At 46.3% G+C, this 288358-nt stretch overlaps 5 protein-coding genes and 2 long non-coding RNA genes across 11 annotated transcripts; 2 read left to right on the plus strand and 5 right to left on the minus strand.

Annotated features, from left to right (window-relative positions):
• Positions 1–74303: 74303 nt before the first annotated feature.
• LOC142921677 (uncharacterized) lies at positions 74304–114035 on the minus strand. The gene is made up of 3 exons (XM_076062981.1): positions 113924–114035; positions 78545–79711; positions 74304–74309 (listed from the first exon to the last, which is right to left on the minus strand). Exons 1-3 carry the CDS (start codon positions 113972–113974, stop codon positions 74304–74306), a joined length of 1224 nt encoding a protein of 407 aa, XP_075919096.1. The 5' UTR covers positions 113975–114035.
• A 2126-nt stretch (positions 114036–116161) lies between these two features.
• On the plus strand, positions 116162–149234 carry LOC116937258 (mutS protein homolog 4-like). The gene is made up of 21 exons (XM_076062982.1): positions 116162–117657; positions 118166–118323; positions 119682–119933; positions 121137–121333; positions 123502–123609; positions 124669–124784; positions 125334–125507; positions 126916–127085; positions 128217–128284; positions 129008–129082; positions 131629–131693; positions 135868–136045; positions 137478–137606; positions 139563–139666; positions 140948–141072; positions 141720–141920; positions 142339–142457; positions 143639–143767; positions 143866–144103; positions 147393–147481; positions 147577–149234. The coding sequence occupies exons 1-21, from the start codon at positions 117653–117655 to the stop codon at positions 147766–147768; spliced, it is 2892 nt and encodes a 963-aa protein (XP_075919097.1). The 5' UTR covers positions 116162–117652; the 3' UTR covers positions 147769–149234.
• An 11767-nt stretch (positions 149235–161001) lies between these two features.
• LOC142921669 (uncharacterized) lies at positions 161002–177700 on the plus strand. 2 transcript variants are annotated; one of them, XM_076062972.1, is made up of 9 exons: positions 161002–161157; positions 161585–161783; positions 162215–162393; positions 166774–167138; positions 167452–167617; positions 168529–168888; positions 172039–172353; positions 172739–173087; positions 173219–177700. In XM_076062972.1, exons 1-9 carry the CDS (start codon positions 161064–161066, stop codon positions 173343–173345), a joined length of 2154 nt encoding a protein of 717 aa, XP_075919087.1. In that variant the 5' UTR covers positions 161002–161063; the 3' UTR covers positions 173346–177700. The 2 variants fall into 2 exon arrangements, with proteins under 2 accessions (XP_075919087.1, XP_075919088.1); XM_076062973.1 differs by having other exon boundaries at positions 172270–172353.
• Positions 177701–186380: 8680 nt separating this feature from the next.
• LOC142921678 (uncharacterized) lies at positions 186381–200419 on the minus strand. The gene is made up of 10 exons (XM_076062983.1): positions 199332–200419; positions 197051–197732; positions 192154–192298; positions 191239–191803; positions 190591–190699; positions 190141–190204; positions 188332–188459; positions 186913–187066; positions 186433–186543; positions 186381–186391 (listed from the first exon to the last, which is right to left on the minus strand). The coding sequence occupies exons 2-10, from the start codon at positions 197699–197701 to the stop codon at positions 186381–186383; spliced, it is 1938 nt and encodes a 645-aa protein (XP_075919098.1). The 5' UTR covers positions 197702–197732; positions 199332–200419.
• Positions 200420–200450: 31 nt separating this feature from the next.
• Positions 200451–211445, minus strand: LOC142921670 (uncharacterized). 2 transcript variants are annotated; one of them, XR_012939614.1, is made up of 4 exons: positions 211366–211445; positions 202852–203005; positions 201943–202042; positions 200451–201361 (listed from the first exon to the last, which is right to left on the minus strand). It is a non-coding gene; the product is annotated as an uncharacterized LOC142921670 (long non-coding RNA). The 2 variants fall into 2 exon arrangements; XR_012939613.1 differs by having other exon boundaries at positions 200451–202042.
• A 33113-nt stretch (positions 211446–244558) lies between these two features.
• Positions 244559–269742, minus strand: LOC142921679 (uncharacterized). The gene is made up of 8 exons (XM_076062984.1): positions 269341–269742; positions 267024–267064; positions 265078–265252; positions 260621–260837; positions 255515–255746; positions 251613–251701; positions 250791–250856; positions 244559–245053 (listed from the first exon to the last, which is right to left on the minus strand). Exons 3-8 carry the CDS (start codon positions 265239–265241, stop codon positions 244559–244561), a joined length of 1263 nt encoding a protein of 420 aa, XP_075919099.1. The 5' UTR covers positions 265242–265252; positions 267024–267064; positions 269341–269742.
• Positions 269743–277952: 8210 nt separating this feature from the next.
• Positions 277953–283010, minus strand: LOC142921663 (uncharacterized). Of its 3 annotated transcripts, none has more exons than XR_012939608.1 (6): positions 282787–283010; positions 282366–282412; positions 280440–280579; positions 280219–280296; positions 279741–279833; positions 277953–278712 (listed from the first exon to the last, which is right to left on the minus strand). It is a non-coding gene; the product is annotated as an uncharacterized LOC142921663 (long non-coding RNA). The 3 variants fall into 3 exon arrangements; XR_012939607.1 differs by lacking the exon at positions 277953–278712 and adding an exon at positions 278722–279062; XR_012939609.1 differs by lacking the exons at positions 277953–278712; positions 282366–282412 and adding an exon at positions 278722–279062 and having other exon boundaries at positions 282787–283008.
• Between the last annotated feature and the right edge of the window lie 5348 nt (positions 283011–288358).

Consider the following 288358-nt stretch of genomic DNA (forward strand, 5'->3'; position numbering starts at 1 on the left):
GCAGTATATTTCACTGCAGTAATCCAATTTTGTTAATATGCCTGTCAATAATTTAGAATGAATACTTGTCTGGTTTTGTGCATACTTGTAACATTTGATCTATAAGGGTCAAACATTGACTAAGTGATGTTAGGACAAAGTGTGTGTGTGTGTGTGTGTTTGAAAGTAACCTGTACAGTGAACTCAGGTGAGACCCGTTGTTCTTGTGATAGAGGTCAAAGGGTGCTTTTGTGTTTCACGAAGCGTCTGGAGCAACTCATTGTCTTTGAAATAGGTCACGCTCGGATCATTCATCAGTTACAAGGCATAACACTTAAAAGTTACACGTATAGGAGGAGGTACATTCTCTGTACACGAATTGTAGTTTTGTCTTACGTGTTGACGTAGATTTTGTCTAACTGGGACTAGAAATGCTCCTTGCTGATTCACGTCTGGATGTTCGTTACCTATCGGTTGAAGCAAACCCCACTGCTGTTGTTGAGACGCTGTGCACCATTTAATGGTCCAACACATTAACGGCCTTCAGGCCAGGAAAGTCACAACATGTGCACACGAAGGACGCATTCACGCAAGTAGCCCATGCTCCGTTTTGAAGTTTTAAAATGAAGCGTCTTTGAATTGTGTTGTGTTTTGAATTAGATGATTTTATTTCTTCATTAAAAGCTTGTATCAATTTACATCTGGAAGACTTCATTGAAAAGGACATTTCGTGTGAATTTTCTCTCGTCGTTAAGTAGACGGCCTTGCCGGGGGTTCGGTTCGATGCGGACTTTCACCTGTTTGGGATTGCGGGATCGAGATAAGGCGACATCGAGCTGCTGGCCGTGCGAGAAGACCGCCGTCCGCAGATCGATTCCAACGTAATCGAACGTCTGTCCCTGCGCCTCCGTCGTCCATGCAGGGGGTGCGTAGGTTTGCAGCGCCCCCTGCATGAAAACAACGGAAAGTGCAGCGCTCATCACAGATATAGTTGTGCGCTTATATTTAAAATGTTATTCTTTTATAAGGTGATGTTGAAATCGAAAAGTGTTTGGCCAGTTGATGATTTCAATCAGATTGATTCATTTATTATGCACCACATATCTGAGCTTTTGTGGTCCTGTTGAGCTAAAGTTGGAAAAAGTTTGTGACTATAACTTCGCTCAATATTGTAAACGTGTTTCTATTATTTAGTTATTGTTTAATACAAACTACTTCAGATAATGGGTTTCAAGATGTACTTGAATGGCACATTCGTTGTTCCGGTGTTTAATGGCTTGGACGTCATGGCAAATGGCTTCCATCGATGTGGAAGTCAATGTTGGATGATAATTTGACATTTCGGTGTTGATTTGGAGTAGATTGTTTAACTGTTGCATACCGGGTGGTGAAATGCTTTGCCAAGTACCTGAACTGTTTGACCAAGTGAATTAATGAAGAGTTCGATACCAGTTTGAGCGTTAATATTCTTGCGGAACAACAAAGGTCTGATATTTTAAAGATTCCTGATCGTACGTTTAATGCGACAATGTTCACGGGGAACACGTGTGGAGGAGAGTTCCGGGTGAAGTCTCCCCTTACCTGGCAACCATGGTGGCTGTCTCACTCCGTCACAGCTACGAGCTGTAGGGACAGGACGCTCCACCCTGGCGCTCTTTTAATTCACAGCACCAAGACTGGAGAGCCTCATCCCTGTAGTGCCCTCCTGTTGTGCCGCATCATTTACCGTGTAACGAGGCAATGTTTTCATGAGCAGTGCGTTCCACTACACACCCACACGAGCGAACCACGTGCAACAGTGTGCGTACATACAGACACAAACAAACACGCTGGTGCACATACACACACGAGCGCTTACTTGCAGACACGGACGAGTGGAGATGCACGCACGGGTGTGGTCACCACCTGGCTAGCTACACTAGTCACGTGATAACTAGTATACTAAACTATACACTACACTATACACTACTATACACTACACTGCTATACACTACTATACACTACACTATACACTACACTATACACTACTATATACACTACACTATACACTACACACTATACACTACACTATACACTACACTATACACTACACTATACACTACAATAAACACTATTATACACTACACTATACACTACAGTACTATACACTATACACTTATACACTACTATACACTACACTATACACTACTATACAATACACTATTATACACTACACTATACACTACTCTATTATACACTACACTATACACTACTATACAATACACTATACACTACACTATACACTTATACACTACAATCTACACTACTATACACTACACTATACACTACTATACAATACACTACACTACTATACTCTACACTCTACACTTATACACTACAATATACACTACAATATGCACTACACACTACTATACACTACACTATACACTACACTATACACTACTATACACTACACTATACACTATATACACTACACTACTATACACTACAATATACACTACACTATACACTACAATATACATTAAACACTATTATACACTACACTATACACTACTATACACACTTCTATACACTACACTATACACTACTATACACTACACTATACACTACTATACACTACACTAGACACTACTATAAACTACAATATACACTACACTATACACTACAATATACATTAAACACTATTATACACTACACTATACACTACACTGTACACTACTATACACACTTCTATACACTACACTATACACTACACTATACACTACTATACACTACACAATACACTACTATACACTACACTATACACTACTATACACTACACTATACACTACTATACACTACTATACACTACAATATGTACTACTATACACTACACACTACACTACACTATACACTACTGCACACTAGTGCTGCACTAGTCCCCAAACTGCAAAGACAAAGGCTCCCCAATGTAGACTGACGCATCCACAGACCCACACATGGACCCACGGACTCGCACAGAAACCCACGGACTCATCGACTCCCACTGGGCGTGCGCTGTTAGCGAGCACCGGTGAGGGTCGCAATGGAACAACACCAGGGGCTGGTGTGGACAGAACCACGGCTGGCCGCTCGTCTCTCAAATTCTGATGTTAGCACCCCCACCCACCTCACCACCTCCTTAATTATGGCTGAGTCCACCTAAGTGACGCTCAGGACTGCTTCAGGTAAGGGGCCGACCTTAAATGACGTCATGTGATTTTAGAGGATTTTTGACCCCCCCCCCCCGCCCCCATTGTCACACGACGTCACAAAGTCAGACCCCTCCCCCTCAAATATGACGTCACAAAGCTCTGCCCCCCTCTGCCCCCCCCCCAAAAAAAATAAAACATGCTTCAAATCGCTTTAAACTATTGTCATTGTAGTGCGTTGTTAATGTGGCGCTGCACTCTGATGTAGTAGAACGTATTAGTTCTTTCAGTAAAGTCACGTTGAAGGGAAACAAATAATATATATGATTTTATTGTTTCCCTTCAATGTGACCTTACCGAAAGAGCTAAGAATATGAATTACTGGAGTCACGAAAGCTTTCAATCAAAATTTAAGTAGAACGTGTTGTCTATTTAATGTTGCGCAATTTGATGTGACGTCACATTTCTCAAACCCCCCACCTTGTCACACATCGTCACAAACGTCTGACCCCGCCCCCCTCTAGGTGCGTGACGTCATTCACGGACGGCCCCTAATTGTCGCTGGTATTGGCCGTGAGCGAGAATGGCGCAGCGCCGCTAACCGCTACGCCGTGATGGTGCCCTTACCTGCATGAACGGAGACACAGTCAGACAATGGGTGAGCCGTTGGTGTGGGCAGGACGAATGATCTCGGGCGTACCTCCTGACGTGGAAAGCGAGGGAGGTCGGAGTGCGCGTGTGAAGAGAGACGGCAAGGGGCGGGAGGAGAGGGGGGCGATCGGACGGAGCGGAAGCAGGAGGACGAGGGCAGGAGAGGCAGCGGAGCCGTGGAGGAGTCTGGGCGCGCTTGGTGGTGAAAGTTGACGTGGACGCACGCTGCAGAAGAGAAGAAAATCTTTACGCTCGGCGCCACACACAGCCAGACGTAGCTCACCTCATCCGTCTTGCTGACGATGTGTAGGACGACTAGACTCTGATTGTCTTGTAGCTCTGTGGAAAGAAGGAGAGGTGTCTTGGGTCCAACAAGGCCCTCTGCCACCGGTGTGGGCGGGGGGGGGGGGTACCCTAGTGGAGGGCTGAGCATGGGAGTGAGTCGAGGGGAGGGTGAGTGGTGGTTGACATGAATTTGAATTCTCATACATGCTATGTATTGTAACATTTATTGTCGTATGGGTTTACATATGGTAGAACATATAGGCTATTAGACGAGGACCAATTGAGTGCTAACATCGTTAACACGGACCCAAATCGTCATCAGGGACCAACATCGTCAACAGGGATGCTCGCCTCGTCAATAGAGACCCACATCAAAAGGGACGCTCACCTCTTTAATCCGGACCCATATCTTCAATCGGGACCCATATCATCAACAGTGACCCACAACATGAATATGGACACTCACCTCGTCAGTAGGGACCCACATCGTCAAAAGTGACCCACAACATGAATATGGACACTCACCTCGTCAGTAGGGACCCACATCGTCAACAGTGACCCACAACATGAATATGGACACTCACCTCGTCAGTAGGGACCCACATCGTCAACAGTGACCCACAACATGAATATGTTCACGTTTTTGTTTTGTTGCGGTTGCACCCGAGTCAAGGGCCGCACGGCTCACAGGGCTCTACACCTGACACATGAAACTTAAATTAAACTGAAGACGACGTCTCGCCAGCATGCATCTATCCTCCACGCGTGGCTTCTGTCACACGACTTCCACGATTTCGCCTGAGAGTCTCCATCGGTCGCTCGACTCGCGTAGACCATTCATCCGCGTGGTCCACGTGGTCAAAGAAGAAGTTGGTACCAGCCAAGGCAGCACAACGCCAGTAACACAGAGTTATGTTAATGGTCGATAAGAGTGAAGTACAGTACGTCATAACCCACTCATTTCAAATGTTTTGCCACATAATTCGTTGCTATTGGTCACCTAAAGAACTTGGAATTGCTAATGCTATCCCAACCTCAGGTTCTAAGGCAAGGTGAAATGTCTGCTCTGGGCCGGTCAAGGACACCATTTATGGGATGAAACTATCACATTTACGACATGTGATAAAGCATATAAGCAGTATGCACTGCTGTCACCTTAGCAGGTCCCACCACAGTCAGTATGTACTGCTGTAATTATAGCAGGTACCACTAGTCAGTATGCCTGCTGTAATCATATCAGGTACCACCACAGCCAGTATGCCTGCTGTAATCATAGCATAAAAAAATGTAACGATACTATCATAGAATGTTAACTAAACGAGCATACATTTTTAACTAATTTAGGATAAACATTAAACTTAATGAGTATGGATAAATATACTGCATTAGCATACAGATTAAAATTAATTAGCATACCAAAATTAGCATAGGACAACCGTTGACCAATCGCTGCGCACCGGAGACGCTCCCAGGTTTGTCTCTCGACCAATCGGATCGCTGGCCCTCCCCCCCCTCCCCACTTTGGCACGCGGCGACCAATCAGATCGCGGGAGGACGCTACCATTTTTAATGCCCTACACGCTGACCACCGCGCGCCCATGTGCGTGTGAGTGTTTAGTTTTGTTTTAATTATTTTAATCTTTAAATTTCGCGAGTGTCAAGGTAAGCTACGTTGACTTTATTTTTTAAAGCATTTTCTCAAGAGAACCGTTGTTGCTGCTGCGGCTGTTGTTGTGAAAGGCCCGGTACACCCTGAGGCCTTGCCTAGACTAGGACAGCCTTGATGTCACGTGGGTCCACACTCTTTGCGTCTTTCGGTAAAGTCACGGAGGTAGAAAACAATTTTTTTTATTTAATTACATTTTATTTTATACCTACGTTAAATTTAATTTAAATTTATAATAAATAAAATTTTAATTCATACATACGTTAAATTAAATTTAATTTTTTAATACATTTAATTTATTTAAATTAAATTTATTTTATTTTATATCTACGTTAAATTAAATTACATTTTTTAGTAAATTAAATATATTTTATTTAAATATATTTTATACCTACGTTAAATTAAATGTTTTAATAACTATTTCTTTTATTTCATACCTACACATGTACAGTCATTTTAACTGCTCTGACTGCTACAAGCTAAGTGCGGCCTGGAAGCGTATTATTAAGTAATACATTTTACAATTCCTTATAGAGCAGGGGTCGGGAACCTTTTTGACTAAGAGAGCCATGAAAGCAAAAAATTTGGAAATTTATTTCAGTGAGAGCCATATAATATATTTTAAAAGTGAATTCAACTAAATGTCAGTATAATAAGCCTCTGAATTTATTATTTTAAATAATGTTGTTATAACACTCACCATTAATGCGACTTCTGGTGCTGCATGGATTTGCTGATGTCTTTGTAGTCGGGTTGGTACTTGGTGAGGTTAAGCTTCATGCAAGCGTTGAGGCTTTCATCCGTTAAACGTGATCGTAGGTTGGACTTGATGTTTTTAAGATGTGAGAATGACTGCTCACATGCATACGTAGATCCAAACATGGTCAATACAGCAGTACTCACACGCTGCAGTGTGTGGTATGTGACAGGAAGCGCGTTCCAAGTTTTGAGAATCAGCTGGTCTTCGGGTTGGAGTTTTTTCATTTCTGTCCACATGTGCTTGCTCGCCAACTCCGCTTTCTGTCATGTGATTCTTTCCAAATCTTCATTCAGTGACTTGAACTTATTCACCCACATGTCTGAGGCCTTCAGGTCAGCCACTTCTGCTTCAAAATCTCTGACGGAGACACCAGGGATGTAATTCAGGTCGGCTGTGTTCAGTGAACACTCGTTTGGATGGGTGATGAACTTAAAAAGACGAGTGTGCTCACGAAATTCTCCAAAGCGTGCTTTGAAGGACTGTAGGAGACTGGATGTGCAGCCAGCTAGCTGGTGGAGATCAAGGTTTTGAATGGGCTCACTTGCTGTGCATGCATCTTTAAATTGGCTCAGTTTTTCAAAATGTAGTAAACGACCTGTTTCAAGATCCGTGATGAAAAGCTCCAGCTTGTTTTCAAAAGCAAATACAGCTTGTTGAAGGGATAACACTGTATTTCCAATGCCTTGCATTTTCACGTTGAGCTGGTTCAGATGTTCAGTCAGATCTACGAGATAGTAAAACTTGAGGAGCCACTCGGTGTCGGCTAGCTCAGGATGCCCGACGCCTTTCATTTCAAGGAAAGTCCGGATTTCGTTCAGGCAAGCCGCAAAACGGCTAAGCACCTTCCCTCTTGACAACCAACGCACATTGCTGTGCAAAAGCAGACCAGGATAGTTATTTACAACTTCATCCAGCAGTGTTTTAAACTGGCGATCATTTAAGGCTCGGGCAACAATAAAGTTGATCACACGAATGACCAGCGACATCACTTCGCCAAACTGCCTGTCACACATCTGAGCACAAAGTGCCTCCTGGTGTATAATGCAATGGAAACTTAGGATGGGTCTATTTTCATGTTCACGGAGAAGCGCCACAAATCCTTTGTTTTTCCCCACCATACACGGAGCACCATCAGTACACACTGAGAGAAGTTTATCCATAGGTAGACTTTTTTCTTGAGCAAACTCCATGAAAGACTTGAATAAATCCTCACCTCTTGTGGACCCTTTTAATGGCAGAACAGCAAGACTTTCTTCGCGCAGTGTGTCACCAACAGCATATCTTGCAATCACGCTGAACTGCGACAAATGGCTCACGTCTGTTGACTCATCCAAAGCCAGAGAAAAGAACGGCGCTGCATTTATGTCCTTCACTTGCGTTTCCTCCACTTTGTTTGCCATCACGATGGTACGATCATGAACAGTTCTTGCCGATAGAGGCATGTCTTGTATCCGTTTGATTATCTTGTCTTTGTTCGGAAGATCATCAAAAAGTTCATTGGCTACATCCAGCATGAACGTTTTAGCATACTCGCCATCTGTGAATGGTTTTCCGTTCCTCACTATTGCTAAAGAACCAGCAAAGCTAGCCGAATTATAGTCACCTTGCCGGGTCCATACGCGGAGTTGCTGCTGGCTAGCTTGCACCCTGCTCAGAAGCTCTTGGCACGCTTTCTTTCTGCTGTCTCCCGCAGGGTATTTTGATGCAAAGGTAGCGTGGCGCGTGTCGAAGTGCCGCTTTACATTCGACCGTTTCAACGATGTAATTTTGTCATTGCAAATTAGACACACCACAGAACCCGCTCTCTCCACAAAGGCGAATTCTTCGGTCCATTCGTCCTGAAATGTACGATACTCGTCGTCTTTTTTTCTTTTCGCCATCTTCTTCGTCGAAGGGTTAGCTTTGAGCTAATGACCGAGCAGACGCAGTCTCCGACTGATTCAAAAGGGGGCGTTTACCTGTTTTACCCAGCAACGGCAAACGTAGGCCAGTATCATCCAATTAAAATAATGGACAATTGCTCCTGCAGCCCTGAACAGGACATGTGCAGTGAAAAATCGATGGATGGATTAAAACAAGTGAGAATATTTTGTTTTATCTGCGAGCCATATGCAATCATCAAAAGAGCCACATCTGGCTCGCGAGCCATAGGTTCCCGACCCCTGTTATAGAGGAACCCCATACTAATGAACTGACTACGTATCTATACAATTAAAGACCGCACGCAGATATCGCAAAAGTGAACCCCGTTGTCAATGATATAATTTGATGTACGTACAGCAGTTGCTGTACGTACATCATACGTACAGCAGTTGCTGTACGTACATCATTAAAATTACACCGATTGTAATACGTCACCAAAGACGACACAATTTTAATTTGACCCCCGGGTCTGATCGCGTTAACTGTGCAGGTGGCGGGTCGAGAGGTGACTTGCACGTGTGTGCAGCTTGTTGAATATTGACGTGCGATGACTTGTGGAGAGGAAGAATGATGATGATCTTCTTTGGTTCTTTCGGTAAAGTCACGTAGAATGAGAATAAAATAATAAATTGTTATTTTATTTTATCAATTTATTATTTTATTCTCATTCTACGTGACTTTACCGAAAGACCAAAGAAGATGAATCATTGCAGTCACGAAAGCTTTAAATCGAAAAATGATAATGATGATGATGGCGATGCAAGTCTTGAAGTCTGACGTTGTTCTCCGAGTGGTGTAGCCTACCGCGTGCGACTTTGGGGATTGCGTAATGTCATTTTAGTTTCCTCTGTGGAACTTTTTATTTTGTTGATTCTCATGATGTAACTAACGTAGGGCGGGCTTGGGAGCGGCGTTGACGATGTGTTTTGGCGTTGCACCAACCCAGCACCTTTGCATTCAGAAGTTGGAGGTGCTTTGATTGTTACAGCGAGAGGTGGAATCATCACCGCCATCGTCATGGGTTTAAGTGGGCACGGAGCCCGTCAAGGGAATGGGTAGGTAGAGGAATGGGGTTGGAGAGTATACACAACTTGCATTTCTAGTCATTTCAACAATTTATGGGCATGCGCATCATTAACAGTATTCAGATTGATGAGCAAAACAAAATCGCAATTTAATCGTGAATCTATTGTCATAAATGAGTCTGAAATATGAATAGTCATGCTCAAAACTGCATTCCTATTCATCTTCTTTGGTTCTTTCGGTAAAGTCACGTAGAATGAGAATAAAATAATAAATTGATAAAATAAAATAACACAATAATATTCTCACGACGTTTCGGCCACAACACAAGCGGCCTTCATCAGGTGAAGGGACGAGACTGTCTGGTAGGACAGCGCTGGAGTGAAAGAACCACGTTCAGATCACGGCCTTTAAGCTGTGTGAGAGGAACAAAGCGCCTTGACAAAGGAATTAGCATATAATTTAGCATTGAAATGGCTGAATGATTAGCTTGTGACTGGTCACAGAAATAGTTATGTTAAAAGTTAAAGCATACACATCCGCAGAGGCACCCCTTGACAATGGAATTAGCATAGAATTTAGCATTGAAATAGCTAAGTTAAAGCATACACATCCGCAGAGGCACCCCTTGACAATGGAATTAGCATATAATTTAGCATTGAAATAGATGAGTGATTAGCTTGTAACTGCTCACAGAAATGGCTACGTTAAAGTCAGACCATACACATTCACCGAGGCACTTAGTACAAATCAAACAGGAGAATTTAGCATTGAAATAACTAGGCGAATTTAGCATTGAAATAACTGAGTGATTAGCTAGTGACTGGTCACAGAAATGACTATGTTGAAGTCAAGGCCTACACATCTGAGCTATTCACAGTACTATATAGTGAACCAATAAAAACTAAAATATAAATTACCTTAATGTTATCAATAAACTCTATATTCTCCAATCAGCTAAGCTACCAACAATAAGTCGTTATATATCACAATGCTATATGGCAAAAAATGGGTGGATTCTTGCCCTCAACTTTAGCACCACGGATTGCTACGGGCCCCGTTCAGACGGACGAGTTCGTCCATGGTCGGAACAGAGGAGGGGGAGAGAGACAGCTGCGAGGCCCTAGTATACTCCATGTTGTAAAACCATACCATTAACCGTGGTGTGAGAGGTATTAAGAGGCAATGCTGGCGAAAGAGCTGCGGTCTGAAGGTCATCGTAAAAATACAATTAATTAAGAACAGAAATGATTTAAAACATCTTTCCAGTGGTTACTAAGCCAGAATCCATCTTCTCGGTTGAAATTGTCTCTGTGCTTGTATATGTGAATGGCCTCATGAACGAATCTCTCATGGTAGCCGGTTGGTTTGCAAAGAACCTCCGTCTTGGAGAAGTCAATGTCATGTGAGCCCACTGAATTATAACAGTGATCTGCCACGGCAGAGGAGTTCGTCCTACCATGTTTCAAGTCTGCTTTATGTTCGCGGATGCGGTCCTAGATATGTCTTTTGGTTTCTCCAATGTAGCTACTACCACAGAGGCACTTTAGTTTGTAAATGCCCGGGTACTGTATGTCTGGAACAGCATCTTTTACAGATGGAACTAAATCACGGATTTTATGTACTGTGTTGAATCGGACCTGGATCTTGTGTTTATTCAGGATTTTGGAGATCTTTTTAGTGACCCCTGCAATGTAGGGTAAGGTGATGGTTTTGAGTGGCTCCACAAGAGGATCCTTCTTCATGACTGGAGTGATGGCTTTGCGGATTGTGTAGTCGGAGTAGCCATTAGCCCTGAGAGCCTGGTGTACGTGCTTGAGTCCACTGGTAATGTGTTCCTGGTCAGAAATGCATTGGGCTCTATGGTATAGAGTCTTGATGAGGGAGTTCTTCTGGGATGGATGGTGGTGGGAATCCGGTTTCAAGTAAGCATCTGTATGGGTAGCTTTCCTGTAGACAGAGTGGCTCATTGAACCATCATGTCTCCTTTTAATTAAGACATCCAAAAAGGGTAGTTTGCCATCTTTTTCGACCTCCATGGTAAATCTGATGGCTGGGTGTATGGAATTGATGTGGTCGCGGAATTGGTCTAGAGCAACCCTCAAATACGCTAAGTTGCCACCCAGCAACATCAGCAAAGACACACGTTTTGAATTATCTCAATTAAAAAAGAGGGATGATATTGTCGTCCTCTCAGCCGACAAAGGCAATGCCACTGTCATCATGGACAAAACAGAATATAACAACAAAATTCAAGAACTACTCAACGATGGCAGCTATACAAAAATAAAAAGAGATCCCACCAACAGCCTGGTCACCAAAACGAACAAAATCATCTCTGATTCAACAGCATTAATTGATGAGATCAAACAGTTCTCGTTGAAACCCTCTGCTGCCAGACCACCAAGATTATATGGCCTTCCAAAGATACACAAAGAAGATACACCCCTTCGTCCCATCGTCTCTACTATCAGCTCCCCCACCTACAAACTGGCACGTTTTCTTGCTGATATACTGCGACCTTTCACTGGAAAAACCACCTCTGCGGTACTAAATTATACTCACCTTGTATCGACAATCAAAGGCATTTCCCTGTCCCCAAACGACCTGCTTGTCAGTTTTGATGTGGTGTCCTTGTTCACCAAAGTCCCGGTACCTGACACCATCGCTATCATTGAAGACCTGGTTCATCAAGGACTGCATACTGATGTACCCCCCCTGGTGAGACATTGCTTAACGAACACATACTTCACCTGGAATGGAACTTTCTACAAACAAACTGAGGGCACCCCAATGGGCTCCCCCCTATCTCCGGTTGTAGCCAACGTATTCATGGAAAAATTTGAAACTGACGCCATCCAGACTGCCACTCTACGCCCGACCTTATGGAAGAGGTACGTTGATGACACCTTTGTCATCTGGCCACATGGCCAGCCTGCTCTAGACCAATTCCGCGACCACATCATTTCCATACACCCAGCCATCAGATTTACCATGGAGGTCGAAAAAGATGCAAACTACCCTTTTTGGATGTCTTAATTAAAAGGAGACATGATGGTTCAATGAGCCACTCTGTCTACAGGAAAGCTACCCATACAGATGCTTACTTGAAACCGGATTCCCACCACCATCCATCCCAGAAGAACTCCCTCATCAAGACTCTATACCATAGAGCCCAATGCATTTCCGACCAGGAACACATTACCAGTGAACTCAAGCACGTACACCAGGCTCTCAGGGCTAATGGCTACTCCGACTACACAATCCGCAAAGCCATCACTCCAGTCATGAAGAAGGATCCTCTTGTGGAGCCACTCAAAACCATCACCTTACCCTACATTGCAGGGGTCACTAAAAAGATCTCCAAAATCCTGAATAAACACAAGATCCAGGTCTGATTCAACACAGTACATAAAATCCGTGATTTAGTTCCATCTGTAAAAGATGCTGTTCCAGACATACAGTACCCGGGCATTTACAAACTAAAGTGCCTCTGTGGTAGTAGCTACATTGGAGAAACCAAAAGACATATCTCGGACCGCATCCGCGAACATAAAGCAGACTTGAAACACGGTAGGACGAACTCCTCTGCCGTGGCAGATCACTGTTATAATTCAGTGGGCTCAGTCACAAGCTAATCATTCAGCCATTTCAATGCTAAATTATATGCTAATTCCTTTGTCAAGGCGCTTTGTTCCTCTCACACAGCTTAAAGGCCGTGATCTGAACGTGGCTCTTTCACTCCAGCGCTGTCCTACCAGACAGTCTCGTCCCTTCACCTGATGAAGGCCGCTTGTGTTGTGGCCGAAACGTCGTGAGAATATTATTGTGTTATTTTATTTTAGCAATTTATTATTTTATTCTCATTCTACGTGACTTTACCGAAAGAACCAAAGAAGATGAATCATTGCAGTCACGAAAGCTTTAAATCGAAATGCATTCCTATTGTTATAAAAAATCATTGTACCCCCATTCATGATGACAATTCCAATATGGTCATTATGATGCTCAGAATTACACTTATATTCTCAGAATCATGAACATTTATTAAAACAGCAGTGTACTCAAAATGTTCATTTAACAATTTCAACATGTACACAATCAATTCCAAGATTCTAATCAAAGTAAGTCCTATGTATCGTGGTGTTTTCAAGCTTATACATTATTGCGCGCCCCCCCCAAAAAATATACAAAAGTCTATTTTTATAATGTTTGCACGGTGTACAGTCTGGAAATTACCCACATGGCAAATTTCAAGCTTGGTGCGTGTCGGGAAGTACGCTAAACATTTTGAACAGACGCACACATTCACAACTTTGGCTTTGGTATATATGGAGATTAGTAATAAATTGTTAATTTAACTACTTTCAAGTTGACGGATTGGAAATAGGAATAGCACTGTCTCACCACGGGGCTTATCGCGTGGTATCTGGGCACTTTATTTGAAACGTAAACCCCACAGTTTGTGAGCACAATTCCTCGCAAGTTGCGTCCACAGAGACAGACAGACAATGAGGTTTCTAGGTAAGAGTAAGAAATGAATCTACATGTCGAGGAGAGACGAGAGAGCCAAGAGGTCACCTCGGGAGACGGGGCGGCGCGTCAACCTTAGTCACGTGACTGAAGGAGTGTGGGCGTGCCGTGCGTACGTGTGTGTACTGTGTGTGTGTGTACCGTGAGTGTGTGTGTACTGTGCGAGTGTGTGTACTGTGCGTGTGTGTGTATTGTGTGTGTGTGTACCGTGTGTGTGTACACTGTGTGTGTGTGTACCGTGTGTGTGTGTAACGTGTGTGGTGGTAGTCTAGCGGTTAGTGCGCTGCTCTACAAACATGACTACCCGAGTTTGATTCCCGCTCACAGCCAACACCCAGTGACGATTCTTTAGGATATGTTTTTCAAACGAACGGTTGTTTGGGTTGCGTTGTGTTCATTAAAGTTACTTGCAATTCAAATACAGGTGTGTTGTTGGTGGTTGTGATGCCAGACGATAACATTGTGAAGAGCAATGCCTGAATCCTTACCCTTGGGGTTCCTCTAGAAATGGCAAAAAGCCACTGAGAATGGCCACGTGGAGGAGAGGCTGCTACTCTGTACAGAGCTGGACTGGTACCACCTGGATCTCTGTGGCATTCAGGAGATCCAGTGGACCGGCTCTGACTCCAATCATCATGAGGGGTGCAGAGTCCTCCACTCGGGGCAGGAGACTGCCAAACAACAATGAGTGGCTCTTATTCTGAAAAAAAGAATGAAGGCGGCGTGGGAAGATGGCGGCGAGGTGTGAGAAGCTGTAAGCCCCAGGCTACTTTGGTCTCGCCTCCCCATCAACAGGAGGCAGAGACTGGTGGTGGTGGTGGTGGCTGCTTACGCCCCCACCGAAGATGAACATCAGTGGAGGGATGCAGGCAAGCCCGTGGATTCAGATTCCTTCTATGACATCCTGTCACAGGTGTTAGCTAAAAGTAGCCCCTCGGGATAGAGTCATACTGTTGGGTAACTTTAATGCCCGAGTTGGTGATGATGCTGGCACCTGGTCTGGAGCGATTGGAAGGCATGGGCCAGATCAACTCAATAACAACGGTAGGAGGCTGTTAGACTTCTGCACAGCCTGTGGGCTTGTCATTGCCAACACGCTGTTCTGGCATCTGTGCATCCAGACAACATCATGGATTCACGCCGGGTCCAAGCAAGAACATCCGCTGGACTATAGAGCAGTGGACCAGCGAATGCAGGCCCATGTCCTTGACACCAGAACCTACAGTGCTGCTGACCTCACTGACCATTATCTTTTCATATGTAAGATCTGTGTGCTGGGTAAATCTGTGAGCAGGAACGAGAGACAATTAAGCTCCCAAGCATTCACTACGTTATAAACAACATATTTGCACTCATAAGTCGCTTGCCTAATTGCTTCAGCAACTCGGTGTTTCGTATCGAATCTCATCTCAAACAATCGAAGGGCGCCCCCTAGTGGCAGCTGACCCTGTGTGGCACAAGGTGGCCCTGCACCGGCCTGCACGTGGCATGAGTCTGTCGGTAGGGGGCGATCATTGACGCGTCATCTCCCTTGTGGAGTTTCTGGATAATGTTTGGAATTACCACAATTTTGACCGTGACACCAACATGCAGTGACCTGTGCGTTGTGAGTGACACAATACTCTGTTTTACATCCGCCGTGAAGCAGAACAGCGCATATTGTGGTGAATGTTACTGGGGTAGCCAGGTGTGCCTGTCGGATTTGAACTTTGAACCTCTGCAACAAATAGAGAATGCGCTACCATATTCCTGGTTCTTTCGGTAAAGTCACGTAGATAGAAAACAAAAAATAAACAAAATAAAAGATTAAAAAATAAAAAATATTAATACAAATAACAAATAAAAATAATACATTTTAAAAAATAAATTGATGATAAGATGCCATGGGTCGACTGACTCAGATGACTGGCCAATGCACCGCCTTTGCCCCCCACTACACACACACTGTGTACACACACACACTGTGTACGTGTACACACACACAGTATTTACACACTGTGTGTGTGTACACACTGTGTGTACGTACACGTACACAGTGTGTACGTACACACACAGTGTGTACACACACACAGTGTATACACAATAATGTCCACGTTGTTTTTGGTGAGTTCACGCACCCAAGGGAGGGGGCAATGGAAAATGAATCTAAATCAACTTAAACTCCATCCCCGCTCTGTGACGTCACCACTCGGCATGACCTCATCGGCATGAAGTGCCAGCGGGAGGTGTAACTCGCTAGTGACATCATGTCACCAAGGTATTCACACTCCCCCAACCCTGTCAACGGCGCTCTTGAGCGTGACGTCACCTCCGCTTGGGTCACTGCCGATGTCCAGTGCCAATCCTTATTTGGGCAAAGGTACGCCCAGTGACTGGTGGCTCATTAACATAATGTGTCCGTTAAAGCCGTCGCGAGTTTATTGCGATGGGTTCAGCAGCCACGCCCCATCCCTCGACATATGGGCCGGCCTCGTTAACATAATTTATTCAGTTACAGCGCCGCTCTTTGTGGGAGGGGCGTGTCTCTTACCACGGAAGTGACGTCATGTTACCTGCTTACCCGCGTGATGTCGCGAGGTAACAGGAGGCTGCCGATCCGTGCTTGCACTGAAATCCGAGGTGAGAAATTCTCATGGTGGTGGTGGTTGTGGTGGTGGTGGTTGTTGTTGTTGTTTACCAAGGTAGAGCCTCTCTCTCTCGTAGGGATGTCAGTTGAGTAGCAGCGAGCATGGGAATCGATGTCCAGGTTGGAACTTTACAGCGCGGGGCCTAGCCACGCGGGGCCTTGCCTCCTGCCCTCGCCTGATTGCATTCACTTTAATTATCTCGCTTAAGTTTAATTTGTCTTCACCCGGCTCGCCACTTTGTAACTTTGTTTTATTGTAAATATTCACGCAGTTTTTATTTTCGTTATTTTGTTAGCAGGCCAAGCCCGCTTGAGCTGCTATACCGCTCTTGTTATCAGAAGCGACCTGCCCACAACAACACAAGGTGAGGCTTTGTCAACGTGTGTGAATGTTTTGACTTAAAACTTTGGTGACTGCAGGAATTAATATTCTTGGTTCTTTCGGTAAAGTCACATAGATAGAAAATTAAATGAAAATAACAGATTATAAATTAAATGAAAAATAAAAAAAATTGAAAATAAAGCAAAAAACCCACGACGTTTCGATCGCAACACAAGTGGTCTTTATCTTATTAAATTTAATCTGTTATTTTTATTTTCTATCTACGTGACTTTACCAAAAGAACCAACAATACGTGCGTCAATGTATCTATCAGTCAAAGACGTTAAGCGCGTGCCGCTGTTGACTCTGAATGTGTGGAGGGGAACACCTTCACCACGGGGAGAGAGAGACAGAGACACGGATAGCCTCGGCTATGTTGATTGATCCTCGATTCATTACTTGGTGGAGTGAGGAAGAATTAATGCTGAGCAGATGAAGGTGGCCAGGCATGGTTCTGGTCACACCACCACCTGTTTACTCATGGCAGTGTGTGACAGTGTCAAGTTTGTGTTTGTAGTATAGTCTATCAACTCTGTTGAACACGGAGGTTATATCAAAACAATAGTTTATTTTTGTTTTCCTCTGGAACTCTTTATAAGAATGGAAACAGGAGGTGAACACAGCACACACATTCAGCTGAAGTCGGAACTGTTCATCCCCAGCATTCAAGGACATCTGAGCCTGGATTCACACCTCTAAGTTGTGATTGAACATTAATTCATGCATTTCTGCAAAACACAAATAGTATTGTTTTCAAAACCCTTTGCTATGTCAGCTGATTTTAGCTTTCATAAATATTCATTTTGTAGTCAGACAGCCGAAATTGTGTGCTTAGAGTTTTTGGTTAACATTCATCTTGAAGATATGAGGGCTTCCAGGCATATTAATGACATTTTCCCTCTCATTGTGTGCCATAACAGCCCGTGGAGAGAAACCCTTCAGGTGCACTCTGTGCGTGAAGGCGTTTGCACGTTCATCAAATCTGATGAATTTGGGAAACTTTTCACTACATCATGAATATATTAATAAGTATAGACGTGTAAGTCATTTGTGCATTCCTCTGTGCCTGACGTGTAGATGGTGTGGATATTATTTTTTTCTGTCTGCAGCTGACGCTTCCTCTGCAGAATTGGTCTGATGGAGCAAAGGCACTCAGCGCAGCTCGGTATGACAAGTCAACAATGCGACCAGCATGCATACAGCACGGACATGACTGGAAATTTGACACGGCACCAGAGAAGACACACAGGAGAGAAACCCTTCAAATGTACTGTGTGTGGGAAGGCATTTGCATGGTCATCTGCTCTTAAAAAACACCAGAGAACACACACAGGAGAGAAATCCTTCAAGTGTGCTCTGTGTGGCAAGGCGTTTTCAGATTCATGTTATCTTGTAATACACCAGAGAACACACACGGGAGAGAAACCCTTCAAGTGCACTGTATGCTGGATGTCGTTTGTACAGTCACCACATCTTAAAGTACACCAGAGAACACACACGGGAGAGAAACCCTTCAAGTGCAGTGTGTGCGTGAAGGCATTTGCACAGTCATCTGCTCTTGTAAAACACCAGAGAACACACACGGGAGAGAAACCCTTCAAGTGTACTCTGTGCGGCAAGGCGTTTTCAGATTCATATATTCTTGTAACACACCAGAGAACACACACGGGAGAGAAACCCTTCAGGTGCACTCTGTGCGGGAAGGCGTTTACAGTTTCACCAAAGCTTAAAGTACACCAAAGAACACACACGGGAGAGAAACCCTTCAAGTGCAGTGTGTGCGTGAAGGCATTTGCAGAGTCATCCGATCTTGTAAAACACCAGAGAACACACACAGGAGAGAAACCCTTCAAGTGTGCTCTGTGCGGGAAGCCGTTTGCAGATTCATCAAATCTTCGAAGACACCAAAGAACACAAAAGCATCACAAGGAGCGGAGTCGGAGTCTGAAATCAGCTTGTGAAAGTCAAAGTGCCGCAATGAGCCCATCCCTCATGAAACACGAACCGGAAGAAAATCCCAGCTTGGACACTTTTAAAGGTATAAAGGTGAAATATGAAGAGGTGAGGGTGAAATGTGAAGATGAAGATTCAAATCCAAAATGGGACCTTCACATTGATGAAGGCAGCGTGAATCAGGAGGAGAATTCTGACTGAGGCAGAGCGAGGCAACTCCCAGCAGTTTGTGGAAGTGGAGGTGTGGGTGGACTTGCTTCTAGACAATACAAAGTCAAGTGGAGACCCGGTAGATGTGTAAGCTTGAGACGATGTCGCTACAATAGATGCACCTTTGTCACAGGCATTTAATGACAAGAACGTGAAGTTGAACACTTTGTGGGCCCGTGGGTTGGGTAGATCTCTAACCAGGAACAAGAGCCAATAAGCTCCCAATCATTCACTATGTTATCATAATAATTGATTTTACATGGTGCTTGGTTAATCCCCTCAGCAACTTGGAGTTTTGTGTCGTACCTCGTCTGAAACACTCGAAGAGCATCCCCAAGTAGCAGCTGCCCCTGTGTGGCACAAGGTGGTGGCCCTGCACCGGCCTGCATGTGGACAAGAGCCTGTCAGTAGGGGGCGATGATTGATGCATCATCTCAGTTGTGTAGTTTGTAGGCAATCTTGATTCCAAGCTTTCGTGACTGCAGGAATCCACACTGTTGAGTTCTTTCGGTAAAGTCACCACGTGGGTAGAAACATAACAGATCACGGCGTTTAGATCACAACACAAGCAATCGTCATCAGGTGGGACAGCCACAGCAAGAGAAACTGCTGAAGTAGTAGGCGCCTACTCCAGCAGTTTCTTCTTATTGCTGCTATGCTTGTCCCACCTGATGACGATTGCTTGTGTTGCCATCAAAACGCCGTGATCTATTATTTGTAGCGTAATGTTTTAAATTTGCTACATTTTGACCCAGACGCCAGCATGCAACGGCCTACTCGTTTTGAATGACGCAACAATAGTACGTTGTACATACACTGTTAAGCAGACGGTGCGTATTTGTAAAATAACTTCTTGTTAATACGATGTAACGTGATGCAGTCAATTTCGCTGCAGTAATTCAATGTTGTTAATATTCCCGTCAATGATTTAGAATCAATACTTGTCTGATTGTGCGTGTGCATGTAACATTTTGTATGAGGAACAAACATTGAATAAGTGATGTTAGGACAAAGTGTGTGTGTGTGTGTTTTGGAAGTAACCTGTAAAGAGAACTCGGGTGAGACCCGTTGTTCTTGTGATACAGGTCAAAGGGTACTTTTGTGTTTCACGAAGCGTCTGCCTCTGGAGCAACTCATCGTCTTTGAAATAGGGCGCACGCTCGTATTATTCATCAGTTACAAGGTATACCATTTAAAAGTTACACGTATAGGAGAAGGTACATTCTCTACAACACGAATTGTAGTTTTGTCTTACGTGTTGACGTAGATTTTGTCTAACTGGGACTAGAAATGCACCTTGCTGATTCACGTCGGGATGTTCGTAACCATCGGTTGAAACAAACCCCACTGCAGTTGTTGAGACGCTGTGCACCAATAATGGTCCAACACATTGACGGCCTTCAGGCCAGGAAAGTCACAACATTTGCACACGAAGGACGCATTCATGCAAGTACCCCATGCTCCGTTTTGAAGTTTTAAAATGAAACATCTTTGAATTGTGTTGTGTTTTGAATTAGATGATTTTATTTCTTCATTAAAAGCTTGTATCAATTTACATCTGGAAGACTTCATTGAAAAGGAGATTTCGTGTGCATTTTCTCTCAACGTTAAGTAGATGGCCTTGCCGGGAGTTCGGTTCAATGCGGACACAAACAGTGTACACACACACAGTGTACACACACATTGTACACCCACACAATGTACACACAGTGTATACAAACAGTTTAAACACAGTGTACACACAGTGTACACACAGTGTACACACACAGTGTACACACACACAGTGACACAGTGACACACACACAGTGACACACAGTGACACAGAGCGACACACAGTGACACACAGTGACACACAGTGTATACACAGTGTACACACCCACAGTGTATACACACATAGTGTACACACACATAGTGTACACACAGTGTACACACACAGTGTATACACACAGTGTACGCGCACAGTGTACATACACACACAGTGTATACACAATAATGTCCACGTTGTTGTAGCTGGGCTCACACACCCAAGGGAGGGAGCAATGGAAAATGAATCTAAATCAACGTAAACTCCAACTCTGTGACGTCACCATTCTGCATTACCTCATCGGCGTGAAACGCCAGGGTGAGGTGTACCTCGCTAGTGACGTCATGTCATCAAGGTATTCACCCCTCCCCGTCTACCGTGCTCTTAAGCATGACGTCACCTCCGCTTGGGTCACTGCCGATATTGTTCCAGTGGCAATCCTTATTTGGGCACAGCTACGCCCAGTGATTTGTTGCTCATTAACATAATGTATCCGTTAAAGCCGTCGCGAGTTTATTGCGACGGGTTCAGCGCCTATGCCCCCATCCCTGACGTAGGGTCCAGCTTCATTAACATAATTTGTTCAATTTTGATTTAAAGCTTTCGTGACTGCAGTAATTCATATTCTTAGTTTTTTCGGTAAGGTCACGTTGAAGGGAAACAACAAAATAATAAAATATATATAAAACAATATTGTATTTTGTTGTTTCCCTTCAACGTGACTTTACCGAAAAAACTAAGCATATAATTTATTCAGTTAGAGAGCCGCTCTTGGGAGGGAAGTGACGTCATACTACTTCCTGCTGTCGCGAGGTAACAGGAAGCTGCTGTGTGCGCGCTTGCACTGAAATCCGAGGTGAGAAATTCTCATCGTTGTGGTGGTGGTGGTTGTTGTTGTTTACCAAGGTAGAGCCTCTCTCTCTCGTAGGGATGTCAGTTGAGTATCAGCGAGCATGGGAATCGATGTCCAGGTTGGAACTTTACAACGCGGGGCCTAGCCACGCGGGGCCTTGCCTCCTGCCCTCGCCTGATTGCATTTACTTTAATTATCTCGCTTAAGTTTAATTTGTCTTCACTCGGCTCGCCACTTTGTAACTTTGTTTTATTGTAAATATTCACGCAGTTTTTATTTTCTTTTGTTACCAGGCCAAGCCCGCTTGAGCTGCTATACCGCTCTTGTTATCAGAAGCAACCTGCCCACAACAACACAAGGTGAGGCTTTGTCAACGTGTGTGAATGTTTTGACTTAAAACTTTGGTGACTGCAGGAATTAATATTCTTGGTTCTTTCGGTAAAGTCACGTAGATATAAAATAAAATTAAAATAACAGCTAATAAAATGGCTAATAAAATGGACATACAATACCCTGGTGTCTACAAACTAAGTTGCCTCTGTGGTAGTTACATTGGAGAAACCAAACGCCATGTCTCGGACCGCATTCGTGAACATAAAGCAGACCTTAAACACGGTAGGACCAACACCTCGGCCGTAGCAGATCATTGTTCTAATTCAGTAGGCTCACATGCCATTGACTTTTCCAAGACAGAGGTTCTTTGTAAGCCATCTGGCTTCCATGAGAGATTCGTTCATGAGGCTATCCACATATACAAGCACAGAGACAATTTCAACCGAGAAGATGGATTCTATCTTAGCAATCATTGGAAAGATTTGATAAACCATTTCAGTTCTTAATTGATTGTTCACGCTTACAGTGGCTTTCAGACAGCATACATTATAACAAAATTTCGTCTCCCCCCTCTTTTCAAAATATAGATGGACTAGTCCTGGGCAAACTGCCAAATCGCTGCGCATGACGCTAACGTTTTTTATAAATAAATAAATGCGCCGTTTAAAAATAAATTTATGCAAACCAACACACCTGAAGATGACCGTTTGAGTTATGGTCGAAACGTCGTGAGAATTTTTTATTGTTTATATATATTTTATTATTTTGTTGTTTCTCTTCAACGTGACTTTACCGAAAAAACTAAGAATATTATCAGAGTTGTTGTTTTGTGTTTGCGTTCCAACCGCAGGTATTGTGGTTAATGTGAACATGACTCCTTGTAAAAAAGGTGTCAGTTTTGTTGCCAGATAAAAGGGTAAACATTTTTTCATCATATTTTGTTACTGGCAAATGAGGTTACCAATGGTGTAAGGTGGGGCTTGTCAACAGCGTGGTGGTGTTCACTCTAGACGCGTGGTGGTGTTCACTCTAGACACTTAGTGGTGTTCACTCTAGATGTGTGGTGGTGTTCACTCTAGACGCTTGGTGGTGTTCACTCTAGACGCTTAGTGGTGTTCACTCTAGACGTGTGGTGGTGTTCACTCTAGACACGTGGTGGTGTTCACTCTAGACGTGTGGTGGTGTTCACTCTAGACACGTGGTGGTGTTCACTCTAGACGCTTGGTGGTGTTCACTCTAGACACGTGGTGGTGTTCACTCTAGACACGTGGTGGTGTTCACTCTAGACGCTTGGTGGTGTTCACTCTAGACACGTGGTGGTGTTCACTCTAGACACGTGGTGGTGTTCACTCTAGACGTGTGGTGGTGTTCACTCTAGACACGTGGTGGTGTTCACTCTAGATGCTTGGTGGTGTTCACTCTAGACACGTGGTGGTGTTCACTCTAGACACGTGGTGGTGTTCACTCTAGACGCTTGGTGGTGTTCACTCTAGACACGTGGTGGTGTTCACTCTAGACACGTGGTGGTGTTCACTCTAGACGTGTGGTGGTGTTCACTCTAGACACGTGGTGGTGTTCACTCTAGACGCTTGGTGGTGTTCACTCTAGACATGTGGCGGTGTTCACTCTAGACACGTGGTGGTGTTCACTCTAGACACGTGGTGTTCACTCTAGATATGTGGTGGAGTTCACTCTAGACACGTGGCGGTGTTCACTCTAGACACGTGGTGTTCACTCTAGATATGTGGTGGAGTTCACTCTAGACACGTGGTGGTGTTCACTCTAGACGCTTAGTGGTGTTCACTCTAGACACGTGGTGGTGTTCACTCTAGACGTGTGGTGGTGTTCACTCTAGACGCTTGGTGGTGTTCACTCTAGACGCTTAGTGGTGTTCACTCTAGACGTGTGGTGGTGTTCACTCTAGACACGTGGTGGTGTTCACTCTAGACGTGTGGTGGTGTTCACTCTAGACGTGTGGTGGTGTTCACTCTAGACGCGTGGTGGTGTTCACTCTAGACACGTGGTGGTGTTCACTCTAGACGCGTGGTGGTGTTCACTCTAGACACGTGGTGGTGTTCACTCTAGATGCGTGGTGGTGTTCACTCTAGACACGTGGTGGTGTTCACTCTAGACGCGTGGTGGTGTTCACTCTAGACACGTGGTGGTGTTCACTCTAGACACGTGGTGGTGTTCACTCTAGACGCGTGGTGGTGTTCACTCTAGACGCGTGGTGGTGTTCACTCTAGACACGTGGTGGTGTTCACTCTAGACGCGTGGTGGTGTTCACTCTAGACACGTGGTGGTGTTCACTCTAGACACGTTGCGGTGTTCACTCTAGACGCGTGGTGGTGTACACTCTAGACACGTGGTGGTGTTCACTCTAGACGCTTAGTGGTGTTCACTCTAGACACGTAGTGGTGTTCACTCTAGACACGTGGTGGTGTTCACTCTAGACGCTTGGTGGTGTTCATTCTAGACGCTTGGTGGTGTTCATTCTCTTCATGTAGAGGGGAGACCGGGGGATCGGGAAGGAAATCCACACGACCACGGGGAGAGAGAGAGAAACGCAGCCTCGGCTGTGTTGATTGATCCTCAATTAACTACTTGGTGGAGTGAGGAAGCATTAAAACTGAGCAGGTGAAGGTGGCCAGGCGTGGGTCTGGACACACCACCACCTGTGAACCATGCCAGTGTGTGACAGTGGTGGAGCCAGTGGGGGGTCGAGTGGCACGTGCCCCCCCAATGATCCGATAGAAATCCCTAATTTTGATAGGATCATTGGGGTTTATTAGTAACGAGCTTCACAACCCAGCTTTGCCCGGGACTTGGATTCTTGTCTTTGGTTAACTTCGCATTCCCTTCTATTTCACTGAAAAACCCTGGAAAAAATTGATGCTTGCAAGAAAGAAAAAAAGCCGAAACAAATCAATTTACCTAAATCGGATGTTTTCACTCCAGGAAATTCAACCTTACCCCACTGCTATGTAAGGCCGATTTTGGCCACTCGGGGAAGGGAATAATGACATGGCGAGCTGAAAATAGTCACGTTCACTTAGAAATTCCAGACAGCGTCAGCTGTGCAAATTTTCACGACGCCAGAGCTCAGCGTTGGAGAGGTTTTTGCTGCTTCGCACAAACAAACAGATGGAATGTTCTGCTTCATATTTTAGATAGCAGTTCTACCCGTTCTTCGCACGGAGGATATGTATTGAACTCCCGAGAAACCAATGGCTTCATCGGCCAGGAGCGAAGCGCCACCTAAAATCTCCCGGCACGCTGTTAACAACTCTAAGCATTGCAGAGCGCTTAACTCAGAGGTGTTGCGGGTTGACGCCAGACACTTCATGGTCATTCTCCCCCCCCAAAAAAAATACAAAAGACTTTTTATATTTTTTTTACATTGTGTGCAGTATGGAATATACCCACATGCCAAATTTCAAGTGTGTGGCAGGTTGGGAAGTATGCTAAACATTTCGAACAGACACACGTATCCACACATTTCCCTTTCATATATATAGATAAATCAGCATTTTGCGTCCCCCACTGCCACCGTGTGGCATATTATTACGTGCCAGGGACTCTATGAGAGGACAACAGTCCGAGTCCATAATTGGCAATAAGTAACGGCAAAGCAGTTACAAGCGACTCACAGAATTTTGCGCAGTTGCGTATACAGTACACGACTTCCCTGAAGGCAAACACCTTCAGTGAGCGCAATGCCGATCACACGCGTCGAATAAAAAGCAAGGGACAAGTCATTACGTACTAACAACTCCTTACTAACAACTCCTTACTTACTAACAACTCCTTACTAACAACTCCTTACTTACTAACAACTCCTTACTTACAACTCCTTACTAACAACTCCTTACTAACAACTCCTTACTTACTAACAACTCCTTACTAACAACTCCTTACTAACAACTCCTTACTAACAACTCCTTACCAACAACTACTTAGTAACAACTCCTATCATTTTTCATTGCTGGAGGGGTTGCCCCCCCCTACCTGAAAATCCAGGCTCCACCTCTGAGTGTGTGACAGTGTCAAGTTTGTGTTTGCAGTAAAGTCTATTAACTCTATTGAGCACGGAGGTTATATCAAAATAGGAGTTTAGTTTTGTTTTCCTCTGCAACTCTTTGTAAGAATGGAGTCAGGAAGTTAACACAGCACACACGTGCAGCTGAAGTCAGGATCTGTTCATCCCCAGCATTCAAGGACATCTGTGCCTGGCTTCACACCTCTAAGTTCCTTTTGAAGCCAGACAGCTGAAATTGTGTGCTCGGAGTTTTTAGTGAACATTCATTTTGAAGATACGAGGGCTTCCAGGCATGTTTATAACCATTTGCCCTCTCATTGTGTGCCATAACAGCCCGTGTGATGAATTTGGGACACTTTTCCACTATATCATGAATATATGAATAAGTATAGACGTGTAAGTCACGTGTTACTGTGTACGCCCAGTGACTGGCAGCTCATTAACATAATGTATCCGTTAAAGCCGTCGGGTTCAGCAGCCACGCTCCATCCCTCGACATATGGCTAGTGCACATTAACATAATTAATTCAGTTACAGAGCCGCTCATTATGAGAGGGGCGTGTCTCTTACCCCGGAAGTGACGTCATGTTACCTGCTTACCCGCGTGACGTCGCGAGGTAACAGGAGGCTGCCGATCCACGCTTGCACTGATATCCGAAGTGAGAAATTCTCATGGTGGCTGTGGTGGTGGTGGTTGTTGTTTACCAAGGTAGAGCCTCTCTCTCTCAGGGATGTCAGTTGAGTAGCAGCAAGCATGGGAATCGATGTCCAGGTTGGAACTTTACAACGCGGGGCCTAGCCACGCGGGGCCTTGCCTCCTGCCCCCGCCTGATTGCGTTCACTTTAATAATCTCGCTTAAGTTTAATTTATCTTCACCCGGCTCGCCACTATATAACTTTGTTTTATTTTAAATATTCACCCAGTTTTTATTTTCTTTTGTTAGCAGGCGAAGCCCGCTTGAGCTGCTATACCGCTCTTGTTATCAGAAGCGACCTGCCCACAACAACACAAGGTGAGGCTTTGTCAACGTGTGTGAATGTTTTGACTTAAAACTTTCGTGACTGCAGGAATTAATATTCTTGGTTCTTTCGGTAAAGTCACGTAGATAGAAAATAAAATTAAAATAACAGATTATAAATTAAATGAAAAATAAAAAAATTAAAATAAAGCAAAAAACCCACGACGTTTCGATCGCAACACAAATGGTCTTTATCTTCAATTCCAGACATCCCGCCATCAAATTCACCATGGAAGTGGAGAAAGATGGCAAGCTACCATTCTTAGATGTTCTGTTTGAGAGGAGACCTGATGGCTCATTGGGGCATTCTGTCTACAGGAAACCCACCCACACAGATTCCTACTTGAAACCTGATTCCCACCACCACCCAGCCCAAAATAATTATCTCATCAAAACTTTATACCATAGGGCTCATTGCATTTCGGACCAACACCACCTGACCAGTGAATTAAAACATGTACACCTGGCCCTCAAAAGGAATGGTTACTCTGACCGTACCATCCGCCAAGCTCTTTCTCCCTCCATACAGAAACAACCACTTGATACTCCAGTCAAAACCATCACACTACCATATATAGCAGGCGTTACTAAAAAGATTTCCAAAATTCTAAACAAACACAAGATCCAGGTCCGGTTAAATACAGTACACAAAATTCGTGATCTGATCCCATCCGTGAAGGATGTCATTCCTGACTTACAGTACCCCGGGGTTTACAAATTGAGTTGTACCTGCGGTGATTGCTATATCGGGGAGACAAAGCGACATGTCTCTGACCGAATTCGCGAGCACAAATCAGATTTGAAACACGGCAAAACGAATTTTTATGCCGTGGCTGATCAATGTTACATCGCTGTGGGGGATCACGATATAATTTTCTCCGATACCAAGGTTCTTTGCAAACCCACGGGTTTTTATCAGAGATTTGTTCATGAGGCAATTCAGATCTACAAACACAGACACAATTTCAACCGAGAAGATGGTTTCAAATTAGCAACCATTGGAAAGATGTTCTAAATCGAACTAAACATTAAACTAATTTCAATGGTACAGTATATTTTTCAAGTAGTGGTACCCCAAACTTTCGCAGCTCTTATAAATTCCCTTTTCACACCATCAATAGGTAAACTCCCCCTCTCCCCCCCCCCCCGCGCCAAACGGCAAGTCCACCGGCACGTACACCACCTCTTTTCTAAAATCGGCCAATCAAATGCTAATTTTTATGATAATTTCTTTGTCAGAACACCTTGTTTGCTCGCACACAGTTTAAAGGTCCGCAGTCTGAGCGTGGTTGTGTTTCGCTAAATTCTCCTGTTTGATTTGTACTAGGTGCCTCGGTGAATGTATATGCTCTGACTTTAACATAGCTATTTCTGTGACCAGTTACAAGCTAATCACTCAGCTATTTCAATGCTAAATTCTATGCTAATTCCTTTGTCAAGGGGTGCCTCTGCGGATGTGTATACTTTAACTTAGCTATTTCAATGAGCCATTTCAATGCTAAATTATATGCTAATTCCTTTGTCAAGGCGCTTTGTTTCTTCTCACACAGCTTAAAGGTCGTGATCTGAGCGTGGCTTCTCCCACTCCAGCGCTGTCCTCCAGACAGTCTCGTCCCTTCACCTGATGAAGGCCGCTTGTGTTGTGGCCGAAACGTCGTGATTTTTTGTTATTTTATTTTCACCTACGTGACTTTACCCAATAGAACCAAAGAGTATGGATCCTAGCAGTCACGAAAGATTTAAATCTAGAAAAGGCACAGTACTGCTTATTATCAAGGCTATTGTAAATTTGATTCAAAGAGTCTAATGCAGCAGATGTGGTGCTGGATTTTTTCCGGAACCCAGATTGTTTTAGATCTAGTAGATTGTTGGTGGACAGGAAACTGCTAATTTGGTAGTTCAAAAATTTCTCAAAAATTTTCATCAATGGGGACAAAATTGAGATAGGTCGGTAGTTATTGGGATCATCTTTAGGGCCCCCTTTGTGAAGTGGACGGACATAAGAATGATTCCATTCTAGAGGAACTGATGCTTCTTTGATGGACAGGTTGAAAATATGGGCTATAGGTTTGTACATTAGGTGACCAACAGTTAGTAGAGCAAAGACGGGAAAACTATCTGCTCCGGTAGAGGAGGACCCTTTGAGATAGGACAGTTGTTTCAGAACATTACTTTCGTGGATTGGTTGGAAACTAAATTCGTTTAATGTTTGGACAGGGGTGTAGGAATTTGCAGGAGCAGGGGTGACTCCCAATACATTATCAAAAAGATTACCAGCTTCAGAAAAATGAAGGTTAAAATTGTCAACTATTTTTTGGGGATCCCCATTTCGGTGAAGCTCAACGGGCAGATTTTCTGTTTTAGATGCCTTTTCGATAGATTTGATTGTTTTCCAAAAATCCTGGCATTTCCATGTGATTCCAGGAGAGTGGAGGAAAAGTAGGCATTTTTTGCATGTCATATTTTTTTTACGCATCTATTCCTTAAAATCCTGTATTCTAGCCAGTCATTTGCCAAATTACTTTTCTGAGCACATGCCCAAGCCTTGTCCCTAGTTTTCATGAGCTTTGTAATCAAAGGATCATACCATGGTGGGCGGTTGCCTTTAGTTTTAAATCTAACCAACGGAGCATGTTTGTTAAGAATTTGGAGAAATGTGTACCTGAAAGTCTCCCAAGCCGTAGTCAGGTTGGGGATATCACAGACCTTATCAATATCCGAGTGAAGCACATCATTAGTAAATGCCTGAGAGCTGAAGTGCCTCATAGAGTGCTTCTCAACAATTTTAGGGGGGGCTTTGGGTCTGGCTGATGATCTCACACCAAAAATGAAGGAGTGATCACTAAGGTTATTACCCAGAACACCAGTCAGTGCGAAATTGTGAGGGGCATTTGTCAATAGGACGTCAAGCAGAGTTGACTGTCCCGGATTTTTTAGGTTGGGTCTTGTGGGGACATTTATTAATTGAAACATGTACAATTCATCTGTAAAATTTGTGGCCATGGCCAGCGGGTTTAGCCAATTCCAATTTAGATCACCCACTAAAATAATTTCACCTTTAGGGACGCCCCCAAAAAGCTCTCTCAGTGCCGATGCAGCTTCAACATCCTTCCCACAAGGCGGTCTATAGCAGCACACTACCAATATCTGTTGATTATTTGGGAGAGTTATTCTGAGAGCCAGACCTTCAAAGCAACATTTTTTAAACAAGGAGTGAGCTGGTGAACATGCAATAGTGTTACGAACATAGATGGCAATTCCACCTCCTTTAGATCCTCGGTCAAGCCGAAAAAGGTTGTAGTTTTCAATCGTAATCTGCAAGTCATTGACGGCAGGAGTGAGAAATGTTTCTGTTAGGCAAAAAATGTCCGGGTCAAGATTTGCCACTTCTAGTTTTAGTTGACTTAATTTAATCACAAGCCCTCTGATGTTGACATGTAGAACACCAACACCTTTCCTGCCAGAAAAATCTACAGAATTATACGAGCTCTTTTCATTTGGTCCAGGATGAAGTTCAATACCACCCAGAAATAAGAAAGGTAGAATTAACAGTTTGCATAAGTATTTTCTGTGAAAGGATGAAGAGCGGCGAACCTTGGACGAATAGCAGCAGCTCGCAGATGGTGTTATTTTTAAGAGCAGAATGAAGTTTGGAAGGAGTGCTGGTGAAGTAATGGGACAAAGATAGGGTTTAAAAGGATACAATGATGGAGTGTAAAAGTGTCTATGAGCTGTTTCATTTGCAGGTGTAGTGGCAAGTCGAGCAACAAGTATTGACGCAAAATAACGAGGGTAGCCGTTTGTAGAGTTGAGTGGGGCACTAGATATGGCCGGGAGGGACAGCAGTAGGACACACAGCAGGAGAATTGCCATCTCTAAAATATCCGGGTATACACAGATTTACACACAAGTGGAATAGAAAAATATATATACTTGTAGGCCGAGCGTGAGAAAAACGTCTTGCCGCACTCGTCATACATGCACGGCTTCTCGCCCATGTGCTAGGGTTTAACAGCACCCACCCCCCTCTCCCAGACAGCAGATTCTTGGCTGTTGTGGGCTCGGCTGAAAAACGCTTGCACCGCCTCCTTTCCCCGCCGCAGGATGGTGCTCGAGTTAGCCCTCCTTGAGCTCAGCCCACGACTGGAATGTTGTTTCTTGGCCTCTCGTGTCTCTGCTGCCCGTCCAGACAGCCCCAGTGAAGCCCACACAACCCTTGGCCGTCTCGAACGATCTCCGTGAAGTTGTCCAGGATGGAGCGCACGTCGTCCTTGAGCCGCTTGTTGAATGACTGCAGCAGCGCCTCCTTGCTCTGGGGCAGCGCCCGCGACATCTCGGGGGAGCAGTGGACGTAGCACGGCATTCCCTCAGGGCAGCAGTGGATGGAGCACAACCCTGCCTCAGGGCAGCAGAGGAGAGAGAGTCTGGCTCCCTCACGGCAGCGGTGGAGATAGTGCGGCTCTCCCTCAAGCCAGTAGTGGAGAGCACGGGGCTCCCTCCGGCCAGCAGTGGACGGGGCACGACCCTGACTCAGGGCAGCAGTGGAGAGAGCACGGCTCTCCCTCAGGGCAGCAGCGGAGAGAGCACGACCCCACCCCAGGGCAGCAGTGGAGAGAGCGCGACTTTCCCTCAGGGCAGCAGTGGACGGAGCACGCACTAGGCCGCTACAGTAACTGGAAGCCCACGGCCCCACCCAGTTACGCCCGCCGGGAAAATGCTCATTTCTCTCTCTCTCAACTTTGCACTCCGAACGTCGTGTTGTTGTATCGTTCGTGTTTGGGTAGAGAGACACGGGGAGAGAGACACTGGGAGAGACACGGGAAAGAGACACGAAGAGACACTAGGAGACATACACGGGGAGAGAGACACGGGGAGAGAGACACGGGAACGAGACAGAGACAACTAGGATACAGAGACACGGAGAGAGACACTCAGCGTCGCGTGTAAATTTGGAATGCTCCTTGCTGATTCACGTCTGGATGTTCACAACCAAGGGTTGAAGCAAGCCTGACCACCTGCGGCGCCCCTCACAACCATTTGCGGCCTTGGGCCAGGAAAGTTACGAAAAAAATTGCACACGAACGACGCCTCCACGCAAGTACCCGATGCTCCGTTTTGAAGTTTGAAAATGAAACAACTTTTAATTGTATTATGTCTTGAATTGTATAATTGTATTTCCTCATTAAAAGCTTATTCATTGAAAAGGACATTTCGTGTGAATTTTCTCTCGTCGTTAAGTAGACAATGCCTTTGCCGGGGGTTCGGATCGATGCGGACTTTCACCTGGTTGGGATTGCGGGGTCGAGATGAGGCGACACGGAGCGGCTGGCCGTCTGCAGATCGATTCCAACGTAATCGAGCGTCTGTCCCTGTGCCTCCGTCGTTGGTACAAGGGGTGCGTGTCTCCGTTGTGGAGTTTCTGGATAATGTTTGGAATTAACCCAATTTTGACCGTGACACCAACATGCAATGACCTGTGCGTTGTGAATGACGCAACGTTATGTTTTACATCTGCCGTTTAGCAGACCGCGCATATTGTGGTGAATGTTACTGAGGTAGCCAGGTGTGCCTGTCGGATTTTAACCTTGAACCTCTGCAATAAATAGAGAATGTGCTACCACATTCTTGGTTCTTTCGGAACAGTCACGTGAATAGAAAACAAAAAAATAAGAAAATTGGAAAATAATAAATTGATGAAAAGATGCCCATTGGTCGACTGAGATGACTGTGCCCCCCACAGTGTACACACACACAGTGTACACACACACAGTGTACACACACACAGTGCGTATACACACAGTGTATACACAGAGTGTACACACACAGTGTACACACACACTGTACACACACAGTGTATACACACAGTGTACACACACACAGTGTACACACACACACAGTGTACACACACACAGTGTACACACACACACAGTGTACACACACACAGTGTACACACACACAGACAGTGTACACACACACAGTGTACACACACAGTGTACACACACACAGTGTACACACACAGTGTATATACACACACAGTGTACACACACAGTGTACACACACACAGACAGTGTACACACACACAGTGTACACACACAGTGTACACATACACAGTGTACACACACACACACAGTGTACACACACAGTGTATATACACACACAGTGTACACACACAGAGTGTACACACACAGTGTATACACACACACAGTGTACACACACAGAGTGTACACACACACAGTGTATACACACAGTGTAGACACACGCACACAGTGTACAAACACACAGTGTACAAACACACAGTGTACACACACACAGTGACACACACAGTGACACACAGCGACACACAGTGACATAGTGTACATACACACAGTGTACACACACACAGTGTTACTCAATAATGTCCACGTTGTTGTAGCTGAGCTCACACACCCAAGGGAAGGAGCAATGGAAAATGAATCTAAATCAACTTAATCTCCAACTCTGTGACGTCACCACTCTGCAATACCTCATCGGCGTGAAACGCCAGGGGGAGGTGTACCTCGCTACTGACGTAAGGTATTCACCCCTCCGCCGTCCCCCGCGCTCTTGAGCGTGACGTCACCTCCCCTTGGGTCTGCCGATATCGGTCCAGTGGCAATCCTTATTTGGGCAAAGCTACGCCCAGTGACTGTTGGCTCATTAACATAATGTGTCCGTTAAAGCCGTCGCAAGTTTATTTCGACGGGTTCAGCGCCCACGCCCCCATCCCTCGACATATGGGCCGGCCTCATTAACATAATTTATTCAGTTAAAGAGCCGTTGGTGGGAGGGAAGTGACGTCATACTACTTCCTGCTGTCGCGAGGTAACAGGAAGCTGCCGTGTGCGCGCTTGCACTGAAATCCGAGGTGAGAAATTCTCATCGTTGTGGTGGTGGTGGTCGTGGTGGTTGTTGTTGTTGTTGTTTACCAAGGTAGAGCCTCTCTCTCGTAGGGATGTCAGTTGAGTAGCAGCGAGCATTGGAATCGACGTCCAGGTTGGAACTTTACAACGCGGGGCCTAGCCACGCGAGGCCTTGCCTCCTGCCCTCGCCTGATTGCATTCACTTTAATTATCTCGCTTAAGTTTAATTTGTCTTCACCCGGCTCGCCACTTTGTAACTTTGTTTTATTGTCAATATTCACGCAGTTTTTTTTCTTTTGTTACCAGGCCAAGCCCGCTTGAGCTGCTATACCGCTCTTGTTATCAGAAGCGACCTGCCCACAACAACACAAGGTGAGTCTTTGTCAACGTGTGTGAATGTTTTGACTTAAAACTTTGGTGACTGCAGGAATTAATATTCTTGATTCTTTCGGTAAAGTCACGTAGACAGAAAATAAAATAAAAGATAATAAATTTAATGAAAAATAAAAAAAATAAAAATGAAGCAAAAAACCCACGACGTTTCGATCGCAACACAAGTGGTCTTTATCTTATTAAATTTAATCTGTTATTTTTATTTTCTATCTACGTGACTTTACTGAAAGAACCAACAATACGTGTGTCAATGTATCTATCGGTCAAAGACGCTAAGCGCGTGCCGCTGTTGACTCTGAATGTGTGGAAGGGAACACCTTCACCACGGGGAGAGAGAGACAGAGACACGGATAGCCTCGGCTATGTTGATTGATCCTCGATTCATTACTTGGTGGAGTGAGGTAGAATTAATGCTGAGCAGATGAAGGTGGCCAGGCATGGTGCTGGTCACACCACCACCTGTTTACTCATGGCAGTGTGTGACAGTGTCAAGTTTGTGTTTGCAGTAAAGTCTCTTAACTAGGTTGAACACGGAGGTTATATCAAAGCAATAGTTTAGTTTTGTTTTCCTCTGGAACTCTTTGTAAGAATGGAAACAGGATGTGAACACAGCACACACATGCAGCTGAAGTCAGAACTGTTCATCCCCAGCATTCAAGAACATCTGAGCCTGGACTCACACCTGAGTTGCGATTGAACATTAATTCATGCATTTCTGCAAAACACAAATAGTATTGTTTTCAAAACCCTTTGCTATGTCAGCTGAATTTAGTTTTCATAAATATTCCTTTTGTAGTCAGACAGCCGAAATTGTGTGCTTAGAGTTTTGGGTTAACATTCATCTTGAAGATATGAAGGCTTCCAGGCATATTAATGACATTTTCCCTCTCATTGTGTGCCATAGCCCGTGGAGAGAAACCCTTCAGGTGCACTCTGTACGTGAAGGCGTTTGCACAGTCACCACATCTTAAAGTACACCAGAGAACACACACGGGAGATAAACCCTTCAAGTTGCAGTGTGTGCGTGAAGGCATTTGCACGTTCATCAAATCTGATGAATTTGAGAAACTTTTCATTACATCATGAATATATTAATAAGTATAGACGTGTAAGTCACGTGTGCATTCCTCTGTGCCTGACATGTAGATGGTGTGGATATTATTTTTTATGTCTGCAGCTGACGCTTCCTCTGCAGAATTGGTCTGATGGAGCAAAGGCACTCAGCGCAGCTCGGTATGACAAGTCAACAATGCGACCAGCATGCATACAGCACGGACATGACTGGAAATTTGACACGGCACCAGAGAACTTACACGGGAGAGAAACCCTTTAAATGTACTGTGTGTAACAAGGCATTTGCATGGCCATCAGTTTTTCAGAACCACCAGAGAACACACACGGGAGAGAAACCCTTCATGTGCACGATGTGCGGGATGGCGTTTACACAGTCATGTAATCTTGTAACACACCAGAGAACACACACGGGAGAGAAACCCTTCAAGTGCACTGTGTGTGGGAAGGCATTTTCACAGTCATCAGCTCTTAAAATTCACCAGAGAACACACACGGGAGAGAAACCCTTCAAATGCACTGTGTGTGGGAAGACATTTTCAGATTCGTTTGCTCTTAAAACACACCAGAGAACACACACGGGAGAGAAACCCTTCAAGTGCAGTGTGTGTGTGAAGGCATTTTCACAGTCATCTGCTCTAAAAACACACCAGAAAACACACGGGAGAGAAACCCTTCAGGTGCACTGTGTGTGAAGGCATTTTCACGGTCATCTGGTCTTAAATCACACCAGAGAACACACAGGAGAGAAACCTTTCAAGTGCAGTGTGTGCGGGAAGGCATTTGCACATTCATCAAATCTTCAAGTACACCAGAGAACACACAAGCAATAGACCAGGGGTCGGGAACCTTTTTGACTAAGAGAGCCATGAAAGCAAAAAATTTGGAAATTTATTTCAGTGAGAGCCATATAATATATTTTAAAAGTGAATTCAACTAAATGTCAGTATAATAAGCCTCTGAATTTATTCTTTTAAATAATGTTGTTATAACACTCACCATTAATGCGACTTCTGGTGCTGCATGGATTTGCTGATGTCTTTGTAGTCGGGTTGGTACTTGGTGAGGTTAAGCTTCATGCAAGCGTTGAGGCTTTCATCCGTTAAACGTGATCGTAGGTTGGACTTGATGTTTTTAAGATGTGAGAATGACTGCTCACATGCATACGTAGATCCAAACATGGTCAATACAGCAATACTCACACGCTGCAGTGTGTGGTATGTGACAGGAAGCGCGTTCCAAGTTTTGAGAATCAGCTGGTCTTCGGGTTGGAGTTTTTTCATTTCTGTCCACATGTGCTTGCTCGCCAACTCCGCTTTCTGTCGTGTGATTCTTTCCAAATCTTCATTCAGTGACTTGAACTTATTCACCCACATGTCTGAGGCCTTCAGGTCAGCCACTTCTGCTTCAAAATCTCTGACGGAGACACCAGGGATGTAATTCAGGTCGGCTGTGTTCAGTGAACACTCGTTTGGATGGGTGATGAACTTAAAAAGACGAGTGTGCTCACGAAATTCTCCAAAGCGTGCTTTGAAGGACTGTAGGAGACTGGATGTGCAGCCAGCTAGCTGGTGGAGATCAAGGTTTTGAATGGGCTCACTTGCTGTGCATGCATCTTTAAATTGGCTCAGTTTTTCAAAATGTAGTAAACGACCTGTTTCAAGATCCGTGATGAAAAGCTCCAGCTTGTTTTCAAAAGCAAATACAGCTTGTTGAAGGGATAACACTGTATTTCCAATGCCTTGCATTTTCACGTTGAGCTGGTTCAGATGTTCAGTCAGATCTACGAGATAGTAAAACTTGAGGAGCCACTCGGTGTCGGCTAGCTCAGGATGCCCGACGCCTTTCATTTCAAGGAAAGTCCGGATTTCGTTCAGGCAAGCCGCAAAACGGCTAAGCACCTTCCCTCTTGACAACCAACGCACATTGCTGTGCAAAAGCAGACCAGGATAGTTATTTACAACTTCATCCAGCAGTGTTTTAAACTGGCGATCATTTAAGGCTCGGGCAACAATAAAGTTGATCACACGAATGACCAGCGACATCACTTCGCCAAACTGCCTGTCACACATCTGAGCACAAAGTGCCTCCTGGTGTATAATGCAATGGAAACTTAGGATGGGTCTATTTTCATGTTCACGGAGAAGCGCCACAAATCCTTTGTTTTTCCCCACCATACACGGAGCACCATCAGTACACACTGAGAGAAGTTTATCCATAGGTAGACTTTTTTCTTGAGCAAACTCCATGAAAGACTTGAATAAATCCTCACCTCTTGTGGACCCTTTTAATGGCAGAACAGCAAGACTTTCTTCGCGCAGTGTGTCACCAACAGCATATCTTGCAATCACGCTGAACTGCGACAAATGGCTCACGTCTGTTGACTCATCCAAAGCCAGAGAAAAGAACGGCGCTGCATTTATGTCCTTCACTTGCGTTTCCTCCACTTTGTTTGCCATTACGATGGTACGATCATGAACAGTTCTTGCCGACAGAGGCATGTCTTGTATCCGTTTGATTATCTTGTCTTTGTTCGGAAGATCATCAAAAAGTTCATTGGCTACATCCAGCATGAACGTTTTAGCATACTCGCCATCTGTGAATGGTTTTCCGTTCCTCACTATTGCTAAAGAACCAGCAAAGCTAGCCGAATTATAGTCACCTTGCCGGGTCCATACGCGGAGTTGCTGCTGGCTAGCTTGCACCCTGCTCAGAAGCTCTTGGCACGCTTTCTTTCTGCTGTCTCCCGCAGGGTATTTTGATGCAAAGGTAGCGTGGCGCGTGTCGAAGTGCCGCTTTACATTCGACCGTTTCAACGATGTAATTTTGTCATTGCAAATTAGACACACTGCAGAACCCGCTCTCTCCACAAAGGCGAATTCTTCGGTCCATTCGTCCTGAAATGTACGATACTCGTCGTCTTTTTTTCTTTTCGCCATCTTCTTCGTCGAAGGGTTAGCTTTGAGCTAATGACCGAGCAGACGCAGTCTCAGACTGATTCAAAAGGGGGCGTTTACCTGTTTTACCCAGCAACGGCAAACGTAGGCCAGTATCATCCAATTAAAATAATGGACAATTGCTCCTGCAGCCCTGAACAGGACATGCGCAGTGAAAAATCGATGGATGGATTAAAACAAGTGAGAATATTTTGTTTTATCTGCGAGCCATATGCAATCATCAAAAGAGCCACATCTGGCTTGCGAGCCATAGGTTCCCGACCCCTGCAATAGAAGATCCACAAGGAGTGGAGTCTGAAATCAGCTTGTGAAAGTGAAAGTGCCGCAATGAGCCCATCCCTCATGAAACACGAACCGGATGAAAATCCCAGCTTGGACACTTTTAAAGGTATCGAGGTGACATATGAAGAGGTGAAGGTGAAATGTGAAGAGGTGATGGTGAAGAGGGAAGAAGTGAAGGTAAAATGTGAAGATGAAGATTCAACTCCAAAATGGGACCTTCACATCGTAAAGCAGGAGGAGAATTCTGACTGAGGCAGAGCGAGGCAACTCCCAGCAGTTTGTGGAAGTGGAGGTGTGGGTGGACTTCCTCCTAGACAATACAAAGTCAAGTGGAGACCCGGTAGATGTGTAAGCCAGAGACGATGTCGCTGCAATAGATGCACCTTTGTCACATGCCTTTAATGACAAGAATGTGAAGTTGACCACTTTGTGGGCCCGTGGGTTTGGTAGATCTCTAACCAGGAGCAAGAGCCAATAAGCTCCCAAGCATTCACTATGTTATCATAATAATTGCTTTTACACGGTGCTTGTTTAATCGCCTCAGCAACTCGGAGTTTTGTGTCGTACCTCGTCTGAAACGCTCGAAGAGCATCCCCAAGTAGCAGCTGCCCCTGTGTGGCACAAGGTGGTGGCCCTGCACCAGCCTGCATGTGGACAAGAGCCTTTCAGTAGGGGGCGATGATTGATGCGTCATCTCAGTTGTGTAGTTCGTAGGTAATCTTGATTCGAAGCTTTCGTGACTGCAGGAATCCACACTCTTGAGTTCTTTCGGTAAAGTCACCACGTGGGTAGAAACATAACAGATCACGGCGTTTAGATCACAACACGCACAATCGTCATCAGGTGGGACAACCACAGCAAGAGAAACTGCTGAAGTAGTAGGCGCCTACTCCAGCAGTTTCTTATTGCTGCTGTGCTTGTCCCACCTGATGACGATTGCTTGTGTTGCCATCGAAGCGCCCTCATCTATTTTTTGTAGCGTAATGTTTAGAATTTGATACATTTTGACCCAGACGCCAGCATGCAACGGCCTACTCGTTTTGAATGACGCAACAATAGTATGGTGTACATACACGGTTTAGCAGACGGTGCGTATTTGTAAAATAACTTCTTGTTAATACGATGTAACATGATGCAGTCAATTTCGCTGCAGTAATTCAATGTTGTTAATATGCCCGTCAATATGCCCGTCAATAATTTAGAATTAATACTTGTCTGATTGTGCGCGTACATGTAACATTTTGTCTGAGGGTCAAATATTGAATAAGTGATGTTAGGACAAAGTGTGTGTGTGTGTTTGGAAGTAACCTGTACAGAGAACTCGGGTGAGACCCGTTGTTCTTGTGATACAGGTCAAAGGGTGTTTTGTGTTTCACGAAGCGTCTGCCTCTGGAGCAACTCATTGTCTTTGAAATAGGGAGCACGCTCGGATCATTCATCAGTTACAAGGCATACCACTTGAAAGTTACACGTATAGGAGGAGGTACATTCTCTACAACACGAATTGTAGTTTGGCATACGTGTTGACGTAGATTTTGTCTAACTGAGACTAGAAAGGCACCTTGCTGATTGACGTCTGGATGTTCGTACCTATCGCTTGAAGCAAACCCCACTGCTGTTGTTGAGACGCTGTGCACCAATAAGGGTCCAACACATTGACGGCCTTCAGGCCAGGAAAGTCACAACATTTGCACACGAAGGACGCATTCACGCAAGCACCCCATGCTCCGTTTTGAAGTTTTAAAATGAAACATCTTTGAATTGTGTGGTGTTTTGAATTAGATGATTTTATTTCTTCATTAAAAGCTTGTATCAATTTACATCTGGAAGACTTCATTGCAAAGGACATTTCGTGTGAACTTTCTCTCGTCATTAAGTAGATGGCCTTGCCGGGGGTTTGGACACAAACAGTGTACACACAGTGTATACACACAGTGTACAAACACGCAGTGTGCACACACAGTGTACACACAATGTACACACAGTGCGCACACACACAGTGTACACTGTGTGTGTGCACACAGAGTGTACACACACTGTACACACAGTGTACACACAGTATACACACAGTGTACACACAATGTACACACACATTGTACACCCACAGTGTACACACACACAGTGTACACACAGTTTATACACAGTGTACACACACAATGTACACACACAATGTACACACACAGTGTACACACAAACAGTGTACACAGTGTACACACACAATGTATACACATAGTGTACACACACAATGTACACACACAGTGACACAACAACAACCGCCATTCGCCACTAAGTGGCGGTGACGTCACCACGACGCTTGTGCCAGGCACAGTGACACACAAAGACAAAGATCCCCCGTATAGCCTTAACAGACTGTAGGGGCAAGTGCTGTTAGCGAGCACCTATGAAGGCCGGAACGGTACACGAGGAGGTGGGTGGCCAGCACCACGCCCGACCGCCTGTGTCTCCCTAGTGGCGATGTTTACACCACACTAGGTACTCAGTGACACAGCGACACACAGTGACACACAGTGACACACACAGTGACACATGGTGTACACACACACAGTGTACACACACACGGTGTATACACAATAATGTCCACGTTGTTGCTGAGCTCACACACCCAAGGGAGGGAGCAATGGAGAATGAATCGAAATCAACTTAAACTCCAACTCTGTGACGTCACCACTCTGCATTACCTCATCGGCGTGAATCGCCAGTGGGAGGTGTACCTCGCTAGTGACGTCATGTCACCAAGGTATTCACCCCTCCCCCGTCCACCGCGCCCTTGTGCGTGACGTCACCTCCGCTTGGGTCACTGCCGATATCGTTCCAGTGGCAATCCTTATTTGGGCAAAGCTACGCCCAGTGACTGGCGAGTTGCGACGGGTTCAGCGCCAACGCCCCCATCCCTCGACGTGTGGGCCGGCCTCGTTAACATAATTTATTCAAATTTTGATTTAAAGCTTTCGTGACTGCAGTAATTCATATTCTTAGTTTTTTCGGTAAAGTCACGTTGAAGAGAAACAACAAAATAATAAAATATATATAAAACAATAAATAATTCTCACGACGTTTCGACCATAACTCAAACGGTCATCTTCAGTTGTGTTGGTTTGCATAAATTAATTTTTAAACGGCGCATTTATTTATTTATAAAAACGTTAGCGTCACGCGCAGCGATTTGGCAGTTTACCCAGGACTAGTCCATCTATATTTTGATAAGAGGAGGGGGGAGACGAAATTTTTTTTTATATAATGTATGCTGTCTGAAAGCCAATGTAAGCATGAACAATCAATTAATAACTTAAATGTTTATCAAATCTTTCCAATGATTGCTAAGATAGAATCCATCTTCTCGGTTGAAATTGTCTCTGTGCTTGTATATGTGGTTAGCCTCATGAACCAATCTCTCATGGAAGCCAGATGGCTTACAAAGAACCTCTGTCTTGGAAAAGTCAATGGCATGTGAGCCTACTGAATTAGAACAATGATCTGCTACGGCCGAGATGTTGGTCCTACCGTGTTTAAGGTCTGCTTTGTGTTCACGAATGCGGTCCGAGACATGGCGTTTGGTTTCTCCAATGTAACTACTACCACAGAGGCAACTTAGTTTGTAGACACCAGGGTATTGTATGTCCGGAATCACATCTTTTACAGACGGAACCAGATCACGGATTTTATGTAATGTGTTGAAACGGACCTGGATCTTGTGTTTATTCAAGATTTTGGAGATCTTTTTTGTGATCCCAGCAATGTAGGGTAAAGTGATGGTTTTGAAAGGCTCCTCAAGAGGGTTCTTCTTCATGGTTTGAGTGATTGCTTTGCGAATTGTATAGTCGGAGTAACCATTAGCCCTAAGAGCTTGGTGTACGGCTTGAGTTCACTGCTTATGTGTTCCTGGTCGGATATGCATTGGGCTCTATGATACAGAGTCTTGATGAGAGAATTCTTCTGTGATGGATGGTGGTGGGAATCCGATTTCAGATAAGCATCCGTATGGGTAGCTTTCCTGTAAACAGAGTGGCTCATTGAACCATCAGGTCTCTTTTTAATTAGGACATCCAAGATACCTTTTTTGGATGTCCTAATTAAAAAGAGACCTGATGGTTCAATGAGCCACTCTGTCTACAGGAAAGCTACCCATACGGATGCTTATCTGAAACCGGATTCCCACCACCATCCATCACAGAAGAATTCTCTCATCAAGACTCTCTATCATAGAGCCCAATGCATATCCGACCAGGAACACATAAGCAGTGAACTCAAGCACGTACACCAAGCTCTTAGGGCTAATGGTTACTCCGACTATACAATCCGCAAAGCTATCACTCAAGCCATGAAGAAGAACCCTCTTGAGGAGCCTTTCAAAACCATCACTTTACCCTACATTGCTGGGATCACAAAAAAGATCTCCAAAATCTTGAATAAACACAAGATCCAGGTCCGTTTCAACACATTACATAAAATCCGTGATCTGGTTCCGTCTGTAAAAGATGTGATTCCGGACATACAATACCCTGGTGTCTACAAACTAAGTTGCCTCTGTGGTAGTAGTTACATTGGAGAAACCAAACACCATGTCTCGGACCGCATTCGTGAACACAAAGCAGACCTTAAACACGGTAGGACCAACACCTCGGCCGTAGCAAATCATTGTTCTAATTCAGTAGGCTCACATGCCATTGACTTTTCCAAGACAGAGGTTTTTTGTAAGCCATCTGGCTTCCATGAGAGATTCGTTCATGAGGCTATCCACATATACAAGCACAGAGACAATTTCAACCGAGAAGATGGATTCTATCTTAGCAATCATTGGAAAGATTTGATAAACCATTTCAGTTCTTAATTGATTGTTCACGCTTACATTGGCTTTCAGACAGCATACATTATAAAAAAAAATTTCGTCTCCCCCCTCCTCTTTTCAAAATATAGATGGACTAGTCCTGGGTAAACTGCCAAATCGCTGCGCGTGACGCTAACGTTTTTATAAATAAATAAATGTGCCGTTTAAAAATAAATTTATGCAAACCAACACACCTGAAGATGACCGTTTGAGTTATGGTCGAAACGTCGTGAGAATTTTTATTGTTTTATATATATTTTATTATTTTGTTGTTTCTCTTCAACGTGACTTTACCGAAAAAACTAAGATTATAATTTATTCAGTTGGAGAGCCGCTCGTAGGAGGGAAGGGATGTCATACTACTTCCTGCTGTCGCGAGGTAACAGGAAGCTGCCGTGAGCGCGCTTGCACTGAAATCCGAGGTGAGAAATTCTCATCGTTGTGGTGGTGGTGGTTGTGGTGGTTGTTGTTGTTTACCAAGGTAGAGCCTCGCTCTCTCTCGTAGGGATGTCAGTTGAGTAGCAGCGAGCATGGGAATCGATGTCCAGGTTGGATCTTTACAACGCGGGGCCTAGCCACGTGGGGCCTTGCCTCCTGCCCTCGCCTGATTTGCATTCACTTTAATTTTCTCGCTTAAGTTTTATTTGTCTTCACCCGGCTCGCCACTTTGTAACTTTGTTTTATTGTAAATATTCACGCAGTTTTTATTTTAGTTCTTTTGTTAGCAGGCCAAGCCCGCTTGAGCTGCTATATCGCTCTTGTTATCAGAAGCGACCTGCCCACAACAACACAAGGTGAGGCTTTGTCAACGTGTGTGAATGTTTTGACTTAAAACTTTGGTGACTGCAGGAATTAATATTTTTGGTTCTTTCGGTAAAGTCACGTAGATAGAAAATAAAAAATAAAATAAAAATAAATTGTAAATAAAGCAAAAAAACTCACGTTTTGATCGCAACACAAGTGGTCTTTATTTAATGTAATTGTATTATCTGTTATTGTTATTTTCTATCTACGTAACTTTACTGAAATCAACAAGAATACGTGTGTCAATGTCTATCGGTCAAAGACACTCAGCGGAGAGACGCGTAAACTCCAAATATACAGCAGGCGTCAGGGTCGGGATCGAACCCACGACTTCCTGTATACCAGGTGAGGTAGTTAACATCTCACCACGGAGAGAGACACGCAAACTCCAGTTAGCCTCGGTTATGTTCGTTGATCCTCAATTAATTACTTGGTGAAGTGAGGAAGCATTCATGCCAAGCAGATGAAGGTGGCCAGGCGTGATTCTAGACACGCCACCGCCTGTTTACCCAGTGACAGTGTACAGTTTGTGTTTGCAGTAACGTCTATTAACTCTGTTGAACACGGAGGTTATATCATAACAATAGTTTACTTTTGTTTTCCTCTGGAACTCTTTATATGAATGGAAACAGGATGTGAACACAGCACACACATGCAGCTGAAGTCGGAACTGTTCATCCCAGCATTTAAGGAGATCTGAGCCTGGATTCACACCTCTAAGTTGCGATTGAACATTAATTTATGAATTAATTTATGAATTAACACAGATAGCATTGTTTTTAACACCCTTTGCTATGTCAGCTGAATTTAGCACTCATAAATATTCCTTTTGTAGCCTGACAGCCGAAATTGTGTGCTCGGAGTTTTGGGTGAACATTAATTTTGAAGATACGAGGGCTTCCAGGCATGTTTATAACCATTTGCCCTCTCATTGTGTGCCATAACAGCCCTGTGATGAATTTGGGAAAGTTTTTACTACATCATGAATATAGGCGTGTAAGTCACATGTGACTATATATGCATTCCTCTGTGCCTCGATACTGACGTGTAGATGGTGTGGATATTATTTTTTTCTGTCTGCAGCTGACACTTCCTCTGACGCTTCCTCCGCAGAATTGGTCTGATGGAGCAAATGCACTCAGCGCAGCTCGGTAGGACAAGGCTCCAATGCGACCGGTGTGCATACAGCACGGATCGGACTGGAGATTTGACACGGCACCAGAGAACTCACACAGGAGAGAAACCCTTCAAATGTACTGTGTGTAACAAGGCATTTGCATGGCCATCAGTTTTTCAGAACCACCAGAGAACACACACAGGAGAGAAACCCTTCAAGTGCAGTGTGTGTGCGAAGGCATTTTCAGATTTATCTACTCTTAAAAAACACCAGAGAACACACACAGGAGAGAAACCCTTCAGGTGCAGTGTGTGTGGGAAGGCGTTTGCACATTCATCTGCTCTTGTAATACACCAGAGAACACACACGGGAGAGAAACCCTTCAAGTGCACTGTGTGTGGGAAGGCGTTTGCACGTTCATTTGCTCTTGTAATACACCAGAGGACACACACGGGAGAGAAACCCTTCAAGTGCACTCTGTGTGGGAAGGCGTTTGCACAGCAACATCTTCAAGTACACCAGAGAACACAGAAGCATCAGAAGATCCACAAGGAGTGGAGTCTGAAATCATCTCGTGAAAGTCAAAGTGCCACCATGAGCCCATCCCTCATGAAACACGAACCTGAAGAAAATCCCAGCTTGGACACTTTTAAAGTTATCGGGGTGAAATATGAAGAGGTGATGGTGAAGAGGGAAGAAGTGATGGTGAAGAGGGAAGAAGTGATGGTGAAATATGAAGAAGTGATGGTGAAGAGGGAAGAAGTGAAGAGGGAAGAAGTGAAGGTGAAATGTGAAGATGAAGATTCAACTCCAAAATGGGACCTTCACATCGACGGAGGCAACGTGAAGCAGGAGGAGAATTCTGACTGTGAGGCAGAGCGAGGCAACTCCCAGCAGTTTGTGGAAGTGTAGGTGTGGGTGGACTTCCTCCGAGACAATACAAAGTCAAGTCGAGACCCGGTAGATGTGTAAACTTCGCGTTTTAATAATTGTGTTTTTTTTATTTTATTTTGGGCACCTTTATAATACATGCCACAGGACCTGCACGAGCTTAATCCGGCACTGTCCAGTGCCCAACCAGGCTGTTGAAAACACCGTGAGTGGATATTCTTAGCTGTTTCGGTAAAGTCACGTTGAAGGGAAACAATAAAATAATAAAATACATATAAAACAATAAAAATTATCACGACGTTTTGACCATAACTCAAACGGTCATCTTCAGTTGTGTTGGTTTGCATAAATTAATTTTTAAACGGCGCATTTATTTATTTATAAAAACGTTAGCGTCACGCGCAGCGATTTGGCAGTTTACCCAGGACTAGTCCATCTATATTTTGAAAAGAGGAGGCGGGGAGACGAAATTTTTTTTTATATAATGTATGCTGTCTGAAAGCCAATGTAAGCATGAACAATCAATTAATAACTTAAATGTTTATCAAATCTTTCCAATGATTGCTAAGATAGAATCCATCTTCTCGGTTGAAATTGTCTCTGTGCTTGTATATGTGGTTAGCCTCATGAACCAATCTCTCATGGAAGCCAGATGGCTTACAAAGAACCTCTGTCTTGGAAAAGTCAATGGCATGTGAGCCTACTGAATTAGAACAATGATCTGCTACGGCCGAGATGTTGGTCCTACCGTGTTTAAGGTCTGCTTTGTGTTCACGAATGCGGTCCGAGACATGGCGTTTGGTTTCTCCAATGTAACTACTACCACAGAGGCAACTTAGTTTGTAGACACCAGGGTATTGTATGTCCGGAATCACATCTTTTACAGACGGAACCAGATCACGGATTTTATGTAATGTGTTGAAACGGACCTGGATCTTGTGTTTATTCAAGATTTTGGAGATCTTTTTTGTGATCCCAGCAATGTAGGGTAAAGTGATGGTTTTGAAAGGCTCCTCAAGAGGGTTCTTCTTCATGGTTTGAGTGATTGCTTTGCGAATTGTATAGTCGGAGTAACCATTAGCCCTAAGAGCTTGGTGTACGGCTTGAGTTCACTGCTTATGTGTTCCTGGTCGGATATGCATTGGGCTCTATGATACAGAGTCTTGATGAGAGAATTCTTCTGTGATGGATGGTGGTGGGAATCCGATTTCAGATAAGCATCCGTATGGGTAGCTTTCCTGTAAACAGAGTGGCTCATTGAACCATCAGGTCTCTTTTTAATTAGGACATCCAAGATACCTTTTTTGGATGTCCTAATTAAAAAGAGACCTGATGGTTCAATGAGCCACTCTGTCTACAGGAAAGCTACCCATACGGATGCTTATCTGAAACCGGATTCCCACCACCATCCATCACAGAAGAATTCTCTCATCAAGACTCTCTATCATAGAGCCCAATGCATATCCGACCAGGAACACATAAGCAGTGAACTCAAGCACGTACACCAAGCTCTTAGGGCTAATGGTTACTCCGACTATACAATCCGCAAAGCTATCACTCAAGCCATGAAGAAGAACCCTCTTGAGGAGCCTTTCAAAACCATCACTTTACCCTACATTGCTGGGATCACAAAAAAGATCTCCAAAATCTTGAATAAACACAAGATCCAGGTCCGTTTCAACACATTACATAAAATCCGTGATCTGGTTCCGTCTGTAAAAGATGTGATTCCGGACATACAATACCCTGGTGTCTACAAACTAAGTTGCCTCTGTGGTAGTAGTTACATTGGAGAAACCAAACACCATGTCTCGGACCGCATTCGTGAACACAAAGCAGACCTTAAACACGGTAGGACCAACACCTCGGCCGTAGCAAATCATTGTTCTAATTCAGTAGGCTCACATGCCATTGACTTTTCCAAGACAGAGGTTTTTTGTAAGCCATCTGGCTTCCATGAGAGATTCGTTCATGAGGCTATCCACATATACAAGCACAGAGACAATTTCAACCGAGAAGATGGATTCTATCTTAGCAATCATTGGAAAGATTTGATAAACCATTTCAGTTCTTAATTGATTGTTCACGCTTACATTGGCTTTCAGACAGCATACATTATAAAAAAAAATTTCGTCTCCCCCCTCCTCTTTTCAAAATATAGATGGACTAGTCCTGGGTAAACTGCCAAATCGCTGCGCGTGACGCTAACGTTTTTATAAATAAATAAATGTGCCGTTTAAAAATAAATTTATGCAAACCAACACACCTGAAGATGACCGTTTGAGTTATGGTCGAAACGTCGTGAGAATTTTTATTGTTTTATATATATTTTATTATTTTGTTGTTTCTCTTCAACGTGACTTTACCGAAAAAACTAAGATTATAATTTATTCAGTTGGAGAGCCGCTCGTAGGAGGGAAGGGATGTCATACTACTTCCTGCTGTCGCGAGGTAACAGGAAGCTGCCGTGAGCGCGCTTGCACTGAAATCCGAGGTGAGAAATTCTCATCGTTGTGGTGGTGGTGGTTGTGGTGGTTGTTGTTGTTTACCAAGGTAGAGCCTCGCTCTCTCTCGTAGGGATGTCAGTTGAGTAGCAGCGAGCATGGGAATCGATGTCCAGGTTGGATCTTTACAACGCGGGGCCTAGCCACGTGGGGCCTTGCCTCCTGCCCTCGCCTGATTTGCATTCACTTTAATTTTCTCGCTTAAGTTTTATTTGTCTTCACCCGGCTCGCCACTTTGTAACTTTGTTTTATTGTAAATATTCACGCAGTTTTTATTTTAGTTCTTTTGTTAGCAGGCCAAGCCCGCTTGAGCTGCTATATCGCTCTTGTTATCAGAAGCGACCTGCCCACAACAACACAAGGTGAGGCTTTGTCAACGTGTGTGAATGTTTTGACTTAAAACTTTGGTGACTGCAGGAATTAATATTTTTGGTTCTTTCGGTAAAGTCACGTAGATAGAAAATAAAAAATAAAATAAAAATAAATTGTAAATAAAGCAAAAAAACTCACGTTTTGATCGCAACACAAGTGGTCTTTATTTAATGTAATTGTATTATCTGTTATTGTTATTTTCTATCTACGTAACTTTACTGAAATCAACAAGAATACGTGTGTCAATGTCTATCGGTCAAAGACACTCAGCGGAGAGACGCGTAAACTCCAAATATACAGCAGGCGTCAGGGTCGGGATCGAACCCACGACTTCCTGTATACCAGGTGAGGTAGTTAACATCTCACCACGGAGAGAGACACGCAAACTCCAGTTAGCCTCGGTTATGTTCGTTGATCCTCAATTAATTACTTGGTGAAGTGAGGAAGCATTCATGCCAAGCAGATGAAGGTGGCCAGGCGTGATTCTAGACACGCCACCGCCTGTTTACCCAGTGACAGTGTACAGTTTGTGTTTGCAGTAACGTCTATTAACTCTGTTGAACACGGAGGTTATATCATAACAATAGTTTACTTTTGTTTTCCTCTGGAACTCTTTATATGAATGGAAACAGGATGTGAACACAGCACACACATGCAGCTGAAGTCGGAACTGTTCATCCCAGCATTTAAGGAGATCTGAGCCTGGATTCACACCTCTAAGTTGCGATTGAACATTAATTTATGAATTAATTTATGAATTAACACAGATAGCATTGTTTTTAACACCCTTTGCTATGTCAGCTGAATTTAGCACTCATAAATATTCCTTTTGTAGCCTGACAGCCGAAATTGTGTGCTCGGAGTTTTGGGTGAACATTAATTTTGAAGATACGAGGGCTTCCAGGCATGTTTATAACCATTTGCCCTCTCATTGTGTGCCATAACAGCCCTGTGATGAATTTGGGAAAGTTTTTACTACATCATGAATATAGGCGTGTAAGTCACATGTGACTATATATGCATTCCTCTGTGCCTCGATACTGACGTGTAGATGGTGTGGATATTATTTTTTTCTGTCTGCAGCTGACACTTCCTCTGACGCTTCCTCCGCAGAATTGGTCTGATGGAGCAAATGCACTCAGCGCAGCTCGGTAGGACAAGGCTCCAATGCGACCGGTGTGCATACAGCACGGATCGGACTGGAGATTTGACACGGCACCAGAGAACTCACACAGGAGAGAAACCCTTCAAATGTACTGTGTGTAACAAGGCATTTGCATGGCCATCAGTTTTTCAGAACCACCAGAGAACACACACAGGAGAGAAACCCTTCAAGTGCAGTGTGTGTGCGAAGGCATTTTCAGATTTATCTACTCTTAAAAAACACCAGAGAACACACACAGGAGAGAAACCCTTCAGGTGCAGTGTGTGTGGGAAGGCGTTTGCACATTCATCTGCTCTTGTAATACACCAGAGAACACACACGGGAGAGAAACCCTTCAAGTGCACTGTGTGTGGGAAGGCGTTTGCACGTTCATTTGCTCTTGTAATACACCAGAGGACACACACGGGAGAGAAACCCTTCAAGTGCACTCTGTGTGGGAAGGCGTTTGCACAGCAACATCTTCAAGTACACCAGAGAACACAGAAGCATCAGAAGATCCACAAGGAGTGGAGTCTGAAATCATCTCGTGAAAGTCAAAGTGCCACCATGAGCCCATCCCTCATGAAACACGAACCTGAAGAAAATCCCAGCTTGGACACTTTTAAAGTTATCGGGGTGAAATATGAAGAGGTGATGGTGAAGAGGGAAGAAGTGATGGTGAAGAGGGAAGAAGTGATGGTGAAATATGAAGAAGTGATGGTGAAGAGGGAAGAAGTGAAGAGGGAAGAAGTGAAGGTGAAATGTGAAGATGAAGATTCAACTCCAAAATGGGACCTTCACATCGACGGAGGCAACGTGAAGCAGGAGGAGAATTCTGACTGTGAGGCAGAGCGAGGCAACTCCCAGCAGTTTGTGGAAGTGTAGGTGTGGGTGGACTTCCTCCGAGACAATACAAAGTCAAGTCGAGACCCGGTAGATGTGTAAACTTCGCGTTTTAATAATTGTGTTTTTTTTATTTTATTTTGGGCACCTTTATAATACATGCCACAGGACCTGCACGAGCTTAATCCGGCACTGTCCAGTGCCCAACCAGGCTGTTGAAAACACCGTGAGTGGATATTCTTAGCTGTTTCGGTAAAGTCACGTTGAAGGGAAACAATAAAATAATAAAATACATATAAAACAATAAAAATTATCACGACGTTTTGACCATAACACAAACGGTCGTCATCAGGTGTGTCGAAACGTCGTGATAATTTTTATTGTTTTATATTTATTTTATTATTTTATTGTTTCCCTTCAACGTGACTTTACCGAAAGAGCTAAGAATATGAATTACTGCAGTCACGAAAGCTTTAAATCAAAATTTAACCGCGGGTGGAGTTGAGGGTGACGGTGGAGGGCGCGAAGGGGGCGAGTGATGCCGATGGGCGGTGAGGGGGTCATCCGAGATGATGCCCAGTGGGGAGACGAAGCAATGAAATCGCTCCCCGTGTCAGGCGCTGGGTGGATCACCGCACAGCGGCATCGTGGGAGGTGGCGACGGCACGTGGAGGTCTCTACCCGCCAGTGGATTGACCGTGGCTGTTGGTGATGACGACGACGATGGATGTTGCTCACTCAACTCTGCGACGTACGAAACGCCGGAGACGCACGGCGATGTGCGGGGTGTTCAGCGGCACGGTGGAGCCTATGGCCTCCTTGCAGCCGCTGTACAGCTGACGCACGACGTGGAGCAGGGCAGGGAGCACGCTGTCCACTATGTCCTGTCAGCTGCCGCTCAGCTGACCCATAGCCTGCAGTAGGGCAGGGAGCACGCTGTCCACTATGTCCTCACTGTGGCTACTGCACAGCTGACCCATAGCCTGCACTAGGGCAGGGAGCACGCTGTTCACTATGTCCTCACTGTGGCTACTGCACAGCTGACCCGCAGCGTGCAGGAGAGGAGTCGGCGCGCTGTCCATGAGCCAGGACATCCCGGGGGGCCAGGCTGGGCCGTCCCTCTCCTGTCCGTCTGCATGGCCGCTGGTGAACATCGGTCCCCAGGTGGCGACCGCTGCCGGTGGAGAGACGTCCTTCACGAGTCCCGAGTAGTTGTTGATCGTGGTGGTGGTGGCGGTGGAGCCGTTGATGTTCGAACCCCCACGCCGAGATCCTCCGAGGAGTCCCACCACCGGCTGCGTGAGCAGCAGAACCACAGTGAGCACAGCCGTGAAGATCGCCACGCTGGTGGTGGTGGTGGCGAAGTTCTCCGCAGACCTCGAAGTGGAGGAGCAGCGTGGGGCGAGGTGGTTGCCTCTCCCGGAGCCGACTCCACTCTGGTCGCTCCAATGGATGCAGCTTAGTCACAGGCCTTTAATGACAAGAATGTGAAGTTGAACACTCAGTTTCTAGGTGCAACCTGCATGGTTAGAGCGGCCAGTCTTTGTGGACCTGTGGGTTGGGTAGATCTCTAACCAGGAGCGAGAGCCAATAAGCTCCCAAGCATTCACTCAGTTTTAATGATTCCATTCTAGATTTGATGCTTTCGTGACTGCAATGATCCATACTCTTTTGTTCTATTCGGTAAAGTCACGTAGGTTAAAAGATAAAATAACAAAAATCACGATGTTTCGGCCACAACACAAGTGGCCTTCATCATGACAGCACGGTCCCTTCACCTGATGAAGGCCACTTGTGTTGTGGCCGAAACGTCGTGATTTTTGTTATTTAATTATTCCACTTATATGGTGCTTGCTTAATCGCCTCTGGCAATTCGGAGTTTTGTGTCTTGTCTCAGACACACGAAGAGCATCCCCAAGTAGCAGCTGCCCCTGTGTGGCACAAGGTGGTGGCCCTGCACCGGCCTGCATGTGGACAAGAGCCTGTCAGTAGGGGGCGATGATTTATGCGTCATCTCAGTTGCGTAGTTTGTAGGTAATCTTGATTCAAAGCTTTTGTGACTGCAGGAATCCACACTCTTTAGTTATTTCGGTAAAGTCACCACGTGGGTAGAAACATAACAGATCACGGCGTTTAGATCACAACACAAGCAATCGTCATCAGGTGGGACAACCACAGCAAGAAGAAGATGCTGAAGTAGTAGGCGCCTACTCCAGCAGTTTCTTCTTCTTGCTGCTGTGCTTGTCCCACCTGATGACGATTGCTTGTGTTGCCATCGAAACGCCGTGATCTATTATTTGTAGCGTAATGTTTAGAATTTGCTACATTTTGACCCAGACGCCAGCATGCAACGGCCTACTCGTTTTGAATGACGCAACAATAGTACGGTGTACATACACTGTTAAGCTGACGGTGCGTATTTGTAAAATAACTTCTTGTTAATACGATGTAACGCGATGCAGTCAATTTCGCTGCAGTAATTCAATGTTAATATGCCCGTCAATGATAATTTAGAATGAATACTTGTCTGATTGTGTGCGTACGTGTAACATTTTGTATGAGGAACAAACATTGAATAAGTGATGTTAGGACAAAGTGTGTGTGTGTGTTTTGGAAGTAACCTGTACAGAGAACTCGGGTGAGACCCGTTGTTCTTGTGATACAGGTCAAAGGGTACTTTTGTGTTTCACGAAGCGTCTGCCTCTGGAGCAACTAATTCTCTTTGAAGTAGGAAGCATGCTCGGATCATTCATCAGTTACAAGGCATACCACTTGAAAGTTACACGTATAGGAGGAGGTACATTCTCTACAACACGAATTGTAGATTTGTCTTACGTGTTGACGTAGATTTTGTCTAACTGGGACTAGAAATGCTCCTTGCTGATTCACGTCTGGATGTTCGTACCTATTGGTTGAAGCAAACCCCACTGCTGTTGTTGAGACGCTGTGCACCAATAAGGGTCCAACACATTGACGGCCTTCAGGCCAGGAAAGTCACAACATTTGCACACGAAGGACGCATTCACGCAAGTACCCCATGCTCCGTTTTGAAGTTTTAAAATGAAACATCTTTGAATTGTGTTGTGTTTTGAATTAGATGATTTTATTTCTTCATTAAAAGCTTGTATCAATTTACATCTGGAAGACTTCATTGAAAAGGACATTTCGTGTGAATTTTCTCTCGTCATTAAGTAGATGGCCTTGCCGGGGGTTCGGTTCAATGCGGACACAAACAGTGTACACACACAGTGTACACACACAGTGTATACACACAGTGTACACACTGTGTACACAGTGTACACACACACATAGTGTATACACACATTGTACACACACACAGTGTACACACACAGTGTACACACACAGTGTACACACAGTGTACACACACAGTGTACACACACACAGTGCACACACACAGTGTACACACAGTGTACACACACACAGTGTATACACATAGTGTACACACACACAGTGTACACACCCAGTGTACACACACAGTGTATACACATAGTATACACAGTGTATACACACCGTGTACACACACAGTGTACACACACGGAGTGTACACACACAGTGTACACACACTGACACACACAGTGACACAGTGACACAACAACAACCGCCATTCGCCACTAAGTGGCGGTGACGTCGCCACGACGCTTGTGCCAGGCACAGTGACACATACAGTGACACACAGCGACACACAGTGACACACAGTAACACACACAGTGTATACACATAGTGTACACACACAAGTGTACACGCACAGTGTAGACCAGGGGTCGGGAACCTTTTTGACTAAGAGAGCCATGAAAGCAAAAAATTTGGAAATTTATTTCAGTGAGAGCCATATAATATATTTTAAAAGTGAATTCAACTAAATGTCAGTATAATAAGCCTCTGAATTTATTCTTTTAAATAATGTTGTTATAACACTCACCATTAATGCGACTTCTGGTGCTGCATGGATTTGCTGATGTCTTTGTAGTCGGGTTGGTACTTGGTGAGGTTAAGCTTCATGCAAGCGTTGAGGCTTTCATCCGTTAAACGTGATCGTAGGTTGGACTTGATGTTTTTAAGATGTGAGAATGACTGCTCACATGCATACGTAGATCCAAACATGGTCAATACAGCAATACTCACACGCTGCAGTGTGTGGTATGTGACAGGAAGCGCGTTCCAAGTTTTGAGAATCAGCTGGTCTTCGGGTTGGAGTTTTTTCATTTCTGTCCACATGTGCTTGCTCGCCAACTCCGCTTTCTGTCGTGTGATTCTTTCCAAATCTTCATTCAGTGACTTGAACTTATTCACCCACATGTCTGAGGCCTTCAGGTCAGCCACTTCTGCTTCAAAATCTCTGACGGAGACACCAGGGATGTAATTCAGGTCGGCTGTGTTCAGTGAACACTCGTTTGGATGGGTGATGAACTTAAAAAGACGAGTGTGCTCACGAAATTCTCCAAAGCGTGCTTTGAAGGACTGTAGGAGACTGGATGTGCAGCCAGCTAGCTGGTGGAGATCAAGGTTTTGAATGGGCTCACTTGCTGTGCATGCATCTTTAAATTGGCTCAGTTTTTCAAAATGTAGTAAACGACCTGTTTCAAGATCCGTGATGAAAAGCTCCAGCTTGTTTTCAAAAGCAAATACAGCTTGTTGAAGGGATAACACTGTATTTCCAATGCCTTGCATTTTCACGTTGAGCTGGTTCAGATGTTCAGTCAGATCTACGAGATAGTAAAACTTGAGGAGCCACTCGGTGTCGGCTAGCTCAGGATGCCCGACGCCTTTCATTTCAAGGAAAGTCCGGATTTCGTTCAGGCAAGCCGCAAAACGGCTAAGCACCTTCCCTCTTGACAACCAACGCACATTGCTGTGCAAAAGCAGACCAGGATAGTTATTTACAACTTCATCCAGCAGTGTTTTAAACTGGCGATCATTTAAGGCTCGGGCAACAATAAAGTTGATCACACGAATGACCAGCGACATCACTTCGCCAAACTGCCTGTCACACATCTGAGCACAAAGTGCCTCCTGGTGTATAATGCAATGGAAACTTAGGATGGGTCTATTTTCATGTTCACGGAGAAGCGCCACAAATCCTTTGTTTTTCCCCACCATACACGGAGCACCATCAGTACACACTGAGAGAAGTTTATCCATAGGTAGACTTTTTTCTTGAGCAAACTCCATGAAAGACTTGAATAAATCCTCACCTCTTGTGGACCCTTTTAATGGCAGAACAGCAAGACTTTCTTCGCGCAGTGTGTCACCAACAGCATATCTTGCAATCACGCTGAACTGCGACAAATGGCTCACGTCTGTTGACTCATCCAAAGCCAGAGAAAAGAACGGCGCTGCATTTATGTCCTTCACTTGCGTTTCCTCCACTTTGTTTGCCATTACGATGGTACGATCATGAACAGTTCTTGCCGACAGAGGCATGTCTTGTATCCGTTTGATTATCTTGTCTTTGTTCGGAAGATCATCAAAAAGTTCATTGGCTACATCCAGCATGAACGTTTTAGCATACTCGCCATCTTTGAATGGTTTTCCGTTCCTCACTATTGCTAAAGAACCAGCAAAGCTAGCCGAATTATAGTCACCTTGCCGGGTCCATACGCGGAGTTGCTGCTGGCTAGCTTGCACCCTGCTCAGAAGCTCTTGGCACACTTTCTTTCTGCTGTCTCCCGCAGGGTATTTTGATGCAAAGGTAGCGTGGCGCGTGTCGAAGTGCCGCTTTACATTCGACCGTTTCAACGATGTAATTTTGTCATTGCAAATTAGACACACTGCAGAACCCGCTCTCTCCACAAAGGCGAATTCTTCGGTCCATTCGTCCTGAAATGTACGATACTCGTCGTCTTTTTTTCTTTTCGCCATCTTCTTCGTCGAAGGGTTAGCTTTGAGCTAATGACCGAGCAGACGCAGTCTCAGACTGATTCAAAAGGGGGCGTTTACCTGTTTTACCCAGCAACGGCAAACGTAGGCCAGTATCATCCAATTAAAATAATGGACAATTGCTCCTGCAGCCCTGAACAGGACATGCGCAGTGAAAAATCGATGGATGGATTAAAACAAGTGAGAATATTTTGTTTTATCTGCGAGCCATATGCAATCATCAAAAGAGCCACATCTGGCTTGCGAGCCATAGGTTCCCGACCCCTGCAATAGAAGATCCACAAGGAGTGGAGTCTGAAATCAGCTTGTGAAAGTGAAAGTGCCGCAATGAGCCCATCCCTCATGAAACACGAACCGGATGAAAATCCCAGCTTGGACACTTTTAAAGGTATCGAGGTGACATATGAAGAGGTGAAGGTGAAATGTGAAGAGGTGATGGTGAAGAGGGAAGAAGTGAAGGTAAAATGTGAAGATGAAGATTCAACTCCAAAATGGGACCTTCACATCGTAAAGCAGGAGGAGAATTCTGACTGAGGCAGAGCGAGGCAACTCCCAGCAGTTTGTGGAAGTGGAGGTGTGGGTGGACTTCCTCCTAGACAATACAAAGTCAAGTGGAGACCCGGTAGATGTGTAAGCCAGAGACGATGTCGCTGCAATAGATGCACCTTTGTCACATGCCTTTAATGACAAGAATGTGAAGTTGACCACTTTGTGGGCCCGTGGGTTTGGTAGATCTCTAACCAGGAGCAAGAGCCAATAAGCTCCCAAGCATTCACTATGTTATCATAATAATTGCTTTTACACGGTGCTTGTTTAATCGCCTCAGCAACTCGGAGTTTTGTGTCGTACCTCGTCTGAAACGCTCGAAGAGCATCCCCAAGTAGCAGCTGCCCCTGTGTGGCACAAGGTGGTGGCCCTGCACCAGCCTGCATGTGGACAAGAGCCTTTCAGTAGGGGGCGATGATTGATGCGTCATCTCAGTTGTGTAGTTCGTAGGTAATCTTGATTCGAAGCTTTCGTGACTGCAGGAATCCACACTCTTGAGTTCTTTCGGTAAAGTCACCACGTGGGTAGAAACATAACAGATCACGGCGTTTAGATCACAACACGCACAATCGTCATCAGGTGGGACAACCACAGCAAGAGAAACTGCTGAAGTAGTAGGCGCCTACTCCAGCAGTTTCTTATTGCTGCTGTGCTTGTCCCACCTGATGACGATTGCTTGTGTTGCCATCGAAGCGCCCTCATCTATTTTTTGTAGCGTAATGTTTAGAATTTGATACATTTTGACCCAGACGCCAGCATGCAACGGCCTACTCGTTTTGAATGACGCAACAATAGTATGGTGTACATACACGGTTTAGCAGACGGTGCGTATTTGTAAAATAACTTCTTGTTAATACGATGTAACATGATGCAGTCAATTTCGCTGCAGTAATTCAATGTTGTTAATATGCCCGTCAATATGCCCGTCAATAATTTAGAATTAATACTTGTCTGATTGTGCGCGTACATGTAACATTTTGTCTGAGGGTCAAATATTGAATAAGTGATGTTAGGACAAAGTGTGTGTGTGTGTTTGGAAGTAACCTGTACAGAGAACTCGGGTGAGACCCGTTGTTCTTGTGATACAGGTCAAAGGGTGTTTTGTGTTTCACGAAGCGTCTGCCTCTGGAGCAACTCATTGTCTTTGAAATAGGGAGCACGCTCGGATCATTCATCAGTTACAAGGCATACCACTTGAAAGTTACACGTATAGGAGGAGGTACATTCTCTACAACACGAATTGTAGTTTGGCATACGTGTTGACGTAGATTTTGTCTAACTGAGACTAGAAAGGCACCTTGCTGATTGACGTCTGGATGTTCGTACCTATCGCTTGAAGCAAACCCCACTGCTGTTGTTGAGACGCTGTGCACCAATAAGGGTCCAACACATTGACGGCCTTCAGGCCAGGAAAGTCACAACATTTGCACACGAAGGACGCATTCACGCAAGCACCCCATGCTCCGTTTTGAAGTTTTAAAATGAAACATCTTTGAATTGTGTGGTGTTTTGAATTAGATGATTTTATTTCTTCATTAAAAGCTTGTATCAATTTACATCTGGAAGACTTCATTGCAAAGGACATTTCGTGTGAACTTTCTCTCGTCATTAAGTAGATGGCCTTGCCGGGGGTTTGGACACAAACAGTGTACACACAGTGTATACACACAGTGTACAAACACGCAGTGTGCACACACAGTGTACACACAATGTACACACAGTGCGCACACACACAGTGTACACTGTGTGTGTGCACACAGAGTGTACACACACTGTACACACAGTGTACACACAGTATACACACAGTGTACACACAATGTACACACACATTGTACACCCACAGTGTACACACACACAGTGTACACACAGTTTATACACAGTGTACACACACAATGTACACACACAATGTACACACACAGTGTACACACAAACAGTGTACACAGTGTACACACACAATGTATACACATAGTGTACACACACAATGTACACACACAGTGACACAACAACAACCGCCATTCGCCACTAAGTGGCGGTGACGTCACCACGACGCTTGTGCCAGGCACAGTGACACACAAAGACAAAGATCCCCCGTATAGCCTTAACAGACTGTAGGGGCAAGTGCTGTTAGCGAGCACCTATGAAGGCCGGAACGGTACACGAGGAGGTGGGTGGCCAGCACCACGCCCGACCGCCTGTGTCTCCCTAGTGGCGATGTTTACACCACACTAGGTACTCAGTGACACAGCGACACACAGTGACACACAGTGACACACACAGTGACACATGGTGTACACACACACAGTGTACACACACACGGTGTATACACAATAATGTCCACGTTGTTGCTGAGCTCACACACCCAAGGGAGGGAGCAATGGAGAATGAATCGAAATCAACTTAAACTCCAACTCTGTGACGTCACCACTCTGCATTACCTCATCGGCGTGAATCGCCAGTGGGAGGTGTACCTCGCTAGTGACGTCATGTCACCAAGGTATTCACCCCTCCCCCGTCCACCGCGCCCTTGTGCGTGACGTCACCTCCGCTTGGGTCACTGCCGATATCGTTCCAGTGGCAATCCTTATTTGGGCAAAGCTACGCCCAGTGACTGGCGAGTTGCGACGGGTTCAGCGCCGACGCCCCCATCCCTCGACGTGTGGGCCGGCCTCGTTAACATAATTTATTCAAATTTTGATTTAAAGCTTTCGTGACTGCAGTAATTCATATTCTTAGTTTTTTCGGTAAAGTCACGTTGAAGAGAAACAACAAAATAATAAAATATATATAAAACAATAAATAATTCTCACGACGTTTCGACCATAACTCAAACGGTCATCTTCAGTTGTGTTGGTTTGCATAAATTAATTTTTAAACGGCGCATTTATTTATTTATAAAAACGTTAGCGTCACGCGCAGCGATTTGGCAGTTTACCCAGGACTAGTCCATCTATATTTTGAAAAGAGGAGGGGGGAGACGAAATTTTTTTTTTTTATATAATGTATGCTGTCTGAAAGCCAATGTAAGCATGAACAATCAATTAATAACTTAAATGTTTATCAAATCTTTCCAATGATTGCTAAGATAGAATCCATCTTCTCGGTTGAAATTGTCTCTGTGCTTGTATATGTGGTTAGCCTCATGAACCAATCTCTCATGGAAGCCAGATGGCTTACAAAGAACCTCTGTCTTGGAAAAGTCAATGGCATGTGAGCCTACTGAATTAGAACAATGATCTGCTACGGCCGAGATGTTGGTCCTACCGTGTTTAAGGTCTGCTTTGTGTTCACGAATGCGGTCCGAGACATGGCGTTTGGTTTCTCCAATGTAACTACTACCACAGAGGCAACTTAGTTTGTAGACACCAGGGTATTGTATGTCCGGAATCACATCTTTTACAGACGGAACCAGATCACGGATTTTATGTAATGTGTTGAAACGGACCTGGATCTTGTGTTTATTCAAGATTTTGGAGATCTTTTTTGTGATCCCAGCAATGTAGGGTAAAGTGATGGTTTTGAAAGGCTCCTCAAGAGGGTTCTTCTTCATGGTTTGAGTGATTGCTTTGCGAATTGTATAGTCGGAGTAACCATTAGCCCTAAGAGCTTGGTGTACGGCTTGAGTTCACTGCTTATGTGTTCCTGGTCGGATATGCATTGGGCTCTATGATACAGAGTCTTGATGAGAGAATTCTTCTGTGATGGATGGTGGTGGGAATCCGATTTCAGATAAGCATCCGTATGGGTAGCTTTCCTGTAAACAGAGTGGCTCATTGAACCATCAGGTCTCTTTTTAATTAGGACATCCAAGATACCTTTTTTGGATGTCCTAATTAAAAAGAGACCTGATGGTTCAATGAGCCACTCTGTCTACAGGAAAGCTACCCATACGGATGCTTATCTGAAACCGGATTCCCACCACCATCCATCACAGAAGAATTCTCTCATCAAGACTCTCTATCATAGAGCCCAATGCATATCCGACCAGGAACACATAAGCAGTGAACTCAAGCACGTACACCAAGCTCTTAGGGCTAATGGTTACTCCGACTATACAATCCGCAAAGCTATCACTCAAACCATGAAGAAGAACCCTCTTGAGGAGCCTTTCAAAACCATCACTTTACCCTACATTGCTGGGATCACAAAAAAGATCTCCAAAATCTTGAATAAACACAAGATCCAGGTCCGTTTCAACACATTACATAAAATCCGTGATCTGGTTCCGTCTGTAAAAGATGTGATTCCGGACATACAATACCCTGGTGTCTACAAACTAAGTTGCCTCTGTGGTAGTAGTTACATTGGAGAAACCAAACACCATGTCTCGGACCGCATTCGTGAACACAAAGCAGACCTTAAACACGGTAGGACCAACACCTCGGCCGTAGCAAATCATTGTTCTAATTCAGTAGGCTCACATGCCATTGACTTTTCCAAGACAGAGGTTTTTTGTAAGCCATCTGGCTTCCATGAGAGATTCGTTCATGAGGCTATCCACATATACAAGCACAGAGACAATTTCAACCGAGAAGATGGATTCTATCTTAGCAATCATTGGAAAGATTTGCAGTTCTTAATTGATTGTTCACGCTTACATTGGCTTTCAGACAGCATACATTATAAAAAAAAAATTCGTCTCCCCCCTCCTCTTTTCAAAATATAGATGGACTAGTCCTGGGTAAACTGCCAAATCGCTGCGCGTGACGCTAACGTTTTTATAAATAAATAAATGTGCCGTTTAAAAATAAATTTATGCAAACCAACACACCTGAAGATGACCGTTTGAGTTATGGTCGAAACGTCGTGAGAATTTTTATTGTTTTATATATTTTTTATTATTTTGTTGTTTCTCTTCAACGTGACTTTACCGAAAAAACTAAGATTATAATTTATTCAGTTGGAGAGCCGCTCGTAGGAGGGAAGGGATGTCATACTACTTCCTGCTGTCGCGAGGTAACAGGAAGCTGCCGTGAGCGCGCTTGCACTGAAATCCGAGGTGAGAAATTCTCATCGTTGTGGTGGTGGTGGTTGTGGTGGTTGTTGTTGTTTACCAAGGTAGAGCCTCGCTCTCTCTCGTAGGGATGTCAGTTGAGTAGCAGCGAGCATGGGAATCGATGTCCAGGTTGGATCTTTACAACGCGGGGCCTAGCCACGTGGGGCCTTGCCTCCTGCCCTCGCCTGATTTGCATTCACTTTAATTTTCTCGCTTAAGTTTTATTTGTCTTCACCCGGCTCGCCACTTTGTAACTTTGTTTTATTGTAAATATTCACGCAGTTTTTATTTTAGTTCTTTTGTTAGCAGGCCAAGCCCGCTTGAGCTGCTATATCGCTCTTGTTATCAGAAGCGACCTGCCCACAACAACACAAGGTGAGGCTTTGTCAACGTGTGTGAATGTTTTGACTTAAAACTTTGGTGACTGCAGGAATTAATATTTTTGGTTCTTTCGGTAAAGTCACGTAGATAGAAAATAAAAAATAAAATAAAAATAAATTGTAAATAAAGCAAAAAAACTCACGTTTTGATCGCAACACAAGTGGTCTTTATTTAATGTAATTGTATTATCTGTTATTGTTATTTTCTATCTACGTAACTTTACTGAAATCAACAAGAATACGTGTGTCAATGTCTATCGGTCAAAGACACTCAGCGGAGAGACGCGTAAACTCCAAATATACAGCAGGCGTCAGGGTCGGGATCGAACCCACGACTTCCTGTATACCAGGTGAGGTAGTTAACATCTCACCACGGAGAGAGACACGCAAACTCCAGTTAGCCTCGGTTATGTTCGTTGATCCTCAATTAATTACTTGGTGAAGTGAGGAAGCATTCATGCCAAGCAGATGAAGGTGGCCAGGCGTGATTCTAGACACGCCACCGCCTGTTTACCCAGTGACAGTGTACAGTTTGTGTTTGCAGTAACGTCTATTAACTCTGTTGAACACGGAGGTTATATCATAACAATAGTTTACTTTTGTTTTCCTCTGGAACTCTTTATATGAATGGAAACAGGATGTGAACACAGCACACACATGCAGCTGAAGTCGGAACTGTTCATCCCAGCATTTAAGGAGATCTGAGCCTGGATTCACACCTCTAAGTTGCGATTGAACATTAATTTATGAATTAATTTATGAATTAACACAGATAGCATTGTTTTTAACACCCTTTGCTATGTCAGCTGAATTTAGCACTCATAAATATTCCTTTTGTAGCCTGACAGCGGAAATTGTGTGCTCGGAGTTTTGGGTGAACATTAATTTTGAAGATACGAGGGCTTCCAGGCATGTTTATAACCATTTGCCCTCTCATTGTGTGCCATAACAGCCCTGTGATGAATTTGGGAAAGTTTTTACTACATCATGAATATAGGCGTGTAAGTCACATGTGACTATATATGCATTCCTCTGTGCCTCGATACTGACGTGTAGATGGTGTGGATATTATTTTTTTCTGTCTGCAGCTGACACTTCCTCTGACGCTTCCTCCGCAGAATTGGTCTGATGGAGCAAATGCACTCAGCGCAGCTCGGTAGGACAAGGCTCCAATGCGACCGGTGTGCATACAGCACGGATCGGACTGGAGATTTGACACGGCACCAGAGAACTCACACAGGAGAGAAACCCTTCAAATGTACTGTGTGTAACAAGGCATTTGCATGGCCATCAGTTTTTCAGAACCACCAGAGAACACACACAGGAGAGAAACCCTTCAAGTGCAGTGTGTGTGCGAAGGCATTTTCAGATTTATCTACTCTTAAAAAACACCAGAGAACACACACAGGAGAGAAACCCTTCAGGTGCAGTGTGTGTGGGAAGGCGTTTGCACATTCATCTGCTCTTGTAATACACCAGAGAACACACACGGGAGAGAAACCCTTCAAGTGCACTGTGTGTGGGAAGGCGTTTGCACGTTCATTTGCTCTTGTAATACACCAGAGGACACACACGGGAGAGAAACCCTTCAAGTGCACTCTTGAAGATGTTGCACAGCAACATCTTCAAGTACACCAGAGAACACAGAAGCATCAGAAGATCCACAAGGAGTGGAGTCTGAAATCATCTCGTGAAAGTCAAAGTGCCACCATGAGCCCATCCCTCATGAAACACGAACCTGAAGAAAATCCCAGCTTGGACACTTTTAAAGTTATCGGGGTGAAATATGAAGAGGTGATGGTGAAGAGGGAAGAAGTGATGGTGAAGAGGGAAGAAGTGATGGTGAAATATGAAGAAGTGATGGTGAAGAGGGAAGAAGTGAAGAGGGAAGAAGTGAAGGTGAAATGTGAAGATGAAGATTCAACTCCAAAATGGGACCTTCACATCGACGGAGGCAACGTGAAGCAGGAGGAGAATTCTGACTGTGAGGCAGAGCGAGGCAACTCCCAGCAGTTTGTGGAAGTGTAGGTGTGGGTGGACTTCCTCCGAGACAATACAAAGTCAAGTCGAGACCCGGTAGATGTGTAAACTTCGCGTTTTAATAATTGTGTTTTTTTTATTTTATTTTGGGCACCTTTATAATACATGCCACAGGACCTGCACGAGCTTAATCCGGCACTGTCCAGTGCCCAACCAGGCTGTTGAAAACACCGTGAGTGGATATTCTTAGCTCTTTCGGTAAAGTCACGTTGAAGGGAAACAATAAAATAATAAAATACATATAAAACAATAAAAATTATCACGACGTTTTGACCATAACACAAACGGTCGTCATCAGGTGTGTCGAAACGTCGTGATAATTTTTATTGTTTTATATTTATTTTATTATTTTATTGTTTCCCTTCAACGTGACTTTACCGAAAGAGCTAAGAATATGAATTACTGCAGTCACGAAAGCTTTAAATCAAAATTTAACCGCGGGTGGAGTTGAGGGTGACGGTGGAGGGCGCGAAGGGGGCGAGTGATGCCGATGGGCGGTGAGGGGGTCATCCGAGATGATGCCCAGTGGGGAGACGAAGCAATGAAATCGCTCCCCGTGTCAGGCGCTGGGTGGATCACCGCACAGCGGCATCGTGGGAGGTGGCGACGGCACGTGGAGGTCTCTACCCGCCAGTGGATTGACCGTGGCTGTTGGTGATGACGACGACGATGGATGTTGCTCACTCAACTCTGCGACGTACGAAACGCCGGAGACGCACGGCGATGTGCGGGGTGTTCAGCGGCACGGTGGAGCCTATGGCCTCCTTGCAGCCGCTGTACAGCTGACGCACGACGTGGAGCAGGGCAGGGAGCACGCTGTCCACTATGTCCTGTCAGCTGCCGCTCAGCTGACCCATAGCCTGCAGTAGGGCAGGGAGCACGCTGTCCACTATGTCCTCACTGTGGCTACTGCACAGCTGACCCATAGCCTGCACTAGGGCAGGGAGCACGCTGTTCACTATGTCCTCACTGTGGCTACTGCACAGCTGACCCGCAGCGTGCAGGAGAGGAGTCGGCGCGCTGTCCATGAGCCAGGACATCCCGGGGGGCCAGGCTGGGCCGTCCCTCTCCTGTCCGTCTGCATGGCCGCTGGTGAACATCGGTCCCCAGGTGGCGACCGCTGCCGGTGGAGAGACGTCCTTCACGAGTCCCGAGTAGTTGTTGATCGTGGTGGTGGTGGCGGTGGAGCCGTTGATGTTCGAACCCCCACGCCGAGATCCTCCGAGGAGTCCCACCACCGGCTGCGTGAGCAGCAGAACCACAGTGAGCACAGCCGTGAAGATCGCCACGCTGGTGGTGGTGGTGGCGAAGTTCTCCGCAGACCTCGAAGTGGAGGAGCAGCGTGGGGCGAGGTGGTTGCCTCTCCCGGAGCCGACTCCACTCTGGTCGCTCCAATGGATGCAGCTTAGTCACAGGCCTTTAATGACAAGAATGTGAAGTTGAACACTCAGTTTCTAGGTGCAACCTGCATGGTTAGAGCGGCCAGTCTTTGTGGACCTGTGGGTTGGGTAGATCTCTAACCAGGAGCGAGAGCCAATAAGCTCCCAAGCATTCACTCAGTTTTAATGATTCCATTCTAGATTTGATGCTTTCGTGACTGCAATGATCCATACTCTTTTGTTCTATTCGGTAAAGTCACGTAGGTTAAAAGATAAAATAACAAAAATCACGATGTTTCGGCCACAACACAAGTGGCCTTCATCATGACAGCACGGTCCCTTCACCTGATGAAGGCCACTTGTGTTGTGGCCGAAACGTCGTGATTTTTGTTATTTAATTATTCCACTTATATGGTGCTTGCTTAATCGCCTCTGGCAATTCGGAGTTTTGTGTCTCGTCTCAGACACACGAAGAGCATCCCCAAGTAGCAGCTGCCCCTGTGTGGCACAAGGTGGTGGCCCTGCACCGGCCTGCATGTGGACAAGAGCCTGTCAGTAGGGGGCGATGATTTATGCGTCATCTCAGTTGCGTAGTTTGTAGGTAATCTTGATTCAAAGCTTTTGTGACTGCAGGAATCCACACTCTTTAGTTATTTCGGTAAAGTCACCACGTGGGTAGAAACATAACAGATCACGGCGTTTAGATCACAACACAAGCAATCGTCATCAGGTGGGACAACCACAGCAAGAAGAAGATGCTGAAGTAGTAGGCGCCTACTCCAGCAGTTTCTTCTTCTTGCTGCTGTGCTTGTCCCACCTGATGACGATTGCTTGTGTTGCCATCGAAACGCCGTGATCTATTATTTGTAGCGTAATGTTTAGAATTTGCTACATTTTGACCCAGACGCCAGCATGCAACGGCCTACTCGTTTTGAATGACGCAACAATAGTACGGTGTACATACACTGTTAAGCTGACGGTGCGTATTTGTAAAATAACTTCTTGTTAATACGATGTAACGCGATGCAGTCAATTTCGCTGCAGTAATTCAATGTTAATATGCCCGTCAATGATAATTTAGAATGAATACTTGTCTGATTGTGTGCGTACGTGTAACATTTTGTATGAGGAACAAACATTGAATAAGTGATGTTAGGACAAAGTGTGTGTGTGTGTTTTGGAAGTAACCTGTACAGAGAACTCGGGTGAGACCCGTTGTTCTTGTGATACAGGTCAAAGGGTACTTTTGTGTTTCACGAAGCGTCTGCCTCTGGAGCAACTAATTCTCTTTGAAGTAGGAAGCATGCTCGGATCATTCATCAGTTACAAGGCATACCACTTGAAAGTTACACGTATAGGAGGAGGTACATTCTCTACAACACGAATTGTAGATTTGTCTTACGTGTTGACGTAGATTTTGTCTAACTGGGACTAGAAATGCTCCTTGCTGATTCACGTCTGGATGTTCGTACCTATTGGTTGAAGCAAACCCCACTGCTGTTGTTGAGACGCTGTGCACCAATAAGGGTCCAACACATTGACGGCCTTCAGGCCAGGAAAGTCACAACATTTGCACACGAAGGACGCATTCACGCAAGTACCCCATGCTCCGTTTTGAAGTTTTAAAATGAAACATCTTTGAATTGTGTTGTGTTTTGAAATAGATGATTTTATTTCTTCATTAAAAGCTTGTATCAATTTACATCTGGAAGACTTCATTGAAAAGGACATTTCGTGTGAATTTTCTCTCGTCATTAAGTAGATGGCCTTGCCGGGGGTTCGGTTCAATGCGGACACAAACAGTGTACACACACAGTGTACACACACAGTGTATACACACAGTGTACACACTGTGTACACAGTGTACACACACACATAGTGTATACACACATTGTACACACACACAGTGTACACACACAGTGTACACACACAGTGTACACACAGTGTACACACACAGTGTACACACACACAGTGCACACACACAGTGTACACACACAGTGTACACACACAGTGTACACACACACAGTGCACACACACAGTGTACACACAGTGTACACACACACAGTGTATACACATAGTGTACACACACACAGTGTACACACCCAGTGTACACACACAGTGTATACACATAGTATACACAGTGTATACACACCGTGTACACACACAGTGTACACACACGGAGTGTACACACACAGTGTACACACACTGACACACACACAGTGACACAGTGACACAACAACAACCGCCATTCGCCACTAAGTGGCGGTGACGTCGCCACGACGCTTGTGCCAGGCACAGTGACACATACAGTGACACACAGCGACACACAGTGACACACAGTAACACACACAGTGTATACACATAGTGTACACACACAAGTGTACACGCACAGTGTAGACCAGGGGTCGGGAACCTTTTTGACTAAGAGAGCCATGAAAGCAAAAAATTTGGAAATTTATTTCAGTGAGAGCCATATAATATATTTTAAAAGTGAATTCAACTAAATGTCAGTATAATAAGCCTCTGAATTTATTCTTTTAAATAATGTTGTTATAACACTCACCATTAATGCGACTTCTGGTGCTGCATGGATTTGCTGATGTCTTTGTAGTCGGGTTGGTACTTGGTGAGGTTAAGCTTCATGCAAGCGTTGAGGCTTTCATCCGTTAAACGTGATCGTAGGTTGGACTTGATGTTTTTAAGATGTGAGAATGACTGCTCACATGCATACGTAGATCCAAACATGGTCAATACAGCAATACTCACACGCTGCAGTGTGTGGTATGTGACAGGAAGCGCGTTCCAAGTTTTGAGAATCAGCTGGTCTTCGGGTTGGAGTTTTTTCATTTCTGTCCACATGTGCTTGCTCGCCAACTCCGCTTTCTGTCGTGTGATTCTTTCCAAATCTTCATTCAGTGACTTGAACTTATTCACCCACATGTCTGAGGCCTTCAGGTCAGCCACTTCTGCTTCAAAATCTCTGACGGAGACACCAGGGATGTAATTCAGGTCGGCTGTGTTCAGTGAACACTCGTTTGGATGGGTGATGAACTTAAAAAGACGAGTGTGCTCACGAAATTCTCCAAAGCGTGCTTTGAAGGACTGTAGGAGACTGGATGTGCAGCCAGCTAGCTGGTGGAGATCAAGGTTTTGAATGGGCTCACTTGCTGTGCATGCATCTTTAAATTGGCTCAGTTTTTCAAAATGTAGTAAACGACCTGTTTCAAGATCCGTGATGAAAAGCTCCAGCTTGTTTTCAAAAGCAAATACAGCTTGTTGAAGGGATAACACTGTATTTCCAATGCCTTGCATTTTCACGTTGAGCTGGTTCAGATGTTCAGTCAGATCTACGAGATAGTAAAACTTGAGGAGCCACTCGGTGTCGGCTAGCTCAGGATGCCCGACGCCTTTCATTTCAAGGAAAGTCCGGATTTCGTTCAGGCAAGCCGCAAAACGGCTAAGCACCTTCCCTCTTGACAACCAACGCACATTGCTGTGCAAAAGCAGACCAGGATAGTTATTTACAACTTCATCCAGCAGTGTTTTAAACTGGCGATCATTTAAGGCTCGGGCAACAATAAAGTTGATCACACGAATGACCAGCGACATCACTTCGCCAAACTGCCTGTCACACATCTGAGCACAAAGTGCCTCCTGGTGTATAATGCAATGGAAACTTAGGATGGGTCTATTTTCATGTTCACGGAGAAGCGCCACAAATCCTTTGTTTTTCCCCACCATACACGGAGCACCATCAGTACACACTGAGAGAAGTTTATCCATAGGTAGACTTTTTTCTTGAGCAAACTCCATGAAAGACTTGAATAAATCCTCACCTCTTGTGGACCCTTTTAATGGCAGAACAGCAAGACTTTCTTCGCGCAGTGTGTCACCAACAGCATATCTTGCAATCACGCTGAACTGCGACAAATGGCTCACGTCTGTTGACTCATCCAAAGCCAGAGAAAAGAACGGCGCTGCATTTATGTCCTTCACTTGCGTTTCCTCCACTTTGTTTGCCATTACGATGGTACGATCATGAACAGTTCTTGCCGACAGAGGCATGTCTTGTATCCGTTTGATTATCTTGTCTTTGTTCGGAAGATCATCAAAAAGTTCATTGGCTACATCCAGCATGAACGTTTTAGCATACTCGCCATCTGTGAATGGTTTTCCGTTCCTCACTATTGCTAAAGAACCAGCAAAGCTAGCCGAATTATAGTCACCTTGCCGGGTCCATACGCGGAGTTGCTGCTGGCTAGCTTGCACCCTGCTCAGAAGCTCTTGGCACGCTTTCTTTCTGCTGTCTCCCGCAGGGTATTTTGATGCAAAGGTAGCGTGGCGCGTGTCGAAGTGCCGCTTTACATTCGACCGTTTCAACGATGTAATTTTGTCATTGCAAATTAGACACACCGCAGAACCCGCTCTCTCCACAAAGGCGAATTCTTCGGTCCATTCGTCCTGAAATGTACGATACTCGTCGTCTTTTTTTCTTTTCGCCATCTTCTTCGTCGAAGGGTTAGCTTTGAGCTAATGACCGAGCAGACGCAGTCTCAGACTGAATCAAAAGGGGGCGTTTACCTGTTTTACCCAGCAACGGCAAACGTAGGCCAGTATCATCCAATTAAAATAATGGACAATTGCTCCTGCAGCCCTGAACAGGACATGCGCAGTGAAAAATCGATGGATGGATTAAAACAAGTGAGAATATTTTGTTTTATCTGCGAGCCATATGCAATCATCAAAAGAGCCACATCTGGCTCGCGAGCCATAGGTTCCCGACCCCTGCAATAGAAGATCCACAAGGAGTGGAGTCTGAAATCAGCTTGTGAAAGTGAAAGTTCCGCAATGAGCCCATCCCTCATGAAACACGAACCGGATGAAAATCCCAGCTTGGACACTTTTAAAGGTATCGAGGTGACATATGAAGAGGTGAAGGTGAAATGTGAAGAGGTGATGGTGAAGAGGGAAGAAGTGAAGGTAAAATGTGAAGATGAAGATTCAACTCCAAAATGGGACCTTCACATCGTAAAGCAGGAGGAGAATTCTGACTGAGGCAGAGCGAGGCAACTCCCAGCAGTTTGTGGAAGTGGAGGTGTGGGTGGACTTCCTCCGAGACAATACAAAGTCAAGTGGAGACCCGGTAGATGTGTAAACTTTGCGTTTTAATAATTGTTTTTTTATTTTATTTTGGGCACCTTTATAATACATGCCACAGGACCCGCACGAGCTTAATCCGGCACTGTCTGGGATACCGTTCCAGTGCCCAACCAGGCAGTGTTGAAAACACCGCGGGTGGAGTTGAGGGTGACGGTGGAGGGCGCGACGGGGGCGAGTGATGCCGATGGGCGGCGAGGTGGTCATCCGAGAGGATGCCCAGTAGGGAGATGAAACAATTAAATCGCTCCACATGTCAGGTGATGTTGATATCGAAAACTGACACGTAACTGGCATGCCATAAATAGGAAATTAACTCTGCTTATTAGAATAAATGTATTCATATATGTTGATAAACTGTTTTCAAGCATATTTTGTGTCTCTAACGGCGACTACAGGGACCACGTGATTGTTTAAAAATGTCTTTGATTATAACTATAATTGCCTACAATTCGTCATGTGTAGCTTATTTAGACTATAATTTATTCACTACCCAAACTGTATTGACTTGAAAACATAGAGCTGATAGTTTTAAGCAGTTTTTTTATTTATACGTTTGAAAAAATATATTTGCACAAATTGAACTTGTTCAGATACAAGGTGAATTCACAAGGCTTTGTAAAAAATCCAATATTTCATAATTTTGACTTAAGGGAGAATATTTTTTTAAATGTTGGTAAAAATAAAGATTCAGAAATATATATTGTGCCGTGTCTACAATTTTACTGTAAAGTGGAATTGGTAAAAAAAAATAGATGGTTCAATGAGCCACTCTGTCTAGGGGAAAGCTACCCATATGGATGCTTACCTGAAACAGGATTCCCACCACCATCCATCCCAGAAGAATTCCCTCATCAAGACTCTGCACCATAGAGCCCAATGCATATCCGACCAGGAACACATAGCCAGTGAACTAAAGCACGTACACCAAGCTCTTAAGGCTAATGGTTACTCTGACTACACAATCCGCAAAGCTATCACTGCAACCATGAAGAAGGACCCTCTTGAGGAGCCTTTCAAAACCATCACTTTGCCCTACATTGCGGGGATCACAAAAAAGATCTCCAAAATCTTGAATGAACACAAGATCCAGGTCCGTTTCAACACATAACATAAAATCCGTGATCTGGTTCCGTCTGTAAAAGATGTGATTCCGGACATACAGTATCCTGGTGTCTATAAACTAAGTTGCCTCTGTGGTAGTAGTTACATTGGAGAAACCATACGACATGTCTCGGACCTCATTCGTGAACAGAATGCAGACCTAAAACACGGTAGGACCAACACCTCGGCCGTGGCAGATGACTTATAATTCAGTAGGCTCACATGACATTGACTTCTCCAAGACGGAGGTTATTTGCAATCCATCTGGCTACCATGAGAGATTCGTTCATGAGGCTATCCACATATACAGAGACAATTTCAACCGAGAGGAAGGAATTCTGGCTTAGGAATCATTGGAAGGATTTGATAAACCATTTCGGGTCTTAAATGATTGTTCACACTTATGGTGGCTTCCAGACTGCATCCATTATTTTCGTCTCCCCCCTCCTCTATCCCCAACATATATGGACTCGTCCATCTGAATGACTGTCAAATCGCTCTCCGTGGTGCTAACGTTAAAAAAACGCCACTTTTTTATTTTCTTGCTGTGGTTTTCACACCTGATGATGATTGCTTGTGTTGCAGTCGAAACGTCGTGAGAATTTTATTGTTTTATATTTTTATTATTTGATTGTTTCCCTTCTACGTGGTGACTTTACCAAAAGAACCAAGAATAGTTCATAGTTCCATTTATTTGGTATAGCCCTGTGAGCCATTCGGCTCTTGAATTGGGTGCAACCGCAACATACAAAAACATGAACAAGAAAACATCTTAAAGTGATTACGTGACTGTGCAAACAGAAAATCCAGGAAAAAAACATCAAAATATTCCTGAAATAGCACCGTACACCAACGCTGTGTGCAAAATTCCCAGTGGGATGCAAGTCAAACAACAACAACAACAACAACCACAAGACAACTAAGATTAAGGCCATCAGTCTAACTCCGTGCTACAATAAACAAAAACATGGCCAAACCAAAAAAACGTTTTCGAAATCACCAAAATAGAGCCATAAATGCAATGTAACCGTGATCATAGGGACTGTGACCGAACTTTTAACAATAAACTACATAAATAACATGTAACACCAAACCCTAGAGCCATAGCTGGCTGCAAATATGAATCCCTGCAGTCACGAAAGCTTTAAATCAACATTTATTATTACTCCGCTAACACCTTTCACTTTCACACGCCGCTATTTTTTTGCGACAAGAGGTTTCATTACCACAGGTTACACGTGCAGTGGGCCCAAGACGAGGCGAGACGGTTCGCTAGAGGCAACACGTTTATTCAACAAGGGAACCACAGCACAGAGGGGTGACGACCCCTCACAGCCGATAACCTCAGGAGGCAGTCCCTCCACACTACGGTGCCCTTACTCTGGTTCTAGCGCTAACCCTACACTGGTTATGTCTGAACCCGACCCTAGCCAGGGTCACTGGGCTCTTCGCTTCAGGGTCTTCAGAGTCTTCAGGGTAGTGCTCAGAGTCTTCTTCAGAGCTTCAGGTGGACAAGGACCGCCAAACCCGTTCAGGGGTCCGGCTTTTATCCCCGTTCCAGGGTCTCTCTGCCCCTGGCCAAGCCTTCTGGAACTCTCTAGGGGGCCCTGGAACATCCCTCAGCCCCCCCCCCCTCCCCTCTTGGGGTCTGGGGGCCCTGTTCGTCCCACCTGGTCTGTACACCACCCCCTGTTGACGCATGTCCGCTTTACAGGTCAGCTCCCGTGGTAATACGCATACAGCCCAACATGGCGCTACATCATCCCCCCCCCCCCCCCCCCGTAGCATCCAGGCGTCTGCTACGTTCACAGGAAGCCCTAGACGCATGCACGAATATGCTCAAGGTGCCATGTCATACGTTCGAGCGTATGGATGTCCCCGACTTATTTATTACCTTTACATGTAATCCAACTTGGCCTCAGATAAAACAAAAAAAGTAATAACTTTCATTCGGCCAGACACCCAGCCGTCGATACGACTTCACAGCCAGGGTGTTCAGACAAAAGCAAGTCAAATTCATCGAGAGCATTCACTGAGAGTCGTGTTTTTTGGAGAAACAAGATGCTGGATGTACTCAACTGAGTGGCAGAAACGAGGACTTCCACATCATAGGGGTTTCCCCTTTTTTTCTGGCAACAAAACTGAAACCTTTTGGCGTCCTCTGGTCGAGCACCAATTGGGTCGAGGCTCTAAAGAAAGCCGTCCCTTGGTCTGGACCAATCGGTTTCAAGGACAATGCCACATATATTATCATAGTGCGTGTGTTTTGTTTGCATTTTGACTGCAGGTATTGTGGTTAATGCAGTAGACATGAATCCTTGTAAAAAGGTTTCAGTTTTGTTGCCAGAAAAAAGGGGAAAAACCCCTATTATTATATTTTGGTACTGGCAAAGGAGGTCTAATGATGTAGATGACTTCCCCACGCTCATATTTTAATCCGGCTGAAAGAAAAAAATCATCCAATCCAAATCGATGTTATATCTGCCGAGTTTCCAAATCCAGAGGAAGACCCAAAATCTGTTTGCAGTAGTGACCGCAAATATGATTCATGGGCCATGCAGAAACCTTAATGTCAATGTAGCAGCATGTATGAAGGATATAGAGAGCAGCAAGAAATATCCGAGACAATTTATTAAAGACACACAAACTGGAGATGATGGATATCCTCGCTATAGAAGGTGAGCTCCAGCAGACGGTGGATACACAGCAAGACTGAAGATTAGAGGCAACGCGGAAATCGAAATGGACAACAGGTGGGTTGTTCCGTATTCTCCGCTTCTTTCTAAAATGTTTCAGGCGTAGATGTGTTGACCACGCTCCACCTCCTCCAGTCAGTGTGTGTATCATGGTGTGTGTGTCAGTGTGTGTGTCAGTGTGTGTCTGAGTGGCTGGGTCATGTAGCCCGCATGCCCAGCCACCGCTTGCCGAAACAGCTTTTGTTTGGCCGGATTGAGGGGGCTAAGCGGGCGCGGCACGGGCTAGAGAAGAGATGGAGTGATGTGGTACAGGAGGACGTGGAGCTGAGTGGACTTGCCGATGACTGGTACCAGCGGTGTCAAGATCGGCCTCTGTGGAGGAGGCTCGTGAAGGATGCTACTGGGCAGTTGGAGGCAGTCGCCCTCCAACAACAACGGAGGGCGGAGGAGCGACGCTCACAACAGCGAGCGGAGCGCCGGGTGGCTAAAGCACAGCAGGTTGGCACAGTAGGGGGCACAGGTGGTGCATCAGCCAGTCATCTCAGTCAGTCGACCCGTGGCACCTGGGTCTGCCCCGTGACCTCCTGCCAGCGGGCGTTCGACACTTCACGTGGCCTCAGGGTGCACATAGCCTGGCACAAGCGTCGTGGTGACGTCACCGCCACTTAGTGGCGAATGGCGGTTGTTGTTGTTGTCTGAGTGTGTGTGTGTCAGTGTGTGTGTCAGTGTGTGATTAACTCTCTGCTTTATTGACCTGGTCAAGGCCTATGATACCATCAGTAGGCCTGGGCTCTGGGTTGTTCTTCGTGCTTTTGGAGTACCTGACCCTCTGCTCACGATCATTAAGGACCTTCATGATGGTGAGCGGGCCCGGGTAAAACTACGTGGCCGGGAGTCAGAGCCATTCCCTGTACACCTTGGGGTGCGACAGAGATGTCCTCTGGCTCCCATATTATTTAACATCTATTTTGACCACGTAGTTCGTGAAGCCTTCAATAGCTGTACCGGGGGAATCTCCATATGGTACAGATATAATGGGAGGCTGATCAATGCCCGGGTGCGGTCAAGGGATGGCTCCCTATTGATCAACCGCGTTATGTATGCTGATGATTTGGTAATAGCTGCTCAGTCAGAGGAGGAGTTGGAGACGCTGCTGCTGAGACTGGAGCGTGCCACTAAGAAGTGGGGCCTTACCATCAGCCCCACCAAAACTAAGCACCTGCCTGGGTATTTTGTACCATCGGACACTCCACCCCCACAACTCCCAATCGTTGATGGGGCAGTTGTGGAGAGAGTGGAGAGTTTCCCATATCTGGGCAGTGTGCTTATGACTGGCTCCAGTTTAACAGCAGAGGTCTCACTCCGAATCAGTCGAGCGGCAATATCTTTTCATCGGTTGCGTAACGCTGTGTGGAAGCTACCTGGTCTGTCGCTCCGCACTAAGGTTCAGGTCTTCTTGGCCATGGTCATTCCCTCCCTTCTCTACGCTTGCGAAACGTGGACCCCCCTAATGGAACATCTTCGCCGGTTAGAAACATTTAGTCTGGCCTGCCTACGATCCATCCTGGGTTTAAGCAGACTGGATTGTGTGAAAGATCTGGGCAAGGTCCCATCAGTGAGCTCCTCCGGCGGGCAAGGCTGCGATGGCTGGGTCATGTAGCGCGCATGCCCAGCCACCGCATGCCGAAACAGCTTTTGTTCGGCCGGATTGAGGGGGCTAGGCGGGCGCGGCACGGGCTAGAGAAGAGATGGAGTGATGTGGTACAGGAGGACGTGGAGCTGAGTGGACTTGCCGATGACTGGTACCAGCGGTGTCAAGATCGGCCTCTGTGGAGGAGGCTCGTGAAGGATGCTACTGGGCAGTTGGAGGCAGTCGCCCTCCAACAACAACGGAGGGCGGAGGAGCGACGCTCAGAAAAACGAGCGGAGCGCCGGGTGGCTAAAGCACAGCAGGTTGGCACAGTAGGGGGCACAGGTGGTGCATCAGCCAGTCATCTCAGTCAGTCGACCCGTGGCACCTGGGTCTGCCCCATGACCTCCTGCCAGCGGGCATTCGACACTTCACGTGGCCTCAGGGTGCACATAGCCTGGCACAAGCGTCGTGGTGACGTCACCGCCACTTAGTGGCGAATGGCGGTTGTTGTTGTTGTTGTCAGTGTGTGTGTCAGTGTGTGTGTGTCAGTGTGTGTCTGAGTGACTGAGTGTATGAGTGAGTGACTGAGTGACTGTCTGAGTGAGTGACTGAGTGTCTGAGTACGTGTCTGAGTGACTGAGTGTCTGAGTGTCTGAGTGAGTGTCTGAATGAGTGACTGAGTGTCTGAGTGAGTGACTGAGCGAGTGACTGAATGAGTGTCTGAGTGAGTAACTGAGTGACTGAGTGAGTGTCTGAGTGAGTAACTGACTGACTGTGTCCGAGCGAGCGAGTGAACCACTCCCAACGCCCTCACCCGCTGGCCTGGAGTCTCCTCACCCTCCTCCTCACCACCCTACACCTCACCACCCAGCCCCTCCTCACCACCCTACACCTCACCACCCAGCCCCTCCTCACCACCCTACACCTCACCACCCAGCCCCTCCTCACCACCCTACACCTCATCTGCTCCTCCTCACCCTGCATCTCCCCTCCAGCTGGTGTATCTCAGCCATGATGTCGTCTATCTGCTTGAGAATCCGGCACTCCTCCACCCTCTTGAGACTCGCCACCCTCTCCTCCTCCTCCACCTCCTCCTCGTCGCCCGACTTGCAGTCGCCATCATCGGCTGCACTGCGTGATCTCCGTAGTCCCCTCCTCCTCCTCCTCGTCCTCTTCTTCTTCTTCCTCCTCCTCCTCCTTCTCCTCGTCCGCCACCTCCTCATCGTCTCGTGCTATGTCGACACTCGGCTGCAGGCGGCTGGCGTAAAATTTCAGCAGCAGCCTGCGGACGCCCCCCGTAGACTCCACCACCTCCTCCTCCTCCTCCTCGTTCCTCTGCTCCTTCACCTCGTCACCCTCCACCACTACCTCCCCCTCCTCCTCCTCGTCGTCCCTCCGCTCCTTCACCTCGTCACCCTCCACCACCACCTCCCCCTCCTCCTCCTCGTCGTCCCTCCGCTCCTTCACCTCGTCACCCTCCACCACCTCCTCCGGCGTTGAAGACGACGACGACGACGACGATGCGTCCGAGAACGACCAACAGTTGGACGACGATGACGACGCTCTCTGCTGCCGGTATTGTTGCTGAATTTGTTTCCGTCGCTGCCGCTGCTTCTCCAGGGCGCGACCCCGGCGCCTCTCGGTGGGTGGCGGCGGCTCAGCCAGCGGCCGCGGCATCAGCGAGGAGAAGTGGAACGTCGCCCCACGCGGGGCCGAGCGCCGCTTGCCCGCGACCGCCGGCGCCAGCAGCGTCGGAGGAGGAGCCGGCGGCGTCGGAGGAGACGGAGGAGGCGGAGGAGGCGGAGGAGCGTGGCAGGTAGAGGAGCCCGGGCAGGGATTGGGATTCGGTCCCGCCGGGCAATCCGCCGCCGCCGCTGCCTCCCGCCGCTTGCTTAGCGGTGACCGCCCGGCCAAAACCTCCTCCTCCTCTTCCTCCGCCGCCGCCTCGGCCTCCTCTTCCCCTCCTCCTCTCGCTCCTCCTCCTCCGCCCCTCCTGCTGCTCCCCCTCCTGCCCACGCCCTGCCACCAAAAGTCGAAGTGTCTCTTCCGCGCCGCACGCGGTCCAACCGCGGCCTCCCTGCGTCTCTCCGCCTCCTCCGCCTCCTCCTTGCCCGCCGCCTCGTCAGCGCCGAGCGCCGGCCCCGACTCTCCGCCGCCGTCTCCACGCTCCGGGGCGACCCTCGGGCCGATTCCCGGCGTCGGCGTCGTCCGGGCGCCGCCGCTGCCGCCGCTGCCGCCGCGGGAGCTCTCCTGGGGGGGCGCCGCCGCCGCCGCCGCCGGAGTCTCCCGGCAGCGGCGCCCCCCCTCGAGAGCCCGGAACGTCACGGGGCGACGAAGATGACGGTCGCGGCGGGGAGGCCCCGGCGCGGGCCCCGGCCCCCTGGCGTCGTCATCGTGGAGCGGGCGAGCGACCTTGAAGGGCGCCGCGTGGGACTCGGCTCCTCCTCCTCCGGCGTCGTCCGCGGAGCGCTTGGGCACCCGGATGGGCCAGGAGGAGCGAGCCCTCACGGAGGGGGCGGCCGTGGCCGTGGCCGGGGCCGGGGCCCGGGCCGGGGGAGGCCGTCTGGGAGGCCACTGGTGAGGGGGGAGGGCCGGAGGAGAGGGAGGAGACGCGGGATCAGATTCCAGCATTCAGCACGCAAACGTCCTGGTAGTGGTGGTGGTATTGGTGGTAGTGGTGGTGGTCAGTGATTGTAGTGATGTTGGTAATGGTGGTGGTGATGGTAGTGATTGTAGTGTACGGTAGTAGTGGTGGTGGTGGTATTGGTGGTAGTGATGGTAGTGTATGGTAGTAGTGGTGGTGGTGGTGGTAATGGTGGAAGTGGCGGTAGAAGTGGTGGTGGTGATGGTGCTAGTGGTGGTGGTAGTAGTGGTGGTGTAATGGTGGTGGTAGTGTTGCTGGTAGTAGTGGTGGTAATGGTGGTGGTGGTAGTGATGGTAGTGTATGGTAGTAGTGGTGGTAATGGTGGAAGTGGTGGAAGTGGTGGTGGTGCTAGTGGTGGTGGTAGTAGTGTTGGTGTAATGGTGGTGGTAGTGTTGGTGGTAGTAGTGGTGGTAATGGTGGTGGTGTCCGGCAAAACAACCCCCTACCTCCTTGTGGTGCCGGACGGGCAATGCTGCCGTGGGCAGTGCCGGGGGGGAGGGCCAATTCGGATTGGCCTTTCCCCTCATGGCGTTTGTAACCACCACAGTGGCTAAGTGGGAGCTCTGGACAGGTGTGAAGGGCTGGAAACCCCTCCACCTCCAATTAATTACCACTAAACCACGACCACAACATTTTATAAATAAGCTTGTGCCGGAGGCCCCGGGGGGACAGGCGTCTATGACGTCTCCTGACCAAACCCCATTTGGCGGAGCCAGGAGACTGAATCCTTCCTCTCGGGGCTCCTCCAAAAACAACAAAAAAAACACTACGTGTGGCCACGTGGAATGTTCGAATGCTCACTGCGGAGGAGAGGCTGCCACTCCTCTGTCAAGAGCTGGACCGGTACCGCCTGGATCTCTGTGGTAATAAGGAGGTCCTGTGGACCGGCTCTGGCTCCTGCCACCATGAGGGGTGGACAGTCCTCTATACGGGGCAGGAGACTGCCAAACAACAGGGTGTGGCTCTTTTTCTGAATAAAAGAATGAAGGGCTGTGGGAGCGTGGTGATGAGGTGTGGGAAGCTGTAAGCTCCAGGCTACTTTGGGCTCGCCTTCCCATCAACCACAGGCGAGGAGTGGTGGTCATGGTAACTTATGCCCCCACCAAAGACGAACATCCGTGGAGGGATGCAAGCAAGGCCAATGAGTCAAATGCCTTCTATGACCTCCTGTCACAGGTGCTGGCTAAAGTGGCCCCTCGGGATAGTCATCTTGTTGGGTGACTTCAATGCCCAAGTTAGTCATGATGCTGGCACCTGGTCTGGAGTAATTGGAAGGCATCGGGCAGATCAGCTCAATAACAACGGCAGGAGGCTGCTAAATTTTTGTGCAGCCCATGGGCTTGTAATTACCAACACACTGTTCCGGCATCGGAGCATCCACACCACATCATGGATGCATGCCGGGTCCAAGCAAGAACATCTGCTGGACTACATAGTGACTGAACAGCGAATGCGAGCCCATGTCCTTGACACCAGGACCGACCGCGGAGCTGATCTGCCCACTGACCATCGACTTGTCATCTGTAAGATGCACCTGCAATTCTTCCACTCCGGTGGTGGGTGTACACCCAGGACCCCATTCAAACCCATAGTGGCATGGTCTCAGCTAGCTGATGAAAGTTACAAACGAGAATTTCATCATCGCTTGCGGCTGGGATTGGCATCGTCTCCCACTCCTCTTGATGTCGAGGGGAAATGGGCGAGGTTTAGGACTGTCGCTCATGTAGTTGCAATGGCTGCTTTGGGTACACGGTCCAGACCTCCCCAGAGACCCTGGCTGACAAGAGGAGGTGTTCAAGCTGGCTGAGAAAAATCGACAGGCCCACTCTCATTGGCTACAGCGTCCCACGTCGGAGAATGAGGAGGCTTACCGCAGCCTTCGCTCGGAGGTTCGGGGAGCCGTGAGGCGCTGCAAGGATGGGTGGTGGTCGCGGGTTGCTGAGGAGATGGAGTCTGCCTCAGTGGCCCGCGATCACAAATCTCTATTTAACTCCATCAAAAAAGTAACCTGCAGCGCCACACCTATTACCGTCATTAGGGGAAAGAACGGTGATCCAATATCCGACCCCGAGGAACAGGTTTGCAGATTTTCTGAGCATTCCTGAGGTCCTAGTAAAGGGGAAATCCCTCAGCCAGGAAAACGTGGGACAAAGTGGGGATGACCCTGCTGAGGTTGCGGTGCCTCAAATATTGGAGGAAGTCACCCACTGTGATTGGCTGGCTGAGGTGCCATCCGTTGATGACAGCAAGTTGGCACAGTAGGGGGCACAGGTGGTGCATCAGCCAGTCGTCTCAGTCAGTCGACCCGTGGCACCTGGGTCTGCCCCGTGACCTCCTGCCAGCGGGCGTTCGACATTTCACGTGGCCTCAAGGTGCACATGGCCTGGCACAAGCATCGTGGTGACGTCACCGCCACTTGGTGGCGAACTGCGGTTGTTGTTGTTGACAGTGGAGCTGCTGGTAGTATATTTGGAGTGTGAGTGTCTCTCGCCTCGTGGTCACGTGGATTTGTTTCTGGTTCCTCCGGTTTCCCCCCCTCCAGATTTAGAATTAACATCACGCATTTAAAATATTTAACTACAATACATTTCCACACGATGAAGTCACTTTGTGTTGAGCTTTCATTTGTGATGGGCAGGTCGCTTGTGACATTAAAGACTATCAGTACACAGTACACATTAAAGACTATCAGTACACTCACCATACTTAATAACCATTACTACAGTCTACATTATAGACTGTCAGTACACTCACCATACAAAATAACCATTACTACAGTCTACATTATAGACTGCCAGTACACTCACCATACTTAATAACCATTACAACAGTCTACATTATAGACTGTCAGTACACTCATTCAGCTTAATAACCATTACTACAGTCTACATTATAGGCTGTCAGTACACTCACCATACTTAATAACCAGGCTACAGTCTACATTATAGACTGTCAGTACACTCACCATACTTAATAACCAGGCTACAGTCTACATTATAGACTGTCAGTACACTCACCATACTTAATAACCATTACTACAGTCTACATTGTAGACTGTCAGTACACTCACCATACTTAATAACTATTACTACAGTCTACATTATAGACTGTCAGTACACTCACCATTCTTAATAACCAGGCTACAGTCTACATTATAGACTGTCAGTACACTCACCCAGCTGAATAACCAGGCTACAGTCTACATTATAGACTGTCAGTACACTCACTCAGGTTAATAACCATTACTACAGTCTACATTATAGACTGTAAGTAAACTCACCATACTTAATAACCAGGATACCGTCTACATTGTAGACTGTCAGTACACTCACCATACTTAATAACTATTACTACAGTCTACATTATAGACTGTCAGTACACTCACCATTCTTAATAACCAGGCTACAGTCTACATTATAGACTGTCAGTACACTCACCCAGCTGAATAACCAGGCTACAGTCTACATTATAGACTGTCAGTACACTCACTCAGGTTAATAACCATTACTACAGTCTACATTATAGACTGTAAGTAAACTCACCATACTTAATAACCAGGATACCGTCTACATTATAGACTGTCAGTACACTCACCATACTTAATAACCATTACTACAGTCTACATTATAGACTGTCAGTACACTCACCCAGCTGAATAACCAGGCTACAGTCTACATTCTAGACTGTCAGTACACTCACCATACTTAATAACCATTACTACAGTCTACATTATAGACTGTCAGTACACTCACCATACTTAATAACCATTACTACAGTCTACATTATAGACTGTCAGTACACTCACCCAGCTGAATAACCAGGCTACAGTCTACATTCTAGACTGTCAGTACACTCACCATACTTAATAACCATTACTACAGTCTACATTATAGACTGTCAGTACACTCACCATTCTTAATAACCAGGCTACAGTCTACATTATAGACTGTCAGTACACTCACCCAGCTGAATAACCAGGCTACAGTCTACATTATAGACTGTCAGTTCACTCACTCAGCTTAATAACCATTACTACAGTCTACATTATAGACTGTAAGTAAACTCACCATACTTAATAACCAGGATACCGTCTACATTATAGACTGTCAGTACACTCACCATACTTAATAACCATTACTACAGTCTACATTATAGACTGTCAGTACACTCACCCAGCTGAATAACCAGGCTACAGTCTACATTCTAGACTGTCAGTACACTCACCATACTTAATAACCATTACTACAGTCTACATTATAGACTGTCAGTACACTCACCATACTTAATAACCATTACTACAGTCTACATTATAGACTGTCAGTACACTCACCCAGCTGAATAACCATTACTACAGTCTACATTATAGACTGTCAGTACACTCACCATACTTAATAACCATTACTACAGTCTACATTATAGACTGTCAGTACACTCACCATACTTAATAACCATTACTACAGTCTACATTATAGACTGTCAGTACACTCACCATACTTAATAACCATTACTACAGTCTACATTATAGACTGTCAGTAAACTCACTCAGGTTAATAACCATTACTACAGTCTACATTATAGACTGTCAGTACACTCACCATACTTAACCATTACTACAGTCTACATTATAGACTGTAAGTACACTCACCATACTTAATAACCATTACTACAGTCTACATTATAGACTGTCAGTACACTCACCATACTTAATAACCATTACTACAGTCTACATTATAGACTGTCAGTAAACTCACTCACCATACTTAACCATTACTACAGTCTACATTATAGACTGTCAGTACACTCACCATACTTAATAACCATTACTACAGTCTACATTATAGACTGTCAGTACACTCACCATACTTAATAACCAGGCTACAGTTTACATTATAGACTGTCATTACACTCACCATACTTAATAACCAGGCTACAGTCTACATTATAGACTCTCAGTACACTCACCATACTTAATAACCATTACTACAGTCTACATTATAGACTGTCAGTACACTCACCATACTTAATAACCATTACTACAGTCTACATTATAGACTGTCAGTACACTCACCATACTTAATAACCATTACTACAGTCTACATTATAGACTGTCAGTACACTCACCATACTTAATAACCATTACTACAGTCTACATTATAGACTGTCAGTAAACTCACTCAGGTTAATAACCATTACTACAGTCTACATTATAGACTGTCAGTACACTCACCATACTTAACCATTACTACAGTCTACATTATAGACTGTAAGTACACTCACCATACTTAATAACCATTACTACAGTCTACATTATAGACTGTCAGTAAACTCACTCACCATACTTAACCATTACTACAGTCTACATTATAGACTGTCAGTACACTCACCATACTTAATAACCAGGATACCGTCTACATTATAGACTGTCAGTACACTCACCATACTTAATAACCATTACTACAGTCTACATTATAGACTGTCAGTACACTCACCCAGCTGAATAACCAGGCTACAGTCTACATTCTAGACTGTCAGTACACTCACCATACTTAATAACCATTACTACAGTCTACATTATAGACTGTCAGTACACTCACCATACTTAATAACCATTACTACAGTCTACATTATAGACTGTCAGTACACTCACCCAGCTGAATAACCATTACTACAGTCTACATTATAGACTGTCAGTACACTCACCATACTTAATAACCATTACTACAGTCTACATTATAGACTGTCAGTACACTCACCATACTTAATAACCATTACTACAGTCTACATTATAGACTGTCAGTACACTCACCATACTTAATAACCATTACTACAGTCTACATTATAGACTGTCAGTAAACTCACTCAGGTTAATAACCATTACTACAGTCTACATTATAGACTGTCAGTACACTCACCATACTTAACCATTACTACAGTCTACATTATAGACTGTAAGTACACTCACCATACTTAATAACCATTACTACAGTCTACATTATAGACTGTCAGTACACTCACCATACTTAATAACCATTACTACAGTCTACATTATAGACTGTCAGTAAACTCACTCACCATACTTAACCATTACTACAGTCTACATTATAGACTGTCAGTACACTCACCATACTTAATAACCAGGCTACAGTTTACATTATAGACTGTCATTACACTCACCATACTTAATAACCAGGCTACAGTCTACATTATAGACTGTCATTACACTCACCATACTTAATAACCATTACTACAGTCTACATTATAAACTGTCAGTACACTCACTCAGCTTAATAACCATTACTACAGTCTACATTATAGACTGTCAGTACACTCACCATACTTAATAACCAGGCTACAGTCTACATTATAGACTGTCAGTACACTCACAATACTTAATAACCATTACTACAGTCTACAATATAGACTGTCAGTAAACTCACCATACTTAATAACCATTACTACAGTCTACATTATAGACTGTCAGTACACTCACCATAATAAATAACCATTACTACAGTCTACATTATAGACTGTCAGTACACTCAGCTTAATAACCAGGCTACAGTCTACATTATAGACTGTCAGTACACTCACCATACTTAATAACCAGGCTACCGTCTACATTATAGACTGTCAGTACACTCACCATACTTAATAACCATTACTACAGTCTACATTATAGACTGTCAGTACACTCACCCAGCTGAATAACCAGGCTACAGTCTACATTCTAGACTGTCAGTACACTCACCATACTTAATAACCATTACTACAGTCTACATTATAGACTGTCAGTACACTCACCATACTTAATAACCAGGCTACAGTCTACATTATAGACTGTCAGTACACTCAGCTTAATAACCAGGCTACAGTCTACATTATAGACTGTCAGTACACTCACTCAGCTTAATAACCATTACTACAGTCTACATTATAGACTGTCAGTACACTCACCATACTTAATAACCAGGCTACCGTCTACATTATAGACTGTCAGTACACTCACCATACTTAATAACCATTACTACAGTCTACATTATAGACTGTCAGTACACTCACCCAGCTGAATAACCAGGCTACAGTCTACATTCTAGACTGTCAGTACACTCACCATACTTAATAACCATTACTACAGTCTACATTATAGACTGTCAGTACACTCACCATACTTAATAACCAGGCAACAGTCTACATTATAGACTGTCAGTACACTCACCCAGCTAAATAACCAGGCTACAGTCTACATTATAGACTGTCAGTACACTCACTCATCTTAATAACCATTACTACAGTCTACATTATAGACTGTCAGTACACTCACTCAGGTTAATAACCATTACTAGTCTACATTATAGACTGTCAGTACACTCACCAAGGTTAAGAACAAGGCTACAGTCTACATTATAGACTGTCAGTACACTCACTCAGGTTAATAACCATTACTACAGTCTACATTATAGACTGTCAGTAAACTCACCATACTTAATAACCATTACTACAGTCTACATTATAGACTGTCAGTACACTCACCATAATAAATAACCATTACTAGAGTCTACATTATAGACTGTCAGTACACTCAGCTTAATAACCAGGCTACAGTCTACATTATAGACTGTCAGTACACTCACTCAGCTTAATAACCATTACTACAGTCTACATTATAGACTGTCAGTACACTCACCATACTTAATAACCATTACTACAGTCTACATTATAGACTGTCAGTACACTCACCATACTTAATAACCATTACTACAGTCTACATTATAGACTGTCAGTAAACTCACTCAGGTTAATAACCATTACTACAGTCTACATTATAGACTGTCAGTACACTCACCATACTTAACCATTACTACAGTCTACATTATAGACTGTCAGTACACTCACCATACTTAATAACCATTACTACAGTCTACATTATAGACTGTCAGTACACTCACCATACTTAATAACCATTACTACAGTCTACATTATAGACTGTCAGTAAACTCACTCACTATACTTAACCATTACTACAGTCTACATTATAGACTGTCAGTACACTCACCATACTTAATAACCATTAATACAGTCTACATTATAGACTGTCAGTACACTCACCATACTTAATAACCAGGCTACAGTTTACATTATAGACTGTCATTACACTCACCATACTTAATAACCAGGCTACAGTCTACATTATAGACTCTCAGTACACTCACCATACTTAATAACCATTACTACAGTCTACATTATAAACTGTCAGTACACTCACTCAGCTTAATAACCATTACTACAGTCTACATTATAGACTGTCAGTACACTCACCATACTTAATAACCAGGCTACAGTCTACATTATAGACTGTCAGTACACTCACAATACTTAATAACCATTACTACAGTCTACATTATAGACTGTCAGTACACTCACCATACTTAATAACCAGGCTACAGTCTACATTATAGACTGTCAGTACACTCACAATACTTAATAACCATTACTACAGTCTACATTATAGACTGTCAGCACACTCACCATACTTAATAACCATTACAACAGTCTACATTATAGACTGTCAGTGCACTCACCATACTTAATAACCATTACTACAGTCTACATTATAGACTGTCAGTACACTCACCATACTTAATAACCATTACTACAGTCTACATTATAGACTTTCAGTACACTCACCCAGCTTAATAACCAGGTTACAGTCTACATTATAGACTGCTAGTACACTCACTCAGCTTAATAACCATTACTACAGTCTACATTATAGACTGCCAGTACACTCACCATACTTAATAACCATTACTACAGTCTACATTAAAGACTATCAGTACACTCACCATACTTAATAACCATTACTACAGTCTACATTATAGACTGTCATTACACTCACCATACTTAATAACCAGGCTACAGTCTACATTATAGACTCTCAGTACACTCACCATACTTAATAACCATTACTACAGTCTACATTATAAACTGTCAGTACACTCACTCAGCTTAATAACCATTACTACAGTCTACATTATAGACTGTCAGTACACTCACCATACTTAATAACCAGGCTACAGTCTACATTATAGACTGTCAGTACACTCACAATACTTAATAACCATTACTACAGTCTACATTATAGACTGTCAGTACACTCACCATACTTAATAACCAGGCTACAGTCTACATTATAGACTGTCAGTACACTCACAATACTTAATAACCATTACTACAGTCTACATTATAGACTGTCAGTAAACTCACTCACTATACTTAACCATTACTACAGTCTACATTATAGACTGTCAGTACACTCACCATACTTAATAACCATTACTACAGTCTACATTATAGACTGTCAGTACACTCACCATATTTAATAACCATTACTACAGTCTACATTATAGACTTTCAGTACACTCACCCAGCTTAATAACCAGGTTACAGTCTACATTATAGACTGCTAGTACACTCACTCAGCTTAATAACCATTACTACAGTCTACATTATAGACTGCCAGTACACTCACCATACTTAATAACCATTACTACAGTCTACATTAAAGACTATCAGTACACTCCCCATACTTAATAACCATTACTACAGTCTACATTATAGACTGTCAGTACACTCACCCAGAATTAATAACCATTACTACAGTCTACATTATAGACTGTCAGTACACTCACCATACTTAATAACCAGGCTACAGTCTACATTATAGACTCTCAGTACACTTACCATACTTAATAACCATTCCTACAGTCTACATTAAAGACTATCAGTACACTCACTCAGCTTAATAACCATTACTACAGTCTACATTATAGACTGTCAGTACACTCACTCAGGTTAATAACCATTACTAGTCTACATTATAGACTGTCAGTACACTCACCAAGGTTAAGAACAAGGCTACAGTCTACATTATAGACTGTCAGTACACTCACTCAGGTTAATAACCATTACTACAGTCTACATTATAGACTGTCAGTAAACTCACCATACTTAATAACCATTACTACAGTCTACATTATAGACTGTCAGTACACTCACCATAATAAATAACCATTACTACAGTCTACATTATAGACTGTCAGTACACTCAGCTTAATAACCAGGCTACAGTCTACATTATAGACTGTCAGTACACTCACTCAGCTTAATAACCATTACTACAGTCTACATTATAGACTGTCAGTACACTCACCATACTTAATAACCATTACTACAGTCTACATTATAGACTGTCAGTACACTCACCATACTTAATAACCATTACTACAGTCTACATTATAGACTGTCAGTAAACTCACTCAGGTTAATAACCATTACTACAGTCTACATTATAGACTGTCAGTACACTCACCATACTTAACCATTACTACAGTCTACATTATAGACTGTCAGTACACTCACCATACTTAATAACCATTACTACAGTCTACATTATAGACTGTCAGTACACTCACCATACTTAATAACCATTACTACAGTCTACATTATAGACTGTCAGTAAACTCACTCACCATACTTAACCATTACTACAGTCTACATTATAGACTGTCAGTACACTCACCATACTTAATAACCATTAATACAGTCTACATTATAGACTGTCAGTACACTCACCATACTTAATAACCAGGCTACAGTTTACATTATAGACTGTCATTACACTCACCATACTTAATAACCAGGCTACAGTCTACATTATAGACTCTCAGTACACTCACCATACTTAATAACCATTACTACAGTCTACATTATAAACTGTCAGTACACTCACTCAGCTTAATAACCATTACTACAGTCTACATTATAGACTGTCAGTACACTCACCATACTTAATAACCAGGCTACAGTCTACATTATAGACTGTCAGTACACTCACAATACTTAATAACCATTACTACAGTCTACATTATAGACTGTCAGTACACTCACCATACTTAATAACCAGGCTACAGTCTACATTATAGACTGTCAGTACACTCACAATACTTAATAACCATTACTACAGTCTACATTATAGACTGTCAGCACACTCACCATACTTAATAACCATTACAACAGTCTACATTATAGACTGTCAGTGCACTCACCATACTTAATAACCATTACTACAGTCTACATTATAGACTGTCAGTACACTCACCATACTTAATAACCATTACTACAGTCTACATTATAGACTTTCAGTACACTCACCCAGCTTAATAACCAGGTTACAGTCTACATTATAGACTGCTAGTACACTCACTCAGCTTAATAACCATTACTACAGTCTACATTATAGACTGCCAGTACACTCACCATACTTAATAACCATTACTACAGTCTACATTAAAGACTATCAGTACACTCACCATACTTAATAACCATTACTACAGTCTACATTATAGACTGTCAGTACACTCACCATACTTAATAACCAGGCTACAGTCTACATTATAGACTGTCAGTACACTCACCATACTTAATAACCAGGCTACAGTTTACATTATAGACTGTCATTTCACTCACCATACTTAATAACCAGGCTACAGTCTACATTATAGACTCTCAGTACACTCACCATACTTAATAACCATTACTACAGTCTACATTATAAACTGTCAGTACACTCACTCAGCTTAATAACCATTACTACAGTCTACATTATAGACTGTCAGTACACTCACCATACTTAATAACCAGGCTACAGTCTACATTATAGACTGTCAGTACACTCACAATACTTAATAACCATTACTACAGTCTACATTATAGACTGTCAGTACACTCACCATACTTAATAACCAGGCTACAGACTACATTATAGACTGTCAGTACACTCACCATACTTAATAACCATTACTACAGTCTACATTATAGACTGTCAGTACACTCACCATACTTAACCATTACTACAGTCTACATTATAGACTGTCAGTACACTCACCATACTTAATAACCAGGCTACAGTCTACATTATAGACTGTCAGCACACTCACCATACTTAATAACCATTACTACAGTCTACATTATAGACTTTCAGTACACTCACCCAGCTTAATAACCAGGTTACAGTCTACATTATAGACTGCTAGTACACTCACTCAGCTTAATAACCATTACTACAGTCTACATTATAGACTGCCAGTACACTCACCATACTTAATAACCATTACTACAGTCTACATTAAAGACTATCAGTACACTCACCATACTTAATAACCATTACTACAGTCTACATTATAGACTGTCAGTACACTCACCCAGAATTAATAACCATTACTACAGTCTACATTATAGACTGTCAGTACACTCACCATACTTAATAACCAGGCTACAGTCTACATTATAGACTCTCAGTACACTTACCATACTTAATAACCATTACTACAGTCTACATTAAAGACTATCAGTACACTCACTCAGCTTAATAACCATTACTACAGTCTACATTATAGACTGTCAGTACACTCACCATACTTAATAACCATTACTACAGTCTACATTATAGACTTTCAGTACACTCACCCAGCTTAATAACCAGGCTACAGTCTACATTATAGACTGCTAGTACACTCACTCAGCTTAATAACCATTACTACAGTCTACATTATAGACTGCCAGTACACTCACAATACTTAATAACCATTACTACAGTCTACATTATAGAGTGTCAGTACACTCACCCAGAATTAATAACCATTACTACAGTCTACATTATAGACTCTCAGTACACTCACCATACTTAATAACCAGGCTACAGTCTACATTATAGACTGTCAGTACACTCACCATACTTAATAACCATTACTACAGTCTACATTATAGACTTTCTGTACACTCACCCAGCCTAATAACCAGGCTACAGTCTACATTATAGACTGCTAGTACACTCACTCAGCTTAATAACCATTACTACAGTCTACATTATAGACTGCCAGTACACTCACTATACTTAATAACCATTACTACAGTCTACATTAAAGACTATCAGTACACTCACCATACTTAATAACCATTACTACAGTCTACATTATAGACTGTCAGTACACTCACCCAGAATTAATAACCATTACTACAGTCTACATTATAGACTCTCAGTACACTCACCATGCTTAATAACCAGGCTACAGTTTACATTATAGACTGTCATTACACTCACCATACTTAATAACCAGGCTACAGTCTACATTATAGACTCTCAGTACACTCACCATACTTAATAACCATTACTACAGTCTACATTATAAACTGTCAGTACACTCACTCAGCTTAATAACCATTACTACAGTCTACATTATAGACTGTCAGTACACTCACCATACTTAATAACCATTACTACAGTCTACATTATAGACTGTCAGTACACTCACCCAGAATTAATAACCATTACTACAGTCTACATTATAGACTCTCAGTACACTCACCATGCTTAATAACCAGGCTACAGTTTACATTATAGACTGTCATTACACTCACCATACTTAATAACCAGGCTACAGTCTACATTATAGACTCTCAGTACACTCACCATACTTAATAACCATTACTACAGTCTACATTATAAACTGTCAGTACACTCACTCAGCTTAATAACCATTACTACAGTCTACATTATAGACTGTCAGTACACTCACCATACTTAATAACCATTACTACAGTCTACATTATAGACTGTCAGTACACTCACCCAGAATTAATAACCATTACTACAGTCTACATTATAGACTCTCAGTACACTCACCATGCTTAATAACCAGGCTACAGTTTACATTATAGACTGTCATTACACTCACCATACTTAATAACCAGGCTACAGTCTACATTATAGACTCTCAGTACACTCACCATACTTAATAACCATTACTACAGTCTACATTATAAACTGTCAGTACACTCACTCAGCTTAATAACCATTACTACAGTCTACATTATAGACTGTCAGTACACTCACCATACTTAATAACCAGGCTACAGTCTACATTATAGACTGTCAGTACACTCACAATACTTAATAACCATTACTACAGTCTACATTATAGACTGTCAGTACCCTCACCATACTTAATAACCAGGCTACAGACTACATTATAGACTGTCAGTACACTCACCATACTTAATAACCATTACTACAGTCTACATTATAGACTGTCAGTACACTCACCATACTTAATAACCAGGCTACAGTCTACATTATAGACTGTCAGTACACTCACAATACTTAATAACCATTACTACAGTCTACATTATAGACTGTCAGTACACTCACCATACTTAATAACCAGGCTACAGTCTACATTATAGACTGTCAGTACACTCACAATACTTAATAACCATTACTACAGTCTACATTATAGACTGTCAGCACACTCACCATACTTAATAACCATTACAACAGTCTACATTATAGACTGTCAGTGCACTCACCATACTTAATAACCATTACTACAGTCTACATTATAGACTGTCAGTACACTCACCATACTTAATAACCATTACTACAGTCTACATTATAGACTTTCAGTACACTCACCCAGCTTAATAACCAGGTTACAGTCTACATTATAGACTGCTAGTACACTCACTCAGCTTAATAACCATTACTACAGTCTACATTATAGACTGCCAGTACACTCACCATACTTAATAACCATTACTACAGTCTACATTAAAGACTATCAGTACACTCACCATACTTAATAACCATTACTACAGTCTACATTATAGACTGTCAGTACACTCACCATACTTAATAACCAGGCTACAGTCTACATTATAGACTGTCAGTACACTCACCATACTTAATAACCAGGCTACAGTTTACATTATAGACTGTCATTTCACTCACCATACTTAATAACCAGGCTACAGTCTACATTATAGACTCTCAGTACACTCACCATACTTAATAACCATTACTACAGTCTACATTATAAACTGTCAGTACACTCACTCAGCTTAATAACCATTACTACAGTCTACATTATAGACTGTCAGTACACTCACCATACTTAATAACCAGGCTACAGTCTACATTATAGACTGTCAGTACACTCACAATACTTAATAACCATTACTACAGTCTACATTATAGACTGTCAGTACACTCACCATACTTAATAACCAGGCTACAGACTACATTATAGACTGTCAGTACACTCACCATACTTAATAACCATTACTACAGTCTACATTATAGACTGTCAGTACACTCACCATACTTAACCATTACTACAGTCTACATTATAGACTGTCAGTACACTCACCATACTTAATAACCAGGCTACAGTCTACATTATAGACTGTCAGCACACTCACCATACTTAATAACCATTACTACAGTCTACATTATAGACTTTCAGTACACTCACCCAGCTTAATAACCAGGTTACAGTCTACATTATAGACTGCTAGTACACTCACTCAGCTTAATAACCATTACTACAGTCTACATTATAGACTGCCAGTACACTCACCATACTTAATAACCATTACTACAGTCTACATTAAAGACTATCAGTACACTCACCATACTTAATAACCATTACTACAGTCTACATTATAGACTGTCAGTACACTCACCCAGAATTAATAACCATTACTACAGTCTACATTATAGACTGTCAGTACACTCACCATACTTAATAACCAGGCTACAGTCTACATTATAGACTCTCAGTACACTTACCATACTTAATAACCATTACTACAGTCTACATTAAAGACTATCAGTACACTCACTCAGCTTAATAACCATTACTACAGTCTACATTATAGACTGTCAGTACACTCACCATACTTAATAACCATTACTACAGTCTACATTATAGACTTTCAGTACACTCACCCAGCTTAATAACCAGGCTACAGTCTACATTATAGACTGCTAGTACACTCACTCAGCTTAATAACCATTACTACAGTCTACATTATAGACTGCCAGTACACTCACAATACTTAATAACCATTACTACAGTCTACATTATAGAGTGTCAGTACACTCACCCAGAATTAATAACCATTACTACAGTCTACATTATAGACTCTCAGTACACTCACCATACTTAATAACCAGGCTACAGTCTACATTATAGACTGTCAGTACACTCACCATACTTAATAACCATTACTACAGTCTACATTATAGACTTTCTGTACACTCACCCAGCCTAATAACCAGGCTACAGTCTACATTATAGACTGCTAGTACACTCACTCAGCTTAATAACCATTACTACAGTCTACATTATAGACTGCCAGTACACTCACTATACTTAATAACCATTACTACAGTCTACATTAAAGACTATCAGTACACTCACCATACTTAATAACCATTACTACAGTCTACATTATAGACTGTCAGTACACTCACCCAGAATTAATAACCATTACTACAGTCTACATTATAGACTCTCAGTACACTCACCATGCTTAATAACCAGGCTACAGTTTACATTATAGACTGTCATTACACTCACCATACTTAATAACCAGGCTACAGTCTACATTATAGACTCTCAGTACACTCACCATACTTAATAACCATTACTACAGTCTACATTATAAACTGTCAGTACACTCACTCAGCTTAATAACCATTACTACAGTCTACATTATAGACTGTCAGTACACTCACCATACTTAATAACCATTACTACAGTCTACATTATAGACTGTCAGTACACTCACCCAGAATTAATAACCATTACTACAGTCTACATTATAGACTCTCAGTACACTCACCATGCTTAATAACCAGGCTACAGTTTACATTATAGACTGTCATTACACTCACCATACTTAATAACCAGGCTACAGTCTACATTATAGACTCTCAGTACACTCACCATACTTAATAACCATTACTACAGTCTACATTATAAACTGTCAGTACACTCACTCAGCTTAATAACCATTACTACAGTCTACATTATAGACTGTCAGTACACTCACCATACTTAATAACCATTACTACAGTCTACATTATAGACTGTCAGTACACTCACCCAGAATTAATAACCATTACTACAGTCTACATTATAGACTCTCAGTACACTCACCATGCTTAATAACCAGGCTACAGTTTACATTATAGACTGTCATTACACTCACCATACTTAATAACCAGGCTACAGTCTACATTATAGACTCTCAGTACACTCACCATACTTAATAACCATTACTACAGTCTACATTATAAACTGTCAGTACACTCACTCAGCTTAATAACCATTACTACAGTCTACATTATAGACTGTCAGTACACTCACCATACTTAATAACCAGGCTACAGTCTACATTATAGACTGTCAGTACACTCACAATACTTAATAACCATTACTACAGTCTACATTATAGACTGTCAGTACCCTCACCATACTTAATAACCAGGCTACAGACTACATTATAGACTGTCAGTACACTCACCATACTTAATAACCATTACTACAGTCTACATTATAGACTGTCAGTACACTCACCATACTTAATAACCAGGCTACAGTCTACATTATAGACTGTCAGTACACTCACAATACTTAATAACCATTACTACAGTCTACATTATAGACTGTCAGTACCCTCACCATACTTAATAACCAGGCTACAGACTACATTATAGACTGTCAGTACACTCACCATACTTAATAACCAGGCTACAGTCTACATTATAGACTGTCAGCACACTCACCATACTTAATAACCATTACAACAGTCTACATTATAGACTGTCAGTACACTCACCATACTACATAACCATTACTACAGTCTACATTATAGACTGTCAGTACACTCACCATACTTAATAACCATTACTACAGTCTACATTATAGACTTTCAGTACACTCACCCAGCTTAATAACCAGGCTACAGTCTACATTATAGACTGCTAGTACACTCACTCAGCTTAATAACCATTACTACAGTCTACATTATAGACTGCCAGTACACTCACCATACTTAATAACCATTACTACAGTCTACATTAAAGACTATCAGTACACTCACCATACTTAATAACCATTACTACAGTCTACATTATAGACTGTCAGTACACTCACCCAGAATTAATAACCATTACTACAGTCTACATTATAGACTGTCAGTACACTCACCATACTTAATAACCAGGCTACAGTCTACATTATAGACTCTCAGTACACTTACCATACTTAATAACCATTACTACAGTCTACATTAAAGACTATCAGTACACTCACTCAGCTTAATAACCATTACTACAGTCTACATTATAGACTGTCAGTACACTCACCATACTTAATAACCATTACTACAGTCTACATTATAGACTTTCAGTACACTCACCCAGCTTAATAACCAGGCTACAGTCTACATTATAGACTGCTAGTACACTCACTCAGCTTAATAACCATTACTACAGTCTACATTATAGACTGCCAGTACACTCACAATACTTAATAACCATTACTACAGTCTACATTATAGACTGTCAGTACACTCACCCAGAATTAATAACCATTACTACAGTCTACATTATAGACTCTCAGTACACTCACCATACTTAATAACCAGGCTACAGTCTACATTATAGACTGTCAGTACACTCACCATACTTAATAACCATTACTACAGTCTACATTATAGACTTTCTGTACACTCACCCAGCCTAATAACCAGGCTACAGTCTACATTATAGACTGCTAGTACACTCACTCAGCTTAATAACCATTACTACAGTCTACATTATAGACTGCCAGTACACTCACCATACTTAATAACCATTACTACAGTCTACATTAAAGACTATCAGTACACTCACCATACTTAATAACCATTACTACAGTCTACATTATAGACTGTCAGTACACTCACCCAGAATTAATAACCATTACTACAGTCTACATTATAGACTCTCAGTACACTCACCATGCTTAATAACCAGGCTACAGTTTACATTATAGACTGTCATTACACTCACCATACTTAATAACCAGGCTACAGTCTACATTATAGACTCTCAGTACACTCACCATACTTAATAACCATTACTACAGTCTACATTATAAACTGTCAGTACACACTCAGCTTAATAACCATTACTACAGTCTACATTATAGACTGTCAGCACACTCACCATACTTAATAACCATTACAACAGTCTACATTATAGACTGTCAGTGCACTCACCATACTTAATAACCATTACTACAGTCTACATTATAGACTGTCAGTACACTCACCATACTTAATAACCATTACTACAGTCTACATTATAGACTTTCAGTACACTCACCCAGCTTAATAACCAGGTTACAGTCTACATTATAGACTGCTAGTACACTCACTCAGCTTAATAACCATTACTACAGTCTACATTATAGACTGCCAGTACACTCACCATACTTAATAACCATTACTACAGTCTACATTAAAGACTATCAGTACACTCACCATACTTAATAACCATTACTACAGTCTACATTATAGACTGTCAGTACACTCACCCAGAATTAATAACCATTACTACAGTCTACATTATAGACTGTCAGTACACTCACAATACTTAATAACCATTACTACAGTCTACATTATAGACTGTCAGTACACTCACCATACTTAATAACCAGGCTACAGACTACATTATAGACTGTCAGTACACTCACCATACTTAATAACCATTACTACAGTCTACATTATAGACTGTCAGTACACTCACCATACTTAACCATTACTACAGTCTACATTATAGACTGTCAGTACACTCACCATACTTAATAACCAGGCTACAGTCTACATTATAGACTGTCAGCACACTCACCATACTTAATAACCATTACAACAGTCTACATTATAGACTGTCAGTGCACTCACCATACTTAATAACCATTACTACAGTCTACATTATAGACTGTCAGTACACTCACCATACTTAATAACCATTACTACAGTCTACATTATAGACTTTCAGTACACTCACCCAGCTTAATAACCAGGTTACAGTCTACATTATAGACTGCTAGTACACTCACTCAGCTTAATAACCATTACTACAGTCTACATTATAGACTGCCAGTACACTCACCATACTAAATAACCATTACTACAGTCTACATTAAAGACTATCAGTACACTCACCATACTTAATAACCATTACTACAGTCTACATTATAGACTGTCAGTACACTCACCCAGAATTAATAACCATTACTACAGTCTACATTATAGACTGTCAGTACACTCACCATACTTAATAACCAGGCTACAGTCTACATTATAGACTCTCAGTACACTTACCATACTTAATAACCATTACTACAGTCTACATTAAAGACTATCAGTACACTCACTCAGCTTAATAACCATTACTACAGTCTACATTATAGACTGTCAGTACACTCACCATACTTAATAACCATTACTACAGTCTACATTATAGACTTTCAGTACACTCACCCAGCTTAATAACCAGGCTACAGTCTACATTATAGACTGCTAGTACACTCACTCAGCTTAATAACCATTACTACAGTCTACATTATAGACTGCCAGTACACTCACAATACTTAATAACCATTACTACAGTCTACATTATAGAGTGTCAGTACACTCACCCAGAATTAATAACCATTACTACAGTCTACATTATAGACTCTCAGTACACTCACCATACTTAATAACCAGGCTACAGTCTACATTATAGACTGTCAGTACACTCACCATACTTAATAACCATTACTACAGTCTACATTATAGACTTTCTGTACACTCACCCAGCCTAATAACCAGGCTACAGTCTACATTATAGACTGCTAGTACACTCACTCAGCTTAATAACCATTACTACAGTCTACATTATAGACTGCCAGTACACTCACTATACTTAATAACCATTACTACAGTCTACATTAAAGACTATCAGTACACTCACCATACTTAATAACCATTACTACAGTCTACATTATAGACTGTCAGTACACTCACCCAGAATTAATAACCATTACTACAGTCTACATTATAGACTCTCAGTACACTCACCATGCTTAATAACCAGGCTACAGTTTACATTATAGACTGTCATTACACTCACCATACTTAATAACCAGGCTACAGTCTACATTATAGACTCTCAGTACACTCACCATACTTAATAACCATTACTACAGTCTACATTATAAACTGTCAGTACACTCACTCAGCTTAATAACCATTACTACAGTCTACATTATAGACTGTCAGTACACTCACCATACTTAATAACCATTACTACAGTCTACATTATAGACTGTCAGTACACTCACCCAGAATTAATAACCATTACTACAGTCTACATTATAGACTCTCAGTACACTCACCATGCTTAATAACCAGGCTACAGTTTACATTATAGACTGTCATTACACTCACCATACTTAATAACCAGGCTACAGTCTACATTATAGACTCTCAGTACACTCACCATACTTAATAACCATTACTACAGTCTACATTATAAACTGTCAGTACACTCACTCAGCTTAATAACCATTACTACAGTCTACATTATAGACTGTCAGTACACTCACCATACTTAATAACCAGGCTACAGTCTACATTATAGACTGTCAGTACACTCACCATACTTAATAACCATTACTACAGTCTACATTATAGACTTTCAGTACACTCACCCAGCTTAATAACCAGGCTACAGTCTACATTATAGACTGCTAGTACACTCACTCAGCTTAATAACCATTACTACAGTCTACATTATAGACTGCCAGTACACTCACCATACTTAATAACCATTACTACAGTCTACATTAAAGACTATCAGTACACTCACCATACTTAATAACCATTACTACAGTCTACATTATAGACTGTCAGTACACTCACCCAGAATTAATAACCATGACTACAGTCTACATTATAGACTGTCAGTACACTCACCATACTTAATAACCAGGCTACAGTCTACATTATAGACTCTCAATACACTTACCATACTTAATAACCATTACTACAGTCTACATTATAGACTCTCAGTACACTCACCATACTTAATAACCAGGCTACAGTTTACATTATAGACTGTCAGTACACTCACCATACTTAATAACCAGGCTACAGTCTACATTATAGACTCTCAGTACACTCACCATACTTAATAACCATTACTACAGTCTACATTATAAACTGTCAGTACACTCACTCAGCTTAATAACCATTACTACAGTCTACATTATAGACTGTCAGTACACTCACCATACTTAATAACCATTACTACAGTCTACATTATAGACTGTCAGTACACTCACCATACTTAATAACCAGGCTACAGACTACATTATAGACTGTCAGTACACTCACCATACTTAATAACCATTACTACAGTCTACATTATAGACTGTCAGTACACTCACCCAGAATTAATAACCATTACTACAGTCTACATTATAGACTGTCAGTACACTCACCATACTTAATAACCAGGCTACAGTCTACATTATAGACTCTCAGTACACTTACCATACTTAATAACCATTACTACAGTCTACATTAAAGACTATCAGTACACTCACTCAGCTTAATAACCATTACTACAGTCTACATTATAGACTGTCAGTACACTCACCATACTTAATAACCATTACTACAGTCTACATTATAGACTTTCAGTACACTCACCCAGCTTAATAACCAGGCTACAGTCTACATTATAGACTGCTAGTACACTCACTCAGCTTAATAACCATTACTACAGTCTACATTATAGACTGCCAGTACACTCACCATACTTAATAACCATTACTACAGTCTACATTAAAGACTATCAGTACACTCACCATACTTAATAACCATTACTACAGTCTACATTATAGACTGTCAGTACACTCACCCAGAATTAATAACCATGACTACAGTCTACATTATAGACTGTCAGTACACTCACCATACTTAATAACCAGGCTACAGTCTACATTATAGACTCTCAATACACTTACCATACTTAATAACCATTACTACAGTCTACATTATAGACTCTCAGTACACTCACCATACTTAATAACCAGGCTACAGTTTACATTATAGACTGTCAGTACACTCACCATACTTAATAACCAGGCTACAGTCTACATTATAGACTCTCAGTACACTCACCATACTTAATAACCATTACTACAGTCTACATTATAAACTGTCAGTACACTCACTCAGCTTAATAACCATTACTACAGTCTACATTATAGACTGTCAGTACACTCACCATACTTAATAACCAGGCTACAGTCTACATTATAGACTGTCAGTACACTCACAATACTTAATAACCATTACTACAGTCTACATTATAGACTGTCAGTACACTCACCATACTTAATAACCAGGCTACAGACTACATTATAGACTGTCAGTACACTCACCATACTTAATAACCATTACTACAGTCTACATTATAGACTGTCAGTACACTCACCCAGAATTAATAACCATTACTACAGTCTACATTATAGACTGTCAGTACACTCACCATACTTAATAACCAGGCTACAGTCTACATTATAGACTCTCAGTACACTTACCATACTTAATAACCATTACTACAGTCTACATTAAAGACTATCAGTACACTCACTCAGCTTAATAACCATTACTACAGTCTACATTATAGACTGCCAGTACACTCACAATACTTAATAACCATTACTACAGTCTACATTATAAACTGTCAGTACACTCACTCAGCTTAATAACCATTACTACAGTCTACATTATAGACTGTCAGTACACTCACCATACTTAATAACCATTACTACAGTCTACATTATAGACTGTCAGTACACTCACCCAGAATTAATAACCATTACTACAGTCTACATTATAGACTCTCAGTACACTCACCATGCTTAATAACCAGGCTACAGTTTACATTATAGACTGTCATTACACTCACCATACTTAATAACCAGGCTACAGTCTACATTATAGACTCTCAGTACACTCACCATACTTAATAACCATTACTACAGTCTACATTATAAACTGTCAGTACACTCACTCAGCTTAATAACCATTACTACAGTCTACATTATAGACTGTCAGTACACTCACCATACTTAATAACCAGGCTACAGTCTACATTATAGACTGTCAGTACACTCACAATACTTAATAACCATTACTACAGTCTACATTATAGACTGTCAGTACCCTCACCATACTTAATAACCAGGCTACAGACTACATTATAGACTGTCAGTACACTCACCATACTTAATAACCATTACTACAGTCTACATTATAGACTGTCAGTACACTCACCATACTTAACCATTACTACAGTCTACATTATAGACTGTCAGTACACTCACCATACTTAATAACCAGGCTACAGTCTACATTATAGACTGTCAGCACACTCACCATACTTAATAACCATTACAACAGTCTACATTATAGACTGTCAGTACACTCACCATACTTAATAACCATTACTACAGTCTACATTATAGACTGTCAGTACACTCACCATACTTAATAACCATTACTACAGTCTACATTATAGACTTTCAGTACACTCACCCAGCTTAATAACCAGGCTACAGTCTACATTATAGACTGCTAGTACACTCACTCAGCTTAATAACCATTACTACAGTCTACATTATAGACTGCCAGTACACTCACCATACTTAATAACCATTACTACAGTCTACATTAAAGACTATCAGTACACTCACCATACTTAATAACCATTACTACAGTCTACATTATAGACTGTCAGTACACTCACCCAGAATTAATAACCATTACTACAGTCTACATTATAGACTGTCAGTACACTCACCATACTTAATAACCAGGCTACAGTCTACATTATAGACTCTCAGTACACTTACCATACTTAATAACCATTACTACAGTCTACATTAAAGACTATCAGTACACTCACTCAGCTTAATAACCATTACTACAGTCTACATTATAGACTGTCAGTACACTCACAATACTTAATAACCATTACTACAGTCTACATTATAGACTGTCAGTACACTCACCCAGAATTAATAACCAATACTACAGTCTACATTATAGACTCTCAGTACACTCACCATACTTAATAACCAGGCTACAGTCTACATTATAGACTGTCAGTACACTCACCATACTTAATAACCATTACTACAGTCTACATTATAGACTTTCTGTACACTCACCCAGCCTAATAACCAGGCTACAGTCTACATTATAGACTGCTAGTACACTCACTCAGCTTAATAACCATTACTACAGTCTACATTATAGACTGCCAGTACACTCACCATACTTAATAACCATTACTACAGTCTACATTAAAGACTATCAGTACACTCACCATACTTAATAACCATTACTACAGTCTACATTATAGACTGTCAGTACACTCACCCAGAATTAATAACCATTACTACAGTCTACATTATAGACTCTCAGTACACTCACCATGCTTAATAACCAGGCTACAGTTTACATTATAGACTGTCATTACACTCACCATACTTAATAACCAGGCTACAGTCTACATTAGACTCTCAGTACACTCACCATACTTAATAACCATTACTACAGTCTACATTATAAACTGTCAGTACACTCACTCAGCTTAATAACCATTACTACAGTCTACATTATAGACTGTCAGTACACTCACCATACTTAATAACCAGGCTACAGTCTACATTATAGACTGTCAGTACACTCACAATACTTAATAACCATTACTACAGTCTACATTATAGACTGTCAGTACCCTCACCATACTTAATAACCAGGCTACAGACTACATTATAGACTGTCAGTACACTCACCATACTTAATAACCATTACTACAGTCTACATTATAGACTGTCAGTACCCTCACCATACTTAATAACCAGGCTACAGACTACATTATAGACTGTCAGTACACTCACCATACTTAATAACCATTACTACAGTCTACATTATAGACTGTCAGTACACTCACCATACTTAACCATTACTACAGTCTACATTATAGTTGTCAGTACACTCACCATACTTAATAACCAGGCTACAGTCTACATTATAGACTGTCAGCACACTCACCATACTTAATAACCATTACAACAGTCTACATTATAGACTGTCAGTACACTCACCATACTTAATAACCATTACTACAGTCTACATTATAGACTGTCAGTACACTCACCATACTTAATAACCATTACTACAGTCTACATTATAGACTTTCAGTACACTCACCCAGCTTAATAACCAGGCTACAGTCTACATTATAGACTGCTAGTACACTCACTCAGCTTAATAACCATTACTACAGTCTACATTATAGACTGCCAGTACACTCACCATACTTAATAACCATTACTACAGTCTACATTAAAGACTATCAGTACACTCACCATACTTAATAACCATTACTACAGTCTACATTATAGACTGTCAGTACACTCACCCAGAATTAATAACCATTACTACAGTCTACATTATAGACTCTCAGTACACTCACCATACTTAATAACCAGGCTACAGTCTACATTATAGACTGTCAGTACACTCACCATACTTAATAACCATTACTACAGTCTACATTATAGACTTTCTGTACACTCACCCAGCCTAATAACCAGGCTACAGTCTACATTATAGACTGCTAGTACACTCACTCAGCTTAATAACCATTACTACAGTCTACATTATAGACTGCCAGTACACTCACCATACTTAATAACCATTACTACAGTCTACATTAAAGACTATCAGTACACTCACCATACTTAATAACCATTACTACAGTCTACATTATAGACTGTCAGTACACTCACCCAGAATTAATAACCATTACTACAGTCTACATTATAGACTCTCAGTACACTCACCATGCTTAATAACCAGGCTACAGTTTACATTATAGACTGTCATTACACTCACCATACTTAATAACCAGGCTACAGTCTACATTATAGACTCTCAGTACACTCACCATACTTAATAACCATTACTACAGTCTACATTATAAACTGTCAGTACACTCACTCAGCTTAATAACCATTACTACAGTCTACATTATAGACTGTCAGTACACTCACCATACTTAATAACCAGGCTACAGTCTACATTATAGACTGTCAGTACACTCACAATACTTAATAACCATTACTACAGTCTACATTATAGACTGTCAGTACCCTCACCATACTTAATAACCAGGCTACAGACTACATTATAGACTGTCAGTACACTCACCATACTTAATAACCATTACTACAGTCTACATTATAGACTGTCAGTACCCTCACCATACTTAATAACCAGGCTACAGACTACATTATAGACTGTCAGTACACTCACCATACTTAATAACCATTACAACAGTCTACATTATAGACTGTCAGTACACTCACCATACTTAATAACCATTACTACAGTCTACATTATAGACTGTCAGTACACTCACCATACTTAATAACCATTACTACAGTCTACATTATAGACTTTCAGTACACTCACCCAGCTTAATAACCAGGCTACAGTCTACATTATAGACTGCTAGTACACTCACTCAGCTTAATAACCATTACTACAGTCTACATTATAGACTGCCAGTACACTCACCATACTTAATAACCATTACTACAGTCTACATTAAAGACTATCAGTACACTCACCATACTTAATAACCATTACTACAGTCTACATTATAGACTGTCAGTACACTCACCCAGAATTAATAACCATGACTACAGTCTACATTATAGACTGTCAGTACACTCACCATACTTAATAACCAGGCTACAGTCTACATTATAGACTCTCAATACACTTACCATACTTAATAACCATTACTACAGTCTACATTATAGACTCTCAGTACACTCACCATACTTAATAACCAGGCTACAGTTTACATTATAGACTGTCAGTACACTCACCATACTTAATAACCAGGCTACAGTCTACATTATAGACTCTCAGTACACTCACCATACTTAATAACCATTACTACAGTCTACATTATAAACTGTCAGTACACTCACTCAGCTTAATAACCATTACTACAGTCTACATTATAGACTGTCAGTACACTCACCATACTTAATAACCAGGCTACAGTCTACATTATAGACTGTCAGTACACTCACAATACTTAATAACCATTACTACAGTCTACATTATAGACTGTCAGTACACTCACCATACTTAATAACCAGGCTACAGACTACATTATAGACTGTCAGTACACTCACCATACTTAATAACCATTACTACAGTCTACATTATAGACTGTCAGTACACTCACCCAGAATTAATAACCATTACTACAGTCTACATTATAGACTGTCAGTACACTCACCATACTTAATAACCAGGCTACAGTCTACATTATAGACTCTCAGTACACTTACCATACTTAATAACCAGGCTACAGTCTACATTATAGACTGCTAGTACACTCACTCAGCTTAATAACCATTACTACAGTCTACATTATAGACTGCCAGTACACTCACCATACTTAATAACCATTACTACAGTCTACATTATAGACTTTCAGTACACTCACCCAGCTTAATAACCAGGCTACAGTCTACATTATAGACTGCTAGTACACTCACTCAGCTTAATAACCATTACTACAGTCTACATTATAGACTGCCAGTACACTCACAATACTTAATAACCATTACTACAGTCTACATTATAGACTGTCAGTACACTCACCCAGAATTAATAACCATTACTACAGTCTACATTATAGACTCTCAGTACACTCACCATACTTAATAACCAGGCTACAGTCTACATTATAGACTGTCAGTACACTCACCATACTTAATAACCATTACTACAGTCTACATTATAGACTTTCTGTACACTCACGCAGCCTAATAACCAGGCTACAGTCTACATTATAGACTGCTAGTACACTCACTCAGCTTAATAACCATTACTACAGTCTACATTATAGACTCTCAGTACACTCACCATGCTTAATAACCAGGCTACAGTTTACATTATAGACTGTCATTACACTCACCATACTTAATAACCAGGCTACAGTCTACATTATAGACTCTCAGTACACTCACCATACTTAATAACCATTACTACAGTCTACATTATAAACTGTCAGTACACTCACTCAGCTTAATAACCATTACTACAGTCTACATTATAGACTGTCAGTACACTCACCATACTTAATAACCATTACTACAGTCTACATTATAGACTGTCAGTACACTCACCCAGAATTAATAACCATTACTACAGTCTACATTATAGACTCTCAGTACACTCACCATGCTTAATAACCAGGCTACAGTTTACATTATAGACTGTCATTACACTCACCATACTTAATAACCAGGCTACAGTCTACATTATAGACTCTCAGTACACTCACCATACTTAATAACCATTACTACAGTCTACATTATAAACTGTCAGTACACTCACTCAGCTTAATAACCATTACTACAGTCTACATTATAGACTGTCAGTACACTCACCATACTTAATAACCAGGCTACAGTCTACATTATAGACTGTCAGTACACTCACAATACTTAATAACCATTACTACAGTCTACATTATAGACTGTCAGTACCCTCACCATACTTAATAACCAGGCTACAGACTACATTATAGACTGTCAGTACACTCACCATACTTAATAACCAGGCTACAGTCTACATTATAGACTGTCAGCACACTCACCATACTTAATAACCATTACAACAGTCTACATTATAGACTGTCAGTACACTCACCATACTTAATAACCATTACTACAGTCTACATTATAGACTGTCAGTACACTCACCATACTTAATAACCATTACTACAGTCTACATTATAGACTTTCAGTACACTCACCCAGCTTAATAACCAGGCTACAGTCTACATTATAGACTGCTAGTACACTCACTCAGCTTAATAACCATTACTACAGTCTACATTATAGACTGCCAGTACACTCACCATACTTAATAACCATTACTACAGTCTACATTAAAGACTATCAGTACACTCACCATACTTAATAACCATTACTACAGTCTACATTATAGACTGTCAGTACACTCACCCAGAATTAATAACCATTACTACAGTCTACATTATAGACTGCCAGTACACTCACCATACTTAATAACCATTACTACAGTCTACATTAAAGACTATCAGTACACTCACCATACTTAATAACCATTACTACAGTCTACATTATAGACTGTCAGTACACTCACCCAGAATTAATAACCATTACTACAGTCTACATTATAGACTGTCAGTACACTCACCATACTTAATAACCAGGCTACAGTCTACATTATAGACTCTCAGTACACTTACCATACTTAATAACCATTACTACAGTCTACATTAAAGACTATCAGTACACTCACTCAGCTTAATAACCATTACTACAGTCTACATTATAGACTGTCAGTACACTCACCATACTTAATAACCATTACTACAGTCTACATTATAGACTTTCAGTACACTCACCCAGCTTAATAACCAGGCTACAGTCTACATTATAGACTGCTAGTACACTCACTCAGCTTAATAACCATTACTACAGTCTACATTATAGACTGCCAGTACACTCACAATACTTAATAACCATTACTACAGTCTACATTATAGACTGTCAGTACACTCACCCAGAATTAATAACCATTACTACAGTCTACATTATAGACTCTCAGTACACTCACCATACTTAATAACCAGGCTACAGTCTACATTATAGACTGTCAGTACACTCAGTATACTTAATAACCATTACTACAGTCTACATTATAGACTTTCTGTACACTCACCCAGCCTAATAACCAGGCTACAGTCTACATTATAGACTGCTAGTACACTCACTCAGCTTAATAACCATTACTACAGTCTACATTATAGACTGCCAGTACACTCACCATACTTAATAACCATTACTACAGTCTACATTATAGACTCTCAGTACACTCACCATACTTAATAACCATTACTACAGTCTACATTATAAACTGTCAGTACACTCACTCAGCTTAATAACCATTACTACAGTCTACATTATAGACTGTCAGTACACTCACCATACTTAATAACCAGGCTACAGTCTACATTATAGACTGTCAGTACACTCACAATACTTAATAACCATTACTACAGTCTACATTATAGACTGTCAGTACCCTCACCATACTTAATAACCAGGCTACAGACTACATTATAGACTGTCAGTACACTCACCATACTTAATAACCATTACTACAGTCTACATTATAGACTGTCAGTACACTCACCATACTTAACCATTACTACAGTCTACATTATAGACTGTCAGTACACTCACCATACTTAATAACCAGGCTACAGTCTACATTATAGACTGTCAGCACACTCACCATACTTAATAACCATTACAACAGTCTACATTATAGACTGTCAGTACACTCACCATACTTAATAACCATTACTACAGTCTACATTATAGACTGTCAGTACACTCACCATACTTAATAACCATTACTACAGTCTACATTATAGACTTTCAGTACACTCACCCAGCTTAATAACCAGGCTACAGTCTACATTATAGACTGCTAGTACACTCACTCAGCTTAATAACCATTACTACAGTCTACATTATAGACTGCCAGTACACTCACCATACTTAATAACCATTACTACAGTCTACATTAAAGACTATCAGTACACTCACCATACTTAATAACCATTACTACAGTCTACATTATAGACTGTCAGTACACTCACCCAGAATTAATAACCATGACTACAGTCTACATTATAGACTGTCAGTACACTCACCATACTTAATAACCATTACTACAGTCTACATTATAGACTCTCATTACACTCACCATACTTAATAACCAGGCTACAGTTTACATTATAGACTGTCAGTACACTCACCATACTTAATAACCAGGCTACAGTCTACATTATAGACTCTCAGTACACTCACCATACTTAATAACCAGGCTACAGTCTACATTATAGACTGTCAGTACACTCACAATACTTTATAACCATTACTACAGTCTACATTATAGACTGTCAGTACACTCACCATACTTAATAACCAGGCTACAGACTACATTATAGACTGTCAGTACACTCACCATACTTAATAACCATTACTACAGTCTACATTATAGACTGTCAGTACACTCTGGTTAATAACCATTACTACAGTCTACATTATAGACTGTCAGTACACTCACCATACTTAATAACCATTACTACAGTCTACATTATAGACTGTCAGTACACTCACCATACTTAATAACCATTACTACAGTCTACATTATAGACTGTCAGTACACTCACCATACTTAATAACCAGGCTACAGTCTACATTATAGACTGTTAGTACACTCACCATACTTAATAACCATTACCACAGTCTACATTATAGACTGTCAGTACACTCACCATACTTAATAACCATTACTACAGTCTACATTATAGACTGTCAGTACACTCACCCAGAATTAATAACCATGACTACAGTCTACATTATAGACTGTCAGTACACTCACCATACTTAATAACCATTACTACAGTCTACATTATAGACTCTCATTACACTCACCATACTTAATAACCAGGCTACAGTTTACATTATAGACTGTCAGTACACTCACCATACTTAATAACCAGGCTACAGTCTACATTATAGACTCTCAGTACACTCACCATACTTAATAACCAGGCTACAGTCTACATTATAGACTGTCAGTACACTCACAATACTTTATAACCATTACTACAGTCTACATTATAGACTGTCAGTACACTCACCATACTTAATAACCAGGCTACAGACTACATTATAGACTGTCAGTACACTCACCATACTTAATAACCATTACTACAGTCTACATTATAGACTGTCAGTACACTCTGGTTAATAACCATTACTACAGTCTACATTATAGACTGTCAGTACACTCACCATACTTAATAACCATTACTACAGTCTACATTATAGACTGTCAGTACACTCACCATACTTAATAACCATTACTACAGTCTACATTATAGACTGTCAGTACACTCACCATACTTAATAACCAGGCTACAGTCTACATTATAGACTGTTAGTACACTCACCATACTTAATAACCATTACCACAGTCTACATTATAGACTGTCAGTACACTCACCATACTTAATAACCATTACTACAGTCTACATTATAGACTGTCAGTACACTCACCATACTTAATAACCAGGCTACAGTCTACATTATAGACTGTCAGTACACTCTGGTTAATAACCATTACTACAGTCTACATTCGTGTAGGAACAACCACAAAGCACACAGATGTAGTTTTATATCACTCCCATTGTTTCCCTCCACGATGTCTCCTTTAAGCAATAAATTACTCGCGGGGTGTAAAGAAAACAGTCATCTCGACGAATACTGGCACATCTTATGCCCCTCACGAGGTAAACTATTCACAAATTAAATCGTTTGTATTTTGTCAATGACCATAGCCTCAGCACTGCCCCATAGACTCAGCACTGTCCCATAGACTCAACACTGTGCCATAGACTCAGCACTGCCCCATAGACTCAGCACTGCACCATAGACTCAACACTGCCCATAGACTCAACACTGCACCATAAACTCAGCACTGCCCCATAGACTCAGCACTGCCCATAGACTCAGCACTGTCCCATAGACTCAGCACTGCCCCATAGACTCAGCACTGCCCCATATACTCAGCACTGCCCCATAGACTCAGCACTGCCCCATAGACTCAGCACTGCCCCATAGACTCAGCACTGCACCATAGACTCAACACTGCCCCATAGACTCAGCACTGCCCATAGACTCAACACTGCCCCATAGACTCAACACTGCACCATAGACTCAGCACTGCCCCATAGACTCAGCACTGCCCATAGACTCAACACTGCCCCATAGACTCAACACTGCACCATAGACTCAACACTGCCCCATAGACTCAGCACTGCCCCATAGACTCAGCACTGCCCATAGACTCAACACTGCCCCATAGATTCAGCACCGCCCCATAGACCCAACACTGCCCATAAATTCAACAGTGCATATTTAAACTATCTGCGAATCACGGGCTGGACATTTGAGGCCACTTTTTACCTCATGTTTTCCCTCACGAGAGGCGATCTCGCACCCCTGGGGGGTCGTCATCGTCGTTAATTTCTGCTCCGAAAAAAATCAAATCCGCACCTCACGACTCTCAAAATGGCGCCTGGCCGAGGAGGAGCCTCAAAAATTTTGCGGGAAAAAAAAAATCCCGCGTCACGTGGCTAGGGAGGAACCAAATCTGATTGGCTCCAAGTCGCCGCTTGGACCAATCAGAGAGCTCCAAGCGCCTCGCCTCACAGCAGCTCCGCTCCTGCACTGACAGATCACTGCAGAAGGTCTCTCGTCTGTAGTTGAATAGTGTAATAGTGTGTGTATCTGTGTGTCTGTGTGTATGTGTATTTATCTCTGTGTGTGTATGTGTATCTGTGTGTATGTGTGTGTATCTGTGTGTATGTGAGTATGTATCTGTGTATGTCTCTGTGTGTCTCCGTGTGTGTCCGTGTGTGTACGTGTGTGTGTCTCTGTGTGTGGTGTGTGTCTCTGTGTGTGATGTGTGTGTGTGTCTCCGTGTGTGTCTCTGTGTGTGTCTCTGTGTGTGTGTCTCTGTGTGTGGTGTGTGTCTCTGTGTGTGTGTCTCTGTGTGTGTCTCTGTGTGTGATGTGTGTGTCTCCGTGTGTGATGTGTGTGTCTCTGTGTGTGTGTCTCTGGGTGTGTCTCTGTGTGTGATGTGTGTGTGTCTCTGTGTGTGATGTGTGTGTCTCTGTGTGTGTGTCTGTGTGTGTGTATGTGGGGAGCGGTAGTGTAGTGATTAGCGCTACGCCGCGCTACGATTCTCTGAACCGGTCCTGGGCCTCCCCTAGGTCGACTCAGCCTCAAATGAGTACCTGGTGTGGTGGTGTGTAGTAAACATCACCACTGGGGGAGACAAAGGCGGTCGGGCGTGGTACTGGCCACCCACCCCCTTGTGTACCACAGTGCCGGCCCTTATAGGTGCTGCTACTCTCTTACAGCACTTGCCCCTACAGATTGTTAAGGCTGTACGGGGGATCTTTGTGTGTGATGTCTGTGTGTGTCTTGTGTGTGTGTGATGTCTGTGTGTGTGTGATGTCTGTGTGTGTGTGATGTGTGTGTGATGTCTGTGTGTGTGATGTCTGTGTGTGTGTGATGTCTGTGTGTGTGTGTGATGTCTGTGTGTGATGTCTGTGTGTGTGTCGTGTGTGTGTGATGTCTTTGTATGTGTGATGTCTGTGTGTGTCTTGTGTGTGTGTTGTGTGTGTGATGTCTGTGTGTGTCTTGTGTGTGTGTGATGGCTGTGTGTGTGATGTCTGTGTGTGTCTTATGTGTGTCTGTGTGTGTGTGATGTGTGTGTGATGTCTGTGTGTGTCTTGTGTGTGTGTGTGTGATGGCTGTGTGTGTGTGATGTCTGTGTGTGTCTTGTGTGTGTGTGATGGCTGTGTGTATGTGATGTCTGTGTGTGTCTTGTGTGTGTCTGTGTGTGTGTGATGTCTGTGTGTATGATGTGTGTGTGATGTCTGTGTGTGACTTGTGTGATGTCTGTGTGTGTGTCTGTGTGTCTTGTGTGTGTGATGTCTGTGTGTGTGATGTCTGTGTGTGTGTCTTGTGTGTTTGTGATGTCTGTGTGTGTCTTGTGTGTGTGATGGCTGTGTGCGTGTGATGTCTGTGTGTGTCTTGTGTGTGTGATGTGTGTGTGATGTCTGTGTGAGTCTTTTGTGTGTGTGTGTGATGTCTGTGTGTGTATTGTGTGTGTGTGTGATGGCTGTGTGTGTTATGTCTGTGTGTGTCTTGTGTGTGTCTGTGTGTGTGATGTCTGTGTGTGTCTTGTGTGATGTGTGTGTGATGTCTGTGTGTGTGTGATGTCTGTGTGTGTGTCGTGTGTGTGTGATGTCTGTGTGTGTGTGTGATGTCTGTGTGTGATGTCTGTGTGTGTCGTGTGTGTGTCTTGTGTGTGTGTGTGTGATGGCTGTGTGTGCGTGATGTCTGTGTGTGTCTTGTGTGTGTGTGTGATGGCTGTGTGTGTGTGATGTCTGTGTGTGTCTTATGTGTGTCTTGTGTGTGTGTGATGGCTGTGTGTGTGTGATGTCTGTGTGTGTCTTGTGTGTGTGTGATGGCTGTGTGTATGTGATGTCTGTGTGTGTCTTGTGTGTGTCTGTGTGTGTGTGATGTCTGTGTGTATGATGTGTGTGTGATGTCTGTGTGTGTCTTGTGTGATGTCTGTGTGTGTGTCTGTGTGTCTTGTGTGTGTTTATGTCTGTGTGTGTGTCTTGTGTGTTTGTGATGTCTGTGTGTGTCTTGTGTGTGTGATGGCTGTGTGCGTGTGATGTCTGTGTGTGTCTTGTGTGTGTGATGTGTGTGTGATGTCTGTGTGAGTCTTTTGTGTGTGTGTGTGTGATGGCTGTGTGTGTATTGTGTGTGTGTGTGATGGCTGTGTGTGTGTGATGTCTGTGTGTGTCTTGTGTGTGTCTGTGTGTGTGATGTCTGTGTGTGTCTTGTGTGATGTGTGTGTGATGTCTGTGTGTGTGTGATGTCTGTGTGTGTGTCGTGTGTGTGTGATGTCTGTGTGTGTGTGTGTGATGTCTGTGTGTGATGTCTGTGTGTGTCGTGTGTGTGTGATGTCTTTGTGTGTGTGATGTCTGTGTGTGTCTTGTGTGTGTGTTGTGTGTGTGATGTCTGTGTGTGTCTTGTGTGTGTGTGTGATGGCTGTGTGTGTGTGATGTCTGTGTGTGTCTTATGTGTGTCTGTGTGTGTGTGATGTGTGTGTGATGTCTGTGTGTGTCTTGTGCGTGTGTGTGTGTGATGGCTGTGTGTGTGTGATGTCTGTGTGTGTCTTGTGTGTGTCTGTGTGTGTGTGATGTGTGTGTGATGTCTGTGTGTGTCTTGTGTGTGTGTGATGGCTGTGTGTATGTGATGTCTGTGTGTGTCTTGTGTGTGTCTGTGTGTGTGTGATGTCTGTGTGTATGATGTGTGTGTGATGTCTGTGTGTGTCTTGTGTGATGTCTGTGTGTGTGATGTCTGTGTGTGTGATGTCTGTGTGTGTGATGTCTGTGTGTGTCTTGTGTGTTTGTGATGTCTGTGTGTGTCTTGTGTGTGTGTGTGTGATGGCTGTGTGCGTGTGATGTCTGTGTGTGTCTTGTGTGTGTGATGTGTGTGTGATGTCTGTGTGAGTCTTTTGTGATGTGTGTGTGATGTCTGTGTGTGTCTTGTGTGTGTGTGTGATGGCTGTGTGTGTGTGATGTCTGTGTGTGTCTTGTGTGTGTCTGTGTGTGTGTGATGTGTGTGTGTGTGATGGCTGTGTGTGTCTTGTGTGTGTGTGATGGCTGTGTGTATGTGATGTCTGTGTGTGTCTTGTGTGTGTCTGTGTGTGTGTGATGTCTGTGTGTATGATGTGTGTGTGATGTGTGTGTGTCTTGTGTGATGTCTGTGTGTGTGTGTGTCTTGTGTGTGTGATGTCTGTGTGTGTGATGTCTGTGTGTGTGTCTTGTGTGTGTGTGTCTTGTGTGTTTGTGATGTCTGTGTGTGTCTTGTGTGTGTGTGTGATGGCTGTGTGCGTGTGATGTCTGTGTGTGTCTTGTGTGTGTCTGTGTGTGTGTGATGTCTGTGTGTGTCTTGTGTGATGTGTGTGTGTGTGATGTCTGTGTGTGTGTCTTGTGTGTGTGATGTCTGTGTGTGTCTTGTGTGTGTGTGTGATGTCTGTGTGTGTCTTGTGTGTGTGTGTGATGTCTGTGTGTGTGTCTGACAGGTGATCCGCTCTTTTGAAATCGGATGAGGTAATCTCGCAGATCCTCATCGTTTGAGCAGCGTTAAGCCCCTCGCACAGATTTGAATATTCCCCAAGCTTCCTAATCACTGCCAGGCTCAGACGTTAACATCTCCTAGCCACCGTGATGATGATGGTGGTGGTGGAACCCACGACCTCCTGCTGTATACCAGGCGAGGTAGTTAACATCACCTAGCCACCGTGATGATGATGATGGTGGTGGTGGAACCCACGACCTGCTGTATACCAGGTGAGGTAGTCAACATCTCCTAGCCACCGTGATGATGATGTTGGTGGTGGAACCCACGACCTCCTGCTGTATACCAGGCGAGGTAGTCAACATCTCCTAGCCACCGTGATGATGATGATGGTGGAACCCACAACCTCCTGCTGTATACCAGGCGAGGTAGTCAACATCTCCTAGCCACCGTGATGATGATGGTGGTGGAACACACGACGTCTTGCTGTATACCAGGTGAGGTAGTCAACATCTCGCTCACCCCCAGGCTTGGTTGCAGGATGTCCACGAAGGGTCCCAAGTACTCGTTTGGCCTACTGCTGGATTCTCCTCCCCGGCGCACAAAGACCAGAGCCAAGCTACACAGCACCACCACCTCCTCCGCCTCCTCGTCTTTGCTCAGCTCCACGCCCGCGGCACGCCACTCCAGGATGCAAGGTCGGAGAGAGTGCAGGAGGGCAATCAGCGGCGGAGCCAGGGGGCGGGGGGGGGTGACAGGGTTAGACAATTGTCACCCCTGAAAAAAAATCGAAAAATCTGAAACATTGTGCGTGTAAGTGCACGACACTTGGTCTGGCGGACTTCGTGTAACTGCACCGTCAGAGCGTGTCGCCAAACCGATGGCGTCTGGTTCAACAAGCCTGACTCTCTAATCATCTTCTTTGGTTCTTTCGGTAAAGTCACCACCACGTAGAATGAGAATAAAATAATAAAATAAAACAATAAAATTCTCACGACATTTCGGCCGCAACGCAGGTGGCCTTCTTCAGGCCACCTGTCGTCCAAACAGGTCTGTCCCTTTAAACCTGAAGAAAGCCACTTGTGTTGTGGCCGAAACTTCGTGAGAATTTTATTGTTTTATTATTTTATTCTCATTCTACGTGGTGACTTTACCGCAAGAACCAAAGAAGATGAATCCTTGCAGTCACGAAAGCTTTAAATCGAAATCTCTAATCATTTTTGAAGTTAACATTTGTTGAATGTCACCCCGGGCTGAAAATCCTGGCTCCGCCCCTGAGGGGGATGACGCCTCTCCGCGGATTATTTTGATGTTGACGGATTACCGTACTTTGGATCCTCTTGCTCCTTATCCTTTGGTTCTTTCGGTGAGGTCACGTGGACTGCTCCTACGTCAGCTCCTACGTCGGCGGTCCACCTTCTGTGTTCGTTTCACACCTGGTGACGGTTGCTTGTGTCGCGATCCAAACGTCGTGATCCATTAAAATGTTTTCGTACCTACGTGAGTTTTTGCCGAAATAACTCAACAACACGAATTCCTGCGGTCACGGCAGTTTTAAGGAACAGATTGCATCTCGCTGCTCTCCGCTCCCTGCGGAGCGTTAAGGCCCCAACAAGCCCACGGCTTTCCATTCCGGGCACCGTTCTGTGATATTGCGTCGAGCGAATGTGTGGCCCTACGCAGCCTCTCCACCCCCCCCCCCCCCCTTTCAAAAATCAGCTCGCACCCTCCGCTAGGGTCTTGTCAAAGGGGAGCACCGTTAATCCTGCCGAACAGGATTTTTGCAGAAGACCTCGCTGGGGTTGGTGGGTGGGAGACGAGAGGGAGGCGTCGTTCCTCGCCAGCTGTCGAAGTATGCAAGCTCTCTCGCTTCTGTTTTTGGTGAAGCCTCTCTCTTGAACGATGTCGGTCTTCTGGTGCCCGCGTCCACTGGGGACGCCATCGCACTCCCCACGTGCCACGTTAGAACAGGGCCGAGAGCGTGAGAAGCCTCAAAGAAAACGGATCGCTTTAATTAAGTCTCCGTCCGCCGCCCCCCCGTTTCTCTTGTTCCCAGAGTCGGGTTGGGCCGACCGGAGCGGCAACGCCGACACCGCCACAACCACCAGCGGCGGCGGCAGGGCCCGCGGCGGCGGTGGTGGCGGTGGCGGCTGCGGTGATGCTCCCACCGTGGTGATGCCAGGCTTCTCCTCCTGGGCCCCGCGGGTGCCCCTCCCCGCTTCCCGGTTCCGTGCAGCGCCGGGCAGCTCGCGGCGGCAACGCCAGAGGCATGCGCCCGGCAGCAGCAGCAGGGCCACCACGTCCACCGGTAGACTCACACAGAGTCCCGTAGACTCACACAGAGACCCGTAGACTCACACAGAAACCCATAGACTCACACAGAGACCCACAGACTCACACAGAAACCCATAGACTCACCACCCTTCATAGACTCACACAGAGACCCGTAGACTCGCACAGAGACCCATAGACTCACACAGAGACACATAGACTCACACAGAGACCCGTAAACTCACACAGAGACCCATAGACTCACACAGAGACCCATAGACTCACCACCCTTCATAGACTCACACAGAGACCCGTAGACTCGCACAGAGACCCATAGACTCACACAGAGACCCATAGACTCACACAGAAACCCATAGACTCACACAGAGACCTGTAGACTCACACAGAGACCCATAGACTCACACAGAAACCCATAGACTCACACAGAGACCCACAGACTCACACAGAAACCCATAGACTCACCACCCTTCATAGACTCACACAGAGACCCGTAGACTCGCACAGAGACCCATAGACTCACACAGAGACACATAGACTCACACAGAGACCCGTAAACTCACACAGAGACCCATATACTCACACAGAGACCCATAGACTCACCACCCTTCATAGACTCACACAGAGACCCGTAGACTCGCACAGAGACCCATAGACTCACACAGAGACACATAGACTCACACAGAGACCCGTAAACTCACACAGAGACCCATAGACTCACACAGAGACCCATAGACTCACCACCCTTCATAGACTCACACAGAGACCCGTAGACTCACACAGAGACCCATAGACTCACACAGAGACCCGTAGACTCACACAGAGACCCATAGACTCACACAGAGACCCGTAGACTCACACAGAGACCCATAGACTCACACAGAGACCCGTAGAATCACACAGAGACCCATAGACTCACACAGAGACCCATAGACTGACACAAAAACCCATAGACTCAGACAGAGACCCGTAGACTCACACACAGAGACCCATAGACTCACACAGAGACCCGTAGACTCACACACAGAGCCCCGTAGACTCACACAGAGACCCGTAGACTCACACAGAGACCCATAGACTCACACAGAGACCCGTAGACTCACACACAGAGCCCCGTAGACTCACACAGAGACCCGTAGACTCACACAGAGACCCGTAGACTCACCACCGTTCATCGACTCACGACAGGAGGCAGCACCCCGTCTCTCTTGTGGCCCCGCAGCGACCTCGTTCTCCACGACTGACGACGCCGACGCCGGCGACGACGACGAGGAGGAGGAGGTGGAGGCGAGGTCGGTGGTGGTGGCGTTGGCAGAGGGCCGAGGTATCGCTCGGGGCGAGGTCGGCCTGGCCAGCATCGACCTGCGCTGCCCCGAGCTGGTCCTGTGTCAGTTCCCCGACAGCCAGCCCTACGTCAAGGTCAGCCTCCTTCTCTCTCCGTGCATGAACATAAAGGGCCCCCCCCCCCCGTGCAGTGCGTGTTATGAAGCGGGCCCTGAATTAAAAACTAAAACACGCACATTCTTCACCTGTGCGGTATAGCGATTGTCATTTTTGTCACTTGCCGTACGGCCGGATAATGCGACGCATTTCTAACCTAAGTTTGCTTGTGGCTGTGGTTGTTTTGATTTAAAGCTTTCGTGACTGCAGTAATTAATATTCCTAGCTCTTTCGGTAAAGTCGCGTTGAAGGGAAACAATAAAATAATAAAATATATATAAAACAATAAAAATTCTCACGACGTTTCGACCATAACACAAACAGTCGTCATCAGGTGTGTCGGTTTGCATTTATGTATTTATTTTTAAAGGGTGCATTTATTTATTTATAAAACGTTAGCACCACGGGCAGCGATTTGACAGTTTATTTAGAAGGACGAGTCCATCTATGTTCTGAAAAGAGGAGGGGGGAGACGAAAAATTAATGTATGCTGTCTAAATGCCACCGTAAGCGTGAACAATCAATTAAGACCTGAAATGGTTTATCAAATCCTTCCAATGATTGCTAAGCCAGAATCCATCTTCTCGGTTTAAATTGTCTCTGTGCTTATTATTTTATTATTTCCCTTTAACGTGACTTTACCGAAAGAGCTAAGAATATGAACCACTGCAGTCACGGAAGCTTTAAGTCAAAATTTGATGCTTTTCTTGCTCGTGTTTTTGTTGGTTTGTTGCGGTTGCACTCCGATTCAAGAGCCGGATGGCTCACAGGACTATACCCAAAATAAACTGAAAACTGAAACTGAACCTTCAACACACTCGGCCGTTCGTAAAAGCTGAAGGGCGGTTTCGTACTCTGGTAAGAGAGCGGAATCACCGAACCGGAATTGATCGCTTGAAAGCGTTTAGCGCGGGGCCCTTGAAAGTGCGGGGCCCCGTAGCCACGTAAGTAGCTACGTGCCAATGTGTGCGTGTCGTTATTCTGACGGTATGCAGTATATATACATTGACAGGTTAGGTTAGTCTTAAACTATTAAACACTAGTTTTTTTTATTTTATCTTACCTCATGCACCTAGCTTGGCACAGCAGTCAACCCACTGCACCTGTGTCTGTCCCGTGACCTCCTCCTGGTGCACCTAGCCTGGCACAGCAGTCAACCCACTGCACCTGGGTCTGTCCCGTTACCTCCTCCTGGTGCACCTAGCCTGGCACAGCAGTCAACCCACTGCACCTGGGTCTGTCCCGTGACCTCCTCCTGGTGCACCTAGCCTGGCACAGGAGTCAACGCACTGCACCTGGGTCTGTCCCGTGAGCTCCTCCTGGTGCACCTAGCCTGGCACAGCAGTCAACCCACTGCACCTGGGTCTGTCCCGTGACCTCCTCCTGGTGCACCTAGCCTGGCACAGCAGTCAACCCACTGCACCTGGGTCTGTCCCGTGACCTCCTCCTGGTGCACCTAGCCTGGCACAGCAGTCAACCCACTGCACCTGGGTCTGTCCCGTGACCTCCTCCTGGTGCACCTAGCCTGGCACAGGAGTCAACGCACTGCACCTGGGTCTGTCCCGTGAGCTCCTCCTGGTGCACCTAGCCTGGCACAGCAGTCAATCCACTGCACCTGGGTCTGTCCCGTGACCTCCTGCTGGTGCACCTAGCCTGGCACAGGAGTCAACGCACTGCACCTGGATCTGTCCCGTGACCTCCTCCTGGTGCACCTAGCCTGGCACAGGAGTCAACGCACTGCACCTGGGTCTGTCCCGTGACCTCCTCCTGGTGCACCTAGCCTGGCACAGCAGTCAACCCACTGCACCTGGGTCTGTCCCGTGACCTCCTCCTGGTGCACCTAGCCTGGCACAGCAGTCAACCCACTGCACCTGGGCCTGTCCCGTGACCTTCTCCTGGTGCACCTAGCCTGGCACAGCAGTCAACCCACTGCACCTGGGCCTGCCCCGTGACCTCCTCCTGGTGCACCTAGCCTGGCACAGCAGTCAACCCACTGCACCTGGGTCTGTCCCGTGACCTCCTCCTGGCGCACCTAGCCTGGCACAGCAGTCAACCCACTGCACCTGGGTCTGTCCCGTGACTTCCTCCTGCTGCACCTCAGCCTGTTGTTCTCGTTGCTGGCGCTGCTGCTGCTGCTGCTTGTTCAGGCGATCACCAAGCTGCAGGTGCTACGCCCACTGGAGGTGGTGATGCCCCACACGGCCTGCAACCCAAACGCCAGCAAAATGTTCACCCTGCTGAGGGACTACTTCCCTGTGAGCACGCACGGACGGCATCGCCACTACTCACCACGCGGAGACTCCTAGACTCATCACACAGAGACTCCTAGACTCATCAGACAGAGAGCCATAGACTCATCACACAGAGACCCATAGACTCATCACACAGAGAGCCATAGACTCATCACACAGAGAGCCATAGACTCATCACACAGAGACCCATAGACTCATCACACAGAGACCCATAGACTCATCACACAGAGACCTATAGACTCAGCACACGGAGACTCCTAGACTCATCACGCAGAGACCCATAGACTCATCACATACAGACCCATAGACTCATCACACAGAGACCCATAGACTCATCACACAGAGAGCCATAGACTCACCACACAGAGACCCATAGACTCACCACACAGAGACCCATAGACTCATCACGCAGAGACCCATAGACTCATCACACAGAGAGCCATAGACTCACCACACAGAGACCCATAGACTCACCACACAGAGACCCATAGACTCATCCTGCAGAGACCCATAGACTCATCACAAAGAGACCTATAGACTCATCACACAGAGACCCATAGACTCATCACACAGAGAGCCATAGACTCATCACACAGAGACTCCTAGACTCACCACACAGAGACCCATAGACTCACCACACAGAGACCCATAGACTCACCACATAGAGTCCCATAGACTCACCACGCAGAGACCCATAGACTCATCACATACAGACCCATAGACTCACCACACAGAGACCCACAGACGCATCACACAGAGACCCATAGACTCACCACGCAGAGACCCATAGACTCATCACATACAGACCTATAGACTCACCACACAGAGACCCACAGACCACACAGAGACCTATAGACTCATCACGCAGAGACCCATAGACTCATCACGCAGAGACCCATAGACTCATCACACAGAGACCCATAGACTCATCACACAGAGACCCACAGACTCACCACACAGAGACCCATAGACTCACCACACAGAGACCGATAGACTCATCACACAGAGACCCACAGACGCACCACAGTGGGTGCTGCCACCTCGTGGTGAGTGCGTGTGCAGGAGGCCCACGTGACCACGGTGCTGAGGAAATACTTCAACGAGGAGCGGGGCATGGACGCCGTGCGAAGGCTCTGCGTGCCCCACATGGCCACCGTGCTCATGGACGTGCAGGGGAAGTGAGTGGGTGTGTGTGGGTGAGTGTGTGGGTGTGTGTGGGTGAGTGGGTGGGTGAGTGAGTGTGTGGGTCTATGGGTGTGTGTGTGGGTGGGTGAGTGGGTGGGTGAGTGGGTGAGTGAGTGTGTGGGTGAGTGTGTGGGTATGTGGGTGAGTGGGTGAGTTTGTGGGTGATTGTGTGGGTGAGTGTGTGGGTGAGTGTGTGGGTGAGTGTGTGGGTGAGTGTGTGGGTCTATGGGTGAGTGTGTGGGTGAGTGGGTGAGGAGCTCACCGGTGAGCTCCTCCGGCAGGTAAGGCTGCGTTGGCTGGGCCATGTAGCCCGCATGCCCAGCCACCGCATGCCCAAACAGCTTTTGTTCGGCCGCATCGAGGGGGCTAAACGGGCACGGTACGGGCTAGAGAAGAGATGGAGTGGTTAGGGTTAGGGTTACCCACTCACTCACCCACCCACCCATCCACTCACCCATCCACTCATCCACCCACTCACCCATCCACTCACCCACCCCCCTCTCACCCTCCCACTCACCCTCGCCCCTGCCCACCACCCCCAGATACTACTGCCTGGCTTCGCTGGCGGCGCTGCTGCAGTATGTGGAGTTCATCCAGGGCGTGGTGCTCGCCCCGGCCTCCGTGCGCGTCTCCTTCTGCGGCAGTGAGCGCACCGCCATGATCGACGGCACCACGGCCGCCAACCTGGAGCTGCTGCGCAACTCCCACGACCCTCGGTAGACGATGCCTCCTCCTCCTCCTCCCTCGCTAGCGGGGATAGCCACTCCCCCTTCTGTGTGTTGGTGTGTGTGTGTTGGTGTGTGTGGTGTGTGTGTGTGGGTGTTGGTGTGGTGTGGGTGTGTGGGTGTGTGTGGTGTGTGTGGTTGTGTGTGGAGCCAGGAGATTGAATATCTACCCTCGGGGCTCCTCCAGAAACAACGAAAAACCACTACGGGTGGCCACGTGGAATGTTCGAACGCTCACTGCGGAGGAGAGCCTGCCACTCCTCTGTCGGGAGCTGGACCGGTACCGCCTGGATCTATGTGGCATTTAGGAGGTCCGGTGGACCGGCTCTGGCTCCTGCCACTATGAGGGGAGGACAGTCCTCTACTCGGGGCAGCAAACTGCCAAACAACAGGGAGTGGTTCTTCTTTTGAACAAAAGAATGAAGGGGGCGTGGGAGCGTGGCGGTGAGGTGTGGGAAGCTGTAAGCCCCAGGCTACTTTGGGCTCGCCTTCCCATCAACCCGAGGCGAGGAATGGTGGTCGTGGTTACTTATGCCCCCACCGAAGATGAACATCCGTGGAGGGATGCAGGCAAAGCCGATGAGTCAGATGCCTTCTATGACCTCCTGTCACAGGTGCTGGCTAAAGTGGCCCCTCGGGATAGAGTGGCCCCTCGGATAGGTCATGCAACCCGCATGCCCAGCCACCGCATGCCGAAACAGCTTTTGTTCGGCCGGATTGAGGGGGCTAAATGGGTGCGGCACGGGCTAGAGAAGAGATGGAGTGATGTGGTACAGGAGGACGTGGAGCTGAGTGGACTTGCCGATGACTGGTACCAGCGGTGTCAAGATCGGCCTCTGTGTAGGAGGCTCGTGAAGGACGCTACTGGGCAGTTGGAGGCAGTCGGCCTCCAACAACAACGGAGGGCGGAGGAGCGACGCTCACAACAACGAGCGGAGCGCCGGGTGGCTAAAGCACAGCAGGTTGCCACAGTAGGGGGCACAGGTGGTGCATCAGCCAGTCATCTCAGTCAGTCGACCTGTGGCACCTGGGTCTGCCCCGTGACCTCCTGCCAGCGGGTGTTCGACACTTCACGTGGCCTCAGGGTGCACATAGCCTGGCACAAGCGTCGTGGTGATGTCACCGCCACTTAGTGGCGAATGGCGGTTGTTGTTGTTGTTTTGTGGTTTGTGTTGGTGTGTGTGTGTTAGTGTGTGTGTTGGTGTGTGTTGGTGTGTGTGGGGGTGTGTGTGGGTGCGAGTGTGGTAGTGTGTGTGTGTGTTGGTGTGTGTGCGTGTATGTGTGGGTGCGAGTGTGGTATGAGTGTGTGTGGGTGTGTGTTGGTGTGTGTGTGTGTGTGACCCTCCTCCACCCGTGTGTGTGCATGTGTGTGTGTGTGTGCGTGCGAGCGTGCACCCAGGAGCTCCCACTCGCTATTCGGGGTGCTCAACTACACGAGGACGCGTGGAGGAGCGCGCCGGCTCAGAGCCAACATCCACGAGCCGCTGGTGGACGAAGAGACGCTCAGAGGCCGTCTCGACTGTGTGGATGAGCTGATGCAGGAAGACAACTTCTATAGAGTGCAGGCCGGTGGGTGGGTGGGTTGGTGGGTGGGTGGCTGAGTGGGTGGGTGGGTATGTGGGTGGGCGGGTGAGTGGGTGCGTGAGTGGGTGAGTGAGTGCGTGAGTGGGTGAGTGAGTGGGTGGGTGGTTGAGTGGGTGAGTGAGTGGTTGCGTGGGTGGGTGAGTGGGTATGTGGGTGGGTGAGTGGGTGGGTGGGTGATGGGGCAGTTGTGGAGCGAGTGGAGAGTTTCCCATACCTGGGCAGTGCGCTCATGACCGGCTCTGGTTTAACAGCAAAGATCGCACTCCGAATCAGTCGAGCGGCAATGTCTTTTCATCGGTTGCGTAACGCTGTGTGGAAGTTACCTGGTCTGTCGCTCCGCACGAAGCTTTGGGTCTTCCCTCCCTTCTCTACGCTTGTGAAACGTGGACCCCCCAAATGGAACATCTTCGCCGGTTAGAAATATTTAGGCTGGCCTGCCTACGATCAATCCTGGGTTTAACCAGGCTGGATTGTGTAAGGAGCTCACAAATCCTCGAAAAATCTGGACAAAGTCCCATCGGTGAGCTCCTCCGGCAGGCAAGACTGCGTTGGCTGGGCCATGTAGCCCGCATGCCCAATCACCACATGCCCAAACAGATTTTGTTCGGCCGGATCGAGGGGGCTAAACGGATGCTGCTTGTGCTAGATAAGAGATGGAGTGATGTGGTACAGGAGGACGTGGAGCTGAGTGGACTTGCCGATGACTGGTACCAGCGGTGTCAAGATCGGCCTCTGTGGAGGAGGCTCGTGAAGGACGCTACTGGGCAGTTGGAGGCAGTCGCCCTCCAACAACAACGGAGGGCGGAGGAGCGACGCTCACAACAATGAGCGGAGCGCCGGGTGGCTAAAGCACAGCAGGTTGGCACAGTAGGGGGCACAGGTGGTGCATCAGCCAGTCATCTCAGTCAGTCGACCCGTGGCACCTGGGTCTGCCCCGTGACCTCCTGCCGGTGGGCGTTCGACACTTCACGTGGCCTCAAGGTGCACATGGCCTGGCACAAGCGTCGTGGTGACGTCACCGCCACTTAGTGGCGAATGGCGGTTGTTGTTGTTGTGTATGTCTGTGTGTGTGTGTCTGTGTGTATATGTGTGATGTCTGTGTGTATGTGTGTGCAGCTATCAGTCAGTTTCTGGATGTAGACCACCTGCTCTCAATGCTGATTCAAATCCCTAAGACAGAGACGGTGAGATGATCACTTTAATCATCATCAGCATCACCTCGCTCAGCACCACACAGTACCCCTTCATCACGTTAAACAGGGGTGGGGAACGTCCAGCCTCTGGCCCTGCCAAGGCAACCGCAGGCGGGACTCGAAATTCAATAAATCTAGGTAGAGCAATCCTGGAAGAGCAGTTGTGAGTAGCAACAACATCATCAATACCGGCTAACATCACCAAACGCCTCGCCAAAGAGAAGCAGTTCCAGGCCATCACATTAGGGGCGAGTTAATTAAACGTTTGACCAGATATAACGGGCTAATTTTTAAGTTGATCAATTTTGTATGGCCCGCGAATGATGTTGTAAATATCCAAATGGCCCTTGGTAGAAAAAAGGTTCCCCACCCGTGATGTAGAGAGAGAGGCTATTTAGTGATCTATTTATTTGTCTATATTTATCTCTACATGTATCTATCTATATTCGGTAAAGTCACGTAGAAGGGAAATAATATAAATATAAAAGAATAACATTTTCTTGCTGTGGTTTTCACACCTTGATGATGATTGCTCGTGTTGCAGTCGAAACTTCGTGATAATTTTATTGTTTTATATTTTTATTATTTTATAGTTTCCCTTTCTACGTGGTGACTTTACCGAAAGAACCAAGAATATTAATCCCTGCAGTCACGAAAGCTTTAAATCAAAATGTATCTATCTATGTATCTGTCTATCCATCTACCCTGTTCCAGTTGAGAACTGCTGAGTCTAAGATCAACTACGCCATCCACCTCAAGCATGTCCTGGAGTTGGTGTCTCCACTGCAGGTTACATCGCCTGCCCAAGATCACTGTCATCACTAATTATTGTTCATCGCTATGATCACTAGTTATCATTAATCACTGTCATCACTAATTATTGTTAATCACTATCATCACTAATTATTGTTAATCACTATCATCACTAATTATTGTTAATCACTATCATCGCTAATTATTGTTGATCACTGTCATCACTAATTATTATTGATCACTGTCATCACTAATTATTGTTGATCACCCATCATCACTAATTATCGCTAATCACTATCATCACTAATTATTGTTAATCACTATCATCACTAATTATTGTTAATCACTATCATCACTAATTATTATTAATCACTATCATCACTAATTATTGTTAATCACTATCATCACAAATTATTATTGATCACTGTCATCACTAATTATTGTTAATCACTATCATCACCAATTATTATTAATCACTATCATCACTAATTATTGTTAATCACTATCATCACTAATTATTGTTAATCACTATCATCACTAATTATTGTTAATCACTATCATTACTAATTATTGTTGATCACTATCATCACTAATTATTATTAATCACTATCATCCCTAATTATTATTGATCACTGTCATCACTAATTATTGTTAATCACTATCATCACTAATTATTATTAATCACTATCATCACTAATCGTTAATCACTGTCATCACAAATTATTATTAATCACTATCATCACTAATTATTATTAATCACTGTCATCACTAATTATTGTTAATCACTATCATCACTAATTATTGTTAATCACTGTCATCACTAATTATCGTTAATCACTATCATCACTAATTATCATTAATCACTATCATCACTAATGATTGTTAATCACTATCATCACTAATTATTATTGATCACTATCACCACTAATTATTGTTGATCACTATCATCACTAATTATCATTAATCACTATCATCACTAATTATTGTTAATCACTATCATCACTAATTATTATTGATCACTGTCATCACTAATTATTGTTGATCACCATCATCACTAATTATTATTAATCACTATCATCACTAATTATTGTTGATCACCATCATCACTAATTATTATTAATCACTATCATCACTAATTATTATTAATCACTATCATCACTAATTATTGTTAATCACTATCATCACTAATTATTATTAATCACTATCATCACTAATTATTGTTAATCACTATCATCACTAATTATTGTTAATCACTATCATCACTAATTATTGTTGATCACTGTCATCACTAATTATTGTTGATCACTATCATCACTAATTATTATTGATCACTGTCATCACTAATTATTGTTAATCACTATCATCACGAATTATTGTTAATCACTATCATCACTAATTATTGTTGATCACTATCATCACTAATTATTGTTGATCACTATCATCACTAATTATTATTATTAATCACTGTCATCACAAATTATTGTTAATCACTATCATCACTAATTATTGTTAATCACTATCATCACTAATTATTGTTAATCACTATCATCACTAATTATTGTTAATCACTATCATCACTAATTATTGTTAATCACTATCATCACTAATTATTATTAATCACTGTCATCACTAATTATCGTTAATCCCTATCATCACTATCATCACTATCATTATCATTAAGCTGCCACTGGGGGTGCCCCTGGCAACAGCAGACTCACACACAGAGACAGCTGCCACTGGGGGTGCCCCTAAGCCACAGCAGACTCACACACAGAGACAGCTGCCACTGGGGGTGCCCCTAGGCAGCAGCAGACTCACACACAGAGACAGCTGCCACTGGGGGTGCCCCTAGGCCACAGCAGACACACACAGAGACAGCTGCCACTGGGGGTGCCCCTAGGCAACAGCAGACTCACACACAGAGACAGCTGCCACTGGGGGTGCCTCCACAACACCCACAGGTAGGGTGAGTGGCAGGTGAGGTGAGTGGTGCGGTGAGGGGTTGGTGAGGGGTGGGTGAGTGTTGAGTGAAGGGTGAGGTGAGTTGAGTGGTCAGGTGGTGCGTGGTGAGTTGGGTGGTGAGGTGGTGCGTGGTGAGTTGGGTGGTGAGGTGAGTGGTGAGGTGGTGCGTGGTGAGTTGGGTGGTGAGGTGAGTGGTGAGGTGAGTAGTGAGGTGAGTGGTGAGGTGGGTGGTGAGGTGAGTGGTGAGGTGAGTGGTGAGGTGAGTGGTGAGGTGCGTGGTGAGGTGAGTGGTGAGGTGGGTGGTGAGGTGAGTGGTGAGGTGGTGAGTGGTGAGGTGAGGGGTTGGTGAGGGGTGGGTGAGTGTTGAGTGAAGGGTGAGGTGAGTTGAGTGGTGAGGAGAGTGGTGAGGTGGTGCGTGGTGAGGTGGGTGGTGGGGTGAGTGGTGAGGTGGTGAGTGGTGAGGTGGTGAGTGGTGAGGTGGTGAGTGGTGAGGTGAGGGGTTGGTGAGGGGTGGGTGAGTGTTGAGTGAAGGGTGAGGTGAGTTGAGTGGTGAGGTGGTGAGTGGTGAGTGACAGGTGCAGGTGTCACCCTCACCTATCTCTCCCCTGCTGTGTTCCCAGCGAGCGCTTAGCCCCTGCAAGACTCCACTGCTGACAGCCTACCAGAGCTCCCTGTTGGACTGCAGGTGACGAGGAGACCAGGCTGGTGGTGGTGGTGGGGGTGGTGGTGGTGGTGATGGTGGTGACTGTGGTGACGGTGGTGGGGGTGTGGGTGGTGGTGGGGGTGGTGGTGGTTTGTGATGGTGGTGGAGGAAGAGGTGGTGGTGGTGGTGTGGGTGGGGGTGGTGGAGGAGGTGGTGGTGATGGTGGGGGTGGTGACAGTGGTGGTGGTGGTGGGGGTGGAGGTGGGGGTGGTGGTGTGGGTGGTGGTGGGGGTGGTGGTGGTGGTGGGGGTGATGGTGGTGACGGTGGTAGTGGTGGTGCTGGTGGTGGGGGTGGTGGTGGGGGTGGTGGTGACGGTGGTGACGGTGGTGACGGTGGTGGTAGTGGGGGTGGTGGTGTGGGTGGTGGTGGGGGTGGTGGTGATGGTGGTGGTGGTGACGGTAGTGAGGGTGATGGTGGTGATGGTGGGGGTTGTGACGGTGGCAAAAACAACCCCCTACCTCCTCTTTGGTGCTGGATGGCAACGCTGTGGTGGGCAGTGCCATGGGGGGAGGTGCCTATTTAGATTTTTGGCTTTTCCCTTCATGACGTTTGTAGCCACCACAGCGGCCAATTGGGGGCTCTGGATGGGTGCGAGGGGCTGGTAACCCATCCACGTTCAATTAATTATCACCAAACCATGAATGAAAAATGTAATTAATAAGCTTGTGCCAGAGGCCCCGGGGGGATAGGCATCTATGACGTCTCCTGGCCAAACACTATTTGGCGGAGTCAGGAGACTGAATCCTTCCCCTCGGGGCTCCTCCTTTAACAACGAAAAGCCACTACGGATGGCCTCGTAGAATGTTCGAATGCTCACTGCGGAGGAGAGGTTGCCACTTCTCTGTTGGGAGCTGGACCGGTACCGCCTGGATCTCTGTTGTAATCAGGAGGTCCGGTGGACCGGCTCTGGCTCCTGCCACTGTGAGGGGTGGACAGTCTTCTACTCAGGGGAGGAGACTGCCAAACAACAGGGAGTGGCTCTTCTTCTAAACAAAAGAATGAAGGGGGCGTGGGAGCGTGGTGGTAAGGTGTGGGAAGCTGTAGTCCCCAGGCTACTTTGGGCTCGCCTTCCCATCAACCGGAGGTGAGGAGTAGTGGTCGTGGTTACTTATGCCCCCACCGAAGATGAACATCCGTGGAGGGATGTAGGCAAGGCCGATGAGTCAGATGCCTCCTATAACCTCCTGTCACAGGTGCTAGCTAAAGTGGACCCTCGGGATAGAGTCATCTTGTTGGGTGACTTCAATGCCCGAGTTGGTCATGATGCTGGCACCTGGTCTGGAGTGATTGGAAGGCATGAGCCAGATCCGTTCAATAACAACGGCAGGAGGCAGCTAGATTTTTGTGCAGCCCATGGGCTTATAATTACCAACACGCTGTTCCGGCATCGGCGCATCCACACAACATCATGGATGCATGCCAGGTCTAAGCAAGGCCATCTACTGGATGTTATAGTGACGGAACAGCGGATGCGGGCCCATGTCCTTGACACCAGGACCTTCCATGGTACTGATCTGCCCACTGACCATTGACTAGTCATCTGTAAGATGCGCCTGCCATTCTTCCACTCCGGTAGTGGGTGTACACCCAGGACCCCATTCAAACTCATAGTGGCCTGGTCTCAGTGCGGCTGGGGTTGGCATCGTCCCCCACTCCTCCTGATGTCGAGGGACAATGGGCGAGATTTAGGACTGTGGCTCATGCAGCTGCAATGGCTGCTTTGGGTACACGGTCCAGACCTCCCCAGAGACCTTGGCTGACAGAGGAGGTGTTCAGGCTGGCTGAGAAAAAGCGACAGGCCCACTCTCATAGCCTACAGCATCCCACGTCGGAGAATGAGGAGGCTTACCGCAACCTTCGCTCGGAGGTTTGGAGAGCCGTGAGGCGCTGCAAGGATGGGTGGTGGTCGCGGGTTGCTGAGGAGATGGAGTCTGCCTCAATGGCCCGCGATCACAAATCGCTCTTTAATTCCATAAAAAATATAACCAGCAGCGCCACACCTATTACCATCATTAGGGGAAAGAACAGTGATCCGATCTCCGACCCCGAGGAACAGGTTTGCATATCTGCTGAGCATTTCTGTGAGGTCCTGGGGGAGGGAAAATCCCTCAACCTGGAAAACATCGTGGGCCAAAGTGGGGATGACACTACTGAGGCTGCGGTGCCTCAAATATTGGAAGAAGTCACCCCCTGTGAGTAGCTGGCTGAGGTGCCATCTGTTGAGGAAGTACTGAAGGCGATCCAGAGTCTGAGACCAGGAAAGGCACCGGGCAGAGACGATCTCCCAAGCAAAATGCTGAGGGAGGGTGGCGTTTGTTCACAAACTGCCCTACATGACATCATAACAACAGTCTGGACCACTGGATGGGTTCCGCAGGATTGGAAGAATGCCCTGGTGGTCCCCCTCTTTGTAGTAAGGGGACCGCACAGACTGTAACAACTACAGGGGTATCTCACTCCTCAGTGTGCCGGGAAAGGTCCTGGCAAGGATTATTCAACATCGCCTTTCAAGGCACGCTTAGGAGAGGCATGCGGAACCCCAATGCGGTTTCAGGAAAAGGCGTTCCTGCAACATGTCATATTTTCTGTCTACAGTATAGTATAGGTGTAGGGAATTCCAACAAGACCTACATCTCCGCTTTATTGACCTGGTCAAGGCCTATGACACCATCAGTAGGCCTGGGCTCTGGGTTGTTCTTCGTGCTTTCGAAGTCCCTGACCCTCTGCTCATGATCATTAAGGACCTTCATGATAGTGAGCGGGCCCAGGCAAAACTACGTGGCCGGGAGTCGGAGCCATTCCCTGTACACCTTGGGGTGCGACAGGGATGACCTCTGGCTCCCACATTATTAAACATCTATTTTGACCACGTAGTTCGTGAAGCCTTCAGTAGCTGTACCGGAGGAATTCCCATCTGGTACAGATAGAATGGGAGGCTGATCGATGCCCGGGTGCGGTCAAGGGATGGCTCCCGATTGTTCAACCATGTAATGTATGCCGATGATCTGGGAATTGCTGCTCACTCAGAGGAGGAGTTGGAGGCGCTGCTGCTGAACCTGGAGCTTGCCACTAAGAAGTGGAGCCTTACCCACTGAAACTAAGCACTTGCCTGGGTATTTTCTGCCATCGGACACTCCACCCCCACAACTTCCAATTGGTGATGGGATAGTTGTGGGGAGAGTGGAGAGTTACCCATACCTGGGCAGTGTGCTCATGACCGGCTCCGGTTTAACAGCACTCGGAATCGGTCAAGCGGCATTATATTTTCATCGGTTGCGTAACGCTGTGTGGAAGCTACCTGGTCTGTCGCTCCGCACTAAGCTTCAGGTCTTCTCGGCCACAGTCATTCCCTCCCTTCTCTATGCTTGTGAAACGTGGACCCCCCTAATGGAACATCTTTGCTGGTTAGAAACATTTAGGCTGGCCTGTCTACGATCCATCCTGGGTTTAACCAGGCTGGATTGTGTGAGGAGCTCACAAATCCTTGAAAGATCTGGACAAAGTCCCATCAGTGAGCTCCTCCGGCAGGCAACACTGCGTTGGCTGGGTCATGCAGCCCGCATGCCCAGCGATCACATGCCGAAACAGCTTTTGTTCAGCCGGATCAAGGGGGCTAGAGAAGAGATGGAGTGGTGTGGTACAGGAGGCACGGGCTAGAGAAGAGATGGAGTGACGTGGTACAGGAGTACGTAGAGCTGAGTGGACTTGCCGATGACTGGTACCAGCGGTGTCAGGATCGGCCTCTGTGGAGGAGGCTCGTGAAGGACGCTACTGGGCAGTTGGAGGCAGTCGCCCTCCAACAACAACGGAGGGCGGAGGAGCGATGCTCACAACAACGAGCGGAGCGCCGGGTGGCTAAAGCACAGCGGGTTGGCACAGTAGGAGGCACAGGTGGTGCATCAGCCACTCATCTCACTCAGTCCCCCCCTGGCACCTGGGTCTGCCCCGTGACCTTCGTGCCAGCGTGCGTTCAACACTTCACATGGCCTCGAAGTGCACATGGCCTGGCACAAGCGTCGTGGTGACGTCACCGCCACTTAGTGGTGAACGGCGGTTGCCGTCGTCGTTGTTGTTGTCGGCGACGGTGGCGGCGTCGATGGCGGCGGCGACACCACAACCCCCACCGCGTCTCCTCCCCCGCTGTCCCCGTGCCAGGTTCCCTGCGATCCTGGGCAAGCTGCGCACGGTGCTGACCGACGATTTGCCCTTCCGCAAGGGCAACCTCCTCTCGGCCAGGACACGGCGCTGCCACGTCGTGCGCCCCGGCCTCAACGGCTTCCTGGACCTCGCTCGGCGCATCCTCTCCGAGGCCGTCGGAGACATCGAAGGCACGGCACGGCTGACCCACCCGTAGCCCTCCCCGGCCGTCTTTGTATCTCTCTTTTCCTCTCTCTCTCTCTACCGCCTGCTGCTGTACGTTTGGAGTTTGCGTGTCTCTCTCATCATCGTCATCATCACGGTGGCTGCGAGATGTCAACTACCTCGCCTGGTACGCAGGAGGTCGTGGGTTCCACCATCATCTCCCCCCCCCTCTCCTCCTTTCTCCCCCACTCTTCCCCCTCTCTCCCCTGCCCAATCTCTCTCTCTCAGAGACCAACAAACAGCTCTCCGTGATTCACAACCTGCCCACTCTCTCTCTCCCAGAGATCATCAAACAGCTCTCTGTGATTCACAACCTGCCCATTCTCTCTCTCCCAGAGATCAACAAACAGCTCTCCGTGATTCACAACCTGCCCATTCTCTCTCTCCCAGAGATCATCAAACAGCTCTCCGAGATTCACAACCTGCCCATTCTCTCTCTCAGAGATCATCAAACAGCTCTCCGAGATTCACAACCTGCCCATTCTCTCTCTCAGAGATCATCAAACAGCTCTCCGAGATTCACAACCTGCCCATTCTCTCTCTCCCAGATATCATCAAACAGCTCTCCGAGATTCACAACCTGCCCATTCTCTCTCTCCCAGAGATCATCAAACAGCTCTCCGTGATTCACAACCTGCCCATTCTGTCTCTCAGAGATCATCAAACAGCTCTCCGTGATTCACAACCTGCCCATTCTCTCTCCCAGAGATCATCAAACAGCTCTCCGTGATTCACAACCTGCCCACTCTCTCTCTCCCAGAGATCATCAAACAGCTCTCTGTGATTCACAACCTGCCCATTCTCTCTCTCCCAGAGATCAACAAACAGCTCTCCGTGATTCACAACCTGCCCATTCTCTCTCTCCCAGAGATCATCAAACAGCTCTCCGAGATTCACAACCTGCCCATTCTCTCTCTCAGAGATCATCAAACAGCTCTCCGAGATTCACAACCTGCCCATTCTCTCTCTCAGAGATCATCAAACAGCTCTCCGAGATTCACAACCTGCCCATTCTCTCTCTCCCAGATATCATCAAACAGCTCTCCGAGATTCACAACCTGCCCATTCTCTCTCTCCCAGAGATCATCAAACAGCTCTCCGTGATTCACAACCTGCCCATTCTGTCTCTCAGAGATCATCAAACAGCTCTCCGTGATTCACAACCTGCCCATTCTCTCTCCCAGAGATCATCAAACAGCTCTCCGTGATTCACATCCTGCCCATTCTCTCTCTCAGAGATCATCAAACAGCTCTCCGTGATTCACAACCTGCCCATTCTCTCTCTCCCAGAGATCATCAAACAGCTCTCCGTGATTCACAACCTGCCCATTCTCTCTCTCCCAGAGATCATTAAACAGCTCTCCGAGATTCACAACCTGCCCATTCTCTCTCTCCCAGAGATCATCAAACAGCTCTCCGAGATTCACAACCTGCCCATGTCCATGAGCTACAGCGCCGTGCGTGGCTTTTACATCCAGACGTCCGCTCACTCCCTGCAGCCCGAACAGCGTCTGCCAGAGGTCTTCATCAAGGTCAACGCACAGAGACTCACAGATTCACCACACAGAGACTCACAGACTCACCACACAGACTCATAGACTCATCGCACAGAGACCCATAGACTCATCGCACAGAAACCATAGACTCATCGCACAGAGCCCACAGACTCACCGCACAGAGACTCATAGACTCATCACATAGAGACCCATAGACTCATCACACAAAGACCCATAGACTCATCACACAGAGACCCATAGACTCATCACACAGAGACCCATAGACTCATTGCACAGAGACCCATAGACTCATCGCACAGAGACCCACAGACTCACCACACAGAGACTCATAGACTCACACAGAGACCCATAGACTCATCACACAGAGACCCATAGACTCATCACACAGAGACCCAGAGACTCATCACACAGAGACCCATAGACTCACCACGCAGAGACCCATAAACTCATCACATAGAGACCCACAGACTCACCACGCAGAGACCCATAGACTCATCACACAGAGACTCAGACTCACCACTCATAGACTCACCACTCACAGACTCACCACTCATAGACCCAGAGTCTATGTGTGAGTCTATGTGTATAGGTGTGAGTCTGTGTCTAGGTGTGAGTCTATGTGTATAGGTGTGAGTCTGTGTCTATGTGTGAGTCTATGTGTCTAAGTGTGAGTCTGTATCTATGTGTGAGTCTGTGTCTATGTGTGAGTCTATGTGTGAGTCTATGTGTCTAGGTGTGAGACTATGTGTGAGTCTGTGTCTACGTGAGTCTATGTGTCTAGGTGTGAGGCTATGTGTGAGTCTATGTGTCTACGTGTGGGTCTGTGTCTATGTGTGAGTCTATGTGTCTATGTGTGAGTCTATGTGTCTATGTGTGTGTCTATGTGTGAGTCTATGTGTCTACGTGTGAGTCTATGTGTGAGTCTATGAGTCTATGTTTGAGTCTATGTGTCTACGTGTGAGTCTATATGTGAGTCTATGTGTGAGTCTATGTGTCTATGTGTGAGTCTATGTGTCTATGTGTGGGTCTATGTGTTTATGTGTGAGTCTATGTGTATCTGTGTGTGAGTCTATCTGTGAGTCTATGTGTCTATGTGTGAGTCTATGTGTCTATGTGTGTGTCTACGTGTGAGTCTATGTGTGAGTCTATGTGTCTATGTGTGAGTCTATGAGTCTATGTGTGAGTCTATGTGTCTATGTGTGAGTCTATGTGTGTGTCTACGTGTGAGTCTATGTGTGAGTCTATGTGTCTATGTGTGAGTCTATGAGTCTATGTGTGAGTCTATGTGTCTATGTGTGAGTCTATGTGTTTATGTGTGAGTCTATGTGTGAGTCTATGTGTCTACGTGTGAGTCTCACCCCTCACCCCACCACTCACCACACCCCTCACTCACCCCTCACCACCCCTCACTCACCACTCACCACCCCTCACTCACCACTCACCACCCTCACTCACCACTCACCACACCCCTCACTCACCACTCACCACCCCTCACTCACCACTCACCACCCCTCACTCACCACTCACTCATCACTCACCACTCACCACCCCTCACTCACCACTCACCACCACTCACTCATCACTCACCACCCCCCACTCACCAATCACCACCACTCACCCCACCACTCACCACTCACCACCCTCACTCACCACTCACCACCCTCACTCACCACTCACCACTCACCACCCCTCACTCACCACTCACCACCCCTCACTCACCACTCACCACCCCTCACTCACCACTCACCACCCTCACTCACCACTCACCACTCACCACCCCTCACTCACCACTCACCACCCCTCACTCACCACTCACCACCCCTCACTCACCACTCACCACCCCTCACTCACCACTCACCACCCCTCACTCACCACTCACCACCCCTCACCACCCCTCACTCACCACTCACCACACCCCTCACTCACCACTCACCACCCCTCACTCATCACTCAACACCCCTCACTCACCAGGTGAGCAAACGTGGGAACCTTCTCAGCTACACCACCATGGACCTCATGAGGCTGAACTGCCGCAGCCAAGAGGCCGTGGAGGAGATCTACCTCATGTCCAACGTGTGAGGGAACACCCCTGCCCCAGGCAGAGTGTGGTGGACTAATCTCCATCTGTTCCTTGACTCACTGCCGCTTCTACCTGTGGGGGTTGCAGAGGAACCCCCTGGCTATGCCCTGCACTACTATACACTACACTATACACTACACTATACACTACACTACACACTACACTATACACTACACTATACACTACTATACACTACACTATACACTACACTATACTACTATACACTACACTATACACTACATTATACACTACTATACACTACACTATACACTACACTATACATTACTATACACTACACTATACACTACTATACACTACACTATACACTACACTATACACTACACTATACTCTACACTACTACACACTACAATATACACTGCAATATACACTACACTACTATACACTACACTATACACTACACTTCTATACACTACACTATACACTACACCATACACTACACTATACACTACACTACTATACACTACACTATACACTACAATATACACTACACTATACACTACACTATACACTACACTATACACTACTATACACTACACTATGCACTACACTATACACTACACTATACACTACATTATACACTACTATACACTACACTATACACTACACTATACACTACACTATACACTACTGTACACTACTACACTACACTATACACTACACTATACATTACACTATGCACTACACTATACACTACACTATACACTACTATACACTACACTATACATTACACTATGCACTACACTATACACTACTATACACTACTGTACACTACTACACTACACTATACACTACACTATACACTACACTATACACTACTATACACTACACTATACACTACACTATACACTACACTCTACACTACACTATACCCTACATTATACTCTACTGTACACTACACTATGCACTACACTATACACTACACTATACACTACTGTACACTACACTATACACTACACTATGCACTACACTATACACGATACACTACAGTATACACTACACTATACACTACACTATACTACTATACACTACACTATACAGTACTGTACACTACTACACTACACTATACATTACACTATACACTACACTATACACTACTGTACACTACTACACTACACTATGCACTACACTATACACTACACTATACTCTACTGTACACTACACTATGCACACTATACACTACTGTACACTACTCTTTACACAACACCCTTTGGGGGGGGGGGGGGAGGGTGACCCCCGCTCTGTCTCCGTGCCCAGGGTGTTGTCTAAGCTGTTTGCGGAGATCCGGGAGGACATTGTGTGTCTCTACAAGCTTGCTGACGCAGTGTCCATGGTGGACATGCTGCTGGCATTTGCTCACCGCACCACGCTCACCAAGTCCGGTACGCGGTGGGTGGGTGGGTGAGTGAGTGGGTGAGTGAGTGGGTGAGTGGATGGGTGGGTGAGTGAGTCGGTGGGTGAGTGAGTGGGTGAGTGGGTGAGTAGGTGGGTGGGTGAGTGAGTGAGTGGGTGGGTGGGTGAGTGAGTGAGTGGGTGGGTGGGTGAGTGAGTGAGTGGGTGGGTGGGTGGGTGAGTGAGTGGGTAAGTGGGTGAGTGAGGGAGTGAGTGAGTGGGTGGGTGGGTGGGTGAGTGAGTGAGTGAGTGGGTGAGTGGGTGAGTGAGGGAGTGAGTGAGTGGGTGGGTGGGTGAGTGAGTGGGTGGGTGAGTGAGTGAGGGAGTGAGTGAGTGGGTGAGTGGATGAGTGAGTGAGTGAGTGGCCTTCACCCCCCGTGACCTCCCCCCGTGACCTCCGCCCCCGTGACCTCCGCCCCCGTGACCTTCACCCCTGTGACCTCCCCATGTGACCTCCGCCACCATGACCTCCGCCCCCGTGACCTCCGCCCTGTGACCTCTACCCCGCGACCTCCCCCCTTGACTCCTCCCCCCCATGACCTCCCCCCCGTGCCTCCCCCCCTTGACCTCCACCCCCATGACCTTCACCCCCGTGACCTCCCGTGACCTCCCCCCCACTGTCTGTGGTGAGCTGCAGTCCGTCCGGAATTCTCTGACACGCTGGCCCTCAAAGGGGCTCGCCACCCCATCCTGGAGCGGGTGCTGGGCTGGCCGCTGGTGCCTAACGACGTCTTCCTGTCGGACGCCTCCAACTTCCTCATTGTCACGGGGCCCAACAACAGCGGCAAGTCCACGCTGCTGAGACAGGTGGCACTCTGCCAGGTGATGGCACAGATCGGTGAGTGGGTGGGGGGGTGAGTTGGTGAGTGAGTGAGTGGGTGGGTGAGTGAGTGAGTGAGTTGGTGAGTGGGTGGGTGAGTTGGTGAGTGAGTTGGTTGGTGAGTGAGTGGGTGAGTTGGTGAGTGAGTGGGTGGGTGAGTGAGTGAGTGAGTTGGTGAGTGAGTAGGTGAGTAAGTAAGTGAGTGAGTGTTTGAGTGAGTGAGTAGGTGAGTAAGTGAGTGAGTGAGTGTTTGAGTGATTGAGTGAGTAGGTGAGTAAGTAAGTGAGTGAGTGTTTGAGTGAGTGAGTGAGTAGGTGAGTAAGTAAGTGAGTGTTTGAGTGAGTGAGTAGGTGAGTAAGTGAGTGAGTGAGTGTTTGAGTGAGTGAGTAGGTGAGTAAGTAAGTGAGTGAGTGTTTGGGTGCTACCACTGCTTCAGGTTGCTTCGTGCCAGCCGACTTTGCCTGCGTGAGGATCGCTGATCAGATCTTCACTCGCATCGGTGTGGACGACGACATCCAGCCACTCTCCTCCACCTTCACCATCGAGATGAGAGAGGTGGGTGGGGAGTGAGAGGGTGGGTGGGTGAGTGGGTGGGTGGGTGGGTGAGTGGGTGGGTGAGTGGTTGGTTGGGTGTGTGAGTGGGTGGGTGTGTGAGTGGGTGGGTGAGTGGTTGGTTGGGTGTGTGAGAGAGTGAGTGGGTGGTTGAGTGAGAGGGTGGGTGAGTGGGTGGGTGGGTGTGTGAGTGGGTGGGTGAGTGAGTGGGTGGGTGAGTGGTTGGGTGGGTGAGTGGGTGGGTGTGTGAGTGGGTGGGTGAGTGGTTGGTTGGGTGTGTAAGAGAGTGAGTGGGTGGTTGAGTGAGAGGGTGGGTGAGTGGGTGGGTGGGTGTGTGAGTGGGTGGGTGAGTGAGTGAGTGGGTGGGTGAGTGGTTGGGTGGGTGAGTGGGTGGGTGAGTGGTTGGGTAGGTGGGTGAGTGGGTTGGTGAGTGGGTGGGTGAGTGGGTGGGTTAGTGGGTGTGTGAGTGGGTGGGTGAGTGGGTGGGTGAGTGAGAGGGTGGGTGAGTGGGTGGGTGGGCTGGTGTGTGAGTGGGTGGGTGAGTGGGTGGGTGGGTGTGTGATTGAGTGGGTGAGTGGGTGTGTGAGTGAGTGGGTGGGTGAGTGGGTGGGTGAGTGGTTGGGTGGGTGAGTGGGTGGGTGAGTGGTTGGGTAGGTGGGTGAGTGTGTTGGTGAGTGGGTGTGTGAGTGGGTGGGTGAGTGGGTGGGTGGGTGAGTGGTTGGGTGGGTGAGTGAGTGGGTGAGTGGGTGGTTGAGTGAGAGGGTGGGTGAGTGGGTGGGTGGGTGAGTGAGTGGGTGGGTGAGTGAGTGAGTGGGTGAGTGGTTTGGGTGGGTGAGTGGGTGGGTGAGTGGGTGGGTGGGTGAGTGAGTGGGTGGGTGAGTGGTTGGGTGGGTGAGTGGGTGGGTGAGTGGGTGGGTGAGTGAGTGGGTGGGTGAGTGGTTGGGTGGGTGAGTGGGTGGGTGAGTGGTTGGGTAGGTGGGTGAGTGGGTTGGTGAGTGGGTGTGTGAGTGGGTGGGTGAGTGAGTGAGTTGGTGAGTGGGTGGGTGTGTGAGTGGGTGGGTGAGTGGGTGGGTGAGTGAGTGGGTTGGTGAGTGAGTGAGTTGGTGAGTGAGTGAGTTGGTGAGTGGGTGGGTGTGTGTGTGGGTGAGTGGGTGGGTGACCCCCGGTGACCCCCATGACCCCAGGTGAACTACATAGTTCGCACAGCCACCGACCGCTCTCTGGTGATCATCGACGAGCTCGGGAGGGGCACCGGGGTCCACGAGGCCCTGGGGATCTGTCACTCGGTCTGTGAGTGTCTCCTGCAGCGCAAGGTGGTGACCACTCACACTCACCACTCACACTCACCACTCACACTCACCACCCTCACCACCCTCACCACCCCTGTGTGTCTCCCCCCCCCCCCCCCCAGACGTTCACCATCTTCGCCACCCACCACCTGGAGCTGAGCCACCTCTCTACCCTCTACCCCAACGTCTCCAACAGCCACTTCCTGGTGGAGTCGCGCAATCAGCAGCAGCAGCAGCAGCAGCTGCCCTGGGCCGGCCGTCGTGACGGTAAAGCCGCTGGTGCCGACGACTCGCGGACGGTGCCACGTGTGACGTGCACGTACAAGCTGGTGCAGGGGCACACGCCGGACACGCACTACGGTACTACGCGTGTGTGTGTGTACGTGTGTGTATGTGTACGTGTGTGTGTTCTTCGTGCTTTTGGAGTACCTGACCCTCTGCTCACGATCATTAAGGACCTTCATGATGGTGAGCGGGCCCGGGTAAAACTACGTGGCTGGGAGTCAGAGCCATTCCCTGTACACCTTGGGGTGCGACAGGGATGTCCTCTGGCTCCCACATTATTTAACATCTATTTTGACCACGTAGTTCATGAAGCCTTCAATAGCTGTACCGGGGGAATCTCCATATGGTACAGATATAATGGGAGGCTAATCGATGCCCGGGTGCGGTCAAGGGATGGCTCCCTATTGCTCAACCACGTTATGTATGCTGATGATTTGGTAATAGCTGCTCAGTCAGAGGAGGAGTTGGAGACGCTGCTGCTGAGACTGGAGCGTGCCACTAAGAGGTGGGGCCTTACCATCAGCCCCACCAAAACTAAGCACCTGCCTGGGTATTTTGTACCATCGGACACTACACCCCCACAACTCCCAATCGGTGATGGGGCAGTTGTGGAGAGAGTGGAGAGTTTCCCATACCTGGGCAGTGTGCTTATGACTGGCTCCAGTTTAACAGCAGAGGTCTCACTCCGAATCAGTCGAGCGGCAATATATTTTCATCGGTTGCGTAACGCTGTGTGGAAGCTACCTGGTCTGTCGCTCCGCACTAAGCTTCAGGTCTTCTCGGCCACGGTCATTCCCTCCCTTCTCTACGCTTGCGAAACGTGGACCCCCCTAGTGGAACATCTTCGCCGGTTAGAAACATTTAGGCTGGCCTGCCTACGATCCATCCTGGGTTTAACCAGACTGGATTGTGTGAGGAGCTCACAAATCCTTGAAAGATCTGGGCAGGGTCCCATCGGTGAGCTCCTCCGGCAGGCAAGGCTGCGATGGCTGGGTCATGTAGCCCGCATGCCGAAACAGCTTTTGTTTGGCCGGATTGAGGGGGCTAAGCAGGCGCGGCACGGGCTAGAGAAGAGATGGAGTGATGTGGTACAGGAGGACGTGGAGCTGAGTGGACTTGCCGATGACTGGTACCAGCGGTGTCAAGATCGGCCTCTGTGGAGGAGGCTCATGAAGGATGCTACTGGGCAGTTGGAGGCAGTCGCCCTCCAACAACAACGGAGGGCGGAGGAGCGATGCTCAGAACAACGAGCGGAGCGCCGGGTGGCTAAAGCACAGCAGGTTGGCACAGTAGGGGGCACAGGTGGTGCATCAGCCAGTCATCTCAGTCAGTTGACCCGTGGCACCTGGGTCTGCCCAGTGACCTCCTGCCAGCGGGCGTTCGACACTTCACGTGGCCTCACGGTGCACATAGCCTGGCACAAGCGTCGTGGTGACGTCACCGCCACTTAGTGGCGAATGGCGGTTGTTGTTGTTGTTGTGTACGTGTGTGTGTGTGTACGTGTGTGTGTGTGTGTACATGTGTGTGTGTGTGGTCCGGCAAAACAACCCCCTACCTCCTCGCGGTGCCGGACAGGCAACTCTGTTGTGGACAGTGCTTTGGGGGGAGATCCAATTTTGATTGGCTCCTCCCCTCATGGCAAATGTGTCTACCACAGGGGCTAAACGGGGGCTCTGGACAGGTGCGAGGGGCTGGTAACCCTTCCACCTTCAATTAATTACCACGAAACCACGAGTTAAACCGAAATATGTAACTAATAAGCTTGTGCCGGAGGCCCCGGGGGGACAGGCGTCTATGACGTCTCCTGACCAAACCCCATTTGGCAGAGCCAGGAGACTGAATATCTACCCTCGGGGCTCCTCCAGAAACAACGAAAAACCACTACGGGTGGCCACGTGGAATGTTCGAACGCTCACTGCGGAGGAGAGGCTGCCACTCCTCTGTCGGGAGCTGGACCGGTACCGCCTGGATCTCTGTGGTATTCAGGAGGTCCGGTGGACCGGCTCTGGCTCCTACCACCATGAGGGGTGGACAGTCCTCTTCTCACGGCAGGAGACTGCCAAACAACAGGGAGTGGCTCTTCTTCTAAACAAAAGAATGAAGGGGGCGTGGGAGCGTGGTGGTGAGGTGTGGGAAGCTGTAAGCCCCAGGCTACTTTGGGCTCGCCTTCCCAACAACCGGATGTGAGGAGTGGTGGTCGTGGTTACTTATTCCCCCACCGAAGACGAACATCCGTGGAGGGATCCAGGCAAGGCCGATGAGTCGGATGCCTTCTATGACCTCCTGTCACAGGTGCGAGCTAAAGTGGCCCCTCGGGATAGTCATCTTGTTGGGTGAATGCCCGAGTTGGTCATGATGCACCTGGTCTGGAGTGATTGGAAGGAATGGGCCAGACCAGCTCAATAACAACGGCAGGAGGCTGCTACATTTTTGTGCAGCCCATGGGCTTGTAAATACCAACACGTTGTTCCGGCATCGGTGCATCCACACAACATCATGGATGCATGCCGGGTCCAAGCAAGAACATCTGCTGGACTACATAGTGACGGACCAGCGGATGCGAGCCCATGTCCCTGACACCAGGACCTACCGTGGAGCTGATCTGCCCTCTGACCATCGACTTGTAATCTGTAAGATGCACCTGCAATTCTTCCACTCCGGTGGTGGGTGTACATCCAGGACCCCATTCAAACCCTTAGTGGCATGCTCTGCCGGCTGGGATTGGCATCGTCCCCCACTCCTCCTGATGTCGAGGGTAAATGGGCGAGGTTTAGGACTGTGACTCATGCAGCTGAAATGGCTGCTTTGGGTACGCGGTCCAGACCTCCCCAGAGACCCTGGCTGACAGAGGAGGTGTTCAGGATGGCGACAGGCCCACTATCATCGGCTACAGAATCCCACGGCGGAGAATGAGGAGGCTTACCGCAGCCCTCGCTCGGAGGTTCGGAGAGCCGCGAGGCGCCGCAAGGATGGGTGGCGGTCGCGGGTTGCCGAGGAGATGGAGTCTGCATCAGTGGCCCGCGATCACAAATCGCTCTTTAACTCCCATCAAGAAAGTAACCTGCGGCGCCACAACCAATTACCATCATTGGGGGAAAGAACGGTGACCCGATCTCCGACCCCCAGGGAACAGGTTTTCAGATTTGCCGAGCATTTCCGCGAGGTCCCGGTAGTGGGAGGGGGGAAACCCCTCGGCCCGGAAAAACTCATCGCGGCACAAAGTGGGGACGGCCCTGCCGAGGCCGCCGGCGCCTCAAACATCGTGAAGAAGAAGCCGTCGCCTTCCGCGACGCGGTCGGCGTCTCACGGCCACCTCCCCCTCCAACCCCCCCTCCGCCTTCCCCTCCGCGTGCCCCGCGTCCAGGTCTGGAGATGGCCACGCTGTCATCGCTGCCGCCCTCCCTGCTGCGCGACGCCACGGGGCTGCTGGCTCGGATCGGCGGCAAGAGCTGGGTAACAACGCTGACCCCCGCCGACACCCCCGCCGCGACCCCCCCGCGACCCGCCCGTGACCCCCCCCCCCGTGACCCCTCCGCGACCCCCCCCAGATGGAGCGTCAGGCCGACTCCGCGCCCGTGCTGCGCCGAGCGGCCGTCCACCGCCTCGCGACGCGGCTGGGCCAGGCGGCGCGACACTCGCGGCTGGACGGAGCCAGCCTGGCCACGTACCTGGGGTCGCTGAGACAGCGGTACCTCGACGAGCTGGAGCACATCGCTGACGCCACCGCTAACACCCACTGAACAACACCACCACCAACACCACCACCGCTAACACCCACTGAACGACACCACCACCAACACCACTAACACCCACTGAACGACGCCGCCACCACCACTACCACCGCTAACATCCACTGAACGACACCAACACCACCACCGCTAACACCCACTGAGCGACACCGCCACCAACACCACCACCACTAACACCCACTGAACGACACCACCACCAACACCACCGCTAACACCCACTGAACGACACCACCACCACCACTACCACCGCTAACACACACTGAACGACACCACCACCAACACCACCACCGCTAACACCGCTAACACCCACTGAACGACACCACCACCACCACCGCTAACACCCACTGAACGACACCACCACCACCACCGCTAACACCCACTGAAGGACACGACCACCAACACCACCACCACCGCTAACACCCACTGAACGACACCACCACCACCACCACCGCTAACACCCACTGAACGACACCACCACCACCACCGCTAACACCCACTGAAGGACACGACCACCAACACCACCACCACCGCTAACACCCACTGAACGACACCACCACCAACACCACCACCACCGCTAACACACACTGAACGACACCACCACCAACACCACCACCACCGCTAACCCCCACTGAACGACACCACCACCAACACCACCACCGCTAACACCCACTGAACAACACCACCACCAACACCACCACCACCGCTAACACCCACTGAACGACACCACCACCACCACCGCTAACACCCACTGAACGACACCACCAACACCACCACCACCGCTAACACCCATTGAACGACACCACCACCAACACCACCACCAACACCACCGCTAACACCCACTGAACGACACCACCACCGCTAACACCCACTGAACGACACCACCAACACCACCACCACCGCTAACACCCACTGAACGACACCACCACCAACACCACCATAAACACCACCACCACCGCTAACACCCACTGAACGACACCACCACCACCACCGCTAACACCCACTGAACGACACCACCACCAACACCGCTAACACCCACTGAACGACACCACCACCAACACCACCACCGCTAACACCCACTGAACGACACCACCACCAACACCACCACCGCTAACACCCACTGAACGACACCACCACCAACACCACCACCGCTAACACCCACTGAACGACACCACCACCAACACCACCACCGCTAACACCCACTGAACGACACCACCACCAACACCACCACCGCTAACACCCACTGAACGACACCACCAACACCACCACGATCCAACACCACCAATGCTAGCACCACCACCACCAATTCCAGCACCACCACCACCACGGTGGAGGGGTAAGCATGTGGGTACCATTGTGTGGTGTGGGGTAGGCTGACGGAGGTCCTGATTAGCCAGACGATGATGTTATTTCGTGCTGTGTTGTTGGATATATAAACATAAAGTTTACTGTCAAACTGGCTCAGTGATTGAGTAATTTCGTGAGCAAGCGACTGAGTAAGCAGCTGAGCTCCTGAGTGAGTCACTGGCTGAGTGAGTGAGTCACTGGCTGAGTGAGTGAGTGACTGGCTGAGTGAGTGACTGGCTGAGTGAGTGAGTGAGTGGTTGAGTGAGTGAGTGAGTGATTGGCTGAGTGAGTGAGTGGCTGAGTGAGTGACTGGCAGAGTGACTGGCTAAGTGACTGGCTGAGTGAGTGAGTGACTGGCTGAGTGAGTCACTGGCTGAGTGAGTGAGTGACTGGCTGAGTGGGTGACTGGCTGAGTGAGTGAGTGACTGGCTGAGTGAATGACTGGCTGAGTGAGTCACTGGCTGAGTGGGTGACTGGCTGAGTGAGTGACTGGCTGAGTGAGTGACTGGCTGAGTGAGTGAGTGCCGAGTGAGTGATTGAGTCCGTAATAGAGGTTTTGTTGGTTTAGATGGCGTAAATATATAAATGTTGTGTCGTTAAAATCAGCCAGCCTAGATGCATGAGGTCACTGAGACAGACCCAGCAGGTGCCGGGGTTGTACTGCTGTGCCAGGCTAGGTGCATGAGGTCACAGATACAGACCCAGCAGGTGCCATGGGTTGTACTGCTGTGCCAGGCTAGGTGTATGAGGTCACTGAGACAGACCCAGCAGGTGCCGTGGGTTGTAGTGCTGTGCCAGGCTAGGTGCATGAGGAGGTCACAGAGACAGACCCAGCAGGTGTCATGGGTTGTACTGCTGTGCCAGGCGAGGTGCATGAGGTCACAGAGACAGACCCAGCAGGTGCCATGGGTTGTACTGCTGTGCCAGGCTAGGTGCATGAGGTCACAGAGACAGACCCAGCAGGTGCCATGTGTTGTACTGCTGTGCCAGGCTAGGTGCATGAGGTCACAGAGACAGACCCAGCAGGTGACGTGGGTTGTACTGCTGTGCCAGGCTAGGTGCACGAGGAAGTCACGTGACAGACCCAGCAGGTGGCGTGTGTGTTGTACTGCTGTGCCAGGCTAGGTGCACCAGGAGGTGACAGAGACAGACCCAGCAGGTGCCGTGTGTTGTACTGCTGTGCCAGGCTAGTTGCATGAAGTCACGTGACAGACCCAGCAGGTGACGTGTGTGTGTTGTACTGCTGTGCCAGGCTAGGTGCATGAGGAGGAAGTCACGTGTGTGTGGTGTTGAACAAGGCGTGGTCGTCAACAGCTGTGGTGGAATTGCTGTGGCTCCGTGCCGTGCCCTCTGTGCTGGTCACCAGGGGTCAGCGCCACACACACACAGCTCGGACAAAGCGCCCTGACGAGTATTTATTAACTCTGGGCTTGCACAGTATCACAGAAACAAGTTGGGTTATTAAATGCATTCTAGATTTAAAGCTTTCGTGACTGCTAGGATCCATACTCTTGGTTCTATTGGGTAAAGTCACGTAGTTGAAAATAAAATAACAAAAAATCACGACGTTTCGGCCACAACACAAGCGGCCTTCATCAGGTGAAGGGACGAGACTGTCTGGAGGACAGCGCTGGAGTGGAAGAAGCCACGCTTAGATCACGACCTTTAAGCTGTGTGAGAAGAAAAACACCAAGCGCCTTGACAAAGGAATTAGCATATAATTTAGCATTGAAATGGCTCATTGAAATAGCTAAGTTAAAGTATACACATCCGCAGAGGTACCCCTTGACAAAGGAATTTGCATGGAATTTAGCATTGAAATAGCTGAGTGATTAGCTTGTAACTGGTCACAGAAATAGCTATGTTAAAGTTAGAGCATATACATTCACCGAGGCACCTAGTACTCATCAAACAGGAGAATTTAGCGAAACACAACCACGCTCAGACAGCGGACCTTTAAACTGTGTGCGAGCAAACAAGGTGTTCTGACAAAGAAATTAGCATAAAAATTAGCATTTGATTGGCGGATTTTCGGAAAGAGGTGGTGTACGTGCCGGTGGACTTGCCGTTTGGCGCGGGGGGGGGGGGGAGTTTACCTATTGATGGTGTGAGAAGGGAATTTATAAGAGCTGCAAAAGTTTGGTGTACCACTATTTGAAAAAGTATACTGTACCATTGAAATTAGTTTAATGTTTAGTTCGATTTAGAAAATCTTTCCAATGGTTGCTTAATTTGAAACCATCCTCTCGGTTGAAATTGTGTCTGTGTTTGTAGATCTGAATTGCTTCATGAACAAATCTCTGATAAAAGCCCGTGGGTTTGCAAAGAACCTTGGTATCGGAGAAAATTATATTGTGATCCCCCACAGCGTTGTAACAGTGATCAGCCACGGCAGAAGAATTCGTTTTACCGTGTTTCAAATCTGATTTGTGCTCGCGAATTCGGTCAGAGGCATGTCGCTTTGTCTCACCGATATAGCAATCACCGCAGGTACAACTCAATTTGTAAACCCCGGGGTACTGTAAATCAGGAATGACATCCTTCACGGATGGGATCAGATCACGAATTTTGTGTACTGTATTGAACCGGACCTGGATCTTGTGTTTGTTTAGAATTTTGGAAATCTTTTTAGTAACGCCTGCTATATATGGAAGTGTGATGGTTTTGACCGGAGTATCAAGTGGTTGTTTCTGTATGGAGGGAGAGACAGCTTGGCGGATGGTACGGTCAGACTAACCATTCCTTTTGAGGGCCAGGTGTACGTGTTTTAATTCACTGGTCAGGTGGTGTTGGTCCGAAATGCAATGAGCCCTATGGTATAAAGTTTTGATGAGAGAATTCTTTTGGGCTGGGTGGTGGTGGGAATCAGGTTTCAAGTAGGAATCTGTGTGGGTGGGTTTCCTGTAGACAGAATGCCCCAATGAGCCATCAGGTCTCCTCTCAAACAGAACATCTAAGAATGGTAGCTTGCCATCTTTCTCCAAAGTGTCATCCACATATCTCTTCCACAGAGAAGGTCTGAGGGTGGAAGTCTGGATGGCGTCTGATTCAAATTTCTCCATGAAAATATTGGCTATCACTGGTGATAAGGGGGATCCCATGGGGGTACCCTCATTTTGTTTGTAGAAGGAGCCATTCCAAGTAAAGTAGGTATTGTTGAGGCAGTGCCTAACCAGTGCAGGTGTGTCGGGTCTAGTCCATGTTGGACTAAATTTTCAATTATTTCAATGGTGTCAGGTACTGGGACCTTGGTGAACAAAGAGACCACATCGAAGCTGACAAGGATATCGTCAGGGGACAGTACAACGTCTTTGACCATAGAGACCAATTGGGCTGAGTTAAGTACTGCTGAGGTGGTCTTGCCAGTGAAAGGCAGCAAGGTATCTGACAGAAAACGGGCTAGTCTATAGGTAGGGGAGTTGATCGTGGATACGATGGGTCGAAGTGGGGTGCCTTCTTTATGAATCATGGGAAGACCACAGAATCTAGGGGGTCTTGCAGCAGAAGGTTTTAGGGAGGGACGTTTAGTTGGGTCGATTAGGGAGGTCGAACTTGTGATGATCTTGTTGGTTTTTATCGCTAGGCTATTAGTAGGGTCATTTTTTTATTTTTGAGTAACTTCCATCGTTGAGCAGATTCTGGATTTTGTTGTTGTATGAATCTTTATCCATAATAACAGTAGCGTTGCCTTTATCGGCTGAGAGGATGACTATATCACTTCTGTTTTTTTTTAAATTCGCGAGTTCAGAGCGTTCATTTTTGCTGATAACACAGAGACACACAGAGAGAGATACACACATACAGTGAAGGAAAAAAGTATTTGATCCCCTGCTGATTTTGTACGTTTGCCCACTGACAAAGAAATGATCAGTCTATAATTTTAATGGAAGGTTTATTTGAACAGTGAGAGACAGAATAACAACAAAAAAATCCAGATAAACGCATGTCAAAAATGTTATAAATTTATTTGCATTTTAATGAGGGAAAAAAGTATTTGACCCCTCTGCAAAACATGACTTAGTACTTGGGGGCAAAACCCTTGTTGGCAATCACAGAGGTCAGACGTTTCTTGTAGTTGGCCACCAGGTTTGCACACATCTCAGGAGGGATTTTGTCCCACTCCTCTTTGCAGATCTTCTCCAAGTCATTAAGGTTTCGAGGCTGACGTTTGTCAACTTGAACTTTCAGCTCCCTCCAGATTTCCTATGGGATTAAGGTCTGGAGACTGGCTAGGCCACCCCAGGACCTTAATGTGCTTCTTCTTGAGCCACTCCTTTGTTGCCTTGGCCATGTGTTTTGGGTCATTGTCATGCTGGAATACCCATCCACCATCCATTTTCAATGCCCTGGCTGAGGGAAGGAGGTTCTCACCCAAGATTTGACGGTACATGGCCCCGTCCATCGTCCCTTTGATGCGGTGAAGTTGTCCTGTCCCCTTAGCAGAAAAACACCCCAAAGCATGTTTCCACCTCCATGTTTGACGGTGGGGATGGTATTCTTGGGGTCATAGGCAGCATTCCTCCTCCTCCAAACACGGCGAGTTGAGTTGATGCCAAAGAGCTCCATTTTGGTCTAATCCGACCAAAACACTTTCATCCATTTGTCCTCTGAATCATTCAGATGTTCATTGGCAAACTTCAGACGGGCATGTATATGTGCTTTCTTGAGCAGGGGAACCTTGCAGGCGCTGCAGGATTTCAGTCCTTCACGGTGAAGTGTGTTATCAATTGTTTTCTTGGTGACTATGGTCCCAGCTGCCTTGAGATCATTAACAAGATCCTCCCGTGTAGTTCTGGGCTGATTCCTCGCCGTTCTCATGATCATTGCAACTCCACGAGGTGAGATCTTGCATGGAGCCCCAGGCCGAGGGAGATTGACAGTTTTTTTTGCGTTTCTTCCATTTGCGAATAATCGCACCAACTGTTGTCACCTTCTCACCAAGCTGCTTGGCAATGGTCTTGTAGCCCATTCCAGCCTTGTGTAGGTCTACAATATTTGTCCCTGACATCCTTGGAGAGCTCTTTAGTCTTGGCCATGGTGGAGAGTTTGGGATCTGATTTATTGATTGCTTCTGTGGACAGGTGTCTTTTATACAGGTGTAGTGTTGTAAGGACAAGCAGACTTCTTTAGGAGGCACACTCTGTTTATTGTATTATTTCCTTATACAACGCTTAACACACACAGAGGGATATTCGGTCCCCTCACTCGATACCCTAGCGAGGTACAGCCTCCGGACCTGGCGGGACTCTCACGTCTACCGCCAACCTCCTTGATACCTAAGGAGGTACAACCTCCGGACATGGCGGGACTCACACGTCTACCGCTATCCTAGTCCTCCGGCTAGGACCTAGGGGAGTCTATCTGACCCACCGCTGGCCCGGTGGGTCCTGACCACTGGGTATGCCGAGCCTTAGCCCTTAGAAGGGCTGAAAGGCTGGTCCAGGGTCCTAGCTAGGCTTCAGCCCAGTCTTCTATCTTCGTGCAGGGAGAGAACTCCCCGAGGTCCGTTGGGTCACCCGTCTTATACCCCTTCGTGGCCAGGTAGAACCAATCATACATTCCCACGTGGAACCGTCTGATTGGTTCGCACCAAACCCTGGCCACGATCCGTTTCACCTCGACTGACCCCGTTGTACCCAGGGGTAATGCTGCACTGCCCTGGTTGCAACGCAGGTTACGCAACAGCGCGTAGTTAACACCTCTACACAGGTAACGAGCTGAGATAAGGGGCACTCCCTTTAAGAGTGTGCTCCTAATCTCAGCTCGTTACCTGTATAAAAGACACCTGGGAGCCAGAAATCTTTCCGATTGAGAGGGGGTCAAATACTTATTTCCCTCATTAAAATGCGAATCAATTCATAATTTTGTCTCTCACTGTTCAAATAAACCTACCATTAAAATTATAGACTGATCATTTCCTTGTCAGTGGGCAAACGTACAAAATCAGCAGGGGATCAAATACTTTTTTCCCTCACTGTAGGCACACAGAGAAACAACGCCTCTGTGTCGAGGCCTTAAATAGAGAGAGAGGGGGGCAGAGAGAGAGGGGAGGGGGTGTAGAGAAATCCGCGAGTCAATGCAAGGCTGTAGCCATGGAGTCAACATTGGTGGGGACCAAATCTACCAGGCGGTCTGGGGTCCCCCCCCCCCAGAAAGAAAAATCTAAATTTGAAAACTAATTTCCTGACATTTCCTAAAATATTGAAACATTTCACTAACACATGGGATGGAATTTTTTTTATTTGATACAATAATGTATAATATTGTATTGTATTACATTGCTCTGTTGTTTATTTTTTTAACTTTTCTTGTTTCATAGTATGTAATGGCAGAGATTAGGGATTCATAAAGTACAAGGCAATCATATAAACAAAAATCTACGTATTGTTACATGAAGACAAGTCCACATTTTGTGGCCAAGGTTTAGCAAGTTGTTTTTATTAACATAGCATAGCAATTATTATTTAAAAAAATATTTATTTTTATAGCAATATATTGGGGGGGGCATTTTGACCATATTTGATTATTGTGGGGGGATATGTCCCCCACCAATATATTATAATTATTATAACATATTATAATTAATATTATAATATGTTATAATAATTATAATATATAATTATTATTATTATAGCAGCTCCGTGTCGCCTCATCTCGATCCCGCAATCCCAAACAGGTGAAAGTCCGCATCGAACCGAACCCCCGGCAAGGCCATCTACTTAATGACGAGAGAAAATTCACACGAAATGTCCTCAACGAAGCCTTCCGGATGTAAAATGAAATAAGCTTTTAATGAAGAAATAACAATAATCTAATTCAAAACACAACACGATTCAAAGATGTTTCATTTTAAAACTTCAAAACGGAGCATGGGCCGCTTGCGTGAATGCGTCCTTCATGTGCAAATGTTGTGACTTTCCTGGCCGAAGGCCCTAAAATGCTTGGACAAGATGGCGCCGATGATGGCAGCCTCGGCCGGTTGGTGCGCCCTGTTTTGTCCAGTTGTTCAACACACTCGTGCTGGTGAGAGAGGCCTGCTGTTCATCACACCCGTGCTGGTGAGAGAGGCCTGCTGTTGAGGGGCCTGCTGTTCATCACACCCATGCTGGTGAGAGAGGCCTGCTGTTCAGCACACCCGTGTTGAGGGGCCTGCTGTTCAGCACACCCGTGCTGGTGAATGGGGCCTGCTGTTGAGAGGCCTGCTGTTCAGCACACCTGCGCTGGTGAGAGAGGCCTGCTGTTGAGGGGCCTGCTGTTCAGCACACCTGCGCTGGTGAGAGAGGCCTGCTGTTGAGGGGCCTGCTGTTCAGCACACCCGTGCTGGTGAGAGAGGCCTGCTGTTCAGCACACCCGTGTTGAGGGGCCTACTGTTCAGCACACCCGTGCTGGTGAGAGGGGCCTGCTGTTCAACACACCCGTGCTGGTGAGAGGGGCCTGCTGTTCAGCACACCCGTGCTGGTGAGAGGGGCCTGCTGTTCATCACACCCGTGTTGGTGAGAGGGGCCTGCTGTTCAGCACACCCGTGCTGGTGAGAGGGGCCTGCTGTTCAACACACCCGTGCAGGTGAGAGAGGCCTACTATTCATCACACCCGTGCTGGTGAGAGGGGCGTGCTGTTCATCACACCCGTGTTGGTGAGAGGGGCCTGCTGTTCACCACTCCTGAGCTGGTGAGAGAGGCCTACTGTTCATCACACCCGTGCTGGTGAGAGGAGCCTGCTGTTCAGCACACCCATGCTGGTGCGAAGATGGCGCCGATGATGGTAGCCTCAGCTGGTCTGTGCGCCCTGTTTTGTCTTGTTTTGTCTGTCAATTCAGTGTTTTGACAAGATTTCCGGAGTTCTCTAACAAGAGACGAACTTTTAAATATCAGGGAAACAACTCCTGCGGATTTATTTCCTACTTTTCTGCTTCCAGCGGCAGAATTAGTAGGCATTCTAGTCAATGCCGCGCTAGGCTTTGCTCAAGCAGCGAAACTCCGCCAAAGGGGTAAACGGTCGGGGGCTCTAGTACGGCTACACAGACGTGGGATCCGAACAGTGCTTCCGAGCTTTTTCCTCTCCAACGTACGTTCACTGTACAACAAAATGGATGAACTTCAGCTACTGATGGTAAAAAACAAAGACTTTCTTTCAGCTTCTGTTTTGTGCTTCACGGAAACATGGCTGTGTGATTTTATTCCGGACACTTCGCTACAACTATCAGGATTCCATCTTGTAAGATCGGATCGTGACATAGCACTCTCCGGCAAGACGAAAGGCGGTGGTATTTGTTTTTACATTAACAGTGGCTGGTGTGTAGATGTCACAGTGATTCTGCAACATTGTTCTCCACTCCTTGAATCAATTTTTATAACCTGTAAACCGTTTTACTCGCCTCGCGAGTTCGCGTCGCTCATTTTGGTCAGAGTTTATTTGCCGCCTTGTCCACAGGTTAAAGAGGCCCAACGCATGCTCACCGATCAGATTCTGAGTGTGGAGCGAGCAAATCCAGATTCGTTGGTTATCGTACTTGGCGACTTTAACAAAGGTAATCTCAGCCACGAACTCCCCAAATACATACAATTCAATTTTGATTTAAAGCTTTCGTGACTGCAGTAATTCATATTCTTAGTTTTTTCGGTAAAGTCACGTTGAAGAGAAACAACAAAATAACAAAATATATATAAAACAATAAAAAATTCTCACGACGTTTAGACCATAACTCAAACGGTCATCATCAGGTGTGTTGGTTTGCATAAATTTATTTTTAAACGGCACATTTATTTATTTATAAAAAAACGTTGGCGTCACGCGCAGCGATTGGCAGTTTGCCCAGGACTAGTCCATCTATTTTTTTTTAAAAGAGGAGGGGGGAGACGAAATTTTTTATAATGTATGCTGTCTGAAAGCCACTGTAAGCGTGAACAATCAATCAAGAACTGAAATGATTTATCAAATCTTTCCAATGATTGCTAAGATAGAATCCATCTTCTCGGTTGAAATTGTCTCTGTGCTTGTATATGTGGATAGCCTCATGAACGAATCTTTCATGGAAGCCAGATGGCTTACAAAGAACCTCCTTCTTGGAAAAGTCAATGTTTTATATATATTTTGTTATTTTGTTGTTTCTCTTCAACGTGACTTTACCGAAAAAACTAAGAATATACATACAATTCATTAAATGCGCAACCAGAGAAGGGAACACTCTGGATCACTGCTACACTACAGTCAGTAGAGCCTACCACGCCGTCCCCCGAGCAGCACTAGGACACTCTGACCATGCCATGGTCCACCTGATTCCTGCATACAGGGAGAAACTAAAACTCTGTAAACCTGCTGTGAGGACATCTAAACAGTGGACCAGTGTGGCTGTGGAAGATTTGCGGGCGTGCTTAGACTGTACTGACTGGGATATGTTCACGACTGCTACCAATAGTCTGGATGAACTCACAGAGGCTGTGACGTCCTACATCAGCTTCTGTGAGGACTGCTGTATCCCAACACGTACCAGGGTGAACTTTAACAACAATAAGCCCTGGTTCTCAGCAAAGCTCAGAAGGTTGAGGTTGGAGAAGGAGGAAGCGTTTAGGAGTGGGGATAGAGACAGATTCAAGGAGTCGAAGAACAGGTTTAGCAAAGCGGTGAGAGAGGCTAAACGACTGTACTCAGAGAGACTAAAACACCAGTTCTCTACTAACGACGACGCTGCTTCTGTCTGGAGAGGGCTCAGGCAGATCACCAACTACAAACCCAGAGCCCCCCACACCACTAACGACTCCCGCCTAGCCAACGACCTGAACGAGTTCTACTGTAGATTTGAAAGACAATTGGACTGTCCTGAACCACCCCTTCCCACCCAAGAGGCCCCACCCCCCACCCATACTACAGAGACGACTCTCTCCTTTCAGGAGGGAGAAGTTAATAGACTTTTCAAGAGGCTGAATCCACGCAAAGCAGCCGGGCCGGACTCTGTCTCTCCAGCCATCCTCAGGCACTGCGCTGACCAGCTGTCTCCGGTGTTCACCAACATCTTTAACACCTCCGTGGAGACATGCCATGTACCAGCCTGTCTCAAGTCCTCCACCATCATCCCTGTGCCCACAAAGCTAAGGCCAACAGGACTAAATGATTACAGACCGGTCACCCTTACATCTGTGGTAATGAAGTCTTTTGAGCGCCTGGTCCTGGCACACCTCAAAGCCATCACAGACCCTCTCCTGGACCCCCTTCAGTTTGCCTACAGAGCCAACAGGTTTGTGGACGACGCAGTTAACATGGCCCTCCACTTCACCCTACAGCATCTGGATGCCCCAGCATCCTACGCCAGGATCCTGTTTGTGGACTTCAGCTCTGCCTTCAACACCATCATCCCTGCCCTGCTTCAGGACAAGCTCTTCCAGCTGAACGTGCCCTACACCACCTGTAAATGGATCACAGACTTCCTGTCTGACAGGAAGCAGTGCGTTAAGCTGGGAACACAAATCTCCGACTCCAAGTCCATCAGCACCGGAACTCCTCAGGGCTGCGTCCTTTCCCCACTGCTCTTCTCCCTGTATACCAACAGCTGCACCTCCAATCATCTGTCCGTCAAACTCTTGAAGTTTGCGGACGACACCACCCTCATTGGGCTGATCTCTGGTGGGGATGAGTCTGACTATAGGTGGGAAGCTGACAACCTGGTGACCTGGTGTAGCCAGAACAACTTAGAGCTAAATGCTCTAAAGACAGTTGAGATGGTTGTGGACTTCAGGAAGAATACAGCCCCCCTCAACCCCATCACACTGTTAGACTCCCCAGTCAAAATTGTAGAGTCCTTCCGCTTCCTGGGCACTATTCTCTCCCGGGACCTCAAGTGGGAACTGAACATCAGCTCCCTCACCAAGAGAGCTCAACAGAGGATGTACTTTCTACGGCAGCTGAAGAAATTCAACCTGCCAAAGACAATGATGGTGCAATTCTATACAGCGATCATTGAATCCATCCTCACCTCCTCCATAACCGTCTGGTACGCTGCTACCACTGCCAAGGACGAGAGCAGACTGCAGCGTATCATCCACACTGCTGGGAAGGTAATTGCCTGCAATCTACCAACCCTCGAGGACCTGCACACGACAAGGTCCATGAGGCGAGCGAGGAAGATTATGGCCGATTCCTCCCACCCTGGACACTCTCTGTTTCAGCTACTCCCCTCTGGCAGAAGGCTTCGGTCCATCAGGACCAAAACCTCACGCCATAAAAACAGTTTCTTCCCATCTGCTGCTGGCCTGTTAAACGAGGCCAAGGGCTAACACTGATTTTAACATTTTATCTACATGATGACACCTTGCCGATATTAACTATGTTAACCTGTTTGTATTTTTTATTTTTAAATTATATCTTAAAGCTATTTTATATTCGATATTTATTCAATTTTATATACTTCAGCCCCTTGGTGTTAGTTAGACTTTTAACCCTTATTATTATAGTAAGACTTGTTTAAAACTTATTTAAGATTTTAGATTCCTATATGTTGAATGTATGCACCATCCTGCCAAAGTAATTTCCGTGTCGGTGTGAAATTTCATGGCGAATAAAACCCTTTCTGATTCTGATTCATTCTCAATAGGAATCGATTCTGAACGCTCTCCTTTTCTAACACAATCGATTCTCATGGTAGGTATCCCAATGGGATTCGATTCTATGCGCTTTAAATCACTAGCTAGATCGATTCCTATGTTAGAACAAATCGCCATAATCAATTCCCATGTTATCGAAAATGTATTCGATTCCATTTTACACTCACGACCAACGTCAATTCCAATGCAGTCTCAATAGGGATCGATGCCATCGGCTACATTTTTGACCACTATCGATTCGCATTTGTTATCCACATAGGAATCGATCCGAGTTTTTAATTAAACCTTGAATCGATTTCCTCAGCACGTGACTTGGGTGAGGCGGACGCGTGGCTGCGTGTGGGGTTAATGGCGATGTCGAAACTCTACAAACTTGGCCTACTCTTCCCCTTCATCCTGCCTCTCCTCCTCCTCCACCACCTCGTCACGTGCAGCAGCCACGGTGAGCAGAGCCCGAGGTGGTCGATAAATCGGGTGCCAGGTTGTGATTGTGGGGTGAGTGGTGGTGCAGTGGTTAGCGCACTGTGTGGGGAGTGGTGGTGCAGTTGTTAGCGCACTGTGTGGAGAGTGGTGGTGCAGTGGTTAGCGCACTGTGTAAGTGTGAGTGGAGAGTGGTGGTGCAGTGGTTAGCGCACTGTGTGAGTGTGGAGTGGTGGTGCAGTGGTTAGCGCACTGTGTGTGTGTGTGGGGAGTGGTGGTGCAGTGGTTAACGCACTGTGTGTGTGTGGAGTGGTGGTGCAGTGGTTAGCACACTGTGTGTGGAAGTGTGTGGGGAGTGGTGGTGCAGTGGTTCACGCACTGTGTGTGTGAGTGAGGAGTGGTGGTGCAGTGGTTAACGCACTCTTGAATGTTTTTCCCCATCTGCCCAGCTCCGCTGTTCCCACTGAATGTTCGTTTGGAGTCTCGAGACCTCCTGGCGACCCTTTGCTGGGACCCCGTTGAAGCGGCTCCCAGTGGGGATGGAGGGGATAGACCCCCACTTGTTGATCCTTTCACCATCAACTCGACCACCACGACCACGACCAACTCAACGTTCCTGAATGTTACATACACAGTTCAGAGCAAACTGTGAGATGCTCACTCACTCAGCCACTCACTCACCAACCCACTCACTCACCCACTCACTCACTAACCCACTCACTTACCCACTCACTCACCAACCCACTCACCCACTCACTCACCAACCCACTCACCCACTCACCCACTCACTCACCCACTCACCAACCCACTCACCAACCCACTCACCAACCCACTGACCCACCCACTCACCAACCCACTCACCAACCCACTCACTCACCAACCCACTCACTCACCCACTCAATCACCCACTCACCCATTCACCCACTCACTCACCAACCCATTCACCCACTCACCAACCCACTCACCCACTCACTCACCAACCCACTCATCCACCAACCCACTCACACACACACACGTCTCTCTCACCCACTGGCTCCTCACCACCCTCACCACTCCTCCCTGTGTCTCTGTCTGCGCAGCTTCAGACGAGCCCGCTGGCAGACCGTCTGCGCTTCCACAACGGAGACACGGTGCGACGTCTCCTCGGCGCTGGACGATCCCGGTGACCGCTACCTCCTCCGTGTGAGATTCTCCTTCTCATCCTCGCCGTCGCGATCCTCACGCTGGGTCGCCGTTGTAGTCCTGCCCTTGATGGAAAGTGAGTGGCACGAGATTGTACATATGCCTCTGTCTTTATGTGTGTCTCTCTCTCTGTGTCTCTGTGTGTGTCTTTCTCTGTGTCTCTGTGTGTGTGTCTCTCTGTGTCTCTCTCTTTGTGTCTCTGTGTGTGTGTGTCTCTCTGTGTCTCTCTCTCTGTGTCTCTCTTTGTCCGTGTCTGTCTGGTGCTCACTAACAGCACTTGCCCCAACGGTCTTTTTCAGGCTACACGGAGGATCTTTGTCATCTTTGTCTGTGTGTGTCGCTGTGTATGTCTGTGACTCTTTCTGCCTGTGTGTGTGTCTTCGGCTCACAGGGGGAGATCACACAAACTCCACTCGCTCTGTAGGACAGGGGGAGATCACACAAACTCCACTCACTCTGTAGAACAGGGGGAGATCATACAAACTCCACACACTCTGTAGGACAGGGGGAGATCACACAAACTCCACTCACTCACTCTGTAGGACAGGGGGAGATCACACAAACTCCACTCACTCACTCTGTAGGACAGGGGGAGATCACACAAACTCCACTCACTCACTCTGTAGGACAGGGGGAGATCACACAAACTCCACTCACTCACTCACTCTGTAGAACAGGGGGAGATCACACAAACTCCACTTACTCACTCTGTAGGACAGGGGGAGATCACACAAACTCCACTCACTCTGTAGGACAGGGGGAGATCACACAAACTCCACTCACTCTGTAGAACAGGGGGAGATCACACAAACTCCACTCACTCACTCTGTAGGACAGGGGAAGATCACACAAACTCCACACACTCTGTAGGACAGGGGGAGATCACACAAACTCCACTCACTCACTCTGTAGGACAAGGGGAGATCACACAAACTCCACTCACTCACTCTGTAGCACAGGGGGAGATCACACAAACTCCACTCACTCACTCTGTAGGACAGGGGGAGATCACACAAACTCCACTCACTCTGTAGGACAGGGGGAGATCACACAAACTCCACTCACTCACTCTATAGCACAGGGGGAGATCACACAAACTCCACTCACTCACTCTGTAGGACAGGGGGAGATCATACAAACTCCACTCACTCACTCACTGTAGGACAGGGGGAGATCACACAAACTCCACTTACTCTGTAGGACAGGGAGAGATCACACAAACTCCACTCACACACTCTGTAGGACAGGGGGAGATCACACAAACTCCACTCACTCACTCTGTAGGACAGGGAGAGATCACACAAACTCCACTCACTCACTCTGTAGGACAGGGGGAGATCACACAAACTCCACTCACTCTGTAGGACAGGGGGAGATCACACAAACTCCACTCACTCTGTAGGATAGGGGGAGATCACACAAACTCCACTCACTCACTCTGTAGGACAGGGAGAGATCACACAAACTCCACTCACTCACTCTGTAGGACAGGGGGAGATCACACAAACTCCACTCACTCTGTAGGACAGGGGGAGATCACACAAACTCCACTCACTCTGTAGGACAGGGGGAGATCACACAAACTCCACTCGCTCTGTAGGACAGGGGGAGATCACACAACCTCCACTCACTCTGTAGGACAGGGGGAGATCACACAAACTCCACTCACTCACTCTATAGAACAGGGGGAGATCACACAAACTCCACTCACTCTGTAGAACAGGGGGAGATCATACAAACGCCACTCACTCTGTAGGACAGGGGGAGATCACACAAACTCCACTCACTCACTCTGTAGGACAGGGGGCGATCACACAAACTCCACTCACACACTCTGTAGGACAGGGGGAGATCACACAAACTCCACTCACTCACTCTGTAGGACAGGGGGAGATCACACAAACTCCACTCACTCACTCTGTAGGACAGGGGGAGATCACACAAACTCCACTCACTCTGTAGAACAGGGGGAGATCATACAAACGCCACTCACTCTGTAGGACAGGGGGAGATCACACAAACTCCACTCACTCACTCTGTAGGACAGGGGGCGATCACACAAACTCCACTCACACACTCTGTAGGACAGGGGAGATCACACAAACTCCACTCACTCACTCTGTAGGATAGGGGGAGATCACACAAACTCCACTCACTCTGTAGGACAGGGGGAGATCACACAAACTCCACTCACTCACTCTGTAAAACAGGGGGAGATCACACAAACTCCACACACTCACTCTGTAGGACAGGGGGAGATCACACAAACTCCACTCGCTCTGTAGGACAGGGGGAGATCACACAAACTCCACACACTCTGTAGGACAGGGGGAGATCACACAAACTCCACTCACACACTCTGTAGGACAGGGGGAGATCACACAAACTCCACTCACTCACTCTGTAGGACAGGGAGAGATCACACAAACTCCACTCACTCACTCTGTAGGACAGGGGGAGATCACACAAACTCCACTCACTCTGTAGGACAGGGGGAGATCACACAAACTCCACTCACTCTGTAGGATAGGGGGAGATCACACAAACTCCACTCACTCACTCTGTAGGACAGGGAGAGATCACACAAACTCCACTCACTCACTCTGTAGGACAGGGGGAGATCACACAAACTCCACTCACTCTGTAGGACAGGGGGAGATCACACAAACTCCACTCACTCTGTAGGACAGGGGGAGATCACACAAACTCCACTCGCTCTGTAGGACAGGGGGAGATCACACAACCTCCACTCACTCTGTAGGACAGGGGGAGATCACACAAACTCCACTCACTCACTCTATAGAACAGGGGGAGATCACACAAACTCCACTCACTCTGTAGAACAGGGGGAGATCATACAAACGCCACTCACTCTGTAGGACAGGGGGAGATCACACAAACTCCACTCACTCACTCTGTAGGACAGGGGGCGATCACACAAACTCCACTCACACACTCTGTAGGACAGGGGGAGATCACACAAACTCCACTCACTCACTCTGTAGGACAGGGGGAGATCACACAAACTCCACTCACTCACTCTGTAGGACAGGGGGAGATCACACAAACTCCACTCACTCTGTAGAACAGGGGGAGATCATACAAACGCCACTCACTCTGTAGGACAGGGGGAGATCACACAAACTCCACTCACTCACTCTGTAGGACAGGGGGCGATCACACAAACTCCACTCACACACTCTGTAGGACAGGGGAGATCACACAAACTCCACTCACTCACTCTGTAGGACAGGGGGAGATCACACAAACTCCACTCACTCACTCTGTAGGACAGGGGGAGATCACACAAACTCCACTCACTCACTCTGTAGGATAGGGGGAGATCACACAAACTCCACTCACTCTGTAGGACAGGGGGAGATCACACAAACTCCACTCACTCACTCTGTAGAACAGGGGGAGATCACACAAACTCCACACACTCACTCTGTAGGACAGGGGGAGATCACACAAACTCCACTCGCTCTGTAGGACAGGGGGAGATCACACAAACTCCACACACTCTGTAGGACAGGGGGAGATCACACAAACTCCACTCACACACTCTGTAGAACAGGGGGAGATCACACAAACTCCACACACTCTGTAGGACAGGGGCAGATCACACAAACGCCACACACTCTGTAGGACAGGGGGAGATCACACAAACTCCACTCACTCTGTAGGACAGGGGGAGATCACACAAACTCCACACACTCTGTAGGACAGCGGGAGATCACACAAACTCCACTCACACTGTAGAACAGGGGGAGATCACACAAACTCCACACACTCTGTAGGACAGGGGGAGATCACACAAACTCCACTCACTCTATAAAACAGGGGGAGATCACACAAACTCCACTCACACACTCTGTAGAACAGGGGGAGATCACACAAACTCCACTCACTCTGTAGAACAGGGGGTGATCATACAAACTCCACTCACTCTGTAGAACAGGGGGAGATTACACAAACTCCACTCACTCTGTAGGACAGGGGGAGATCACACAAAGTCCACTCACTCATTCTGTAGGACAGGGGGAGATCACACAAACTCCACTCACACACTCTGTAGAACAGGGGGTGATCATACAAACTCCACTCACTCTGTAGAACAAGGGAAGATCACACAAACTCCACTCACTCTGTAGGACAGGGGGAGATCACACAAAGTCCACTCACTCACTCTGTAAGAAAGGGAGAGACCACACAAACTCCACTCACACACTCTGTAGAACAGGGGGAGATCACACAAACTCCACTCACACTGTAGAACAGGGGGAGATCACATAAACTCCACTCACTCTGTAGGACAGGGGGAGATCACACAAACTCCACTCACACATTCTGTAGGACAGGGGGAGATCACACAAACTCCACTCACTCACTCTGTAGGACAGGGAGAGATCACACAAACATCCCTCGCCATGACCCCCCCTCTCCCGTGTCTCAGCTGTGCTCAGCGCTCCGTCGTTCACCCTGAGGCTCGACAAACTGACGCGGGGGGAGGAGGAGGAGGAGGGCGATGGTGGTGAGGATGAGGAGTGCGGTGTTGTGGGTGACGATGAAGACAACGACGATGATGGCTACAACGACGACGGCGATGACGATGACCGTGACGGCGGTGACGATGACCGCCGTGATGACGGTGGTCCTGGGGTGGCTGGGGAGTTGGAGGCGGCGGTCGACGGAGAGCCGGAGGTGCGGAAGCTGTCGTTGTTGGTCTCCGTCGGGCGGGGGTGGAGGGCGCTGGTGGCCCACGACGTGAAGTATCACCATCAGGTTGACATCTCAACAAGAGGCGGCGTTAGACTCACGGTGAGAGGTTGCCGGAGTTGTGACGGGGGTCGGGAGGTTGTGGCGGGAGATGTGTGTGGTTGAGTGGGTGGGTGGCGATGCTGCTACTGATGATGATGATGATACTACCAATGACACTACTACTGATGATGCTGCTACTACTGATGATGATGCTGTTGCTGCTACTACTACTGCTACTACTAATGATGATGATGATACTGATGATGCTACTACCAATGACACTACTACTGATGATGCTACTACTACTGATGATGATGCTGTTGCTGCTACTACTACTGCTGCTACTACTGATGATGATGATGCTTACTGCCAGGAGCGCTTCATCGGATGCCGGTACCAACACCGAATGATGCTTCTGCCGGGACGCGAGGATGAGTACTGCGTCCGCGTGAGAATGGTAGCCGACTTGCCACGGTGGAAGGCAGGGGAGTGGTCTCCACTGTCGTGTGTCTCTGTCCCTCCACCATACAGCACCGGGGGTGAGTGGGTGGCTGGGTGAATGAGTGAGAGGTATTTTTGTGCGTGTGAAGTGGGTCTCTGTGTGAGTAGCCTTGTGGGTCTCTATGAGTGGTCTATGGGTCTCTGTGTGAGTAGTCTTGTGGGTCTTTGAGTGGTCTATGGGACTCTGCGTGAGTAGTCTATAGGTTTCTATGAGTAGTCTATGGATTTCGATTTAAAGCTTTCGTGACTGCAAGGATTCATCTTCTTTGGTTCTTTCGGTAAAGTCACATAGAATGAGAATAAAATAAATTGATAAAATAAAATAACACAATAAAATTCTCATGACGTTTCGGCCACAACACAAGCGGCCTTCATCAGGTGAAGGAACGAGACTGTCTGGAGGACAGCGCTGGAGCGAACACAGCCACGCTCAGACCAGCACTGTCCTCCAGACAGTCTCGTCCCTTCACCTGATGAAGGCCGCTTGTGTTGTGGCCGATACGTCGTAAGAATTTTATTGTGTTATTTTATTTGATCAATTTATTATTTTATTCTCATTCTACGTGGCTTTACCGAAATTACCAAAGAAGATAGTCTATGGGTCTCTATGAGTACTCTATGGATCTCTGCGTGAGTAGTCTTGTGGGTCTCTGAGTAGTCTATAGGTCTCTGCGTGAGTAGTCTATGGATCTCTATGAGTAGTCTATGGGTCTCTATGAGTAGTCTATGGGTCTCTTATGAGTAGTCTATGGGTCTCTATGAGTAGTCTATGGGTCTCTGTGAGTAGTCTATGGGTCTCTGCGTGAGTAGTCTATGGGTCTCTGCGTGAGTAGTCTATGGGTCTCTATGAGTAGTCTATGGGTCTCTATGAGTAGTCTATGGGTCTCTATGAGTAGTCTATGGGTCTCTATGAGTAGTCTATGGGTCTCTGCGTGGTCTTCCCACCCAGCCCCTCGTGTGGGTGTCGACACGGACGGCCAGGTCACGGCGGTGGTCGGCCAGAAGGTGGCGCTGCTGCGCTGCGTCTTGTGGGGTGCGGCCGTGGTGGTGGTGCAGGCCAACTGGCTGAAGGCCTCCCGTGACTACGTCTGGGCGGGGGCCAATTTGGCCACGCTCAGCCCGCTGCACGGCACGGCGTACTCCAACTCGTCCCTCGCGGGCCGACTGCGGTTCCGCGTTGGGGGGCCTCCCGGCGACGTCTCGCTGGAGCTGCTGGACGTGCGTCCTGGCGACGGGGGCCTCTTCCTCTGTCACATTGTCACCTTCCCCCACGGTAACTTCGAGGGGAGGGTCAACCTCTCTGTCATCGGTGAGAATTGACACTGCCCCACGCAGAGACCCATAGACTCATCATGCAGAGACCCATAGACTACTCACGCAGACACCCATAGACTACTCACACAGAGACCCATAGACTACTCACACAGAGACCCATAGACTCACACAGAGACTCATAGACTACTCACACAGAGACCCATATACTACTCACACAGAGACCCATATACTACTCACACAGAGACCCATAGACTACTCACACAGAGACCCATAGACTCACACAGAGACCCATAGACTCATCACACAGAGACCCATAGACTACTCACACAGACACCCATAGACTACTCACACAGACACCCATAGACTACTCACACAGAGACCCATAGACTACTCACACAGACACCCATAGACTACCCACACAGAGACCCATAGACTACTCACACAGAGACCCATAGACTCACACAGAGACCCATAGACTACTCACACAGACACCCATAGACTACTCACTCAGAGACCCATAGACTCACACAGAGACCCATAGACTACTCACACAGAGACCCATAGACTACTCACACAGACACCCATAGACTACTCACACAGACACCCATAGACTACTCACACAGAGACCCATAGACTACTCACACAGACACCCATAGACTACCCACACAGAGACCCATAGACTACTCACACAGAGACCCATAGACTCACACAGAGACCCATAGACTACTCACACAGACACCCATAGACTACTCACTCAGAGACCCATAGACTCACACAGAGACCCATAGACTACTCACACAGAGACCCATAGAATACTCACACAGAGACCCATAGACTCATCACACAGAGACCCATAGACTACTCACACAGAGACCCATGGACTACTCACACAGACACCCATAGAATATTTACACAGAGACCCATAGACTACTCACACAGACACCCATAGACTACTCACACAGACACCCATAGACTACTCACAAAGAGACCCATAGACTACTTACACAGAGACCCATAGACTACTCACACAGACACTCATAGACTACTCACACAGAGACCCATAGATTACTCACACAGAGACCCATAGACTCATCACACAGACACCCATAGGCTACTCACACAGACACCCATAAACTACTCACACAGAGACCCATAGACTCATCACACAGACACCCATAGACTACTCACACAGAGACCCATAGACTACTCACACAGACACCCATAGACTACTCACACAGAGACCCATAGACTACTCACACAGAGACCCATAGACTCATCACACAGAGACTCATAGACTCACACTGAGACCCATAGACTACTCACACAGACACCCATAGACTACTCACACAGACACCCATAGACTACTCACACAGAGACCCATTGACTCATCACACAGACACCCATAGACTACTCACACAGAGACCCATAGACTCATCACACAGAGACCCATAGACTCACACAGAGACCCATAGACTCACACAGAGACCCATAGTCTACTCACACAGAGACCCATAGACTCACACAGACACCCATAGACTACTTACACAGAGACCCATGGACTCATCACACAGACACCCATAGACTACTCACTCAGAGACCCATAGACTACTCACACAGAGACCCATAGACTCATCACACAGACACCCATAGACTACTCACACAGAGACCCATAGACTCATCACACAAACACCCATAGACTACTCACACAGAGACCCATAGACTCATCACACAGAGACCCATAGACTACTTACACAGAGACCCATAGACTACTCACACAGACACCCATAGACTACTCACACAGACACCCATAGACTACTCACACAGAGACCCATAGACTACTTACACAGAGACCCATAGACTACTCACACAGACACCCATAGACTACTCACACAGACACCCATAGACTACTCACACAGAGACCCATAGACTACTCACACAGAGACCCATAGACTCATCACACAGACACCCATAGACTACTCACACAGAGACCCATAGACTCATCACACAGACACCCATAGACTACTCACACAGAGAGCCATAGACTCACACAGAGACCCATAGACTCATCACACCGAGACAGATAGACTACTCACATAGAGACCCATAGACTACTCACACAGAGACCCATAGACACACCACACAGACACCCATAGACTACTCACACAGAGACCCATAGACTACTCACACAGAGACCCATAGACTCATCACACAGAGACCCATAGACTGACACAGAGACCCATAGACTACTCACACAGAGACCCATAGACTCACACAGACACCCATAGACTCATCACACAGACACCCATAGACTACTCACACAGACACCCATAGACTACTCACACAGAGACCCATAGACTACTCACACAGAGACCCATAGACTCACACAGAGACCTATAGACTCATCACACCGAGACCCATAGACTACTCACACAGAGACCCATAGACTCACATGGAGACCCAAAGCTCATTATCTTCTGCAGATGTAGATGCCACTGGTTCTTCACGCTCTGCAGATGTAGATGCCACTGGTTCTTCACGTTCTGCAGATGTAGATGCCACTGGTTCTTCACGCTCTGCAGATGTAGATGCCACTGGTTCTTCACGTTCTACAGATGTAGATGCCGCTGGTTATTCACGCTCTGCAGATGTAGATGCCGCTGATTCTTCACGTTCTGCAGATGTAGATGCCACTGGTTCTTCACGCTCTGCAGATGTAGATGCCACTGGTTCTTCACGTTCTGCAGATGTAGATGCCACTGGTTCTTCACGTTCTGCAGATGTAGATCCCACTGGTTCTTCACGCTCTGCAGATGTAGATGCCACTGGTTCTTCACGTTCTGCAGATGTAGATGCCACTGGTTCTTCACGTTCTGCAGATGGAGATGCCACTGGTTATTGACGTTCTCTTCACGTTCTGCAGATGTAGATGCCACTGGTTCTTCACGCTCTGCAGATGTAGATGCCACTGGTTCTTCACGCTCTGCAGATGTAGATGCCACTGTTTCTTCACGTTCAGCAGATGTAGATGCCGCTGGTTATTCACGTTCTACAGATGTAGATGCCACTGGTTCTTCATGTTCTGTAGATGTAGATGCCACTGGTTCTTCACGTGCTACAGATGTACATGTCACTGTTTTTTCGTATTCTGTTGATATTAATGTCACTGGTTCTTCTCGTTTTGCAGATGTAGATGCCACTGGTTCTTCACCTTTTGGAGATGTAGATGCCACTGGTTCTTCACCTTCTGGAGATGTAGAGGCCACTGGTTCTTCACATTCTACAGATTTAGATGCCACTGGTTCTTCACGTTCTACAGATGTAGATGCCACTGGTTCTTCACGCTCTGCAGATGTAGATGCCACTGGTTCTTCACGTTCTACAGATGTAAATGCAACTGGTTCTTCACGTTCTACAGATGTAGATGCCACCACCGCCGTCTGTTGCACGCCGGTTGAACTCACGACTTTCGGTCCGAACAGGCAACTGGACACACGAACAGGTTTGTTCGCATCTCTGAATGTTGCATGTGTGTGTGTCCGTGTACGTGTGTGTGTGTGCGTGTCCGTGTACGTGCACGTGTGTGTGTTGCTTTGTGTGTGTCCGTGTCATTGTGTGTGTGTTGGTGCGTGTGTGCGTGTCCGTGTGTGTGTCCGTGTGCATGCATGTGTGTCCGTGTGTGTGCGTGTGTGTGCGTGTGTGTGTGTCCGTGTGTGTGTGTGTGTGTGTCCGTGTGCGTGTGTGTGTGTTCGTGTGCATGTGTGTGTGTTTCCATGTGCGTGTGTGTGTGCGTGTGTGTGTCCCTGTTCTGGCCACCCATCCCCTCGTTTGTCACAATCACGGCCTTCTCAGCTGCTGACACTCGCTAACGGCACCCGCCCCGACAGTCCGCCGTGGCCTTCACGGGGGAACTTTGTCTCCGTCCGTCCCTCCGTCTCGCTCCCTCGACCCGCAACGCCCGGGTGCAAGCGCCGCGAGCCTCAAAGGGCGCCTAGCCTGGCGCGTGTGGTCATCGCGGCGGTTGTCGTCGTGCTACGGCGGCACGCTGACGCCACGCGGGGGACCGTTTGGCCACGCAGAGAATTCTGCGGCGGCAGCGGCGGCGGGCCGGGCCAGCTGGGCCGCGATCCTCGCCGTGTCCCTCGCCCTGGTGGCCACGCTGCTGCTGCTGCTGCTGCTCTACTGCCACCCCCGTCAGCGTCAGCGTCAGCGTCGTCACGAGCCCTGGGGCCCCTCGTGAGTCGCTCGCTTCTCTCGGACGTCGGGCGGACGTCGGCGGTGCCCGCGGGGTCGTCTGTGTGACGACCTGCCACTGTGCCCCCCCCCACCACTACCCCACCACCCCCCCACTACCCACATGCGTGCAGGGAGGATCCCCCCACGCTCCCCAAGGCACCGCGGAGAAACGCGGAGGGCGACCGTGGCTCCGTGAGTGGCACACCGCCAGGACACAGAGGCCCAGTCCATCCGTGTCTCTCTCCGTATTCTGTGTAGTGTGTAGTGTATAGTAGTGTAGTGTATAGTAGTGTAGTGTGTAGTGTAGTGTATAGTGTAGTATATAGTAGTGTAGTGTATATACAGAGACACAGTTAGACTCGACCTAAAGCTTTCGTGACTGCAGGAATTCATTTTCTTTGGGTCTTTCGGTAAAGTTGTGCCCACTTTGTTTATGACCCTTGGGCTACACCCAACTTTAAAACTTTAAAACAGCCTGCTGCTTCAGCGGCTTTCATCCCCCTCTTTTCTCCTCCTGATGACGATTGCCAAAATAATACCCACAGACTCACCACACAGAGACCCATAGACTCACCACACAGAGACCCACAGACTCACCACACAGAGACCCATAGACTCACCACACAGAGACCCACAGACTCACCACACAGAGACCCATAGACTCACCACACAGAGACCCACAGACTCACACAGAGACCCACAGACCCACCACACAGAGTACCACAGACTTACCACACAGAGACCCATAGACTCACCACACAGAGAGACCCACAGACTCACCACACAGAGACCCATAGACTCACCACACAGAGACCCACAGACTCACCACACAGAGACCCATAGACTCACCACACAGAGACCCACAGACTCACCACACAGAGACCCACAGACTCACCACACAGAGACCCATAGACTCACCACACAGAGACCCACAGACTCACACAGAGACCCACAGACCCACCACACAGAGACCCAGAGACTTACCACACAGAGACCCATAGACTCACCACACAGAGAGACCCACAGACTCACCACACAGAGACCCATAGACTCACCACACAGAGACCCACAGACTCACCACACAGAGACCCATAGACTCACCACACAGAGACCCACAGACTCACACAGAGACCCACAGACTCACCACACAGAGACCCACAGACTCACCACACAGAGACCCATAGACTCACCACACAGAGAGACCCACAGACTCACCACACAGAGACCCACAGACTCACCACACAGCGACCCACCGACTCACCACACAGAGACGCATAGACTCACCACACAGAGACCCACAGACTCGCCACACAGAGACCCACAGACTCACCACACACAGAGACCCACAGACTCACCACACAGAGACCCATAGACTCACCACACAGACACCCACAGACTCACCACACAGAGACCCACAGATTCATGTTGTATATATAGGTGTTATGAAAATTGATGAAAATAATGAAAATTAAATGAAATTTGAGATTTGCATAATTTATCCGAAATTATGTTAATTAGTGTAATTATGCGCATAAATTATGCTGATTCGAGAGATAATCGTATTAATTTATGCGAGTGGGCGTGGTTAGGATAATGCAGGTCGTTATGGATTATCAGGTCGAGCCTCGGTGACGAGGATTGTGTTATGAATTGGAATGACGCAATTAATCGTATGCAGTGATGCAGGCGTTGTGAGCGTGAATGAGAGAGAGTCGATTCGACTCTGCTCTTTAATTCCGTATTATCGATAAGGATACGATTACTCTCGATTGAACATTACGAATTATGTGTGTTATGGATTATGTGTGGTGATAGTGTACTTATGATAGGTCCCCAGGATTCAGATCTCATACGCAGAACAATATTATGCAGAATTTCAGGAAGAATCACACACAAACCTTCTGCTTTAATCAATTTTATTTTCTAGCTAACTTTAATTTTTGGATAATATGAAACTCAATCTCGGGATTTTGGAATTTCAACACAGCGTTAACATGATACCATCACGATTGCGTTGTTTCACCTCGATAGCGGCACCTATGGTTAATTCCCGACGCGTAACGCAATCGATCGGTTGTTGAGAGAGAGAGATTAAAAACATGCGAACTATTCTATCAAAACCTTAACCTTATAATGTAAATTCGTATTTAAACATTGCCCACACAGTACCACATCCATTCATAGACCTTCAAGTAAATTCTTATCACGTTTTTAACAGTAGGGCGATTGGTTATTATGCAACTCAATGACAGCAGTATTTTTCGTTATGAATTGATTTTTAATGCACCACCTTGGAGTGGCAACCCTTCTTGATTATCCCGATATGCGTATCTGTGTCTTCGTTATCACTGGTTCAATTCTTTGCGTAAAGCAGACGCCGAGGTTAGCATCTCTTGTGTCCAAAATGTGTTTCCTGTGTGTTGCGGCGCGGTGGGGGAGTGAGGGGGAGAGTGTGGAGGAGGGGTTGCATACGACCGGCTGCCAGTTTCTGTCCACCGCTGGCTGGATGAGTCAGCACGACACTCGCCGTCGTCGCACCGATGGGTGTTGAGTGCGGGGCCGCTGCCCTCTCAGCGCTGGTGACGCGAAGTTGCGCACTGTGGCACGCTGGTGGCACGCTGTTGGCACGCGCTGGTGCTGGTGGCGCGCTGGTGGCGCGCTGTTGGCACGCACTGGTGCTGATGCTGATGGCACGCTGGTGGCGCGCGCTCCCTCTCCTTGAAGATGCGCGAACGCGCCCGTGCTGATTCGCTGATAGCAGTTTCTCTCCACTGCTGGCTGAGCTGCTGCACGCTCTTGCTTGGCGTTGCTGGCCGCGCTCTTTCTCCTTGAAGATGCGCGAACGCGCCCGTGCTGATTCGCTGACAGCAGTTTCCTCCACTGCTGGATGAGCTACGCCGGCGCGCGCTCTTTCCGCTACTGTAGTATCTGCCGCTGCGCTCGCCGGCGACAGGTCAAGTTTTTCTTCTGCTGAGTGAGCCGAGTCGCACGCGCTCTCTTTGTTGAGGTTGTTGGCGGCTCTCTGACAGCAGGTTTCCTCCACTGCTGTATGACTCAAGTCGCACGCGCTTGGTCACTGGTTTGCTGAAGTTGTTGGCGGCTGCTCGTGCTTTTCCGCTGCTGGTTGAGCCACGTTGCACGTGCTTTCTTTGTGGAGATGCTCGAGCGCTCTCAGCGCTGATTCGCTGATACTTTGTTGGTGGCTGGCCAACCTTTTTCTTCAGTTGAGTGAGTTGAGTCGCACGTGCTCTCTCTGTTGAAGTGCGCGAACGCGCCCGTGCTGGTTCGCTGACAGCAGGTTTCCTCCACTGCTGTATGACTCACTTTTGTTGATACATCGCGACTCAGCGATCCTCACTACTCAGCGAGGCTCGGAGCCAGCCGCTCCATGCGACTGCTCGTCCTGTGGACGTCTTGACTCGCTGATGTCTTGACTCTTGACTTAACTTCTCTGACAGCAGGTTTCACTGAACTTTTGAAAATGCGGCTGACCGTTATATTCAAAGACAATTCTCTCTGCGCAGTGGAAAAGGGGGAGGGCGGGGTCTGTGTGTGTGAGTTCGTGTGTGTACAGATGGCTCCTGCGATAACGATCTGTTTGCCCTGGCGTGAAATTCCTCTCTCGCGCTCTTCGGGAGAGACAAAGGTGGTCGGGAGTACCTATCTCTTTATACTTTCGACTTATTTTTCTCAAATACCATTTGGTCCCATGTTCGCCAAGACTCGTGTTTGTAACTACGTCCTCCCGACACCTCTCGGTTTTACCGAGGTTCGAATTGTTATGATGGAATTATTAAAAAGAAAAATAATTATCATCCTGAGTTTAAGAGGTCCATTTCTTGATTGTTGGAATCCATATCCCTTGGTTCTGTAAGGTTCTATAATGGAATGTCGTGTAAGGTGAACACGTTATTACTAATGTTATATTGCAATTTCTTTAAAACTTTGTTTGCCTGGTTGCCGTGTGTGGGGTGGGGTGTGTCTCCTCATCAAACCCGGCTGGCTTTTCCAGATGGCCCCTTGTGATAAGGTGTAATTCCTGCTTCCCCGCGAGCGAGAGAGGCAAAGGTGGTCGGGGTTGCTTGGGATATTGTTTAAACTCTTTCGCAAGTTTGCCCGTTGTCTCATTCCTTCTCGAAAACCTTTGATGTGACTGTATTTTGTCTCAAAGCTTTGTTTTAACAGTAAGTATTAAAGGTGAAAATCATTTGATAGCGAATTAATCATTGGATAATAATTCACTGATGTGTCTGGTGGCCTGTTCTTAATTGGAGTGAGCGTTAGGACCGCTAATTTCATCTTATTCTTGTTGTTGCCTTTTAATTTTTTTGTTGTTTTACTGGCAAATAAGGAAAAAAATATGTATACGATTTACCCTGTTGGCGTCTCCGTGTCTAGTCTCTTGGTGTTCTGACCTCGGAGGGACCTTTCCTAAGGGGCCCATCAAACTCTTGTTCATCTGGAGATTTTCGCCGATAGCTGTTACATCCTCGCCTTGAGAGTTTTATTATTTATTTATGGCCTGTTTATGATCTCCATCTGTGTTTGCGGGTTTTTGGGTTTGTGTGTTTTTATGCATTATTTCCTTTATTATTAAAATATATATCGGCAGATATTATTGTTAATATCAATTTTGGAAAAGGCTCATATACAACAAGAGAGAGAGACACGGAGAGAGAGAGACACACGGGGAGAGAGACACACGGAGAGAGACACAGGGAGAGAGGGACACGGGGAGAGAGGGACACGGGGAGAGAGAGACACGGAGAGAGAGAGACACACGGGGAGAGAGACACGGGGAGAGAGAGACACGGGGAGTGAGAGACACGGGGAGAGAGACGGGGAGAGAGACACATGGGGAGAGAGACACACGGGGAGAGAGACACACGGGGAGAGAGACACATGGGGAGAGAGACACATGGGGAGAGAGACACATGGGGAGAGAGACACATGGGGAGAGAGACACACGGGGAGTGAGAGACACATGGGGAGAGAGAGACACGGGGAGAGAGACACACGGGGAGAGAGACACACGGGGATAGAGAGACACACACAGAGACTTACACACTCACATGGAGCCATGAACACACATTGACTAACACACACACATCGACTAACACACATATGGACTGACACGCACACTTGGACTTACACACATGGACGTACACACACAGACATCTGGCGTTGCCCGGGCAAAAAAGACATAGACACACATCGACTTACACACACACACGGACCTAAATGCACAGACATGGACTCAAAGACACACACATCGACTCACACAGCAATCCCCGATGATGCCACAGCTAGACCAATTTTCTCTCTCTGGGGAACCTTAGCGAGGAGCAGTTTGAAAACAAAAGTCTTCCTAGTACTGGCAGGTGCATCAAGGAAACAGAAAAGACTCGATTTGTAGTCTCAATGTCTCCCAAGATTTTCGTTTAGGCTTCTATTTGTGCATCCATAAGCTTTGGTTAATTTTCCTAAGTAAATTTAAGAAGCTGTAAAGCATAACAGCATATTTAACGTAGGATCTCTTAAGCAAGGGGCATGCAGGTTGTCCCTGTGGGGGCGTTGGTAGTCCCGTAGACGTGAGGTCTTTTCCACCAATGGAGTGCAGTTTTGTCCTGAAGGAGGATGCGGGCCCAGTCTGAAGGTGACATCAGAAAAGTTGACGTCGAGGTTCATCTTCTTTGGTTCTTTCGGTAAAGTCACCGCCGTGTAGAGTGAGAATAAAATAATAAAATAACGCGATAAAATTCTCACGACGTTTCGGCCACAACGCAAGCGGCCGTCTTCAGGTGAAAGGTACAGAAACTGTCGGGACGACGTGGTGGTGACTTTACCGAAAGAACCAAAGAAGATGAATCCTTGCAGTCGCGAAAGCTTCAAGTCGAGGTTTGTCTTTTGCCATCGAGCTCCGTGGAGGATGTCCTCGCTCATTGCCCTCTTTGTATTTTGTGCCAGAGTCCCGCGGGTTTAGATCACAGACTGCCGGGGCAAGCGCTGTTAGCGCCTATCGAGGCCGGCAACGGCACACGCGAGGGGGTTGAATGGCCAACGCGACGCCCGGGCTGTTGATGTCTGCACACGGCACCGGTTACTCAGCCAAGGCCGAGTTTGGTCGCTCGATCTAGGGAAGAATTAGAACCGCCTTTAGATAATCGACGGCGATGTTGGCCAGGAGTGGGAACTAACCTTGGGTGGGCGTGTAGCACGGCGCGCTCACCGCCGCTCCACCGCTGCTCCCCCCAAGCACCAAGGCTTCGGGGATCTGTCGGGGCGGCCGCGGGCTCCTCGCTGTCGAGGTGGGGAGAGAAAAAACTCAACCAGAGGAGCCAGCACTGAGCAAGGTGCCTGCGTGCCCGTCTTTGTGTGCGAGCGTGACGTCTGTCTTTGTGTGCGTGACGTGTCTTTGTGTGCAAGCGTGACGTCTGTCTTTGTGTGCGTGACGTCTGTCTTTGTGTGCGAGCGTGACGTCTGTCTTTGTGTGCGTGACGTCTGTCTTTGTGTACGTGACGTCTGTCTTTGTGTGTGTGACGTCTGTCTTTGTGTGCGAGCGTGACTTCTGTCTTTGTGTGAGCATGACGTCTGTCTTTGTGTACGAGCGTGACGTCTGTCTTTGTGTGTGTGACGTCTGTCTTTGTGTGCGAGCGTGACGTCTGTCTTTGTGTGCGAGCGTGACGTCTGTCTTTGTGTGCGAGCGTGACGTCTGTCTTCTTTGGTTCTTTCGGTAAAGTCACCACCACGTAGAATGAGAATAAAATAATAAATTGATAAAACAAAATAACACAATAAAATTCTCACGAATTTTCGGCCACAACACAAGCGGGCCTTCATCAGGCGAAGGGACGAGACTGTCTGATGAAGGCCGCTTGTGTTGTGGCCGAAACGTCGTGAGAATTGTATTGTGTTATTTTATTTTATCAATTTGTTATTTTATTCTCATTCTACGTGGTGGTGACTTTACCGAAAGAACCAAAGAAAATGAATCCTTGCAGTCACGAAAGCTTCAAATCGAAATGTGACGTCTGTCTTTGTGCGCGTGGCCGTGGTGGGGGGGGGGGGGGGCGGGGGAGCCACGCCGATAGTATGAGAGGGAACTGGGGGGGCCGTCCGTTTGGAGCAGCGAGGTCTCCGTTGTGCCGCTGGAGTCTTCGCCACCGTCTCGGCGTCGCCGGCCAGGCGGTCTACCGGCTGCCCTGACCGGGAACCGTAGCGAGCAAGTGTGAACTGTTAAGGCCGTTTTAATAAACAGAGCGCCTCCTGCTCTTAGTGTCTCTCCGAGTCAGTTAGTACACCTGCATCGGGAAAGATAAGGCATCGTTTTCCTTTAGCCAGGCGAGGTTTGCGTGTCACGGTCGTGTATTGCAGCACAGTTATTTTGGATTTTGTGTTTGTTTTTGCTGTTGGCCAAGTGTAGATATTCGGCGGAAATCATGCACACCCAGAATGTGTGTGGCCTATAGATGGTCTAAAAAAAGTAGTCCACTCACACCGCAGGCTGAGTCTCCTGTCATTACCCCCCATGGTCACTAGTCCACTCACACTGCAGGCTGACTCTCCTGTCATTACCCCCCATGGCCACTAGTCCACTCACACTACAGGCTGATTCTCCTGTCATTACCTCCTGTGGCCACTAGTCCACTCACACTGCAGGCTGATTCTCCTGTCATTACCTCCCATGGTCACTAGTCCACTCACACTGCAGGCTGACTCTCCTGTCATTACCCCCCGTGGCTCTAGTCCACTCACACTGCAGGCTGACTCTCCTGTCATTACCTCCCATGGCCACTAGTCCACTCACACTGCAGGCTGACTCTCCTGTCATTAACCCCCGTGGCCACTAGTCCACTCACACTGCAGGCTGACTTTCCTGTACCTCCCATGGTCACTAGTCCACTCACTCACACTGCAGGCTGACTCTCCTGTCATTACCCCCCTGTGGCCACTAGTCCACTCACACTGCAGGCTGACTCTCCTGTCATTACCTCCCGTGGCCACTAGTCCACTCACACTGCAGGCTGACTCTCCTGTCATTACCTCCCGTGGCCACTAGTCCACTCACTGCAGGATGACTCTCCTGTCATTACCTCCCGTGGCCACTAGTCCATGCATGGGTGAATGAGTGGGTGTGTGACTGAGTGGGTGAGTGGGTAAATGAGTGGGTGGGTGAGTGAGTGGGTGTGTGACTGAGTGGGTGGGTAAATGAGTGGGTGGGTGGGTGGGAGAGTTGGTGGGTGAGTGGCTAAGTGGGTTGGTCAGTAGGTCCGAGCGTCTGCGTGAGTTACACGCCTGGACATGTGACCAAGTCCAGAGACATGGTCACAATGCCGCTGTCGAGTGTGGCGATTTTGTAACATGCAACCCAAACTGTGGAAGTGCGGAGTGGAACAACAACAACATCAGTTTAACACGTATTTATTCATAATGAGGATTTCTGGGTACGATCGCGTAAGTAAAAATGTGTCGCAAACCTCACACCACCCGACACGGCCAATCGGTAAAAAAAATTGTGACGTTGAAGAGTGAATTAATATTTAAAATTTGAGTGCGACGCATCGCTGGAAATTCCCAATCAACATCATAAACAACGCGATTATATTCTTTGGGTTTTTCGGTAAAGTCGCACAGAACAATAAAATCATAAAGTGAATACAAAAATAATTTAAAATATCACGACGTTTCGATCGCAACACAAGCGGTCGACATCAGGAAAAGGGTGGCAGGGGAGATCGAAACTTCGTGGGTTTTTTGTATTTTATTGTTCTATCTGCGTGACTTTACCCAAAGAATATGAATTCCTGCGGGCACGAAAGCTTTTAAATCAACAACATTATAAACACCATCAACAACATCAACACCATCAACACCATCAACATCATCATTATCAACAACACCATCAACAACATCAACACCATCAACATCATTATCAACAACACCATCAACATCATCAACACCATCAACAACATCATCATCAACAACATCATCAACAACATCAACATCATCAACATCTCTTCTAGATTTAAAGCTTTCGTGACTGCTAGGATCCATACTCTTTGGTTCTATTGGGTAAAGTCACGTAGGTGAAAAAATAACAAAAAATCACGACGTTTCGGCCACAACACAAGCGGCCTTCATCAGGTGAAGGGACGAGACTGTCTGGAGGACAGCGCTGGAGTGGAAGAAGCCACACTTAGATCACGACCTTTAAGCTGTGTGAGAAGAAAAAGACCACGCGCCTTGACAAAGGAATTAGCATATAATTTAGCATTGAAATGGCTCATTGAAATAGCTAAGTTAAAGTATACACATCCGCAGAGGTACCCCTTGACAAAGGAATTAGCGCTGGAGTGGAAGAAGCCACGCTTAGATCACGACCTTTAAGCTGTGTGAGAAGAAAAAGGCCAAGTGCCTTGACAAAGGAATTAGCATATAATTTAGCATTGAAATGGCTCATTGAAATAGCTAAGTTAAAGTATACACATCCGCAGAGGTACCCCTTGACCAAGGAATTAGCATCAAATTTAGCATTGAAATAGCTGAGTAATTAGCTTGTAACTGGTCACAGAAATAGCTATGTTAAAGTTAGAGCATATACATTCACCGAGGCACCTAGTACTCATCAAACAGGATAATTTAGCGAAACACAACCACGCTCAGACATCGGACCTGTGTGCGAGCAAACAAGGTGTTCTGACAAAGAAATTAGCATAAAAATTAGCATTTGATTGGCGGATTTTTGGAAAGAGGTGGTGTACATGCCGGTGGACTTGCAGTTTGGCGTGGGGGGGGGGGGGAAAGGGGGGATGGGGAGTTTACCTATTGATGGTGTGAAAAGGGGGAATTTATAAGAGCTGCGAAAGTTTGGGGTACCACTACTTGAAAAATATACTGTACCACTGAAATTAGTTTAATGTTTAGTTCGATTTAGAACATCTTTCCAATGGTTGCTTAATTTGAAACCATCCTCTCGGTTGAAAATGAATTCTTCTGCCGTAGCTGATCACTGTTACAACGCTGTGGGGGATCACGATATAATTTTCTCCGATACCAAGGTTCTTTGTAAACCCATGGGCTTTTGAGAGATTTGTTCATGAAGCAATTCAGATCTACAAACACAGACACAATTTAAACGGAGAGGATGGTTTCAAATTAAGGAACCATTGGAAAGATGTTCTAAATCGAACTAAACATTAAACTAATTTCAATGGTACAGTATATTTTTCAAGTAGTGGTACCCCAAACTTTCGCAGCTCTTATAAATTCCCCCTTTTCACACCATCAATAGGTAAACTCCCCCTCCCCCCTTTCCCCCCCCCGCCCCGCGCCAAACTGCAAGTCCACCGGCACGTACACCACCTCTTTCCTAAAATCCGCCAATCAAATGCTAATTTTTATGCTAATTTCTTTGTCAGAACACTTTGTTTGCTCGCACACAGGTCCGATGTCTGAGCGTGGTTGTGTTTCGCTAAATTCTCCTGTTTGATGAGTACTAGGTGCCTCGGTGAATGTATATGCTCTAACTTTAACATAGCTGTTTCTGTGACCAGTTACAAGCTAATCACTCAGCTATTTCAATGCTAAATTCTATGCTAATTCCTTGGTCAAGGGGTACCTCTGCGGATGTGTATACTTTAACTTAGCTATTTCAATGAGCCATTTCAATGCTAAATTATATGCTAATTCCTTTGTCAAGGCACTTGGCCTTTTTCTTCTCACACAGCTTAAAGGTCGTGATCTAAGCGTGGCTTCTTCCACTCCTGCGTTAATTCCTTTGTCAAGGGGTACCTCTGCGGATGTGTATACTTTCACTTAGCTATTTCAATGAGCCATTTCAATGCTAAATTATATGCTAATTCCTTTGTCAAGGCAATTTGTGTTTTTCTTCTCACACAGCTTAAAGGTCGTGATCTAAGCGTGGCTTCTTCCACTCCAGCGCTGTCCTCCAGACAGTCTCGTCCCTTCACCTTATGAAGGCCGCTTGTGTTCTGGCCGAAACGTCGTGATTTTTTGTTATTTTATTTTCAACTACGTGACTTTACCCAATAGAACCAAAGAGTATCAACAACATCATCATCAACAACAACATCATCAACAACATCAACATCATAAACAACATCATCAACAACATCATCAACAACATCAACAACATCAACAACAACATCATCATCAACTACCACTACTGCTACAACCACTACTACTCCTACTACTGCTGCTGCTGCCTCAGCTGCCTTAGCTGCCACTGCTGCCGCTGCCACAGCTGCCGCTACTGCCGCTGCTGCAGCTGCTGCTGCTGCTGCCGCAGCTGCCACAGCTGCCACTGCCACTGGCGCTGCCACTGGTGGTGCTGCTGCTGCCACTGCTGCTGGCGCTGCTGCTGCCGCTGCCGCTCCAGGCATCTCTGCGACAGGAAGTGCTCCCTGCCCCAGCCGCCATTCCTGAAGCTGTCGTGCAACTCGCGGTGAGCCCAGAGAGCGGCGAGCAGAACCTTGGCGGCAAACCGATCCTGGCTCAGCGCCGTCCTGAGGCAGCAGCAAGCACGGACACACGCCCGCCACAGACGCTCAACAAAGATACAAAGGTCCACCGTGTAGCCTTAACATACCGTAGGGGCGAGTGGTGCCGTTAGCGAGCGCCTGTGAAGGCCGGTAACGGCACGCGAGGGGGTGGGTGGCCAGAACCACGCCCGGCCGCCTTTGTCTCCCTAGTGGCGATGTTTGCTACACACAGCACCGGGTACTCATTTGAGGCTGAGTCGACCTAGGGGAGACTCAGAACCGGTTCAGATAATCATCACTGGTGTTGGCCATTGAGCGGGAATCGAACCCGGGTCGCCAGGTTCCTAGCGCGGCGTAGCGCTAACCGCTACACTACCGCTCCCACATACAAGTACACACTCACAGATACACACACAGACACACACACAGACACACACACAGACACAAAGACAAAGATCCCCCATATAGCCTTAACAGACTGTAGGGGCAAGTGCTGTTTGCGAGCACCTATGAAGGCCAGACACACACACACACAGACACACACACATACACACACAGATACACACAGACACACACACACACAGATACACACACACACACACAGACACACACACAGATACATACAGATACACATAGACACATACACACAGACACAAACACAGATACACACAGACACACACACAGATACACACACGCAGATACACACACACACACACAAAGCCAAAGATCCCCAGCTGTGTAGCCTCAGCGGAATGTAGGGGTAAGTGCTGTTAGTAGCGAGCAGTAGCGCCTATGACAGCCGGCGCTGTGACATACCACGTGGTGGGTGGTCAGCACCACGCCTGGTGAGTGGTGGTGAGTGTGGGTGGTGAGCGTGGTGAGAGTGATGAGAGTGGTGAGTGTGGGTGGTGAGAGTGATGAGAGTGGTGAGTGTGGTGAGAGTGGTGAGCGTGGTGAGTGAGAGTGGTGAGTGTGTGTGGTGAGTGTGGGTGGTGAAAGTGGTGAGAGTGGTGGTGAGTGTGGGTGGTGAGAGTGGTGAGCGTGGTGAGCGTGGTGAGCGTGGTGAGAGTGGTGAGAGTGGTGAGGGTGGTGAGCGTGGTGAGAGTGGTGAGTGTGGTGAGAGTGATGAGAGTGGTGAGAGTGGTGAGTGTGGTGAGGGTGGTGAGCGTGGTGAGAGTGGTGAGCGTGGTGAGCGTGATGAGTGAGTGAGTGGTGAGTGAGTGGTGAGTGAGAGTGGTGAGTGAGTGGTGAGTGTGAGTGGTGAGTGAGAGTGGTGAGTGGTGAGTGAGAGAGTGGTGAGTGAGTGAGAGTGGTGAGTGAGTGGTGAGTGTGAGTGGTGAGTGATGGTGGTGAGTGTGAGTGGTGAGTGAGAGAGTGGTGAGTGTGAGTGAGTGTGTGTGGTGAGTGTGAGTGGTGAGTGGTGAGTGAGTGGTGAGTGAGTGTGGTGAGTGGTGAGTGAGTGTGGTGAGTGTGAGTGTGAGTGGTGAGTGTGTACTTCCCCCCCACCCACCGGCTGGTGTGGATGTCCACGACTCGCCCCACGCCACCGCTGGCCTGCAGGCGCTGAGCGTTGGCGGCGCTGCCGCACACCAGCGCAGTGAGCGCCCAGAGCACCGCCGACACCCTGTCCTCACCCAGCCGGGAGGCCTCACCACCACCCTCACCACCCTCACCACCCTCACCACCCTCACCACCCTCAGCACCCTCACCACCACCCTCACCACCACCCTCCTCACCACCCTCGCCACCCTCACCACCCTCACCCTCACCACCCTCACCACCCTCACCACCCTCACCACCACCCTCCTCACCACACTCACCCTCACCACCCTCACCACCCTCACCCTCACCATCACCACCACCATCACCACCCTCCACACCACCCTCACCACCCTCACCACCCTCGCCAACAACCGGCAGCATCAGGGTGAGGATCCTCACGCCGTTGTACAGCCCTGGGGAGTGCGGGGAGACGGTGGTGAGCGGCCTCCATCACCACCCCCATCACCACCTGAATCATCATCGTCATGACCTCCATCACCACCCCCATCACCACCTGAATCATCACCTCCATCACCACCTCCATCACCACTCCCATCACCACCTGAATCATCATCATCACCTCCATCACCACCATCATCACCTCCATCCACATCTCCATCATCACCTCCCTCCCATCACCTCTATCACCACCCCCATCACCACCTCCCTCCCATCACCTCTATCACCACCCCCATCGCCACCTCCCTCCCCCCCATCACCTCTATCACCACCCCCATCACCACCTCCCTCCACCCCCCATTACCACCTCCCCCGCGTCCCACCGATGAGTCTCTGGCTGTTGGGGTCATTCCGAGCGAGGACTCGCACAGCGTTGACCGAGGTGAACGCCAGCAGCCGTCGATGGCTCCGCAGCTGCTTCAGGAGGCAGGGCAGCCCCCCGCTGTGAGCGACAACCACGCCTGCCAACGCCGACCACTGCTCGCGACGACGCACGGCAACAAGACAGCACCACGCAGACGGCGCGTCACACGGTGAGCGTTGCTAGGGAGCGTTGCTAGGGAGCGTTGCTAGGGAGTGTTGGTAGGGAGCGTTGGTAGGGAGCGTTAGTAGCGAGTGTTGCTAGGGAGCGTTGTTAGGGAGCGTTGGTAGGGAGCGTTAGTAGCGAGCGTTGCTAGGGAGCGTTGGTAGCGAGCGTTGCTAGCGAGTGTTGGTAGGGAGCGTTGCTAGGGAGCGTTGTTAGTGAGCATTGCTAGCGAGCGTTGCTAGCGAGCGTTGCGAGCGAGCGTTGCTAGCGAGCGTTGGCAGGGAGCGTTGCTAGGGAGCGTTAGTAGCGAGCATTGCTAGGGAGCGTTAGTAGCGAGCGTTGCTAGGGAGCGTTAGTAGCGAGCGTTGCTAGCGAGCGTTGGTAGCGAGCGTTGGTAGGGAGAGTTAGTAGCGAGTGTTGCTAGGGAGCGTTGTTAGGGAGCGTTGGTAGGGAGCGTTGTTAGGGAGCGTTGGTAGCGAGCGTTGCTAGCGAGCGTTGGTAGGGAGCGTTGCTAGGGAGCGTTGTTAGCGAGCGTTGCTATGGAGCGTTGCTAGCGAGCGTTGCTAGCGAGCGTTGGCAGGGAGCGTTGCTAGGGAGCGTTAGTAGTGAGCGTTGCTAGGGAGCGTTAGTAGCGAGCGTTGTTAGGGAGCGTTAGTAGCGAGCGTTGCTAGGGAGCGTTAGTAGCGAGCGTTGCTAGCGAGCGTTGGTAGCGAGCGTTGGTAGGGAGCGTTGGTAGCGAGCGTTGGTAGGGAGCGTTGGTAGCGAGCGTTGGTAGGGAGCGTTGGTAGGGAGCGTCGATAGCGAGCGTTGGTAGGGAGCGTTGGTAGGGAGCGTCGATAGCGAGCGTTAGTAGCGAGTGTTGCTAGGGAGCGTTGGTATCGAATGTTACTAGGGAGCGTTGTTAGGGAGCGTTAGTAGCGAGCGTTGGTAGCGAGCGTTGCTAGGGAGCTTTAGTAGCGAGTGTTGCTAGGGAGCGTTGTTAGCGAACGGGGGCAGGAGGAGCGACGCTCACAACAACGAGCGGAGCGCCGGGGTGGCTAAAACGCGGCGAGTTGGCGCAGTAGGGGGCACGGGTGGTGGTGCAACGGCCGGCGGTCATCTCCTCAGTCGGTTGACCCCACGGCACCTGGCGGGTCCGCACCGCGACCTCCTGCCGGCCCTAGACGTGCACACGGCCTGGCGCGGGTGTTGGTTTTATGGTGCAGTGAGCCCCCACCTCGGTGTCTCTGCTGGCCAGGGTGTAGATGATGCTGGTTGCCGATTCCAGGACGACCGGGTTGTGTGACTGCTGCAGCAGGGACACGTAGCAGCTGACCGCGTCGGGTTGGTACAGCAGCTCACAGCCTGCACAACGCCCGTACATCATAAACTACTACACACCACACTACCATACACTACACTACTATACACAATACTATACACTACTACACTACTATACAGTACTATACACTACACTACTATACACTGCAGAATACACTACACTACTATACACTACACTATACACTACTATACACTACACTATACACCACACTACCATACACTACACTACTATACACTGCAGACTACACTACACTCTATACCATACACAACACATTATATTACACTATAAACTACACTACAGACTACACTAAACTACTATACTACACTATACACTACACCACCCTACCATACACTACACTGATAATACGTTTTTCCCCTTTTTCTGGCAACAAAACAGCTGTGTTAAGATGTTAAAACACCAAACTGAAACCTTTTACAAGGAATCTGTACCAGTACACTACACTATACACAACACTATACACTACACTATACACTGCTATACACTATAAACTACACTATACACTACTATACACTACACTATACAAGACACTATACACTACACTATACACTACACTATATACTACTATACACTACACTACTATATACTACACTATACACTACACTACTATACACTACACTACTATACACTATACACTACTATACACTATACACTACACTAGTAGACACTACACTACACACTACTACACTACACTATACACTACACTATACACTACATTATACACTACACTACACACTAGTGCTGTACTAGTGACGAATTGGCCACGTTCTGTTTACGTGACAACCCTTACTAGGTGGCTGTGTCGGGTGGTGGTGGGTTTTAACGACTCAACATTTATATATTTACGTGATCTAACCCAAAAAAACTCTATTATGTACACTATACACGACTATACACTAACTATACATTACACTACACACGACACGAATATACACTACACTGTACACTACACTGTACACTACACTATACACTACACAGAGAGAAGTAGGCGCGCAGTTTCAGGACTCACTGTGAGGAGGAGGAGGGAGGGGTATGAGGAGGGGGGTGAGGGGGAGAAGAGTGAGAAGGAGGGGGTGAAGGAGGGGGAGGAGGAGGTCGAGGAGGGGGAGGAGGGGGGGAGGAGGATGAGCAGGAGGTGGAGGAGGAGGCGAGGATGAGAAGGAGGAAGGGAAGGAGGCTGCTGCTGTATCTGTGAGTGCTGCGACTCAGGACTGACCGCGGGGAGGAGGGAGGGGGAAGGGAGGGGGGAGGGAGGGGGAGAGGGGGTGAGTGAGGGTGTGAGTGAGGGTGTGAGTGAGGGTGTGAGTGAGTGAGTGTGTGTGAGTGAGGGTGTGAGTGAGGGTGTGAGTGAGGGTGTGAGTGAGTGAGTGAGGGTGTGAGTGAGGGTGTGAGTGAGGGTGTGAGTGAGTGTGTGAGTGAGGGTGTGAGTGAGGGTGTGAGTGAGGGTGTGAGTGAGGGTGTGAGAGGGGTGTGAGTGAGTGAGGGAGTGAGTGAGTGAGTGAGGGAGTGAGTGAGGGAGTGAGGGAGTGAGTGAGGGAGTGAGTGAGAGGGGAGTGAGTAAGGGAGTGAGTGAGGGTGTGAGTGAGAGGGGAGTGAGTGAGGGAGTGAGAGGGGAGTGAGTGAGGGTGTGAGAGGGGAGTGAGGGTGTGAGTGAGGGTGTGAGTGAGGGGGGGTGACAGTGGCCACCTGTTTTACGGGTCGTGATGTGCACGCTCAGCTGGTGCATGATGCAGACTGCATCCTCCACCGCCTGCGGACACAGACAGACCACGGCAGATGAAGGCAAAGATCCCCCGTGTAGCCCGTGGCAGACCGTAGGGGACAGTGCTGTTAGTTGCTCATGAGGGGGTGGATGGCCAGCGCCGCGGACATTACACACACACACATACACGCAGACATACACACACACATACATACACACACGCACACATACACACACACATACATACACACACATACATACACACACGCATACATACACACCTACACACACGTGGACATACACACACGCATACATACACACGCGCACACATACATACATACATACACACATACACACACGTACACATACACACATACACACGCGCACACACACATACACACATGCACACACAAGCACCTTGGTGTGGGGGTCACCTGAGTCTCGGTGTTGTGCCCTTTGAGTGCCGAGCGGATGAAGTGCAGCACGCAGTCCACCAGCCCCTCGCACTGCCGCACGCTCAGCCACATGTTCGAGCTCAACTCCCTGGAACGTCACGAACGTCACGTCAACCACGACGTCACCGCCGTGACGTCAACCCTGACGTCACCGCCGTGACGTCAACCCTGACGTCAACCCTGACGTCACCACCGTGACGTCAACCCTGACGTCACCGCCGTCACGTCAACCCTGACGTCACCGATGTCACATCAACCACGACGTCACCGCCGTGATATCAACCACGACGTCACCGCCGTGACGTCAACCACGACGTCACGGACGTCACAACAACCACGACGTCACCGCCGTGACGTCAACCCTGACGTCACTGACGTCACATCAACCACGACGTCACCGACGTCACATCAACCACGACGTCACCGCCGTGACGTCGTGGTTGACGTCACCGCCGTGACGTTAACCACGACGTCACAACAACCATGACGTCACCGCTGTGACGTTGTGGTTGACGTCACCGCCGTGACGTCAACCAGGACGTCACCGACGTCACATCAACCACGACGTCACCGACGTCACATCAACCACGACGTCACCGCCGTGACGTCTGCCTCGGCGCGCCTTACCGCAGGCACTTCAGGGTGTTGCAGAATGCCGCGGAGGGCGAGGAAGGCGAGCAGGGCAAGGCGGGCGAGGTGAGCGAGGTGAGCGAGGTGGATGAGGTGGGCAAGGAGGGTGAGGTGAGCGAGGTGAGCGAGGTGGATGAGGTGGGCGAGGTGGATGAGGTGGGCGAGGAGGGTGAGGTGGGCGAGGAGGGTGAGGTGAGCGAGGTGGGTGAGGTGGGCGAGGTGAGCGAGGTGGGTGAGGTGAGCAAGGTGGATGAGGTGAGCGAGGTGGATGAGGTGAACGAGGTGGATGAGGTGAGCGAGGTGGATGAGGTGAACGAGGTGGGTGAGGTGGGCGAAGTGGATGAGGTGAACGAGGTGGATGAGGTGAGCGAGGTGGATGAGGTGAGCGAGGTGGATGAGGTGAGCGAGGTGGATGAGGTGAACGAGGTGGGTGAGGTGGGCGAGGCTCCCCGGTTGCTGATCCAGCCGCTCTCCGGCACCATCACGAGCTCCACCAGTGCCGGCAGGCAGCACACCAGTGCCACCCTCAGAGACTCGTGGTACGTCAGGTTGCACAGCGTGCCTGGGGCATCATCATCACTGGATCATCATCATCACCATATTATCATCATCATCATCATTACCAGATCATCATCATCACCAGATCATCATCATCACCAGTTCATCATCACATCATCATCACCAGATCATCATCATCATCACCAGATTATCATCACCGGATCATCATCATCATCACCAGATCATTATCATCATCACCAGATCATCATCATCACATCATCATCACCAGATCATCATCATCACCAGATCATCATCATCATCGTCATCACATCATCATCATCACCAGATCATCATCATCATCACCAGATCATCACCACCACCAGCAGGTCACCACGAAGGCTGGTGCGTTGTTACCGGTGATCCTCTCCAGGGCGTGAGGGTTTCGAGTGCGTCCCAGCAGGCTGGCGAGGGCGGCGACGCCGCCCCTGTTGCAAAGCGCCAACGCACCAACACGGCTGGAGCTGAGGGCTTGCAACGCCTCGCACACGAACACACACACCTGTGGGGGCACGCGGAGGTGAGGAGATGCACACACAAGACACACACACATACACACAGACACACACACACACACCTGTGGGGGCACGCGGAGGTGAGGAGATACACACACAAGACACACACAGACACAACAATAACAACCGCCATTCGCCACTAAGTGGCGGTGACGTCACCACGACGCTTGTGCCAGGCTATGTGCACCCTGAGGCCACGTGAAGTGTCGAACGCCCGCTGGCAGGAGGTCACGGGGCAGACCCAGGTGCCACGGGTCGACTGACTGAGATGACTGGCTGATGCACCACCTGTGCCCCCTACTGTGCCAACCTGCTGTGCTTTCGCCACCCGGCGCTCCGCTCGTTGTTGTGAGCGTTGCTCCTCCGCCCTCCGTTGTTGTTGGAGGGCGACTACCTCCAACTGCCCAGTAGCATCCTTCACGAGCCTCCTCCACAGAGGCCGATCTTGACACCGCTGGTACCAGTCATCGGCAAGTCCACTCAGCTCCACGTTCCTCCTGTACCATATCACTCCATCTCTTCTCTAGCCCGTGCAGCGCCCGCTTAGCCCCCTCAATCCGGCCGAACAAAAGCTGTTTCGGCATGCGGTGGCTGGGCATGCGGGCTACATGACCCAGCCATCGCAGCCTTGCCCGCCGGAGAAGCTCACCGATGGGACCTTGCCCAGATCTTTCAAGGATTTGTGAGCTCCTCACACAATCCAGTCTGGTTCAACCCGGTATGGATCGTAGGCAGGCCAGCCTAAATGTTTCTAACCGGCGAAGATGTTCCATTAGCGGGGTCCACGTTTCGCAAGCGTAGAGAAGGGAGGGAATGACCGTGGCCGAGAAGACCTGACGCTTAGTGCAGAGCGACAGACCAGGTAGCTTCCACACAGCGTTACGCAACCGATGAAAGGATATTGCCGCTCGACTGATTCGGAGTGAGACCTCTGCTGTTAAACTGGAGCCAGTCATAAGCACACTGCCCAGGTATGGGAAACACTCCACTTTCTCCACAACTGCCCCATCACCGATTGGGAGTTGTGGGGGTGGAGTGTCCGATGGTACAAAATACCCAGGCAGGTGCTTAGTTTTGGTGGGGCTGATGGTAAGGCCCCACCTCTTAGTGGCATGCTCCAGTCTCAGCAGCAGCGTCTCCAACTCCTCCTCTGACTGAGCAGCTATTACCAAATCATCAGCATACATAACGTGTTTGAGCAATAGGGAGCCATCCCTTGACCGCACCCGGGCATCAATCAGCCTCCCATTATATCTGTACCATATGGAGATTCCCCCGGTAGAGCTATTGAAGGCTTCACGAACTACGTGGTCAAAATAGATGTTAAATAATGTGGGAGCCAGAGGACATCCCTGTCGCACCCCAAGGTGTACAGGGAATGGCTCTGACTCCCGGCCACGTAGTTTTACCCGGGCCCGCTCACCATCATGAAGGTCCTTAATGATCGTGAGCAGAGGGTCAGGTACTCCAAAAGCACGAAGAACGACCCAGAGCCCAGGCCTACTGATGGTATCATAGGCCTTGACCAGGTCAATAAAGCAGAGATGTCGGTCTTGTTGGAATTCCCTACACCTCTGCTGTAGCAGACGGACAGAAAATATGGCATCTGTGCAGGACCGCCCTTTCCTGAAACCACATTGGGGCTCCGCCTCTCCTCAGCGTGCCTGGCAAGGCGATGCTGAATAATCCTTGCCAGGACCTTTCCTGGCACACTGAGTGAGATGCCCCTGTAGTTGTTACAGTCTGTGCGGTCCCCCTTCTTAAAAAGGGGGACCACCAGGGCATCCTTCCAATCCTGCAGAACCCGTCCAGTGGTCCAGACTGTTGTTATGATGTCATATAGGGCAGTCTGTGCACAAACGCCACCCTCCCTCAGCATTTCGCTTAGGAGATCATCTCTGCCCGCTGCCTTTCCTGGTCTCAGACTCCGGATCGCCTTCAGTACTTCCTCAGCAGACGTCACCTCAGCCAGCCACTCACAGGGGGTGACTTCTTCCAATATTTGAGGCACCGCAGCCTCAGCAGGGTCATCCTCACTTTGTGCCACGATGTTTTCCTGGCTGAGGGATTTTCCCTCCCCCAGGACCTCACAGAAATGCTCAGCAAATCTGCAAACCTGTTCCTGGGGGTCGGAGATTGGATCACCGTTTTTTCCCCTAATGATGGTAATAGGTGTGGCGCTGCAGGTTACTTTTTTGATGGAGTTAAATAGAGATTTGTGATCACGGGCCACTGAGGCAGACTTCATCTCCTCAGCAACCCGCGACCACCACCCATCCTTGCAGCGCCTCACGGCTCTCCGAACCTCCGAGCGAAGGCTGCGGTAAGCCTCCTCATTCTCTGACGTGGGATTCTGTAGCCGATGACAGTGGGCCTGTCGCTTTTTCTCAACCATCCTGAACACATCCTCTGTCAGCCAGGGTCTCTGAGGAGGTCTGGACCGCGTACCTAAAGCAGCCATTGCAGCTGCATGAGTCACAGTCCTAAACCTCGCCCATTTACCCTCGACATCAGGAGGAGTCGGGGACGATGCCAATCCCAGCCGCAAGCGATGATGAAATTCTCGCTTGCAACTTTCATCAGATAACTGAGACCAGGCCACTTTAGGTCGGAATGGGGTCCTGGGTGCACACCCACCACCGGAGTGGAAGAATGGCAGGCGCATCTTACAGATGACTAGTCGATGGTCAGAGGGCAGATCAGCTCCACGGTAGGTCCTGGTGTCAAGAACATGGGCTCGCATTCGCTGGTCCGTCACTATGTAGTCCAGCAGATGTTCTTGCTTGGACCCGGCATGCATCCATGATGTTGTGTGGATGCGCCAATTCCGGAACAGCGTGTTGGTAATTACAAGCCCATGGGCTGCACAAAAATCTAGCAGCCTCTTACCGTTGTTATTGAGCTGATCTGGCCCATGCCCTCCAATCACTCCAGACCAGGTGCCAGTATCATGACCAACTCGGGCATTGAAGTCACCCAACATGATGACTCTATCCCGAGGGGCCACTTTAGCCAGCACCTGTGACAGGAGGTCATAGAAGGCATCTGACTCATCGGCTTTGCCTGCATCCCTCCACGGATGTTCATCTTCGGTGGGGGCATAAGTAACCACGACCATTATTCCTCGCCTCCGGTTGATGGGAAGGCGAGCCCAAAGTAGCCTGGGGCTTACAGCTTCCCACACCTCACCGCCACGCTCCCATGCCCCCTTCATTCTTTTGTTCAAAAGAAGACCCACACTCTGTTGTTTGGCAGTCTGCTGCCCCGAGTAGAGGACTGTCCACCCCTCATGGTGGCAGGAGCCAGAGCCGGTCCACCGGACCTCCTGAATGCCGCATAGATCCAGGCGGTACCGGTCCAGCTCCCGACAGAGGAGTGGCAGCCTCTCCTCTGCAGTGAGCGTTCGAACATTCCACGTGGCCACCCGTAGTGGCTTTTCGTTGTTTCTGGAGTAGCCCCGAGGGTAGGTATTCAATCTCCTGGCTCCGCCAATTGGGGTTTGGCCAGGAGACGTCATAGACGCCTGGCCCCCCGGGGCCTCCGGCACAAGCTTATTAGTTACATATTTCAGTTTAACTCGTGGTTTCGTGGTAATTAATTGAAGGTGAAGGGGTTACCAGCCCCTCGCGCCCGTCCAGAGCCCCCGTTTAGCCCCTGTGGTGGACACATATGCCATGAGGGGAGGAGCCAATCAAAATTGGATCTTCCCCCACAGCACTGTCCACGACAGAGTTGCCCGTCCGGCACCGCGAGGAGGTCGGGGGTTGTTTTGCCGGACTACACACACACAGACACACACACACAGACACACACACACAGACACACACAAGACACACACACACGAACACACACACCTGTGGGGGCACGGGCAGGTGAGGAGATGCACACACACACAGACACACGCACACACACAAGACACACACACACATACAGACACACACACATACACACACACACACACCTGTGGGGGCACGCGGAGGTGAGGAGATGCACACACACACATACACACACACAAGACACACACACACACAAGACACACACACACACATACAGACACACAAGACACACACATACACACACACACAAGACACACACACACACACCTGTGAGGGCACGCGGAGGTGAGGAGATGCACACACACATACACACAAGACACACACATACACACACACGAACACACACCTGTGGGGGCACGCGGAGGTGAGGAGATGCACACACAGACAAGACAAAGATCCCCCGTGTAGCCTTAACAGACTGTAGGGGCAAGTGCTGTTAGCGAGCAGCACCTATGAAGGCCGGAACGGTACACGAGGGGGTGGGTGGCCAGCACTACGCCCGACCGCCTTTGTCTCCCTAGTGGCGATGTTTACACACCACACCAGGTACTCATTTGAGGCTGAGTCGACCTAGGGGAGGCCCGGGACCGGTTCAGATAATCGTCACCGGTGTTGACCGTGAGCGGGAATCGAACCCGGGTCGCCAGGTTCATAGCGCGGTGTAGCGCTAACCGCTACACTACCGCTCCCCACACACACAGACACACGCACACAGACAGACAAAGATACAAAGACAAAGATCCCCCGTATAGCCTGAACAGACTGTAGGGGCAAGTGCTGTTAGCGAGCACAGACAGACACACACACACACAGACATACAAACAGACACACACACACAGACACACACAGACACACACACAGACAGACACACACAGACTCCCACTGCCCCACACGTGGTCTCACCTGGTCGTCGACCTCACGGGCAGCGAGCAGCGTCAGGAGTTGGCGCAGCGACCCGGCCGCCCTCACCACCGCCAGCACCAACTCACTGGGTTGCTCGCCAACGCCAACGCCACCGCCAACGCCACCGCCACCGCCAACGCCCTCCCCCACGGAGCGGCGCCCTCTCGCTGCCTGCTGCAACACCCTGGTGGCGGCGGTGGTGGTGTTGGTGGTGGTGGTGTTGGTGGTGGTGTTGTTGGTGGTTTTGATGGTTTTGGCGGTGGTGTTGTTGGCGGTGTTGGAGGTGGTGTTGTTGGCGGTGTTGGAGGTGGTGGTGTTAGTGGTGTTGTTATTGGTGTTTTTGGTGGTGTTGGAGGTGGTGTTGTTGGTGTTTTTGGTGGTGTTGGAGGTGGTGTTGTTGGCGGTGTTGGAGGTGGTGGTTTTGGCGGTGTTGTTGGTGTTGGAGGAATTGTTGGTGGTGTTAGTGGTGTTGTTGTTGGTGTTTTTGGTGGTGTTGGAGGTGGTGGTGTTGGTGAAGAGGCGTCTAAAGGTTCCCAGGAAGCAGCTCCACCAGCGGTGCGGGGAGCCAGCAGCAGCAGCAGCAGCGGCGGCAGGGCGCGGGGTCGTGAGGGCCGTGGTGGAGGTGACCATGATGGTGGTGGAGGTGACCATGGTGGTGGTGGTGGTGGCTGTGTCCCTCAGTCTGCGGGGGGGGGGAGGGAGAGTGGGGGAGAGGTGAGCGTGTGGGTGGGTGTGAGGGCAGATACTGTACACGGACAGATACTGTACACGGACAGATACTGTGCACTGACAGATACTGTACACGGACAGATACTGTACACTGACAGATACTGTACACGGACAGATACTGTACACTGACAGATACTGTACACAGCCACATACTGTACACAGAGATACTGTACACAGAGAGATACTGTAAACAGACCGATACTGTACACAGACACTGTACACAGAGAGTGTACAAGAAGAGACAGACTGCGTGTAGAGACAGACTGCGTGTAGAGACAGACTGCGTGTAGAGACAGACTGCGTGTAGAGACAGACTGCGTGTAGAGACAGACTGTGTGTAGAGACAGACTGTGTGTAGAGACAGACTGTGTGTAGAGACAGACTGTGTGTAGAGACAGACTGTGTGTAGAGACAGACTGTGTGTAGAGACAGACTGTGTGTAGAGACAGACTGCGTGTAGAGACAGACTGCGTGTAGAGACAGACTGCGTGTAGAGACAGACTGCGTGTAGAGACAGACTGTGTGTAGAGACAGACTGTGTGTAGAGACAGACTGTGTGTAGAGACAGACTGTGTGTAGAGACAGACTATGTAGAGACAGACTGTGTATAGAGACAGACTGTGTGTAGAGACAGACTGTGTGTAGAGACAGACTGTATGTAGAGACAGACTGTATGTAGAGACAGACTGTGTGTAGAGACAGACTGTATGTAGAGACAGACTGTCTCTACATACAGACTGTGTGTAGAGACAGACTGTATGTAGAGACAGACTGTGTGTACATGCAGACTGTGTGTAGAGACAGACTGTGTGTACACACACAGACTGTATCTACACACACACAGAGTACACCACGTCAGGAACAGAGAGAGAGGGTTCGTGAGAGAGAGCTTGGCGCCTTCCCCTCGGTGAGAGAGGCGAGGGTGAGGAGGAGGTGGTGAGGAGGTGGTGAGAAGGTGGTGAGGAGGTGGTGAGGAGGTGGTGAGTAACAGAGAGGGAAGGGCGCACACCGTGAGTGAGTGAGAGAGAGCTTGGCGCCTTCCCCTCAGAGAGAGGTGGTGAGAGTGAGGAGGTGGTGAGGAGGTGAGAGTGAGGAGGAGGTGGTGAGGAGGTGAGAGTGAGGAGGTGAGGAGGTGGTGAGAGTGAGGAGGTGGTGAGAGTGAGGAGGAGGTGAGGAGGTGGTGAGAGTGAGGTGAGGAGGAGGTAGTGAGAGTGAGGAGGTGGTGAGGAGGTGGTGAGAGTGAGGAGGAGGAGGTGGTGAGGTGGTGAGTAACAGAGAGAGGGAAGGGCGCACACCGTGAGTGTGGTGAGAGAGAGAGCTTGGCGCCTTCCCCTCAGAGAGAGGAGGTGAGAGTGAGGAGGTGGTGAGAGTGAGGAGGTGAGGAGGAGGTGATGAGAGTGAGGAGGAGGTGGTGAGAGTGAGGAGGTGGTGAGGAGGTGGTGAGAGTGAGGAGGTGGTGAGTGAGGAGGAGGTGGTGAGAGTGAGGAGGAGGTGGTGAGGAGGAGGCGGCTGCTGCTACCTCAGCCACGAAAGTTTTAAAGTAAACATTTACCTGAGACCCGTGAAGACAATGGCGGTCGCGCTTGCTGGCGCCAAACAGGAATGAGGCGGTTCGAAGCCACTAGCCCCGCCTCCAGGGGAGGGGCCACGGCGGCGGGGGGAGTGGCTTAGTACGGCGGGAGTGGCTTAGAGCGGGGGAGTGGCTTATAGCGGGTGGGGGCGTGGCTTAGGACGGCGGGAGTGGCTTAGAGCGGGGGGGAGTGGCTTAGGACGGCAGGAGTGGCTTAGAGCGGGGGGAGTAGCTTAGAGCGGGGGGAGTAGCTTAGAGCGTGGGGGAGTGGCTTAGAGTGGGGGGAGTGGCTTAGAGCGTGGGGGAGTGGCTTAGAGCAGGGGGGAGTGGCTTAGAGCGGGGGGGAGTGGCTTAGAGTGGGGGGGGCGTGGCTTAGGACGGCAGGAGTGGCTTAGAGCGGGGGGAGTAGTGGCTTAGAGCGTGGGGGAGTGGCTTAGAGTGGGTGGAGTGGCTTATAGCGGGTGAGGGAGTGGCTTAGAGCAGGGGGAGTGCTGTTTGCACAGTCACACCAAAATAAACTGAAACTGAACCAGCACGCGCATAGTAATTGATACTCGCTTCGTATAAAAAATTGCGAATCGATTCTTCCACCATTTCAACAAAGGGGGCGGTGGAATCGATGATCGATGCTATGAATCGACGATCAATTATGTTGTCGTGTGGGGGAGTGGTGGGTGTAGTGGTTAGCGCTGCGCTTTGCTACGAAATTGGCGACCCGGGTTCGATTCCCGCTCACGGTCAAACACCGTCAGTGACGATTATCTGAACCGGTCCTGGGCCTCCCCTAGGTCGACTCAGACTCAAATGGGTAGCTGGTGTAGCGGTGTGTAGTAGTCAACATCGCTAGCACTGGGGAGACAAAAGCGGCCGGGCGTGGTGCTGGCCACCCACCCCCACGTGTGCCGTACCGGCCTTCATAGGCGCTGCTACTCGCTAACAGCACTTGCCCCTACAGTCTGTTAAGGCTACACGGGGGACCTTTGTCTTTGTGAGTGAGCAAGAGAAAAAAATTCCAAAAAATTTCTTGCTGTGGTTCTCACACCTGACGATGATTGCTGCTTGTGTTGCAGTCGAAACGTCGTGAGAATTGAATCGTTTTATTTTTTATTATTTTATCGTTTCCCTTCTACGTGGTGGTGACTTTACCGAAAGAACCAAGAATATGAATCCCTGCAGTCAAGAAAGCTTTTAAATCGAAATAAAATAATTGCATTTTAACAACTTGTGCATTCAATATTTAATTGGCAGCTATTCAAACTGGGTTTTTATGCTGTTGGGTTAGAGATTTGGTCCAGACGCTGGCGCGTTGCAATCAGAATATACTGGGCGAATCTGATGAGCTATGAAGCTCTTTTTCACAGACGTCCAGTACACAGATGAGCCACGGCTAATATTAGTGGGGGAGTGACATCTGCATTGGTCCGGGGCAATGTTTGTATCGAGTGGAAGAGGGCTTAGGCCCTGTTAAGTCTAGGCTCTATTTACCACGAAGCATATTGGTGACCAGCCAAATACTCTAGATTATTACGCTGAACGATTTACAGCATTTCTGTTGCATGCTTAGTTTAACATTAGTCTGTTTTGTTTAACAGCTGAGAACTCACTGACGTAGGTCACCAAAATGACAAAAGCAATAACGTAGCAGTACATACATCGAAGCAAATCTAAATCAGAACAGAATTAATAGAATCAGCGCCAAAACAACGACAGACAAAAGCTTCAAAATACCAAACAGAATTCAGAGCAAACCCAATCACGTAAAACATTTTTTTTGTTAAATACTCTATAAACATAAATCTATATCAACTACATGAAACGAAAGTCGGCTCGGACAATTGTATTTTTCACTACATTTAAGACAAACGGGAACTGTGTTTTTCAATGTCAGTATGCACATTATATAATACCCAACAAAACGAGTGCGCATTACCCTAAGTCCTATCAATTGTGGATGTTGCATCATTATTTCATTCACGAAAGCTTCACCCTTCTGTTGCAAAAGAAATGAACATCTGTAGAGCAAAACAGAGCAGGTGTCAGTGCCACAGCCGTCATTTGTGATTCAACATTCAAGTGCATTCACTTCAAGCCCTTTGTCAGAGCTCTTGATAGAACATCACGTTGCTCGGGTATTTGAAGTGCCCATCTGGTCTTCGTTGGTTCTTTCGGTAAAGTCACCATGTGGAATGAGAATAAAATAATAAAATAAAGCAATAAAATTCTCGCGACGTTCCGTTTCATTTCATTATTTTTATCCTCGTTCTACGTGGTGGTGACTTTACCGAAAGAACCAAAGAAGATGAACCCTTGCAGTCGCGAAAGCTTTAAATAGAAAAATAAAAATATAAAACAATAAAATTCTCACGATGTTTCGGCCACAACGCAAGCGGCCGTCTTCAGGTGAAAGGTACAGAACTGTCGGGACGACGTGAGAATTTTATGGTGTTAATTTATTATTTTATTCTCATTCTAGGTGGTGACTTTACCGACAGAACCAAAGAAGATGAACCCTTGCAGTCGCGAAAGCTTCAAATCGAGATGTCCACCCACCTGGTGTTCGTTTCACCACGTAGCAGGTGCCCAAATGCATTACCTGGGAAACCACGTGGCATGTTCATGCCAAGGATTGTCACCTCGTTCCCAGTTGGGTAAACCGCAGTCACAGTGGAAGCACTTCACGCCGTCGCCATCGCCTGTGACCACACACATATGTACCGCACGTTATTCTCCTGCGCTGCATTTGACCTATCTCATGGACACGCACTCACACATTGCTGGAGGGATACACAGAAAGTAACAAAAAAGCATTTGTGCATATTCGATATTCATATTTTCTCGATGAATCATGTTTATGCTATGATATGCAGAAGATATTTCAATACGTTTTAAGTTGTAGCTATAGATACTTCCTGAGGCACCACTGCCGAGGGAAGAATGCCCTCAGTAACACAATTAAGGATATGAGTAGAAACAGGGTGGGGGGGGGGGGGTTAATGGCGATTCCAACTCCTAATGAAGGTCAACTTTTAAAAAAATCCAAAGCAGAAGTAAACACAATCAAATATTTCATTGCCTACCCCTAATCAAAGGGACCCCCAGCTATTAGATTCCTTCTAATCAGCGACACTGGAAAGTATTTCCCAAACACCGGATTGCCAAAATAAAACGACGAAAGATAATTGGTAATAGTGCGGCAAGTTCGACCCAAATTTCGATTTAAAGCTTTCGTGACTGCAAGGATTCATCTTCTTTGGTTCTTTCGGTAAAGTCACCACCACGTAGAATGAGAATAAAATAATAAATTGATAAAATAACACTATAAAATTCTCACGACGTTTCGGCCACAACACAAGCGGCCTTCATCAGGTGAAGGGACCGGGCTGTCCAGAGGACAGCGTTGGAGCGAACACAGCCAAGCTCAGACCGCGACCTTTAAGCTGAGTCACCTGACTTCCAATGACCGATCACCCCTTTGCAGGAGAAGCATTCAACAATGTCTTACCTTTCCGATGTAAAAACAAATCCAGCTTTGGCCAGATCCTGCATCAGCGGCTGTAAGTTTGATGGGCAATTTACAAACCGGCCAAGGCGATAAATGTGTTTTGAAAGGTCGTCGATGGGAAGGGACATGCTTCCTTTCTTCACTTTGAGAACTCCTACAAATGGAAAACAAGTTGGATGAAAGTAATTAAGAACCAAGAATATGTTTCAGTCACTTTAAATATTTTGTTTTAAAAAATATATATTTTCATTGGTTTCTGTAAGGCTTTGAGCGCTACCCTTTATAAACCAACCTTCTAAACGTTTACAAAAAATAAACAGTCAATAACATTGCCTGAAATGAAATATACAGGGTGATATTTATTTTAACAAATCACATCGGGGTAATTTAATTTATTTTAACAAATAGTTCAAGCTGACTTCCATTAACGTTAATGCACGTGTAGGGGTGCTATGGGGAATAAACACATGACACGGGAAGGTGTGGTTCACCCACACCTTGGTGGCTACAACAACGTCCGCTAAGGCTCCAGTGGGTATAAAGTGCGGGGAGCCAGGGAGCTGGGGGCAGAGTGTGGGGCCCGAGGCTGAAGCAACCAGTGAAGAAAGAAGGCCAGCTAGGTGAGACCCTGGAACTCCTGTGACCGCTGCCCTTTTCAGGGCCGGCACAGCAAGCCAGTGGTGCGGCCCCAGAGCCCCAGAGTCAGAGTCCTTCTAAGGGCCGGTCTGGTCGGCGGGGTGCCGAGATCTGTGCCTAACCAGGGCCGGATCTGATAGCCTCCCTTAGAGCCCTACCAGGAGGAACTGGGAGCCTAGAGCTTAGGCTAGAGAGCCTGGGGTGTGTTCCTGAGTTATACGGGTGGAGGGGCCGCTACCCCTTCTAGTGTAACCCTTGTTAAGGTTTAAATAAATAGTGCTGCTTCTATTCTGCCGTCTCCGTGTCCTGGAACCCACTACAACTGGTGTCAGAAGTGGTCTTAAAATGGACACAAGGAGTACAAACCGATCACAGGAACCCCAGGAGGAGGACGGCTCGCCTGGGATTGCGCCAGAGGCCGCGGCCGACGATCCTGGGATGTCCCAGACGCCCCAACAGCAGCCGCCGCTGGAGGAGTGGCCGCCGATGGAGGACGGGTTGCAGGCGGCTCACTCTCGACTGGCTGAGCTGCTGTATGCCGCGGCTTCCACGCTGGAGGAAATCAACCGCGCGGGGCTGCGGGCGCAAAGGCGGCAGAGAGACGAACGCCGTTCAACGGCCATTCCCGCCGAAACACAGCCACCAGATTTCGGATTTGCCGCCATGACAGTGTCCGCCACGGCGATTGGAGGGTCGCAGCGCCACGTGGACGCTGTGGGCCAATCAGCGGTGGTGACGTCATCACCAACGGACGCCCGCTGTCAGGACCAATCGGCGGGCGCATCGTCATCACCTGCGCGACCGCCGATGGGTGTCCCCAGCCCCACAGACACCGGTGGAGAGGCCGGAAATGGCGCGCGGCACCTCTCAGAGACGAAGCCATCGTTTCAACAACGCCTGCCGGTGTTGAAGGAGTTCGTTTCAGACGGCGGCGACTGGGGGGCCTTTCAACGCCGCTTTCTCGCTCATCAAGAGATGGCCGGCTGGACGGACAACGAGGCGTTGAGTGCGCTACCGGCCATGCTGGACGATGACGCCCTTGCTACGCTCATCACAGCTCCCAGATCAACGCGATCTACGCTACAGTCGGCGCTCCAGGTCCTCACCATAGTCTACGGGCCATCGTCGGACTGCCGCAAACTCTTCCACGAGCGGTGCAGGGGCCAGAAGGAGCCACCGCTGGCGTATCGCACGGCTCTCCTGGCCCTCGCAAAAGCGGCTTTCCCGCGGATGGACGGCGAAGGGGTGGACGCGATGGTGACGGAGAAGCTCCTGGCGTTGGCCCAGGAGCTACAGATCGTCATCGTCGCAGAGGACGACGCGGACATGTGCTCCTTGCGGGCAGCAAGACACATCCACGCGCACCTGATAGCGCAGCGTCGATCACCTCTCGTCCCCAAGGGCGCAGCTGCGGTGTGCGCTGGGACGCCGACCATCCCCCCCTCCGAGGAGGTCTTCGCGGCGGGTCGCCCGGTGGAGTGGAGATCCGGAGGGAGGCCGGCTCGGACCACACCGGATCGCCAGGAGCACCCCAAGGCGCTCATCACGTGCTACAACTGTGGCCGCAAGGGCCACGTGGCTGCGGAATGCCGGGCGCCTCGTCAACGACAGCCGGGACGGTCGGACGGCGATCCAGCCTACAGGCCTCCGCATCGCAACCCGGCAAGTCGCGGCACCCCACATGCTCGGCCTGTGCACACACCTGTCCCCACCTCGCGCGTTTCGGTGTACGGGCCTCGGGGTACGCCCATTGGTTTGTTGGGTGGCGGCGGGGTCGAGAGGGTGCTCGGGCCGGGGCAGTGGACGGAATTGGCCCACCGCATTGTTGCTGCGTCGGCAGGCTCGTCCGTGGTCGCGGGTCGCATTGACGGGGTCGAGGTGCGTATCCTCGTCGATACGGGAGCTTCGGCGACCATTGTGTCAGACTTGATTTATAATATTCTTCCCGTTCAAAGCCGCCCCTTGCTCCCAGTCACCGTTCCGTGTTACGCAGCGAACGGGGGTTCGCTGGGTATCATAGGCCAAATTCGAGCACAAATTTGCATTGGCGATATCAAACTCTCCGGGCCGATATTAGTCTCGTCCTCGCTGGCGGTTCCGTGCTTGTTGGGGACGGACTTTTTGGGCAAAATGCCGATTAAAATTCTAATTGATCAGGGTTGCATCGAGCTTCCCTCGGGCCGACGGGTAACATTCCTGCCTTCCCCTGTCACCTCAAGGGCAGCGTGCGCGTCGATACAAGCGTTCGTCACTCGGACGGTGCGTGTACCTCCCGGGGCGCAAATGCTCGTGCCCCTTCGCTTGCGTCGGCCTTTCGTGCCCGGTGTTCTGGACCAGGGAATTCTGTTAGGGCCCTCGAGGGCTGGGGAAAACGGGCTGGATCTGGTGGCCGCTCAAACGCTCGTTAAGGGGAGCGATGACCCGTTTATCCTCGTCCTTAACGTTGGCGTACAGACGGCCGTCGTTCCTCAGGGAACTGTGCTCGCGCACGCGACACCGGTCCCCGTGGTAGACACGGTTATGGGTAATGTGGGGACCGATCCTCTGGCTCAACCGCATTCTGAGGGGGACGATAGTTGGATGGACACACTATGTTCGGGCACGAGTGATCTGTCCGACTCCCAGCGTGCCGGCCTACGCACCCTTCTGACGGAATTTTCCGATGTTTTTAGTAAACACAAATATGACATTGGGTGCACGAAATTGTTGCGTCACCACATTGACACGGGTGACAATGCCCCGGTACGCCAGAATCCTTTTCGGTTAAGTCCGGCCGAAAAAGATCATGTCAAATTGGCAGTGGATGACATGCTGGCTGCAGACATTATAGCCCCTTCCACCAGTCCATGGGGAGCACCCATAGTGCTTGTCAAAAAGCACGATGGGTCCTTGCGATTCTGTGTGGATTTTCGCCGCCTTAATAAGATCTCCGTGGCCGACGCGTATCCACTTCCCCGGATGGACGAATCTCTGGATGCTCTGGCTGGCGCACGTTTTTTTTCTACGTTGGACTTGTTATCCGGATTTTGGCAACTCCCATTGGATGATGAGTCCAAGCCAAAGACTGCGTTTCGCACACCACACGGCCTATTCCAATTTAACCGGTTACCTATGGGATTACACTCCGCTCCGGCGACATTTCAGCGCCTTATGGAACTGGTTTTGGCTGGCTTACAGTGGAACGTCTGTTTGATCTATCTGGATGACGTCATCGTGTTCAGCAAGACATTTGACGAACACCTTTTGCGCTTGCGCGCCGTGTTCCTCAAAATGCGTGCTGCGAATTTGAAATTTAAGCCGCAAAAGTGCCACCTGCTACGGGAATCCGTACGCTATTTGGGGCACATCGTCAGCCGCTCGGGCATATCCACCGATCCCGCAAAGACGCAGTGTGTCAACTCCTGGCCAACCCCCACCTCGGTGGCTGAGGTCAGGAGTTTCATTGGATTTGCGTCTTATTACCGGCGGTTCGTCGCGGATTTCGCGACCATTGCTAAGCCCTTACACGCTCTGACGGCGAAGGGAGTGAAATTTCACTGGGGCCAGGAGGAGGAGGTCGCTTTTTGTTCCCTTCGCGACGCTCTCGTGCGGGCCCCTCCATTGAGCTACCCCGATTTTTCGGAACCCTTCCTGCTCGATACAGACGCCAGCAATACGGGCATTGGGGGTGTGCTCTCACAGGTGATCTGTGGTGTGGAACGCGTCGTGGCTTATGGCAGTAGGGTTTTGTCTCCGGCGGAACAGAGATACTGCGTCATGCGTCGGGAACTCTTGGCTATTGTATTTTTTATGCAACAGTATCGCCCATACCTGTACGGTCGGCATTTCACTGTCCGTACGGACCATGCGGCATTACAATATGCCTTGCGGGTGACACAGCCTTCGGGGCAATTGTCCCGATGGCTCGAAATCCTTCAGGATTATGATTTCACGACCATATATCGGAAGGGTGCTCGGCACACTAATGCGGATGCGCTGTCTCGCCTGCCGCCCGCCTCAGATTGCGCTTGTCTCAGGGGATCGGGGCGTTGTAAGCCGCCAGAGGATAGCCCCCCCTTAGATATCCCGGTTCTCGCTGCTGCCACTGAGGACCCCTTGCCTGAGGGTCCTGTCGGGGAGGGAGGTGCGGACTCCTTGCTGGGGTTGTCCGTTGCGGAATGGGGGCGCCTCCAGATGGAGGACGCATCCCTCCTCGCGTTGCGTCGTCGCGCAGGGGGTTCCGTGCGGGGGGTCGCGGGGATTGATTCGTACGGGCTGCTCCAGGGGCTCCTAATGCATTGGGATGGGAGGGCCTGCCGTCACAGGCTTGTGGTGCCATCCGCATTGCGGGGTAAGGCCGTTTGGGCCGCACACGAGCGACTTTTGCACCTGGGGACCCACAAGACCCTTGCCGTGCTCCAGCTGGATTTCTTCTGGCCGGGTATGGCAAGGGATGTGGATGACCTCCTGGGTGCATGCACTCAGTGCGCCCAACGAAAACCACCAGCAAAAGGCGCCTGCCCACCGCTACAATCTATCACGGTCTCTCGGGTTAACGAACTCGTCGCACTCGATATATTGGGGCCCTTCCCTGCGACCCCTAGGGGTAACAAGTACCTGCTGGTTGGCGTGGAATATTTCACCCGATGGCCTATGGCATGGCCTCTTGCTAACCAGTCAGCAGCAGCCGTTGCCGAGGCCTTTGTCCAGGGCTATGTCCTCGACAAGGGTGCTCCCGAACGGCTGCTGACTGACCAAGGGAAGAACTTCTCTGGCGTCCTTCTGCACGAGGTGTGTGCGCTTCTTGGTACGAAAAAGATTCGCACTTCCCCCTATCACCCACAAACCGATGGCATGGTGGAGCGGCTGCATAGGACGCTCACATCTATGTTGTGTCACCAGGTGTGTGACTCCCAGACCGATTGGGACCTTCACATTCCGGGGGTTTTGGCCGCCTATAGAATGGCTCCTCACGCGGCAACCGGCTTCTCGCCGTTCTTTTTGATGTACGGTCGCGACGTTGACCCACCAATTGCGAATCAGCTCCGCGTCTCGGAAACCAGCAGAAAATCGAAATTGGCCGACCACGTTAAATTTAATATCCTGAGGTTGACCGAGGCGCGGGAGGCAGCGGCCCAAAACTCTTCCTCTCGGCAGAAGGCCAACGAGAGGTTGCGATCGCGCCAATCACGCACACATGCGTGGAAGCCAGGCGATCAAGCCTGGCTGCACTGCCCTCAGGTGCCGTTGGCGACCTCGGCGAAATTGTTGCGGCCTTGGAGGGGCCCTGTGGTTATTGTGAAGGTTATGCGGCCGCAGTGCGTTCGCATCCAGTGGGGGAAACGCCGCTGGTACGTACACCCCTCGCGTCTGAAGCCGTTTGTGGCGCCGCGCGTCCCTCCACATTACACAGGCCGAGCATGTGATGTCTCCGCTGACTCCCGGACGGCGTCTTCGTCACCTGCCCTTGATGCTTCACTAACTGTTCCACCTTCAGGCGCCTCAAGAATGACGGCTTCCAGCGCGCCTGCGCCACCCGGTGGGGACGGAGTTTGCCCTTCCGGGGTGACGGAAGACGGTGCACCTGCACAGCCGGTGCCCACTGCCGGGCCGACCGGACCCTCCCCCTACGATGGACCCGCAAATCGGACTCGCGCCAAAATGCGCCGCTTGTTGTAAAAATGGTTCTTGTTACTCTTGTTGTTCACTGTTAAGTTTTCTTGCTGCGTTGATGGGGGGGGCGGGTACAATGTATATGTGTATATAGTGTAATTTTGTATAGGTGGGTTGGGTTATTTATTGGGGTGTTCGTTCTTATGAGGCACGCACGGGTGAGGGTTTGTTGTGTTTATTGTTCGAGTATTGTTGCAGCCGGGACGGCTGCGGGTTACACGGGAGGGGGTGATGTAGGGGTGCTATGGGGAATAAACACATGACACGGGAAGGTGTGGTTCACCCACACCTTGGTGGCTACAACAACGTCCGCTAAGGCTCCAGTGGGTATAAAGTGCGGGGAGCCAGGGAGCTGGGGGCAGAGTGTGGGGCCCGAGGCTGAAGCAACCAGTGAAGAAAGAAGGCCAGCTAGGTGAGACCCTGGAACTCCTGTGACCGCTGCCCTTTTCAGGGCCGGCACAGCAAGCCAGTGGTGCGGCCCCAGAGCCCCAGAGTCAGAGTCCTTCTAAGGGCCGGTCTGGTCGGCGGGGTGCCGAGATCTGTGCCTAACCAGGGCCGGATCTGATAGCCTCCCTTAGAGCCCTACCAGGAGGAACTGGGAGCCTAGAGCTTAGGCTAGAGAGCCTGGGGTGTGTTCCTGAGTTATACGGGTGGAGGGGCCGCTACCCCTTCTAGTGTAACCCTTGTTAAGGTTTAAATAAATAGTGCTGCTTCTATTCTGCCGTCTCCGTGTCCTGGAACCCACTACACACGCGTGAATTCTGAGGAGGGGCTGAGAAGAACACACACAGTCACACCACACAGTCACACACCACACACACCACACATACACAGTCACACACCACACACAGACACACCACACAGTCACACACAGACACACCACAGTCACACACACCACACACACAGTCACACACACCACACACACAAACACCACACACACCACACACACACACCACACACACACAGTCACACACCACACACACAAACACCACACACACCACACACAGACACACCACACACACAAACACCACACACCACACATAGACACACCACACACACAAACACCACACACAGACACACCACATACACCACACACCACATACAGACACACCACACATCACACACAGACACACCACACACAGACACACCACACACACCACACACAGACACACCACACACACCATACACACACCACACACACCCCACACACAGACACACCACACACACCACACACACACCACACACAGACACACCACACACAGACACACCGCACACAGACACACCACACACACCACACACACACCACACACAGACACACCACACACTCCACACACAGACACACACCACACACACACACCACACACAGACACACCACACACCACACACACACACACAACACACAGACACACCATACACACAGTCACACCAGACACCACACACACCACACACAGACACACCACACACACACACCACACACAGACACACCACACACACCACACACAGACACACCACACACACCACACACAGACACACCACACACACCATACACACACCACACACACACCACACACAGACACACCACACACACCACACACACACCACACACAGACACACCACACACAGACACACCACACACACCACACACAGACACACCACACACACACCACACACAGACACACCACACACTCCACACACAGACACACCACACACACCATACACACACCACACACACACACCACACACAGACACACCACACACACCACACACACACCACACACAGACACACCACACACTCCACACACAGACACACCACACACACCATACACACACCACACACACACACCACACACAGACACACCACACACACCACACACACACCACACACAGACACACCACACACACACCACACACACACACCACACACACACACAACACACAGACACACCACACACACACCACACACACACACCACACACACACACCACACACACACCACACAACACACAGACACACCACTCACACAGTGCGCTAACCACTGCGCCACCGCTCCCCACACACACCGTGCACTAACCACTGCACCACCGCTCCCCACACACACAGTGCGCTAACCACTGCACCACCGCTCCCCACACACACACAGTGCGCTGCACCACCGCTCCCCACACACACACAGTGCGCTAACCACTGCACCACCGCTCCACCGATGTATCGATTGGCTCGGCTCACCGTGGCTGCTGCACCACGTGACGAGGTGGAGGACGAAGAGTTTCCGCATCGCCATTCACAACACGCCAAGTCACGTGCAGAGAAAATCGATTTAAGGTTCGATTAACTTTACACGCGTCGATTCCTCATGGGATAAAATTAGGAATCGATTATAGGTGAGTTATGAATGTATGGAGTCGATTTCCTTTGGGATAACATGGGAATCGATTTATAATGGATTAGGCTAATGAAATCGATTTCCGTTGTGATAACATGGGACTCAACAGTGGTCTAAAATGAACCTTCATTAATCGATTCCTACTGTAAATACGTGGGAATCGACCGTGTTAGACGATCACGTGTGTGGGCGTGGTCTTCCAACGTCAATCAACCAGGTAGGGTGTTGACCGTTGTGTGAGACGTCTCTGTGTGTGTTTTATTGAATTATATTAATATTATTAACTTTACTAGGTTCGTTTTCTCTTTCATTTAAACCTGATCATGATCGAAACGTCGTGTTGCCATTATTTAATGTGTTATTTTCTCGTTTCTACGTGGACTTTCACGAAATAATCGAGGAGTTTGACCACGAGTTTTTGTGAGATATGCCACGTAAAATAATAATAATTATTATACCGTGATACTTACAAATTGCTTCTTCGTCTCATCATACGACGGCTTTGAAATAAATTGAACAGAACAAAAGATTCAACGAGACAGTAATTTTTTTAGTTTTTTTTGTGCCGTTTGACGGAAGCCTAGGGGTTAATTTGGCGCGCGTCCTAACCGTGCGGATGACGTCATCTTGTCGTTGTTTAAATGTGACGTCATGTCGTTTAAATGTGATGACGTTTAAATGTGATGACGTTTAAACGTGATGTAATCGCCCGCTCGCAGCTGGTATGAAATAACCAATTAATTATTTCACTAAGCCGTCGTGTCAACAAGCCGCCCGGCGGCTCGGAATCAATTAATTAAAAATTAAATAGCGGTCGCCTATTTAATTATTTATTTGTACGTGAGATCACGTGGTACCCGCACTGATCGGAGTCGCCCACACGCACAGCGGTGACGCCGATCGCTGTCCCACCGCTCCTTTGAGCCCTCTTCACGCGCAACGCGTCGGCCGGCCAACCCTGCCCCAAGGTTTTTACTCCCGGCGTGAATGGCGACCCCTTGGCTTGCGGGCCTCCCCTCCAGCCGGGCTCCCTGCGGACCGCGCCCTGACCTCTTGCCGCCTCCCCTCGGCGGAGAGCGACCGTCCCCCCCGGCCGGGGCTCGCCGCGAACTGGGCCCGGATCGGCCGCCCGTGCTCGCTCGCCTTTCCAGCTGCGCGGCGGCGGGAGGGGCGTTGTTGGGGGGGAAGACGCTCGCCTCGGAGACTTTGCCCCGGGCAGTCGTCGTCGGCCGAACCCGGCCCCGGAGGCGTCCCCCGCGGACCGCCGAGGGCGGCCGTTCTTCTCTCTCGCCGCTCCAGAAGAACCCCGATCCCAATTTGCCCTCCTTCAACCCCCCATTACGTTCTCAAAGCCCGTCAATCCCCGGGTCACGTGACGTCATCCCGCGCGTCCGCTCGAATCCTTCCCGCGGACGTTTTGAGCGCTCTGCGTTTCCCCCGCCGCCGCCGACTCGCCGACAATCCCCTCGGTCCCTCGCTCTCTCTTAGATCCTCCTAGGGGCCGTTCCCTCCCACGCCGCCATGCGTAATTCGGTCTGGGGGGGGCTCGGACAATTTCCCGGTCCGGGGAAACCGCGGGACGTCCCCGCTAGCGGGGGCCCTCGGGTGAAGACCCACCGTGCCGGGTAGATCCCTCCTCGAGACCCTACGGGCGTGCGTGCGGGTGTTTAGTGGGGCGTGCGTGTGGGTGTCTAGTGGGGCGTGCGTGTGGGTGTCTAGTGGGGCGTGTGTGTGGGTGTTTAGTGGGGCGTGCGTGCGGGTGTTTAGTGGGGCGTGCGTGTGGGTGTTTAGCGGGGCGTGCGTGTGGGTGTCTAGTGGGGCGTGCGTGTGGGTGTCTAGTGGGGCGTGCGTGTGGGTACACGACACACACGCACGGCACGCCCACACTCCTTCAGTCACGTGACTAAGGTTGACGCGCCGCCCCGTCTAACGAGGTGACCTCTTGGCTCTCTCGTCTCTCCTCGACACGTAGATTAATTTCTTACTCTTACCTAGAAACGTCATTGTCTGTCTGTCTCTGTGGACGCAACTTGCGAGGAATTTAACTCACACACTGTGGGGTTTACGCTTCAAATAAAGTGCCCAGATACCATGCGACAAGCCCCGTGGTGAGCCAGTGCTATTCCTATTTCCAATCAGTCAGCTTGAAAGTAGTTAAATTAACAATTTATTACCAATCTCCATATATATCAAAGGCAAAGTTGTGAATGTGTGCGTCTGTTCAAAATGTTTAGCGTACTTCCCGACACGCACCAAGCTTTAAATTTGCCATGTGGGTAATTTCCAGACTGTACACCGTGCAAACATTATAAAAATAGACTTTTGTATATTTTTTGGGGGGGGGCACGCAATAATGGATACGCATGAAAACACCACGATACATAGGACTTACTTGGATAAGACTCTTGGAATTGATTGTGTACATGTTGAAATTGTTAAATGAGCATTTTGAGCACACTGCTGTTTTAATAAATGTTCATGATTCTGAGAATATAACTAATTCTGAGCATCATAATGACCATATTGGAATTGTCATCATGAATGGGGGTACAATGATTTTTTATAACAATAGGAATGCGGTTTTGAGCATGACTATTGATATTTCGGACTCATTTATGACAATAGATTGATGATTAAATTGCGATTTTGTTTAGCTCATCAATCAGGATACTGTTAATGATGCGCATGCCCATAAATTGTTGAAATGACTAGAAATGCAAGTTGTGTATACTCTCCAACCCCATTACTCTACCTACCCATTCCCTTGACGGGCTCCGTGCCCACTTAAACCCATGACGATGGCGGTGATGATTCCACCTCTCGCTGTAACAATCAAAGCACCTCCAACTTCTGAATGCAAAGGTGCTGGTTGGTGCAACGCCAAAACACATCGTCAACGCCGCTCCCAAGCCCGCCCTACGTCAGTTACATCGTTAGAATCAACAAAATAAAAAGTTCCACAGAGGAAACGCGGTAGGCTACACGACTAGGAGAACAACGTCAGACTTCAAGACTTGTATCGCCATCATCATTCTTCCTCTCCACAAGTCATCGCACGTCAATATTCAACAAGCTGCACACACGTGCAAGTAACCTCTCGACCCGCCACCTGCACAGTTAACGCGATCAGACCCGGGGGTCAAATTAAAATTGTGTCGTCTTTGGTGACGTATTGCAATCGGTGTCATTTTAATGATGTACATACAGCAACTGCTGTACGTACATCGAATTATATCATTGACAACGGGGTCCGCTTTTGCGGTATCTGCGTGCGGTATTTTAATTATATAGATACGTAGTCAGTTAATTAGTATGGGGTTCCTCTATAAGGAATTGTAATTGTAAAATGTATTACTTAATAATACGCTTCCAGGCCGCACTTAGCTTGTAGCAGTCAGAGCAGTTAAAATGACTGTACATGTAAAAGAAATTTGATTAAAACATTTAATTTAACGTAAGTATAAAATAAATTTAATTTAAATAAAATATATGTAGTTTATTATTAAAAAAATGTATTTAAATAAAATAATTTAATTTATTGAAAAATTAATTTAACGTAGGTATAAAATAAAATGAATTTAAATAAAATAATGTCATTTATTTAAAAAATTAAATTAAACGTAGGTATTAAATAAAATAAATGTAATTTAAATAAAATAAATGTAATTTATTAAAACATTTAATTTAACGTAGGTATAAGATAAAATTAATTTAAATTAAAAAAAGAATTTATAGAAAAAATTAACGTAGGTATAAAATAATTTTAATTTAAATAAAATAAATTTAATTTAACGTAGGTATAAAATAAAATTAATTTAAATAAATTTAATTTATTAAAAATTTCAATTTAATTTTACGTAGGTATGAAATAAAAAAAATAAAATTTAATTTATTACAAAATTAAATTAAATTTAACGTAGGTATAACATAAAATAAATTTAATTTAAATTATAAAAAATATTCATTTATAAAAAAATAAGTAGGTATAAAATACATTTTAATTAAATTAAAAATTTAAATTAAATGTAACGTAGGTATAAAATAAAATGTAATTAAAATAAATAATAAATACATTTTATTTTCTACCTCCGTGACTTTACCGAAAGAAACAAAGAGTGTGGACCCACGTGACATCAAGGCTGTCCTAGTCTAGGCAAGGCCTCAGGGTGTACCGGGCCTTTCACAGCAGCAGCAGCAGCAACAACGGTTCTCTTGAGAAAATGCTTTTAAAAAAAGTCAACGTAGCTTACCTTGACACTCGCGAACTTTAAAGATTAAAATAATTAAAACAAAACTTAACACTCACGCATTAAAAATGGTAGCGTCCTCCCGCGATCTGATTGGTCGCCGCGTGCCAAAGTGGGGAGGGGGGAGGGCCAGCGATCCGCTTGGTCGAGAGGCAAACCTGGGCGCGTCTCCGGCGGTGGTGCGCAGCGATTGGTCAACGATTGTCCTATGCTAATTAGTTTTAATCTGTATGCTAATGTAGTTTATTTATCCATACTCATTAAGTTTAATGTTTATCCTAAATTAGTTAAAAATGTATGCTCGTTTAGTTAACATTCTATGATAGTATCGTTATCTTTTTTATGCTATAACAGCAGTGCATACTGGCTGTGGTGGTACCTGCTATGATTACAGCAGTACATACTGACTAGTGGTACCTGCTATGATTACAGCAGGTATACTGACTAGTGGTACCTGCTATAATTACATCAGTGCATACTGTAGTGGTACCTGCTTTCACTACAGCAGTGCATACTGACCGTGGTGGTACCTGCTAAGGTTACAGCAGTGCATACTGCTTATATGCTTTATCACGTGTCGTGAATGTGATAGTTTCATCCCAGAAATGGTGTCCTTGACCGGCCCAGAGCAGACATTTCACTTTGCCTTAGAACCAGAGGTGGCACAGCATTAGCAATTAGAAATGAGTGGGTTATGACGTACTGTACTTCACTCTTATCGACCATTTACATAAGTCTGTGTTACTGGCGTTGTGCTGCCTTGGCTGGTACCAACTTCTTCTTTGACCACATGGACCACGTGGATGAACGGTCTACGCGAGTCGAGCGACCGATGGAGAAGACCTATGGGGGCACGCGGCAGGAGACTCTCAGGCGAAATTGTGGAAGTCGCGTGACAGAGGCCACGCGTGGAGGATAGACGCATGCTGGTGAGACGTCGTCTTCAGTTTAATTTAAGTTTCACGTGTCAGGTGTAGAGCCCTGTGAGCCGTGCGGCCCTTGACTCGGGTGCAACTGCAACAAACAAAAAACGTGAACATATTCATGTTGTGGGTCACTGTTGACGATGTGGGTCCCTACTGACGAGGTGAGTGTCCATATTCATGTTGTGGGTCACTGTTGACGATGTGGGTCCCGATTGAAGATATGGGTCTGGATTAAAGAGGTGAGCGTCTCTTTTGATGTGGGTCTCTATTGACGAGGCGAGCATCCCTGTTGACGATGTTGGTCCCTGATGAGGATGTGGGTCCGTGTTAACGATGTTAGCACTGAATTGGTCCTCGTCTAATAGCCTATATGTTCTACCATATGTAAACCCATACGACAATAAATGTTACAATACATAGCATGTATAAGAATTCAAATTCATGTCAACCACCACTCACCCTCCCCTCGACTCACTCCCACGATCAGCCCTCCACTAGGGTACCCCCCCCCGCCCACACCGGTGGCAGAGGGCCTTGTTGGACCCAAGACACCTCTCCTTCTTTCCACAGAGCTACAAGACATTCAGAGTCTAGTCGTCCTACACATCGTCAGCAAGACGGATGAGGTGAGCTACGTCTGGTTGTGTGTGGCGCCGAGCGTGAAGATTTTCTTCTCTTCTGCAGCGTGCGTCCACGTCAACTTTCACCATCAAGCGCGCCCAGACTCCTCCACGGCTCCGCTGCCTCTCCTGCCCTCGTCCTCCTGCTTCCACTCCGTCCGATCGCCCCCCTCTCCTCCCGCCCCTTGCCGTCTCTCTTCACACGCGCACTCCGACCTCCCTCGCCTTCCACGCCAGGAGGTACGCCCGAGATCATTCGTCCTGCCCGCACCAGCGGCTCACCCATCGTCTGACCGCGTCTCTGGTCATGCAGGTAAGGGCACCATCGCGGCGTAGCGGTTAGCGGCGCTGCGCTATTCTCGCTCACGGCCAATACCAGCGACAATTAGGGGCCGTCCGTGAATGACGTCACGCACCTAGAGGGGGGGGGGGCGGGCTCAGACGTTTGTGATGTGACAAGGGGGGGGGGGGGGGTTGAGAAAAGTGACGTCACATCAAATTGCGCAACTTTAAATAAATATAAACGCGTTCTACTTAAATAGACTTTGTAATGTTTTCTACCTACAACATCAGAGTGCAGCGCCACATTAACGACGCACAACAATGACAATAGTTTAAAGGGATTTGAAGCATGTTTTATTTTTTGGGGGGGGGGGGGGGGCAGAGCTTTGTTACGTCACATTTGAGGGGGAGGGGTCTGACTTTTCGTGACGTCGTATGACGATGGGGGAGGGGTCAAAAATCCTCTAAAATCACGTGACGTCATTTAAGGTCGGCCCCTTACCTGAAGCAGTCCTGAGCGTCACTTAGGTGGACTCAGCCATAATTAAGGTGGTGAGGTGGGTGGGGGTGCTAACATCAGAATTTGAGAGCGGCCAGCCGTGGTTCTGTCCACACCAGCCCCTGGTGTTGTTCCATCGCGACCCTCACCGGTGCTAGCTAACAGCGCACGCCCAGTGGGAGTCGATGAGTCCGTGGGTTTCTGTGCGAGTCCGTGGGTCCACGTGTGGGTCTGTGGATGCGTCAGTCTACATTGGGGAGCCTTTGTCTTTGCAGTTTGGGGACTAGTGCAGCACTAGTGTGTAGTAGTGTATAGTGTAGTGTATAGTAGTGTAGTGTATAGTAGTGTAGTGTGTAGTGTATAGTGTAGTGTAGTGTATAGTAGTGTAGTGTATAGTTGCAGTGTATAGTGTAGTGTATAGTGTAGTGTATAGTAGTGTATAGTGTAGTGTATAGTTTAGTATACTAGTTATCACGTGACTAGTGTAGCTAGCCAGGTGGTGACCACACCCGTGTTTGCATCTCCACTCGTCCCGTGTTTGCAAGTAAGCGCTCGTGTGTGTATGTGCACCCGCGTGTTTGTTCGTGTCTGTATGTACGCACACTGTTGCACATGGTTCGCTCGTGTGGGTGTGTAGTGGAACGCACTAATGAAAACGTTGCCTCGTTACGCGGTAAATGATGCGGCACAACAGGAGGGCACTACAGGGATGAGGCTCTCCACTCTTGGTGCTGTGAATTAAAACAGCGCCAGGGTGGAGAATCCTGTCCCTACAGCTCGTAGCTGTGACGGAGCGAGAGTGATCAGCGGACAGCCACCATGGTTGCCAGGTAAGGGGAGACTTCAACTGGAACTCTCCTCCACACGTGTTCCCCGTGAACATTGTCGCAATAAACGTACGATCAGGAATCTTTAAAATATCAGATCTTCGTCGTTCCGCAAGAATATTAACGCTCAAACTCGTATCGAACTCTTCATGAATTCAGTTGGTCAAACAGTTCAGGTACTCGGCAAAGCATTTCACCACCCAGTATGCAACAGTTAAACAATCTACTCCAAATCAACACCGAAATGTCAAATTATCATCCACCATTGACTTCCACATCGATGGAAGCCATTTGCCATGACGTCCAAGCCATTAAACAACGGAACAACGAACGTGCCATTCAAATACATCTTGAAACCCATTATCTGAAGTGCTTTGTATTAAACAATAACTAAATAATAGAAACACGTTTACAATTTCGATTTAAAGCTTTCGTGACCGCAATGATTCATCTTCTTTGGTTCTTTCGGTAAAGTCACGTAGAATGAGAATAAAATAATAAATTGATAATATAAAATAACACAATATTCTCACGACGTCTCGGCCACAACACAAGCGGCCTTCATCAGGTGAAGGGACGAGACTGTCTGGTAGACAGTCTCGTAGACAATCTCGTCCCTTCACCTGATGAAGGCCACTTGTGTTGTGGCCGAAACGTCGTGAGAATATTATTATTTTATCAATTTATTATTTTATTCTCATTCTACGTGACTTTACCGAAAGAACCAAAGAACACGTTTACAATATTGAGCGAAGTTATAGTCACGGACTTTTTCCAACTTTAGCTCAACAGGACCACAAAAGCTTGGATGTGGTTCATAATAAATTAATCAATCTGATTGAAATCATCAACTGGCCAAACACTTTTCGATTTCAACATCACCTTATAAAATAACATTTTAAATATAAGCGCACAACTTTATCTATCTGTGATGAGCGCTGCACCTTTCCGTTGTTTTCATGCAGGGGGCGCTGCAAACCTACGCACCCCCTGCATTGACGACAGAGGCGCAGGGACAGACGTTCGATTACGTTGGAATCGATCTGCAGACGGCGGTCTTCTCGCATGGCCAGCAGCTCCGTGTCGCCTTAGCTCGATCCCGCAATCCCAAACAGGTGATAGTCCGCATCGAACCGAACCCCCGGCAAGGCCGTCTACTTAACGTTGAGAGAAAATTCACACGAAATCTCCTTTTCAATGAAGTCTTCCAGATGTAAATTGAGACAAGCTTTTAATGAAGAAATACAATCATCTAATTCAAAACACAACACAATTCAAAGATGTTTCATTTTAAAACTTCAAAACGGAGCATGGGGTACTTGCGTGAATGCGTCCTTCGTGTGCAAATGTTGTGACTTTCCTGGCCTGAAAGCTGTCAATGTGTTGGACCCTTATTGGTGCAAAGCGTCTCAACAACAGCAGTGTGGTTTGCTTCAACCGATAGGTACGAACATCCAGACGTCAATCAGCAAGGAGCACTTCTAGTCCTAGTTAGACAAAATCTATGTCGACACGTAAGACAAAACTACAATTCGTGTTGTAGATAATATACCTCCTCCTATACGTGTAACTTTCAAGTGGTATGCCTTGTAACTGATGAATGATCCGAGCGTGATCCCTATTTCAAAGACAATGAGTTGCTCCAGAGGCAGACGCTTCGTGGAACAAAAAAATACCCTTTGACCTGTATCACAAGAACAACGGATCTCAACTGAGTTCTCTGTACAGCTTACTTCCAAAACACACACACACTTTGTCCAAACATCACTTATTCAATGTTTGACCCTCAGACAAAATGTTACATGCACGCGCACAATCAGACAAGTATTCATTCTAAATTATTGACAGGCATATTAACAAAATAGAATTTCTGCAGCGAAATTGACTGCATCACGTTACATCGTATTAACAAGAAGTTATTTTACAAATACGCACCGTCTGCTTAACAGTGTATGTACACCGTACTATTGTTGCATCATTCAAAACGAGTAGGCCGTTGCATGCTGGCGCCTGGGTCAAAATGTAGCAAATTCAAACCATTACGCTACAAATAGATCACGGCACTTCGATGGCAACACAAGCAATCGTCATCAGGTGGGACAAGCACAGCAGCAAGAAGAAGAAACTGCTGGAGTAGGCGCCTACTACTTCAGCAGTTTCTCTTGCTGTGGTTGTCCCACCTGATGATGATTGCTTGTGTTGTGATCTAAACGCCGTGATCTGTTATGTTTCTACTACGTGGTGACTTTACTGAAAGAATTCAAGAGTGTGGATTCCTGCAGTCACGAAAGCTTCGAATCAAGATTGCCTACAAACTACACAACTGAGATGACGCATCAATCATCGCCCCCTACTGACAGGCTCTTGTCCACATGCAGGCCGGTGCAGGGCCACCACCTTGTGCCACACAGGGGCAGCTGCTACTTGGGGATGTTTCAGACGAGGTACGACACAAAACTCTGAGTTGCTGAGGCGGTTAAGAAAGCACCGTGTAAATGCAATTATTATAGCATAGTGAATGCTTGGGGGCTTATTGTCTCTCGCTCCTGGTTAAAGATCTACCCAACCCACAGGTCCACAACGACTGGCCGCTCTTACCCTGCAGGTTGAACCAAGGAACTGAGTGTCCAACTTCACGTTCTTGTCATTAAAGGCCTGTGACAAAGGTGCATCTATTGGAGCGACATTGTCTCAAGCTTACACATCTACCGGGTCTCCACTTGACTTTGTATTGTCTCGGAGGAAGTCCACCCACACCTCCACTTCCACAAACTGCTGGGAGTTGCCTCGCTCTGCCTCACAGTCAGAATTCTCCTCCTGCTTTACGTTGCCTCCATCGATGTGAAGGTCCCATTTTGGAGTTGAATCTTCATCTTCACATTTCACCTTCACTTCTTCGCTCTTCACCATCACTTCTTCACATTTCACCTTCACCTCTTCATATTTCACCTCGATACCTTTAAAAGTGTCCAAGCTGGGATTTTTTTCCAGTTCATGTTTCATGAGGGATGGGCTCATTGCGGCACTTTGACTTTCACAAGCTGATTTCAGACTCCACTCCTTGTGGATCTTCTGATGCTTCTGTGTTCTCTGGTGTACTTGAAGATTTGATGAATGTGCAAATGCCTTCCCACACACACTGCACTTAAAGGGTTTCTCTCCCGTGTGTACTCTGGTGTTTTTTAAGAGCAGATGACTGTGAAAATGCCTTCCCACACACACTGCACTTGAAGGCTTTCTCTCCCGTGTGTGTTCTCCGGTGTGATTTAAGACCAGATGACTGTGAAAATGCCTTCCCACACACACTGCATTCGAAGGGTTTCTCTCCCGTGTGTGTTCTCTGGTGTTTTTTAAGAGCAGATGACCGTGAAAATGCCTTCACACACACACTGCACTTGAAGGGTTTCTCTCCCGTGTGTGTTCTGTGGTGTTTTATAAGAGTAGATGAATCTGAAAATGTCTTCCCACACACAGTGCACCTGAAGGGTTTCTCTCCCGTGTGTGTTCTCTGGTGTGTTTTAAGAGCAGATGAATCAGAAAATGTCTTCCCACACACACTGCACCTGAAGGGTTTCTCTCCTGTATGTGTTCTCTGGTGTGTTTTAAGAGCAGATGACCGTGAAAATGCCTTCACACACACACTGCACTTGAAGGGTTTCTCTCCCGTGTGTGTTCTCTGGTGTTTTTTAAGAGTAGATAAATCTGAAAATTTCTTCCCACATACAGTGCACTTGAAGGGTTTCTCTCCCGTGTGTGTTCTCTGGTGTGCTTTAAGAGCAGATGACCATGAAAATGCCGTCCCGCACACACTGCACTTGAAGGGTTTCTCTCCCGTGTGTGTTCTCTGGTGTTTTTTAATATTAGATGATTCTGGAAATGTCTTCCCACACACACTGCAAATGAAGGGTTTCTCTCCTGTGTGTGTTCTCTGGTGTGTTTTAAGAGCAAATGAATCTGAAAATGTCTTCCCACACACAGTGCACCTGAAGGGTTTCTCTCCCGTGTGTGTTCTCTGGTGTGTTTTAAGAGCAAATGAATCTGAAAATGTCTTCCCACACACACTGCACAAGAAGGGTTTCTCTCCTGTATGTGTTCTCTGGTGTGTTTTAAGAGCAGATGACCGTGAAAATGCCTTCACACACACACTGCACTTGAAGGGTTTCTCTCCCGTGTGTGTTCTGTGGTGTTTTATAAGAGTAGATGAATCTGAAAATGTCTTCCCACACACTGCACCTGAAGGGTTTCTCTCCCGTGTGTGTTCTCTGGTGTGTTTTAAGAGCAGATGAATCAGAAAATGTCTTCCCACACACACTGCACAAGAAGGGTTTCTCTCCTGTATGTGTTCTCTGGTGTGTTTTAAGAGCAGATGACCATGAAAATGCCGTCCCACACACACTGCACTTGAAGGGTTTCTCTCCCGTGTGTGTTCTCTGGTGTTTTTTAATATTAGATGATTCTGGAAATGCCTTCCCACACACACTGCAAATGAAGGGTTTCTCTCCTGTGTGTGTTCTCTGGTGTGTTTTAAGAGCAAATGAATCTGAAAACGTCTTCACACACATACTGCACTTGAAGGGTTTCTCTCCCGTGTGTGTTCTCTGGTGTATTTTAAGAGTCGATGAATCTGAAAATGCCTTCCCACACACAGTGCACTTGAAGGGTTTCTCTCCTGTGTGTGTTCTCTGGTGGGTCTCAAGAACTGATGGCCATGCAAATGCCTTGTCACACACAGTGCACTTAAAGGGTTTCTCTCCCGTGTGTGTTCTCTGGTGTGATATAAGACCATATGACTGTGAAAATGCCTTCCCACACACACTGCACTTGAAGGGTTTCTCTCCCGTGTGTGTTTTCTGATGTTTTTTAAGAGCAGATGACCGTGAAAATGCCTTCCCACACACACTGCACTTGAAGGGTTTCTCTCCCGTGTGTGTTCTCTGGTGTGTTTTAAGAGTAGATGAATCTGAAAATGTCTTCCCACACACACTGCACCTGAAGGGTTTCTCTCCCGTGTGTGTTCTCTGGTGTGTTTTAAGAGCAGATGAATCAGAAAATGTCTTCCCACACACACTGCACAAGAAGGATTTCTCTGCCGTGTGTGTTCTCTGGTGTGTTTTAAGAGCAGATGACCGTGAAAATGCCTTCGCACACACAGTGCACTTGAAGGGTTTCTCTCCTGTGTGTGTTCTCTGGTGTATTTTAAGAGCAGATGACCGTGAAAATGCCTTCACACACACACTGCACTTGAAGGGTTTCTCTCCCGTGTGTGTTCTCTGGTGTTTTTTAAGAGTCGATGAATCTGAAAATGTCTTCCCACACACAGTGCACTTGAAGGGTTTCTCTCCTGTGCGAGTTCTCTGGTGCTGTGTCAAATTTCCAGTCCGATCCGTGCTGTATGCACGCTGGTCGCATTGTTGACTTGTCGTACCGAGCTGCTGTGCTGAGGGCCTTTGCTCCATCAGACCAGCGTCAGCTGCAGCCAGAAAATAAGAATATCCACACCATCTACACGTCAGTATCGAGCCATGGAGGAATGAATATAAACAGTCACACGTGAGTTACACGTCTATATTCATTCATGTATTCACGACTAGCTGTACTACCTGGCTTCGCCCGGGACTTGGATCCACCACGTCCGGCCGCCTTTGTCTCCCCAGTGGCGATGTTCACACCACAGCAGTTCCTCGTTTGAGGCTGACTCGACCTAGGAGAGGCCCAGAAGCGGTTCAAATAATCGTCACCGGTGGTGGCCGTGAGCGGGAATCCAACTCGGGTCGCCGGGTTCGTAGCGTAGCGCTAACCACTACACTACAATGCGTTACGCTTCCACACACACACAGACACACACATACACACACAGACGCAAACACAGACACACACAGACACACACACACAGACACACACACAGACAACGCTAACCGCTACACTACAATGAGTGACGCTTCCACATGCGAGGGTCACGTGACAGATTTGACGTCACAGCTCACTTGCCGTGTAAAAAATAAATGCATTATTGAGCTCCCCTCCCCCCCCCTTAACAAAACACAAAAGTGTATTTGTATGTTTGCACGGTGTACAGTCTGGAAAGTACCCACATGGCAAATTTCCAGTTTGTTGCATGTCGGGAAGTACGCTAAACATTTTGAACAGACACACACAATCACAACTTTGCCTTTTATATATATTTGGAGATGCAGTGAAAAACTTTCCCAAAATTCATCACGCGGTTTCAGTTTTTTTGATTTTCAGTTTGATTTATTTTGGTTATAGTCCCGTGAGCCATTCGGCTCTTGAATCGGGTGCAACCACAACAAGCAACAAAACAAAAACACGACCAAGAAAAACATCTTACAGTGACTATGTGTGACTGTGCAAACAGCACTGTCATGGCACGCAATGAGAGGGCAAATGTCAAACATTCCTGTAAGCCCTCGCATCTTCAACATTAATGTTGCCGTAGAAACGTTGTGGGGTGTTTTGCTTCATTTAAAAAAAAGATAAATTATTATCTGTTATTTTTATTTTATTTTCTATCTACGTGACTTTACCGAAAGAACCAAGAATATTAATTCCTGCAGTCACCAAAGTTTTAAGTCAAAACATTCACACACGTTGACAAAGCCTCACCTTGTGTTGTTGTGGGCAGGTCGCTTCTGATAACAAGAGCGGTATAGCAGCTCAAGCGGGCTTGGCCTGGTGAAAAAAATGAAAATGAAAACTGCGTGAATATTTACAATAAAACAAAGTTACAAAGTGGCGAGCCGGGTGAAGACAAATTAAACTTAAGTGAGATAATTAAAGTGAACGCAATCAGGCGAGGGCAGGAGGCAAGGCCCCGCGTGGCTAGGCCCCGCGTTGTAAAGTTCCAACCTGGACATCGATTCCCATGCTCGCTGCTACTCAACTGACATCCCTACGAGAGAGCGAGGCTCTACCTTGGTAAACAACAACAACAACCACCACCACCACAACCACCACCACAACGATGAGAATTTCTCACCTCGGATTTCAGTGCGAGCGCGCACACGGCAGCTTCCTGTTGCCTCGCGACAGCAGGAAGTAGTATGACGTCACTTCCCTCCCACGAGCGGCTCTGTAACTAAATAAATTATGTTAATGAGGCCGGCCCATATGTCGAGCGATGGGGGCGTGGGCGCTGAACCCGTCGCAATAAACTCGCGACGGCTTTAACGAACACATTATGTTAATGAGCCACCAGTCACTGGGCGTAGCTTTGCCCAAATAAGGATTGCCACTGGAACGATATCGGCAGTGACCCGAGCGGAGGTGACGTCACGCTCAAGAGCGCGGTGGACGGGGGAGGGGTGAATACCTTGGTGACATGACGTCACGAGCGAGGTAGACCTCCCCCTGGCGTTTCACGCCGATGAGGTAATGCAAAGTGGTGACGTCACAGAGTTGAAGTTTATTTAGATTCATTTTCCATTGCTCCCTTGGGTGTGTGAGCTCAGCAACAACATGGACATTATTGTGTATACACTGTGTGTGTGTACACTGTGTGTATACACAGTGTGTACCCTATATGTACACTGTGTGTGCACTCTATGTACACTGTATGTGTGTACACTGTGTGTACACTGTGTGTGTGTACACTGTGTTTGTGTATACTGTTTGTACATTGTATACACTGGGTGTGTACACTGTTTGTACACCATGTGTATACAGTGTGTACACTGTGTGTGTACACTCTGTGTACATTGTGTGTGTACACTGTGTACACTGTGTGTACATTGTGTGTACACTGTGTGTGTGTACATTGTGTGTACACTGTGTGTGTGTACACTGTGTATACACTGTGTGTGTACACTGTGTACACTGTGTGTGTGTACACTGTGTGTGTGTGTACACTGTGTATGTACACTGTGTGTGTACACCGTGTGTGTGTACAGTGTATGTGTAGTGATGGTAGCATCACTGTGTACACACGCACAAGCGTGACGTCACTATGCGGGGAAGCGTCATGTCCACGCGGGTCTACACACATGCATGACGTCATCCCGGCTGGAGGCGGGAATGACGTCAGGGCCGGTTCTGGGCTCGGGAGGCCACGAGGGTGGTGTGAGGCCGTGGCACTCTCTGTGACCCCGGCTGGACACATGACTGGACCCCAGTGGGGGCCGGGGGGGCCTAGGGGGCACCTCGGAGGGCACGTGGACAGCAGGGGGGCTTCGAGAGGGTTCTCGAAGGGAGGCGTGGCCGGGGCGGGGCCCGGGCACGCCGAGGCCCATATAAGCAGCCTCCTCACGAGGTTCGAGGCTGCCCGTATCAAGAGCGAAGATGCATCGTGTCAGGTACCGGGACTTTGGTGAACAAGGACACCACATCAAACCTGACAAGCAGGTCGTCTGGGGACAGGGAAATGCCTTTGATTGTCCCGGTACCTGACACCATCGCTATCATTGCAGATCTGGTTCATCAAGGACTGCATACTGATGTACCCCCCCTGGTGAGACACTGCTTAACCAACACATACTTCACCTGGAATGGAACTTTCTACAAACAAACTGAGGGCACCCCAATGGGCTCCCCCCTATCTCCGGTTGTAGCCAACGTATTCATGGAAAAATTTGAAACTGACGCCATCCAGACTGCCACTCTACGCCCGACCTTATGGAAGAGGTACGTTGATGACACCTTTGTCATCTGGCCACATGGCCAGCCTGCTCTAGACCAATTCCGCGACCACATCAATTCCATACACCCAGCCATCAGATTTACCATGGAGGTCGAAAAAGATGGCAAACTACCCTTTTTGGATGTCTTAATTAAAAGGAGACATGATGGTTCAATGAGCCACTCTGTCTACAGGAAAGCTACCCATACACATGCTTACTTGAAACCGGATTCCCACCACCATCCATCCCAGAAGAACTCCCTCATCAAGACTCTATACCATAGAGCCCAATGCATTTCCGACCAGGAACACATTACCAGTGAACTCAAGCACGTACACCAGGCTCTCAGGGCTAATGGTTACTCCGACTACACAATCCGCAAAGCCATCACTCCAGTCATGAAGAAGGATCCTCTTGTGGAGCCACTCAAAACCATCACCTTACCCTACATTGCAGGGGTCACTAAAAAGATCTCCAAAATCCTGAATAAACACAAGATCCAGGTCCGATTCAACACAGTACATAAAATCCGTGATTTAGTTCCATCTGTAAAAGATGCTGTTCCAGACATACAGTACCCGGGCGTTTACAAACTAAAGTGCCTCTGTGGTAGTAGCTACATTGGAGAAACCGAACGACATATCTCGGACCGCATCCGCGAACATAAAGCAGACTTGAAACACGGTAGGACGAACTCCTCTGCCGTGGCAGATCACTGTTATAATTCAGTGGGCTCACATGACATTGACTTCTCCAAGACGGAGGTTCTTTGCAAACCAACCGGCTACCATGAGAGATTCGTTCATGAGGCCATTCACATATACAAGCACAGAGACAATTTCAACCGAGAAGATGGATTCTGGCTTAGTAACCACTGGAAAGATGTTTTAAATCATTTCTGTTCTTAATTAATTGTATTTTTACGATGACCTTCAGACCGCAGCTCTTTCACCAGCATTGACTCTTAATACTTCTCACACCACGGTTAATGGTATGGTTTACAAAATGGAGTATAATAGCGCCTCGCAGCTGTCTCTCACCCCTCCTCTGTTCCGACCATGGATGAACTCGTCCGTCTGAACGGGGCCCGTAGCTATCCGTGGTGCTAAAGTTGAGGGTAAGAATCCACCCATTTTTTCGCCATATAGCATTGTGATATATAACGACTTATTGTTGGTAGCTTAGCTGATTGGAGAATATAGAGTTTATTGATAACATTAAGGTAATTTATATTTTAGTTTTTTATTGGTTCACTATATAGTACTGTGAATAGCTCGGATGTATAGGCCTTGACTTCAACATAGTCATTTCTGTGACCAGTCACTAGCTAATCACTCAGTTATTTCAATGCTAAATTCGCCTAGTTATTTCAATGCTAAATTCTCCTGTTTGATTTGTACTAAGTGCCTCGGTGAATGTGTATGCTCTGACTTTAACGTAGCTATTTCTGTGACCAGTTACAAGCTAATCACTCAGCTATTTCAATGCTAAATTCTATGCTAATTCCTTTGTCAAGGGGTGCCTCTGCGGATGTGTATGCTTTAACTTTTAACATAGCTATTTCTGTGACCAGTCACAAGCTAATCATTCAGGCATTTCAATGCTAAATTCTATGCTAATTCCTTTGTCAAGGCGCTTTGTTTCCTCTCACACAGCTTAAAGGTCGTGATCTGAACGTGGCTCTTTCACTCCAGCGCTGTCCTACCAGACAGTCTCGTCCCTTCACCTGATGAAGGCCGCTTGTGTTGTGGCCGAAACGTCGTGAGAATATTATTGTTATTTTATTTTATCAATTTATTATTTTATTCTCATTCTACGTGACTTTACCGAAAGAACCAAAGAAGAAGTATGTGTTAGCTAGAGTAGGTCGGTGGTCACCACCTTATGTGCAGTGTTATATTACTTACCGTTCTAATAAATCAGCGTTGCCTCCCAAGGAGTCGTGTGTGCACCTAATTCGAACCCACTACAAATGCAATACTACTGTAGAATTCAGTGGTAAATGCAATACTACTGTAGAATTCAGTGGTAAATGCAATACTACTGTAGAATTCAGTGGTAAATGCAATACTACTGTAGAATTCAGTGGTAAATGCAATGCAACTGTAGAATTCAGTGGTAAATGCAATAATACTGTAGAATTCAGTGGTAAATGCAATACTATTGTAGAATTAAGTGGTAAATGCAATAATACTGTAGAATTCAGTGGTAAATGCAATAAAACTGTAGAATTCAGTGGTAAATGCAATACTACTGTAGAATTCAGTGGTAAATGCAATACTACTGTAGAATTCAGTGGTAAATGCAATACTACTGTAGAATTCAGTGGTAAATGCAATACTACTGTAGAATTCAGTGGTAAATGCAATACAAATGTAGATTTCAGTGGTAAATGCAATACAACTGTAGAATTCAGTGGTAAATACAATAAAACTGTAGAATTCAGTGGTAAATACAATACTACTGTAGAATTCAGTGGTAAATACAATAAAACTGTAGAATTCAGCGGTAAATGTAATAAAACTGTAGAATTCAGTGGTAAATGTAATACTACTGTAGAATTCAGTGGTAAATACAATAAAACTGTAGAATTCAGTTGTAAATACAATACTACTGTAGAATTCAGTGGTAAATACAATAAAACTGTAGAATTCAGTGGTAAATGCAATAAAACTGTAGAATTCAGTGGTAAATGTAATACTACTGTATAATTCAGTGGTAAATGCAATACCACTGTAGAATTCAGTGGTAAATGTAATACTACTGTAGAATTCAGTGGTAAATGCAATAAAACTGTAGAATTCAGTGGTAAATGCAATACTATTGTAGATTTCAGTGGTAAATGCAATACTACTGTAGAATTCAGTGGTAAATGCAATACTATTGTAGAATTCAGTGGTAAATGCAATAAAACTGTAGAATTCAGTGGTAAATGCAATACTACTGTAGAATTCAGTGGTAAATGCAATACTGTAGAATTCAGTGGTAAATGCAATAAAACTGTAGAATTCAGTGGTAAATGTAATACTACTGTAGAATTCAGTGGTAAATGCAATACCACTGTAGAATTCAGTGGTAAATGTAATACTACTGTAGAATTCAGTGGTAAATGCAATAAAACTGTAGAATTCAGTGGTAAATGCAATACTACTGTAGAATTCAGTGGTAAATACAATACTAATGTAGAATTCAGTGGTAAATACAATACTATTGTAGAATTCAGTGGTAAATGCAATACTACTGTAGAATTCAGTGGTAAATGCAATACTGTAGAATTCAGTGGTAAATGCAATACTATAGAATTCAGTGGTAAATGCAATACTACTGTAGAATTCAGTGGTAAATGCAATAATACTGTAGACTTCAGTGGTAAATGCAATACTATTGTAGAATTCAGTGGTAAATGCAATACTATTGTAGAATTCAGTGGTAAATGCAATACTGTAGAATTCAGTGGTAAATGCAACACTACTGTAGAATTCAGTGGTAAATGCAATACTGTAGAATTCAGTGGTAAATGCAATACTACTGTAGAATTCAGTGGTAAATGCAATACTATTGTAGAATTCAGTGGTAAATGCAATAATACTGTAGAATTCAGTGGTAAATGCAATACTACTGTAGAATTCAGTGGTAAATGCAATACTACTGTAGAATTCAGTGGTAAATACAATAATACTGTAGAATTCAGTGGTAAATGCAATACTACTGTAGAATTCAGTGGTAAATGCAATACTACTGTACAATTCAGTGGTAAATGCAATACTACTGTAGAATACAGTGGTAAATGCAATACAACTGTAGAATTCAGTGGTAAATGCAATAAAACTGTAGAATTCAGTGGTGAATATGTAATACCACTTTAGAATTCAGTGGTAAATGTAATACTACTGTAGAATTCAGTGGTAAATGCAATACAACTGTAGAATTCAATGGTAAATACAATAAAACTGTAGAATTCAGTGGTAAATGCAATACTACTGTAGAATTCAGTGGTAAATGCAATACTACTGTAGAATTCAGTGGTAAATGCAATAATACTGTATAATTCAGTGGTAAATGCAATAATACTGTATAATTCAGTGGTAAATGCAATAATACTGTAGAATTCAGTGGTAAATGCAATACTACTGTAGAATTCAGTGGTAAATGCAATAATACTGTATCATTCAGTGGTAAATGCAATAATACTGTATAATTCAGTGGTAAATGCAATAATACTGTATAATTCAGTGGTAAATGCAATAATACTGTAGAATTCAGTGGTAAATGCAATACTACTGTAGAATTCAGTGGTAAATGCAATAATACTGTATAATTCAGTGGTAAATGCAATAATACTGTATAATTCAGTGGTAAATGCAATAATACTGTATAATTCAGTGGTAAATGCAATAATACTGTAGAATTCAGTGGTAAATGCAATACTACTGTAGAATTCAGTGGTAAATGCAATAAAACTGTATAATTCAGTGGTAAATACAATACTACTGTAGAATTCAGTGGTAAATACAATAAACCTGTAGAACTGCACACGCTCTTGTGTGCCGGTTACCTAACATTTACAAACGGAAGCACAGTTAAATAAACATCCCCAATATCTGCATTACCGTATATGTTCAACAGTATGAACATGCAACTCTTTGTCGCTTAATGCAGATACTCTGCAATGGGTATACGGCACAGCGCTCGTACATGCTGGTTTCTGTATGCACCGACACACAGGGCATAAAACGAAACAGGCTGCATCAAGTGTTTATTCGTATATCAACACGAAACGCATCATTAAACCTCCAAAATGTAAAAAGGGACAAACGCTCCCAACATTTTCTATTGAACACATGAGTACAGTATAACGTAATGGACACATCTTCCATTTTCTTTGGTTCTTTCGGTAAAGTCACCACCACGTAGAATGAGAATAATAAATAATAAAATAACACGATAAAATTCTCACGACGTTTCGGCCACAACGCAAGCGGCCGTCTTCAGGTGAAAGGAACAGACCCGTCGGGACGACAGAGCTTCAATGAACGTTGTTAAGATTCGAAGCGACTTTTTAGCTGGTTGGGGGAAGTGAGGCACCTTGACAAAGGGGTTTACATATCAAACAGGAGAATTTAGCATTGATATGTAAACCCCTTTGTCAAGGTGCCTCTCTTCTCTAAACCAGCTTAAAAGACGCCTCGAATCTTAACAACGTTCGTTGAAGCTCTGTCGTCCCGACAGGTCTGTTCCTTTCACCTGAAGAAGGCCACTTGTGTTGTGGCCGAAACGTCGTGAGAATTTATTTTATTTTGTTAATTTATTATTTTATTCTCATTCTACGTGGTGGTGACTTTACCGAAAGAACCAAAGAAGATGAATCCTTGCAGTCACGAAAGCTTTAAATAGAAACATCTTCCATTCTTTCTTAGCTTTCTTCTTTTATATACGCGAGGGATTTGCCTCTCGAACGGTGGGGTTCACGTCGAAAAATATTTGACGCCTGGCACGCCCTAAGCCCCGCGGTGGGAATAGGCTATTCCTTTTTCACGTCCGTCACATTAAACTTTGGTTTTTGCACCACAGGTTTTGACTTCAGCATCGGTCCAAACGGACAGCTGTCTTCACCTGATGGTTTCCTCTGCTCGTGAATGAGACTGGGACTTCCCGGTGCAGTTCCAGTGGTATTTGAAACTGTGGGAGGCTGATGGAAAGGACTTGCGACCGCGGATTTTGGAGAACTGAGAACGGACTGAATTTGAGACGAGTTAGACGCTGATTTTACATTAAAAGGGTTTCCACTACTTGGTTTAGGACTCACCGGAGGTGGTGACTTGACAGGAAAAACGGCGTTCTTAGTCTCTGAATGACTCGACGCCACACTCACGCTAGATGGCTCGTCATCTTTGAACAAGACGCTTGGGAAACTGACTGGTCTGAATGGTTTCGGCTTCCACTGGTGAACTCGTGGTGGCTCAGTTACAATCACCTTCTTAGGCATGCCAGCACAACTGCCGGATCGGATGGCATCAAGCATGGCCAGACGTGCATCCTCGGGCCTACGCTCTGTACCTGTGGCCCCGTTACCCACAAGGATGACAGGAGGTGGTGGGGCTATGGGGACTGGAGGAGAATGCACAGGTGCAAGCCGTGGCCGCACTGTGGCTGAGTCGCCCGAGTCGGCTTCTCTCAACTGCTGAGACACCAGTTCTTCGTCTTCTGCTGCTGCCGCTGCTGCTGCAGATGGGGTCTATGGAAACCAGAAGACAGTAGAACACAGCAGTCAACGAGACACCAAGACTTGTGCTACCTGGGGTAACAACACTTCAAGTTCAGACAAATCACGCCATTGTTCGATGCCGTGCAAACGTACATCCTCAAGCTCAAAGAAAATTATGTTGAAGGACGTTTTTGTTAATGTATTAATGGGAGCAAGACAAATAGGCCCTAATATGCGTGATTCGTGTAATTTGCAACAGCTGTCAGGTTCACAAAAGTTCCATTATCCACGGCCCTATTCTTCCTATTATCCTCGATTATCCCCGACTTTCTCATTAGTCATTGCGGAATGGCTTCCTATGATCTGAGATTTTTGAAGGTAAGTGTCCCACGCGGGCACATACATCCCTATCGTACAGAAACTTTTAATTAAAAAAATCACTTTGGCCAAAGCAAATGAACGGATGGCACTTGCTTTGTTTATACACTGCATGGGAAATCAAAGACACAAAGACGAGACACACACACACGAGACACAAATATCCCCACCCTCCCCCACCCTGTACAGCTGTCACTGACTCTTGGAGCAAGTGATGTTAGCACGTGCTAATGTTTACACACCGCACCGGGTACTCATTTGAGGCCGAGTCACGTAGAAGGGAAACAATAAAATAATAAAAAACAAAACAATAAAATTCTCACGACGTGAAAACCACACCTGATGATGATTGCTTGTGTTGCAGTCGAAACGTCGTGAGAATTTTATTGTTATTATTCATTGTTTCCCTTCTACGTGGTGGTGACTTTACCGAAAGAACCACGAATGTGAATCCCTGCAGTCACGAAAGCTTTAAATCAAAATTAAATACACAGCTGTCACTTGCATTCCCACTTACTTTTCTCAGTCGTTTCCCTCCTGCGCCTGATGGAACAGCGGCAGAAATGCGAGCATCTCTCTCTGCCTCACTGTCTACAGCTGCCAGCATTGCCTGCAGATGTTCACCCGAAACCTAGAATATAACGGAACAGCGACCAGAACATTTACGGAAATGTTGTACAACGTTTCACGTTAGCAAGGTAAATGTTTAATATAATATTGTTAGCTCTTTCGGTAAAGTCACGTTGAAGGGAAACAATAAAATAATAAAAAAAATATATAAAACAATAAAAATTCTCACGACGTTTCGACCATAACACGACCGTTTGTGTTATGGTCGAAACGTCGTGAGAATTTTTATTGTTTTATATATATTTTATTATTTTATTGTTTCCCTTCAACGTGACTTTACCGAAAGAGCTAAGAATATGAATTACTGCAGTCACGAAAGCTTTAAATCAAAATGTTTAAGATAACTTTAATTATACATGTGCAATCATGGTTAACAATGCAGGTTCTACAAATACTTTTTTTTTAAATAAACGAATCACATTTAATTTAGGCTAAACACAACATTTTCCATATTTATTACAATATTTTAAATGTGACGATGTAGACGAAGCAGGCTGACCTTTCTCAATGTGCCCACGTTGTCTGTAGACTGAAGCGCTTCCATTAGGGAACCATGTGCATTGTTATCCTTCACAATTGGTGTTTGCACCACAGGTTTTAACTTCAGCATCGGTCCAAACGGACCGCTGTCTTCACCTGATGGTTTCCTCTGCCCGTGAATAAGACTGAAACTTTCCAGTGCAGTTCCAGTGGTATTTAAAACTGTGGGAGGCTGATGGAAAGGACTTGCGTCGGTGGATTTTGGAGAACTGAGAACGGACTGAATTTGAGATGAGTTAGTGGCTGATTTTACATTAAAAGGGTTTCCACTACTTGGTTTAGGACTCACCGGAGGTGGTGACTTGACAGGAAAAACGGCGTTCTTAGACTCTGAATGACTCGACGCTACACTCACGCTAGATGGTTTGTCATTTTTGAACATGACGCTTGGGAAACTGACTGGTCTGAATAGTTTTGGCTTCCATTGATGGACTCGTGGTGCCTCGGTTATAATAATCACCTTCCCCGGGTCACCTGGAGCATTTGGAATGTTGGCATTTTCTTCCGTAGAAAACTGTGGTGGTGGTGGAATCGTGAGCTCATCCTGTTCCCAATTTACCTGAATTGGTGGCAAAGCATGTACAGGTGTTGTATTTGTTGTGGTTGTGCCACTGTAAGTTTCATTCGGAGCATCAATGGCCTTGTAGGCTGTTCTCTTGGCAATGGCAGATGCCACGTAGATGCTGGAGGCCCTCCTGCCGGGACGGAAAAATGCATCTTGCTTTGAGCTCGATGGTGGTGGTGGTAGTGGTGGTGGAGATGTGGCAGTGCTGGCAAGTGGCTCGGTGGCAGAGTGTTGCTGAGATATTGCCTCCGTAGTACACTGGAGGGAATGGGACCTCTGGAATGGGCGAGCCACAATTGAGAGCCCTGATAAATGAGGAATCATTGGTGGAGGAATCACTGGTGGGGGAATTAATGGTGGAGGAATCACTGGTGGAGGACTTAATTGTGGAGGAATCACTGGTGGGGGAATCAATGGTGGAGGAATCACTGGTGGGGGAATTAATGGTGGAGGAATCACTGGTGGGGCAATTAATGGTGGAGGAATCACTGGTGGGGGAATCAATGGTGGAGGAATCACTGGTGGGGGAATTAATGGTAGAGGAATCACCGGTGACTGATGTGCTGTATGCTGTTGTGGATTGGTTGTAATGTCACCGATCTTCGCTGTTGAGTAGTATTTCAACGTTTCTTTGATTTCTTTTGTAGCATTGGTTGCAGTAGCATTTTCAGTCTTGCCGGGTTCTGTTTTATAAGCTGGTAGAAGGAATGGGACATCAGCTGTTCCAGGTTTTGGTCTTATGACTGGCTTGGAAGGAACAATTCTGTAAGTGGTCAATCCCACTTTAGGAAGGTAATCTCTGGTGATTTCATTTGTGGACCTCCACCGATCTGAAGGCTGCTTACAGACAGGAAAAACTGGAGATGTTTCAGCAGAATGATTTTGACATTCAACTTCAGGTGCACGTCGCTCTTTTGAAATTGATCGAGTCTTGTGAAAAATTCTGTTTTGCATCGAAGCCCCAGGCTCATTTGACTGGTCCATTACTGGCTGTGAAGTTTCATTTATTTCGGATACTTTTTCACTTTTAGTTAGCCTTGCTTCTGCAATAACCTTGCAAACTTTGTCTGGCTCAACTATTTCTTCTCTAGCGCCGGCAATTTCTTGACGGATTTCCACTGGCTGGATCAATACAGACTCTTCCACGTGCGTCTTGTGTTGGCGTGTTACCAGTTGTTCCGTATGCTGTTCGGATGATGCATCCTGTCGCTCCACAGGTATACTCTTTACTTGCTTGTCCACAGATTTGGCATGCACTACGGGGATTTTCTCCACGTGCGCATTTAGACAGGTTTCGTTTTTAACGGGCATTTTATCCAGGCACTTTAGACTTCCTCCACCACGCCTTCCTGCCCTGCTTAACTCACTATTGGGTTTGGTGGACGTGTCAGGGAAAGCCACGGGTAACCTTTTACGTCCGGGGTCTTGTTCACCCACGACACAACCAGACGCTTCTGCGGTGGCCCCAGTAAAAGACCCACAAAGGGCAGGTTTGGATTTACGGTCAAGTTGCTGGGCCAAGGCAGATTCCCGAACCTTGGCAAGGAAGTCGACTTTCGCTTCATTACCATTCTTTGTCTGAGTAACGGGTGGCTCGGCAGAAACCTGCGGCGCGTTTCCAGCCTCGTTTCCATCGGCTGCTTCCATTCTTTGCACATCATCGCGAGCTTTGAGAAACTGCAAAGGTTTTTCTGAAGGTCCTCTGTTGACATCTGTTGCCACATTGGCATTTGTCTCATCGTTCACGTCGACTTTATCAGTTTTATCGGAGCTGCTGTCCGCAGTGGCTTTCATCACTGTTGAATCTGGAAAGGCTGATTCTGGCTTTTTAACCGGCTCTACAGTAGAATCAACGTCAGCCTCTGTTTTATTTATTTTTACAGTTTCCACGTTGCGGGGACCACTCTTAGACCTCGAGTCATCATCTGCAAACAAGACAAAAGCATATTTTTTACATAATGTTTAAATCACAAATGCCACACCCCAATTATTCCACGTATTTTTTTTTAATGGTGATATTATCACTCATTTGCTTTTCGCTCATTGCACGCTTTATGAAACAACACTGAATTTTATCACACGTTAAGTAGTCTTCTTTGGCTCTTTCGGTAAAGTCACCATGTAGAATGAGAATAAAATAATAAAATAAAATAACACAAAAAATTCTCACGACGTTTCGGCCACAACACAAGTGGCCTTCTTCAGGTGAAAGGAACAGGTTTGTTTTGTTCCTTTCACCTGAACAGGTCTGTTCCTTTCACCTGAAGAAGGCCACTTGTGTTGTGGCCGAAACGTCGTGAGATATTTTATTGTGTTATTTTATTTTATCATTTTATTATTTTATTCTCATTCTACGTGGTGACTTTACCGAAAGACCCAAAGAAGATGAATCCTTGCAGTCACGAAAGCTTTAAATCGAAATTGTTAAGTATTGTGCTACGTTATTCTTATTTCCGCGACTAACCGTTTTGTGTGTGAAAGCGCTCACCCGTCGTCAGCCCCATTTCAAGTTCATCAATTAACTCGTCCAATTCAGCCGTTGCTGCGGCACCGGCGTCAGCCTGCGCCAGGTCTGACGGGCCTCCTTGCACCGCGTTATCAGCTACGGCCCTGCGCCGACATTAACAGACGGCACAGACCGACGTGGGGAACGTGTTCTTTTAGCGTGACAGGACGCGTGACGTGGCAGCGTTTTCAACGCATCTAAATTAAAATGAAAGGAGTGTGTCGCGTGTAAAAAAAGAGCAAATCTGCCCGAAGAGGAATGGGTTGCGACGCCTTACCCAGCTTGTTGAGATGTGACGCAGAAAGTCTTCTGCGTCTCAGACTTGGCGGTGGGTCCTTGTTCGAGCGTACGGGGCGACGACGCTTCGGGCTGTTGCCTTGTGACATCGGGATCGCCGCCCATTCCAGCACCCTCGTTCAAAGATGTTTCTGCGGCGGTAATCAACGTCCAACGACGTAGATGAACGAGGTCCGTTAAACATTGCGGATATGAACACCGTGACGTACTTCAGAACGTTGAGCAATGTTTTTTATATTCTTGGTTCTTTCGGTAAAGTCACGTTGAAGGGAAACAATAAAATAATAATATATATATAAAAAATAAAAAAATGTTTTTATAAATACACCGTTTAAAAATAAATAAATTTATGCAAACCGACACACCTGATGACGACCGTTTGTGTTATGGTCGAAACGTCGTGAGAATTGTTTTTATTGTTTTATATATATTTTATCATTTTATTGTTTCACTTCAACGTGACTTTACCAAAAGAACTAAGAATATGAATTACTGCAGTCACGAAAGCTTTAAATCTAAATTTAATGTTTTTTTATTTTTTTCAACGAGTGACGTGAATCCATTTTCTCTGACAAAATCGTTAAAGTTCGCGCAAACTATCACGCTGTGTAAGAGCACTTGGGGGGTGAAAAAAAAATCGGGTTCTTTTCATTTACATCTTCAACACCACAAAGATGTCTTATTAAAATCCACAAAACGCAAAGCGTAGAGTAATTTTTGAACGCGGACGAATGGCACTCTTTCGCCGTGCTGTTCGGCATCTCCACGAGCAAGCAATTTGCAAACCAACGGATTTTCTCCGACGTGAACGTGTCATCAGTGCGCGGGTTGCTTCGAATAAAGGCAAACAGCGGGGCAGCGTTTACACTATGAGACCTCCTTTGCCAGGAACAAGATATAGCAATAGGTTTTACCCTTTTAACTGGCACAAAAAACTGACACCTGTATTCAAGGCATCGTGTCTGCAATAACCACAACACAAGCAGTCAAAATGCAAACAAAAAAGACAACTCTGAAAATAATATTGGCACTGTCCTTGAAGTTGATTGGTCCACACCCGAGACGGCTTTCTTTAGAGCCTAGTCTCCACTGGTATTGTACGCCTTTTGGCGTCTTCTGGTCCAACACCAGTGGAGACTAGGCTCTAAGAAAAGCCGTCTCAGGTGTGGACCAATCAAATTCAAGGACAGTGCCAATATTATTATCAGAGTTGTCTTTTTGTTTGCATTTTGACTGCTTGTGTTGTGGTTATTGTAAACATGATGCCTTGAATAAAGGTGTCAGTTTTTTGTGCCCGTTAAAAGGGTAAAACCTATTTCTATAGCGAGGCAGTATTTATACTGCGAGGCCGTGGGGCTCCATGAATGAGGAGGCATAAAAGGCGTTCCCATCGTGATCTCAGGGCATCTGCTCTGGGGGTTTCGTGTGAAGTTTTTGTTCAACAAAAAGAGCTTTTGGCCAAGTGTGCTGTACAACAACCAGAATAAACACCGTGGCCAATGATGACATCTGGTCACCGTTACATTGCATTTATGGCTTTTATTTTGGTGATTTCGAAAAGTTTTTTTTTGTTTTGGCCATGTTTTTGTTTATTGTAGTACGGAGTTAGACTGATGGCCTTAATCTAAGTTGTCTTGTGGTTGTTGTTGTTGTTTGACTTGCATCCCACTGGGATTTTTGCACACAGCGTTGGTGGTGTACGGTGCTATTTCAGGAATATTTTGATGTTTTTTTCCTGGATTTTCTGTTTGCAAAGTCACACACAAAGTCACTTTAAGATGTTTTCTTGTTCATGTTTTTGTTTGTTGCGGTTGCACCCGATTCAAGAGCCGGATGGCTCACAGGGCTATACCACATAAATTAAACTATGGAACTAAATGAACTATGGAGAACAGACTTGCTGAAATGTACAAATTGTGCATGAAAAGAGTCAACTTACACGAACGGTAAGCAAAAGTACGAGTCCAACATTGGCAGAAGAAATTGCTTGTGAGTTTTTTTGACATAATAAACATCAACTTGTATGCGCATTTGAAATTTAAATTTGTGCAAGCTTTCAGAATTTACGTGTATTTTAAATCAATAATGCTTCCATCAAAAGCGCAATTGATTAGCACCTCACATTATCACGTCTGGCTACGTACGGTGCGAAATAATTGCAACATACATACATTAAATATTGTTTGGATTCAAACAGAACGTCACGTTAATGTCAATCACGTATGGCTACGTACGGTGTGAAATAATTTCAACATACATAGATTAAATATTGTTTGGATTCAAACAGAACGTCACGTTAATGTCAATCACGTCTGGCTACGTACAGTGTGAAATAATTGCAACATACATACATTAAATATTGTTTGGATTCAAACAGAACGTCACGTTAATGTCAATCACGTCTGGCTACGTACGGTGTGAAATAATTTCTACATACATACGTTAAATATTGTTTGGATTCAAACAGAACGTCACGTTAATGTCAAACATACAATGCTTGACCTGTTTGTCCATTGGAAATCCAAATTCCAGTTTTACAAAACATCATCAACAACCAAACAATAAGGTAATGGTGTCGTTTAGAACATAGGTAGCCAATGAAATAAAAAATAGAGCACTTGGTGGAGTATCCAAGAGCTTTCATTCCGAAATCTATAACGTACACTCACACTACCACTTTAAACGAGTTGAATATGTTACGTTACAAGCACCACAACTGCCCTTTAAACAAAGATTCACAGCTCAAACACAGGTTGAAAACATAACATACGTACGTGTTCAACATATGTATGAGCAGTTGTGTAAGATGATATATCTTATGAGATTCCACAAGAGATGTTTGACAGCCAGTTATATGTGCCAGCCAAATAAAAGATTTTAAAAAAATCCAATTGGTTGTCCTTGTTAAAGAGCCGCTGAGCTCAATTGGCTTTGCCAGCTGGAATAAAGTTAGTCTGAAATTGCATGGAACATATGTAAATTAACAATATGTAAATCACTAATTCGAATGTTTTTTTTTGTTGGTATTTTGGCAGGCTGTTTGCTCCACAGCCTGTCAACATTTTCGTGGAAAAATGAGGACCGGGAAGGTTAAAGGACTTTCAAAAGATCCTTCAATTAATCCACACACTTTCAAAGGAAATGGTGCCCCTGCTGCAAGGTTATGCAGTTGTTTTACCTTGTAAGCATTATTCTGCAGTATGAAAGTCAATTTTATATCTGAATTAACATGCCCTAAAAAAACTCTTAATAAATTACATATTTTATCAAAGTAGCGTAATAATTAGCCAATTGTCGGAACACGATTACAATTTTGATCACAAGATATCTAAATGAACAACCATTTAAAGAAACAGTTTATTGGATTAAAATTACTTCTGGCCTCCATACTGCTTATACAGAGCCATCTATTCCAATGAAGCCGTGCATTTTACAATATTTACCTTCTTCATTTTCATCCTTTAACGGTAAGCGCCCAGAACTTTGAGCGGAGGCTGAGAAACACAAAACAACATTTCCATACATGTGAATGCCATTCATTAGCATCAGCACATTTGACTTACCCATAACCGGTCAAGTGAATTCTTTAAGGTTCAAACAGCAGCTGGCTGTTAATATAAAACATGTTCGTCACATGCATGCACGCACACACACATACACATAAGTACTCACATACACTCACTCACAATCAAATATATACATATACACACTATGTACATGCTCACTGGACCAACTTGCTCACTGATTCGATGACTGTTGGATTGTGATGCCACCTGACTAACAAGAACACAACTGACAGCATGCAACTCCCATCACAACACATTGCACGGTACGATGCCATAGTGCGGCACATTTCTGTGTAATCTATCACAACAAGACAAGATTTCATCCATATAGTAATAGGTTTTACCCTTTTAACTGGCACAAAAAACTGACAACTTTATTCAAGGCATCATGTTTGCAATAACCACAACACAAGCAGTCAAAATGCAAACAAAAAGACAACTCTGATAATAATATCAGAGTTGTCTTTTTGTTTGTTGTGGTTATTGCAAACAAGATGCCTTGAATAAAGGTTTCAGTTTTTTGTGCCAGTTAAAAGGGTAAAACCTATTACTATATCTTGTTACTGGCAAAGGAGGTCTCATAATGTAAAATATTTCATCCCTTTTACTGGTCATCTGTGAAAATGAGCTTCACAGTTCATCAGATTTCTCCAGTCTAAATAAAGATTCTGATGGCACCCCAAAATTGCAAAATGTCTCTCTTCACAATAATAAAAAAAATAATTTCGTTTGGTCGATGAACAATTCATCCCGGCCAAATCTCTTAAACATAATTCACTATTGCTTCGCGAGGACATTAAACCCCGGAAACATTACTGGGTTAGGCACTTTAACATTCCACGACTTCAACCCTTCATTAAGCGTAACAATGATGATACATTCTGTGTTGATGTCCTCAAAAATAAGTCGCCAATTAAATATTTCACCTTGTCATCATATTACAAACGGTGCTTTGACTGACGACACACATCGTGGGGCTCATAGACTCTTTGTGTTTCTTCGGTAAAGTCACGACGTAGGTAAAATAAAATAAATAAAACAACTACATTAAATCACGACGTTTCGGGGGCAACACCAAGCTTCCGTCTTCATGGGGAAACCGTCACGGCAAAATTGCTGCATCAACTCGATACATAAATTCAGGTGGAAACCGTCACGGCAACATTGCCGCATCAACTTGATACAGAAATTCAGGTGGACACAGGTCACGGCAAAATTGCTGCATCAACTCGATACAGAAATTCAGGTGGAAATCGTCACGGCAACATTGCTGCATCAACTCGATACAGAAATTTAGGTGGAAACCGTCACGGTAAAATTGCTGCATCAACTTGATACAGAAATTCAGGTGGAAACCATCACGGTAAAATTTCTGCCTCAACTTCATACAGAAATTCAGGTGGAAATCGTCACGGTAAAATTGCTTGATACAGCTGTGACGGTTTCCACCTGAAGAAGGGAGCTTGGTGTTGCCTCCGAAACGTCGTGATTTAATTTAGTTGTTTTATCATTTATTTGTTTTTTAACTACGTCATTACTTTGCTGAAAAAAAACACAGAGTGTGGTGAATCCTTGCAGTCACGAAAGCTTCAAATCTGGAAATAGTGGGGCTCACAAGGTAAATGTGTAGCAGCAGAGGTCTTGTTGAAAGAAGACAGTTGAAGCCAAACAAAACCGCATGCACGATTGGAACGTGTTCGCTTACCGTCTCCCCTGTGTAAACATGATGTTGACAAATCGGCTAGGTGATGATACTGTGTAGGAACCTCCTGGTTACTACACCACCAGCCCACAGGAGATTATTATTGTGTCAGTCTGTCGTGCATCCAAACATGGGAGGGGTGGGGCTGGGTGGGGAGGGGAGGGTGGGGAGGGGCTGGTGGGGAGGGGCTGGGTGGGGAGGGGAGGGTGGGGAGGGGCTGGGTGGGGAGGGGCTGCGTGGGGGGTGGGGCTGGCTGGGGAGGGGCTGGTCACCCCGTGGTGCCCTTATAAAACTCAACGTTTAACCTACTCACGCTGGCTTGTGCCTGCCCTCACAGTCGGGCATATTTACGGAACACACCACGTGGTGGTGCCGCCGTTGACCCTGGCCATTGACCGAGCAACCCAACAACGTTCCTACCAGCTCCTCCCTCCGCAGGAGAATGTGTTTAAGTTTAGGTATTGTGCCTAAGCAGTTCACTGCACTAAAAGCAATGGAATTTCACTTTTTGCTCCCCGAGATGCTTGCAGGTTGTTACCAAGACGAAACGAACAGAAGCTTTTTTTAGACATACTTTTTCGCTTAAATCAAAACGTTTGCCCGATGGCACAGCTTAAATTCCCGCATTTTGAACAGGGCCAAAAAGCGCCGCTCCGTCGTAAAAAAAAAAAAATCGGCCTTGAATCGATAGAACTATAAAGGGCACTTGATAAAAATAAAAAAAATGGAAAATGTGAGCACGTGAGAGCCCTCTCTCTCTCTCACGTGCGGAGCTGCTCCGCCTTCGACGCTCGTTCTCCACGCCGGGCTGCACAGGAGGAGTGGATCCAGGCTGCGACAACAACAACAACGCCGCCGGCCGCGCCTGTTCTGGGGCAGATCTCGGAAGCGGAGGCGGCGGCTCGGGGCCGGCAGCCTGCGTACCCCAGGCGGTGGTGCTTGGGGGGGGAGGAGGAGGAGGAGGCGCACGGGGCTTGGTGCGACGCCGCAGCGTGCCGAGCGGCGACGTGGCTCCAGCGGCCCGGGTCGAAGGCGAGGCCAACGGTGCGGGAGGGGGTGACCGGCTTCTTCCGGTCTCCTGTGCGAGGCGCGGCTGGCCTGGAGGGCTCTGAGCAGGAGACACAAGGTTTACATCGTTAGACCTCCTTTGCCAGTAGCCAAAATGTAATAATAGGGGGTTTTTCAACCTTTTTTCTGGCAACAAAACTGAAACCTTTTACATTATGAGACCTCCTTTGCCAGAAACAAGATATAGGAATAGGTTTTACCCTTTTAGTACGCCTTTTGGCGTCTTCTGGTCCAACACCAGTGGAGACTAGGCTCTAAGAAAAGCCGTCTCGCGTGTGGACCAATCAAATTCAAGGACAGTGCATATTATTATCAGAGTTGTCTCTTTTGTTTGCATTTTGACTGCTTGTGTTGTGGTTATTGCAAACATGATGCCTTGAATAAAGGTGTCAGTTTTTGTGCCAGTCAAAAGGGTAAAACCTATTCCTAAAACTGAAACCTTTTTACGAGGATTCATGTCGCTGCATTAACCACAATGCACGCCTTTTGGCGTCATCTGGTCGAGCACCAATTTGGGTCGAGGCTCAAAAGAAAGCCGTCCCTTGGCGTGGACCAATCAGTTTCAAGGACAATGCTACATATTATCATAGTATTTTTTTCGTTTGCATTTTGACTGCAAGTATTGTGGTTAATGCAGTAGACATGAATCCTTGTTAAAAGGTTTCAGTTTTGTTGCCAGAAAAAAGGGGAAAAACCCCTATTAAAACACAAAGTTGTTATGAGATATCCACCAAAGCCAAACCTATCTCCGGCACAATGCTGTACAACTATTTAATACATTTTGATTTAAAGCTTTCGTGACTGCAGTAATTCATATTCTTAGCTTTCGGTAAAGTCACGTTGAAGGGAAACAATAAAATAATAATATATACAAAACAACGTGACTTTACCGAAAGAGCTAAGAATATAACTATTTACTAATGGTGGTGTGTTATGTAACAAAGAACTTTATTGAAATCCAAAAACTAATTCGTTGAAATTTGTTTTTTTTACAGCTATTGGCCAAACATCCCTGTGCAGGACCCTCTTGAATAGGAGTCTTCAGACTCAGTGCAACTTTCCTGAACATGTAATTATTCTTACGGGTGTAACACATTGCCATGCTGGTCAGTGGGAGATTGTTGAAGTATGATTAACTTAAGTGCAATTTTAATTTTTGAATGACGTGAAATATTAGGTAAAGAGGTATATAAGAAATAATCGATTTCAAGGAGCATCTTCATGATACTCAGCTCGAGTATCATGCCAATAATGGAAACTATTTATATTCCAGACGCTACGTCATTGGTTGGCTATGCACGATGTGAAAGACGTTCAACATACTGCCAATGCATTAAACATATGCAGTATCACAATAAAACAGCATGTAAATGCCACAAAAAACTTTGAAGGAGCCTGAAAAGGCTTCATAATTTTGTTTTTGAAGTGTGGTTGCTATAACAATTTTGTTAACAAAGAGATTAAGTAACCAAAGCCTTAGGTTTATTTTATCTCCATATATGTAAAAGACAAAAAGGTGTGAGTATGTGTCTGTTCAAAATGTTTAGCGAACTTCCCGACATGCAACAAACTTTAAATTTGCCATGTGGGTACTTTACAGACTGTACACCGTGCAAACCTTATACAAATACACTTTTGTTTTAGTTTTTTGGTGGGGGGGGGGGGGGAGCTCAATAATGTATTTGTTTTTGCACGGCAAAACATAAATGCTGTGACGTCAAATCTGTCACGTGACCCGCGCATGTGGAAGCCTAACGCATTGTAGTGTAGCATAGCCTGGCACAAGCGTCGTGGTGACGTCACCGCCACTTAGTGGCGAATGGCGGTTGTTGTTGTTGTGTATGTGTGTGTATGTGTGTGTGTATGTGTCTGTGTCTATGTGGAAGCGTAAAGCATTGTTGTGTAGTGGTTAGCGCGCTGTGTATGTGTCTGTGTGTATCTGTGTATGTGTGTGTGTCTGTGTGTATGTATGTTTGTGTGTGTGACTGTGTGTCTGTGTGTGTATGTGTGTGTGTCTGTGTGTCTGTGTATGTGTGTGTGTATCTGTGTGTATGTGTGTGTATCTGTGTGTGTCTATGTGTGTGTGTGTGTAAGCCTAACGCATTGTAGTGTAGTGGTTAGCGCTACGCCGCGCTACGAACCCGGCGACCCCCAGTTCGATTCCCGCTCACTGCCACCGCCGGCGACGATTATTTCAACCGCTCCTGGGCCTCCCCTAGGTCGACTCAGCCTCAAACGAGTAACTGCCGTGTTGTGTGTGAACATCGCCACCGGGGAGACAAAGGCGGCCGGGCGTGGTGGACCCAAGTCCCGGGCGAAGCCGGCTAGTGACAGCTCAGCCCGTGACGTGTATATCCATGCTGTGACCGTACAGCTCATGCAGGCCAACGATGCCATTACCCTCTCATATCCCGACCTGCATAGCGTTGGCACAACGGTGCACAGTAAAGTTCACGCCAAAGGCCCCTCGTGACGCGGTGCTGCCCAACGGGCGTTTGCCGATGTGCTGCTCCACCCATTCAGTCGCCTGCACGTGTTCACCTACACGTGTTCACCTACACGTGTTCGCCTACACGTGTTCGCCTACACGTGTCCGCCTACACGTGTTCACCTACACGTGTTCTCCTACACGTGTTCACCTACACGTGTTCACCTACACGTGTCCGCCTACACGTGTTCACCTACACGTGTCCGCCTACACGTGTCCGCGCAGCATCAGTAGGCTCCGAACGTTACTGAGCACGACATAGGTTGCAGTATTGAGAGGGGGGATATTGTTGAAACAGCACAATAAGTTGTGTCACGCTTTCTACAGGGTTGGGTGTGGGTGGGGTTGCACGTTCCTCCAGGGATTCAAGCGCTGTTCGTTCGGCCAATGCACACGGTGAAAGCAGACAAAGATACTGCTGCGCGCTGCACTTCCATTTACTTCCTTTAGGTCACCGTCGAAAAAGTCTTGCTGGAGGGCAAATAAATAAAGAGGTTTCGATTTTAACCGAACATTAAACTAATTTTCAATGGTACAGTATCTTTTTTCCAAGTAGTGGTATCCCAAACGTTTCGCGGCTGCTTAAATTCCCTTTTCACACCATCGATATGTAAACTCCCCCTCGCCCCCTCGCCGGTCTGCACATGTTCACCCTCTCTACACCGTTCATCGTGCTAAGTCTGCCAATTAAATGCTAAATTCTATGCTAATTCCTTTGTCAAGGCGCTCTGTTTCTTCTCACACAGCTTAAAGGTCGCGGTCTGAGCTTGGCTTTTTCACTCCAGCGCTGTCCTCCAGACAGTCTCGTCCCTTCACCTGATGAAGGCCGCTTGCGTCGTGGCCGAAACGTCGTGAGAATTTTATCGTGTTATTTTAATTGATCAATTTATTATTTTATTCTCATTCTACGTGGTGGTGACTTTACCGAAAGAACCAAAGAAAATAAATGAGAGGCGTTTTTATTAACGGCTCGCAGCATTTAACAAAAGTCAGCTCACAACTCATCTATGGGATGTAGGGAAATAAAGATTCCTTTTCTGCTGGTGGACCCGTGCACGTTTTTTGTTTACAACCTTACTTTTAAGAGCAGCGCAACTGTAGCGTAAGGTTATTAATAATTTCTGGAAAAAAAAAAACAGCAAAGGGCTATCACTTAAAACGGTTCACCACAATGGATGGTACAAAAAAAACCTTGATTGAAAGCTTTCGTGACTGCAGTAATTCATATTCTTAGCTCTTTCGGTAAAGTCACGTTGAAGGGAAACAATAAAAAAATAAAATATATATAAAACAATAAAAATTCTCACGACGTTTCGACCATAACACAAACGGTCGTCATCAGGTGTGAAAAAACCGTTTGTGTTATGGTCGAAACGTCGTGAGAATTTTTATTGTTTTATATATATTTTATTATTTTATTGTTTCCCTTCAACGTGACTTTACCGAAAGAGCTAAGAATATGAATAAAGAAAACCCTCATTAAACAAACACTTAACGTCATATAAATCGACAACAAAAAGCTTTAAGAACAGGATTTGCCAGTGGTCAGCGATAACATCGACAAAAATATTACTCACCAGCTCACTTTATTTTCCGATGGGTGTGGAGGGCAAGCGGCACCTGGCCACGTGGTCCCTACCCTACAACTCAAGTGCCAAGGCCTACGTGCTATGGTGTAGCGCGCAGGGAGACGTGCCGCTAACAAGTCTCCTGCTTTTGAACTAAATACGAGAGAGTAAGTTCTAAGAGGGGCAGAGTAACGGCAAATTCAAACGTGTGCTCAAATTTGGACCTAAAACCGCACCGGTCTCAGTCTGTGGCACGTCCTGTAAATCACAAACTGGAGAAGCCACGTTGATCTTGGCATTAAGCCTGCACACGCTTCGAATTGAAATGTACATTGCACTGTATGCACACAACATTACACCTGATGATGACCGTTTGTGTTATGGTCGAAACGTCGTGAGAATTTTTATTGTTTTATATATACATTATTATTTTATTGTTTCCCTTCAACGTGACTTTACCGAAAGAGCCAAGAATATGAATTACTGCAGTCACAAAAGCTTTAAATCAAAATTATTGGTGTTTTGTTGCTGCAAATATGGCGATGGGGTTCCTCCCCTTGCACATGATAAATGTATCACGCACGGTATTCATGCCACAGCCTGCACCCCGCTTGAAAGTTTTTTGTGCTTCCCATAGAGGGGCATACTTCCCACCCCCCGGGTTGAGAACCACTGTATTAACCTTTTAAATAGTACATTGTAATAACTGTTAACATATATACGCAAAAAACATGTCGCACCAACAATTTAAATGTGTATTGAGTGACACCTACAGCAACCACGATACATCTGCATTAAAATAAACTGATACATTTGAATTTAAATATTTCAAAAGTAAATCAAGGTATGTGATAAATATAAACTTAAAATCGGCTGTAATTTAATCATTCAACAATCCAGTTGTACAGTGATCACTGAATTAACAGTACTTACCCTGAATTTGATGATTCTCAACATCAATGGAATCAGCATGAATCATACTATACAGCTAAATAAATCGCTAATGCTTCCAAAAGGGTGCACTGTCAGCTAAATTGGTCTAAAACATGTTTTACCAGTGAATAATTTCTGGAAAGTTGTTGTTTTGCAGTTTACACCTACACCTGTACAACTTATTCCACCAAGATAACTTACACAAATTCTCAAAATGGCATTAACTGATTTAGTTGATAGCTAAAATTATTTTCCAATACGATTCTAACAATAAAGTGAACCAGAAAACAAAGATAACGAACTATAGGACTACACTGCATAACACATTGATATTTTTGTGGGGACCTTATAAGCTCCCCACAAAATATCAATGCCACATTTTAAAATGTAAAAAGGGTAATTACGAGTGTTGTATTATATTTAAAAAAATGTCTTTCACGTTGAATTATAAGGTCGGCATGACGGAAAATTATCTTTTTCAACAGTTTGATGTGCAAAAAAATGCGTAACATTTTAATGACACAGTCTGCTTTAGCTTTGAAGCTATGAATCATGTTGACAGGTTTCAAGGTTTTTTTGCCAAAGGCAAGCTTTAATTTGAATCATAGCACCATAATTCAAGACAGTTCTTCAAGGGCAACTGAGTATTAAAAGGGAACGGGGTTAGCGCTAAAAAGTGATGGGCCTGTGCGACATTTACCGCTGTGAGCACAAGCATGAGGAATTATTTTCTGTTTAGCACTGCCGTTAGTATCGTTAGCGGGGCTGTAAACAGAGTTAGTACTTACGTCTCTGCTACTGTCACCATGCATTGAGCTGTTGGAACCACGCTCGGAAACATCATCATCATCACTCTGGGAAAGCCACAGCAGCAGAATGAGGACATGACACGCGGGTAAGCAAAGACAGCAAATACTCAACAATGCGCACGGGGGGAAGTTGTTAGAATAACCAAAACAGCTAGAAGTAGCTGGTTGCGTGTGTTAGTATCAACAGCAAGAACATGTCCCAACAGCGTTCAAAGCAAGCTTCTGCACGCAACGTGTTAGTATATTCAAATATAAGCGGAAATATAAAAATAAAAAGCAAATGCCTCCAGAATACATTTGAACTATAAACACACCGACTTGTTACAAATATATATTTTGTTACTGGCAAAGGAGATCTCATAATGTAAATGCTCACCCCGAGCCCTCAATACTCTGATGGTGCGCTGTTTTTGAGTTGTACGCCTTTTGGCGTCTTCTGGTCCAACACCAGTGGAGACTAGGCTCTAAGAAAAGCCGTCTCGGGTGTGGACCAATCAAATTCAAGGACAGTGCCAATATTATTATTATCAGAGTTGTCTTTTTTGTTTGCATTTTGACTGCTTGTGTTGTGGTTATTGCAAACATGATGCCTTGAATAAAGGTGGCAGTTTTTGTGCCAGTCAAAAGGGTAAAACCTATTACTATATCTTGTTACAAACATGTCTCCGTGTATCTACACATGACACTCCTCTCGACAAGAGAATAACACACCGTTTAATGAAGTCACAAGAGAACACCACGGCAAGAAAAAACACCGCTCAATTTCAAATACGCAGGGGTGCAAGTGTGTCACGTACTGACCTTCTTTATCTTTGGCCGCAAAAAGCTCCAAAGCCCTTTGTGTTTTTTCTCCGGGAGGTCTGCGTTGTCGTTCAGGCCATGGCCCAGCTCTGTAACGCAAAGAGAGCCACTCAATACATCCACAGGGTACTCTTTGGTTCTATTCGCTAAAGTCACGTAACAAGCAAAAAAAAAATTCTCACAACGTTTCGGCCACAACGCAAGCGGCCTTCATCAGGTGAAGGGACCGTGCTGTCATGAGGACAGCGTTGGAGTGAAAACAGCCAAGCCCAGGTCGCGTACTTTAAGCTGTGTGGGAGGCTGTTTTCACTCCAATGCTGTCCTCATGACAGCACGGTCCCTTCACCTGATGAAGGCCACTTGTGTTGTGGCCGAAACGTCGTGAGAATTTTTCAATTTTTATTTTGTTGTTGTTTAAACCTTTTTACAAGGATTCATGTCTACTGCATTAACCACAATACCTGTGCACCAATCAGTTTCAAGGACAATGCACCATATATTATCATAGTATGTTTTTTGTTTGCATTTTGACTGCAGGTATTGTGGTTAATGCAGTAGGCATGAATCCTTGTTAAAAAGGTTTCAGTTTTGTTGCCAGAAAAAAGGGGAAAAACCCAACTATTATTAAAGTTAAATTAATTAAGCCTTTCAGTACATGGTCTATTTTTTTATTAATTGTACGACGCTTGAAACCCAAGAAACTTCAAATTGCAAAAGGTGTACTATTTTCACGCACGTACCAAAATTATCAAGGTGTTTATTAAATGTTGATATAAACATGCATATTACACCATACTTGTGTATATATTTTTTTTAGGTACACCTCTACGGAGCGTTCACATTGTTCATTGTAACAATACTTCTCCACTAGATGGCAGGATTGTAAAAAAAAAATATTTTACACTTAAATTTCGATTTAAAGCTTTCGTGACTGCAGTGATTCATATTCTTGGCTCTTTCGGTAAAGTCACGTTGAAGGGAAACAATAAAATAATAAAAAAATATATAAAACAATAAAAATTCTCACGACGTTTTCACACCTGAAGATGACCGTTTGTGTTATGGTCGAAACGTTGTGAGAATTTTTATTGTTTTATATATATTTTATTATTTTATTGTTTCCCTTCAACGTGACTTTACCGAAAGAGCTAAGCTTATATATTTTACACTTCTTCAATTTCCCACCGGGTGGCGCTGGTGGCACACAAAATGCAGCAAAGCGCGCAGCAGAGAACGGCGCTGATTGTGCCAAGGGGTTGAAACTTGCAGCCCGTCACGGTAACCATGGAGCTGTCCAAGCACGGACATTCTAAGCCTCCCAAGCCATTATTAATGCGGCCAAGAAGTCAGTTCACCCACATGGTGGCCGCACACGGGACGTGTGAACATTCCGTGCTCGATTCCAGCAGCCAGCAAGCCCAAACATGCAGCTCATAAACTCGCACGCACGCACAAACAAATAACACGAACAATCCTCTGCATTAGTAATAGGTTTTACCCTTTTGACTGGCACAAAAACTGACACCTTTATTCAAGGCATCGTGTTTGCAATAACCACAGCACAAGCAGTCAAAATGCAAACAAAAAGACAACTCTGATAATAATATTGGCACTGTCCTTGAATTTGATTGGTCCACACGCGAGACGGCTTTTCTTTAGAGCCTAGTCTCCATTGGTGTTGGACCAGAAGACGCCAAAAGGCGTGCAACTCAAAAACAGCGCACCATCAGAGTATCGAGGGCTCGGGGTGAGCATTTACATTATGAGACCTCCTTTGCTATGCATGGGTAGCCAAAGGAACGACAGAGAAATCCAATCACGGCGGCTTTAGGTTCGAAGCCAATTCATGCGCTTTGCCTACTGACACAAATTAGCACGAGGCAGAGGCGACTAAATTTCGATTTGAAGCCTTCGTGACTGCAAGGATTCATCTTCTTTGGTTCTTTCGGTAAAGTCACCATCAATAAAATTCTCACGACGTTTCGGCCATTCTACGTGGTGTTGGTGACTTTACCGAAGGAACCAAAGAAGATGAATCCTTGCAGTCACGAAAGCTTTAAATCGAAATTTAACCTCTACGGGGAGGGATTTCACACAACCTTAAGCACCTGAAGACGGCCTCTTGCGTTGTGGCCGAAACGTCGTGAGAATTTTATCGTGTTATTTTATTATCTTATTATTCTCATTCTACGTGGTGGTGACTTTACCGAAAGAACCAGAGGCGACTAGACCGAGAGTGAGCAGACTGAGAGAGTTTGCCGGGCGGACTGATTTCAAGCAATGCTCACATCAGCATCTAACTAGAGATATTTGAGCAGATACCACGTGCACTATTTACTTTTAAAATGCTAGCAGTTATGAACACTGTCACAAAAGTAGGCACAGCAACTAGAATATACTTGTAAGAGACCTCTACGTGGATAGCAAGGCTATTTATTATAGTGGAGGGGGGGGGGGGTATCAAAACTGAAAGTCAGATGACCAGGGCATATTTCCAGGATGCTGACAAGTAAAATACCTTGAAACCCAAAAGATATACCGATGTCTGAAAACTTTAGAGGTGAAACAAATGAGTAGAATATCAAAAAATTAAAACTTCAGAAGGTGCACACGGTTTAAAGCATCACCACATGGGGGTCCGCGATTCCAAATGAACTATAATAATGATAAAAGTACGTGAAAGGAAGACAAGTGTCATTGCATTTGGAATCTCAGAAAAAAAACCATAAACAGACCATAGACTATTCTTAGCTCTTTCGGTAAAGTCACGTTGAAGGGAAACAATAAAATAATAAAATATATTTTGTTTAAAATATATTTTATTGTTTCCCTTCAACGTGACTTTACCGAAAGAGCTAAGAATATGAATTACTGCAGTCACGAAAGCTTTAAATCAAAATTTAGACAATAGACTGTACATCAGAACGATTGAAATGAGAACAGAATTATTTCCAGGTATATCAGGGTAGTGTGGAAGGCATCAAAATGAAATATAAAAAAATGTATTGCATGATGATATAAGAAACATTTTTACGCGTTATATATAGGCCTGTAATGTACAAAATATAGTCGCACATGAACACATACACACATATATACAGACGTCTAAAACAAATTGTTATCTTAAAAGTCATACCGATAAAATAAACAATTCTAGGTCAAATTTCGATTTAAAGCTTTCGTGACTGCAAGGATTCATCTTCTTTGGTTCTTTCGGTAAAGTCACCACGTAGAATGAGAATAAAATAATAAATTAATAAAACACAGTAAAATTCTTACGACGTTTCGGCCACAACACAAGTGGCCCTCTTCAGGTGAAAGGAACAGACCTGTCGTCTGACCTTTATTGTGTTATTTTATTTTATTAATTTATTATTTTATTCTCATTCTACGTGGTGACTTTACCGAAAGAACCAAAGAAGATGAATTCTAGGTCAATAACCAGGAGGTTCTATTGACAAGTCTAAAAGAAACTGCAGGGAAGGTAGGCTTTAAGCCAGCCTTATAAAGGACCGCCATGATAAAACTAATTTTTTATTCTTTGGTTCTTTCGGTAAAGTCACCACCACGTAGAATGAGAATAAAATAATAAATTGATAAAATAAAATAACAAAATAAAATTCTCACGACGTTTCGGCCACAACACAAGCGGCTCCAGCGCTGTCCTCCAGACAGTCTCGTCCCTTCACCTGATGAAGGCCGCTTGTGTTGTGGCCGAAACGTCGTGAGAATTTTATTGTGTTATTTAATTTTATTAATTTATTATTTTATTCTCATTCTACGTGGCGGTGACTTTACCAAAAGAACCAAAGAAGGATGAATCCTTGCAGTCACGAAAGCTTCAAATCGAAACGAATTTTTTGTTCTTTTCCATCAGCTCAAAAGTAACGTTAAAACAAAACCTCTGCTCCTGTCGACAGCGTACACCTCCTTGACGCCGAGCTCGGACAGCGAGCACGACGTATCGAGCAGCTCCGTCTCGCTGGCGTCCCCGAACAGCGCGGTGTGGTGGACGTTAAGCTCGCACTCGTTGCAGATGTCGGGCAGCAGCGCTTGCAGGGCCGCGCGCGGGCTCGCCAGAACCACGGTCTTCTTACGCGCTCGCGAGTAGTTCACCGTCAGCCGCACCGTTTGCTGAAAAACAAATTAAGTGATGTAATACTCTTTGCTTCTATTCGGTAAAGTCACGTAGGTAAAAAAATCACGACGTTTCGGCCACAACAACACAAGTGACCTTCATCAGGTGAAGGGACCGTGCTGTCACGAGGACAGCGTTGGAGTGAAAACAGCCAAGCCCAGGTCGCGTCCTTTAAGCTGTGTGGGAGGAAGCAACAGGCTTTGACAAAGGAATTAGTATAAACATGAGCACGATGTACGTAGGAGGTGCATGGGCCATGACCTGAGCTTGGCTGTTTTCACTCCAACGCTATCCTCATGACAGCACGGTCCCTTCACCTGATGAAGGCCGCTTGTGTTGTGGCCGAAACGTCGTGATTTTTGTTATTTTATTTTTTACCTACGTGACTTTACCCAATAGAACCAAAGAGTATGGATCCTTGCAGTCACGAAAGCTTTAAATCTAGAATTAAGAGATTTAAGTAGAGGATCGACGAATTGAATGCTGTAGTTAAAAAATCCCGTCTTTGTTTACCCTCTTAGGATCCAGCTGTCAACGTTCATTAAATTTCTCCATTTAAAAATGAAATACTGGGCTAGGCTGTGGATTAAGGGGGACTAAAACTGGGTTACACTTGGTCTGAATTACAGTCTAAAACCTCACGATGTGCTGTAGTGGAGGTTCAATGGGACAGGAAGCCCACCTCTTCACACAAATAACAATGTTATTGTATTTGTCTCTCACCCAATGGGGCCTTTGCCTTTGCAGGAAAACTCTGCACCAGTTTCGACCTTGTGAATTGCCCTTTTAAACAAATGCTGTTTCCAGCTGTTTAGAACAGCAGCACCATTAAAGCTATGGTGGATTCAGCAGCAGAAAACAGAAAAACTATACACAAACTCAAGTTTGTGGTGGAGGATCATGGGTAATGAATACATAATAAACAGACTGTAAAATTATGTTTTGTCTTTCTGTTCCCCCCCTTGTACTGTGACTCTGTACTGGGCTCATGCTCAGTCCCAACAAAAACCTTTTTGTAATGATGTTTCATCCATTCTGCCTATGGACCTTCCAGACCAATATTTTCCAGCAGTGCAGACAAAGCATGATTTCAGAAAGTAAGCTGGTTTCGAATTTCTGGGTCACATCACCAGTATATAACCTGCTTAACAAATGCTGCTGTGTAATATTCCATATATCCTGGATGACAGGATGCATGCATTTGTACCCCTGGGGAGAGCCTCTAACTAAGCAAATTCATCGTGTAACTTGTATGATTCACGATAAAGGTTTTTGGGTGAGATCGCATTATTTATAAATGTGTCGTAAAACCCTCCACCACCCGACATGGCCAAAGCAGTAAACATGTGTCACGTTCACAAAAGACAAAATATTCTAGATTTGAAGCTTTCGTGACTGCAAGGATCCATACTCTTTGGTTCTATTCGGTAAAGTCACGTAGTAGGTAAAAAAATAAAACAAAAATCACGACGTTTTGGCCACAACACAAGCGGCCTTCATCAGGTCAAGGGACCAGCCCATCTAGAGGACAGCGCTGGAGTGAAACACAGCCAAACTTAAAGGTCGTAGTCTGAGCGTGGCTGTGTTTCACTCCAGCGCTGTCCTCGAGACAGCCTGATCCCTTCACCTGATGAAGGCCGCTTGTGTTGTGGCCGAAACGTCGTGAGAATTTTATTGTTTTATTTTTTTACCTACGTGGTGACTTTACCGAATAGAACCAAAGAGTAAAAGACAATTAGTTCACTACTTTAGCCCATTTGCGCGTTGAAGAGTGAATCCACAACATAATTTACAACATTGTGAATACGACGTTTCGCTGGTGATTAGATCCAGCATCATCGGGCAATTCGCCAGAATGGTGAAGCCCTCTCTGCTTGCTCCCGGTCTTAAATAGAGCAGCAGTAGGGTGACGTCATCATTTAACTCATATCAGGCACAGCGATTAGAGGTGGATAGGGGGAGGGTATTGTAATTATATAATAGATTGGTAATTATTCAATTGTTATTAATTACTAATAGTTTCCCCTATAAGGAATTGTAGTTGCAATATAATTAATTTAACAATAAGGGTTACGACACGTTTATAAATAACGCGATCCAACCCAAAAGCCTTTATTATGAATAATATTGGTCACGAAAGCCTACGTGTTAAACTTGTAAGATGAAAATAAATGCACCAAAGGTTATCGGTCTGTATCCAGCTATATGCCTCTGTGTCTAGTATACAATAAACAACCATCACAAGATAAAATCTAAGACGTTTTGTCATTTGGTAGAATATCAACTAATGTACCATGGCCTCTGGTAAAATTGGGCTTTCACAACATTTACATACTCGCTAAACATTCTAAACTAGCCCCTGATCCTGGTGTACAATGCAAAGCCACCACCGGAGAGAAGATCAAGGCCTTGTTCACTGATCCCCAGGATTAAAGCACCTGCAGTTGCTAAGCATGCTTAAATTACATTTCAGACTAAACAATGCAGAGTAGAATTGGAAATACGTAATAGATTTGGATATCATGGAAAACACATGTCTCTAATTACCAATATGTATCCATATCTCTGTTTAAGAGCATTTCATTATTGTAATTTAATTGTACTTGTGTTGGTGTCAATAAAGTAGGAAATATGGAAACAGTTGCATAAAACTATGACAGTATAGGCTGACCTGGCTATAAATCAAAAGTAAACGCATCTACGCCTCCTTGTAAGGAACGAGACAGGAAGACTTCTCCACAACTCTGGATGTCGCCTGATGAAGCTGGTTGTAATTACTGGCAAAACGTCGTACTCAGATTGTAAATGTTGTGGCTTGGCTCCCCAACACACCGGTGTGCTGTACTAGTACACTACACTATACACTACACTACTATACACTACACTATACACTACTAGACACTACACTATACACTACTATACACTACACTACACTATACACTACTATACACTACACTATACACTACTATACACTACACTATACACTACTATACACTACACTATACACTACACACGAGTGCTGTACTAGTGACGAATCGTCCACGTTCTGTTTACGCGACAGCCCTTACTAGTTGGCTGTGTCGGGTGGTGGCGGGTTTTCACGACACAACATTTATATATTTATACGCGGTCTAACCCAAAAACCTCTATGATGGATGATATTGGTCGCGAAAGCCTGCTACGTGTTAAACTGACCAACTCCAACTCTGCCTGACCACCACAGTCCCACTCAAATAGTCACACAAAGTGGCTGCATCTTAGCCCTTCGTATTATTCATAAGACTGCCGGTCTCCTTTTACCAATTGAAATCTTACTCCAACCATTCACATATTTCCAAGAGGAAATTTGACTTCCTCATTACTACCAAGTAACGAGGCAGTCAAATTTAAAAGATTTAACAACAAAAAGCATCGTACGCTTTTCGAAGCAGACTTCAACTTTGCACAGAAGAACGGAACGGTCCAACTCTCTCTTCTCAATAAAGCCAAGTATGGCGCGTAAATACTTTGATCTAAAAGCAATCCATCCTTTTCACTGAATGCAAGTGATAAATATAATCACAGCCGGTGAAGTGACGAGAGGGAAATATTTTCCTTTAAAATTAATTAGGTTGCAATGTTTATACAAGATGCTTAAAAGTAAAAAAAAATATTTAAATAAGAATGTTTGCATAGCATATTCCACCCATGGATAAGTATTATCATCATCATCCGCATCATCATTCAGTATAAATTTTCTACTGGATGAATGCTAAGTATAGCCTGGTAAAAACATGATCTGCAGGCGAACTGAGCCAAAGCAAAATGTAGTTACTCTTTGTTTTTTTGTCGGCAAAGTCACGTATAAATAAGAAATAATAAAATAACATAATAGCGTACGACGTTTCGGTTGCAACACAAGCAGCCATCATCAGGTACAGAAGAGCTAAATTTACGAGAGAGGGGAGACACATAACCTCAGATGTATACACAGACACCCAAGTACTGGGGAACTAACACAGATACAACAGGGGACACAGAGAGAGAAGCATACCAGACAAACAGGGTTTATAAACATTTGGAAACCATATAAAGCAACACAGTCGGTCGGTCAAAACACAATCAACGCGTAGTCCGGTTGATCACGCTATTTCAAAGATTGATAAATTGCAAGTTGTAAACTGGCGGGTAACACCAACCGGTGCATCCAGTGAGGCATGATGTGATAATGGCATTTCATCATGTTTCATTAGTCAAGATACCAAAATCCAACCAAATCCAGTCTCACAAATATTTCCATTCATAAGTAGATTTGACCCGAAGGGTCAAGGTTTCCCGATGATACTCATCGCGTGACGGTGTAGTCGGCAGCATGCGTGCAAGGTTCAGAAATGAATCCGGCACACTGTCACAAAGGTCAAATCGGAGAGCCATGTATATAACACGGTAATCCACAGATGGACCCTAATACAAAACTGTACAACATCCTTTTACCTGTAACAACACGCGAGACTTTCTACAAAGTGTCAACAAGCACGACACGGCCGAGGAAATGTGTGAAAGACGCCTAATGTAGAAGCTAACCAATTGAAGGCAATGACGTCTAAAATGTACTTAAGGAGAATTTAACTAAAATTGTGTACTGACAACGTACACACATGCTGTGTTAACACACACCCATAGCCACATCTAGCTCAAAGTGTAGTTTCAAACTCTTATAATTCATCTAATAATAGTTATTTGCATGTACGCATGAACCGGGCCACTTTGCTTACACGTCCATTTTGCTAATCAGCTTTGTCACTCCGAGATCTCTACGCAGGTTTCAGCGCGTTTCGACTGTACAAAGTCTTGTCTACGACGAGGCCGCGTCAGCGAATCAACGCTTTACCTCCGGGACAACGGGCTGCATCGGCTTCTCCAGTCGGTCATCGCCGGCGGGCCGAGGTTTGAGGAGGGCCGTCCCAGCACCGAGGGCCCCCAGCGGTGTGCTGGGCCCGTACTGTAGAGGCGATGCATCGTCCCTCGATAGCAGCTCCAGGGTGTGGCCGTCAGGGCTCAACCAGTAGGAACCGCAGAGTTCAATCAGGAGGTCCATCACCGTCCTGCTGCTCACACAGCAACACGTGGGCAGCAGCAGCAGCAGCACAGACCGCAGCTCCAAGTCAACGTCAAACTGTGAGCAATGCGCAGGACATTTGTTGTTCCCGACTGAGGCCCGACTCGTAATTTAGAAACCAGAAAATTGTTCAAAAGATGCAGCGTGATATTCTTACAGTCTGGCTATGAACGCTCGCGAATGCGTTTGTGTCATGTTTACATTCGATGTGTGGAGTGTAATTTAAATTACTGTTTACGGGCCATAGCAATGAGTATGGAATGTAAGTAAAAAATTGTACACAATGCATCTTCAAAACACTCACCATCCTAACGTATTACGAGGAGGGGGATCAATCATACGTCTTGTTCACACTCATGGATTTCAAACACGGCTTAACAAGTTAAAACGTGTTGCATGGATACAAAATATATTTTTAATGTTGTATTCAAAATGACCGTAAATGTTTTCCAAGAAATAAAATGGCGTGTTTATTATATCCATAGCGATTATTTGCGCATTTAACAAATCCCCAAAAAAATAACACGCCGGCAGATGCAATCACCCAAAAGATGACCACATTACAGACAACTGGAAATAGCTCGTTATAAAATTGCTTGCAAAGAGGGCAATTTGACCTCGCGGCCATGAAGATTTATGCTTCGTGAAAATAACACATTTATTTTAATGCATTTAAAACCCGCTGTGTGAGCACAGAAACATTCCACGTGGAGCCAGTTTTACCGTGGATCATTCGCCCACCCACGCAGCACGTCCACCACTCTCATTAAACTCCACTCACCACTCTTATTAAACTCCACTCACCACTCTTATTAAACTCCACTCACCACTCTTATTAAACTCCACTCACCACTCTTATTAAACTCCACTCACCACTCTTATTAAACTCCACTCACCACTCTTATTAAACTCCACTCACCACTCTCATTAAACTCCACTCACCACTCTTATTAAACTCCACTCACCACTCTCATTAAACTCCACTCACCACTCTTATTAAACTCCACTCACCACTCTTATTAAACTCCACTCACCACTCTTATTAAACTCCACTCACCACTCTTATTAAACTCCACTCACCACTCTCATTAAACTCCACTCACCACTCTTATTAAACTCCACTCACCACTCTTATTAAACTCCACTCACCACTCTAATTAAACTCCACTCACCACTCTTATTAAACTCCACTCACCACTCTCATTAAACTCTACTCACCACTCTTATTAAACTCCACTCACCACTCTTATTAAACTCCACTCACCACTCTTATTAAACTCCACTCACCACTCTTATTAAACTCCACTCACCACTCTTATTAAACTCCACTCACCACTCTTATTAAGCTCCACTCACCACTCTTATTAAACTCCACTCACCACTCTCATTAAACTCCACTCACCACTCTTATTAAACTCCACTCACCACTCTTATTAAACTCCACTCACCACTCTTATTAAACTCCACTCACCACTCTTATTAAGCTCCACTTTTATTAAGCTCCACTCACCACTCTTATTAAACTCCACTCACCACTCTCATTAAACTCCACTCACCACTCTCATTAAACTCCACTCACCACAATATTAAACTCCACTCACCACTCTTATTAAACCCACTCACCACTCTCATTAAACTCCACTCACCACTCTCATTAAACTCCACTCACCACTCTTATTAAACTCCACTCACCACTCTCATTAAACTCCACTCACCACTCTTATTAAACTCCACTCACCACTCTCATTAAACTCCACTCACCACTCTTATTAAACTCCACTCACCACTCTCATTAAACTCCACTCACCACTCTTATTAAACTCCACTCACCACTCTTATTAAACTCCACTCACCACTCTTATTAAACTCCACTCACCACTCTTATTAAACTCCACTCACAACTCTCATTAAACTCCACTCACCACTCTTATTAAACTCCACTTACCACTCTCATTAAACTCCACTCACCACTCTTATTAAACTCCACTCACCACTCTTATTAAACTCTACTCACCACTCTCATTAAACACCACTCTTATTAAACTCCACTAACCACTCTCATTAAACTCCACTCACCACTCTTATTAAACTCCACTCACCACTCTTATTAAACTCCACTCACCACTCTTATTAAACTCCACTCACCACTCTCATTAAACTACTCACCACTCTTATTAAACTCCACTCACCACTCTCATTAAACTCCACTCACCACTCTTATTAAACTCCACTCACCACTCTCATTAAACTCCACTCACCACTCTTATTAAACTCCACTCACCACTCTTATTAAACTCCACTCACCACTCTTATTAAGCTCCACTCACCACTCTTATTAAACTCCACTCACCACTCTCATTAAACTCCACTCACCACTCTTATTAAACTCCACTCACCACTCTTATTAAACTCCACTCACCACTCTTATTAAACTCCACTCACCACTCTTATTAAGCTCCACTTTTATTAAGCTCCACTCACCACTCTTATTAAACTCCACTCACCACTCTCATTAAACTCCACTCACCACTCTCATTAAACTCCACTCACCACAATATTAAACTCCACTCACCACTCTTATTAAACCCACTCACCACTCTCATTAAACTCCACTCACCACTCTCATTAAACTCCACTCACCACTCTTATTAAACTCCACTCACCACTCTCATTAAACTCCACTCACCACTCTTATTAAACTCCACTCACCACTCTCATTAAACTCCACTCACCACTCTTATTAAACTCCACTCACCACTCTCATTAAACTCCACTCACCACTCTTATTAAACTCCACTCACCACTCTTATTAAACTCCACTCACCACTCTTATTAAACTCCACTCACCACTCTTATTAAACTCCACTCACAACTCTCATTAAACTCCACTCACCACTCTTATTAAACTCCACTTACCACTCTCATTAAACTCCACTCACCACTCTTATTAAACTCCACTCACCACTCTTATTAAACTCTACTCACCACTCTCATTAAACACCACTCTTATTAAACTCCACTAACCACTCTCATTAAACTCCACTCACCACTCTTATTAAACTCCACTCACCACTCTTATTAAACTCCACTCACCACTCTTATTAAACTCCACTCACCACTCTCATTAAACTACTCACCACTCTTATTAAACTCCACTCACCACTCTCATTAAACTCCACTCACCACTCTTATTAAACTCCACTCACCACTCTCATTAAACTCCACTCAGGGACTCCCCGGCCCTACGCCCTTATAAGGGCGAGGTCAGAGGAAACCAGAGTGTAGACCCTGGGCCGGGGTCAGTGGTCAGCCCCCCCTAGGGTGATCACAGCGGAGGAGCCGAGAGCGTTGCCAGCGTCACGGCACGCTGGGAGTAGGCCGTGTCCCTAGGGCTGTAGCAGCGCATCAGGACTGTCGGGGAGCGCTGTGTTGTAATAAAGGAGTTGTCTATACGAAGGTGTGTCTACGGAACCCATTACGCCTGTGCCAAACTTGGGCGGCCATAAAATGCTTACCCATCCATCGCTTGATCCCCGCAGGAATGGAATGAGTGTGCGTGTGTGTGTAGCGGTTAGCGCTACGCTGCGCTATGAACCTGGCGACCCGGGTTCGATTCCCGCTCACGGCCAACACCGGTGACGATTATCTGAACGGGTCCCGGGCCTCCCCTAGGTCGACTCAGCCTCAAATGAGTACCTGGTGCGGTGGATAAAAACATTGCCACTGGGGAGACAAAGGCGGTCGGGCGTGGTGCTGGCCACCCACCCCCTCGTGTACCGTTCCGGCCTTCATAAGTGCTCGCTAACAGCACTTGCCCCAACTGTCTGTTAAGGCTACACGGGGGATCTTTGTGTTTGTGTGTGCTCGCTAACAGCACTTGCCCCTACAGTCTGTTACAGGCTACACGGGGGATCTTTGTCTTTGTGTGTGCTCGCTAACAGCACTTGCCCCTACAACTCTGTTACAGGCTACACGGGGGATCTTTGTCTGTGCTCGCTAACAGCACTTGCCCCTACAGTCTGTTACAGGCTACACGGGGGATCTTTGTCTTTGTGTGCTGCTCGCTAACAGCACCACTTGCCCCTACAGTCTGTTACAGGCTACACGGGGGATCTTTGTCTTTGTGTGCTGCTCACTAGCAGCACTTGCCCCTACAGTCTGTTACAGGCTACACGGGGGATCTTTGTCTGTTTATCTTTGTGTAAATAATCCAAGTGCACGACACGCACCTCCCGTCGACTCGGGCCACGTGGTGCGCCCCGCCCGGCAGGATGACGTTGAGCTCCACGTTGTCCACTGGGGGGCCGTCGCCACCGTCCGGTGGGTCTAAGTTGGGGGTCCCAGTCTGGGACTGGGACCGCGTCAGCGGTGGTACCGGCGCACGGGGCTTCATCTTCCGGGCTGCTGCGGAACGACAACAAAATAAAGAGCAGTGGGACGTTGCGCTGCTAGGCCGTTTTAAGGATTTATATTGTTACATCAACAAGGGGGGTGGGGTGTGCAGTCAGGGTTGATGCAGGTACATTCGTTAGGTCAAGGCGAAGCCACTCATTCTCCAACGTCGGTGGACTGGCGATTTGTTAGGAACAACGAATGATCGGCCACTTAAGAGATCACAAGGCAATGGGGATCAATGCGTCAACATTCAACCCTGACTTAAAACTGCAATTAATCAAGTGATAGGCGTGTGACCGCCCTTACACACATCACTTTCAGATCTCGCATGGCCACGTGCACCTATATTCACAAATTGAAAGGAAATTAATGTATTCATTTAGTGGTTAGCAGCAGTAATGTATGATCATGATGCTTTAAATAAATAAAACATTTCATAAAAACGAAGCAGATGGAACCATTATATTACAAACACAGTAGCTCCATGTGATGCTTATGTAAAACGCAATATCTACGTAAATGCAATTGCCAGTTCAACGTAACACGTTTGCTACTTTGTTGCATGCAATTTCACGTTCACTTAAAATTGGGCAGTGCTCTTTGAATACATCTTGCACTGACTGTGCAAGCCCTGTACCGCCATGAAATTACTACACAGAGAAGTTATATTAAATCACTCTTGACAACAGGATGTTGATGAGTGATTAGCACGTGATGAGTCATTCATTGATCCGTTCGTTTTTTTTAAAATCATCTATCAGTATGGTGGGGGGGGGGTGTGGTCACTCCGTCAAGTAACCAGTTAACATTATCAAGACACACCTTAGTACATGACTTAAGTGAGTTTAGGGGTGTGATCAGTACGTACGATATAATTTTTGTTTGGGTGAATAATTATCCCGAATGTTTACGATCTGACCACTTACTGCATTCTTGGCGTAATGCAGTAAGAGTGTGAGTGTGTGTATGTGTGTGTATGTGAGTGTGTATGTGTGTATGTGAGTGTGTATGTGAGTGTGTGTATGTGTGTGAGTATGTATATGAGTGTGTATGTGAGTGTGTGTGTGAGTGTGTATGTGAGTGTGTATGTGAGTGTGTATGTGAGTGTGTATGTGTGTATACAGTCTGTTAAGGTAATATGGGGGATCTTTGTCGTTGTTGTGTATATGAGTGTGTATGTGTATGTATGTGAGTGTGTATGTGTATGTGAGTGTGTGTGTATGTATATGAGTGTGTATATGAGTGTGTATGTGAGTGTGTATGTGTGTATGTATGTGAGTGTGTATGAGTGTGTATGTGAGTGAGTGTGTATGTGAGTGTGTATGTGAGTGTGTATATTAGTGTGTATATGAGTGTGTATGTGTGTATGTATGTGAGTGTGTATGTGTGTATGTATATGTGTGTATGTGAGTGTGTATATGAGTGTGTATGTGAGTGTGTATATGAGTGTGTATATGAGTGTGAATGTGAGTGTGTATGTGAGTGTGTATGTGAGTGTGTGTGTATATGAGTGTGAATGTGAGTGTGTATGTGAGTGTGTATGTGTGTGTGTATATGAGTGTGAATGTGAGTGTGTATATGAGTGTGTATATGAGTGTGTATGTGTGTGTGTATGTGAGTGTGTATGTGAGTGTGTATATGAGTGTATATGAGTGTGTATATGAGTGTGTATGAGTGTATGTGAGTGTGTATATGAGTGTGTGAGTGTGTGTGTGTTTGTACAAGGATGTTGCAACCTGCTGTGTATGGTGTACACTGAAGTTCTTCTATGTGTAAGCACCTTGGCAGGAGTTTCAAAGGGGGAGGAACAACAACAACAACCTGCTTGCACACACACGGACACACACACGGACACACACACAGACATACACACACAGACACACACACACGGACACACACACACGGACACACACACACGGACACACACACACAGACACAATACAACAATGAGTACACACGTGTCAGCCAGAGTGAGCGGACACTGCTCAGATGGATCAACGTTTTCCATCATTAGACCTCCTTTGCCAGTACCAAAATATAATAATAGTGTTTTTTCCCCTTTTTTCTGGCAACAAAACTGACACCTTTTTAACAAGGATTCATGTTACTGCATTAACCACAATACCTGCAGTCAAAATGCAAACAAAACACATACTATGATCATATATGATGCATTGTCCTTGAAACTGATTGGTCCACACCAAGAAAGCCATCCCTTGGTGTGGACCAATCAGTTTCAAGGACAATGCATCATATATTATCATAGTATGTTTTTTTTTTATTATCATAGTATGTGGTTAATGCAGTAACATGAATCCTTGTTAAAAGGTTTCAGTTTTGTTTTGCCGAATCGATTGTTAAAAAGCCACTCGCCATAACAATTACGTCATCCATTGTGATTCACAGCATCTCAATACTACATTGTTCAAGCGTTATGTAACATGCCCGTATTTGTATTCAGCAAAAGTTATTTAAACATGCGCTTGAGTGTCATAGATTTTACACGTATGTAGAAAATGCAAAGAAATGTGTCAGGCATATTATCACACGTCCTATTAAACCGCTCCCACCGTCTGTACACACACACGGTGGTGGTGGTACTTTATACTGTAAAACACAGCACTTATAATACACCTTTATAAATGACCGCAGTCGTAAATCGGCCACGTGTATTAACCACGTGGAGCTCATTAACACAGCCACGTTAGCCACGAAAAATCAGACACAGTCGTTCACTCGTAACTTAGAACTTGTAAAATCTATACACGTTACTTTTAAACTACGAATAAGAGTACTGTAATTACGGCAAAAATACATTAGAGGTGCTGTATATCAGAACAATAAATCAAACAATAACACAGCCACGTAAACCACAAACGCCAAAGGCCCCGTTCACCACCACAACTTGTGCTAAAATATTCTTGGTTCGTTCGGTAAAGTCACCACGTAGAAGGGAAACAATAAAACAATAAAAATATAAAACAATAAAATAATAAAAATATAAAACAATAAAATTATTATTCTTGGTTCTTTCGGTAAAGTCACATAGAAGGGAAACAATAAAATAATACAAATATAAAATAATACAATTCTCACGACATATCGACTGCAACACAAGCAATCATCATCAGGTGTGAAAACCACAACAAAATATTCTTGCTGTGGTTTTCACACCTGATGATGATTGCTTGTGTTGCAGTCGAAACGTCGTGAGAATTTTGTGTTATATTTTTATTATTTTATAGTTTCCCTTCTACGTGGTGACTTTACCAAAAAGAACCAAGAATAAGAATCCCTGCAGTCACGAAAGCATAAAAATCAAAATGTAACTTGTGCCAAGTTATCAGAGTTACTCATCAATCCGACTTGTTCAACGTATAGCTGCTACGGCTTCAAAGATTATCACAAACAACAATCATTAAACATAAATAAGGGAGCCCAGAACACCCCACCACCAACAACCACAACAACCACGCCATCATCAACGTATAGCTGCTACGGCTTCAAAGATTATCACCAACAACAATCATTAAACATAAATAAGGGAGCCCAGAACACCCCACCACCACCAACAACCACACCACCATCAACGTATAGCTGCTACGGCTTCAAAGATCGTCACAAACAACAATCATTAAACATAAATAAGGGAGCCCAGAACACCCCACCACCAACAACAACCACACCATCATCAACGTATAGCTGCTACGGCTTCAAAGATTGTCACAAACAACAATCATTAAACATAAATAAGGGAGCCCAGAACACCCCACCACCACCACCAACAACCACAACAACCACACCATCATCACGGACGACATAAACTTGTTTACTTCACACCACGCAACAACTTTACAAACTGTTGTTGTTGTTTACGAATGCGACCTCGCAGAACCGCAAGAGTTTGTGACGCTGTGCAAGCAAGCAGCAGCATCACCATCTATTTATAATTAATATCGTGAACAAAACAAGTACAAACTTCTCCGTCTCTCTCCACTTCCACACTTGCAACCAACCCCACTTCCTCCACGTGCTGCTGCTGCTGCTCACACAGACAGCGACAACAGCAGCAGCGTGCGACAAAAGGTAGCCATTACCACGTGCTGGTGATCACGTGCTGGTGGTGGTGGTGCTGGTCACGTGGTTGTTTGTAGTCGTGGATTTTGTCTTAACGGGGTCTCCAGACAAAACCTTGTAACTCCACAGGCTGCTGGCTGCTGCTGCTGCTGGCTGCTTGCCGTCTCTCACTCCTCCCTGGAAGCCGGGAGGCGGGCGGGCGGGGCGGGCGGGAGCGTGAACAGAACTCGACGGCAGTGTGGCCGGGACCTCGGTTACGGTCGGTCTCAGACGGGCCCCGTCACCGCTGCGTAGTCCCGTCGTCGTGTGCGCGAAGGGGCCCACGGAGCGGATGAGCGAGAGAAGGGGAGAGAGAGAGAAGGAGAGAGAGATTATGGGAGCTGTGAGAGAGAGAGCGAAGTGGAGTTGATGAGAGCGGCAGGAGGAGGGGAGGGACGAGGAGGGGGCGGTGCCGTAGTGGGCGGGGTCACACTACGGCACCGCCCCCTCCTCGTCCCTAGTGTGACCCCGCCCACTACGGCACCGCCCCCTCCTCGTCCCTAGTGTGACCCCGCCTACTACAGCACCGCCCCCTCCTCGTCCCTAGTGTGACCCCGCCCACTACGGCTGAGACTTGAAGCCAACTCGGTGTGTGGGGGTGGGTGGTTACTAAAACAAACATTCAGATTTATTAGTGCAGCAAAGCGCTTCATAAACTCAAGCCGTGTTTAATTTTACCAGGGTAAGGCTCACTGGGCTCTGTTAGATCTGCTTTAATTTATTTGTCTTTCCAGAAGAGATCTGCATATCGTCGCAAATGATGGGTCAACCAAATTGGCTTATCGTGGGTAAATTTGTAAGACGCTAATGCAGGGTGGTTTAAAAAAATGTGGACCCAATTTCAAAGCGGTATATTTCACGATGGCAACAACACGTTACAATTACACAACAAGTTACAAACGTAACAGTAGGGGTCTTCCCCCTTTTTTCTGACAACAAAACTGAAACCTTTTTAACAAGGATTCATGTCTACTGCATTAACCACAATACCTGCGGTCAAAATGCAAACAAAAAACATACTATGATCATATATGATGCATTGTCATTGGTGTGGACCAATCAGTTTCAAGGACAATGCCACATATATTATCATAGTATGTTTTTGTTTGCATTTTGACTGTAGGTATTGTGGTTATGCAGTAGACATGAATCCTTGTTAAAAAGGTTTCAGTTTTGTTGCCAGAAAAAAGGGGGAAAACCCCTATTGTTACATTTTGGTACTGGCAAAGGAGGTCTAATGAAGTTACAAACGCTTTAATGAGTTATCAAGATTTACTAACCATTTTATAAATTCTCTATGTGCCCTCCACCAACATCGAGACGATAGTTGAATTCGTCCCAAACGCCTCTCAAAGCGAAGTCTTCTCTTCCACTGAAGTCACCGCTTGCCGTGATTCTGTTTTTGAGGTCATCCAGATGAGTCGCTGATGGTAGCACCAAAATCACTCTACGGGTCTTTGACGTATCACCACAAGGACAAGTCGCAGGGTGTGGCCGGTGAATGACTGAGGCTAGGGGATGTTTGTGCGCTGGCAGAAGCATCTAGCGGTTATCATTTTAAACTCTATGCCCCGCCGTTTCAAGTGGTATTGCCCGATGACGTTGGATGTAATTACCAGCGTAACGTCACAGTACTAATCAAACTGTAAATGTTGTGGATTCACTCTTCAACCACCACCGGTGTGGGGCTAAAGTAGTGAACTAATTGTCTTTTTTCAACGTGACGCTTTTTTTTGCTGATTGGCCGTGTCGGGTGGTGGAGGGTTACGACACAGTTATAAATAACACCATCTAACCCAGAAAACCTTTATTGTGGATTATTATGAAGAGTTCGTGGTTTGCAGAGATGTAGCGATTTCAAATCGGGTCAATGTATTTGAAACACCCTGCTCTAAAATCCTGAACCGAACCTTAATAACAATACGATTATATTAAAACATTATAGCAATGCATTGATAAAAATTACATATTTACAGTGGTGGTAAATATTCAACATGCAAAAATAATGTGCGGTGCTTCTAAAAGTATTACATTTGCATCTTCCGGCATAATTATGAAGACAACCTAGACTGGATCAGCCCATCATCTGTCGGGGGTAGATACAATAGGTAACACACTGTGGAGGAGAAGTCAACAGTGGTTGCCTTTATGTGTTTACTTGCCCCCGCCATAGTAACGTCGAATTTCCACCACGTGGCTCAGAGCTCTTAAACGGGAGATGAGCACCGCCTAAATGCTCACTTTGTAAAAAAAATATTTTTGAGATCAGAACGCATCAGTACAAATACAATATTACAGTAGAGTTCACATTGCAGCAGTACACAGACAAGTCACAATCATTCATTGTTATTATTTTATCCAGGCGAGATTGCAGGATTCAATCCATGCAACCTATCTTGGCCACGGATCAGTAACAAAGGGATGGGGAACCTTACGACTTCGGCTGATTGTTGATCCTTCAACAACAGCCTTGTGCCATTGTAATGTTTTTTATTTAACGTAAAGGCATTTATGTTTTTTAACTTTATATTTTGAAAAGTAATGTCCGTTTGTGTTGACCCTGCAACCACAGCCTTCCGATTAATTATTAGACGGTTGGCTATTTTATCATTCGTTATTTTACAATAATTAACTTTACTTCTGAACAATCACTTCACTGTCTCCTGTAAATCGTTCATTGAATGTTTTTGATCTTTTTATTCTGAATCTGCTCGTGTAAAATCGATGTTTTCATTTTATTAAAAAATTTGAGCGATGCATCAATGCGTTTGTTTTTGTCAATTTCCCCGTGTCTAATCGGCACCAGTGATTCTGTCAAATTCTCTTCAGAACGATGGACCCACAAATCAACTTTGGTTACAGCCTGCTTTGTCGAGTCTTAGAAGATGTGCAGTTTGTGGATTAACGCTCCACGATTAATTGGTGATGTACAGTGGGATGATGTATGAAGAAATATTTCATACTGTGGGAATTGCAGGTTAAACTTCACAGACTGTACCCAGTCTTTGGGGGGTAGGGGAGGGAAAATGTCCTTCCTTGTTATAGTAATAGGTTTTACCCTTTTAATTGGCACAAAAACTGACACCTTTATTCAAGGCATCATGTTTGCAATAACCACAACACAAGCAGTCAAAATGCAAACAAAAGCGACAACTCTGATAATAATATGCACTGTCCTTGAATTTGATTGGGTAAAACCTATTACTATATCTTGTTACTGGCAAAGGAGGTCTCATAATGTAAATCTTTCCATGTTGTTAAACTCCAACCCTCGCTGTGACCCTGTTGAAGCAACGCTGGATGGCGCCCTATTCCCATTGTAGATCCTGAACTCGCGCTGTGCAGAGTGGTCCTGATGTCTTGTGACTCCCAAAATTAATTGACCCCTAACATATTTGTCATTTGCATGTTAAATGTTGGGTTTTAAATAAAGCCTCCCATTACAATATTAAGCTTTAGAGAATTCAATTAAGAACGCGAGACATTTGGACCACCCTGTATCTGTAGCCTGGAATTCCACGTTGCTGATGGTGGCCAGTTTACATTGGTTGGCTTCTCACAAAGTGATGCTCAATATACACAATAAATATGAAAATAATGGAAGATAAAAACATCTCGCATTCTGAAGGATTCAGCTCAAAGTTCAGCTTTAAATGTGACCTGTTTTGTTGCCAGAAAAAAATGGGAAAACCTATTCTCATATAAATCAGCTAATGAACTGTCATTCCACTGAATTTGTATCTGAGATATAGACAGGGTTTTCATAATAAATTGATGGTGGATAAAACCAGCAAGTGGCAAATTCCGCAACAGGTTACTTTATAAATTTCTATAAATCTCGGAATGAAATGTGCGTGTGTGTTGCGGTTTTTCTGTTTAATTTTTGTTAAAAAAAAGTTACTTATTAACTTTGTACCCAGTGGTGTTGACAAGAATCAATGATCAAAGTTAATGACACACCCACAAATGAAAAGACGGCTGATAAGTTAAAGAGCCAAGCTCCATACTCTTTGGTTCTATTGGGTAAAGTCACGTAGGTAAAAAAATAAAATAACAAGCCAAGCTCCATTGGAAGTCGACAGTGACCAGTCATTTTATTGTCGAGATACGTTACACAAGTGCGCTACTTGGCGGGCTGCAGGCCAACAGTGGCCGTTGAAGATGAGATCAGATTGCTTCATTGATGTTTTGTTTCATCATTAGACCTCCTTTGCCAGTACCAAAATATAATAACAGGGGTTTTCCTCCTTTTTTTCTGGCAACAAAACTGAAACGTTTTTAACAAGGATTCATGTTACTGCATTAACCACACACAATACCTGCAGTCAAAATGCAAACAAAAAAACATACTCTGATAATATATATGTGGCATTGAAGCCTCGACCCAATTGGTGCTCGACCAGATGACGCCAAAAGGCTCAAAAGAAAGCCGTCCCTTGGTGTGGACCAATCAGTTTCAAGGACAATGCATCATCATATATTATCATAGTATGTTTTATTTTTGCATTGAGACTGCAGGTATTGTGGTTAATGCAGTAACATGAATCCTTGCAAAAAGGTTTCAGTTTTGTTGCCAGAAAAAAGGGGGAAAACCCCAATTATTATTATAGTTGTTTTGTTATTACTGGATTGGAGTCTCTCTCGGAGCCATGCCAGCATCACCACAGTTTAAACACTCGCACACAGATCATACATTCGAGATTTTGCCTCTACGGTGCAGTGTTCTTTAGATGGAAGCTTTCAATTTACGTGTGTACAGAATGTGAAAATTCCAGTAGCTAAATATATATTTGTGTGTGTGTGTAAAGAAGGATGACCATTGTGTGGGTGGAAGGCACCTAGCCCTGAAAGACACTGGTAACTGTCAGTCGATAAGGTATGTTACAATATACAGGAGTACTATCTGTATACTTGATGTATACTGCACGTACAAAACCCCTTTTGGCAATGTGCTGTTTGGATGAGGGCCCTCTCCACGCTGTCTGGGTCATGGACACGATTTTGCAGGATGGTAAAGGCAGGGAGTCATAGACGTGGCAGTTTTAGAAGTGCAGCACAATTTATTTTACTTCGCTGTCATCTGCTGCCCACAAAACTCGTCTTTAATAAGTGTCGTTTGTTTTTTATTAACATAAAATAGTCACGTTCCACAAGGTGCTCCAGATGTCTTGTGACCCCCCCCCCACACACTTAATTATCTTCATACGGTATATATTTTATGTAAGGTTTATTTAGAAACAGAAATTAATACGCAAATGAAACACATTTTCCGGGGTCAGTTAATTGGGGGTTATAAGACATCTGGACCGTCCTGTATAGTACACAACAGAGAGTCTGCTGTATTGTCACGTGGCTAAACTCTTAGTACTGGTCCTGATTTAAGATGGTATATACAGCATGGGGCAGTAAAGACACATTTGAGAAAAGCATACTGTATACAGTAGTGTATTGTTAAAGTTAATTAAAATAACATACAGTATATCTCCATATATATAAAAGGCAAAGTTGTGATTGTGTCAGTTTAACACGTAGCAAGCTTTCGCGACCAATATTATTCATAATAAAGGTTTTTTTTAGTTAGATCGCGTTATTTATGAATGTGTCGTAACCCTCCACCACCCGACACGGCCAATCAGCAAATAAATTAGTGAACTAATTGTCTTTTGTCAACGTGACACTTATTTTTTGCTGATTGGCCGTGTCGGGTGGTGGAGGGTTACGACACAGTTATAAATAACGCGATCTAACCCAGAAAACCTTTATTGTGGATTATTATGAAGAGTTCGTGGTTTGCAGAGATGTAGCGATTTCAAATCTGGTCGACCTATTTGAAACACACTGCTCTAAAATCCTGACCCGAACCTTAATAACAATACGATTGATTAAAACATTATAGCAATGCATTGATTAAAATTACATATTTACAGTGGCGGTAAATATTCAACATGCAAAAATAATGTGCGGTGCTTCGAAAAGTATTGTATTTGCATCTTCTGGCATAATTATGAAGACAACCTAGACTGGATCAGCCCATCATCTGTCGGGGGTAGATACAATGAGTAACACACTGTGGAGAAGTCAACAGTGGTGTTACTTGCCCCCGCCATAGTAACGTCGAATTTCCACCACGTGGCTCAGAGCTCTTAAACTGGAGATGAGCACCGTCTAAATGCTCACTTTGGAAAATTTTTATTTTCGAGATCAGAACGCATCAGTACAAATACAATATTACAGTAGAGCTCACATTACAGCAGTACACAGACAAGTTACAATCATTCATTATTATTATTTTATCCAGGCGAGATTACAGGATTTAATCCATGCAACCTATCTTGGCCACGGATCAGTAACTAAGGGATGGGGAACCTTACGATTTCGGCTGATTGTTGATCCTTCTACAACAGCCTTGTGCCATTGTGATGTTTTTTTTTAATGTAAAGGCATTTATAATGTTTTTTAACTATATATTTTTAAAAGTAATGTCCGTTTGTATTGACCCTGCAACCACATCCTTCCGATTAATTATTAGACGGTTGGCTATTTTATCATTCGTTATTTACGATAATTAACTTTACTTCTGAACAATCACTTTGCTGTCTCCTGTAAATCGTTCATTGAATGTTTTTGATCTTTTAATTCTGAATCTGTTCGTGTAAAATCGATGTTTTCATTTCATTAAAAAATTTGAGCGATGCATCAATGCGTTTGTTCTTGTCAATGTCCCCGTGTCTAATCGGCACCAGTGATTCTGTCAAATTCGCTTCAGTACGATGGACCCACAAATCAATTTTGGTTACAGCCTGCTTTGTCGAGTCTTAGAAGATGTGCAGTTTGTGGATTAACGCTCCACGATTAATTGACGATGTACAGTGGAATGATGTATGAAGAAATATTTCATACTGTAGGAATTGCAGGTTTAACTTCACAGACTGTACCCAGTCTTTGGGGGGTAGGGGAGGGCAAATGTCTTTCCTTGTTATAGTAATAGGTTTTACCCTTTTAACTGGCACAAAAACTGACACCTTTATTCAAGGCATCATGTTTGCAATAACCACAACATAAGCAGTCAAAATGCAAACAAAAGTGACAACTCTCATAAAAATATGCACTGTCCTTGAATTTGATTGGGTAAAACCTATTACTATATCTTGTTACTGACAAAGGAGGTCTCATAATGTAAATCTTTCCTTCTTGTTAAACTCCAACCCTCGCTGCGACCCTATTAAAGCAACGCTGGGTGGCACCCTATTCCCATTGTAGATCCTGAACTCGTGCTGTGCAGAGTGGTCCTGATGTCTTGTGACTCCCAAAATTAATTGACCCCGAACATATTTGCATATTAAATGTTGCGTTTTAAATAAAGCCTCCTATTACAATATTAAGCTTTAGAGGAGACATGAGACATTTGGACCACCCTGTATCTGTAGCCTGGAATTCCACGTTGCTGATGGTGGCCAGTTTACATTTTTTGGCTTCTCACAAAGTGATGCTCAATATACACAATAAGTATGAAAATAATGGAAGATAAAAACATCTCACATTCTGAAGGATTTCAGCTCAAAGTTCAGCTTTAAATGTGACCTGTTTTGTTGCCAGAAAAAAAATGGGAAAACCTATTTTCATATCAATCAGCCAATGAACTGTCATTACACTGAATTTGTATCTGAGATATAGACAGGGTTCTCATAATAAATTGATGGTGGATAAAACCAGCAAGTGGCAAATTCTGCAACAGGTTACTTTATACATTTCTATAGATCTCGGAATGAAATGTGCGTGTGTGTTGCGGTTTTTTCTGTTTAATTTTTGTTTAAAAAAATTGTTACTTATTAACTTTGTACCCAGTGGTGTTGACAAGAATCAATTATCAAAGTTAATGACACACCCACAAATGAAAAGACGGCTGATAAGTTAAAGAGCCAAGCTCCATTGGAAGTGGACAGTGACCAGTCATTTTATTGTTGAGATACGTTACACAAGTGCGTTACTTGGCGGGCTGCAGGCCAACAGTAGCCGTTCAAGATGAGATCAGATTGCTTCATTGATGTTTTGTTCATCATTAGACCTCCTTTGCCAGTACCAAAATATAATAATAGGGTTTTTCCTCTTTTTTTCTGGCAACAAAACTGGAGCCTTTTTAGCAAGGATTCATGTCTGCATTAACCACAATACCTGCAGTCAAAATGCAAACGAAAAAACATACTATGATAATAAATATGTGGCATTGAAGCCTCGACCCAATTGGTGCTCGACCAGATGACGCCAAAAGGCTCAAAAGAAAGCCGTCCCTTGGTGTGGACCAATCAGTTTCAAGGACAATGCATCATCATATATTATCATAGTATGTTTTATTTTTGCATTTTGACTGCAGGTATTGTGGTTAATGCAGTAGACATAAATCCTTGTTCTATGGGAGCCTTTAACATTGAAGTCTATGGGAGCCTTTAGCATTGAAGTCTATGGGAGCCTTTAACATTGAAGTCTATGGGAGCCTTTAATATTGAGGTCTATGGGAGCCTTTAACATTGAAGTCTATGAGAGCCTTTAACAGTGAAGTCTATGGGAGCCTTTAACATTGAAGTCTATGGGTGCCTTTAACATTGAAGTCTGTGGGAGCCTTTAACATTGAAGTCTGTGGGAGCCTTTAACATTGAAGTCTATGGGAGCCTTTAACATTGAAGTCTATGGAAGCCTGTAACATTGACGTCTATGGGAACTTTTAACATTGAAGTCTATGGGAGCCTTTAATATTGAAGTCTATTTGAGCCTGTAACATTGAAGTCTGTGGGAGCCTTTAACATTGAAGTCTATGGGAGCCTTTAACATTGAAGTCTATGGGAGCCTTTAACATTGAAGTCTATGGGAGTGTTCTATGTTGAACTTCTTTCGCTCCGTACGTGGCCAGCCATGCAAACCCACTGGCGGCATTCACAAAACAGACCCAGCACCCGTACCTCTGATTAGCACGGTTGGCCACGTAGGGTGCGAAAGAAGTTCAGGGCACGTACAGCCCTCGCGACAGGGAGCTTCGAGGCGCGTCGTCAGGGCCGTCGTTTGCGACATGGCCGGATAGCTTCTGAAAAACAGCTGCACGGCTCGGTGGGCATCAGGCGGTGAAATAAACAAAAAGAGTCTCCAGCGAGCGGAGAGCGAGAGGAGAGGCGGAGAGGGACGGACGCTCAGGCGCGGCGTTCGGTCTCACCACAGGATGGTGGCGGGCGGCCACACCAACACCGAGCACTCCATGTACACCGCCTCTCCCTCTCTCGCTCTGTACATCCTGTCTGGCTCCGACAGCATCTGCGGGGCGCTGGCTGTGTGAGGCTGTCGTCGGGGGGCTGCCGCGTCCCCCCCTACGAGTCGTGGAGGGGGGGGGGGTCATAGAAGGCGATTCGCACAAAGTGGGTTTTTTAAAAATATAAAAAAATCGATTTTCAGAACCCTCTCTCTCTCCCTCTCGCCTGCAAGGTTCTGCGGCTCGGAGTGGTTGTTTCTCGCGTTGGCCTCTCGTCACCGTGGCGGTCGCGTGGATTTCTCCCTCCGGGTCCTTCCGGGCGTCTCTCCCCCCGCGCCGCACTCAGAATCGACGTCGCGCGTTTCAAAGCGTTTGGGCCGCAAAACAAAAAAATGTCCGCGCCCGCTGACGACGGCGACGGCCCGGTCGCCGGTGAAAAAGCGCCACGTAGCTCGGTGGGGCCCTTACCTGCCGGTCAAACACAAAAACAAAGTTTTTCGCAGTTTTAGTTTTCCTAACGAGGGGACGCCGGCCCGGCCCCCGGGGGTCGACGTGGGGGGGGTCACGCTGGGGTCGCGGGTCGTGAGCGACAACTCCGTTGTTGTCCGCCCGGCGGTGGGAGTGAGCTCACCGCGGTGCTTCCCGTCTAGGCGGGTGGCACGTGGTGGGGTGAAGTGTGGGACACTTCAAGAGGTTTGGCTGGCGTGGCGGAGGAGTGGGGTCCAACGTGCCCTGCCTAGAGGGGAGCTCCCTACAGCGCTCTGTGCAGTGAAGGACCTCCTCCTTATCCTCCTCCCCCTCCTCCTCCTCGTCCTCCTCATCCTCCTCCTCATCCTCCCCCTCATCCTCCTCCCCCTCCTCCTCCTCCTCCCCCTCCTCCCCCTCCTCCTCATCCTCCTCCCCCTCCTCCCCCTCCTCCTCATCCTCCTCCTCCTCATCCTCCTCCCCCTCCTCCTCCTCATCCTCCTCCCCCTCCTCCTCCTCCCCTTCCTCCTCCCCCTCCTCATCCTCCTCCCTCCTCCTCCTATTCCTCCTTCCGCCAACAGGGGCACGAGCAAGTACTTGCAGTGCTGCACCTTAACAAACTGCGTACTCAACTGGGCCCTGTACATGTGTATGTGTGTGTGTGATGTCGCAACCGTGCACCTTTCCGTCGTGTGTCCGGAGGTTGCTGCTTTGCTGCATACACCTGATGTGAGCTTCTTTGGTACCGTACGTGGCCAGAGATGATAACCGCAGCTGTGGGCGAAAATACAGCAGAGTGTTAGTAGGGTCTCTGTGTGAGTAGTGTGTGGGTCTCTGTGTGAGTAGTGTGTGGGTCTCTGTGTGAGTAGTGTGTGTGTCTCTCTGTGAGTAGTGTGTGGGTCTCTGTGTGAGTAGTGTGTGGGTCTCTGTGTGAGTAGTGTGTGTGTCTCTCTGTGAGTAGTGTGTGGGTCTCTGTGTGAGTAGTCTGTGGGTCTCTGTGTGAGTAGTGTGTGGGTCTCTGTGTGAGTAGTCTGTGGGTCTCTGTGTGTGAGTAGTGTGTGGGTCTCTGAGTGAGTAGTGTGTGGGTCTCTGTGTGAGAAGTCTGTGGGTCTCTGTGTGTGAGTAGTGTGTGTAGTGTGTGTGTCACACAGATACCTACAAGTGTTTCGAGTACTCGGCCCCGCTTGAACGTCGAAGTGCTTCGTTGAAGCCATCATTTGCAAGAGCCGGAGCGCTTCTGAAAAAAAAAAGCGCCACGAAGCTCAGTGGGCATTGCCTGGTGAAGTCAAAAGAGTCGAGTTTAGTCGATGGCCTTTAGTGGGAGTAGCGTTGAGAGGGGGCATCGTCTCAAGTGTGGTAGCGGCGCTGTTTGCTACTCACGGTCAAGGGGCAGGGCGAAGGGGTTGTGACGACGGTCGCCCAGCACAACGACCAGCAAGGCCACTAAACGGGTGGTGGTGGAGAAAGTCTCCATTGGGGGGAGGTGGCAGATGGTCGGCCTGGCGGCTTCCTTCACTTGGCTAGGAGGGGTGAAGGGGAGGGAGTAGGAGGAGCAGTGGGAATGATATTTATTTAGACTGCAAGAGGAGGAATCCAAAGCGCTACGAAGCTCTTTTTGTCACAGATGTCCAGCTGTGGCACTGGGTCAGAACATGACAACAAACACAAAACAAAAACACGGCGTGAGTGCAGAGTTACAGGAAGAGTAAAACAAATCACTTTAAAAATATATATACTAATAAAACTAACCAATGTTTAATGTTGCCACGGGAAGCACACCACCATGCTACATAGCTCTTTTTTAAGAAGAGACCTTTGGCCATAAATGGTGGGCTGATATCAAGTGGACATTCAGGGCAAAATACTCTAAACGCGTGGCGTTTCGGAATGCGGAGGGGGAAAAACCGGAGGACTCTGGGAGAAAAATCCACGCGGCCGCGGGGAGCGAGAAACGTCAACCCCAAAGAAAGAGCAGGGAGTGTCAGGGTCGGTATCAAACCCCACGACCTCCTGTACACCAGGTGACAACCATGCCGGGTTAAAGACCTCCTCCTTCACAAGGGACAATTGGATGCATGCCTAAGGCTCCCTCACTGATGGACACGTTCCTCCTGTGTTGAGCAAAATGTTTAGGTTCTCATCGTTTCGCAGAGGCTGCATTTTTTGCCACCGCAGAAAACGAACGTTGGGGGAAACGCCTCCTCGCATCGGACTCTTTCTTTTTTTTTTGCTAAAGTCACGTAGGTAAAAAAAATATCTATAAAATAAATAAATGAAAAAAACAACTCAATTAAAATCACGTTTCGGAGGCAGCAGCACATGCTTCCGTCTTGAGGTGGAAACCGTCACGGCAAAATTGCTGCATCAGGTGAAGAGAACTCTAAGACACCCGAGATTGTATACAGGTTAAGGGGGGGGGGGGAGAGACAAGAAGGGCCGTGGGGGGGGGCTAAGTTAAGCCACCTTCTGTTATGCTGCAGGGGGTTGGGGACGGAGAGATGGCCGTGTGCAGGTTGAAGAGCGTTACACACGTGAACCAGAGGCAGAAGGCAGTAGTTAAGCTGACAAACTGGTTGCCTTGCGGAGCATACTGCTGTAAACTATAAGGCTGCTAAAGTTTAACTTGGGTTTAACTTTATTTTTTTTACCAGCGCGACTTTACCGAAAAAAAGCTAAAGACTATGAATCCTTGCACATCACGAAAGCTTCAAATCTAGCGCCTCACATCGTGTTAGTTTGGCACCGATGTTCGTGCTGATGTTTTAAACTAGATCAATAAAACAACATTGATTACAGCCCCAGCTCAGGTTATTTTCCCATCAATGAAACAGCCCCTGGAGTGAGAGCACCTTCCAGGATATAAACCAACACTGCCGCACGTCTGTCCAAGAGCTGTGTAAAAAAACAATTGAGTTGAAAAAAATGTCAAGCCGACAGGGAAAGGGGCTCCTGGCAAGTGTGACCACCAGCCAGGTCGATGTATTGGTAATGAGAATGTGCAATTGTTTTTGTCCTTGGAAACACGAACTATGAATAAAACGAGATATTCTTAGCTCTTTCGGTAAAGTCACGTTGAAGGGAAACAATAAAATAAAAATATATATATAACAATAAAATTTCTCACGACGTTTCGACCATAACACAAACGGTTGTCATCAGGTCGAAACGTCGTGAGAATTTTAATTATTTTATATATATTTTATTATTTTATTGTTTCCCTTCAACGTGACTTTACCGAAAGAGCTAAGAATATGAATTACTGCAGTCACGAAAGCTTCAAATCAAAATTTAAAACGAGATACTCACAGAGTTTACGCTTCTGAATGTGCCCTTGTTCAAGCGGTTCACTCGGCCTAAGAGGCAGACGCACGGTAAATTATTGGGCGGCACTTTGTAAGCTGCTAAGGTAGACAAAGTGAGCTTGAACACGACGCGCTCGAGTGAAGTCTTTGAGCGACGCATCACCACGTTGACACGCGTGCATCGCAAACAATTAAAGTTTAAAACACGCAGCAAAGATTCGTTACAAAAAGCCGAGCGGCAGCCTTCACGCATCCTTTGGAAGCTTGCTAACCCACAACATAACCTAGAGACCATCTTCCAGGTCTCCATGGAGACCATCGCATGACAGCGGCATCTGTAGCCGGCCAAAGTGCCGCCTCGGCCGGCTGGGCAATCTAGCCGAGACCGGTGACACTCCCGGAATAGGCCTCAACGCGGCACTCACCAGCGCAACGCTGCGTAGGTGCTGGGGAGGGGGTCTTGAGCTATATCCTCCTTCGTGGTGAGGTTACAAACAAAACAATGTCCTCGTGTGGTCGTGGTGGAGGAGGAGATTCGACGTTCCGTGCCTCGAATCACGGGCAGGCGACTCGGCGGGGCTGTTATCACGTGAGGCCTTAGCAGGGCGCTTTTATAAATCGTAGTGTGGATAGGCGAACACGCAGTGCGAGCGAGGCTCAGATTCTGTAGAATTGATAAACACTGCCCATAGACTCAGCACTGCCCATAGACTCAACACTGCCCATAGACTCAGCACTGCCCATAGACTCAGCACTGCCCATAGACTCAACACTGCCCATAGACTCAACACTGCCCATATACTCAACACTGCACCATAGACTCAACACTGCCCATAGACTCAACACTGCCCATAGACTCAGCACTGCCCATAGACTCAACACTCCCCATAGACTCAACACTGCACCATAGACTCAACACTGCACCATAGACTCAGCACTGCCCGTAGAGTCAACACTGCCCGTAGACTCAACACTGCCCGTAGACTCAACACTGCCCATATACTCAACACTGCCCATAGACTCAACACTGCCCCATAGACTCACCACTGTGATCTCTACATTGGGTCAAACTTAACATATCTTAATGTTCGACGGCTTGTGCACCAGATCTTATTTATTCACGATGTACTTACAAAAAATTCCGCAGACTACCTACTGGATCTCCTCTCTGTTTCAAAGAACAAATTTGACCTCAGGTCTTCGCTCATTTACCAGCTTCACATTCCCTATTGCCGTACAAAAACAGGAGGAAGGGCCTTTGCTATTGATGCCCCCAGGGTCTGGAATGCTATTGCCAATAAACTGCAACTTGAATCACTACCTATGAGATCTTCACTCAAAACTGCTCTAGAGGAGTTGTACACCCCTAGCTGCCACTGCTATTCAGTGGCCTAAAATATGGCTCTAGATTTTGGTGTTATAATTTATTTATGTAGTTTATTGTTAAAAATTCGGTCACAGTCCCTATGATCACTGTTACATTGCATTTATGGCTTTTATTTTGGTGATTTCGAAAAGTTTTTATTTTATTTATGGCCATGTTTTTGTTTATTGTAGTACGGAGTTAGACTGATGGCCTTAATCTTAGTTGTCTTGTGGTTGTTGTTGTTGTTTGACTTGCATCCCACTGGGATTTTTTGCACACAGCGTTGGTGTACGGTGCTATTTCAGGAATATTTTTGATGTTTTTTTTTTCCTGTATTTTCTGTTTGCACAGTCACACATAATCACTTTAAGATGTTTTCATGTTCATGTTTTTTTGTTTGTTGAGGTTGCACCCGATTCAAGAGCCGAATGGCTCACAGGGCTATACCAAATAAATTAAACTATGAACTACGACCTCCTGTAGACCACGCGAGGTTTTAAAAATTTCCCGCGCTTTTTGTGACTCCGGGTCACGTGGCCCCGGCTGCCTCCACCCCCCCTCGCGCCCTCGGCAGCGCCTCTCAGTCCCTGAAGGCCACCGCGAGGTTGTTTTGTTAACAAAGTAAATAATCTCCTCATCGTGTACATGTACACACGTGTGTGTGTGTATAGAGAGAGAGTGAGTCACGAGTGATAGATAATTAATAATTAAGCTGAAGTTAGCCGTCCAAGTGGGAACGTGAAGAGTTTGCGGCGTTGGTTTTGGTGACGGTTTGTTTTTGGCGGGAAAAGTGAAAACGGCTGCGCTGGGGGCTCGCGTGAGGTAAACTTTTAATTAAACACAACTCTTAAATTACTCGCCTAATGTTTATTTTATCATCGTAATATACACGGCGTTTAATATTTGCGCAGGTTGACCAGCGTGGTGAAGTATGGTCAGGTCACATTGACCAGGGTGGTGAAGTATGGTCAGTACACATTGACCAGGGTGGTGAAGTGTGGTCAGTACACATTGACCAGGGTGGTGAAGTATGGTCAGTACACATTGACCAGCGTGGTGAAGTATGGTCAGTACACATTGACCAGGGTGGTGAAGTATGGTCAGTACACATTGACCAGAGTGGTGAAGTATGGTCAGGTCACATTGACCAGGGTGGTGAAGTATGGTCAGTACACATTGACCAGGGTGGTGAAGTATGGTCAGTACACATTGACCAGGGTGGTGAAGTATGGTCAGGTCACATTGACCAGCGTGGTGAAGTATGGTCAGTCCACATTGACCAGCGTGGTGAAGTATGGTCAGTACACATTGACCAGGGTGGTGAAGTATGGTCAGGTCACATTGACCAGCGTGGTGAAGTATGGTCAGTACACATTGACCAGCGTGGTGAAGTATGGTCAGTACACATTGACCAGGGTGGTGAAGTATGGTCAGTACACATTGACCAGGGTGGTGAAGTATGGTCAGGTCACATTGACCAGCGTGGTGAAGTATGGTCAGTCCACATTGACCAGCGTGGTGAAGTATGGTCAGTACACATTGACCAGGGTGGTGAAGTATGGTCAGGTCACATTGACCAGCGTGGTGAAGTATGGTCAGTACACATTGACCAGGGTGGTGAAGTATGGTCAGTACACATTGACCAGCGTGGTGAAGTATGGTCAGTACACATTGACCAGGGTGGTGAAGTATGGTCAGTACACATTGACCAGAGTGGTGAAGTATGGTCAGGTCACATTGACCAGGGTGGTGAAGTATGGTCAGTACACATTGACCAGCGTGGTGAAGTATGGTCAGTACACATTGACCAGGGTGGTGAAGTATGGTCAGTACACATTGACCAGGGTGGTGAAGTATGGTCAGTACACATTGACCAGAGTGGTGAAGTATGGTCAGGTCACATTGACCAGGGTGGTGAAGTATGGTCAGTACACATTGACCAGCGTGGTGAAGTATGGTCAGTACACATTGACCAGGGTGGTGAAGTATGGTCAGTACACATTGACCAGGGTGGTGAAGTATGGTCAGTACACATTGACCAGGGTGGTGAAGTATGGTCAGTACACATTGACCAGCGTGGTGAAGTATGGTCAGTACACATTGACAAGCGTGGTGAAGTATGGTCAGTACACATTGACCAGTGGTGAAGTATGGTCAGTACACATTGACCAGCGTGGTGAAGTATGGTCAGTACACATTGACCAGCGTGGTGAAGTATGGTCAGGTCACATTGACCAGAGTGGTGAAGTATGGTCAGTACACATTGACCAGCGTGGTGAAGTATGGTCAGTACACATTGACCAGCGTGGTGAAGTATGGTCAGTACACATTGACCAGCGTGGTGAAGTATGGTCAGGTCACATTGACCAGCGTGGTGAAGTATGGTCAGTACACATTGACCAGCGTGGTGAAGTATGGTCAGTACACATTGACCAGCGTGGTGAAGTATGGTCAGGTCACATTGACCAGCGTGGTGAAGTATGGTCAGGTCACATTGACCAGAGTGGTGAAGTATGGTCAGTACACATTGACCAGCGTGGTGAAGTATGGTCAGTACACATTGACCAGCGTGGTGAAGTATGGTCAGGTCACATTGACCATCGTGGTGAAGTATGGTCAGTACACATTGACCAGCGTGGTGAAGTATGGTCAGTCCACATTGACCAGCGTGAAGTATGGTCAGTACACATTAACCAGAGTGGTGAAGTATGGTCAGTCCACATTAACCAGAGTGGTGAAGTATGGTCAGGTCACATTGACCAGCGTGGTGAAGTATGGTCAGGTCACATTGACCAGGGTGGTGAAGTATGGTCAGTACACATTGACCAGGGTGGTGAAGTATGGTCAGGTCACATTGACCAGGGTGGTGAAGTATGGTCAGTACACATTGACCAGGGTGGTGAAGTATGATCAGGTCACATTGACCAGGGTGATGAAGTATGGTCAGGTCACATTGACCAGAGTGGTGAAGTATGGTCAGGTCACATTGACCAGAGTGGTGAAGTATGGTCAGGTCACATTGACCAGCGTGGTGAAGTATGGTCAGTCCACATTGACCAGCGTGGTGAAGTATGGTCAGTACACATTGACCAGGGTGGTGAAGTATGGTCAGGTCACATTGACCAGCGTGGTGAAGTATGGTCAGTACACATTGACCAGGGTGGTGAAGTATGGTCAGGTCACATTGACCAGCGTGGTGAAGTATGGTCAGTACACATTGACCAGGGTGGTGAAGTATGGTCAGTACACATTGACCAGCGTGGTGAAGTATGGTCAGTACACATTGACCAGGGTGGTGAAGTATGGTCAGTACACATTGACCAGAGTGGTGAAGTATGGTCAGGTCACATTGACCAGCGTGGTGAAGTATGGTCAGTACACATTGACCAGGGTGGTGAAGTATGGTCAGTACACATTGACCAGGGTGGTGAAGTATGGTCAGTACACATTGACCAGAGTGGTGAAGTATGGTCAGGTCACATTGACCAGGGTGGTGAAGTATGGTCAGTACACATTGACCAGCGTGGTGAAGTATGGTCAGTACACATTGACCAGGGTGGTGAAGTATGATCAGGTCACATTGACCAGGGTGATGAAGTATGGTCAGGTCACATTGACCAGAGTGGTGAAGTATGGTCAGGTCACATTGACCAGAGTGGTGAAGTATGGTCAGTTCACATTGACCAGCGTGGTGAAGTATGGTCAGTCCACATTGACCAGCGTGGTGAAGTATGGTCAGTACACATTGACCAGGGTGGTGAAGTATGGTCAGGTCACATTGACCAGCGTGGTGAAGTATGGTCAGTACACATTGACCAGGGTGGTGAAGTATGGTCAGTACACATTGACCAGCGTGGTGAAGTATGGTCAGTACACATTGACCAGGGTGGTGAAGTATGGTCAGTACACATTGACCAGAGTGGTGAAGTATGGTCAGGTCACATTGACCAGGGTGGTGAAGTATGGTCAGTACACATTGACCAGCGTGGTGAAGTATGGTCAGTACACATTGACCAGGGTGGTGAAGTATGGTCAGTACACATTGACCAGGGTGGTGAAGTATGGTCAGGTCACATTGACCAGCGTGGTGAAGTATGGTCAGTCCACATTGACCAGCGTGGTGAAGTATGGTCAGTACACATTGACCAGGGTGGTGAAGTATGGTCAGGTCACATTGACCAGCGTGGTGAAGTATGGTCAGTACACATTGACCAGGGTGGTGAAGTATGGTCAGTACACATTGACCAGCGTGGTGAAGTATGGTCAGTACACATTGACCAGGGTGGTGAAGTATGGTCAGTACACATTGACCAGAGTGGTGAAGTATGGTCAGTACACATTGACCAGGGTGGTGAAGTATGGTCAGTACACATTGACCAGGGTGGTGAAGTATGGTCAGTACACATTGACCAGCGTGGTGAAGTATGGTCAGTACACATTGACCAGGGTGGTGAAGTATGGTCAGTACACATTGACCAGGGTGGTGAAGTATGGTCAGTACACATTGACCAGGGTGGTGAAGTATGGTCAGTACACATTGACCAGGGTGGTGAAGTATGGTCAGTACACATTGACCAGCGTGGTGAAGTATGGTCAGTACACATTGACAAGCGTGGTGAAGTATGGTCAGT

This window comes from Petromyzon marinus, unplaced genomic scaffold, assembly GCF_048934315.1.
Source record: "Petromyzon marinus isolate PM22_M1 ecotype Great Lakes invasive population unplaced genomic scaffold, UKy_Petmar_22M1.pri1.0 PM_G_Scaffold_83, whole genome shotgun sequence".
Taxonomy (NCBI): Eukaryota; Metazoa; Chordata; class Hyperoartia; order Petromyzontiformes; family Petromyzontidae; genus Petromyzon; species Petromyzon marinus.

Excerpts from the sequence above, each read along its gene's own strand:
- LOC116937258 (XM_076062982.1), top strand. Across the intron at positions 118,324-119,681 it reads ACGCCACTCCAGGATGCAAG|AGTCGGGTTGGGCCGACCGG; the intron begins GTCGGAGAGAGT and ends TCTTGTTCCCAG. Across the intron at positions 128,285-129,007 it reads AAATCCCTAAGACAGAGACG|TTGAGAACTGCTGAGTCTAA; the intron begins GTGAGATGATCA and ends ACCCTGTTCCAG.
- LOC142921677 (XM_076062981.1), bottom strand. The coding sequence starts at position 113,974 with ATGACGACCCCCCAGGGGTGCGAGATCGCCTCTCGTGAGGGAAAACAT. Across the intron at positions 79,712-113,923 it reads CTCGTGAGGGAAAACATGAG|TGGCCTCCCAGACGGCCTCC; the intron begins GTAAAAAGTGGC and ends CCCCCTCACCAG.
- LOC142921679 (XM_076062984.1), bottom strand. The coding sequence starts at position 265,241 with ATGAAGCCCCGTGCGCCGGTACCACCGCTGACGCGGTCCCAGTCCCAG. Across the intron at positions 251,702-255,514 it reads CGCTGTCGACAGGAGCAGAG|AGCTGGGCCATGGCCTGAAC; the intron begins GTTTTGTTTTAA and ends TTTGCGTTACAG. Across the intron at positions 250,857-251,612 it reads TGCGGCCAAAGATAAAGAAG|AGTGATGATGATGATGTTTC; the intron begins GTCAGTACGTGA and ends TGGCTTTCCCAG.
- LOC142921669 (XM_076062972.1), top strand. The coding sequence starts at position 161,064 with ATGGCGATGTCGAAACTCTACAAACTTGGCCTACTCTTCCCCTTCATC. Across the intron at positions 167,618-168,528 it reads TCCACCATACAGCACCGGGG|CCCCTCGTGTGGGTGTCGAC; the intron begins GTGAGTGGGTGG and ends CTTCCCACCCAG. Across the intron at positions 168,889-172,038 it reads GGTCAACCTCTCTGTCATCG|ATGTAGATGCCACTGGTTCT; the intron begins GTGAGAATTGAC and ends CTCGTTTTGCAG.
- LOC142921678 (XM_076062983.1), bottom strand. The coding sequence starts at position 197,701 with ATGGTCACCTCCACCACCATCATGGTCACCTCCACCACGGCCCTCACG. Across the intron at positions 187,067-188,331 it reads TGGCCAGCAGAGACACCGAG|TGGTCGGCGTTGGCAGGCGT; the intron begins GTGGGGGCTCAC and ends CGTCGCGAGCAG. Across the intron at positions 186,544-186,912 it reads CAACAGCCAGAGACTCATCG|GGCTGTACAACGGCGTGAGG; the intron begins GTGGGACGCGGG and ends CGCACTCCCCAG.